Genomic DNA, 288,358 nt, shown 5'->3' with positions numbered 1-288,358 from the left:
CCTAGGCGACTTTGGGATAGGGTTGCCAGGTGTCCTAGTTTTTCGCTATTACGTTCACTGTCCCGAAAAAATTCTTCCGGGACGCCTATTTGTCCCGGTTTTTCTTTGCGCAATCTAAGATCAAATATGAAACAGAATAAATCATTTCCAAATACAGTCGGGCCCGCTTTCTTAAACGGATAAAATCCTCTGGAAGATTTTCGCGGTTTCTTGCTCCTTTCCCACAATCCTTTGCGATTTTTCCCTATTGCCAAGTGAAACAAAACAATTTTTTTTTTCATTTCTCATGCAAATGGAGCTAAAATGACGGGCAGTGATGTTTCGTGTTAGTTGGTTGTGTTTTTTAATACTCTTGTTTGAGTGAGATTTTCTGATTCTTTTGTGCATATTTTATAATATTATAACAACTAATTTCGTGTATAAAAATAGACAGTACAGATATTTGTGCGATTTGTGAACAATACTTAGGCAATGGAGCAGACGTAGTTAAAGTTTTTCAAAATGAAGCAGTTGGTATAATTTGATTCAGGACCCTGGGCCAGACACTGTGGTGTTGGATCCGGGGGTGCACAATCATCCACAGCATTTTGTAACACTATTCTGAACCCACCCCTTCCCCCAGAATTCATTAAGAAATCCTTTATAGTCACTTACGTCACCTTAAGAAGTCTCACCTAAAATTCCTATGCTATTATCCGTGACTGGTCTTATATGCGAGTAAATACGGTAAATGAGGGCCCAGTTTAATGCAGTGCTACTCACTATTTGTTTTCTGAAAAGTGTAAAAATACCTTCTCCTTCTAAACATAAACCTAAATCAAAACATGTGAAAGTAAGAACCGCACAGTGATTATTAGTGCATATATTTGCACATTGAAAAATGTGACAGCATGGAAAGCACAGAAATGTACATTTTTGATGGAGGATCTCTCTTACATCCCATAATGTGGTGTAACAACGACACACATATAAAAGCATTGCAATTCCTTAAGGTTATTTAATTCTTAAAATATGTGGGAAAACCTATAATTGTTTTTGAGAGTCACAAATAAGCCCCCGACAATCAAGGATTTGACTGACAGACGGCACTATACAAAGACCAAAGACCGGTAGAGATATTTATTTCATCCCGTGCATCTAGTTTGCCAGAAAAAAGGTACAGTCCCTGGCCAAAAAAATACAAACAAAAAACAAGCAAGCGATGATTTCCCTCATAGGTGATTGCTGAAGAATATAGATGTAGATAGATAGATAGATAGATAGAACCACTCACAACCCCGGACTGATGCAAAGCACCTTACTTCCGTTACCTCAAAAGAGGCAGAGTTGTGTCGGAAAAGTAAGCAAAGATTTATATACTATATAATATCAAACTATTTATATACTATATATAACAAAGATGTATATACTATTCACACAGAACGCCGACGTAAATGTGGACATTGTTCGTGCTGCAGTCCCATCAAGCAGTTCCATCTTTACTTCAGAAAATGGAAGATAGATGGAAGCATGAACACGAAACAAGCGTGATTCGACAACATAAATATGTTAGGGCCATGCATACACTCAGAGCACACATTCCGGCATGTGCCGATTCGTTAGAAATTCCATAGAGGAATGTCCGAAATGCATTTACGGTTAAGTAAGTCCCATCTTCAGAACATGTGCATATCACTGTAATAGGAGAAGGCACCAATTTGCTGATTCGGCTTCTTTACCGCGCAAAGGATAATGCGGTCAAGAAGTACTATCGCAGTAACATAAGACAACTTTCAATCCAGTCTATGATATCCTCAATATGCAATGTCTGTTAGGTCGCGAAAGATGCAAATTGCTTCTGTTTCTTCATGCTTTCACTGGCTACGATACCACATCGAGAATTTTTTTTCGATTGGGAAATCGATTGGGTATTTGTCAAACTAATGAAGGAGGCAGAGCACCGTGCTGCTGCAAAAGCATTTTGTTGCGATTCGTGCCTACATTCTGATTTCTATCCATGTCGCTGGGAGAAAAGCAATGCTTCTGTTTTGTGACTGCCAGTCACGTCAGGCAATGTTAGTAAGGGAGGGAGGGGTAGCCATATCAAAATCATTACACCTGAACGTCTGCCCCCGACGGATTCTTCCACAAAATGTCATAACCAATGAACTTACAAATAAATAAACGGAAAGCTACTAAAGAAAGAATTAGGAAAGAAGAATGAGATTGATACGTAAAAAAATAACTTGGGCTCCACAATACTCTGCGACTTTTATCACCAGCTCTAGATAATCTACTCTTGCCAGAGTGGCGTGGTGGCAAGATGCTGTCACGGTCCCGAGTTCGAACCCGAGGGAGGATACAGATAAGACATGTTCCCTAACGAACTTGAGGTGACCACCGACAGACAAGCACCTTCATTTCCAACTCATCTCATTAATGGCAGTAAATAGCAATGTAGCGATATGGCCAGATTTCGTGTTTGTGAAGTAGATTATCTACTCAATATGATTCGATGTTCCTGCAAGACAAACTGCGCCACTTTACAGTGTGGTGCAAGCGTAATGGACTGCCCTGGTCAACAGCTTGTGGGCTGTGCCAACACCTTCTAAAGCCTTCGTGCGAAGCTTTGACGTCACTGAAGTTGTCCATTTTACCTGTAGCCATTGGATAAAGCAGGCCGACATATGCGAAATCTACCTTTTTTTTTGCAGTATATCCATTGACTACAGGTGAAATGGGCGGCTTCAGTGACGTCATCAGCTTCGCGCGGAGGCTTTCTGCTATAGACGGTGTTGACTGTGCCAAATCAATCAATGTAAAAAAAAACAGCCTCACTCGAATCTGATAAATGTGATGAAAATGATTAATTAAAGTTGTTCTACTTCATTGAAACATTTCTGTAATTATCTTTCTTTCGTTCAACCATCTTTACCGACCCCCTTTGGTAAATTTTTTCTCTATTTTCTCATATTGCTGTATTTGTATGATAATAATAATAAACTATTTAAATTCAAAAAAATTTAAGAAGTAATTTTTGAAAGAAATAGTGGACTCCTGTGTATTGGTTGAAGATACCTCCATTTTAAGTTGTGAAGTATAAAGCGATGTATGTCCATTCAAACTGTATATCAAGTTGCCTTTTATAAATATACTAGCTACAATACCCGACGTTGCCCGAGTTTTCTTCAATGAGGCTTTTTGGATCACGTGACATCTCCCTATTTCTTTGAGGGACATGCAAACCGTGTCTAAGTTAACCAATATGGCGACTTCCTGCGCGACTCATGAAAGAAACAAATCCAGATTTAAAGAAACGTAGAAATGAATAGTCCCCCCCCCTTTTTTTTTTTATGGGTGTAAGGTATTTCGATTCCCTCCCCCTGAACTTCACGTTATCTATTTCTGCCTGTTTGAGCTTCCAAAAATGCTTAATTAAAGCTGTGGAATTTTTTCGATGCACTTTACGGGGCCCATAACTAATTTTAAAAACATCCTAAACTATATGAATTTATGCAAATAAATATCAAAAGACAATACGGGGACATTAATTTTCATGCTTGAGAAGATGTAAATAAAAAGTTGAAATCAATGTTATTACATGGATATCCAACTCAAAAGTAGATCCGGCAAATTATTCATATTTTTAATTTTCTGGGCTTCGTATCTCCAAGTGAATTCAATATTTCAAAAATCGAGAATTCAATTTAATTTTTAAAATTATTGATGTGGCAGGAAACCCCCCCCCCGCTAAATTTCCGTATTTATGCAGTTAAATCGGCAATTTTAATACTGATTTCTATGAGGATCACTCTTTCCTGACCCTCAAAGCGATGCTGATGATGATTATGGCGTCTATTCAAAAAGCCTCATTACTGAGAGTATTGAAAATGTGGCAAACCATTATAAAGGCATAAACTATTATACATAACTGACAGCATTAAAGAAGTGACAAACCATTGTAAAGACATAAACACGTCTGAAACTCATCGCTAGGGAACCACGGTAACCAAAGTAAACGTTCGGAAAGTGATTTTTGAGGCCCAAAAACCATTGTTGCCGGACAGTTTTTTGCCCATTTGGGGCATTTGCCCTGGTCTGACGAAATTTTAAAGTAGCCTATCGTTCAAGTCGGGTCACATTTGGTATATATGCAAAATTTGGCGACGATCGATCTAAAATTGTAGATTTGTATAGAGAACATACACACACAATGCTAAGAGACCGGAGGAATTACTTCGTTAAAACGAATTCCAGGTTACCTAGAACTGTGCCTATGTAAAATTAGAAAGCGTTCATTAAAACGATATAAGACTGTATATAGAGAAAACTTCTACACATTGTTTTTATATACGTTGCTCAGTAATGACAACTACTGATTAATGAACAATCATAGAAACGACCGCAACAACTATTCTTTCGTTAGATTAAACATTATTATACAAAATAAACAACTGTAAATAAATATTAACCGCTATGTACATAACATTTTTATTGGATAAAACATTAGAAAATTGTAAAAATGTGTTACCGTATATATCTATAAAAAACTTTGGCTCAGAGGGATCGAAATGTCTAAAATATTTACAGTACGTGCATTTAATTACTTTATCTTATTATTGTTTTCCGTAAAGCTAATAGAGGGCGCTAGCATTTAAAGAAAAGTAAAAAAATCTGCACCGACGCCATGGCTACATGAAAAATATCTTAGAAAAATGATTACTAAAAAAAAGAACAGATTTTTCTGTTTGTGCAACAAATTGTATAAAAGTTTTAGATGCAATAAGAAAAATTCTCCCTTCATGGTGTGAGACCTTCAATCCCGTATATACGGGACGCCCAGCATCCTTAGCCCCATGCTGATGTTTTATTGATTTTGGCACCATTGTGTAGAGGTTACCTCTAAAAATATTGTGTTGTGCAGCGTGGTAATATTTTCTTAATATATTATAAAGTTTGAAATCTCCTAATGTAATAATTATAATATAATCACTTATTATAATAATTACTTACACTTATCTTGTAAAGAGGAAGTACACGAAACAAATTTATTTCGGGCGGGCGGTGGGGGGCACCGACATGCACACTTGCTTTTTGCGACAAAGTGCATTCTTGTTTGTGGTACCCCATTAAGGCCTAAGGCCCTGTCTGTTTGCTCAAGTTTTCTCAACACCTTCGTTGTCAAGGTATGGATCAAAAGCGCGATGTCGTGTGCGTTTTTACAGTTAAAATTTTTCTTAAAAAATTTTGGTATCTAACTACAGCCCTAACTGCCACTTCTTACCTACTGCCACCCGGGGTGCTCCCCCGCACTCCTTCCACGCTAGCTTAAGCCGCCCCTGATCTCCAGAGTAACATTATCGATTTCGTCCGTTATTCTCTGGTACGAAAGTCTTACAGATCATAGATCACAGGTCTTCAACCTTTTTCTAGTCGCGAGCACTGCCTGTACCAGTCGTCAAAAGAAGAGCACCCCTTAAGGCAAGTTTGACATACGAATGCATGAAATGAGGATGATTTCAATCCTTGAATGCAATCTTTACGAGGCGTTCTCATTGGAACGTTGATCAAGTGTTCGAGAACACGAGCGTCGAGCACTGTGGGTACACTTCAGGGAGCACCGGCGTGCTCGCTAGCAAGCAACGCGTCGAAGATGCCTGTCATATAGATCAGCCTACTCTAAACGCATTCTTTAACTTGTTCGGAAGAATAAATCCATCACACCATCCTAAAGTGCCATCTTTAGCTTCGTTGTCGACGGACTCGCATCGCGAGGTCCCGGGTTCAAACGCCACCGTCGACGTAATGATGGCAGTACTGTCTTAAGAGCATCATGGGCCCCCGGGCCAAGTGGTTTTTCTGAGGCCCTACCTTGTAAATTCTAAAAAAATTCAACCTGATTTCAGTTTTGTGAGGCCCCTCTTCTCTTGAGGCCCCCGGGCCGTGCCCGGGTGGGTCCATGTGTTAAGACGGCGCTGAATGGTGGTCGGCTGAAGTTAGTTTTCTGTGGTTCCCGACTTCGAGGTGCGAATGCAAGTCGATCTTCCCATTAAAAAGTCTCGCCGCAGAGAAAGAAAGAGCAACAGGCCTACAACGGTAAAATCTTCAAACATTGTACTTCACTCACAGTTCGGAAAATATGTGGTAGATGGCAGCAGTGTAACAAGCATTACACAGAAACAAACTTCGCGGAAGGTTCACTATACATATACATGCACATTCCAACATGTACCAATTGGTTAGAAGTTCCGCAGAAGAATATGGACGAGGTGCATGTCTGATTTAGTAGTAGTCAAATATTTCAGACACAAAATGCTTTCTTTACAGTCAAACTTTTTCGCAGGCAGACCTATAACAATAAAATTTCAAATCTTTTTTTACCATCGGAACTTGAAAATAGGAAGACAGATGGTGGCATCAGCAAGAACGTGAAACAAGCACAACTGTCGCAATATAAATTTGTGTACAGGGTGTACGTACGGTTAAGTAGTATAAGTAGTACAGTAGAACCTCTCGATAATTGATATCCATGGGACCAAAAAATTTTGTCCGCTGTTGGGGGGAGGTTCCGTTGTAGTCACAAACTTTTCAAATATATCATCACTACAAAACATTACTCATTTTTACGCGCTATTTGGAATTAGGAACATTTAAACTGAGCACCCTGTATAAAGGCGTGTAAAAATTTAAAAGCAAATAGATAAATATCTATATATAAAATTAATTTTCTGTGTGTGTGTGTATGTTCTCTACACAAATTTACAATTTTAGATCAATCGTCGCTAAATTTTGCATAAATACCGAACGGGCCCAGACTAGAACGATAGGTTACTTTAAATGTTCGTCAGAGCAGGTCAATTGCCCGAAATGGGCAAAAAAAAACTGTTTCTGGGCCTCAACAATCACTTTCGGAATGTTTACTTTGGTTACAATGGTTCCCTAGCAATGCGTTTCAGACGTGTATATGCCTTTACAATGGTTTGTCATTTCTTCGATGCAGCCAGTGATGACGGAAAATCATCATCAGCATCAGTTTGAGGGTCAGGCAAAGGATGATCCCCATAGAAATCAGTGCTGAAATTGCCGATTTTACTGTAGAAATGCGGAAAATAGCGGGATTTTCCGCCACATCAATAATTTTAAACATTGTGTAGAATTCTCGATTTTTGAAATATTGAGTTCACTTAGAGATATACGAAGCCCAGAAAATTAAATATGAAGTAATTAGCCGGACCTGCTTTGTGGTTGAATATCCATACAATAACATTTTATTTCGACTTTTTATTTGTATCTTCTCCAGCATGAAAATTAATGTCTTTTAATGTTCAATTGCATAATTTCATCTAGTTTAGGATGTTTTAAAATTAATTGTGGGCCCGTAAAGTGCATGGAAGAAATTCCACTGCTTCAATTTAGCATTTTTAGAAGCAGAAGCAGGCAGATGGATAACTTGAAGTTAAAGGGGGGGGGGGGTGATCGAAATACCTAGCACCCGTGAAAAAGGAAAAAAAATTTCTATGTTTCTGGAAATCTATGGATTTGCCTCTCTCATGAGTCACGCAGGAAGTCATCATAATGGCTAACTTTTAGACACGGTTTGTGTGTCCCTCAAGAAAAAGGGAGATATCACGTGATCCAAAAAGCCTCATTGAAGAAAACCCGGGCACCGCCTGGTATTACAGCTAGAGCTAGTCTATATATATGAAATTGATTTCTGTGTGTGTGTGTGTCCTCAATACACGCCTACAATTTTAGATCCCTCGTCGCCAAATTTTGCATATATACCAAATGGGACCGGACTTAACCGGACTATAAGCTACTTTAAAAGTTCGTTATAGCTGGGCAAATGCCCAAAATGGGTGGAAAAACTATCGGGCAACAATGGTTTTTGGGCCTCAACAATCACTTTCGGAACGTTCACTTTGGCTACCGTGGTTCTCTAGCAATACGTTTCAGACATGTATATGCCTTTACAATATTTTGTCATGCCTTTAATGATGTCAGTACTATGTGTGATATGCCTTTATAATGGTTTATCAATTTTTCAATCCTCCCAGCAATTGAAGAAAACCCGGGCAGCACCGGGTATTACAGCTAGTTAAAAATACGCTAACAGCACCCTTATACATCCGTATTTTCTGAAAAAAAAATTTCAATACATTTTTGTATGGGTAAACGATACAGGGTTCACAATTTGTGTTTCTTGATAGTTTATTTCCCATCCGGAAATATTTAATCGATCTCATAAGCCAATAATCGATTCACGGTCTCAAGCATCGGATCTTCGCCGTTAATTAATCGAATTCACGCATCGATTAAAAACCAATTACATTCCGGAGGTGCTAATGTCTTTTCTGAATTCTCCTCATCGCATGAAAGAGTGTCTTTGTCACTCTCTCAAAAGGCGGTACGGCATGTAACACTCTCTCTTGACCTTAATTAGTATTTTATGCATATTTCTCACCGATTCACAAAAGGAGGAATGCGTTCTTTTTTCTACTCTCCCAAGTGAAAGTTATGGGGGAAAAAAATTAGTAAGTAAGTAAATAAGTAGCAGGTTATGTCTTTGGGGCTATTCACGTGTTACACCCTCCATTTTACGATAACTCGTGGTTTTATAGAAGAAAAAAAAGCCCGTTCTAATAATAAATAAATAAACACTTGAAGGGCCCCTGAAGGTATTGTCAGATAATTGAAGGTATTACCATTTTTTTTTTTCTCATGTGTATATTGTCGATGCGACCTGTCAGAGGCGGGGCCCGACCTCTTCTATTTGGAGCCTAAGGCCTAAAAAAAATCCATAGGCCTTTTTTTTTACGTTGTGAGTAAAGTACGCCACTGGTTATTCATTGTGTTTAGGCGTTGGTCAGTGTTGTTGTTGGAGAGCCACGGGCAGTATTGTAATCGGCCTTGTTTTATGGGTTTTAGATCTTTTTTTTTTTTTGCCTTGATACAGTTGTTTTTGTTTTTTTTTTCTTCTGGGTTTCTCATATATATATGGACGGGCGTCCATTTGTAGATCATCAGTTTTAATCGAAGTATTCGATCGTTTTGTGAGTCTCTCTCTCTCCGAGTTTTTTATTCTCCGAGATCAACCATGATTGCCAAGGTATGTCTGTATCTAAAATCTTCGTGGGATGTTGTGCGGATAATAATCTCTCTTATTTGCCGGATGGATTTACATTCTGTTGTGCGGTCGTAAACTTTTGAATGTTTTTAAGAAAAATCTGTGGATATGTTAGCTGAATCGGCGGTAAAAACATTTTTTAATGTGACGCCCAAACTTGGTTATAGTTTCGCCCGGATTTAAGTATTTTTTTAGTAGCATATTTTTGGATATCAATCGGGTAAATTCCTAGGTTTTGGGCCAGTGAATGCCTGGGTTTTGGGGCTAGTAAATGCCTAGATATTGGGTCAATGAATACCGAGATTTTCCACCAGTAAATGCCTGGATATTAACCCTGTAAATCAGTAAATGTCCAGATTTTGGGCCAGTAAATCAATAAATGCCTGAATATTGGGCTAATAAAATCCTAGTCATCGAAGCAGTTAATGCCTAGGTATCAAACCAGGAAATGCTTGGATATTGGGACAATAAATGCTTGTATTTCGAGCCAGTAAATGCCTAAACATTGGACCAGTGAATCAGTAAATGCCTAAACATTGGACCAGTGAATCAGTAAATGCCTAAACATTGGACCAGTGAATCAGTAAATGCTTAGATCTTGGGCCAGTAAATCAGTAAATGCCAGTATTTTGGGACAGCAAATGCCTAGATTTTAAGCTTTTAAATGATTAGATATTGGTCCAGTAAATGTCTGAACATTTCCAGTAAATTGCTCGATGAAAGCCTTAAATTTAGTAGAAACACTGTTAGATTTACGCCTGTAAATGCGTGGAAAAATTTTTAAATTAATTTTCTCCTTATATAATATAGCCTAAGATTTAGATTGAAATCTGTAGCCTATATTATGTGATTGGAATTTAAAAAGATCCCCTTTCCTCTAAAATTTTTTTTTATCAGCCGCCCCCGACTCCTTGTTAAACCACCCCTAATAATCCAAATTGTTTCTAGAGCTTCCAGTAAACTTTTAAGAGTTGTCCATATTGGAAGATACCGCTATCCTAGATAAGCGGTTTCAATCTTTTTGAGATCTCGTGACTCATATTTTACAATTATAATCTATTACTATTATTATTTACTTATTATTCATTACCACTGCATGTGTAAGGCATTGCAAGGCTATTACTTCAAATGACCCAAAAAAACATAATAATAGTAATTATTATAAATTAATCACGTAATTACCGCTATTAATTTTTTTTTTCTTATTGGCAATCGTCATTTCAATTTTTTTATGGCATATTCCTTTAAATGAAGCGCACCAAAGAGCCAGTGCACACCCATGGCCCCAAATGGGTTGGGCTGATAGGGCTTCAGCCCTGAGGCCTGAGAAAAATTCTCGTCTTCCATTTTTTTTTTTTCACACAATAAATTCACTGTAGTGGGACCGCGGAAAGTTTTATCACATGAATCCATCTACGGGCCCTGCTGCAATATGGGGGTGGGAGGAGCATGCGTACATCGGTTGAAAATGCCCTAGATCATAGTTCCGCAAACTGTTTTGTCCCATCGCCCCCAACGCAATCTAACCCATAGGATCCTATGCTATACCCCTAGCTTCTACCGCCCCCCTCCGGAACTTTCCATCGCCCACGTTTAGAATCACTGCCCTAGATTAACATTTTTTTTAAATCTATAGTCCGTACTATACCTCAAATTTAAAATAGAGATACCCTAGATTATTATTATTATTAGAATTGCTATCTTGTATCCTTTATTATGAAGTCTATTAGGAGTGCGGTGGCGGGGGGGGGGGGGGCTGGCAAACTTCCGGCCTGCGGCTTGGAATATTGTTGAACGTATTGAAAGTTATTATATATTTTTGAAGTTTTAAAAGTGAAATTGCTATAAATTCAATTTCGTAATGGTTAAAAATTCTGACTCGTATAGAGGCTTGTGCGGATCAATTCTTTGATTCATCATTGGTCATTGTAATGACCATTACAGTGACGGAATCATTGAATTCAATGATATCGATTTCTGTAAGCCTTTTCAACAGCTCTGGACGTGAGCGGTCATCAATCTGTTAGCCTTTAGAAGTAATATAAGTCCGGCATCACTCATTTTCTCTAATTTGGACAACCATTAAAGTACTTTAATAGATTTAAAAAATTTCAGAATAAATTTTAATTTAAAAATTAGTAGTCCATCAAATTCATCATTATACTGTTTTCAAACCAGTTTTTATTTAGTTATTTATGGAAATCCCTTATGGCTATATTCAGTCGACGCTCGATATAACGACCCCCCCCTTCGCCCCTTCGAATACTGACGTTATATTGGGGGGGTCGTTATATCGAGAGTGAAATGTATGTTGTAGTCGTTCCACATGAAAACATTTGGGGCTTACCCTACCGGTCGTTGTAATGGAACAGTCGCTATAACGTAGGGTCGTTATAACGAACTTCGACTGTATTAATATCAGAGTTTGATATGATCGGCATCTATTGATCAGTGATGTAAGTTAACGATAACGAACATATGCGAGACATTTTCCCAAATTGTTTGTTTAAAATTATTGTTCCTGGCTCAAATTGTTTTAATAATTATCAGCCAAATATTTCTTTTATTCACAGAAACGGGGTATTTTAGATGCGATGATAAAATTATGAGATTCATAAATGAAAATTCATCAATTTAAAATCGAAAAACTTATAGTTTAAAACTAAAAGCATCAATTTATTTTTTAATAATTAATATTAGTCTTATACAATTGTAGTTTTATGTGGTGCACGTACAAGATTTCAATCTCAAGAATAAAATTCGGAAGTAATTTGTTACAATTTCTCAAAGAGTTGACAAATTTATTAATGATGATTGTTAATTTACAGGTTGCCGTTTTCGCCGCTCTCGTAGCCGTCTCTCTGGCTCAATACAGAGCACCAGCTTATGGACACGGTCCATCATACGCCGCCCATGAGGACTATCCCGTAAGTTTTTTGTTCATCACATATATTATTGTTATCATTATTACCAAAAATAATTTACTATTATCTCAACATCATTAATTTTTTTTTAATCGTTAGCAAAATCAAAAATCTTTGTCAACACTATTTATATATTTCTTATGTCCAATTTCTAGGCCTTCGAGGCTCGACTTGGACACAGAGAAGGGTAGGGGGGTTCAGATCATTGGCATATGCAAAGAGGGGGATGGTGGTTGGGGTTCTAACCCACCCCACCCCATTCCCCCTCCCCCTCAAGCCGGGAGTATAGTGTTATTTTGCAAGAAAAAGCATAAACCCCATTGAGAAGAAATAAAATGGAAACCCTCCTTGAGAAAGTTCTGCGTACGCCTATGGTTCAGACATTAGGGCGAAGGGGCAGACTAATAATGTGTCTAGAATTTTCCGAATGGAGTCATCGCCTTCCATCTTTAAGTGGCAAAATGGGTTTGAGGTTCAAAGGTACGTCTGAGCCTTAGATAAAAACTGCATAGGAAACAGTTAGTGATTGTAGTAACGTCGGAGTAGCGCATGGTAAGATGCTCGTCTTAAACTATGGAAGTTACCGTCAAGGTCCACCGGTTTGAATCCGGGCATGAACGTCCGAATAAAGTTGTTTACTTATCGAGCCTGGGGTGCCCACCGATAGATGGCGCCTTCGTTTCCCACCCAACTCCACCGTTTGGGCATTGCCGCGTGGCGATATGTATGTGTGGTTAGGTAGTTAGGGGCTGCAGCGATAACACTGACGTCACACCTTGCACAAATATGATGGATGAGCCAGCCTAGGCTTCCAAGGAGCTCTAGACTAGGATCGAAGGTATTTAGTCAATCCGAAAATATACCTTGGAGCTTCTGAAACTGGTGGAAAATAACAGAAATCGATCATATCGTGTAAATAGAATTGATTAACATGATTTCTGACGATCTTTTCACCCAGTAACATGTCCGAAATACCGTAATTTCTTGGTAAATACGCCGTTGGGACGTAAGAGAAGAACCCATAAAAGCGACCAAAAAGAAGGTTTTAGAATAAATGCTATGCCATTCTGGGCGTCACAAGTAATTTTATACAGAGGTAGTTTTTTCTTGAAGTTTCTACCCTGAGCTTCTTGGCCAAAGCCGCAATTTGGAGGAGCGAGTCTCGCGTCTCAGGGTCAAGGGAATCGAACCCACGTCCTTTCACTTTCCGGGTGAACGCACTAGAGTACAGAGGTAAAGAATATATCAATCTTTCCTTGAGCTTTGCCCCGAGTTAGATCCGATCGTCCATGTACGGTCCCGTTCATTGCACACGAGCTCCAACGAAAGATTGAGGTATTCGTTGACTCTGTAGTCTAGTGCATTCACACGCAAAGTGAAAGGACGTGGGTTCGATTCCCTGCAGGGGCGGTCGAATTTTCTCTCTTTCCTAAATATATCTTCGCATCAGCCAGCTGTTAAAAAACCTTCGTAAGGATAGCAGAGAGTGACATCATCCTCGGATGCTAATACTATGCCGAAACATATTCTTTCTATACTCGTACCATTGCATATGCTTTTTGTGGCTAGTTGTTCACTAATGTTTCCGTACTGCATCATGTCCTCCTGTTGTATGATAACACCCACTTGTACTATTGAATACATTCGTATTTTGCCGCAACACGCTCTTGTAAAAAGGTATAGGTGCCATGGAGGGGGATTTGTGTCTTGGATGTTGTACACAGATCTCGCTTTTTTCTCTACATCATTTAGAACCACGGCCGGTCCTACAAATTCTGTCGCCTGAGGCGAATAATATTTTGCCACCCTTAAGATACGACTATCTGAAAGATGTTTCCTTTCTTCATCTCTATTACGTTGATACAGTGGTTCAAAAAAATGTTGGTCAAGGCGCCTTTAGAGGTATTTTAACGTTTATGTGTCTTAAGATGTCGCGAGAGAATTTCCCAAATGAAAATCGTCCTGATAAGAGTGAATATATCAAATCAATTTTTTTTTTTAATGTGATCACCACGTATTCCCAAGAGATCTTTACGATCTGTCCAGGGAATTTGTTAGTGTGTTAGTAGACATCCATGCCCGAACTGGGATTTAATAACTCTTCTTTGAAGGGGGGGAGGGGGTGGATCTATAGTGGGCTCACCTGTTTACATTTTTTCCTACGGGTTTTTCAACCAGCTGTTAAAAACCTTTGTATACAAACTATAGCTACTAATGTTGTAAAATGTCAATCGAATTGTTCCCCGCGGAATCGGATATCTCGTGTACTGGAATCGTTGATATCCGATTTAGCAGGTCCGGCCATATTTGCTGTTTTGTTGGTCTTTCGTAGCAAAAAAGAAAGGCTTATTTACTCTTCTAATGGTTATATTCACCAATCAACCAAACAACTGCAACAATAATCGATAGGGGAGCCCCTCACTCGCTTTGCTTAGGGCAACCTGGAATCAAAGTCGGTCCCAGGTAGAAAAATATTCGCATACCTAAAATCCTCTTCCACAGTATTAGTGTCATAAATCCACATTACCCATCCATCTTCCTCAATCTTAAGCTAAGGAAAAAAAGTGAAAGATAAGAGTCAAGAAATGGTTGAAATAGGTACAGAAGTGGCCAAAAAAAGAAGACATAACATGGCCCGGAGCGAGGTTGAAGATATGCACGTGCTTCTTCCTTTTTCCCTTGCAGTTGAGCGGCACTTACGGCCATAATTTCTCAACGCTTACGACATATTGGATCGAATCATAATTAACAAGGGGCCGATTTCCGGGTCTTTCGTAGTCATCGCTCTTCAACTGAGAGAAAAGAAAACGTGGCTATTTCGAAAACCGGTAGAAATAAAAATAAATCATTAGTGTGATGGTAAAATGATTCATGGTATCATATCTCGAGGGGGTCTCGAGAGTAGAAATGTAGGTCGATGTAATAGTCGTTTCGGAGGTTTTTTTTATGTATCCCTTGTGTAAATATATTTCAATTTTGAAGTCGATCTTTTACGACCTTTACGTCTGGTATCGAAAGTTGTTCAACAACTAGAGCAAGTGGTCATTCCATATTCAAAATGAGAATTTCAAAAAAACAAAATGGGCTATGGTTATTACTTACGTGAGGTTATCGATGTAGCATCGGTTTATTAACCTCTTGTGTATCAGAGATAGGCCAAAAAGTCATCTTAAGAGATTCAATCTTACTCAATAAAACTACGACTTGGGTGCATAACCTAAATAAGGGTTGTTTAATGGACCTCTTCTCATCAACTTGAAGACCGTCTAATCACCTCATTATGAGCACTTGAACTAATCGGTTAAGAATTGAGACTCAAGGGTCAAATGCGAATCTTCGTGTGGTGTAGTCTATGTATTACTAAGTTTAGCATGTGGTGAATGGACACAGGTGGGATTCCTCCACCCCGCACTGGCCAGAATGGAGAATTATGGCCCATAAGGCACCGTTGATTTCTGGAATATGAGCTACTTGGCTTATAAGTTGGGTAAGGGCTTATTTACTTACCAACCGAAACGGCAACCCAGTCCATATTTCAAAGAATTTCTAACCGATAGGTCACCGCCGGGGTAAAAAAGAGTATGACAGAAGCGGAAAGAATTCAAGATGATGACTCTTCCTGCCCCTGTCATATTCTTTTTTTGGGTAAGGGCTAGGAAAACGCCCCTGTTTATCAACTAGGAGAAGCTCCTCCCGTCACCTTTTTATAAGGATTAAAAGAGAATAAACTGCAAGTGGTATTTGAGGTTCAATCCGTGAACTTATCGAAGTAATAACCTGTTGTTTATCCAAGATAGGCCTGTCAGACCAAGTCTGAAGTCCACCAAAAAGCCATCTTAGATTCAATCTTACTCAATAAAACCACGACAGATGAGATTCTTTCGCCCCCGCATTGGCCGGCATGGAGAATTATGGCCCATAAGACACCGTTGATTCAATTTTGTTGAATATGACTTGGCTCTATAACTTATATAAGGGATAGGAAAACGTCCCTGCTCTTATTAACTGGAAGGGGCTCCTCCAGTGAAGACTTGAAGTAATCAACTACAAGTGGGAATTTGAAGTTTAATCTAAACCACCTTGTCGTACAGCCATGTCTGGCACGTGGTGAACGGACACGAATGGGATTCCTCCAACCCGCACCGGCAAGCATCGATGATTATACCCATCAGCCATTTTTGATTCGATTTTACTCAATACGACTTGGCTGTACAACCTAATTATAGGTTGTAAAAGAGTCCCTATGATAACTGAGAAAACAACTTCCATTTTAAGGACTGAGAAACTGAACGGGAATTTTTGCGGTTCTATGTCGAGGTGGAATTGAAATCATGAAAAAACGGTGCTTCATTTGAAGTGCTGGTTTTTTCCTGATGTCGATACCATCAAGAAAAGGCCCCTAGATGGCATTTGAATTTGAAAATATTGATTATACTATTCAGTGTGTTAGTGAGTTCAATATAATATTATTGATTTTATTTTCCCCCTTTTTCGTCCGGAACAGCACCAACCCATCCCATACGACTTCGGATACGACACCAACGACGATTACGGAACCACCACCTTCCGCAAGGAAAGCGGTGACGGACACGGACGCGTCCAGGGATCATACGGATACAAGGACCTCAACGGAGTAGAAAGGATCGTCGAATACGTCGCTGACGAGCACGGTTACCGCGCCGAGATCAAGACCAACGAGCCCGGAACCGACAACCAGAGTCCCGCTGATGTTCACCTCTCCGCCAACCCGATCGTCGTCGACTACAAGCCCGACGCATACGCCAGGCCACACCACGGATACTCCGCACCAAAGCCCCGATATGCTCCAGCTCCAGCTTACGGACATTATTAGATAGGACATCTTCATTCTTTATTCAAGGTAAATATTTCATCATATACAGGGTATACAGCGCGTATCTGGCAAATTCAAATCAAAACGAAAAGGCAGTCTCCATTGGTTATTTGGGCATAAAGTAAAGGTACAGTGAGAAAAATCGGTTATTTATGAATGTATTATGGATCCATCCTGTTTTTGTCAGGCGTCGATCCCGTCAACCCTCAGCTATTCCAACGTGATCGATCAGTGACTTGACAAAATAACCGTAGCGCCTACTTTCCTGCCATCGAATGACAGGGCCTTGTTGGAATAAACTGGGGTGACAAATATTCTGCAGCATTTCTGTTTCGTGATCGGAACTCCCAGTTGCTGAATGTCCACAATCATCGTCAGAAAATTAACAACCAATAATCCCACACACATGGTCGTCTCAAGAGAATCATTAGTCTTTGAGAGAATTATCTGCGGGGGGGGGGGGAGGGGCGCATACCCGGCTTGAATTACTAGCCTACCATTTTATATACTTACTCTTAAAAAGCATAGAGCCAAATATTATAGCCACTGAGTCCTCCTACGCACCTGAGATCCCAGGGCGTTGCGACGGCACGCCCACTCACTAGCAAATATCACCACGAAAGTCAACCTCTTGCCTCATCTGAGGCTTCTCGTGGGATAACCGAAGATTTTTCAGAACGATTCGGTCAACGAACGGCCCAATTTTAATTGCCCAACTTCTGGTTCTCAACACGTATAGGTATAACCCGCAATGTGATAAGTCTGTGAGGTTAAATTAGTAGTTACACTAACTACGGGTGCTCGAAAACTCACCACTAAAATAGGGTGATGGTACACGTGAAGAGATAAATTTTTCCTACGGAACTTAAGATCGCAAATAATTTTTTTAATTGCATGTTCATGTTACCATGCAATTTGAGCCGTTGGCGTCAAAACAGGTACAGCCAGTGACTGGAAGGAAGGAATTTCCCTGTCGCTCTTCATGATGTGAGCTAGGTTGCCATATTTGGCGACTTCTAAACCGGGAAAATGAGCCTTTTTTCATCGAATAAGTGGATTGCGACCCTGGGTTACACTACAAAAATCGTTTGCCTTTTCCGTCCAAAACAGCACAAACCAATCCTATACGACTTCGGATACGACACCAACGACTCACCAAAATGGTGAAGTCGTAATACCTTACACCAGGGGTTTTCCAGCTTTTTCTTCCGTGACCTGAAATCAACATGCGACCCATTGGACTGTTTTCGAAATTTATAAAACCAGTGACGCAATAAATGCATTAATAGCAGGACTGTAAGTGGATTCGTACGACCCTTCTCGCAATCCCTGCGATTCAAGCTCAAGGGGCCTTGAATGTTAGTGGCTTTGAACGACCAATCTCTCGTGGGAGCCCCTCCAACCCAAGTTTGGGTCGCGACCCATAGGTTAAGAACTCCTATGCAAATGCAAGGCCACAATAGATAAAATGCCCAGCGAGGTGGTTGAAGAAGATGCCCAAAGCAAATATGGATGTTATATATTTCTAAAATATATGATTACCCAGCAACCCAATTAAAAATGATAAAACTAAAAACAATATAAACATGACAAAATATTGTACAATGTCCATAAAAAATATTTATGGTTGTCTTATTGTAAATATGGATAGCTTCTCGATTTACCCACCCCCCCTCCTGACTTACTCTATCACCCCCTCAGTGAAGTGATGGAATTCTGGGATATCCCTGTATGTCTTATTCCGTTGAGCTGCGGGATGTATGGGTGACGTGGATGTTTCGTGTGTGGGATGTTGAAGCTGTGGGTTTCCAGATGCATCCACCCTTCAGAAATGTTCGAAATTAAGTGATGAGAACCTTGATGCATTTGGTTCTTCAGGTTTAGTTGAAATTGGTAGATACCTGGGAGCTGAGCTCCCATCCCTATAATTTCTGAAGAAAAAAAAAACATTGCAATACACCCTCCCTCTCCTGCGTACGCGCTTGAGTCCCGTATATACGGGACGACCAGCAACACTTCCACCTTCCCCCAATTTTTTTTTTCTTTCATGTCGGCGCCTCTTAATAGATACAATTGTGAAATTCAGGTAACTCGTGATTGAAATAATTACCTATTTGGTGATTATGCTTCCAACTGATTTCCACATTGTTTTCTTCTTCCATACAGATCTTCGACCAATGATGTCTCTCCCTTCCAAGAAGTCGATCTGACGTCATGAATCGAACAATTGGGTGCCATGCAAGAGGAAAAATGCTTCTTCTTCTCCACGCTTACTGGTTCTTTGTCCCCCACTAAAGACCGTGTATCTCTTTTTATCTGTATAATTTCTTACGCCGCTCAACTCCTTCGCTAAGATTCTGTACAATTCCTAGGCCTATTCCGAAGGCTCATACAACTCAGGTTTATTTTTCCCACGCCTTTGTCTCTGTATAATGATCTTTATTTTATTTGTACGTCCCCCCTCCGACGTTGTATTTATTTTATCTCTTGGAAGTGTGAAACGTGTGTCGTCGTCTAGGATGATGTGTGTGGTGAGGACTGGATAAAATAAAGGTTAATTTTATGTAATGTTGTGAAAGAGTTCCCTCTTTTCTCGTCAATGTCCGTATAACACGCCTATCCTCAGGTGCATGCTTCTGAATATTTTACTCATACCACGCGTTCGATATTACGTAATTAATAGCAAGAGAAATGGCACTATAATTATCTCTTCTTTTTTTTTTATGGGTATGACACATTTAATGAACAGGGAAGTTCTGTCTCCAAGAGCCGTAAGGACTCTCTCCATTACACGTGAGGTCTCACTCGATTACCATCATTATAGGAGAGGAAGTATTATTATTATAACCATCATTCGTTTTCCATTATGTGTATAATGTAATATATATGTAACTCCTATTTTCCCATATTTTGTCGTAAGAGAGGCAAAAAATAATTATTATAGGAGAAATAGGTAAAACCACTAGCCAATAGGCACATCGAAATCTGGAAAATGCTTAGTCAATATGTATATTGGAATTATTATAGTCGCAAACGGTTAGTAATTCAAAGTCCAAAGTGTCACTGAAAAAAAAGTTCGAATTATCCGATATAAATCTATCCTGGATCCGTCAAATGACAACGAATTGTGTAACTTAATCATCAACATTCACATAGGGTAATAATTATTGTCATCACGCAACATTCGCATGGGATAATCATCATTATTATCCTATGTGAATGTTGATGATTAAGTTGCACAATTTGTTGTCATTTTACAGATAGTATAAATAACTAACTATAATAAGCGGCGGCTAATTTCGCAAATGCACCGCTATTCCGCGATTACACGATTTCAGCCAATCACGTCTCTTCTTGGTTTACGATAATCCCCCACTATCTTAATATCGTACGATCTGTTGTGTTTTCGGTCACAAGGTGGCTTCGTTATGTACTTATAATTACTGGAATGTATACCAATAATGTTATAAAAAACGTAGTTGTCTTTTAGTGTCTTCTTTTCCTAAGTTCCGATTTTTAAATATTTTATAGCTGTTTACGACAAATTCACGTGTTTAATATATATATTTTATACAATCATTTTTCTGTTTATTTTTAGTCGATTTACTATCGAAAAATGCATTGATAAATTGGAGAAATTTTTTACTAAAATTTACAAGGATTTTCTATCACATTTTCATAAATTTGAAGTCGTTATCCTCCTTTAACTGTTTGAATATTCAAGTTTGCCTTCGATGCATAAATTTGTTGGTTTAAAAAATAAAATCGTTTTTATAACATTGAAAATGGCACGATTGCACATTTGAAATGCCTAGCGGAACATCAGTGGAAATGTTTACTTTTTCACCACTGTTCCGTGATCAGATACGGAAATGAAGATATCGTAGAGTTACGCAAATTATCGTAGAGACTGAAGCAACGTGATTGGCTATGTGGAAAAAATTACGAAAGAAATCGCGGAATAGCGGTGCATTTGCGAAATATGCTACCCGGTGCTGGCCGGGTTTTCTTCAATGAGGCTTTTTGGATCACGTGATATCTCCCTCTTTCTTTGACGGACATACAAACCGTGTCTAAGTTAACCAATATGGCGACGTCAAGCGCGACTCATGATAGAAATAAATCTTGATTAAAAGAAACATAGAAATTAATTTTTTTTTTCTTTTTTAAGAGGCGCTAAGTATTTCGATCCCCCCACCCCCCTTGAACTTCAAGTTATCCACATCTGCCTATTTCAGCTTCCAAAAATGCTTAATTAAAGCTGTGGAATTTTTTCGATGTACTTTATGGGCTCATAATTAATTTTAAAACAACCTAAACTATATGAATTTATGCAGTTGAATATTAAAAGACACAATACGGAGATATTAATTTTCATACTTGAGAAGATACAAATAAAAAGTAGAAATCAATGTTATTGCATGAATATCCAACTCAAAAGTAGGTCCGGCTAATTACTTCATATTTAATCTCCTGGGCTTCGTATATCTCTAAGCGAACTCAATATTTCAAAAATCGAACAAAATCGAACAAAATCGAATACAATTTTTAAAATTATTGATGTGGCGGAAAACCCCACCAAATTTCAGCATTTCTACAGTTAATACTGATTTCTATGGGATCATCCTTCGCTTGACTCTCGAAGTGATGCTGATGATGATTTTGACCACTATTGAAAAAGTGGTAATCCATTATAAAGGCATAAACTATTATACATATATACGTACAACATCGAAGAAATGACAAACCATTGTAAAGACATATACACGTCTGAAACGCATTGCTAGGGAACCATTGTAACCAAAGTAAACATTCCGAAAGTGATTGTTGAGGCCCAGAAACCATTGTTGACCGACCGTTTTGTTTTTTTTTCCATTTGGGGCATTCGCCCTGCTCTGACGAAATTTTAAAGTAGCCTATCGTTCAAGTCGGGTCCCATTTGGTATATATGCAAAATTTGGTGTTCTTGCTGCACAGAAAAAAAAGTTTCCCCATATTCTATAAGGTAAAGCGTGATATTTTCATATTCTATAAGGTAATCGTTTTTCGTTCCACACAGATATCGAAATTCTGTGAGCAGAGAAACAACAGGTCTGTGTAAATGAGAGCATAAATAGAGTGCACGCACGCGTACTCTGTGGAAAATAAATTGGATCCTTGGCACCACCGGAACAAAACCTTTTATTCAGGATATTTTAAGCACAGGTTTAGTACTTTTTTATATTTCGTGTATAGATGACAGCAGGAGCTCCAATGTGTAACAATATCAATTATAATTTCGTCCTCAATATTCGAGAGAAAGCATTGAAGATTAAGCGTACCAGGATTTCTTAAACTTGGACGTGAGGATGCATGCTCACGAATCTTTGGCTATGTTCCTTTTTTATGTTTACAAGAGATGGCGCCACTACACCAACAATGAACAAAATTGTTTTCTAACCAAAAGGGAACCCACAACTGCCGTGTTTTTGAACGAAGGATATTTACTAACTTTCAGTCACTGAGTGGTGTTTCACTCATGAGCAAGGTAGCCCAGACCGATAAGATACTCGCCTAAAATACCAAAGGATTCACACCACAGTGCGTGAAATAAGGAAGGCAGGGTCGTGTCTCCATTGATGTAGATGGTAGCATGCTTTCCCGCTATTCAAGAGAGCCTGGGTTCGAGTCCCGGCGGAGACAAGTTGACTTTTGTTTCCGAGTTCACCTCAGCATAATATCCAGAAAAAAAAAGTTTTCCTTGATATCTTGGGCTGAGAAAAAGCCATCTATCTTTCTCTCTATACCAAACGATTGTTTAGAGGTGTCACGAGTTCGATACCCGGCTCGTCTTTGTGAAAAACTTTTCTGACAGCGGAGGGGGGGGGGGGTTATGATAGAAACGGCGAAGTGACTGCAGAAATAGATTACTACCAAAGCCTCCTATAAGTACTAGTGGTATCTAGGAGGCTTTGTTAATAGCCACCGAGGGGTTAGCGGTTTACGGAAAATTCACAGCTAGGAAAATTCACCGACAACAGTTCAATGAGAGTCAGAAAGCGAGGGAGTGAGCGATTGAATTATTGAGTCAGTGAGCGAGGGATTCAGCGAGCCACTGAGTGGATGAGTGACCCAGTGAATAAGTGACCCTAAGGATATGGCGGAAAGTTTTAATAATGACTTTATTAAAAGAAATTTATAATATTAATATTACGGAAGAAATTACAAATTGCTGTTGCACAAGACAATATATTCAGTAATTCCATTAACTCTATATTTTACCCAGAATCTTCTAACGAAACGTTAAAAGTATTAATAACAGAGAATTAAAAGATAATAAAGTAAGTGGATACGCGATGAATTTACTTCCTAAAATGCGTAAAATCATCTCCTGTTATCACTTTGATATTATGAAAAACATTGTTGATCATCAGTAAGTAATGGATTATTTTTTTATGATAAACTAGCTGTTACCAGCGACTTCATTGGTGTGGATTCTGCCATCTCAGATTTACTCAGCAATGATTCCCCCCCTGTACCACTTGAACACCTCATGATCCCCACGGGTGATGATGAACTTCCAGAAATCTCCTGTTAAGTACGTGTCCACATCTATATACTGTATATAAAATAACATGCCCTGACTGATTCATCATCGCCGAGCCAAAACCGCTGATATCAAATTTTGTGAATAGTTTTGTTTCACGACGTGAACTGACTAAGAAAGGTTTTTTCATATTCGACTCCTAAGGGGGGTTCAATAATGGAGGGGGTCATATGTTGGAATCACGCCGAGCCGAAACCGCTGAAGCTATAAATATGCCGTTAGGTCGATATTGTAATATATACAATATAACATAGAACAATCAGATTTTTTAATCATTTGTTACACTACTAGGTTAAAACTAACTAATTCACTCTCACTCCCTCACTCACTTACGCACTAGGTCACTCGCTCAATTACTTAATCACTCGCTCAATCACTTAATCCTCACTCACTCACATACTCAGTAGGTCACTCACTCACATACTCAGTAGGTTACTCACTCACATACTCAGTAGGTCACTCACTCACATACTCAGTAGGTTACTCACTCACATACTCAGTAGGTCACTCACTCACATACTCAGTGGGTCACTCACTCACTCCTCTCTCACTGACTCAGTAACTCAATCGCTCACTCCCACGCTAACTGACTCGCATCGAACTGTTGTCGGTGAATTGTCAGTCGGTGAATTTTCCTAGCTGTGAATTTTCTGGCGGTGAATTTTCCGAGTGGTGAATTTTCCAGTGGTGAATTGCATGGTGGTTAATTTTCCGGCGGTGAATTTTCCGGACACGGGGGTTAGTGCACTAACCTCTCCGTGTGTATAAAAAGGGCTGCCGTTCAGAATCGTCAATAAATTGTAGGTCCCTGTCTAATTTGCCCTCGTCTGCAGAAAATGGCCGTGGTGTGGCAAAAATGATCAAAGTTTCGCCCATTTTGTTTGATTCTGATTTGAAGAAAAAATATATTGCCTGATTTTTTAATAAACTACCCGAGGGACGTCTTAACGCATGGGCCCGCAGGGCCTTCTCTACTGCATAAGGGCACTCCACGATAATGGGGTCCAGTGCTATAAAAAATAGCAGGTGCTACTTGGACAAATCACTCATTTTTCCACACAGAAATTCGGGCAATTGACAAAACTCACATAATTTTTGGGACCTCCGATTAGGGCTTTGCCCGTGTCCCCCTCTGAAGCGGATTTATAGCATTGTCGCCTGTGGGAAAAACAAATTCTACCGGCCATCATCCAATCTAGTCTAGTTTTCTTGATTGCTCTTTCCTACAAATTAGCTGCCCTGGACTATAGCCCGTTTAGTTCTCCCCCCACCGTAAACATGCCTCTGTGTCTAAGTCACCCTTTCGGTCGTTCACATGCTTTGACACTCCGTAGTCATTCAAGTGGTCCGGAATTCTTTTAAACGACACTCTCTCGTTAACATTCAAAACGAGGAATAGCTTTGCGAGTATCAGTGACAAGGAAATTTTCTTTGAAAGCTCTCCGGAATAACGGATTTTTAAGGGTTCCGTGGCGTTTCATCACGAGGAGATCCAGCAAAGCTGTCACGGAACCCCAGTTGGAGACCCGTTGGTGCTCTACCTACACCATCTGCCTATAATTATAAAACAGACTATAGATTTAATATTAAAAACCATATACATAAACAGGGTGTCTGTCCTGTAAGTGCTAGCACGGCCTTTATCTCATGAAGCGTTCATCGAAAAGGTGTGGTTCCAATTTAAAAAATGCCCAACAGGCGTTCAAAGATCACCCTGTACCAGTTTTGAGAGTGAAAATACAGTATGTAGCAAGATAAAAAAATCTACATTTTTATATGGTCCCTGTGCTCTAACTTCCAATTATAAAGTTGTTGACATGTCTCTGCTGAAAGAGGTAATTCAGTGCGGTATAGGGTCCCGAAAGAAATTATTCCGTTTTATAGGTACCTCCTTGAAGAAGTTATATTCAGCTTTTATATAGCCCTTTGAAGAAGTCATCCGGCTTTTACAGATCCCTCGAAGAAGTTATTCAGCTTTTATAGTGCCCTAAAAGAGACAATTCTCCCAGTTTCATAGGTACATTCTTGGCGATGTAAATCAGCCCCTCGAAGAAGTTAGTTATTCAGCACACGATTATGTGGTTCTCGAAGAAGCTATTCAGCTTTTATAGTGCTCTAAAAAAAATAATTCCCCGTTTCATAGATGCATCTTAGACGATTATACAGCCCTCAACGAAGTTATTCAGCTTTCATACAGCTCTTGAAAAAGTTGTTCAGTTTTTATACGGCCCTTGAAGTTTCAATTGTTTTTGAAGTTTATTTTGTTTATTGTGAGGGATGAGTAAGGGGAAAATGTGGTTCAGGTTGATATCAAGTTTCTTTAAAGATGTCCGATAAATTTATATGAGTGTATCTAAATAAGTGATTTTTTCCCAAAGTGGGCAATATCGCCCCACTCTCCCCCCCCCTCCGGTGGGCGGTGGAATGGTCCAAGGGGGCGATAGAAGAGCCGATTATAACATAGGATCGTATGGGTATACTTGAAGTGCCCTGAAAGAAACAATTTCCCTTTTTATAGGTACATCCTTGACGATGTCAATCAGCTGTTACACGGCCCTTGAAGAAGTTATTAAGCTCTTATACGGCCCTCGAAGAAGCTATATATATTGAGTTTCTATAGTACCCTGAAAGAAATAATTCCGTTTCATAGTATTTCCTTGACAAAGTTAATCAACTATTAAACAGCACTTGCAGAAGTTATTCAGCTTTTATACGGCCCTTGAAGAAGTTATTCAGCTTATATTCGGCCCTCGAGAAAGTTATTCAGCTTTTACATGGTTCTCGAAGAAGCTATTCAGCTTTCGTAGTGCCCAAACAGAAATAATTCCGCTTCATAGTACCTCCTTGACGAAGTTAATCAGCTATTATACAGCTACTGCATAAGTTATTCAGCTTTCATACGGACCTCGAAGAAGTTATTCAGCTTGTATACGGCCCTTGAAGAACTAAAATTCCAATTTTACATGATCAGCAAAATATTCCTAAATATAATATGGCCAAAAAGAAGATAGATTTGATCACTCATGTATCAAAGCAAAAATGTCTAAGGCCGGGATTACACTATAAAAGTTCTATTGTAAAACTTGAAAAATCGTAACCAATAAGATACATGAGAGCCGAATGTAACCAATAAGCTTTTTTTTCCAAGTTTTGTAAAAGAGCTTTTATCAAACTTTCATAGTGTAATCCTAAAAAAAGAAAAGCTTTATTTTTAAACGGAGACTTTCAAGCGGAAATTTCGTCCTTTCCCGTTAAAAAATATTTCTGACCTCTCGCGACAATTATTATCGTTATTAATTGATAATTCGATAATTATCGTAAATTTTTCCCTCGTAACCCCTTCATGCGTCACGTTGACACGCTCTCGTACGTGCTCGTGCACGCGGACGAGCGTGTAATTCCGAAAAGCGAAGAAAACCTCGTCCAACAAGGAAAAAGAAAAATTACTATTTTTGGTGGGATATAGAATCGACCCGATCAAATCGATCGATAAGAGAACGAATAACACGCGCAGCTCTTTCTTAGAAACTATATATAGACACACATGTGTTTCATTTCGTGCGTGATTCTGTTCCATTACTTACCCATAATTGCACGTAACCTTCCCTGAAAATGGCATTATTATTAGCGCCAATTGAACAATTTATTTAGGCAGCTTTTTGTTTTTAAAAAAGGACTTTCATTTCATGTTATTTAAAGCCTAAAACACTGTTAGGTTGCGATAAAGGATCCGTCGGGGACTAACGTTGACAGTCTGTACGGCGTTGCAACATATCACATGGTTATGGTATAATAACCAGGTTTCGTTGGTAAATTTGATAAATAATGAAACCATTATCACTTTCACCGGCGATTACGCATAATAACCAGGTTTCGTTGGTAAATTTGATAAATACTGAAGACATTATCACTTTTATCAGTGATCATGCATAATAACCAACTGTCGTTGGTAAATTTCATGAATGAAATTTATCATGTCTTATCAGTGATTATGCATAATGCCCTAGTGCAATTGGTGAATTTCATAAATATAAAAAAAAAATCCCAAATGAGTCTTGTGTGTGTATGTGATGATTATAGTCGGGCCCCCGATATAATGGTAACATATTTTGCTATCGTATCCCGATATAATGATATAATGCACGTATGAGTTATCATGTACAGAATATCATATAGTACGATTTATCATGTTCACCAACGACAAGACGCTTGGGTTGTGGAGCATGCAGGGACTGTATAAAAAGTATTTTTTTAAACAACTATACCTCTTGAAACATGAATGACGTATATGAGTACTACACGTTATTTGGAAATTTTTTCTAATTTTTCTAAGCACACCTCTACGATAAACTGTTCGGCAGTAAAATGTGATACCGCCTGTTTGCTATGCACCCTCTTATATCCCTATTATTGAGAATCTGGATCCCGGGGAAGAATATATTTGCTCTAACGAACTTGCGGCGACCACCGATAGATGGCGCCTTCATTTCCAACTAAACTCGTTAACGGCAGTAAATTGCGTATAGCGATTTGATGGAATTTATGTGAGCGGTGAAGTAGTGGTTATTGTACATAATATCCGAATTTATATCACATTTACCGTACTATAATCATTCCATGGAATATAATCAATTTACATGAATGTTACTACCCGTAAAAAAACTTGATTTTGTAGTTAAAACTTTGTAGTTTTTTCAGTAAGTACACCATTTTTGTATTTACTGAATTAACTTTGCATTTTCCTGACTAGATCAGGGCATATACTTCAATGTATTGCCCACGAACACCACGGCGCATACAGGGAAAAAGCCTAATATACCGGATGGTGTATGCAAAGAACTCCAAATGCAACAGAGTTTCCATCTCCTTTGGTTCTCAAACTTATGTCGTCGTCCCCCCGGCTTCCTTGCTCAATTCATAGTTCATCCGCGGATCCCTAGAATATTTATTGGTTATTTTCCCATATAAAAGAACCACTTCAAAACAGAAATAGACACAAAAATCACTAACTCCAGCTCGACGATGCCCCTGTGAGCCACAGTGCACACTTTGAGAAGCAGTGACATAGGATATATGGAATGGATTCCGAAGTATTTGTATGTGTGTGTGAGGGATTCAGTTGCCAATACCCCCAACGGGTATTGGAGAAAAGGCCATAAGTAATTATGTATCGTGGGTCATCCAACAGTTCCAGATGCCCACTATGTCCCAGTAATACCAAAGCTAGGGAACGGGGGAGGGGGCGCAAGATCATCCAGTAAGCTCATACGAACACGTCAACACTTCCAATCGACGCCTCCGAACATAGAGGTTGAGCAGTTAATTATTAACTATGGTCCTTGTGCGGAGGTTTCAGGGGATCCGTAATCTTGGATGAGAAAACTAAGTGATTGCCTTTAACATTGCTTTACAGCAGGGGTCTTCAACCTTTTTCCAGTCGCGAGCACTGCCTGTACCATAGACTAAAGATATATATGTACTATTATAACTCTATGGCCTGTACCCATCATCAAAATATGGAAGGTAAAGAGGAACTAAACGTGGGAAGGTGTTTTTAAGGCAGACGGAGAGACATCCACGGTACCAAGGATAAGAAAAACACCAAAGAAATGGAAAAAAATACCTGTAAACAATGTTTGACTTGGTAAATGAAAACTATATAGAAATGAACAACGATAGAGTGCGTGTGTTGAATTCGCCTAATTCTATAAAAGGGTTCCCAAATACCGATGAAACAGTTTGTAATACGACACTGAAATACAGTCAAACCTCGTTAGTGCGTCACCCGGTTAACGCGTCATTCCGCTTAACGGGTCACTTTTTGGAAGTCCCAATTGTCCTCAGGGAGGAATTGGCACAGCTCCGTTTAACGAGTCACTCCGCTTACTAAGTAATATTTTTGGTCTCCCAAGAGTGACTCATTAACGAGGTTTGACTGTATATTGTTTGTAATGTGAGAAGTATATGAGGAAAAACTTTGATAATTTCATGGTATTTTTAAAATATACTAATGAAGATTTCGATGTGATGTCTCACTGAAATCTGGATTAAGTAAGGAATGTGAAGTGAATACAATCCCAGATTATTATAGTTTTTATAATTGTCGTGAATACAACAAATCAGGAGAGTTTAACGTACATATTAGAGAAGGTATAAAAGCTAATTCAATTTCAGACAGCAGATATTTTAACACTAAAAATTTGCGATTTCAATATTATTTTTTCATTATTTTATAGATCTCGTAATTATACCATTGAACAATTTAATAATGAACTTAGAATATATTTGAACAAATTTAAAAACTCTGATATGGTAATTATGGGCAACATGAATGTGAACCTATTCAATGATAATGGCATACATATTAATGAATATTTGAATTTATTCTGTTTAAATGGTTTTTCTTTGAAAAACATTTGAAAAATTTGTTACAAGAATCGGATTTACTGATTCAACTGATGTTGACCATGTTTTTTACCGTTCGCTGTTCGCTAAAAAATAATTTTCAGTGTAAAATGGACGTATATGGTGTGGGAATATTACTGATCATCATCTACTAATTACACATTTGTGACATGACACGATACTCTGACTCATTAGGGGAGAGCGGGGTTATACCCATAGACATAATATATGTGCTCAGATGGCAAAATGCAACTTGTCACTTTTTCAAGATTTCACGAGGAAAAATTTTTAAACGATATTCTGCAAAATTGTGATACTGTCTCTTTTTGACTCATTGCTTATTGACATTACAAATGAAACTTGCTCATTGGAAACACTCAAGGATTAATGAGTGGTCGTGTAGAGGGGGATAGTGAGAGGGGTTTTATCCATTGGCGATTCTATGGTTAGGGAACTGGGGAACAGAGTGTGTGTGTACGGATTTTCAGGGATGATGTAGATGTAAAGAATGTAGATGTTGTTTACTTTGATTTCCAGAAGGCATTCGATTGGGTACAACATGGTAAACTCTTGAGGCGTTTACATGGGATAGAATATCGTGAATATCGTGGTAAAGTGATAGGTCGCAACGAGTTATGGTGAATGTGGAATTCTCTAATTGGGCATGCGTCACAAGTGGAGTCCATCAAGGAAGTGTCCTTGATCCATACTTTTTTCACTTTTTATCGATAAACTCGATCAGGGAATCGATGGGATTACTATCAAATTCGCAGAAAACGTGAAGCTGATGGGGGTAGTCGGGAATCAAAGCGATAGGGAGTTGCTCCAGACACACTTGAACAGGATTAGAACATGGGCAAATGAATGAAGCATGAAATTTATCGTTGATTAAGTGCATGGTCACTCATTTTGGTTCAAACATCTCCCGTTTTTCGTACGAATTGAATGGTGTCACTATCCCGGATGCAACCATGGTGACTGATTTGGGAATTCTCATTGATGAACGGCTCAGGTCTTCTGAATATTGTTCAAACATTGTTCATTGTTGGTGGTTAAAAATTGAATAGAATGCTTGGGTTTATTTTCCAAAAGGCATCTTCGCGTTTTCCTAAAGTCCTTCTTCCGCTTTTCCGAGGCCTAGTTCGTCCTGGACTGGAGTATGCTGTAAGGTTTTGAAGACCATACCTACAGAGGGACATCGACTTGGTTGAGACGGGGGGGAGGGAAACGAGATACCGGTGACCCCCTACCCCCGCCCGCCTCGCCTCTGAGCCCTAGGCCAGAATTTTCACGAGATCCTGTTTTGTGATTTTATGTGAGAAAAACCGAGGAAAAAAGATGTGAATTGTTCCGGGCTCCCTAATTTGGGCCCTGCGGGCCATGGCCATATCATCATGAAAAGAAAAATTGGATAAGCTACGACTACGAATTAGCCATAAGAGGTGAAAATTTAATTTTCATAGACTATCTATATCCGGAATGTACAAATCTGACAAATTGGCAAAATCTCGCCAACTTTGGGCCAAACATATTTCTCCTTCGAAGACCTAAAATTATCAATTTCAAAAATGTTAATCTCATTCTATTCATTTTAAATTAATATACAATGACAATAAACATTCTTATTTATCGAAATAATGTATTTTGACGCATAACAAAGCAAAGAAAGCTTTATCGGAAACGAAATTGTGCGCCAATCCTCTATCAGTGGGATGCTTCGATTCAATAAATAAATGTTAATACAAAAAAGGGGGGAAAATGAATCGAACTCTTCTGTGAAAGGTAATCTTACCGCATTTAATAAGTGTTTCATTGCAACCAAAAGCACAGCAGGATCTCGGCATATCGAGCGATTTCTTAAACACTCACGGTGTCTACCCAAGGATTGGACATTGAAATAACAAGGAATTTCTTCTCACCACTCGTGAAAGTACCCACTCGTCACGGGCAAAAAACAGAAAAGCAACCCTGCATGCGCAATATATAGTTATACTACAGTCGAATCCCGTTATAACGAACTCCAAGAGACCGAAGAAATCACTTCGCTACAACGAAATTTCGTTATAAAGGAATTCCAGGTATTCGCACTGTCGCTATGTAAATATATCTGGGGATTAGAAAAGTGTTCGCTTAAACGAGATTTTCTCTATAACGGTATTCGTTTAAACGGGGTTCGACTGTATATCTATGTTGCCATGTCTCTCTTGAGGCCAACAAAAAAAATCCCACGTTTCTTAGTGCAATATTCGCAGCGATATTTCTGCGATCGCGGAAAAGTTGAGAAAGAACAGCATAAATGAGGGGAAGAAACGTTTCTGTTAGTTTATGCTATTCTTTCCCAACTTTCCACCGATATTTAAATTCAAATATCTCAGCTGAATTTATTTTGTTGGCCTTAGAAAAGACAGCGCAAGCACTTTCTAATTGAGTTTTTGAGGGCAGGGTGAGCGTATGAAAAGTTAATTTTTTATTTTAATATTTATACAACTCCTTGCAATATGAATGGCTTATCTAAAGTTATTTCGATACTTTTCCTAATTGGATGTATGCCTCTAGGATCATCGGTTCGCCAGTAATTTACGACAAGGGGACTTGGGTATTCATCATGGAAACGTAATTAAGAAGTAGGGTTCCTAAAGCTTCTATGCATGTATATTGTTGCATTACTCATTGTTGAAAGCATTCTTTTGTGAAAATTTTTAACGTCCATTGTTTCGAATGCCGACAATAACACATAAGATTATAAATAGAGAGATTCTGAAAATTACGTCAGCCACAGGAAGCGATTGTAATCACTGCTAGGCACTTGCGTGAGTTTGCCTTGAATGCCAGTCGCAGTTCCTCAAACGATGGCACATATCTAAAATAAAAAGTTAGAATATGTAAAAGTTTGAGCAAGTAGTCTATATTCAAAGTGTTTCCTTGGACTCTGTGATAGAGCTAACTCCACATTCGAGATGACTTTTGAGGTGCGGTTATGAGACTACTTATTGCTTTCGGGCAATAGGTAGGCTCGGAGTGGTGAACAAAGCGGTTTACAAGAGTCATCTTTAAATCGATTGTTTCAGCTCCGCCGCCAGGTGAATCTCAATGAATGGAAGTCTGAGTAACTCTATTACGGAATCCGGGAATTTCCTAGAATATTTAGACTAGGCTGTCCTTGACACAATAGGCCCGTAAGGAAATTATCAGGAGAGAAATATTTTTTCCTCTCTATGTTAATTTTTCTACGAATACAATTAGTGCATTTATTAAATAAATATACCAAATAATAAACTATATTATTTATATACAGGGTGGAAACTATCTACCACCCAATAATTACACACGTGATTCCTTGCGAAAAGTTAATACAGAGGAAAGTGTTTTCCGTTTTTATTTTTTTTAGGATCAAATTACAAAAAATTACAAATATTTAATGAGTTATAACGTTTTGAATTTTTGTGACGTCATTTTTCTAACGGTCACTTACGCTCCAAACACCCAACGAAAGTAAATTTCTTCCCCAGCGAGGGGTTGTAGCTTTTTGAAAATGAAGTTGATTGGCGCTTTTTCTCTCCATCCAGTGTGATGTTACTACGTGTTAGATTCGCCCGCTATATTGGCAAATTTATCACCGGATTCGTAAAGTGTTAGCCAAATGAGACCCATTTGGGAAAAATTATTTAACCAAACCAACACTTTTTTTGGCAAAATGTGATCATTTGCTATCTTTCACTATTAATCCCTTCGCTTACAAGGAAATGGCGAGAAATTTGTATGATCTCTATTTGACGAATGGGCGATAAATATGGTAACCTTGCCCTAACGTAACCGCATGTTGGAGAAAGGGAAAGAAATTGAAGGGGAAAAAATTAAAAAAAAAACCAATATAATACGTATATAAGTACAAATAAGTACAGATATATATATTCTCTTTTCACTCTCGCCCAACCTGTTTTGTTTTACTCTTATATGTATAAAGTAGGATACATCATATGTGGGGGGAAAAAAGAATTGTAAAGAAATAAAAGGAAGGTAAAAAAGAACAACTTCGGGTCACAACAAAATCTCACAATTATCAAGAGAGCCGAAAGGAAACAGAGTATATTCCACATTTTTTGGACGCAATACTACGTCCTTGATCGAAAAGAGGTTAAGTGAAATCTTTTGAGGGAAGATGCATACAGTGTTTATACTGAGCGATCGTTTTTCTAATGTCTTCCGAATAATACCACATGTTTGTCAGTAAACAGGACAGTATTTTTTCGTGTTATTTTAAAATTTCATCGAAATTGTTACGCGTAAAAGACTCCGATGAAGAATATAAAAATAGTGTGTTGTGACTTTTATGGCGACTGGTAAAAACAGTAAAATGATAACAACGATCCAATCAGAAACTTTTAATCATACTAATTTATGAACATATGGATAGAAAAGTATAACTTAGGTGCAACTACATGCAGTACCACTTTTTCTCTTTTGTTTGTTTTTGATTTATTAATAATGGCATAGGAGGGAGGGGGGTAAAAAAAGTCAGACTGAAGTGGGAGGGGGCGGCAAAATTTGTATAGCCCACAGACAGCAAAAACATAAATGCGCATACCTTGTCCGTTGACACTTCGTACATCTTCTTGCGTAATTCTCGATATCAGTGTCCATGCCTGGCCACCATACAAACGATCTTTCATGAACTTTCATACGTTCAACGCCTGGATGCGTGACATGCAATTCACTGAAAACTACTCGAGATCGGCCTGGCACTGGTATAATTACTCTATTTCCCCATAATAAACAATTCTTATGCACTGATAGTTCATTTCTCTTTATGAAATAAGTTTGGAACTGCGAATTTTCCATCTCAACAGGCCAACCTTTTAACACCCAATTTAACACTCTGGAAAGTATTGGATCTCTGATAGTCATATACCACATATATCCACAGCATAAAGTGGTGGATTTTCTAATTCTTCTATGAATAGCACTTCTCTGATGGAGATGTAACCATGGATTCGGGTCGGGAGTTTTTGCATTCGGTAATCTACTCAGGACATCTGCATTACCAATTTTCATTCCCGGCTAATGAATTAACAAAAAATCATACGCGTTTAGAAGCAAACTCCACCTTAACATTCGCGGAAATAGAATCTCTTTTTGTGGGCTTATTTTTATTGAAAATTCCCAAGAGAAGTTGGTGGTCAGTAACTATAGTGAACGAATGACCATATAGAAAGTGATGAAACTTTTTACTCCAAATACCATACCCAAAACTTCCTTATCGATTTGTGCATAGTTCCGTTCTGTAGTAGTTAAAGTTCTCGAGGAGTAATCTATTGGTGTTTCTGAACCATCAGGTAGTACATGCCTCAAAACCTCACCAACTACAAAAGGTGAAGCATCGCATACCAATACAATGGGAAGCTTTTCATCGAAAGGTACTAACACTCAATCTGTGAACTGAACAAGTCCTTAAGAAAATTGAAAGCATCATCATCAATCTTTGACCATTTGAAAGGTGAATTTTGATCCAGTAATCTATGCAACACTTCCGCAACTGTAGCCTTATCCTTAAGAAAACTGTTATAGAAATTTATCATTCCTAAAAATGCCTGTAACTGTTGTTTGTTTTTTGGAATGGGAGTCAAGCGCATTGCTTCAATTTTCAAATTGGAAGGGTGAATACCAGCAGCATTGATACGGTACCCTGAAAATTCAACCTCAGTGACTCCAAAAAGACATTTTTCTCTTTTAGCACGTAATCCAACATTTTTAAGTTTGTCTAGCCAGGCATTCTAATCTTGATGCTAATTGCTCCAGTGAATTACCATTCATCAAAACGTCATCAAAATATGGAACTACTCCTTCCAAATTTGAAAACAAATTTTCGATCATATTTTGAAAAATTCCAGGAGCAACATTCACATCATATTGCAATCTGTTAACCTTGAAAGCACCCTCGTGAGTTACAATTGTCTGGGCCTCCGCGGATGTTTCGTCTACGTGAAGCTGTAAAAGTAAACCTGAACTAAATCTATTTTAGCGTAATATCTTCCACCCTTCAGGTTTGATAGTAACTGATTACAGCTGGAATTGGATAGGGGTGAGCATTCATGACCATATTTTTTCAAAGTTATACCTTATAGTCCCCACATAGTCTAACATCACCTGAAGCTTTAATAACGAAAACAACAGGAGTTGATCACTTTGGGTTAGAAATAGGTTCAATAAATCCTTCATCCTGAAGTTTTTCAAAGCAATCTCGATTTTTGGTTTCATTGCAAGCGGAACATTCCTAGCCTTGAGTCGAATGTGAGGAAACTGAGGATCAAGAGGTAGAGAAACAACAGGTCCCGCAAATGTACCTAATCCAGCATGATAAACCTCGCTATTTTTTTGAATGAAAAAAACCACAGGCTTTGTTTCAATCTTTTTAACTCCATTCAATGAAATACCCAAAGATTCAAGCCATGAGAAACCCAAAATATTTGTGCATTTGCATTTTTAAATTAGTAGTTATAATCTGACTTTTTTGTTCCCAAACTGTACTTCTGCAATGCCTTCTACCTAGAAGTGAAATTAAATTTCCTTGAAAATCCGGCATCTTCACAAAAGTGTTTATAATCTTAGGTTTGCAGCAACCAAACAGTTTCAAAAGTGTTTCTTCATAAATTATAGAATAATACGACTATTTATTCCAATATTATTTTTAATTTTTTATGCAGTAAACATACGAAGAATCGTTGAATAAAATAAGGTGTTGTAAAGTGTTGAAAATTTTGGCTCCCCAATTCGCATCCAAAGGCCACTCGGACGCAGCAAATACAAAGGCGAACTCTTCGGACGACCAGACGTAAACATCACCCCTCCGCGACTCATTCGTGTCAATTCTGACCACGAGGTCCTGATGACAGCTCTCCATTGAAGAGCCGAAACGCGTCTACCATTCGACCAATTGAATTTTATTTGTCTTGAAAACGTGGCAATTTTTGCGTAAATTAAAATCAGGCAAAGTTTCCAATTTTTGTGATAATATTATGCAATGATGACGAGTTAGACGACGTCAATCTAACGACTTTCATGTAACTTGGTGGCACTTCAGGAGAGGGGGGGAGGGTCTAACTCGAACGACATCTCTCTTGTGTGTGGTAAATTCGATAAGAGCAAATTCAGGTATCGTTTGTGTTCTGAGTGGATACACTCGGAGTGCGGTGGTGGTGCAGAGACTGCAGAAAATTTTATTTGGCATTTTTGTAGGCAGTGGTGGGTTCTAAGCCAGTTTCAACTCCGCTTTCGATGTTATTTTTGCTATTTAAGAACATGGATACAAATGTTACTAAATTTTTACAACATGAAAAATATTCACATCGATTAAAAATAACTACTAGCTTTACAAGAGTCATTGAAAGACTGGTTATTTTGTGGATGGAAGAAAATTCCTCACTGTCCCCATGGGGACCTGAACCCCGGTCTCTGGTTGCCGGACGAGTGCTTTACTAATGTGATGAATTTTCTTCTTTGTAATTATCATCTCCACAAAATTATCAGTCTTTCAATGAATCTTGTATTAACAAGTGGAGAGGGCATTGCTATATACCACCTTAGTTGTATATTTTCACATAAACAATTGATTCTAGAGTTGATTACGTCGTTAGAGTAATTAAATTAGTTAATTTCATAAAAAACTACGCAACGGAAGCTACCTTCCTTACTTAGCTGGCCCCGTTCGGTATTGCCCCGACCCATGGGGCAATTCCGAAGAGCGTAAGCTCTTACAAAAAAAAATTTCTACGAAAACTTTAACTATAACGTCAAATGTTTTTGGTTTTTTTAGTTAGGTAATGAAACGGGGTATCTACCTATAGTAAATTTTTTCATGAACTATTACAAATAATTGAGTAATTAGACATTTCCCTTTAGTGTTCGGCATTACCCCGCTCTCCCCTAATTTTTGAAACACCAAGATGTCACTCAGCCTTGAGAAACAAAACTAAAATGTCTGCTTCCCCCGGGCCCTACTATCATTTGCACACACCTTTCTTAATTTACTCCATTTTTTGTTCTTATCTCTCTAGAGATAATAGCCTTGCCACATGGACTCAAACTTTACAACGCGTCCCCGATAGGTACCTCCTTCAGGTCTTCTTCAGATGCGTTTTGCAACTTTGACAAGCCGTTTCATAAGCATTAAGATGGCAACGGACGTCCTATCGATTCGTTGACCCACATACAGTATTATTTCGAAAACTTTCAGCCCCAGCAGCAGCAGCACGTGTCCATCCTGTGCCACGTGATGCCTCATAAACATAATGAAGCTATTTCAGAAAAATACTCTTTTGTCAATTCAAATAACTGGAACTTACGGAAATGTGAAGACAATATCAGTACATATGTAATACATATTACGAATAATCCTTGGAAAGGAAACTAAAAGGATTTAATTAGATTAACGGGGGTGCTTTCTTCTAAAGTTTCCAAATTAAATGGCTTCCAAGGCACCATCTCCCGTAGCGAACGACTCGAATCTCTGGGGCCACCCGATGAGAGAACTTGGGAATGGGTTTCGGCGGATGGGTATATAAAACCGAGTCCCTTCGGTCGATTGATCATCACAAGTTCGATCATCGATTTCCTCTGGTGTTTAAGTTGGTTTTACTCTCGTTGGGAATATGTTACTGCTTTATAAGGTGAGTCGTTGTGAGTTGTTACATCGGGAATTTAGATAAAGAGTTACCTAATTTCGTGTATGCATTACGTGTTCAATAATTCTCATGGTCGTCTTCTGATTTAAGATTAACCGACTACCTTTCGTAGCACTTCCATATAAAATGGTAGTCAACTTTAATAGCATAATTTTGATAGAGAGTGTCCCAAAATGGTTGAAACAATAACAAATTGTGCACAAACTAATGTCGTTTTTCGTGAAAAAGTAGTTTTTACGTCAAATTTCAAGAAAAATTCATTTAATGTTCGAAACACGATTGCAAAAAAAAAAAATTCTACGATAGTAGTATAGAAATGGGCGCTCTCGTGTTCTATTTTTACTAAAACGTGGGCGCTCTCTTGATACATTTCTTTATAATAAATGTTTGTTATTGTGAACTAAAATTTAAATTATTGTATGGCATGTTCATAAGTTACACCCAAATCTGTTAATGCACATGTGAATTTTTTGAAAGTTCATTTCATATATCATGTATGTAAAATGACTGTGTAATCTCTACTATGATGAGACAAATACATGTGATAGACGTTAGATTTCGATACAAAACCTTAAAAATATATGGAAAAATATCGTATTAAAGTTTTGTAATGATACAATCAATAGATTTTTTTAGAAATAATGTTTCAAACTCAGGTAAAACGTCAAAATAAAGCATTCTTTGTAAAACGCGTTTAAAGTTTTTATTCACAAATTACAGTAAAGTCCATTTTTAACGGACAACTCCCAGATGCTGTTACTCCTCTTTTACGGCCAAATAATAATACCCCAGTGCATAATAAAAGTATGCTTTTCAAACCCCTGATTAACGGACACCCTCTCTTTTACGGACAAATGTTTTAGTCTCATTGGTGTTCGCAAAAGAGGTTTTACTGTACTTGTATGTAAAAACGCTACAGTAGGCTGTTTTGGAATTACAAGAACTAGGGATTTCATGAAAAATAGAAAAAAAACTCATTTTTTCTTCGAAAATCACGTTCTAAACCTAGTCGGATACCTAAACCCTTTAACTGGCTGCAGAAATCACTAAATACTCTATAAAATGTCTTCTTTTTTTTCCTATGAAATAGCCTTTCTTCTGATTTTAAGCAAGTGCAAAGTAAGGGAAGGATAGGAAAACGTGTGCCATTGAAAAATCAGTTCTACAAAATATCTGCGCTTGTCATTGCTAAAATAAAAGGCATTTAGGAAGGCGAGATATCTCATCAGAGTCAGTGAGAGAGTTAATACACTGGTGTAAGAAATTAAGAGAATTTGCAGACTTGGTCGATTATCTCTAGAACTACTGTACCGATTTTAATGAAATTTGATATGTACATACATTGATACAATACAAAACAAATAACTATTCAATAATTGTAATACACACGCATGATCGTGCGTAACACTCGTTGGAGTCAGAAGGTATGTAACAGCGGTTGCAAAATAAACAAAAAAAATGGGTTAATAGGGGGTATGGTCCCCTCTTACAGATATACAGGTCTCGCAGCGCAATTTCATACTTGAAATAAGGCAGTTTATCATTTCCTGTGGCAATTGGTCCCACTCGTTCAGCAAAGCTGTTTTCATTCCCTGGATGGTTCCCGGAGGGGAGGTGCGAGTTGCAATTGCCCTCCCCAGAGCGTCCCAGACATGCTCTATAGGGTTAAGGTCTGGAGATCTGGCTGGCCAATCCATCCGGCGAATATCCTCACTCTCTAGAAAATCGTCGAGCAGAAGAGCTCTATGTGGCCTCACGTTATCGTCCATTAAAATGAACTCAGGACCAACTGCGCCCCTGAAAAGGCGAACATAGGGCTCCAAGACCTCATCCCTATACCTCACACCAGTCACAGTGCCTCTTTCAAAGACACGGAGAGGAGTGTGGCCATCCAACATGATGCCTGCCCAGACCATTACACCTCCTCCACCATAATGGTCGATTTCGCGGACATTGGAGAGTAGGTAGCGGGTCTCTCGTTCTCTCCATATGAACGTACGGCGAAAATCGGTGCTTAGGCTGAACCGGGACTCATCAGTGAAGAGAACGGTCGCCCATTGATCCATACTCCAATCTCTACGCTCTCTGCACCGTGATAAACGGATTCTCCTGTCCGTAGAAGTGAGCGGGACGCAAACAGCAGGTCTTCTTGCAAACAACCCTCTCTCATGAAGTCTTTTGGAAACAGTCACCCTCTTGATACACGGGTTCCTGTGGCTGCATACAAGTCACGAGAGAGCTGAGAAGCTGTAGCACTCCTGTTACGCCTCGCTATAATCGACAAATGTCGATCTTCTCTGGCCGTCGTGGCTCTTGAACGACCTTGCCCAGGCTTTCTCTCGATGGATCCGGTATCCTGAAACTGTTTCCATAAGTTACACGCGACGCTGGGCGTTAAATTGAACTCTCTACAAATCTGAACTTGACATTGGCCTGCTTGTAGCCTCCCCACAATTCGCCACCTCATTCCATCATCTAAACGTTGGTGTTTACTCATTTTTACTGTAACAATTTGAAATTAACCGATTGCTGCAAAATAACACCAAGAAATTCGCCGAGGTGTGCTAGCGAACGAAATGCGTCTTAACTTACGCGCGCTTATAAAGCCTCTTTCTCTACTGGTTCCGCCTACACACACGTGTACGCTTACGTATTCGACGTACAGGATTTGCATTTTTGTCTAGAAGCACTGGTTTTACATTCAGTTGTTCTTTTCATGAAATTCGATAAAATATGCAAATTCTCTTAATTTATTTCACCAGTGTAATAGTATTGAGAATTTTTCTCCAGATCAGAAGTGAACCATAATGTAAATTGTCTTTGAGGCTTCTTTTATGAAGATCGATTGTCAGCTAAGACGTTCCGCTTGATCGACTGACTGTTAATCTAGCGGTTAAAAAATTTTAGTAGTGTCAGTAGAGTCGATGAATTCGATAAATTTTCCCATCAGAATTTGAAAACTCTAACGATGGCTATACATTAGATCCTGGTGCCACAAATGTGTGGGTTGATTTCTCCTCACTGTAGAATTTTTTGTTTTTAACCTCAAGCACACTTGAGCCCTGATTTAAATGGGTGTATAGGTTTTTAGTTAGAAATATTGTGAATATGAACTTTGAGGGCTTTCATTAGAGGGCAGCACTTGAAGTTCAACTTTCAGCGGTGGGAGGGGGGGATCAGATATCTTCCAAGAGAAAGTGCCTCCGTGAAAAATGTGATTTATTACACGAAATTTAGCGAAAAAAATTCTAGAAAAATTGTAAGCGCAGATGAATGTATTTAGAAAAGATGTACCCTCCACTTGTTGACACAATACATACAGAAAAACAGGCTATTTACGTAAAGATACTGATTTTCTAGGAAATTTTTTTTTTTCCAAGAATCAGTATCTCTACGTAAATATTCAGTTTTTTCGCCTGTCTTAAAACTGACATACCTTGCATAATCTTGGATGGAAAAAAAATTTAACAAATTGAATTATCTCCTCCCAAACAAAAGAAATTGAAAAAGTAAATATTTGCTCACATTTATGTTTTTCAAATGCATTTTTTTTTAGTTCAAAAATGCAAAAACATTTTGTCGGGTCTGAAAGAATTAATTCAGGTTCCACAGCGCGCAAGAAAGTTCTTCCCTAGTCTTTTTCTTATCAACCGTTAGTTACAGAAACGTAATTTAAATTAGAAGTAACCAAATAAACGTGTACGTGTTCGATATTTCATTCCTTTACTAGGGGTCGTATATGAACCATGGGAAAAAATTTAACGGTCTCTCACCTCCCTTTCCTCTATTTTCCAATTAATATAATTGTTTCCCGGGTCTCTTTCGAGTCCAGCAAAGAAATTCCATGTTTTTAAGTGCAATATTCGCTGAAATATTTGAGTTCAAAATCACTCAAAATGAGGAGGGGGAAACAAAATGTTTAATTAAGGGATGAATTGAGGAAAAAATTCGAAAATTTTCTTTTGCATTCGCAGCCTGTTGAAACTTTTCTGATATCTGGGATGTCTCGATTAACTCAGCTCACTAGAGCCCCGTTTACATGTGTAAGATTGGCGGTCGCTTTGGTGTGTGATTATTACCTGCATGGCAACTTTTTTTCCTCATGGGAGAGAAAAGGAGGGACGAAGATCCGTCACACAAAAAAAAGAGTCCCATCTTTGTTGAGGGAATAATGGTCGGTGACTCTGACCTCCTCTCCCATAATCCTTTGTGCCGCGAAAACTACTGTAAGCTCATTCGTCAGCCATCTTGAACCAACCACTTCCGTTCAAACCCCGTAACCAGTGACGATTTCCGGAAAGAAGAGGGGGGAATACCGGTATAAACTAAACGCCATGTAAACGGGTTGTAGCGGAAATCCCTGTTACGGGTAACTTCCCGGGATATTTTATTACACATTTAAACGGGGCTTGAGAGGATGTGTTAGTACGTACATCCTCAGTGCCATCTTAAGGCATGGGCCCACCAGGGCACGGCCCGGGGGCCTCAAGAGAAATGGGGGCCCTCACAAAAATGGAATCTGGTTGAGATTTTCGAAAGTTTGCCTGGTAGGGCTTCAGAAAAAATCATTTGACCCGGGGGCCCATGATGCTCTTAAGCCGGCGGCCCTGACATCCATATCAAGTGAAAACTGCAGACAAATCCTTATATTCATTAGACGAGGATGAAAAACAATGGGGAAAAAATGTTCGTTAACAGAAAATTTTGTATGATTAAGTATCATTGTGTCTAAAAAATTAAGAAGACAGTGTTGTAGTTCCTATCCATAACATGAGTTATTTGAATTATTTAAAGGCTTTTTTCACATAACTTCAACATTTTTAGTATTATAAAGTTTTAAAAAATAAATAAACTTATTGAAAGCATTCAATTGCCAAAACAAAAAATACGGTAAAATTTGTTTGTTTGTCATATTACCTGCATCCAGACCACAGCTTAAACATGAATGATGATGAGTCAGCAAGTGGGGGTTAGGATAAGATTTCTCAGAAGAGATATAAATTGGTGCATGTATCTCCAGTACCTGTACCTCGTGGAGAGCAGGCAGACCTCCAACACGATATCTTACATAACATGAAAATTCAGGCATTTGCCATTTCCATTTGAAAATGTAGAAGAAAGATGGTACAGTCACCATCCGTCAAACTAGCATTAACCTCCTCATCTACAAGTAGTAGAATATCTCGCCTCCTTAAAAACCCTCTTATATTAATTAGATTATTTACAAATACCAACACACAGGCCACCACAGGCAAAATGCCCAACGAGTTGGCTTAAAAAAAGAAGCCCATAAAAAATTATGGTTGTCTCATCTAAGCATGGATAGCTTTTTGATTTATCCCAATATGTTTATCGTATTTCTTTTTAAACGTAACAATCGTGTTAGAATTCACTATCCCCGGAGGCAAGCTATTCCATCTATTTACCACCCTATTCGAAAAAAAAAATTTCCTGTGACTTCACTTCCTAGAATTATCCGTTACCATTCGATATTGTGTCACATTCTCGAAGCAGTTGATTGGCAATGCATTAATAACTCACAACTTCCTCTAGTTTGTTCATTTTGATATCAATGCATGTGTGTTATGCTTTCAAGCTAGCATCAGACACGTATCTTCGCTCATTTGCACAGTACTTGGAGAGAGACTTATTTGCGGAATAATCATATGACAGGAAATAATCTAAACCCCAATTTCTGGGAAATCCCTTATAACCCAGCTACTTTCAGCAAGTAACTCAAATTAGTGCTCTCTGTATCACCGACATCTTCCTGAATTTTCACGACATTAAGTTGGAATTTTCTTTTTAATTGCTTTATATATTTGGCAACAAAATTCAGAAGAAATTGGCATTTTTTGCGCATGCGTACTTAGAAATCATTTTTTTAAATTACTAAAAATTTCGCCGAATATCGAATTGTTTCATTTCAGATTTCATTATTATGTGTCTGATATATATAAGTTATCAAATCTTCAATAAGTTTTGTAAAAGTATTGTGTGATTGAAAATTTCGCGTGTGTTTTAAGCAAAAAATATGTGCAAATTGAGAAAATTAGAATTTTTAATTAGAAACATACAGGGTGGGCAAAAAGTCCGTAGAAACTTTAAAAATTCATAAAAACCAGAAAAATAACCGAAATAGGAAACGGTTTGCAGGAATAGCATCGCTAGGTCACGGAAATTATTTTCAAGACAGGGTTAAAAAAAACAAAGAACATCCTTTGGTGCTGGTATTACCGACTTCGGTGGAAATATGCAAATGAGACGATTATAATAACTTGCGCTGCTAATCCACAATCAGTTCACCGTTGTAAACCGTGTATGTGGACCTGCTGCACCCTGCCGTTGCTGGATTTGTGACTCGCCTGCAATGAGTTATCTTCTGTGGTGGTGGTCATGTGGAACACATACTACTGTAATAAACGATTTGGAGGCATTCCGTTCGTTATTTGCTATCTTTTGTTTGTACGTCAGTGCCACCTATCGGCTGTTTTTTAGTTATTTTTTTCGGTCTTAAAAAAAAATTTCCGTGATCTTAGCGATACTAATTCTGCATACTGTTAGTTATATCGGTTATTTTTCTGATTTTTATGAATTTTTAAAGTTTCCACTGACTTTTTGTCCTACTACTACTGTAGTAGTCCTGTACTACTTTTTCGCATATTTTCCGACAATTTCCTGTTTTAAAAGAGGAAATCGATCATCATTTTGCACTTGCGCCTTATATATTATGTGCTTTTAAAAGCCATTATTTTCTTGCATGAACAATTGATGAAAAACGAACACGTCAAAACGATTACCTTATTGCAATGGAATTATTTTGAAAAATATGTGCCTGCTTTAGGTAATCTTACAGATTTTTAAAACGTAGTTCCAGGACATAAAATACGATTATTTACGAAAATACCGTGACCTAGCGATGCTAACCCTGCAAAACGTCTTTTATTTCGGTTATTTTTCCGGTTTTTATGAAGTTTTAAAGTTTCTACACGGACTTTTTGCCCCCCCCCCCCCCTGTATATACAGTATATCTTAAATCTAAGTGCTATTTTTCCGAAAATACATGCAAGTATTGCACAAAACAAGTAAAATATTCTATGAAAGTTATAAATCACTCGCAGCTTTTTATGTTACAGGATTAATCAAAAAAAATGTTCGTTGTGTGTATGTATTGTCTTACAAAGTGAATATACACTTGATGATTTGATCATGATCTTCATAGCTAAAATGATCTGTATTTTACGGTACATCCCGTACTTTTACGTATTTTCGGATATTTCAACATTTCAAAATGTCCCGTTTTTCCCTCGTTTTTCAACTGAGCTTAATAGAATGCTTCCCCCCCCCCCCATTTTACTGAAATCAGGGATATGAAGATTGTTTTCCATAAATTATGAAGTACTTATATTACAATAATCATGACTATGAACATAGATACTCATCTCTCATATTTACAGATCAAAAGTTTTTTCCGTGAAATGCATTTTAATGAGCGATTTTCAAGCCATTTTTTCTTGCCAACATTTACCTTTTTTTTTTTCATTTTAAATTGGCAACTTTTTTTGGTGAATATTGGCGGTTTCTTTTTCCTCATACCTCCGATCACTATTTTTCAGATTTTTCTCGAGGAGAAATGCTCAATTTACCCCCATGGCTTTCTTATTCTCGAAGGGATACGGGGGATCTTTACCAATATATACTATTCTAGTAAGCCTATTCTAAAAAAAGCTGTCTCTATGTCTTTTAGGCTGGTATTACACTACAAATTTTTACAAAAGTTATTTGATAAAACTTGGAAAATGTAACCAATAAGCTTATTAGTTACATTCGAGCAAATGCAAACGGTAAGCTTATTGGTTGAATTTTTCACGTTTTATAAAACTTTTATAGTGTAATCCCGACCTAAATCAGTTTATCATAAGTATATTTTCCTGTTACGGAATATGATCCATCGTGTGATATACGCATACATTCGCAGGTAGCCATATTGGTCGGATTGTTATTTTCAACATGTACTGCTGGGAAGAGGAGCACCTATCATCAGTACAGCGCACCAATTCAAGCGGCAAGGGTAAGAGTACAATTTCACAAACACTTCCAGAGATTCAGGCTGTGTAATATCATTCAGCCCAGTCGTGTCCTGAATGCTGTCGGATATTTCGAACCCGTTAAATGGATAAACGCATGACATTTATGTTCGACATGGATAACGACATAAAGTCGTAAATGCTACCAAGCGTATCGCTTATCATAAATGCATCTGGCAGGTTTCGTCAAGCTGCGCTTACAATATCTTCCTTGAAAATCCATTCCAGCTTTTACGGCAATTTTACCAATTAACCCTAGGGTTTTTAACTTTTTATATTCCCATGGACCTTTTCCGACATCAAGATGAAGGCCACGAACCACTTGTACCTATAAGATGAAGGACACTAACTCTTTGTAAAAATAATATGAAAGCCATGGGCTCTGTTTAAATAAGATGAAGGCCATGAACGCTTTGTGATAATAAGATGAGGGTTATTTATCCTTTGTGACAACAAGATAAGGGCCATGGACCCCCTTTGTGACAATAAGATAAAGGACGCAGAACCTTTATGACGATAACATGATGGCCACAGACTCTTTGTGACACCTAGATGAAGGCCATGGACCTTTTGAGACAATGAGATGAGAGTCACAGACCGTTTTTGACGATAATATCAAAACCATGGACCTGAGGCGTCACAGCCTAAGCCACTCCCCCCAGAGTGACCGTCAGAGCGTAGGTGGTGTAATTTGTATGTCCATGCTCGTAGAGCAAAGATAAGTCAGTCGTTACGCAGTTCGTTTGTTTCCATGTCTTGTCCAATATGACGTGTTGCGAATAAAGTCCGTCCCTTTATTATGAAATCAAGGGGTATTTTTATTTCTTTGCCTTGGATAAAAAAAACCGATCAGCGTGCCTTCGCGCTAGACCCTTTGCGACAGTAATATGAAAGCCACGAACCTTTGCGACAGAAAGATGAGGGACACGCCCTGTGTGAAAATAAGATGGATGTCACGGGGCCTCCCCCCCCCCCGCCGCCTAGCCCTTTGTCAATCAAATTCAGACCTCGGACCTTTTATGACAATGAGATGGAAGACCATGGACCCCCTCCCCTGTAACAATGAGATGAACGCCGTGAACCTTTTGTGACAATAAGATGAGAGCCAAGGACTTTTGTGATAATAAGATGAGAGTCAAGGACTTAAATAAGATGAGAGTCAAGGACTTAAATAAGATGAGAGCCAAGGACTTTTGTGTCAATAAGATAAAGACCATGGGACCCCTCCCCCATGACAATAAACTGAAAACCATGGAACCTTTGTGACAATAAGATGAGAGTCAAGGACTTTTGTGACAATAAGATGAGAGCCAAGGACTTTTGTGTCAATAAGATAAAGACCATGGGACCCCTCCCCCATGACAATAAACTGAAAACCATGGAACCTTTGTGACAATAAGATGAAGGCCACAGATCCTTTATGAGAAGATGAAGGCCATGGACCCTTTGTACGAAGTTAATGAAGCCACGGACCATCTGTGCCAATTAAATGAAGGAAAGCCAGACCCATCAACAGGGCCATATAACCCACAACAACATATAACAATATAAAAACAAGTAGTTTTAACTGTTTTCTCATCGAATTTCACGGACCCCTACAGACTATGAACCCCCTGGACTAACAGATAAATTTGGTCTCCAAATGCTCTAATATTAATCGTTGATATAATGACAATTTAAACATAAGTTTTAGTTATTTATTTTATGCATTATATATACTGGTTAATATTTCTAGAGTCAACCGTACAGTTTTTCTTACGGCATCGATGACTACAAGGGAAACGCCCAGTTCCACAAGGAACATAAAGACTCCTATGGACGCGTCACGGGCAGTTACGGATACAAGGACGGTCAAGGAATCGAACGCATCGTGCAGTACGTTGCTGATGATGGGGGTTATCGGGCAGAGATCAAGACCAACGAACCAGGTACTCACGACGACAATCCGGCGAACGTTATGATGTATGTGAACGAGGAATCTGCACCGGTCCGACAGGTGGAAATGACCTCTAAATATTCGTCCCGGATGACCGCCCCTGTCCAGAAAATCCAGCAAGTCCGAGAAATGTCTTCCGCCTACGGAGATTCAGATTCCGGTAACCTGGAATCCGATAACCTCGAATCACCAGAAGAAGACGTTGAATTCCAAACCGATGAAATAGCTCAGATGCAAGGGGGTTACGCTGCTCGGTTGGAGGCGACTAGGAAAGGGCACGTAGCGCCTAATCTGGAACGCCAACGATCCGGATACGGTAAAGCTAGCCAACGATCCTCGATGCAACCAGTGATGATGATCCGTCAACAACGCCTCGAAGCCACGCAACCGCAGAACATGCACACATACGGGCGGTCTCAGCGTCTGCAGCAAGTTAGAGAAGAACCTGAAGCGGTATCGTTCGTGTCCAGGCAGATCGAGACCCTGCGAAGGCAGCCTGAACCTATGCCCGAAGCCCTACAACAGCAGAAGGAAGGGTACGGATCCTCGAAGTTCGTCGCGCAAATCCAGGAAGATACTCCGGCTCCCAAGTCGGAACCAATGCGAGATGAATACAAGACGTCCAGTCGGCAAAGGACGAGCCCCCAGCAACAAAAGATGGCGCATTACAGTGAGTCGTCCATGAGCTCTAAAATGTCGTCCAAGAGTCACACGAGTCCCTTGCTGGCGAAGATTTCCCAGGGTCCATGGACCGAAGTTGGTGCGTCTTCTCAGCGCCAGAAATCGAGTCGATCTTCAAGTATGGCAGACCCAAAACCGGTCCAACAAGTCCGAGTCTTGCCAACAGTGACAGAGACTGACGAACAACGTTTCTTTCAACGCAACTTCGGTGATAGGACACTATCATCTGCGAGGCTGAGATCATCGAACCAGCATTCGGCTTACTGAAGCTACAATATTATCTATACTCAATACTACCTCAAGAAATATTGAAAATAAATATACGTGTTCGTGATGTATCGCAAATTCGTTGAATGTAATAAAAAGAAAGCATTCACGAGATTCGGTGTCTGTCATTCCGTCTGATATACAAGTTTCTAGAAACGCATTTAGATATTTTTATGTCACCCACAGTTTTTCAACAATAATATGCATCACTGGCGTACTTATGACCCACCACCCAGCCAAAATTTTTGTGTTTTTTGCAGTGAAAATTGAATATTTCCATCTTTGAGGTGCAAATGTGAGCCGATTTCCCCGTTAAAAAGTCTGGTCGCAGAGAGAGCAACAGGCCTATAACAGTACATATTTATAAACATCACACGTCACTCAACATTTGAAATATAGATGACTCCACTAAAACATCACACACGACACTATATACGCACTCAGACTGTTAAGTACACGTACTCACACTTCCGGCACAACTCAGTCGGTAGTAATTTGCCCATGGCGATAGGCAAGAATTGTGCTTGGTTTGAGTGGAAGAGAGTAATGTTAAGTTGTAGTCGAAAACAAACCCCTGCGCCTACCCCTTTTGAGAAAGTCCTGCGTTCCCTACTGATATGCAAATTATGAACATGGAATAATATTATATCAAAAACGTCATGGCCGTTTTCAATTTACCGCTTGAATTCATAAAGTTAATCTAAAGCAGTAGTTATTATTCAGGAGTCCACAGATTCTCTTTGGGGCCCTTGGAAGATTTTCGGATTGTCCGTGAGCCTGGATGGGAAAAAAATTACCTTTTGTCTTTACATCATTACGTGCCGAATGTCATTCAGTAAAAGGGTCTGAGGTCTTCATTTTATTGGCAAAGGGGTCCTTGGTCCCCGTCTCATTGGCAAAGGAGGTCCCTGGCTTTCACCTCACTGACACAAAGGGTCCGTAGGGAACATGAAAAGTTAAGAACCACTGATCTAGGATCACATTTAATGCTGGAGGGCATCGTTTCGCAACTGGTGTTCTGTGAAACCCTTGAGTTCCTAGGACCTCCGTTAGTGGTTTCGCATCGTAATAAATATCAGTGACAGCTCACTGATATTATTTTAAATAAAATGGAGAAAAAATTTCAATTAACTTTTATCACAAAATTTTAAATTTCGCGTTGCGTTGCTCGTGTAAAGCGAGCACTACCCCTAATATCGGCGATGACTATTTTAGATGCTTGTGTTTTTAGGGAACAACGGATATTTTGTACGCCGTTTGGAAGTGCCCTCACAAAAACAAAATGAAGTGATCATTTTTGTCGCATCGGGGACATTTTCTACACACGAGGGCTAATTAGACCGGGACCTACAATTCATTGTAGATTCCGAACAGCAGTTTTTTTTTATATACTCACCTAGAGGTTGGTGCGCTAACCCCTCGAAGTGGGGCTCCCGGCGGTAGCAATCTTTTTCTGTGGTCATGTCGCTGTTTATGTTGTACCTCTGTGCCAGGAAAGTTTCTGACAAGGACGAATCGGGTATCGAACTCACGACATCTCTAAACATGCTTTGGTACTTTAGGTGAGGATCTTATCGACCTGGGGTACCGCGCGCGAAATTGAAGTAAGTCTCCTATGTCATTTTAAAAGAGGTACGCATGATTTCTACCCATTATCTAGGGATGGGGAAGCTTCCTATGCGTTCTTGGAACATGAAAGGTTGGGAATTGAAGTAACACAAGAAGTTGAGAAACAAGGGATGGTTATAATCCAGATATCTCATCATCATCCATGGTCATTCCCAGTGAGAAAATTAATATGCCACACCTCTCCATAACCATTAAAAAAAATAACCGAAAATCAGGTCGAGGCCACTCAAGACAATTAAAATCCAATTACGACATAATCGTTAGTGGAAACAAGGAGGGGTTCTAACGTGTCATCCATCTCATCTTTCATATCATATCTATTATATCAATATCATGACAACCAATTGAATATATTGACAGATTTCGAAACTGCCAGAGAGGGAATCGACACACGTCTATTCCAGTCTTCTCCGGTAGTAACCGGTTAAGGTATATTTCCTTTCAGACGTCCTTGAAGAATTGGAAAATGAAAGTGAGCCACTCTCACTCTCTCTCTCAACGTCATCATCTTTGGGAAGGAAAAGAAAAAGAAAAAAAAGTCAATGGGGTCAGAGCTTTCAATCTCTCTGTGAAATCCATCCATCGGCTAATTTTACGACTTTTCTTCTTCCCTATCCACTCCTACATTATTATAGGACGGTTCCGGTTTTGACATTTCACGTGAATTGTTATGGAAAACTGTATCACACACATGCTATCTTTTTTTCTTTCTTTCAAAAATAAATATATTATTTCGTTGAAATCATGTTTTGTGATGCAAGAAAATGGGGAGGAGAGGTAAAAACAAAACCAACAAAAATTGAGGTCCATCAAAACGTGAATTGAGGAGAAGAACAAGATTTTCGGTGGAGAGAGAAGATGGATTCTCTCTCATCGTTGTTGCATGACCTGAAGCTTACCCAGACATGAGAAAGAAATAATAAGAAAAAAAAACAACTAGATTTCTTTTTTTTCTTCATTTTTTATGTATTATTCTACTTTCTCTCTCTCTCTCCGCCCCTTTTTTTTTTTGTCTTATTTTATTTTCTTGTAGCCATTCAGGTATTTTAAAAATCGGTTCTATAAATAAGGACACCAGATTCCACAACCGGGGTGTTCTTCATAACCTATATACCTCTCCAGACAAGACTACAAGTATATAACCACTTCGGTAGAGCACGGAACGGACAGACGCTGTTCGAGAGTACTCCAGAGAGTGAATAACCACACTGTTGACCCACCCGTGTGCTGTGTCGGAGTTGCATCGTTGCCCGGAAAAAAAAAAAATTTCCTGCGTTCTCATCCACGAACGAAAACATGATCGGAAAGGTAAGAAAAATTTTGAAATTTATTTCGTATTTCGGAATGGTATTAATTTATCATTTTGATGATAGAGATTATTTTATTCGTGTGGAAACCGTTAATTGTACGGGAAAGACTGAGAGATGAGAGAGTGGTTCGAAAGGCCAAGTGAAAATTTCTCGGGAAAGCTATGAAATATCAAAACGGAACCATATTAATGTCTAGGCATGACTGTCACCTGAACGTTATAGGAGGCAGTGTTGACTGGTCCTCTTGGTAGTCGGTCGAGATTTTTATGAAGGAACTTTCAAACGGTGTTAAAAAAAACGCTTGTGGTATCTTGAAATACACCGAATAGCAAGGATAATCATCGCCGATATCAGCTGCCTACTTGACAGAGACCATCACCTGAACGTTGTTAGGAAGCCTGGACGTTGTTTGCCAGTGCTGCATTTGGGCGGTGTAGACTTTATATGAGGAGACTTCCAAACGGTGAACAAAACCCCCGTGGTATCTTAAATGCATCAAATAGTAAGAATAGCCATAGCCGATATATCAGCAGTTACCTCTTTTTGACAGTAACATTTTTTTTCTCTATTTTTAAAAAATTTGTTTCTGATCATGGTCAGGAAAAAGAAAATTTTCACATAGAAAATCGGAATTAAATTTCTGGGAAATTTTATTATTTTTTAAGTCATAAAAGATCAAATTTAATTATAAACAAATTTTAAAAATTACTATGTCTCTCATTAGACCTTTTAGTTCCAAAAAATATTCCTTCCGTACGGAAATTTTAATGTAAAGCATCTGAAAAAAAAAAAATTTTTTAAAGCGTTTCGCAAATGGTCAGTCAAAAATGATTTTTAAACACCTTGTGAAGGATCTTTCCTACTATTATAAGAGTTGGAATGATTAACTTACGAAAGTATATGGCATCATAGAATTTAATTAAAAGAGGTCTTATTTCTATAAACATAGTATTATCATTAACACGAACAGTATTTTCTTGTTCTTCCTAACAGAGATTTTGGCCAAAACACCCTTTTTTCTCATTGACCTTAATTCTACGGAGAAACAAACGATGTATCCAGCTGAAGATGATTATATTCACATCAGTATTAACCAAAACCTTATTGTAACAAAGGAAAATCTTTTAAAATGAGAGTTTTATGCTTCAAAGGCATATTATAATCAACGAGGGAATTTGCGAGCATTTATTTTGGTGAGAAAAATGGATGGAAAATTATTATAAAAAGTTCAAAAATAATGTCGGATTATTTTCGGTCACTAAAAATTTATCTAAATTGCAATTCAAGGATAAGTGGTATTTAAAAAACATATTTGATTATTATTTTATATTTTTATGTTATTCACCGTAATTTCCTGCAAGACGCGTCTGTTATATAGCTTTAAAATTTTATTTTTTGCTCTTGTGTGCGGCTAATTTAAAGCCATGGCCTATCCAATAACGTCTTTTAATGACGTTCAGAAATTGTAATGACTTAATTGTAATGACTCGACGCATATATATATTGTATGCAATATGCTTTCCAAAATAATATTTTACACATCTCTAATACTCGATTTTTTATAATTTTTTAAACATTGAACGAAAAAATTTGACGTTATTAGCAACCTTGCATCTTATCCTTATATGACAAAATAGAATAATATCAATATAATTTGATAGAAATAGATTCAAAATGAAATTAATAAATTTCTGTTTATAAAATAATGCAAATAATTGATATTTTATTTACTTAATAATATACAATTAAGCTCGAAATTTAACAATACAAATAAAAGAATTAAATTTCACAAACTAACTGAGGTAGATACATTTTCTCAGGGCGTACCGAGTCTTTAAGACTCCCATAAGCTTCCCTGTTCGATGCTGCTCCGTACGAGCTGGATGAAGAAGTCAAGAAACTGTTTGTATGTGACAGTTGAGTGTGTGATTAAGAGGTGTGTCAATAAAAGAGAATAATTTTTTTTTTTACAGCCTATTTGCTGTAATGTCTAATTAATTGAGATCGTTTTAGAAAATATGAATTCGATAAGTTGTGGCTTACTTATCACAGAAATTTGGAATTTGTAGAGCTATGTCCGAAGGAGATGAAGTATCAAAATTCAAGAACGCATTTCATATGCAATTACAGAATCTAACCGTCAATTATCTCAGCAAACAACTGACAAAATAGTGTGGAATTCTGCACCCAATGGTTACAACAGAGTATATATTATATGTTCATTCTAATGAATTGCGTGATTAAAAACAATATATATGATTACATGTTGATACAAGATTAAATGCGATAAATATGGGTAAGCGTTCAGTATATTTGCAACACTATGCCTCCAATCAATGAAGAGAGAATTAGAACTATTTATACTCAAAATTCAAGAACGCATTCCATACACAATTACAGAATCTAACCGTCAATTATCTGAGCAAATCATTAACAAATAAGTGTGGAATCCTCCATCTAATGATCACAACAGAGTATATATTATATGTTCATTCTAATGAATTGCGTGATTAAAAACAATATATGTGACTACAAGATTAAATGCGATAAATATGGGTAGAGCCTTCAGTCAATGAAGAAAGATTTAGAATTATTTACTCCCGCAGGATAAGGCGAGATTTTTGTTATATCATTGTGCAATTATTTTGTTAATTCAATCTTAGAAAAGTTTTTGTGTAATAAAATAATAAAATAATTTGTTTTTCAAATAAATTAAATGTTTATGAATTTATCTCACACACAATGTGTTTTTTTATTCTTTAGCTATTTTAAATTGGTTGAAAATGAAGGATTTATTTTCAATGCGATTTATGAAAAAAAAAAGATTTTCGCGAAGGGTGGTGGTGTTGTTGTTGTTGTTGTGTTTGTGTTTTTTTGTTTTTTTTTTTTTTGTACAGAAAAATATTTAAAATTTTAGTCGATAGATGGCGCTGTACAAAAATCACAGAATGCTTAATGTGAACCTTTCTTCAATCTTTTCTGTGTCCGAAACGTTCGTAAAGCTTCAGCCGGTGATTCGCGGCTGAAGTAAAACCGCTTTAACAATAGTACCCCGTACCAAAAAAAAATCCTCTTCATGAGAATAACCTTTTCGCAAACCGCATTCAAATATACCACACCTCCCCTTTAACTTTTACCAATTTTCCCTCTATTTAACCCTTTTGAGGCCCCCCCCCCCGTATTTTGCTCCACTTTATGAACTAAACAATTTCCTTCATTGTGAACCAATTTTTATTCAGTTACATTGATGTCATCCGGTTTTATCACGTGCGCAATATGTTAATAATGCTTTTTTTTCCCCCCTTAATGTTTGAAAATTTGTAAATGAAAATAACTGCTGAACATATGCGCATGTCTTTTTTGGCATAGCATAGCGCATGCAGTCAAACACATGTGTATCAAACTTTAAGTAAATAAATGAATAAATTACATCTTTATATATAATGAGGGAGAGAGAGAGACATTTCTGGAAATTATGGTATTAGTAATTTTAATGAAAAATAATAGTTAAATCGTTGATAACCACGCTTTTAAATGATAAATATTGAATTATCATTAACTTAAAAAAATGTTTTATCTTTATTAGTGGTTGTTTATTTAGCTAGAGACCCACCAATCTCATTAACTTTTAAAAATCTTTGATTGGTTCGAAATTAAGGATTTCTTGGATATGAATTCAATCATACGTATGACCTCATTAAGAACATTGTAGAGTTTAAATAAGATCATGTGCATCCGTAGATGAGGCCTAATGATAGAAACGAGGCCACATTCAACGGAATTAATCGACTTTTCAAAAAATCAAAATCAATAATCCTCTTAAAGAAGGGAAAAAAAGCATTCAAACTCATCAGATTTTAATTAAATTCAAGTTATAAATGTTTCCCACGATCCTTTCAATAATGAATTTAGAATTTCCATATGCGTCTTAGATACACCGACATGCTTTTGATTTAAGTACGTGTGTGACCCGTATTTTCACGTATTTCTTAACCGTCCCGATTTTTCTTATGCATAAAATTGATCCATTTTTCAACGAAACTAACTGAAATTTTTATTCTTCACTGAGATCAAGAACGAAGATTACCTTCATGATAGAGGGTGTCCCATAAATTATAAAGACTTCAAAAATTCATAAAGAGCGAAGGATTTGGTATATTTGAATGCGGTTTGATATAAGAAAAAAAAGGCATTTAGTTCAAATTTTACTTGATAGAGGACGCTACACGAAAGCAAAACACTGGAAATGTGCAAATCAGAGTCCCATAAAATACAGGGTGCGTGATTGACAGCTCATTTCTGAATTTTCCCGTTACTGGCGCTTACTTAAGGTTTTTCATCGTGATGTTGCCATTTGTGGATAAATCTCTATTGTGGAAAATGTTTTACGTCAGCCACGAATCACCGGCTGGAGCTTTACGAATGTTTCGGACACAGAAGAGATTGAAGAACGGTTCGGTTCCAATCACTCCTGCTTTCTAGCAACGCTCTCTGTCGACTGAAATTCGGACTAATTTGTTTTCGCCTGCAACGGAAAATCCCTCTTTATGTGCATAACTTTTTCGCAAACCACATCTAAATATATCTTCTTTTTTATAATTTTTATGAATTCTTAAACTATTTACGCAACCCTGAATAAAAACTACATCGTACAGCCAGGAATATAAGTGTTCATCCCACATATATATGTCATGCTAATGACCATATTTCCCCGAGAAAAATACGTGATATTGCGACTTCAAATACGGGTAGAAATACAATAAGAAACATCGTTAATTGTCGCCAAAAACGAACCCAAAAGTGAACAAAATGGCTAACTATCGCTAAAATCATTAAAAGGTCGCCAATGGCGAGAAATGAAGCGCTACTGCAAATTGCAGTGGATTATAATGAATTGTACGTAATAAAACATTTACAAAAACATGACAAATATATTAAATGAATATTCTTATTTACTGTCGAATAATTATCATAATATAGTTTAGGAATGAGGGAAGATAATTGTAATTGATTGATTTCGTTAACGAATATAAAATTCAAGTTGAGTTCATTGAACACGCGGGACATCTTTTACAAAAAATTAGGATTTCCGAAATTATGTGAAAATACGAGAATTTTCCGGTCCGTAATATACATCCCAGAATATTACGGGACGTATGGTCATATTCCCTGTACCTTTCTGGATGAAATATGGCCAATCAACTTGAACACTTCTAATTTTTTTTTCATTTTCTCGTTTAGGTTGTATTTTTGACCGTGATTGCTGCAGTTTATGCGCAACAGTACGGATATCCTCCAGCGCAACCTGGTTACGCCAAGCCAGAAGAAATTCAGGTATGTTGAAGTAGTAGTTCTCACCCAGGGCACACAACCTGGGGAAATATGGCTCTTGCAGTCCTGGGATAATCTGGGAGGGGGGCCCCACGAAGGAAAATTTTGTGAAAGGGGAGCCTTAACAGGGCTTACGTAGCTGGGGTGGGGGGGGGGACAGAAAGGAGTGAAATATTGTGGGGAGAGTGAGACTGCTTTCAGAATCCAGTAGAACCAATGCCGAATGCACGAGCCCACTAGCGCACGGCCCGGGGGCCTTAAGTATCAACATGATCAGCATAGCGACCCATCGGTCTGTGTTTAATTTGAAAATTTTTATGAAATATTTCTGATTAATGAAATGTTTGTTTTGCGAAATTGGTAAAACTAGTTCATTGTATTTTAAAAAGTGGGCCAACCAAGGCCCGAGCCTAGGGCCACGAATCAAACAGAGCGTTCCAAGCTATCGAAAACCTCCATCAATTCTGAAATTATTCCTCTCGTGAATTCTGAATTTTTATTCATTCTACAATTATTTTTCTCGTTAATTTTAGAATCACTTTGAAAATTTCATATTAGTTTTTCATTAATTTCAGAATAATTTTCAAATTTCGTAGTAATTTTTCATTAATTTGAAAATTTTTTCATTAATTTCAGAATAATTTTCAAATTTTATATAGTAATTTTTCATTAATTCCATAGTAATTTTTCATTAATTCCATAGTAATTTTTCATTAATTCCATAGTAATTTTTCATTAATTCCATAGTAATTTTTCATTAATTCCATAGTAATTTTTCATCAATTTCATAGTAATTTTTTCATTAATTTCGGAATTTTTTCATTAATTTCAGAATAATTTTCAAATTTTATGTAGTAATTTTTCATTAGTTCCATAGTAATTTTTTCATTAATTTCATAGTAATTTTTTCATTAATTTCATAGTAATTTTTTCCAAATTTCAGAATTTTTTCATTAATTTCAGAATAATTTTCAAATTTCATTGTGATTTTTCGTTAATTTTAGAAGAATTTTTTTATCAATGCTAGAATAGTGTTCTTCACTTTCGACAATTTGAAATTCTCAAGAGGTCCCCAAAAAATGTCTAGGTCCCACCCCAGGACGCTGAAACTAAAAGCGTCAAGACGCCCGCTGAAATCAGTAGCGTACCAAAGGGATATATAACCGAATTAAAAGTGGATTCGTACGACCCAGCTCAGGAACCCCTTGCGAACCAAGTTTGGGTCGCGAACCATTTGTGTATTAGAGATTATTTATCTTTTATTTTTCTTCCTTAGTAAAATTCGTAATTCTTCGTTCTTTCGATTCGTTGCCACAGTATCCTCCCCAACCGTACAACTTTGGTTACGACAGCAATGATGACTACGGTACCACGCAGTTCCGCAAGGAAACCGGAGATGCCAACGGACGCGTCCAGGGTTCGTACGGGTACAAGGATGCCCAGGGCGTCGAGCGTATCGTCGAGTACGTCGCAGACGAGAATGGATACAGGGCCTCCGTGAAGACGAACGAACCTGGAACTGACAGCAAGAGCCCGGCCGACATCGAACTGTACGCCAATCCGATCCACGTCAACTACATCCCACCGCCAAAATACAACGCACCTCCTCAAGCGGGAGCAGCGCCAGTACCTCAGTATTAAAGGACGAGAATGCGAATTCGGAGGGAATACTCTGATTGGTCACTTCTTTTCCCATCAGCATAGGTATGTACTGAATCGCTTACCCTTTCAAAAATACAGTCGAACGCCATTATAGCGAACTCCAAGAGAGACAGAAGAAATCACTTCTTTATAACGAAATTTCGTTATAAAGGAATTTTAGGTCTTTGCATTGTGCCTACGTAAACTTATCTGGGTGGGGGGTTAAAAGAGTGTTCGTTAAAACGAGATTTTCGCTATAACGGTATTCTTAAAAACGGGATTCGACTGTATCACATTCAGGTAGGGTTATCAGATTCGGAAACTCCAAAATGACGGTGCATTGATCCAGGTCTGAACCCCGTTGACGCACAGCGGTGGTCTGCTGAAGTTAGTTTACTGCTGTTTTCAACTTCAAAGCATGAATGTGCGCGAGACGGTCTCCCATTCAAAAAAGTCGCTCCGCAGAAAGCAGGCAGACCTACAGCACGATACTGACATAACATGAAAAATCCAAGCACTCGCCATCTTTACTTCAAAATATTAAGACAGATGGCAGCACCAGTAAAAAACACGAGACGATTACTTTTCTGACAGCATAAATACGTTAGGGTAACGCACGAACTCAGAACACACATTTCGGTATGCATCAATTCGTTAGAAATTCCGTGAGGAATGCGTACGAAATGCATGTAAGGTTGAATTTCAGTAATGCCACCTAGGTAGACTCGTTTATTTTTGTTCACAACAGGTGGCACCAGTGTATTTAAAAGACACCAATAATTTTCCAATAAAAATTTAAATACTATTGCTGGCTTTTTCACCAAAACTGTGTTACCGAATTCAAAAACTCAGAAATGAGAACACATGCGCGCAGTCTTGGTAACGTCACTTATACGTATTTTCACAACAGATGGCGCCTCTAAACAGGGAGCAGAATTGTTTTCCTAACCAAAACAAAGACGCATTGTATACTTTTTTTGGGCAACGGAAATAGAGGGGCACAAAGGGGGGATCTGCCCCAGACGTCGTTAAGTGGGAAAACAAAAAAAAACCGCTATTATAAACGTTTCGAAGTTTACAGTGGAAAGGATGCTGATCGAATTGTTTTCATTTTCCAATAAAAGTCCCCCGGGGCAGTTCAGCCTCTGCACATTGACAAAGGAGGAGAAATTTTCCGAAACGTAGCAGGATACTTGAAATAACATAAAAAAAAGGAGGATGTCTGACAATCCTAGACATTTCCAATTGGTGATGTAGTCTGGAATGTTTTCTAGTTATGGTCTGTGTGGGTGCTTTTTATTGGGTACAGCTCTGAGTCCCCCCCCCCCCGAAGAGTGTAAATATGTGGAGGGAGTAACAAATGAACACACACAATGACATCAGAAGTTAGGACTTGCCTGCATTATAAGGATTAAAATAAATCCTGTACATTTGTCAGTGCTGTCATCTGTAGGACAAAGATAGCTGCAATATCACTTTTGGTGTTGCCATCTGTTGGACTAAAACTAAGTCATTATCAATGCAGTCTTGTGGACGTCATCCTTTTTGATGACATTTCACCCTTTTGTCCTCTTCTTTTCAGGCTCCCAGAATTATTTTTTATCTTTCCTGGGATATATATATATATATATATCTTCATTATATGTTTTAGCTTTATGCAGGAAAGGCCGTAAAATTGCGTGTGCGTGTCCGGGATTCTTCTCCTAAATATATACGAAAGATGGCAGCAGTGCATAAATAATTTTCCACCAATCGATAACAACACTTTATTTGCTCTTTTTGCCACTAGATGACAGCACTATATTAACATGCTTACAACACACACACATACATACATACATATAGGGTAACCATATTCGAAAACTGAAAGAACGCTTGTGCATGAACGCTTGGTAATACAATTTTGCCCAATTTCCCCAGCAGATGGCGTCACTATTCTGACAAATAAACCGACCACAACAGTAATTTTTCGCAACTGTATATAAAACCTAACCGCTAACGAAAAGCAAAAAGAATTCTGAAGGACTTTATTTCAGTTAGTCCCCTACATGGTTAGGTCTGTGTACGACAAACATAGTAATCAAAACGCAATAATAAGCACAGGGTGTCCAAAAACTGACGGATCCATAAAAAAAGGAATAATAAAGAACGAAAGTCAATAGAAACACCCGTTCGCTGTACTGGTGCTTGGGAAAACAGTAAACTGTCAGTCAGACAGAATTTTAAAATCAGTTGCATAGTTTGGAAGTAGATGGCACTGCAGCTCTGCAAGAAGGCAATTCACAGAAATTATCTGACCTCTCCGCCGGGATTTTGAAAATACATTTCATTTTCATGGACTGCAGGGCTATCTGTTCACAAACTTTGAAACTAATCGCTTAAAATTGAAACTAATCACCTGAATTCTATTCCCGCCATCCCGGATAAGACGTTTGCACGGTGAATTTCGATCTGTTTACCCATGTTAAAAATATCGCTTTTTTTTTCTATAGTTTACAGTGTCATCTATTGCGGAATTCTAAAACTAAGGTTCCAAATTATGTCTGACAAAATTTTCTGTGTTCTTATGATAGGTGGAGATAGACTTGGAAGTCTGGGGGGGGGGGCCATGAACACTGTTGCTTTAGGGGGGGGGGAGATGATGCTGTTAATTCATATATACGTATTCAGTCGACTCCATCTTATACGCTGGGGGGGGGGGGAATAGTACCCATGCCTCCCCTCCCCCCGTATCTCCGCCCATGCTTCCTATCGTCTTTCTATTTCTTTCATCATTAATCATTTTTCAGATGTGTCAATTTTAGGACACCTTACAAACGTCTATAGATATTGACAAGTTGGCCTTATTTTTCATGTTTTTTTTATTCAGGTTTGCTCTCGTCAGATTATTAATTAGCTATTTGTTAACAAAAATAGAGCACAGTACAATCAGTAAATTCTCGCTGTATCGAAATATTGCAACTCTTATAATCATAATGATTTCACAAGTGGCAAATTTGATTTGTAAATGGCATGTAAGCAAAAATCCATGTCTCAAATTTTGTTTTTCAGATGTGTTTTGGGGCTACTTGGAAATAACGATAGATTATCATCCTACCCGATCGATTTTCCAGTAGAAGCCTAGCCTTTTTCGCCTTCCTACTGAGCCTTAACTGTATTTTTCATGCCAATCATCTACAAGTTATACGCTGCGATACCTTTCGGAAAAATATGGTGATTCTCATCATTTGTGTTTTTTTTTTTTCGTATATTTGTACCCTTTTTTTTGTGAAATAAATTATTATTTTTTCTTTATGCGTGTCTTTCTTTATTGCCAATGGCAGTGTTACTGCGATCCCTGCTATGCGTTAAAATTCCAAGAAATTTAGTTTCACATAGTCTGTCCCAAGTTGTTTGCGCAAAGGATATATCCGCACACGTTGACTTTAGAAAAACACTTTTTCAATTACAGAATGTTTTTAAATGGACGCGTTGTCACTCGAAATATCTTAAATTTCTCAAGTGGCATGGACAGGGCGTCCATAATTAAAAGACCCTATTTTCAAGTAGCCTAGGCGAAACCAGTCATCAGAAAAGTGTGAAATTTTGTGTAGGACTTCATGAAGTGGGGGTGATGGAAATGTATTTCGGGGGGAAAATTAGTTGCACATGTCGCCACCAGAGGACGTTTCATTAAATACTTGTAGTAAACATGTAAATTTATATGACATCACGCAGCAGCTGTTATAAAACCTAGAACCCTTCATATATTCCCCCCCCCCTCCCTTCGTATATGAAGGCGTCTTAATAAATGCTAGAAACATTCGCGGAGATCTAGTTTCTCAATGTGTTTGCTGCTCACGATGACGATAAGTTTTCTTGGTCAAATTGTTTTACCAAAACAGCAATTCCGCAGTAACTGGTCTACGGAAATATATCGGACTTGGGAGAGGATTCGAAAAGGTCCAATGAATGTTAAAAATCTTCGGAGTATGATAACGAAATATGAAACCACAGGATCGTTGGCTGTTTGTCCTGGAAGAAGAACCCCCGTTTTTATAGACGTTGTACAGGAGGCTTCGTTTCAAGTGGAAGAGGACAGAACTTCGAAATCTCGTGGCAGTGTCCGGCGTGTAGCAAAGGCGTTGGGTAGGCCGCGTTCAACTGTCCATAAGATCATGCAGAATATCCTCCGATATTATCCGTACAAACTTTCACTTGTGCAGCGGTTGCTGCCACATGATTATGACGCTCGACTCCGGTTCTCACGCAGCTCGCGTTGAGGTCCATTCGGAATGGCCTTGGAATATCCTCTGGACAGACGAAGCGCATTTTCACTTGCATGTTCACTTGCACTTTTAGTTTCATGCCGCATTTTAGTCATTTTCATGCTGTACATCGGTTAATAACGAATAATCATTTTATTTCAAGAAGTATAAGAAATAGTTTTGTTTTTATTCACTAGGTGACAGCAAAAACTTTAACTTGACGCGATTTCTCGTATTTATAATAGCAAAGTATAAATATGATGACAGAATGTCAGAAATATGCTTTTTTTTCAATCATTTTTGCAAATTATTTCTCCCGTTGATGCCGGTTCGTGAAAATGTTCACTTCATTTCGGCGGTCAGCAATCAGAAAAAGGTTGAAGAACATTGAACTAAACCATTCAGAACCAAGGCTTTAGTTCCAACAGGTAGTTTTATCTATTGCCTTACAATTCGACACCATAATGCCCTCTGCAAAAAACTTCAATATGTTCCAGTTTTTCAGTCGCATGATCTAGCTACCCTATCCTAGATTCCTGCCGGCACAAGTTCGTACCGGTAGCCCGGCACCGTAAATCGGTTACGAATCTATAAGAGAGGTTAGTTGTAACTTGGTGACTTCTTTTCTAGTGCCAAAAGCGTGGAAAATTGTAATTATCAGTTCGACTGATTTTAGATTTCTGATTGGTGACCACATTCCTTTTGAGAATGTTGGTAATTATTTCAAAATTTCGATTATTAAAAAAATAAATTGATATTTTTGAAATACAGGGTGTGCAGAAAGTCCGTAGAAACTTTAAAAATGAATAAAAACCGGAAAAATAACCGAAATAAAAAACGGTTTGCCAGGTCACGGGAATTATTTTCAAGACAGGGGGGAAAAAAACAAAGAACAGCCGATAGATGGTGCTGGTATTTCCCACTTCGGTGGAAATATGCAAATGAGACGATTATAATAACTTGCGCTGCTAATCCACAATCAGTTCACCGTTATAAACCGTGTATGAGAACCTGATGCACTCTGCCGTTGCTGGATTTGTGACTCGCCTACAATGTGTTATTCCCCGTGGTGGTGGTCATGTGGAACACATACTGCTGTAATAAGCGATTTGGAGTCATTTTGTTCGTTATTTGCGTATCTTTTCTTTGTCTTATGTACGTCAGCGCCACCTATTGGCTATTTTTAGTTATTTTTTCCCCGTCTTAAAAAAAATTTCCGTGACCTCGCCATACTAATTCTGCATGCCGTTTTTTATTTCGGTAATTTTTCTAGTTTATATGAATTTTTAAATTTTCCACGGACTTTTCGTCCACCCTGTACTTGATAACTTTTATGCAAAAATTAATATGTTTCTAATATTTTTCAATTTAATAAATTTAATGACAATATTTTTTAGGAACGTAAAATGTTGTATAATTCGGGTATTTGGTGTTACAATTTACATGCCCGATTTTTTGGATATTCATCCTGCCCCGCCAGAAACGTAATAAGGTGCGCTGAAGTAGGCGATTCGGACTCTTTTTTTCTGAGAGGGACTATCAAAGCCGTGGTGTAGGAAGCACCCGTTGTTGAGCTCTGTAAGAAAATTATGGAACGATCAGACTATCTATCCATTCACGCACGTTTTGTGAAGTGAGTTTACAGTCTTGAAATATTTTGATCAAAGTAAGGGCATTTAAAAAAAAACAGAAAAATTTTGGCAAATAAGAATGGTTAATTCAAAAGAGCACAATATTATGCTAAAGACAGCAGCAAATACCTATTCTAATTAAAAAATGACTCTACAAATGAGATCCAAAGAAATGAAGCCTACTACCATACAGATATTTTGGCCATCTGAAGCCGCAGCAACATCTATATACATTATCTTTGCACTTATATTAATTACTGGAAGCGTTTTTCGAAAAATATTTTTTTCAAAGACGGGACACGGGATGGAGGGGGGGGGGGGCGACGATCATGTTAACAGACAATTATCTCTAGTTATGTCATGCAAAACCCGAAGCATGCATAACTTTGGCAATATGAATATATTGGGGTCACGTATATACATACACAACATGGTTTCTAATATTCGTTGGCATGTAATCAATATTTGTTATAAGTTCCCTAGTACAGATAAGAAGCTGTAGTAGATTTCAAATACATAATTTAAAAAAATGTTGGTACTAAACTTTTCAAAGACAGCTATTAATTTAAATTTATTTATTATTACGCTTGAGACCGGAGCCCTTATAGCGGGAATACATCAAGATATGGTCACACATAATTCATGTACTGCAAAGTATAGAATTATGAAAAATTTAACAACAACAAAACAAAAAAAAGAGAAAAAAAATCTACACCACAAATTAATTAAATTAATTAATTATTAATTCAAATTTAAAAACCAGCCGTGATTTTACTCGAAAAAATAAAGTTGAGTCGCTTTTAGCGAAAAAATGTAAAATGTTTGATTTCAAGTTTTTTTGTCTTTTCTTATTTCAGAATAAATGCGAAAGTTTCGATATAAAAACTTTCTTTCGAAATTTCGATTTTTTTTTTAGTGAAATTTACGCATCTCAGTGCATTGTCCATAGGTGCAATGACGATTCTCGCTACGAGGTGTATTTCAGGAATAAAGGTTGTTCCGCACGCCCACAGCTTTGACGGTCCCTCAGTGGAAAACGAATTGTTTACTGCTAAATATCCGTTTGGTCTTGCTTGCCGCCCCCCAGTGAGGATTTGTTCAAAAAATAATCATTGGAATTTGTTTTTAAAATACGAGCAAATTTAGAATGAAAACATATGCAACAGGAGATTCACTTTATGGTAACGTGTGTGATGAGAAGTTTATTGTAATAATGCTATTTTTTTCGTCATTTGGTTTCGCCCGAAAACATCGAATACTTCCATTCTTTACAAAGGCGGTCACGAATAAATACTAATTATGATGTGAATTTAGGATACATAGTATAATGAAAAGTGAAAAGAAATGGTAATTATTAATGTTGGATTCCACTTGCTTCATTCATGATACTGATGCACTCGAGACTCCTGTAAAGTATTAAAATCATAATTAGTGATTATTTAACTGTAAAACGAATACAAATACAAATACAAATACAAATACAACGCCACAACAGGCAAAATGCCCAACGAGGTGGCTGATAAAAAGATGCCCATAAAAATATGGTTGTCATATGTTTCAAAAATACAGCAACCCAATTAAAAATGCAATTAACACAAATTACAAACAATATATACACATGATAAAATATTATACGATGCCCATAAAGATTACTTATGGTTGTCTTATTCTAAGAATGGATAGCTTCTCGATTTACCCCAACATGTTTATCGTATTTCTTTTTAAACGTGTCAATTGTGTTACAATTTACTACCTCCGGGGGTAAGCTATTCCATTTATTAACAACCCTATTGGAGAAAAATTCCCTGCGACACCATAACCTTGCATTGTCCCTCACCAATCGATACTGGTGTCCCCTTGTAAAAGCAGTCGATTGGCGGTGTACTAAAAGTTCATGGTCCATCCTATCCATCCCATTGAAAATTTTGAACACTTCGATCATATCTCCTCGACACCTGCGTTCATCCAATGTAAACATATTCAAAAAATGAAGTCTTTCTTCATAACTCAAGCCCTGTGTGCCAATAAGGACACGCGTAGCTCTTCTCTGCACCCCTTCAACCAAGTCTATGTCCCTCTGTAGGTATGGTCTCCAAAACCTTACAGCATACTCCAGTCCAGGACGAACTAAGCCTCGAAAAAGAGGAAGAATGACTTTAGGAGAACGCGAAGAGACCTTTTTGAAAATGAGACCAAGCATTCTATTCGATTTTTTGACAACCGCTGAACAATGTTCAGAAAACTTAAGTCGCTCGTCAATGAGAATTCCCAAATCGGTGACTCTAGTTGCATCCGGGATAGTGACACCATTCAACTCGTAAGAGAACCGTGGGTTGTTCGAACCAAAATGAGCGACCATGCACTTATCTACGCTAAACGTCATGCTCCATTCATTTGCCCATGCTGCAATCTTGTTTAAGTTGGTCTGGAATACTTTGCACTTTAAATGTAAGTGCAAAGAATCACTTACATTTGAAATGAAAAGTTACCGTTTTAAAATGCGAATATTCGAATTCAAATGTGCTTAATATTATACCATTATTTAATTATTCGCACCATTAATTCACGCTTATAATAATTTAAGTTTTAAGAATTGATAGCGAATTAGGATTCCAATGTCTTGCAGTGTCTTTGGATTCCAATGAGAAAAAATTTTCAAAATTGTAAGATGATTTATTTTATTTTATTTATACGTATACCTTGTGATTTTAAAAAAGGTGTTTATGAGAGGTGGACGGTGATGCGCTCACGAACACAGAAGTACGAAGAGTGACATCCTGCACGGAATTTCGCAGCACGTTTTGGCAACGTCTTGTAGAGGAACGGAACGTGGATCTGGAAATAGATATAATATAAATAACTGTTCATATGATAAACTATTCATTGTATCGATATAATTTATTATATCAATGCCGTATGTCTTCAGTGAAATGCTAAAAATTTGGATGAAACATTTTCCCACAAAATTCTGTGATGTGATAGCGTGAAGCGCCGTGTATCGACAAAAATTTTATGTGATTTTAACTCCACTAAAATAACCCCCCCCCCACCCCGTTTTGAAAAAACCAGCATACTTTGTATGTTTCGACTTTCACACGAAGATGCCCAGGACAATCCTGAAATTAGTGACCCTATCACTAGGGTCAAAGACGTTAAGTGAGTCAATGAACATGCGTTGCTTGCATTAAACAAAGAACAAAATTATTCTTTTAAAAGAACAAAATTATTCTTTTTAAATCCATAATAAGACCTACTCTACTCTATGCTTCGCCAGCTTGGGCGCATGCTTGTAAAACGAATATCAAAAAACTACAGACTATGCAGAACAAAATACTCAGAAGATTTGTTGGAGCCCCTTGGTTTGTTCGTGGAATAAACATCAGACAAGACTTGGACATACCTCACATATTCACATACATTAAGAAATTAAACAATGATCAATTCGAGCGAATGTTTAGTTCCCAATTCGAACATCTGAGGGAAATTGTTGACTATGATGCTGACTGCTTAAGGAAATATAGGAGGCCCAAACAAATTGGGCGCCTTACATGGGAGAATTTGTAAAGATGCTTTCTTCTACAAATCTCATTGTATACATACTATTTTAATACATAAATTCTCTCATTCAATTGTATATACTCACATTACTTGCATACTATGTATCTATCCACTTTTGACATTTATTCGCATCTATTCGATTTGTATCTTCTCATTATTGAATTTTGTATGTACACATATATTTCCCAATTGAACTTGCATATTGAACTTGGCCTGCATATGATGTACATTTGAAAAAGGTGTAAAAAAAAAAAAGAGCGAGAAGACTCTTTTTGAACTTTGGATTGTTTTGCTTACATAAAATTTGTCAATAGTAAATCCCCATTAATTTCTGATGCATTGAGTTGAAACAGAACTTTATTACCTGTATTGCATTTTTGATGTTACAGCTGAGGTTTTTGCGTCACGACTCCCATGTGATGTTTTTTCCCCCATTCCACTTCGAATATATGTTGCTAGCTGCAGATTGTGTGACCTGCTTCTGTGAACTGTGGTGACATTTGCCTGCTTATAGCCAGATCATGACTTTCCACCAATTTGACCAGTTCTTTTTACATACATCATTCATGCAAACACATATCTATCTACAAACATGTACACATTTTCTTCTTCTTCACAGGCCTTCTTGGCCAGTTTTTATGCCGGCAGTTGGCCCTCACGGGCTGGGAATCGGCTTAAAGTTCAATTCTGGTCTGGTCTGCCTCACTTGCCCATGTAGAAACCCCGCCCTGACTTTACATATATACGTTACGGTCTACCTCCAAAGTCTAGCGTTCGCAAGCGGTAGTCGGTTACTTAGAGGATGGGATAGTTTCTGAAGACTGGACAATGTGCGAAAAGACTGATCACTTCACGAAGACATTAGACTTCGGACTCTGTATGAATCCATAATACATAAAAATACTAGTGTTAATGATGGATTTCCCAAATAAAAAAATAAAAAAAAATGATGGATTTCATTCTACAAAAATGCATTGCATCAACTAATGAAGAACAAAAAATGGAACTTTCTTACGCATAAACACAATACCTGGTTTTCCATAAATTAATATATTGTGAATCATCGATAAGAAACAAATATATCACCGCACTCACATCGTTCTTCTCCAGGAGAAGCGCTTCTCTTGAATATGGCGCACGCTCTCGCAAAAACTCGCAACAAATCGTGTCCTGTGCAAACGTGTACAGCTTCATCCAAACCACGTTGAGGCGGTTGTTGGCTGATGACTGGCTTATCGCTGATAACTAGTAGGATAACGAGCACGCACAATAAATGCCTCAACTGAAATTCAAACAAAAACTAGAATTAAAGATAGCGAGCAACTTCGATAAGCTTCATCAAAAATGATAAAATATGAGCCATTATTGTTGTTCGTATTATTTTATTAATATACTAGCTATAATACCCGGCGCTGCCCGGGTTTTCTTTAATGAGGCTTTTTGGATCACGTGATATCTCCCTCTTTTTTTGAGGGACATACAAACCGTGTCTAAGTTAACCAATATGATGCCTTCTTGCGCTACTCATGAAGGAAACAAATATAGATTTAAAGAAACGTAGAAATGAATATACAGTGTGTTACAAAAATAATCATACGATTTAAAAAAATCATAACTATTCAGCTTTTAACCTGTTTTAATCGAATAATGTATAGGTAGAAAGTGGGAAATCTCGAGTTTCACGCAGTTGCCGACAGGTAGCGCTAACGCTCTTCCTCCGGCCACCACATCAGTGTTTGTCAAGATTGGGTTTTCCCCCAGGAACCGATTTAGATGATTTCATTTTCCAGCAGGACGGGCACTACCGCACTGGAGCTTGGACGTTCGAGAATTTTTGAACAATCGCATTTCTAAACGATGGATCGGCCGCACGGGACCAGACGATTCAGTTAAACATCACTGGCTTCCAAGATCGCCGGACCTCGCAATGTGCGATTTCTTATTGTGGGGGGTTTATAAAAGACTACATTTACGTGCCTCCCCTTCCAGCTGCATCAGCGGAACTGACGATACGCATAACAGCAGCAGTGGATGCAAACATGCTCGCAAAAGTTTGGGACGAATTTGACTGCCGTATTGACATAAGTCGTGCATTCCAAGGTGGACATATTGAGCACCTTCAATTTAGTTTTTAAAAAAACTTTATGATTAGCCATGTAATATAAAATTAATCTTAAGTGTCTATGTGCTCAATATTTTTCGTAATATACACATTTCAAATCTGGTGATTCTTTTTGAATCACCCTGCATTTTTTTTTACTTTTTCAAGGGGCGCTGGGTATTTCAATTTCCCCCTTCTGAACTTCAAGTTATCCATCTGCCTATTTCAGTTTCAAAAAACGCTTAATTAACGCTGTGCAATTTCTTCGATGCACTTTATGGGCATAAAGAAAAAGTTGAAATCAATTTTATTGCATGGATATCCAACTCAAAAGTAGGTCTGGCTTAATTGCTTCATATTTAATTTTCTGGGCTTCTAAGCGAACTCAATATATTTCAAAAATCGGGAATTCAATACAGTTTTTAAAATTATTGATGAGGCGAAAAAACCCAATTTACCGATTTTCGGGAAACCTGTTTGTCTTGGTTTTTCCTTACCGTATCTACGATCAAACGAATGAATTATTTTAAATATACATATACTAGCTATAATACCTGGTGCTGCCCGTGTTTTAGGATTCAGAGCGCTTGAGTTCTCCCTCCCTGTAATTTATGAGTATATAATGTAACGCACCCACCCTTTCTTCATTGCGTACGCTCTTCAATTCCTCTTTGAGACAGAGTGAGAGCCATGTTCGGTTTGGTGGTGAGCTCTTCAGTCCCGTATATACGGGACGTCTGACAATTATAACCCAGTCCTGATGTTTTACTCGTTTTAGCGTTACGTTACCTTGTAGAAGTAGCCTGACAACATTTTCGTAACATATTGACGTTGGCAATTTTACGCTATAAAATGTCTATCAAATGAGGTTTTGAAAATGTCCCGGTATCGCAAGCTGTTTATCTGTCCACCCTACTTTGGACCGATTATGCGTCTCCAAATAATTTGTCATGAAGGCATCTGTTAATTTTGGAACAAATAGGCAAAAGTAAAGTAGCGGGTGCTGCTTTTGTCACAATGCTGGAAAAAAAAGACCTTGCAAGCTTGTCTGGTGTGAAATCACCGCATGTAGTATGTAACTTGCAGCTTTTCAGGATTTTTTTTTTTTGGTAGGAAACAGTTGATATCCACGGACCCTTCTCTCAGCAAATAGCAGGCAGGCCTACAACATACTATTACACTTGTCATAATAACTCACAAAGGCTTAATAAATCATGAATAAGCAGCAAAGTACCAAGTGGTGATCACGCATGACTTAAGTACACTAATTTTTTCAATGTCTTGATATACGCGTTATTCATAATCAAGAATGTTTCTTCATTACTGAATGAATTTCTACGACCTGATTGTTGAAATCTTCTATCTTGCTTAGATTTCAAGATACTACAAAAGGTTCATAAATTTTACACCAGGAGGCGTCCTAACCTGTCTTATCAATTAGCGCGTACTCGTATTGCTATACCACTATGCTACTTCTATGATTCTATCTCCCATATTTAAGGAGTTATTCAAGATTATGTAAAATTTCCAATGTTCTTTACTTCTGAAGATATTTATCCCTTTATCCTATTTTGCTCCTGGGCATCCCAAAATGATTCTTAGAGGAAGAAAATGATTGTAAGAGGCTGCGCATGTCACTGTATATGAGACCTTCAATGGTCATAAATTATGAATGGATGTAGATAGAGCGATCGAAAAAGCGTCTAGCTTAACGGCTACCATCAGATACGGTTACGAACACCATTTTCATCATTCGTTCCATTGGACTAAAACCCCTGTAAGAACACCAAAAGTTGCAGTTTTGGTTCGAATTATGCTCACTAGATGCAGCACAAGTTCTAATATTTGATCCACTTTTCTGCTACTTTTCAATGAAATTTTGGTTTGAAGTTTTGTTAATGTTTTGCAATTCTGTTGTCAGTTTTCTGGTTGTGCTCGTATACTTTACATGATTTTGCGGTGTTTTGAATTGGCCAGCTCTATTATAATCGTCGCTCTTTATCACTTAGACGAATAGATTCCGAAGAGAAAAAATTGTTGTTATCGAATACAGTTAAAAACGTAGGGATTTCTTGCTCTTGCACTGTCTGGAGGACACAGATATGATCCATTTTAAAGCAAAGGGAGCATTAGCAAGAAGAATGGCTGAAAAAACGAAAATCAAGCTAGGAAAAATAAATTTCCGAAGACAGAAGAACTTGCCAAGGACGCTGTTTTGTACGATTTTTTTTTTTACGGTCAAAAAATAATTTCCTGTTGTATAATGAAAGTATGCATTTCAAACCCCTGATTAACGGTCACCCCTCTCTTACAGACGAATTTTTCTGTCCCACCGGTGTCCACAAAAGAGAGGTTTTATTGTATTTTGTAGTTCCAACTGGTCACGCCTTTTTTACGGTCGAATTTTTTTCGTCCCGCGATAGTCCGCAAAAGAGAGGTTTCACTGTATTTAAATATATGGTCGCTTATCTGAAATGTTATCTATAGGAATATAATTGAAGGCATCTAATAGGTTTCATGAAATAAATCAAGTTAAATTAGAAATTTTGAATAAAAATGTTAATCGAACTTTAATCGGATTGATCAAGTCGAATAATTCGACTAAAATTTTCAGCTGCGATTAACAATTGACCGATTAATCGGGCCAATCCTCGTTAAAATTGACAAATTTCTATGTGTAATTTCAATTCTTAAATGCTCCATAGAATTTTAATACTTTTGGACACACGCACACTCTGAACTCTTCCCGTACAAGAGCAAGATATCTCAGTCTGGAGTAGATGGTAGAAATACTTAGAGCACCCTCTCTGTTCCACCGCTTTATTGGTAACTACATCAACGGGAATTGTTTCCTCCCCCCCTTCCTTTACCTAAACATTATATTTCCTCCCTCGCTACAGTTTGACAAGTAAAAAATATATTGTATTAATATAAATAGGAGAAGGGTGGCTGGGGAGACAATGAAAAACCTGCTCTTCTTATCTTTTTCCTCTCGGTTTCCTAAATGTCAAATAAAGACACCGGTTTTAGTGATTTATTGCTGGTTGGTTCTTCAACTATATAGCATTCAAATTTGTTGCAAAAAGCCTGCAAAGGTTGGTGGGTATCTGAAAGATGGTGAGCTATGCCCGGGTAGGCTGAAACTAGAAGAATTCTAGTTTCTAATACATACAAACCGCAGTGGTTCTGCATGTAAATGGATTGGCATATTTACGGACGGGTCCGGAAAATTCACTGCCAGCAATTCACTGTCGGAAAATTCACCAACAACAAGTCACGGAAAGAAAAATTCACCAACAACAAGTCACGGAAAGAAAAATTCACCGAATATATAATTCTCGGACAACAGTTCGAATTGAGTGAATGAATGATTATCATTTTTTTTTTCATGCTATAAATTCACTATAGAAGGGCCCATGAAAAGTTGGATTTTGGGAGGGCTCGCTAAAAGTTTCAGCCCTGGGGGGGCCCTGCTTAAAGATTGGGGGGAGGGTATAGATGTACCCATGATTTTCTTCTAGTCCTCTTTTTCGCGGAAATGATAGTGTAGGATGATAATTATTTATAATGAGAATAAAATATTATCCACTTCATCGCTACTAGAATCACTAAAAATACAGTGAGAGATATGGAGGTGAAATAAGTACAGCGTTATTTTTACTAATTTTCCCGGGCATTGAGATTTCCTTTTAGTAGACGCATGTGAGGGAGAACGGGCAACTCGATTCGTTCAAGTCAACTCAACTCTCCAGTTGAGGCAACTCGAGTATCCCCGTGTGAGGAGGCCCTAAATTGACCATAATGTTCCTTTATATAAAAAAAATAACAATACGGTATCAATGAATCCATTTTTAATAATAAAACCATGTGAGGCGGAAACCTTTTGCAGAACGATTATGATCCTGTCATAAATCTCGTACCGAAAAAAAAAGTATTCTGTTAAGCTCATTACCTTTTGATGCTTATAATAAAACCTGCATAAGAAGAAGAAGACAATTTTTTATGCCCTCATATTTACGAGACAAGTGATAATTCCGTTCATGTCTGCGGCCTTCGACACCACCTCATCCAAGCCTGGTTATTATTATCGTTTTTGCACTTCAGTCACTGAACATAGTAATTTGTCTCAAACGTAATTACGTATTGCGTAAACGAAGGTTAAGCTGTCGATTTCAATTAATCAATCATATTCTGGGGTGATTAATTGAGTAGCCGGATATTAACTTTATTTACGAGGTGTCAATGATCTCCGATGTAGATTTATCTTATCCTAAATCATCTCTGAGAAATAAAATCACCGAATATAATCAAAATAGCTGTTTCACACATTAAATTTTGCCCGTTTACTCAATACACGTATGTCCAAAAATTAAAGGATAATCTCTGATATGATAATTAAGAATTATCCTTTCTATAACTAAGCAATACAGGTATGGTCCTAAATATACGCATTACTACTACTAACCGTTCATGCGCCTCATGAAACACGGGTGCACATCCTCCGACCCGTAGGAAAAATGGAGCCCACCAAGGGGAGCGAGAGATGTTCCGGTAGAAAACTATCAATACACACAACACAGTAAATACCTAGGCTGACCATGTTTCCTTCATAAAAATACGGAAAATCGAGACCCATACTAGATATCTCCAATTATCACCGAAAAAAAATGCCAAATGAAAGTAAAGTCAATTACAGCCGAACAAATTGTCAAAAAGCAAGTAAAAGTGTCAAGTGAATTCAGAAAAATATTCGAACGCAAATAAAGTCACCAATCACGGCCAAAAAAAATTGAAGGCGAGTAAAGTTATCAATTACAGTCAAAAATATTGTCAAAGGTAAGTAAAGGTAAGTAAAGATAAATATTGTCAAAGGTAAGTTTCCAACTATCGTCAAAATTGCGGAAAATAGAGGGCTACTGCAAGTCACAATGAGTAAAACTGCAATTCACAAAAAAAACATATTTTTGACAAATATGTAAAGTGACTATACGGTATTTATATCACTACACTTAATAAATTATAATTGAGTCATAATTATCATCCACCAATATAACCACTCTACCACCGCATTCAAATACTGTGATACTTTTGATATTTATAAATTTTCAAAGTACAGTATTTACGAATTTGTGGGACACACTGTACATCATAATCTGCAGACCAAGTTTATTTTTATAGTTAAAATGCATTCATTTTCCGTAATGAAAGATCTGCGCTTACATCAACGTCGTGCTCCGAAAATTCATGAAAAAATCCATTAAATGCATGAAAACATGCATCAAAATTGAATGAAAATGCATCAAAATTAAATGAAATATGCATCACAATTGAATGAAATATGCATCAAAATTGAATGAAAATGCATCAAAATTGAATGAAAATGCATCAAAATTGAATGAAAATGCATCAAAATTGAATGAAATATGCATCAAAATCTATTTCCATGAACAATCTATTTCCACGTGAACAAATGGGTGTGGGAAAAATAAAACTGCGATATTTTTTAGTGGTTTCTCAGCTAATTCACATAAAATAATAACAGTAATATTATTGTTATTATTATTATTATTTTCAATTTCTTTGGATCAGAAATTCAAGAAAGCAATTTTTTTTTTTTTTGTTAATTTACTATCACTGATGACGAAAATAACATACAAGGAAATTAATTTTAAAAATAATAATAATTCCCACTCTATTATTTCGAGATGTTTGTCTGCCATCTCACTTATATTATTTTCTTCCCTTTTAAGCTATTCGAAATTCTGTAAAATTACAAAAACACGTCTCAATTTGCAACATTTATTATTATTATTATTATTTTTTTTTTTTTTTTGGTCTTTTTAGGTTTACAGCCGCACGCGGAGACAGATATCAGATAACATTGAAATCTTTCCGATTCAAAATAGATTTTCAAAAACTTTGTAATTTAATAATCCAACAATATCGGTGGCCTGAACCCCGTCAATAACAATGATAATGAACAAAACTTATTTTTGCAAAACTTTGTTTGAGGAAAGTGGAATTATATTTCTGGAATAATAGAAATTCGAACTTGTTATTCGTGAAATATAATACAGAAGTACTCAATGGAGTCGTAATGAGCCTTTTTTGCGCAAGGTCGAAAAGCAGTTTTGCGGCGTTATGTTACGAGAAATGTGATTAATGCGTTATTATACATAATAACCGGTTTTTATGCATAATCCCCCGAGCATTTTCGTAAGTTTGATAAATTTTCCTAAATTAATCACTTTTACAAGTGATTATGCATAGTACCCAAGCGCCGTTAAGGGGTTAGTGCACGCAAATTTTCCAAAAACCAGATTTTCCAATTTTTCAATTTTTAAATGCTATGAAATTTTCTGCGTCCAACTGTGTTCAAGTTTTTGTTCTGCCCGTACTAAAAATGTTTTAAAAATATTTAAATATGAACTGCTGGCAGGCATTATACACATGCTGAAGTTTTTTTTGTTAGGTAAGGAACATTTTTTCGAACACCACTGATTCAAATGGATTGAAACTTTGTGTGTCTCTCTCAACACTATGGTGTTACATACTTTAACACGAGCTTTTAGGGTTTTAATCGTTGGCTATTTTTTTTCTTGAATTTTAACTTTAACAGCATGCAACTTTCTCAAAAATCACCAAAATTTTCCCATATTTTGTGCCATAAAAATGTTTTGAATGATTTTAATGAAAAATCCTCGTGCTAAAGTATAAATGTAACGCCATAGTATTGAGAGACACTCAAAGTTTCGAGACATTTGAATGTGTGGGTTTTAGAAAAAATGTTCCTTATCTAACAAAAAACTTAGTTTTGAGAAAAAAAAAAAGCATGGGCGTGGTAGCCCGGTCGATAAGATGCTCGCCTAAAGTACCAAAGGATGTTTAGAGGTATCGCGAGTTCGATACCCGGTTCATCCTTGTCAGAAAACTTTCCTGACACAGGGGTACAACAAAAAACGGCGACTTGACCGCAGCAAAAAATTGCTACCGCAGGGAGTCCCCCATCGAGGGGTTAGCGCACCAACCTCTCGATGAGTATAAAAAACGAACCTGCCGTTCGGAATCGGCAATAAATTGTAGGTCCCGGTCTAATTAGCCCTCGTGTGCAGAAAAATGACCGTGGTGCGACAAAAATGATCAAAAATGATCAAAAAAAAGCATTTTAATGAAAAAAAAATTAGCATGTGTAATGTCTGCCATAAGTTTATATAGAAATATTTACAAAATATTTTTAGTACAGGTGGAGCAAAAACTTGGGCACAGTGAGACACAGAAAATTTCAAAGCATTTAAAAATTGGAAAATGTGTTTTTTGGAAAATTTGCGTGCACCAACCCCCTTAATAAGCAATAAAAAATTATCACTTTTACCAGTGATTATGCATAAAACCCAAGTGTCCCGTCGTTGATGAATATGGTAAATCGTACTACACATCATATACTATACATGTTAATTCATAATCTTTTGTATCATTATATCGGGATACGATTATAAAATTTGTTATCATTATATCGGGATACGATTATAAAATTTGTTATCATTATATCGGGATACGATTATAAAATTTGTTATCATTATATCGGGATACGATTATAAAATTTGTTATCATTATATCGGGGTCCGTCTATATTCATCACATATACTAGATTCATTTGGAATTTTTTTCATATTTATCAGATTCACAAATTACACTAGAGCATTATGCATAATCACAAATAAAGGTGATAAATTTCAAATAATTATCAAATTTACCAACGATGTTTCTGTATTATGCATATTCGGCGCTGAAAGTGATAAATTTCTCAAACTTACCAAGACGATTATGGCAAGCATGCATATTAACCGATTTATCACATTTACCGTAACATATACAGTGGCTTGATTACTTGGGCCCCTTGGCCATGTTTTACTCGCGAACCGTTGATGCTAGAGTCATACTTCCAATAAGAAAATATCCAAATAACGTTTAGACCTCGGATACATCATTCATATTGCAAGGGGTCGTATAGTTATTTTCCCTGTATCTCTTGAGCCCAAAAAAAACATTGTTTCCAAGTGCAATTATTCGCTGAGATAATTGAACTGAAAAAATCGCTTAAAAAGGGGGTAAGAACAGCATATAAACTACGGAAAAGCTCATTATACAGGATGTCCTGCATAATATTGCGGACTTTATCTCATCAACCAGCCGTCGTAAAGGTTAGGCTTCAATTTAAAAAATGCTCAAAAGGCGTTCGGAAATTTCCCCGAAGCAGTTTTGAGAGTGAAAATGCAGTGAGTCACAAAATAAGAAATCGAAATTTTTATACGGTCCCTTTGTCCTTCCAATTAGAAAGTTGTTGCTCTGTATCTCCCGAGGCCAAAGGAAAAATATGCATGTTTCCACGTGCAATATTCGCTAAGATATTTGAATTCAAAAATCTGAGAAACGTTATGGAAGGAAAGCAAAAGCTAACGGACCTGTGTCTCATTGATGCTGTTGTTTTCCGACTATTCTCCGGATTTTGAATTCGAATATCTCAGCGAATATTGCATTTAGAAACTTGGAATTTTTTTTTGTTTGTCTCAGGAAAAAACAGGGTGAGCAACTTTCTAATTAGAAGTTAGAGGACAAAAAGACCGTCAATTTTTTTTTTTTTTTTTTAATTTTTGTTCCACACTGTATATTTTCACTCCCAAAATTGTACACTGTAATTTTTGAAGGCTTTTTAAGCATTTTTTAAACTGGAACCATACATCTGCGGCAAATGGTTGATGAGGTAACGGCCCCATTAGTACTTACCGGACAACCTGTATGCAAGCACATAATAAGAGGAAAATATTAATATTACTATTATTTGCTACCCACACAAAATATATTCTTCCAATCATTAACCAAATAATTTGTAATCAGCTAGCTATAATGCACGGTGTCGCCCGGGTTTTCTTCAATGACGCTTTTTGTATCACGTGATATCTCCCGCTTTATTTGAGGAACATACAAACCGTGTCTAAGTTAACCAATATGGCGACTTCCTGCGCGAATCATGAAATAAACAAATCTAGATTTAAAGAAATCTAGAAATGAATATTTTCTCCTTTTTTAAAGGGAGCTAGATATTGCGATTTCCCCCCCCCCCCCGAACTTCAAGTTATCCATCTGCCTGTTTCAGCTTCAAAAAATGCTTACTTAAAGCTGTGCAATTTCTTCGATGTACTTTACGGGCTCATAATTAATTTTAAAACATCCCAAACTGTATGAATTGATGCATGTGAATATCAAAAGACAATACGGAGACATCAATTTTCATGGTTGAGAAGATATAAATAAAAAGTTGAAGTCAATGTGTTATTGCATAAATATCCAACTCAAAAGTAGGTCCGGCTATAATTACTGCATATTTAATCTCCTGGGCTTCGTATATCTCTAAGCGAACTCAATATTTCAAAAATCTAGAATTCAATAAAATTTTTAAAATTATTGATGTGGCGGAAAACCCCAACAAATTTCAGCATTTCTACAGTTAAAATCGGCAATTTTAACGCTGATTTCTATGAGGATCCTCCTTTGCCTGACCCTCAAAGTGATGCTGATGATGATTCTGCCTCATTACTCGGAGGATTGAAAATGTGGCAAACCATTATAAAGACATAAACTATTATACATACACACACACACACCGGCAGCGTTAAAGAAACCATTGTAAAGGCATATATACACGTCTGAAACGCATTGTTAGGGAACCCCCGGTAACCAAAGAAAACGTTCCGAAAGTGATTGTTGAGGTCCAAAACCATTGTTTCCCGACAGTTTTTGTATTTTTTTGTGCATTTTCGGCATTTGCCCTGCTCTGATGAACTTTTAAGGTATCCTATCGTTCAAGTCGGGTCCCATTTGGTATATATGCAAAATTTGGCGACGATCGATCTAAAATTGTAGATTTGTATAAAGAACATACAACTCAATAAATTTATCGTTCAAAAAACAATATATGCATTTTGATACTCACGATATTGAAGGCCACAAACACGCGGAGGCTTCCCTGGGATTTCATTATCAATTTCTGCGGCCTTACCGTTGAGCAAGTGCGGGCTCCAATGAAACGACAATCAAGATGCGGGGCTTGTTAAATATTCAGCGGGCATGGAAGAAGAAGGCTGGGGCCCAAATGCATTGATATATATATATATATATATTTATATAAATAGCTATCGAGCCCGCAGGAGGTGGACGGATCAGGCCTTTTCGATAGAAATTAATATCTGTCGTTCGTCTTTTTTTTTTCTGTTTTGGATAGACCCTTGCGGTTTCTGTGTCTTGTTCATGTTTACCGTAGACATGCCACACCGGAATGCTTAACAATACCGAAACAGACAATACAAAACTATTCAACACGTTGAAGATTCATAAGGCGTCATTCAAACATTACGTCAGCATCTTTGGAGGAGGGGGGGGGGGTTCAGGTTTTCTGACTTTTGATGACAAGCCGGGGGGGGGGGGGTTCAAACGATGCTTACGTCATTAGCCCCCTTTATAAAAATATGAAATTTTCTTAATGGCGTCTTACTCGGTACGACAAAAAGGGAGGAAGCTTTCCCTAGTTTGTGAGCACCTGAACTAACAATACCGGGGAACGACCAACGTATGTTGGCCCAAAATTGCAAAAAAAGAACCACGGCTATACGCGTTTCGGAACTGTGTGCAGTTCCTTCACCAGTAGCAAAGAAAGAGAATACTTCTTACAGCGGGAGTTATAGTTTTCCTTTCTTTGCTACTGATGAAGGAACTTCATATAGTTCCGATACGCGTATAGTCGTGGTTCTTTTTTTGCAATTTTGGGTCAACATACGTTGGTCGTTCCCTGGTATTATCTAACCCAAAAGGTAATTCATTTCTGCGTGAACTAACATTCTCCTTATTGGTAAGTCCTCCACAGAGCCACTTCAGTGATCTCTAAATGTTCCGCGGATCCTTCAAGTGAATGAGTCTGGAAATGAGTCCGAGTCACTCTGAAGCTTTATAAATTTGTCGCTGGCCGCTGAAGTGCTCTGGAACTGTGCCGCTCGTCACTCAAGTGATCCGGAATTATGCCGCTGATCACTCAAGTAAACTGAGAATGTGCCGCGAGTAACTTAAGTGATGTAGAGCTGCACTGGGGAGACAGCTTAAATGCTCCAAAATTGTGCCACATGCCACTCAAGAGATCTCAAAATGTGCCACGGACAGCTCAAGTGTTCTGGAACTGCGTGGCGGGTTACTTAAGTGATCTGTGGATGTGCCGCTTAGTTCATTTTCATAAAATTAGGTTTGAGGCGTAGCAGGCCACATCAGATAACCCCGAGAGCCACATTTGGTCCGCGGGCCATGGGTTTAGCATATGATATGGCTTCGAGGGTGAGTCGCAAGGAATTTCTTAAGAAGAAATTCTGAGTTCTTAGCCTCCAAATAGGCTTGAAATTAGCAGAAATTGATTATAACAGCATATAAAGGTATTTTCTTCCCAAAAATTTGAATTTTCTAAAAAGTATTTTTTGCATCACAAAAAAATAAATTATCATCGGGGGAGAGGGGACACGAGGCCCTCAAATGCCCCCCCCCCCACGCTAGTACATTTCTGATCCCAATATGCGTTAAGAGGAGCTCACACGAAATTTTGCTGACAAGGGGGAGTGAAAAATGGCTAAAAATCTGAAAAAAAAATTGAACAGGAAAGTTTTCCCATGTGCATTTTTCTTTTATTTACACTTGTTTGTATACATAGCAATACACGTTTTTTAAGAGATTCGCATACGGTAGGAAGCGTCCGTCATTATAGTTAACATTCATGTAATTATTTCGTATTTATTTTATCGAAGGATGTATAATTTGGTAATCCGATGGCGTGTCGTCTAGAAGCGATATTCTCCGAGCTGGTGGTCGTCTTCGTCTTGTAGTTGCGATAAGACTATGAAAACGGGTCGGTTCCTCGAGAAAGAGCCCAGGTTCGGTCTTCCTCTGTCTCCGAGATTCAGCGATGGAGCTGGAACGGATGGAGCCTCCTGAAACAAAAATGTCATTGAATGAGCTTGTATACATTCCATCATCATCATTTGTGGAAGTTTTATAATGTGTGATCATCCGCATCATCTGGCCAAGAGATGTACTTTGAGGGCAGGTCTATAATAAGGGTCCTCAACATTTTCGAGAGTGCGGGCCACTTGAGTTATCTGAAAATGTGTTTCGAGACACTCAGGTGACCTGGAAGTTTGACGTGGGTCCCTTGAGTGATCTGGGAATGTGCCTTTGGCCGCTTGGATAATCTATAAATGTGCCGCGGGCAATTAAAGTGATCTCGAAATGCGTTTCAAGTCTAAAATGAGCTATAAATGCGCTTCGAGTCACTTAAATGATCTAGAAATGTGCTTCGAGTCACTTAAATGATCTATAAATGTGCCAAGAGCCACTAAAGTGATCTATAAAAATGCATCGGGCCGCTTTATTGAACTGTAAAAGTGTCACCTATGCGAACAGTCTCCTCGTTGGGCATTTTGCCTCTTGGGGCGTTGTTTTTTGTAATAGTATGTGTAAGCGTGCTGCGAGCCACTCGAGTAATTTGCAAATGTACTACGAGCTAACTGAGTGAACTGGAGTTGCGTCGTAGGTCCCTCAGGTCATTTGGAAATGTGCTTGGAATCGCTTAAGTGATTTTGATATACGTCGTTGGTCGATGAATCAACAGTTTTAATTAGGCGATATTAACTTCGTATTAACCGACATTTCACTGTATCCGATTATTTTATAAGTGGGCACAACTTTTCCAAACAATCAATTATTTTGGAAATTATTCAGAAATTGATTTTTCGGATTGAAAAAAAAGATAGTATCTGAAAAAAAATTTAACCATAATTTATACGTGTAAAACTAGAAAATAATATTCAAAGATAGATGGCGCTAAAAACCGAAACTAATTTATTCAAGCGCGCACAAAATCGAAACTTAAACTGACTCGAAACAAAATTTGTCGTGACCAAAATAAAAATGTAAAATTAAATTAACCGATAATAAACTGGCATCAAATTTCCTTGTAATTGAGTCCAATTGTAGTAAATTTTATTTAAAAAATAATTTAAACACAATTTTTTTTCAAAAAGCAGATAATCGTATTTTTGTAATACTCGTTAATTCAAAAATTAATGCTTTAAGTCGACAGCAGATGACACTAGTAAAAACCTTTTTTTTAGCAGTCGAATCAATACATTTTCGTGAAAGCTCTTTCAATTTCTTAACACCAAATTCACATAATTTTTACATATGATTACTGGTTACTTAAATGACATGTTTGAGAGGTTTCAAACCCTTCACCTCCCCCCCCCCGTTCCAGCACCTGCAATTAAGAAAATCAGACTGGGGGTGGGGGGGGGGCATTCGGCGTGTCTGTAGGAACACGTTTAAAACTCAAACCCTTCCATCTGTAGGGAAATCGACGGAGTCCCTTAATACTAAGAGTTGGAAATATCGAACCAAAGTTCTTTTACAAATACAAATACAAATACAACGCCACAACAGGCAAATTGCCCAACGAGGTGGCTGACTTAAGAACATCATGGATCCCCGAGCCATTTTTTGGAGGCCCTGCCTACTACTGCTGCTACACCACACATGCACCCCGCCCCCCACGGACCCCCTACGAATCGGTACATGCGGGAAGTGCGTGTACGTGTAGTGAAACCTGACGTGAAGTTTTTTTTTGTTTCTCTGTAATGCTTGTTATGTGTAGTGCTGCCATCTGCCCCCAGTTTTTCTAACTATGAGCGAAGTGTTATGATTGAATGATTTATCGTTGTAGGACTGTTGCTCTCTGTGGCGAGACTTTTAACGGGGAGATCGGCTCGCATTTGCGCCTTGAAGTTGGGAACCACAATAAACCAACTTCAGCCGACCACCACTGTGGGGTTCGAACCCGGATCCTCGCATCGCGAGTCCGTCACTATAACCAGTAACCTTCGTTGGATGTTCTCAATGCAGAATATGGCCTTTAAATTCATGAATAAGCATATAGCAATACCGAAATAGGAATTTACGGCAGGAAAAATACAAAAAAGGCATTTTTACAAAAAAAAAAAATATATATATATATATAAGCAAAAAAAAAAAGGCATTTATGGCATTTTGCCTGAACTTGCTGACTCTACTTATCACATTGTGTTTTCAGTTTTAAAGAAACATACAATTTTGATCGTTTGATCACATGTCGCACCACGGAAAGGGCATTTTCTGCACACCAGGGCTAATTAGACCGGGACCTACAATTTATTGCCGAATCCGAACGGCCTCCCCTTTTTTTTTTTTTACTCATCCAGAGGTTGGTGCGCTAACCCTTTCATGGGAATTCCCTGCGGTAGCAATCTTTTTCCATATCGCCGTTTCTGTTGTGCCCCTGTGTCAGGAAATACAATTTAGAAACTAGGTGATTCCCTCTGAGTCACCCTGTAAAAGTATTAACTTGATACATTGATTATTGTACAAACAGAAATTGATAGAATTATACTGTATATTTTACCTGGTAATACATATACATATGCTTAGCTGAGTAACGGCATTTTTTAGTTTTGATATATTTTTAAAATAAAAATGAATTTCTTATTTGGGCGTTTTTATTTTGGAGAATCTCTCACGACCCTCCTTTAGTTCATTGGCCCACACTTTGGGAACCACTGGTAAACATAAAATGCTTACTCGCTTTGACTTCAGGGTAATAAATCAATATATGCTGCTCTATTTTTTCCCCTTTTCTTTTTCCCGTACGTACAACTCGGTTGCAATCATAGCAATGCCGCTTTCGCTATACAAAATCCAAGAGATTTAACTCAGGTCTCTTTGATGTAACGGGCGTCCGTGGGTCCTACCGAGTTGGGCATTCATCTAGTGCGCACGTTGCTCGGCTTACAGTAAAATATTTCGTGACTTTCGTACGCATTGAGGATAAATTCCAGAACTATTCAAAGACAACGCATGGTACGCGGCTGTAGACGCACCTCAACTATGGCTAGTCACGTTGTTTTTATCGTTGCGAAGCATTACTCTGGCACAGCTTATTACTGACATTGCCAAGTGTCACTGAAGTAGGAATACTTGCCTTGTAACGAGTGGGGAACACCTCTGGCACTCAATAATAACTTCAACACGTGAAGGTATGGATTCAACTATCCTGTGAAACGAGGAGGCGATTGACCTCGCCAATTATTGGGTGGAACTGTTTATAATTCAGATAGGTCTCTGATGTTGGATGCTCCTTCCACTACAGTGCCAGGTACTCAATGGCACGGGTACTTGGTGCCCGAGTGGCGTGGTGGTAAGATGCTCGTCTACCACCGTGAAGGTTGCTGTCAAGATTCCAGCTTCAAACCCGAGGGTGGATATAGGTAAGATATTTTCCCTACCCGATGGATATCGCCTCCATTTCCAACCCATCTTATTAATGGCAGTAAATTACAATACAAGCGATATGGCCAGAGTTAGTGTTTGGTGAAATAGTAGGTACTCAATGGGTTTCAATATTCCAGGCATCCGTGTGGTCAATTCATTTTAGAGAAGGCACGTCTCTACGGAACGTGCAGTGCCATCTTACGACGACCACTGTTACCACACATTCATCGGAATAGAGTGGTTGGTCGGAAAGACCGGTTTACAACACCCTACCTTATACTGGCTATACAGAACTACTTTTGAATTCAAAATAACTTGGCGAATATTGCACTTAGAAACATGGAATTATTTTCTGTTGGCCTCAGGGGATACGGGGCTACAATTTTCTAATTGGAAGTTTGGGGACAAGAGCACCATATATAAATTCAGACTTTTTTTTTCATTTTGTGACGCACTGTATTTTCACTCTTAAAACTGGTACAGTGTAATTTTTTGAACGCCTTTTCAGCATTTTTTAAATTGAAATCCTACCTCTACGACGGACAGACGGTTGATGAGATAAATGCCGCATTAGCAGTTACAGGACACCCTGTGTATTTACGACATCACCACATTCGCAGAATCGAGTGATTAGCGCTGCAAGTTTATCGTACTATACTTGCTGCCTATCCATAATTTCGTGACACTTCATCTTATTATAGACAACAGGATATCAGTAAAAATACCGTGTATAATAATTTATGTATAATTAACTAATTATAATTTAAAAAATCCGTAAAAAATGTGTTAATAATTAATTAATTGATTCTCAAAGACCTGTCGAGAGTAAAAATATCTCACTTGTTGCTGTTTCTGTCCGTTATCATCGGATGGCTTGGGAATGTCATTGCTCTCCTGATTCCTGGACGACATGATTTCCTCCAGGGTGATGGGTCCGACTGGGCTGGCACAGTAGGAGCCCAACGTCGTTAAAGAGCATGGCTTGCGGCAGCACTCGTCCACTACACCATTGTTGAACGAGGGCCGGTCCCAAGAGGATTCTTCGCTGTCTTCTACGCGACGACTAGACAGTGGGCGGAGGATCTCGATCAAACCTGGCTTCATTTGATTTGGACCTGAAAGAAGAGGGAACAAAAAACAATGTATGGTTAGTTCAGATTATGTGTGACCCTGATAGAGCAATTACACATAGGTACCATGAAGTTTCCGGATATCAAACCTTTGCAACATGATTGTCGAAATTCGGATTTTTCAGAGACTACTGTCACAAAGCTTTTTTTTTCTAATCACGATAATATGATCGTGACAGAAAATTTTGTAGAACTCTCTTTGTAGAAACAGTGCATAGGGAAGCCTATGCAGAATTTTTGAAACTCGGATAAAATCTCTCGGACATTCTGAGTTTTTGGACAAAGCTCAGGGAAGCGCATGCATATTTTGGAAACTCAGGGAAATGTATAAATTTCGGAAGCTCGGGGACACAGTGCATACAGATATTTTCAATTCAAGGACAGTGCGTTTTTGAAAGCTCCAGGAAATTATCATGTAGATTTCGAAAGGTCGGGGAGAAACACATAAATTTTGGAAACTCGGGCAAGTTTCATGTAGATTATGAAAGCCGAGCGACAGCGCATGTGGATTTTTTAAACTCAAAGACAACACATACGATTTTTTAAACTCAGGAACAGTGCGTGGTGATTTTTAAAAACTCAAGGAAATCTCATATAGATTTTAAAAGCTCGGGAAAGTGCATTAAGTAATTTAGGAAACTCGGGTAAAGTTCATGTATATTTTAAGAGCTCAAGGAACAGCTCATACAGATTTTTAAACTGAAAGACAATGCATACAGATTCTTAAAAATTAAACGAAATCTCCAGTAGATTTTTGGAGCTCAGAGAAGCACTACAGGAAAACAAAAAAAAAAGTTTGCGACAATTTGGTTCATATGATAATGATTTCCATTAGTTACTTAAATAAACATGCTCCAAAATTAGTTGACGACCCAACTTATAACAAGGCTCTCGTATCCTGGAACAGACCCCATATGCCGGATCAACCAGGCCAGGATTTATTACGGGCCTCTTTTAGTAGATATAAACAACGTTAAAAAGTGAAATTCATCGAAGAAGCCAGGGCCTTCTTACTAGGAAGGATAGAAAGCTAGGGATAGAAAGCTGAAATAGCCGCAAATAGATGTAACTTGGGCCACCTCTAGTACGTTATGATTAGATATCATTGACTTTTCCCGGTGATGTCAGCACGTTATGATTCGTAGAAGCGAGTCAATAAAGTTCCTTGATTCTGTCTCATTCACTCATGCAAGAAATCGAACTTACAAGTCCTACGTAACATGCCTGTTAGGACCTGGGGGATTCAACCGAACATTCCAGTAAATCCTAACCCGGTAAAAGTAGGTTCACTTATAACTGAACCCAGGTACAATGACAGAGTCTGGAACCTAATAGAAGTCTCCCATGTAATCATGATGTCAAACAATGTGCATAGATTTTTTTTCTCTTACCTGCTCGCCTCACTTTGGGTGCGTGGAAACCGCCTTGCCTCTCGCAGATGAAATTGAGCAGATCGGCCAGCCGCTTGCCACAAAGACGGACTTTCCTGACTTCGGCATCACCCCTGGTCAACAGGTCATCGGCGAGGATGACGAGGAACAGCAGAGACCACTGCAGAGAGGCCATCGTTTGTTGCTGTTGTCGAGCGATCACAACCGATTGGATCTCGTATCTCGATCCGACGATGGCGAACGGAACACAGACGAGGACGATACTGAGATGAGATGCTGGCCGAACCTCTTCTTATACTTCAAGGGAACCACTTCTTTTTCTGTAATTCCCATCAATACATACACTGGGTATGGAAAAAAAAGAAGAAAGAAAGCCTAAATTGTAATCAAAAAAATCCACTGCCCATCTATGATTGTGGTACGTGCCCAATGGTTTGCGACGTATATGGATCATAATGGTTCATCGCCTTCGCAGTTATAACTTCCAATTAATGAGCAGTGAACTGTGTTAATAAGAAATTTCTCCTCTTTCAACAAAATGACGTCATTAGTTTAGAACTGGATTCCGTGAAGAACATATTCGTACAGACATCGAGTCAGACATGATACGTATAGGGTCTATATATGTTATACAAACGTCATCGAGCCATTTCGAAGAAAACGTGAAATGCCACGCGTTATATGAATGTTTTTTCATGGTTTATGGATTTCTCAAAAACAAAAAAAAATGCGAGACAGTTTAAACACTCGTGCTTTTTTTAACCCAGTTAAGAAATTCCTTAACTATTATAGGATTTATTTATTTTTTCAATATACAGGGTGTCCTGTAATTGCGGACTTTATCTCATCAACCGTCCGTCGCAGAGGTATAGTTTCAATTTAAAAAATGCTCAAAAGGCGTTTAGAAATCTTCCTGAACTGGATTTGAGAGTGAAAATTCTGTGTGTAACAAAATAAAAAAAATCTAAATTTTTTATATGGTTCCCCCCTTTCTTCTAATTTCCAATTAGAAAGTTGTTGCCCAGTCTCTCCTGAGGCCAACAGAAAAAAAAATTACGTGTTGCTAAGTGCAATATTCGCTAAGATATTTGAATTCAAAAATCTGAGAAAAGTTGGGAATTAACAGCAAAAACTAACGGACACACACAACGCTCCTTTCCCTCATTTACGCTGTACTTTCCCGACTTTTAACCGATTTTTGAATTCGAATATCTCAACTAATATTGCCTATTATTCCAAGTTTAGTATAGTTATTAAACTTGGATTTTTTTGCCTCAGGTGAGACAAGGCAGCATTTTTCTAGTTGAAAATTAGAAGACGGTGGGTACCATATGAAAATTAAAGTTTAGGTTGTTTTTTTTTATTTTGTTACACGCAGTATTTTCACTCTCAAAACTAACACAGTTAATTTTTTAACATTTTTCAAATTGAAACTATACCTTTACGATGAATGGTTGATGAGATAAAGGCCACACTAATACTTATAGGACATCCTGTACATATAATTTTACCACACATTAACTCCAGTCTCATATACATCTCCATACGGCAATTTCCAACCAGTAGAGTTTTGTTGGAAATGAAAGTGCCATCTATCGGTGGTCACCCCAGGCTCGGTAGGTAAACTTGTTTCTGATGTTCTTCCCTGGATTTGTTCCCGTGAACCATGACGGAAACCTTCATGGTGGACGAAGAGCATCTTACTACTGCACCACTCGGGCGCCCCGCATACTTACTAGAAATCGTCGGCGTTCACGCAAAAGTCACTAAGTCCACCAAAACTTTTTTGACGGACTTTTACTCTGCAGTTGATCAGAATTTCCAGTTAATTATTCCATGATATGAATAGTTATGAACCACGAGCCAGTTACCAATCTGAACGTCAGTAAATCCACTGTAGGAGTTAGAAATCTTTTAAAATAATTTTTTTTACTATTTTTCATAACGACTCAAAAGTTTAAATTAACAAAATCTCAAAAATGGATTTGCTCTTGAACGCCAACGAAATTGTTCAAACGATGTGCCACGACACTTGATATTAGTCAGGTGGTGACGCCAGACATTTTTCGGACAACTAATAGCAACTATGACTGTTTCTCGCAATCGTTGTGCGCCACTTTTAGGGCACCACCAAATGATTCGAGACGAAATAGGTTTTCCTACAGGAATCTGCGATTCCAATCTTATTCCCAAGTGTGCCGCGAGAGTTTGAAATCTCTGGTCTAGCAGCAGCGAACCAATCTGGGATCAAAAACGATCTTATGTGTCAACGTTCGAAGTTGACGCAGAGATCATTAATATAATAATAAATACAATTATCACCCACCACAGATTCCTGAAACACACCTGACAAAAAGCAAACAATTTTTTTTGAAATTATAAAGATTGTAAATCACAGATCCCATATGTTCAATAGCTCAGTTAAAAATGTAACCTAAAAATGCTACTACTGTGCATTAATGAGATTCAATCACACAATTTAACATAAACACGTACTCCTATAGTACTAACTTTATTTTTAAAGGGAGAGCCTACTGCTCGTCTCCTTTCCTGGTTAACGACTTATTTCGTAATACAGTCACAGAAAAACGCTCGCTACAATTGGCGTACAAAATAGCCGCCAACTCACATAATTTGATGTATCGGCCTAACATGCCGCCCGGCATTGAAATATTAATTTCAATAAATACGACAATATAAAACTTGAATACATAAACAAAATTCACATATAACAAAAATTCGATGCAGTACAGATATCATATTTGCGAAACAAAAATTAATTATATAAAATACAAATGCACTATATACATACACAAATGTACTATATTATACAATTATAATTTCAAGGCGGAAACCCAATGATTTTTTTTTTTTTCTATCGAGACCCTTCTAACGGCAACAACGCGATTTTACATATTGATCTTTTGAAGATCCCATTCATTGTTTTTACACTTGCAATTCCCACTTTATTATCCCTACCCTGGAAAAACCCCACGACTCTTCCCAAAATCCATTTACAACTTGGGAGGTTTTCTTCTTTCATGACAACCATATCTCCAACATTGATGTTGGGCTTGGAACCTTTCCATTTATTTCGTTGTTGTAAAGTGCTCAAATAATTGTTTTGCCAATGCTTCCAGATTGTTTGCACCAATTTAGATGTACGTTGCCATAAGTTCAATCTGTTTTCCTTAACATCAGTCAGTGATGGCTCTACAATGGCAGTGACTGGGCGACCAATGAGGAAATGACCAGGCGTAAGAATATCTAAATCATCTATATCACTAGATAGTGGTGTTAACGGACGTGAATTTAAAATTCCCTCTACTTGATTGACAATAGTTAACAGTTCTTCGTATGTTAGTTTCGAATTCCCAACTACACGTTTCAAATGGTGCTTAAAGGATTTTACCCCGGCCTCCCACAAACCACCAAAGTTGGGTGCTCTGGGAGGTATAAACTGCCACTGAATACCCTCTGCTGATAAATAGTTGACGAGATTGTTATTACTCTGCACAATATCGGCATACCAATTTTTCAGAGTTTTATTAGCACTTACGAAGTTTTTTGCATTATCGCTGAACATTTTTTGAGGTTTTCCTCTCCTGGCAACAAATCTTTTCAAGCAAGCGATAAATGCTTCGGATGTCAAATCAGACACTATTTCCAAATGAGTGACCTTCGTGACCATGCATACAAAAATGCAAATATACACCTTGTGGTAGATCCCCTTTCTCTGGCCCTTATATTTTATCAGAAACGGTCCACAAAAGTCGACACCAGAGCAGTTAAAGGGATAGTTCACAGTGACTCTTTCTTTAGGTAAATCCCCCATGAGTTGTTCTACTGTTACAGGTTTTACCTTGAAACAAGTGATACAGTCATGTACAACCTTACGACACATATCTCTGCCACGTAATGGCCAGAATTCTCTCCTCAAAGAATACAATAAATTTTGCGGACCAATGTGTAAATATTTTTTATGATGATGCTCAATGATCATTCTAGTGAGCTTATGTTTTGATGGTAATATGATCGGATGTTTTTGGCTATCACTTATTTGACTGTGCCTTAAACGACCACCTACTCGCAAAATATCCTTTTCGTCTAAGTATGGAAGTAAGTTTTTTATCTTGTCTGTTGCCAATTTCCCTTTTCTAAGATTGGATATGTCACCTTTAAACTCTATTTCTTGTGCGCAACGAACTAGATATTGCATACTACCTTGAAGTTCCTGATGTGACAAAGGACCCTTTCGCTTATTAAGTGGATTTCTCGAATTATGGATGAACCTGAAAACAAAACTAAGAATGCGAATTAATTTAGCATAATCATTTGTAATGCGAAATAAAGAATCCATGAAAACTTCGTTCAGATTTAGAGTCAAAGTCACATCAGCATATTTCTTGAACTCTCGGAGATAATCTGCATCGGATGTAATAGGATAATCTCCATCTGTGGAGTCGATAGTTCTCTCATGAAGAAACCCTGGTCCATTCCACCATAAAGTCTGATCGAATGACTTTTCATCGACTCTTGGTAGAAAAGAAATCTTACCTCCAGAGTTTCTAGTCGCTCATCTATGTGCAGTAGCTCTTCGTCGAACACGCTAATGTCTATAGTCTCTGGTTGAGCGTATAATATTTTCCTCAATGCTTCAACATTTTTTTTGATGTCGGCAACATTGTTCAATTTCACATCAAGTAATTGTTTTGAATCCACTGATGGCTCAAAGTCCTTAGCAAAATTTTCTAGTTGAGTAACTTTAGATTTTACAGTTCCTTTTTGACGATTATATTTAGCATTCATTTTCAATTACCCTATGGCTCACGACGGACCAACTGTTCAATAGCTCAGTTAAAAATGTAACCTAAAAATGCTACTACTGTGCATTAATGAGATTCAATCACACAATTTAACATAAACACGTACTCCTATAGTACTAACTTTATTTTTAAAGGGAGAGCCTACTGCTCGTCTCCTTTCCTGGTTAACGACTTATTTCGTAATACAGTCACAGAAAAACGCTCGCTACAATTGGCGTACAAAATAGCCGCCAACTCACATAATTTGATGTATCGGCCTAACACCATACATCAGCCGAAAAAGCAAGCATTTTTTCGAAAGTGTTACAATGTACTGATTCATAAAAATAGTAATAATGAAGTTCCCCCGTCCCCACCTTCGATCACTCAAGACAGTATGGAAAAGTAAACGATTTCTGATAAGTACTGCAAAAATGACACCCATCACAAATCCTGGAGACACATTGGACGGAAAAACAAAGAGGGCAAAAGGTTTGGAAAAATGCTGTAAGATGAAGTCGTTGATACAGTAATGAATAGTGGTAGGGCACACGCTGATCCCTGAGACACCCCAAACAAACAGCAAAAATGACACTTTTTGGAAAGTTCTATAAGATTTAAAATATTCATAATATATGTACCTGATATGAAGCATGTTACCCGCGGCTTCACTCGCGTGGGTTTGGTTAAAGCTTCGGCGATTTCAGCTCAGCAATTATTATCCCATATAACCTTTAAGCCCTCTCATGACCACTTTAGGGGCCGAATTTCGAAACACCCCCCCCCCCCCTCCCGGTGAGTCTTTACGTCATGAAATAAAACTACTGACCAGAGTTCATAAATATAGATAGCTCCAGCGGTTTCGGCTCGGCGTGATTTTTCTGTATAACCTTTGAACCCCCTTATTAACCCTTTAGGGATCGAATTTTGAAGAACCCCTTCTTAGTGAGTCTTTGTGTCATGAAATAAAACTACTGACCAAATTTCATAAATATTTTTTCCAGAGTGGATTTCGGCTCGCCATGATTTCTTTGTACAACCTTTGAACCCCCTTTTGATCCCCTTATCAGTCGAATTTCAAAAACCCCTTCTTAGCGAGGCAAGACATAAAACAAAACTACTGACCAAATTTGATATTTATAGCTTCAGTGGTTTCGACTCAGTGATGATGAATCAGTCAGTCAGGACGAGCTATTATATATCTATAGATATAATACCTCGTTTAAAACATACTTATAGTTTCCCAACCTTTTTCGTCCCATCGCTCTTCCTTCTTCAGAATTTTTGTTTCTCCGAGTGCCTCCCAGCGCAATCTAACCCATAGAATCCTATGCTATACCCGTAGTGTCTACTCCCCCACCCCGGAACATTCCATCGCCCCCAGTGGGCGTTAATGCCCCCGTTGAGAATCACTGGTTTAAAATAATATTAAGGTATCCGACAACCTTTCTTGTCACTTTTCTTTAAAATGGTTCTGGAGTGAACTTTAAATACATTTTTTGATAGAAAGTGTCTCGAAATGGTGAAAACAGTGACAAATTTCGGTCTATCTATTATATTTTCTATGAAAAAGTCGTTTTTATGTCAAATTTTAGGCAAAATTCATGTGATATTCGCAACACGATTGCAAAAAATTTTATTAATGAAATGCTTTGTGATTTTCACAGTGCATTTAGCTAGTAATGTTGCAGGTTATGACCCAAAATTTAAAGGATTGCATGATATGTTCATAAGTTACACCAAAATATGTTTAAGTACCTGTGAATTTTTTGAAATTTCATCCTACATTTTGTCCATAAAACACTGTAATTCAAAATATATATGTGATAGACCTTAGATTTTCCCCAGTAGAACAACGATATAGTACAATATTTGGACCATATCGTTATATATCGAAATGTCAGAGGAATATCAGATGTCATAACTATGATATAGAACGATCTCGTCTTATATGGTGCAAATTATTTATGATGTTAATTGATCAAGTATTTAATTTTTCAGCCGAATATGTATTTGATTCCATGTGAATAATCTCCACTTTGAAGGACAACAACTTGGGACAATAAATTATTTTAATATAGTTTGATGTATGAACGCAGGTGTCGGGAAGATATGATCGAAGTGTTCAAAATTTTCAATGGGATGGATAGGATGGACCATGAACTTTTAGTACACCGCCAATCGACTGCTTTTACAAGGGGACACCAGTATCGATTGTGAGGGACAACGCAAGGTTATGGTGTCGCAGGGAATTTTTCTCTAATAGGGTTGTTAATAAATGGAATAGCTTACCCCCGGAGGTAGTAAATTGTAACACAATTGACACGTTTAAAAAGAAATACGATAAACATGTTTGGGTAAATCGAGAAGCTATACCGTAACTTTAATTGCCACTTTATAATTGCACATATTTTTTAATTTAAAAAAAAATGCTCTTGTTTTTGTTGTGTGTTTTTCTTAAAATTATTTATTTTTTTCCTTTGATGTTTTCCTTTTTACCATACTTTGAGAATTTTAACTCTTTTGCGATGCATACTTTTTATTCTGTATTTTTTGTTTTATTAGCATATAAATTAATTATTTTAAATAAATAATATACTACCCAATACATTAATTTGTTTCTTGTGTTTTTTGTATTATATATAATTTCCTTAATTATAATATAATTTTTCAATTATCTGCCTCAAAATGATAAATATGTCTCACAATTTCTATTTTGTAATTTTTGTGCATACATGAAAATGAATAAATTTGATTGAAAATACAAGTAAAAAAAAGATTACTTGTAAACTAATGTTATAATAGCAGCCAATAACCAGTGCTGTAGTGGTGGGTTGGTAAGATACGGAGTTAGAGATGGGAAGGGTACATCGGTTCAAACCAACCCACCTCCAAATATTTACACTTTTTTTTATTTCTCGGAAAGGGCGTCATCTATCGTCCAAAATTTGAAGTATTTGAATATATCACATTCACGATATAAATCTATTTATCTCCGACTATGCCTTTTTTAGCCAGAACGATATCGTGGCCCGATATAGATCTATATTGGAAACTGAAATTTTACGATATAGATCTATATCTTTGTGCTACTTGGGTTGGTTCATAACCTCAACAATATATAGAAAAATATCATATTAAAATTTCTTAAGGATGCAATGCATAAATTTTTACAAATCATGTCACAAATTCAAGTAAAATGTCAAAAATAGCATTCTTCGTAAGACACGTTTAAAGTCTTTATTCGCGTATTACTTATATGTAAAAACGTAACACTAAAGTGAACGTAACTTTGATTCTAAGCATCCTATACACAAAACAAGGCGCGTTTTGGAATCACAACAAATAGGGCTTTTATAAAAAATAAAAAAATGAACATCCATATTTTCTTCCAAAATGACGTTTTCAACGTAGTCGGATACCAATGATGTCAGCGGCACACCCGACAACAAAAAATGAAGCAATGCTTGGAAAGTTCTTCAAGACATTCATTAAAAAATAGTTCATAACAATATAATGCAGCGCAGATCCCACATCAGAAACATCAAAAAGCAAACAAATTTTAGAAAGTGTTGCAATGTCTTCCGCAATCTAGGCACAACGCCAGAAACATTTTCATTACTGAAGATTATAGATGCGTGTGGTGTGTGGAAAAATTATATTTATCCCCCCCCCCCCACATTAGTCGGCATGCCTTAAAAAGCGGGAGACGCCATGTTTTTTTAATGTTGGAGTGTTATCCACTCCAGGAATGCCAGCAAAAGCGAGGTTCCTCGAGGGTCTCGTTATACACTCAGAAGATCGATATATTAATCTGTATTAAATACTGATAAAAAAAAAAAGGCACATCGGAATAAAATAATAGTTTCCACTGTAGAGCAAACAAGTTTTGCCCAAGGAATTCAATAACGGTAATTGAAAATTCAGCATTAACTCATAGTTCTAACGTAATCATCATCAGGCTAATGAAAAATACAGATATTGTGTACAGATTTGTGTAGTTATCAATGTGGTCAGGGGCGTAGCCAGAAATTTCGTTCGGGGCGGGACCACTTTCATTTCGGGGGGGATCAAAGTGATAAAACAATAGATTAGGCCATTCTTTTCCCTTTTTTTGGCCCGCCCCTCCCCTCGCTACGCCCTTGAATGTGGTTATATTATTTGTGTGGCATGTTCATAAATTGAAGAAATATGCTGTCGCTTTTCGTATTACAATATTATGTTTTGCAGTGAGATTCTTTGTATAATATTTTGCTTCAAATCTTAAACACATGATCAAAGAATCCAAAAATACTTAACTACTAGTTTTTCTATTCAGTTAATTTAATTTGCAAGAACGAATGTACTTATATCTGGTATTTGCAATAAACCAAGACGTATAGTAGCAAAAGCAAACACGAAATTCGAACTAAAGTAAAACCCCCTTAACAGACACCCTCAGATGCGGTCACCCCTCTTCTCTTTCACGGCCAAATTATAATTTTCCCCCACATTAATTTCATTTCAAGCCCCCCTGATTAACAGTCACCTCTCTTTTACGGACGAATTTTTTTTTGTCCCACTGGTGTTCGGAAAAGAAAATGTTTTACTGTATCTCCAACGTAGTTCGTGCAACACATGGGATTCTAAAATGCAAAGAAAAGACGAGATTCAAATAAGCCGATTTTCAATCGATTTTTTCAAGTAGAGATATTTAAGAATTTTCCGGAATATGCGACTCGGATCACCCGGCATGCTGGGCTCCCTCAAGTGTGATTCTCGCCGTGACGATTAATGCGGGGAAATACGGTATTAGATCTAAGCATAGATTTCGGAGACACACAGAACACCACAAAAAGCAAAAAAAAAATTAAAATCGCAGTGGAAGAAATAAATTGCTAAAACCAAAATGAATCGACATTATTTTGTAATATAAAGCATTGTCAATAAAAATAAAAATCAAAGGGCAATAAAACTTGGACCTGAATTAGATTTACATGAACGGTTTTCATTATTACTAGAGCTCTCAACGCAGTTTCAGTATTCAATATCGTTCACAAAAGCAGAAACGGATTTACGATTTTAACGCCTGTGAGTGACACCAATTTCGCCACCCTTCTCCCATTCAATTATACAGTAGAACCTCGTTTATCCGAACATCAATTTTCTGAACAACTCGGTCAATTGAACACTTTTTCAACCTAACTCGTTTTCAGTTTTCTATAGTCAATGATGCTCAACACAGTTGGTATTTTCTTGGAACTTGAATTATCTTTTCTCCCAACTCGATAGCTTCACTCTCTTGTACAATAATTCACTTCCAAATAATCATGCACACGGTACCTGTGAGCTATAGATATGTAAGTAGGAGGCAGATCCGGGTACAGTGTATGTAGTTATAAACGATTAACAAGCAAACAAACGCGTGAATAGGAGCAGATTTAGCTGCCATCTTTTTTTTTTTTTGCGTCTGTGACGAATTCATCTTAAATTCAATTTATTGCTTTGCCTCATCGAATTAGTTTCGAAATCGATTTTCCGAACTTTTCACTTTTCCGAGCACCCTTCAGTCCCGATGCGTTCGGATAATCGAGGTTCTACTGTAATTTACTTGACCATCTATTCCCGAAATTTTTGCCGCCCCCCTTGGCTACAACCCGCTCTACCACCATATAAATACCACTGTACCAGAAACTTTAAATCTCGTGCATTTTTCGTTAATAAATATATCGAAAAATATAACTGAAATGAAATGAAGTTTATAAAGCATAAATTTACCATGAATTGCCGAGAAAATTGCAGCGGCTGTCTATGCAAATATGGATAAATGCTGTGTGATAGATCTGATGGAAATCGGCATCCAAACAATTACACGACACCGGTAAGAACGAGTTAAATATTGCTACCTGAATTCTCATTGACGTCAATGTCGAATTGAATGACTTCTTAAATCTATGACATTTTCTCCAAAATGTCGTGTCTTCCAGTTGTTTATATATTTTTTTCAATTAAACGAAAATCCGGGGAAAAAAGTCGTATCGCATTTCCCCCCAATGCAACAAATGCATTGTACGTGTATTAGTATTGTTCCCAGAATCAGAGAAATTGACCAACCAGGGTGAAGAAAAACAAAAAGGTTAACGAATCGGAATTCGTGTAGTAGGTGTAGCTCTGAAACTTATAGGAGAAAATAGCCTTTGCTCCTTTTTTTTCCTGTTTCCAACTCTCCGCCCTTGGAACTGGAAGGTAGTGAAAATATGTATGTGAAATTGTGTTTATAAGATGCGGAGATTCGCAATGGCTACAAAATTTCTGAGCACTTTTGAGTATAACAAGCGAAAGTTTCTCCCACGTGCTGATGTACAGGATGCCCCACAAAGAAGTCTCTGATTTTAAAATGAAATAACGGTGATCGATAGGTGAATAAAACAAGTGATACATTTATTTCAACAGCTGTAAAAATCCAGCACAGAAGTTTCAAATTAGTCACAAATGTTGGTGGCTCTGTATGTTGTAGTCACAGGCTGACTGACTGACTGAGCTAGATACATTTTCTCAGGGCGTACCGAGTCTTTGAGACTCCCATAAGCTTCCCTGTTCGATGCTGCTCCGTACGAGCTGGATGAAGAAGTCAAGAAAATGTTTGTATGTGATAGTTGAGTGTCTGAGTGTACGTATATAAGAGGCGTGTCAAAATAAAATTTACAGCCCACGCTGTACTCAGAGAGTCAGTATATGTCAAATTCATTGAGATCATTTTAGAAAAAATGAATTCGATAAGTTGTGGCTTACTTATCACAGAAATTTGGAATTTGTAGAGCTATGTCCGAAGGAGGTGAAGTATCAAAATTCAAGAACGCATTTCATATGCAATTACAGAATCTAACCGTCAATTATCTCAGCAAACAACTGACAAAAAAGTGTGGAATTCTGCACCCAATGGTTACAACAGAGTATATATTATATGTTTATTCTAATGAATTGCGTGATTAAAAACAATATATATGATTACATGTTGATACAAGATTAAATGCGATAAATATGGGTAAGCGTTCAGTATATTTGCAACACTATGCCTCCAATCAATGAAGAGAGAATTAGAACTATTTATACTTTTTACAAAACTAAACCAATTCATTGGCCCATATCAGTCCAGTATGTTCTTAGGTCGAAGAAACCTCAACATCTCTCCCGCAGGATAAGGAGAGGTGTCTCTTATGTGCTGATACTCTGATGTTTCAGACCTATCGAAATATCCTCTACACAGTTTCTAAGTAGTCATGTATGGTTTCAATGTTCAAATCCTTCATTATGTCAAAATTTCTGATATACATTCTGCCCCGGTATATCACAGAAGTATTTTATTTTGCTGCACTTGTAATTGTTTGATGACAGAGGGTTTCGCTGTGGAAGAGCATGGTGCTGCATAGCACATAATTTGTCTAATGACTGACTTATACATAATGGTTTTGTTTTTGAGGCTAAGTGCAGAGCGTGTGTAACAGACTCTGTTTAGAAGTCCTGCAGCCTTAGCGGCTCGAACTTTCGCGTCATGAATGTAAGCTTTGAAACCGAGCTTTTTATCCAAAATAACACCAAAATATTTTGTCTGAGACTTGGGTTGTAATATGGTCTGCCCCAGTGTGATAGTGGTGTTCGGAGGAAGTTGCCTTCTTGCAAACCGTATAAAGTTGCATTTGCTCTCGTTTAAGACCACTGCATTTAGCTGACACCAGATCTCGACCCTTCGGACCATTTCTTGCAAGTTCCTCAGAGCTTGCTGAGGGTCCCCGGATGCCATAATTACTGACCCTTGACAAATAGATGCCTTAAGTGGACATCGAGTAGAGAGGGCGTTTTTAATAAGGACCTGAAATGTCCTATCCCTGAGGTAGCTGTGAACCATACGTATTAAGTGGGAGGGACACCTTCTAAGTATCTTAATGGCAATCAGTGTTGACTGCTTAACCTTATCGACTGCCGTTTCTGAATCAAAACATGTGTTACGATCTATCGACGATAGATGGCGCGATTTTTCGATGGCTCTCACAAATATCTAAATCCGTTGATACCGGTTTCGCTATTGCACAAAGGAATGCGATTACCGAAGAACTGGTGGAGGGTTGGACAGAAGCTTCCAGAAGGTTACGACCATCCAGACAGTGGCGCCACAAACCTGGTACTATGAAATAGAAATTTGTGGAATGTTCTTTTTCTCGAAGTTTCTACCAGGGCTATAAATAGGATTGCAGATTCCAGATTGTAGAGAGAGAGAGATTAGAGAGACTGGATGAAAAGTCAGTCGTAATTTAACTTTGCGAGAGAGTTGTTAGCTCTCTGATTAACTTGTAAATACATGTAAATTGCAGTTCTGTAAATAAATCTGTGTTTGCCCGTCGAACCACTTCTTGTTGTGCAATCTCGAAGTCTGGTGGAAAATTGTCAGGAACAATTTGATGTCAGAAGTGGGATAATTCAAGACTTGCATGAAGACGAGGAGAATGGACATGGATAAAATACGAGAACAGCTGAAATCAGGCATCGAAGAAAAGATCCAGGCCATGAGCGCATCCGTGAAAGAAGATGCCATCACCTCCATCAGAGAGCTGAAAGATCTCCTGAAAAGTGCCAGGGATGACCGTGAAAACCAGAAAGACAAGTCGTTGAGAAGCTGGAGACGCCACGAAAAAGGCCACCTGCGGAGCGCATGCTCAGTCGCAGCTACCGGTACGGAGGACGGGCCATGCCGAGTGTACCATCTGCACGGAGGAGGCGGAGTTCACGTAAGAGGCGAAATTGGTGGATTGCCGTGTAGGATGGTCATCGACACCGGAGCCAACGTGAGCATCGTCAGAATGGACCTGGCTCAGAAATTCCAGCAACGACTTCTCTACGTACCACCATCGCTGAGGTTGCAGACCGTCACAGGACAGAAAATAACTGTGCGAGGGAAATTCAAAGTCTCACTGAGGTTCGCCACGGTCACCTACCAACACACCGTCTTCGTGGCAGACATAAGAGATCCGTGCATCATCGGAGTGGACTTCTTGAGGAAACACAGATTTGCCTTGGACATGAGGAATGACCAGTTGCACACGCCGAAGGAACGTATCGCTCTACTCGGGTGTAGCCGTAACAAAGTACTTCCAAGAAAAGTGATGGACATTCCAGAGGCGGAAAAAAAGTACATCGCCGATGTGGACACGATCAATGGCAGGACCGGAACTGTTCTCTCACGAGAGTCAGATGGCATGAAGAGGACGATCCAGCCTCTTAAAGAAAAAGCGCATGGAAATGCCGACGCCCTGACGAGAGGATAGGGTCCACAGAACCGTCGTCGTTGCCTCAACGCAGAAGAGAAATATGGGCCGGCGAACCCCGTGGTGAGACGGATAATATCTCAGGTTTCAAGTGACGAGATCACCAGGAAGGCCCGGCTAGAAGATTCCGACATACGACCGATCATGGACTTGAAGGAATACACCGGGCGTAAACCAACATGGCAAGACGTCGCTTCTTCCAGTCCGACGACCACAAAATACTGGGCGCTGTGGGATTCTCTGGAGATGAGAGATGGCATATTGTACCGCAAATGTAAGTCGGAGGACGGGAAACATTCAGATGGCAACTCATCCTACCAAGGGCCCGTGTGAATGAGATTTTGAAAGAGTTGCATGGAAGCCCTACCGGTGGGCATTTCGGCATAATCAAGACTCTCCGTCCGTGAACGATTCTACTTGGACAAGTCCAGGACCAATGTGAAAGAGTGGTGCAAGAATTGCGACGCCTGCGCCGCTCGCAAAGGACTTCCAAGGCGCACCCCAGACCGCCTTCACCGCCACAACGTCGAAGCGCCGTTGAAAAGAATCGCCCCGAACATCCTGCGACCGTTACAGAGGACCGCCCACGAGAGCACCGGATACTCGCCATCGCTCGATTGGACAGAACCTTCGCCAGCCAGCTGATATGTTTCGGCTTCCGAGAGATGCTGCTTTTCTACAGGAAGAATACGTCCAGGGACTCCAGGAGCGTCTCGAGAACATGCATCGAATCGCCAGGCACCGGATCAACGTCAGCTCCACAAAGCTGAAGAACGGCTACGATGCGAGGGCCACGTCTCGTGACTTCAAGGAAGGGGACCTCGTCTGGCTCTGGAATCCGAAGCGCTGGAAAGGACTGTGCCCGAAACTGCAGACGTCATGGGGAAGGATCCTACAGAGTCGTGAAAAGACTGAACGCCGTCGTAGCTCGGATCCAGAAAACGCCATCCTCGAAGTGCAAGGTGGTCCAGTTCAACAGACTGGCCTCTCAGCGCAGTGACGACCCGCCGATTTAAGGACTGAATTGTCGGAAAGAACAATTCTATGAAAGGGGGCAATGTTGCGATCTATAGACGATAGATGGTGCGATTTTTCGATGGCTCTCAGAAATATCAAAATTCGTTGATACCGGTTTCGGTATTGCGCAAAGGAATGCAATTGGCGAAGAACTGGTGGAGGGTTGGACAGAAGCTTCCAGAAGGTTACGCCCATCCAGACAGTGGTGCCACAAATCTGGTACTATGAAATAGAAATTTGTGGAATGTTCTTTTTCTCGAAAAAGAATAGCTATAGAATGGATGGCAGATTCCAGATTGCAGAGAGAGAGAGAGATTAGAGAGACTGGATGAAAAGTCAGTCGTGATTTAACTTTGGGAGAAAGTTGTTAGCTCTCTAATTAACTTGTAAATTGCAGTTCTGTAAATAAATCTGTGTTTGTCCGTCGAACCAGTTCTTGTTTTGCAATCTCAAAGTCTTGTGGAAAATTGCCTGGAACATATGCTACACAATCCATGTGGATGAAAGCATCTTGTATGTATTCCACAAAACGGACCAGTTGTGTTACAGAAGCATGGCCACTACGAAAGGCATGTTGTTCATCTCGGATAAAGCCGTTACCGTCTAGATACACAGATAATCTCGCTCTCAAGACGTTCAAAAGTCTTGGACAATCCCGGAAGCAAGCTGATTGGGCGAAAATCATTCGCAAATAGACTTTATCTCCCTAGTTTTTGGAATGACTTTAATAATGGCATGTTTTTCCAGCTAGACGGGAAATGACAAATTTTTAACATACCATTAAAGATGTTTAAGATATCACCATATGGGGTGATAATATTAGATGGAAGTATCTTCAAAGCTGTGTTTGTAATCATATCCAGGGGCCTTTTTATATCTTTAAGTCTTTTAACATAGGCTAAAAAAAAGTCACTACTACACCACACATGCACCTCGTTCACATTCCTATGCGGAACTTCTAACGAATTGGTACATGTTGTGATTCTAACGTGAAGTTTGCTACTGTGCAATGCCTGTTGTGTGTAGTGTGCTGCCATCTGCCATCAATTTTTCTAACTATGAGTGGAATGCAATGATTGAATAATTGTATCGTTGTAGGCCTGCTGCTTTCTGTAGCGAGACTTTTTAAAGAGGAGATCAGCTCGCATTCGCGCCACGAAGCTAAAAAGTCTGAGAAACACTGGACTATACCAGAGTCAATATTTAGTTTGTTTTCCCTTCCACTCAAATCTAATTTCATTGACTCAAATTTGAAGTTCTGCGCTTATAATCAGCTTAGTCCCTACCCTAGTATATACATCTGTCTCTAAGTCACACATGCAAGCTATTTTTGGTCACACACACCTTGCACACACTCTAGGTTACTCTTTTGGTTGCTCACTAACCTGTTCCTTCCCATGCTCAAACACTCCCTAGGAAACTATTTTGGTCACTCACTGGTCTAGTTCCTTGCTCTCTAGATCTGACCTTTGGTCATGCACATGATTGCGAGACTCTCCAAGCGTCACTCGCTTGGCCATTCACATGCTCACACATTGTTTTGGTTGCTCAAGGACCCCGAACGAACTGTCCTTGATCTCTAGGTCACTCCCATGCTCAGAACCCTTTAGGTTATTCTTTTGGTCACTGACCTGGTCTCACATTTTATAGCTCACTGAACTGGTAGTTTGATCTGTCACTCTCACGCTCAGACACTCTCTGGGTCACAATTTCGGTCGTCACTGATTTCATCCCATGTTTTGCAGGTCACTCTTTTCAGCCCTCATGTGCTTGCACTCTTCTGTTCACTCACATGCTTGCAACCCCTGTAGGTCACTCACTGACGTAGTCCCTTACTCTCTAGGCAGAGATAGAACCCGTTTTATATACGGAGGAGTATATGAACGCGTCTCAGGCAGACACATTATATTGATGCTTGCGAGCTATAAAACTTTTAACCGTCGTTCTCTCATTCTAATAAATTTCTTGATCAGTTATTCTGCAAATTTGCCACCCCTTCGAACCTGTTTCCTCGGGCTATAGCCCGCTAGCCCCCCCCCCCCCGTAAATACGCATCTGGGCTAGACAGTGATTTCAAACTTTAGTCTTCCACACTTCCGCAGCCCTCCCCCCCCCCAGTGTACGTGTATCCGCGGCACCCCAGAATAGTCTAACAAAGAACTGCTTCATGTTATTGAATAGGCATACATTAGTAAGGACAACTTACCACGACGCATATTTTGAAAACCACTGAACCATCAACGGAAAAATTTAGGGACCTACATCCAGCAGTAGATTGAAACTGGTTGATGCAACATAGGGTGCCCGCCCTATATATACATCACGGTTGCAACATCACGAAAAAATCTGATGGTAACTCAGATTTTATTTCGGAATCGGAAGCAGCAGGGTGAAAAACAGCAAAAGGGCATTGGAGAACTCTTTGGCTTAATAAGTCCAAAAGGGTCTGCAGAGCACCTCCAAAGAAATGTAGAGCTCAGAAATCACCAACAAAGCTTAGCTCGTAGAAGCCCCACTTAAGGGTGAGCGACAGGTGTGCGGCCGCATCGGGCCACCATCACTATCATTGATAAAAGCCAAAAAATTTTGATATTATATGGGGTTTTTTTTGTAACAACGTAAAAAAAAAGTATCAACGAGGCTGACAACTAGCAACAATGAAATGTTTATGAAAAAGGTAAATGATAGTTCGCTATTCGTTCCCCCTAACTAGGGGCATATAAACGATTTTGGTATCCCAGGCGACCCAACACATTTTTGGGGGACTCTTGAACCAGATTTTATACACTTCAGGGCTGGACATTCATAAAACACACATGCGCGCACTATTACAAAGTGTACATGGGGAGAGAGCATTGATGGAAAAAATGTAAATAAAAGAAATAATTGAGAATTAATGAGAGAAATAATCCAGAATAAAGACATTACGGCAAAGAGGCGGGGTTCATTGCAAAAATAATACCAGCGCTTAATAATTTTGGTGCCCCTCAGCACAAATTTTATATATTCTATGGGAGAAGAGAATCGAAAATTCATAACATTAAAATCATGAGAATTCAGAACAAAAGGAATAATAATTTCAGAATAAATGAAAATAATTTTATAATAAATGAAAATAATTTTATAATAAATGAAAATAATTTTATAATAAATGAAAATAATTTTATAATAAATGAAAATAATTTTATAATAAATGAAAATAATTTTATAATAAATGAAAATAATTTTATAATAAATGAAAATAATTTTATAATAAATGAAAATAATTTTATAATAAATGAAAGAAATAATTTGAATAATTCAGAATTCCAGAAAATTATAAAAATTTGTAATTCCAAAAAAAGATGAAAATTATAAAATTTATTTTAAAAAAATTCCAGAATTGGTGGAAAAATTCAGAATTTATGAAAGACAAATTATAATCTTGTGTCCCCTCCCAAAACGTTGTGGTGTCCTTTAGATCACACCCCCCCCCCTAAGGGTGGCGCTGCTATGAAGGGGGGCCCCCCTGGCTAAATTTTGGTTGTGAAGTTTGTTGTCGTGAAAAACTTCATGACCCTTACTGACGTTGACCAAAAGTATCCTAACAGTCTTGGTATTTCACGTCGAAGAAAATTCAATGATGGTTATTTTACTTTTTATACAACTAAAGCATACACTGCACATAATAAAGGAAAGTACCGTATGCAAGATCACTCATTATAATTTAAGATATTTTTGCTAATGTGGAATAGGAAAAGACGATCCACAGTATCTATTTTTATTATTTACACGACAACCGAAAACAAAATATTCTACACCATTTCAGATGAATTCTCTTCTCTGTCAGAATTTTCTCTTTCAGATTCTACGTCTGCATCTTCTTTATCAGAACCTTCTGCATTATTTTTTTCTTCTTCATATTTCCCTTCAGAGTCCATCATTCTATCGGATTCTTCCACATCATTTTTTACTTCTTCAGATTCCATCTCATCAAGTTTCTTCCGAGACAGCAATGTTATATCAATGTTACTCAAGTACCTAGCTTCTCCATTCCATTCTCTAGAATAGAAACGAAAACTATAAACACACACAAAAAAAAATCACCAATCAAACATACTTTCAATTGAATGAACTCCACAAAAATTTCACATTTTAACTAATCAAAGATCACCTCAAATGATAAACCAAAAAAATCTGTTTGGTGAATTAAAAAAACAATTCTAATAGTCAACGAAACCTAGTAATAACTTGAAATAGAATACCATCGAAACCCAATATCTCTATCAAATGAAAATTGAAAATAAAATGAAAATAAAATGAAAATAAAAGTTCAAGAATTTACCATCTTCACTTAAAAATATGAAAGAAAGATGGCAGCAGAACATGAAACAAGCACAATTCGGACAACATAAATACATTGGGGGGGGGGCATCTCATATGTTAGGGCAAGTGAAGTGTCAGGGAGAAAACATCAGGGCAAAATGTTAAAATTCCACAGAGGAATGTATATGAGGTGCATGTACGTTAAAGTAGTAGTAGTAGTAGTATTTTATCCTCTTGGAGATTTCAAACCCCCATTCTCATATCCTAAAAAAGTGTGTGTGCATGTGAAAAATTTCCTCTAATTTAAACCAAATTTTTTTAGGAGCCAATCATGGTTTTTGTGCTCAAGGCACAGTCCTAAATAATGTTTCCTGATTTTTCCATGCCGTGATTACGTCTTTCAACATGAGTAGTTACATAATGAATTCAGCAAATTTTTAGTCATCCTAGAACTCTAATTTAGCAATCACATATACAGTGGATCCTGCTTACAATGCTCCTACTAAGCACGCCTTCCAGCCTAGTACGACTTATTTCCGTGTCTCCACTCTTACGAGTAAACATCAAAATTTTCTTTTTAAACCTTTTTCTCATAAAGGTTTTTGAAACCCGTTATAAGTGGGATCTACTGTAGAATATTTCCACAGGTGCCAAAATCAATTTTCTAGTCGCCATGGAGACCTGGCATGTGATATATTTCTCAAGCCCTTTCTTTCTTTCTTTCAAACTGAGCACAACTCAGGTCTATCACCATCTATGGGTGATTTACTACCCAGTGAGTTGTGCGGGGAGTGTAACTGTGTGTGTACCGAACAGTCTGAGTGTGTATGTAGTGTTGCGTTTGATTTTTCAGTGCCGCCATCTATATTTCAGAAGTGAAGCGATTGATGTGTTATGATTGAATTACAATTGTACTGTTAGTAGGTCTGTTGCTCTCTGTGGCAAGACTTTTTAAAGAAGAGATCGGTTAGCATTTACGCCTTGAAGTTGAGAACCACAGAAAACCAACTTCAAGTCAACCACTGCTGTGACAACTTTTTTAAACCCTGCCCTAATACAATGTAATTTCCCATAACTATCATGAAACATTTTTTTTACGAAACTCTTGCCATCTCGAATCCTCAAATTGTAGACTCATCATGTCATCCCAACTTCGACGTGCAAATGTGAGACGATCTCCCCGTTAAAAAGTCTTGCCACAGAGAGCCACACACAGGCCTACAATGGTGAAATATTCTATCATTGCACTTCACCCATAGTTGGAAAAATTGATGGCAGTTGGCAGCACCACACATAATGAGCACACACACACATTGCACAGAAACAAACTTTACATCAGGCTCAGAACACGGATGCACACATTCCAGCATGTACAGATGTATGTTAGAAATTCAGCAGAGGAATATGGATGAGGTACATGTGTGGCTCAGTAGCAGTCAGGGTTGGTAAAAAAAACGGTTTTTTTTGGTTTAAACAGTTTTTTTTTGTTTTAAATAGTATTAGCATTAAAAACAATGAAATTTCAGAAAAATCCTTCAAACTTCTAATAATTAACTAAAATAAAATGTTTATTAATGTAATTAACGCTATTCCCATGCTAATTAATCAATAAATATTTATTACATTTTAACAAAAACCAACTTTTGCAATTTAATTATTTTTTGCTCAACTCAATGGATTACTGAGTGTTTGAAAATTCTTTTAATGTTATTATTAATCATATAATATATAAAGGTTTTTCTCCAGTTACTTTCAGTGTATTTAATTAGGAAGCTATTTTGCAAAAAGTAATAAAAATTAGGTGAATATAATGTATTTAATGAAGCATAAATAATGCAGATTAATTAGCAATGATTTACGATATACAGGGTGATTATAACTAAGGTTCTAATTTCAAAACACTGTAAAAAAAGAATGATTGTCAGAATGACTTGAAAATTGACATGAATATTCCTGAAAAAATTAAATTTTATTTGATAAAGGGGAAAAAATACTTAAAAACGTAAAATTAATGACATCATCCAACATGTGGGAAATTTGCTCACAGAATGGAAACAATAGCCAGTCATGGCAGAATGATACCTTAATTATAGCATTTCACGATTTCATAATTCATGGAAACATCATAAAAAACAAAGTAATTGAACAAATAACTACAACTTACTTAAGAAATGTTAAATATGTTGTTCACCGTGTTTTGGCTATGAGGTGAAAGCACAAAAATTCTTGTTCAACAACAGATCAGAGTATGCCATGATCATGATGTGGATGTGCTTGCAATTCATCTTTATTAAACCAAACGCGCCCCCACGTTAATATTCCTGAGGAACTTCTAACATATAGGGGATGCACTGAAGCTTGCAATTCACAAAAGTTTGCTATTTGACCACTGTTCATAACATTTTGAGGTACCCTCCACAGCCAGAATTTGCAAGGATTAAGGTGCATCCTATCAAAATGGGTCTTCAGCAGCTGCTTTGCTGGTATTGCAATGCGCATATTGATAGAAGTTCTATCCACACACTGATTCTGTGGAAGTGCCGAAATGATGTGGTTGCACAAAATAGATTATACTGCTGGCCAAGTACAGCATCATCTACTTGCCCCACATTTTGCACTTTTTTCTTTTGCGAAAGAAACTTCCATTGCTTCAGGAGTATCCATGCAAATTTTCAAGTAATTCTGATCAGTACTTATTGTATAGTTTTGGAATCAAAACTTTAATTATAATCACCCTGTATATAGCTGATTATTTTTCATAAATCTGTTACTACTATACAGTAGAACCTTGATTAACTCGGTTTAACAGTGTGCGTGTGAAAGTATAAAAAAACAACTATTGAATATTAAGACTACTACTTCACCGCACACCAACTCAGGTCATATATCGCCATATAGCAATTTCCAACCAGTGGAGTTGGGTGGGAAATGAAGGCTCCATCCATCGGTGGTCGCCCTAGGTTCGGTAGGCAAAGAACTAGCTTCTGATGTTCTCTGCCCGGATTCGAACCCATGGACCTTGATGGTAACCTTCATAGTGGAAGACAAGCATCTTTACCACTGCGCCACTCTGGCGGAATATTAAGACTGGAAGATCTACAGTAGGAGATATGTTACTTCTTATGGGAAAGAAAATGAAAATGTATGTGAGGTAATGTAACTACTAGTACACTAGTCTTTAAGGACAGCTGGTGTCTTTATTGTATTATAGGACCACCTGCCCCTAGCATGATGGCGTCACTACTGTAGCTACTTCTTTGTGAAGGGAAAAAGAAACCCTGTGACCACTACATACACTAAGTGGTTTTTTTTTATTATATTGCTCTCATTTTTTTTTAAATTTTCGTTGTGTATTTTCGATAGACTTAAATTTATTTTTCTCGTTTGCATTTCATTTTCATTGTTTTTTCGCCAGGTTTGTGTTTTCTTGCTTCTTTGATATAAATTTGTAGGTTTTTGGACGTTAGTGTTAGCAAACAGTGTATACTTTTTCCCGGGTACTCTCAATAACTTTGTTTTTCCTTCCATTTGGGCCTATTGTTGTAGTGTTAGTGATTTGAGATAGTTAGCTAATTCTAATAAGTATAAATTGTACTTTGTAGCTTAATACTTTTTTTAGAGGGTGTTGTATTCTTTATATACATATTTATTTTATTCTTCGTGATTTAGTGCTGAGCATTCTATTTTATGTAATTTTTTTGTATAATCTCTTACGTATATTTTGCATAGTAATGTATTTTACATTATTTTAATTTCCAGTTAACATTTCTCATTTTCCTATTTTTAAGTATTATTATTATCTAGCTTTAGCAATAGTGTTAGTATGTCTCGACCTCGACTAGTGTTGTGTAGAGCTTGCGACGGGAGGTTTCCCTGGTCTAGGGGTATAGTAGCTGATAGTTTCAATTGTAAAGGGTGCTTGGATAGGAAAAGGCTGGAACTCGAGGTCGAAGCTTTACAGGAAAAGGTTAGGGTGCTAGAGGGCCCGGTTATAATGGAGCCTCTGGTCGTCGAGCCACTTGTTGATAAAGAAGCAATCTCCACTAACAACGACAGTTTAGAGGGCGAATGGGTGGTCATGGATGAGGTAGAGCGGGATAGCAATAGGGGTTTAATCATCGGTGATTCTATGGTTAGAGAACTTGGGAACCGAGTGTGTAGGGATTTTCGGGGTTTCGAGCACTGTTGTCTTCCTGGGGGGAAGATTGGCAACGTTCGAGACATTTTTCATCACCGAAAGTTGCCCTTGCGGGTGATTCTGTAGGTGGGAACAAATCAGGTAGGAGCGAATATTAGTGAGTCTGTCAGAGTACCGGGATTTACTATTATCCGCTAGGGAGGGGGGGTTCAGATGTGGCAGTGATTTCAGTGCTGCCAAGGGGTAGTAGGGGATATAGGAGTAAGATCCACCAATTCAATATAGGCCTGAAGGACATTTGCTCCTCTCTTGGAGTCACGTTCTTGGAGCTTCCCGCATTTACCGATAGGTGGCTTCGTTCGGATGGGATCCATCTAAATAAGGGGGGGGGGGGTTTACGATAGTCTTAGGTCCGGTTTTTTACTTCCAGACCACGTAGTTGGGAATACAGGTTAGTTAATGATAATAACAACAGTACTGACGGGGAATTACCCACCTCTGACTTGGATGGCTTCTCGATTCTCAAAAGGCAGTTTGGGAAGTGGATAGACAAGAATAATGAATTGTCGAATAATCAGCATGGGTTCAGGAAGGGGAAGTCATGTGTAACTAACCTCCTTTGCTTCTATGATCACGTGACTAAGGCTTTGGGTCCGAGCAAAAATGTAGACGTTGTTTACCTTGATTTCCAGAAGGCATTCGATCGGGTCCAATATGGCAAACTCTTGAAGCGTTTACACGAGATTGGAATTGGGGGCAACTTGCTGAATTGGATAGAATCATGGTTAAGAGATAGGTCGCAACAAGTTATGGTGAACGGGGAATTCTCCGGTTGGACAGACGTCACAAGTGGAGTTCCTCAGGGAAGTGTCCTTGGCCCCATACTTTTTTCACTTTTTATCAACAAACTCTATCAGGGTATCGATGGGACTACTAGCAAATTCGCAGATGATGTGAAGCTAATGGGGGTAATCGGGAATGAAAGCGATAGGGAGTTGCTCCAGACCAACTTAAACAGGATTGCAGCATGGGCAAATGAATGGAGCATGACGTTTAGCGTAGATAAGTGCATGGTCGCTCATTTTGGTTTGAACAACCCACAGTTCTCTTATGAGTTGAATGGTGTCACTATCCCGGATGCAACTAGGGTCAGCAATTTGGGAATTCTCATTGATGAGCGGCTTAGGTTTTCTGAACATTGTTCAGCGGTGGTCAAAAAGCGAATAGAATGCTTGGTCTCATTTTCAAAAAGGTCTCTTCGCGTTCCCCTAAAGTCATTCTTCCGCTTTTTCGAGGTTTAGTTCGTCCTGGACTGGAGTATGCTGTAAGGTTTTGGAGACCATACCTACAGAGGGACATAGACTTGGTTGAAGGGGTGCAGAGAAGAGCTACGCGTGCCCTTATTGGCGCACAGGGCTTGAGTTATGAAGAGAGACTTCATTTTTTGAATATGTTTACATTGGATGAACGCAGGCGTCGAGGAGATATGATCGAAGTGCTTAAAATTTTCAATGGGATTCATAGGATGGACCATGAACTTTTAGTACACCGCCAATCGACTGCTTTTACAAGGGGACACCAGTATCGATTGGTGAGGGACAATGCAAGGTTATGGTGTCGCAGGGAATTTTTCTCGAATAGGGTTGTTAATAAATGGAATAGCTTACCCCCCGGAGGTAGTAAATTGTAACACAATTGACACGTTTAAAAAGAAGTACGATAAACATGTTTGGGTAAATCGAGAAGCTATCCATTCTTAGAATAAGACAACCATAAGTATTCTTTATGGGTGTTGTATAATATTTTATCATGTGTATATATTGTTTATAATTTGTGTTAATAGCATTTTTAATTGGGTTGCTGTATTTTTGAAATATATGACAACCATATTTTTATGGGCATCTTTTTATCAGCCACCTCGTTGGGCATTTTTTCTGTTGTGGCGTTGTATTTGTATTTGTATTACTACATTTAGATGTATGATGCAATCCTTATTCATGAATTTGTTAAAGATAGAGCATCAGAATGTAGCCAAAGGTTAGAAAATGTTGTAAGAATGAGAAATTTTGGCTTTTATATATAACTTTAAATAACTAAGATACTTCATATGAAAAATATATATATATATTCTGGCCACTTTTATGAGACTTTTTGAAAAAAACTACTTATAAAATCTTATGTCATTTAAAGATATACCATCAGAATGTACCCCAAGGATGTAAAATGTGGTAAAAATGAAACATTTCAGCTGATAATGAACCAATATGATATTTTTCAAGGGAAAAAATGATATTTAGGTAACTTTTATTTGATTTTTTGAAAAAAAATTTTATAAAATTTTATAAAACCACTTGGTTAAAACCAAGGTTTAAACCAAACAACCCTGGTAGCAGTAGAGACATCATATCAGGAAAATGAACAGATGAACAATTTGTTAAGGTGTATGAAAAACTTCTTTGTTTTTCAGGTTGAAATTAAAAAAAACTTTCACCAAAGATATTTTTTATTTCGAAATATAAGGAATATACCATATAACTCGTGTATAAGCCGACCCCCCTTTAGGACTAACAAAGCAGCAATAAATTGAAAATCCAAGTATAAGCCAAAAAATCTGTGCATTTTAGGGAAAAAAAATTCTTATATTTCCATGCAAACTAAATAGCTTGCAGAAATTTACAATAGAAAATGATTAAAACTTTTTAATACATTTCATCTGAGTCTCCAAGCTCATCATAATCTATAAGATCATCATAGGGGATGCAGCATCTTTGTTTTTATCCTCATCTGGGCTGTCATCGCCATTGTCACTTTCAAACAGGATATCATCTTCAGTTCCGTCCATCGCAATGCTGATGCAACACTTTTTGAAGGATCGGGTGATAATTTCGGAGGAAACAGAATTCCACGCCTCATGTACCCATTGGCACACTAGGCCAATGTCAGGTATCTTCAAAGCACCACTTTTTGTAGTTTTTTTTATCATCGGAATTCATCCATTCGATCCACAAATTCCTCAAATAGTCTTTGAGAGGCTTGTTGATGCTCACATCTAAAGGCTGTACAATCGATGTTAGCCCACCTTGTATCAAAGCCAATGTTTTCAATTTCTTTGCCTCGGCTTTGACATTATCGGTTCTGTGGGGTTTGACCATATCCCATACCAATAATACCGGTTTCTCGAATACTGCTACAAAAATGACTACTGATTTCGGGTGTGGATATTTTCTCATCAAAAACTGACCCAAGTATAAGCTGATCCCTCCCCCCCCCCCTATTTCAGGAACAAATTTTTACACAAAAAAGCACAACTTATACACAAGTATATATGGTAAATGCTTTTTATTCATCGTAGAAACCATTAAACTCCTCATCACTCTCATCTTGTACCTCACAATCAGCTACATAAACTTTTGTTCATTACACTGCTCAACAACAATGAAAAAATTTCCTGTTCCCAAGGAAACTTAAACCCTTTAGGGCATATTGGGGGCTGTTGATTTCAAAACTGGTGTTGGTATTGCCGAGTTGGCTCTAGTTTTTGAAATAATGCATAGTCTCAACATTTCAATATATATAGCCTGCAGCCACTAATGTTTGCATCAAATTTTTAATTTTGATTTATTAGTTATATTTTCCTATTTATTCAATATATTATTACATTTACATCATGATCAGACATCAGTGGTCTTTATTTATTGATGTTAAGTTTATTATTGATTAACATTTTGCACACTTTAAATGTGATTTGTATGATGCTTATGTATTACTATTAAAAATTAAATTTCACTTTATCTCAAAAACTAGAGCCAATCTGACAAAGCAATCTAGATTCTGAATCAGCACCCTAAAATCATTACTACTATTAAATCACACATGTCCCTCATCTGCATTTCTCTGCGTAACTTCTAACGAATTGGTGCACGTTGGAATATGCTTGTGTGTGTGTTGTCATGTGAACCTAACATAGTTTGTTTTTGTGAAATGCTTGCTATGTGTAGTGCTGCCATCTGCTATCAATTTTTGTAACAAGTTGAGTCAACGATTGGGAGTTTGTCAACGATTGTTGAGTCAAGTTGGGACAACGATTGAATAATTGTATCCTTGTAGGCCTATTGCTCTGAGGCGAGACTTTTTAATGGATATCAGCTCACATTCGCGGCTTGAGGTTGGGAAAACCACAGAAAATCAACTTCAGCCGACCACCACTGTGACGAAGGTGGGGTTTGAACCCAGGTCCTCGAGATGCGAGTCCATCACTGTAACCACTTAACCACCACAGCAGACCCTAAAATCACTGAAAAATCTTTGAGAACAAAATCAGTGTTGAGCAGTGTATCATCATCAGAGTCACTCATTTAAATTGCATAGTCCTCCGTACCATCCATTGCATGGATGGAAACCTCCCAACAACAGCCCCTAATGGAATCGATCTACAGTGCTATTTTAGCATCCGAAAATTTAGGCTCGCAGAGCTGAGGTAGAACACAACAGAAATGAATTAGCAAGAAAAACTGATATGGACCAAGACAATGTACTAGCAACCCCAAACCGTTCTTTGTTTCCACCCCATGATCAACTAGACCAGCAATTCTCAACCTTTTCTGACTCACAGAGCCCTTTTTCAACTTATAATTTCTATGGCAGAGCCCTGTTTGGTTCAAGGAGTCCTTTTTAGTACATAATATACATGGCAGAAAACTTTATGCCTCTTTTTTTTATTTATTTCGCAAATTGACTGATTTATTTTACTTTCCTTGAGCAGCTGCGGAGCCCCAATGGCTCCACAGAGCACCGCTGAACTAGACCATACATGCTCAACTCATGACACACGGGCCAAAGACATGGCCCTCTGGGTCACCTAATGTGTAATGCGGCGATCTCAAGCCTAATTTTGTAAGAATTAACTAAGTAACACATTCTCAGATCACTTCAATGATCTGCAGCACATTCACAGATAAATTAAGTGATACAAGGGGCTGATCCAGATCACTTCAGTGATCCGTGGTACATTCCCACTTCAATTAAGTGGTCGACAGCACATTTTCAGGTCCTTTAGGTGATCTTTAAATGCAACTATAGAGCACTTGGTGGCCCTTTTTTGCCCTCCACTGCCTCTAATATACCCATATAGCATTTGCACCCAGAAAAAAGAAAGCATACATAATTGTTAATCACTGTAGAGTTCAAGGATCTTTCAAAGTTACAAGACAGTTTCAACTGTTACAGTTTGAATAGTGACAACAGAGTTCATTTTGCCAGAACATGCTTCTCGGTTAGCATCCATAAAAATACAAGGCCACAACAGACAAAATGCCCAACGAGGTGGCTGAGAAAAAGATGCCCATAACAAGTGTGGATGTCATAGGCCTATATTACTAAAATACAGAAATGCAATAAAAAAAAAAAAATCTAGTTTATTTATCTATAGCTTATAAATTGTGGTTGCAAACTGATGATTCTTGGCATGTTGTAGAGTAGATCAAGAAAAATAAGCCAAAAACCTTTCACAATCCTAGAATATTACCAGGTATTTTGTTATTGCTATTCATCGCTATGTCTCACAAAATCCATAACAATATCTTGAAAAATCCTTAGGTCCTTCTGAGCCATGGTCAAGGAAGGCTGCTTAAATTTTAAACTGTACGAACAGCCTGTGCTAAATTCATCAAATGTCACTTAGAAAAGAAATCTTTAAATAAATATTCGCATGAGAAAGAGCATATTACCTGAAGAATTCAAAAGAATCTTCCTTCAGAAGGTTCGGAACTTCTACAAAAAAAAAAAAAGATAATCATAAATAAAACTAATTAGCATCACCAGAAAAATACATATAATTATTTTATGCAAAAAGAGAACTTTTTGCTAAATTTGCTTTTTTGATATTTACTTTTTTGACATTTCACACTTATGTTGCTGTTATATGTCAAAAGGCCATCATTTTGTTTTGCCTGACAAAAGATATCCGTGGCTGAAGTTTCAAAATTTCTGCATGAAAGCCTACAGTCTTGGAAAATTTTCTAAAAACTAGTTTTTGTGACTAATGCCCTTTTTGCATGGAGCGATTAAAAAAAAACTAAGTAAAAAATAGGCAATCTAAAGCACAAAAATTGTTCGATTCTAACCAATTCTTCATTGTTTCAGTACTTTCTATTAATTAGAATCACTCGGGATCAGTTAATGTATGGTTCGAAAAGTGTAGGCGTGTATATACATACATATATATATATTCTATTCTCTCACATACATTGTTATCTCTCGCAAAGTACTTGCCAAAAATTTTAACTACTAACTAAAAATTATTATTTTGAAATTCTTGTTTTTTAATTTTTTTGTTAATATTTTGTGTCTAATATTTCCCAATATTTCTATTCTTCAATATTTTTTCTCCTAAATGTTTCACAATTTTAGTTGTATTTTTTGTGATAATAAAACTTTTAGAAAAAACTAACTGGATTTCATAATTTCTTCATAATAACTTTTTTTACTTAACAAATATTTTTTCCCCTTAAATATTTTTTATTATTCATGAACTTTGTGAAAATAGTATATTTTTGTCAAAGTTTAAAGATATACAGTCAAACCTCGTTAGAACGTCACCCGGTTAACACGTCACTCCGCTTACCGGATCACTTTTTGGAAGTCCCAATTGTCCTCAGGCAGGAATTGGCAAGCTATGGCTTACTCCGTTTAACAAGTCACTCCGCTTACTAAGTCATATTTTTGCTCTCCCAAGAGTGACTCATTAACGAGGTTTGACTGTATATATTTATTTTTAATTTTTTTTCTACAACTGATCCAACTTAAGAAACTATGGGTCCAAATTAGGAAACTAGTTTCCTAAGCTGGACCAATTTCACTTTTGGTTTTCATGATACTGTTTAAATATGAAATGAGATATAGTTTTAATAACAATATTTTTAAACATAAATATAGTACCTAACATCCTACTCAGTTTGGTGGTTTTTAATGAATAGTATGACAGTAATTTAGCAAAATGTGTGAAGTGGTCCAATTTAGGCTACTTTCTCCTATTACATACAAAAATTTGTCTAACTAATATAAAAATTTGTCTATTTTATGCACAAATTTTACTTTTTTTTACTATTTTATTTTTCATATTAGTTCTTTCCTAGTATATTCTTGTTTGATATAAATATACATTCACAACAATTTCAAATAATGCATACTCTGAATCAAATACTCTGTCAATTGTTTTCATTTTAGTTAAAAATGGGTAAGAAATTCTAGGGGAAATTTTTAGGGTGGGTTGTCTCCACGCTCAGAGTCACAAGAAAAGTCATGAAACTTAATATTTCTATTGGGTACAATCCAGAATGAATTCATTAATTAAAATTCGTACCAATTCCAAATGTCTCATAGTCATCCTTTTCTTTATCAGCAGCAAACCCCAGAAATTGCTTCTTCATATGCTCGTTGTTTTTCCTGAATTTCATATTTTTGATCTCTACTTCTGCTGAGAGCTTTTCATCATTTCTTTCAAGGTACCTACAATGAAAATCATGAGTCAATAACATTTGATCACAACATAACCACAAGCTTACTACAACACAGTACATCAATATTAAATATGATAACCAATTCATTGTAAAACTTTTTCACAGAAAAATGACAAATTATCATATTGAATACACACACATGTGTAGGCATGCAAGCATGCGTAAACCTCAAACATCTCTACCTTTTTAATCAATAAATCTATTATCTAACCTTGAGATCAGGTCTTTCAAATCAGATGGAGAATATCTTTTCTTTTCGTGATCCAAATTATTGAGAAACCACCTCAGCATCTTCACTGAAAGATTGAGTTAATGTTAAAATTAGACAAGAACACATCATCACATACATTGAAGGACTACTTTACTGCACACCAACTCCTGTCAAATTACAATATGGCGATGTCCAACCAGTGTAGTTGGGTGGGAAATGAAGGTGCCATCTATCAGTGGTCACCCCCCCAGGCTCAGCAGATAAAGAACTTGCTTTCAATGTTCTTCTCCTGGATTCAAACCTGTGTACCTGATGGTAACCTTCATGGCAGAAGACGAGCATCTTACAACTGCACCACTCAGGAGACCATCCCCTGTCTGCACCACTCTGGCACATTAAAGGACTGAACACATCCTGCTTCACATCTCAGAGAGATATTGAAGCCTTGCAGACAACACACTTCGTTATTCCCTCCAGATATTTACAAATAACCAAACAAATAACAGTGTTAACTTCACCTGTGAATGAAGATACATAAATTTTGCAAAAAAAATTAATTTCAAAATCTGAAATTTTGCACTTATTTGCAAAAGAAATTCAATTTTTTATATTATTTATTTATTCATCAATAAGTCAAAATTTCTTCTTTTTTTTTTGCAAGAAACGAATGAAACCAAAACGTTATTATTTTTTAAAGTATAATTACAGGGATAGCTATTACATTAATTAATTAAAAGCTAGAATAGGTCCACAACTACGGAGAAGCAGGCGGGTCTGGTGCCCCGGCTGCTGGGTCAAAGAGGGTGCTAAATTCACCTTTTAACCGTTTTTCAATGTTACACAGGGGTGCCAGAATACATGCTTGCTAGATGATCAAACATCTAGTTACAGCCCTGTTTTTGCATGTACCACTTTGTTAGATATTTTACAGAGGAATGTGTACGAGGTGCGAGTATGTACAGCTAAGTATAGTAGTAATAGTCAAATAACACGCAAATTTCCACAAATCCCACACTCATGTCAGAAAAGGCAACACATCATGTTTAATTTATATTGTTACTTAAATGAATTACTAGTTTCATGTCTGTCTTAAGGAACATACACAAAGTGTGGCTATTAATTTCCAGGACTGTTCAAATAATTCCAAAAGTATTAATGTAAAGTACATACACGTTTAATACGTTTCGAAGTAACTTCCGCCTGCCGTGATACACTTTTGTGATCGGCAGTACAACTGTTGGAAACAATTTTTAAAGTCATCTTCTGGAATCCATTTAGTTTGGATGTCAAGTTTGCCTTGATATCGTAAATATCCTGATATCTTGTTCCCTTTAGTGATGTTTTCAGTTTAGACCACTAGAAATAGTCCCCGGGTGCCAAGTCCAGAGAATATGGAGGGTGGTTGAACTGAAAATTTCCCGCTTGGCCAAAAAATGCTGCACAGGCAGCGCAATGTGCAGAAGTGTGTTGTCGTGCAGATGCACCACCTATCCTTTTTTCTGAGACTTTACTCTCAGAATTCTTTTGCGAAGTCTGACCAGAACTTCTGCATAGAATATTCTTGTGACGGTCGTACCAGGTGAAAAAAATTCAGGATGGATTAGGCCTTTGCTATCAAAGAAAGTGATTAACATGACCATACCTTTAGATTGTTGAAATCAGAATTTTTATTTTTTCAGAAAACAGGGACTCCGCCATTCTGAGCTCTGTCACTTGGGTTCAGGTTCATATTGATAGCACCATGACTCATCACCAATGACAATCAAATCTAGGAAAGCAGGATCATTTTATGCATTTCACTAGCACTTTGTCCAATTTTAAAGCAAAACTTAATGTTTATTCTCTGCTCCATTATTTGCACTGGAATAACACTGCTTTCACACCTAACATATTCTTGCGTGCTTGCACACAATAAACTGGAATGAGAATGCCGTGCTGAGCAGAAATTGTGCACAGATATATCACCATTTAAATGCAACCAATCACTAACCAGCAAACTTTCAATTCTAATAATTATGGTTATAGAATATAGTGAGAACTAAATCCAAAATAGGAGTACCCCCTCTAGTGGCTTCTGATACATGCTGATACAAAAATTTTTCGAGCACCAACTTAAGAAAGTCTCTTTCATACTGATCTCTACATGAAAGGTTCTCCCAATGAATACCTGGGTAATTGAACATTTCAACGACTGAAAAAAAATCTAACTATAAAAGAGTTTTAAGTTTACGTTTTGCTTTCTGCTTTATGGACAGCTCCTCATGACGCCTGGAAAGAAGAAAAGGAGAAAAAAAAAATAAAAAGGTACACATACTTATAATTTATTTGCATGTGAAACAAATACAACTTGATCATTTCGAAACCAGAATTCTAAACTTAAACAGATGAGAGAGAAAAATATATATATATAATTTATTAAATAAAAGCTGCATGAATAACATTACTGTTTGGCGGAGAAAAAATATCTGGGGGTGTCTGGCTCATATACGAATACAGGATGAAGGCCAGGGGGTCAGTCCAAACTTTGGTTACGTGCTCCTGTTCTTAAGAAAATGATCAATGATTTTTTGAAAAAGTAATTTTGTGGAAAATGAAACTAGTTATTTTTGTACAAAAGAAATAAAATTTGATATCTATCTTCGATTCTGTTGATTAGCATTTTGTGAAAGGCCAGTTTTCCAGATTTAGAATTGTGAGAAGGGTCTGGGAAAACTGACCCAATTTTTAGCCTTACGGACCCCTGAAGGCAGGGCTTCATAAATCAGAAAAATAATTGAGGCACCAGTCAATTTTTTTAGGAGCCAAGCATATTTTGTTTCTGAGGGAAATGGTGAAAACTTTTTTTTTTGGCTAGTCGAATAATAAGAAAACCACCTTTTTGGTGTTGGTAGACACGTGAAATAATTAAAAAAAAAAACTATGTCATTCTCAAACTCTGGTTTGGTGATCAAACATTTAAATTTTAAACACCAATGCCAATTTTTCAGTTGCTGTGGCAACCTGGCATCTGGGATTTGACAGGCCCTGGCCAGAACAAAAATGTTCCCTCTTGCACTTTGATATTTCAGTAACTGAATAGCACTGATCAACACTAGCAACAAGTTTCATATATTTTGACAGCTCATTTCCGACTAGGAGAATCTCAGATGATCTGAACATTTTTTTCTTTTGTCATTCGAAAGTTTTTTCTGGCTCTTCATTTTATTACTTTTGCTGCACCAAACGGTTGTTTTCTACTCACAAGGGCTAATTAGGCAGAGAGCTACAGTGTACTGCAATTCCAAATAGCAACGTTCAAATTTTTTTTCATATGTCTCGCCAAGAGGTTGGAATGCACTAATTTTCTTCATTTTCCTTCCTTTTTCGTTTGTTGCCACTTAGTATTGTGCCTTAATCTATAGGCTATATATAAAATTGATTTTCTGCGTGCGTATAAATTCTATATACAAATCTACAATTTTAGATCGATTGTCACCAGATTTTGCATATATACTAAATGGGACCTGACTTGAACGATGACTACTTTAAAAGTTCGTCAGAGCAAGGCAAATGCCTGAAATGGGCAAAAAACTGTTGGATAACAATGGCTTTTACGCCTTAACAAACCGCTTTCAGAACGTTTACTTTGATTCCCTAGCAATGCGTTTCAGACATGTATATGCCTTTACAATGGTTTGTCACTTCTTTAACTTTAGTTTATCCCTTTATAATGGTTTGCCACATTTTCAATACTCTCAGTAATGAGGTTTTTTCAACAGACGTCAGAATCATCATTAGCATCACTTTGAGGGTCAGGCAAAGGATGATCACCATAGAAATCAGTGTTAAGATTGCTGATTCTACTTACATTACTCCAGTCCCTTGAATATCATTATACAGGTGTTTCACTGTAATTTGAAACAAAGATTAAAACTCAACGGAATATGACCCATTTTGCAACGGTTTTATTATTTGAAGGATTATATTAAAGGGGTTCTTAACAACTCTTGACAGTGTTAAAAAATTCAAGATGTGTCAGCAATATCACATATGAATTGAATTTATCAGTAAAATGAAATAAGTATTATTACCTTTCACGCCTCATGAAGTGATGTTCTTTCCTGCTCAGCTGAGATGCTTTCCTGCTGTTAGGATGAATAGGCTTCTCCTTTTGTCTCTTTACTTTAGGCTGATGAAAGATAAGTGCTTAATCAATAACAGCTTCAACTTTTTTCATTTCAGCAAATTTAATTATCATTTACTAAAACATATGTAATTATCATTATTATGGAACAGCTATAGCAGCATTGGGCATAGTGACCCTCTTTTGAGTTGGCAGATATAGTGCTATAAATTCCAAACGTTTTGAGATGCTCTCAGTCTGGAATATAGTAAATACACAAAGCATCAATACTAATTCATCATACAATTCTTGTATGAGAAAAAGTCAAAAAATTCCAAAATATGTACAAAACATGAAAAAATATACATTTAAAAAATCACCATGCAAAAAAATAGCATGTGTTTTTAAAATGCATCTTTTCTATTTCTTAGTGCACATATGTATAGTCCTCCGACCACGAGATGAATTTTCGCTGCGTCATGTCACGTCACGTCACGTCGGATGACTTTATTCAATTTTTTTTTGGTAAAACGATTGTACATCAAGAAAACTCCATCAGTGACTGAGCTTTCAGGATTGGCATGTCCTTCTAGGATAAAATAGAATCGTTTGACATGACGTGCCGTAGCCAAATCTCATCTCGTGGTAGGAGGACTATATTTCATTTACAAAAAAAATATCCCCTCATACATATATACCCTCGTGGCTATATACCGCATATGCAAATAACTTCTACATATTTTTTATTCAAGATTTTTTAATTTTCAGTTTGTTGTAGTTGCTCAATAACGAAAATACCAGTATATGACAAAATAATTTTTACAATATTTCTAAAAAAAATTTAACACTTTGACATATCTCCACAAAAACCCCTTACAATAAAGCGGCTAATATCCGTAAGATACTTTATAAATATATGCCTTAATTCACTTAACTTCATCTGCGGGGGGGAAAAACCGATGTTATGAAAACAACGAATATTTATTTGAAAAATTATGAAAAAATTGTGAGCGCTTAAATAAACCTTAAAAAATATGCATTTATACGCATTGATGCTAAAAAAAAAAAAGGTCAAAATATGTTTCTTGGTCCGCACAGTATCGTTATATCGAGGCTTCACTGTTTTAATAAATATTCCAAAAATTTATCAAAAATAAATAAATTATAAATTGCGGTCAGTCATTAAATTTAAAAAAAAATCGGTTGATAAAGACGAGCTGTTTTTACCATTTTGATTACCGCGTGGTAGCCGCAAGTACAAATGTAAACAACGAGAAGACGCAATGCGACGGCTTTGACCAAAATCATATTCCTGGACTGAATGAAAAAATATTTTCAAATAAATAATTTGAAAGAATAAATTTGTAAGTTCTAAATATTTGGATGAAATATAAATGATAAATATTTTCAGATTAATATGTATTTTATTTTTCTATTTCTGTTTCATCAGCTACGTGATGTTTTGCGAGGAAGTGAAAACTACCAGGTCAAGAACGTCCATATCTTTTTTCCAAACAACGATTTTCACGCTTTTTTCTCATGGCTTCCAGGCCGGATAGACTCCGCATAATACAACTTAGAGACGCTTTTTCGGGCGCCGAGAACGAAGTGAAATCGGATAAATGGTTTCTATTGGAAAGTATTTCGAAAGAACTATTGAATGATGGCGATCTTGATACTCTAAAATGCGGCGCCGTCGAAGATTACGTCGACGTCCTAACAATACTGTTGGATTCACTGCGTCCAACGCTGTTTGAAACGAAGCATCAAGAGAAAATGTTTGATGGCTTGTTTCTTAAATGCAGTAAACAAAATGCTTTCGTGGTCTTGATGCGGTCTTTGGAAACAAGCAGGTAAACTCGCTTTGAAGTTCAAACACTTGTTCACAGCAGAGATGCGGCTTCGGAACCGATGCAGTATAATCCAGATCGCTTGGCGTCTTTTTTTTTTTTCGGCGCTAAACACGTCCGACGGCCCGAAGAAAAATCGCCTAAGCCGTGACTGACTACGGACGCCGAAAAAAAAAAACCAGCTAAGAAACATAGCACAAGCAGAAACCAACAATAATAGTACAAATAAATATTCTCAGTATGAAAAAATAAAACCTGGACTCTCTTCGAAATAATAAATCGATCCGGGCATAAATTTCTCCAGGTATCCAGACTTTTTAAAATAATAGTAAACTATGAAATAATGATGTTTCTTTACAACACTGAAAACGGAAGGGCAGAAGTTACAAAAAGTAATACAAATAAATATATCGGGAAAATACAACCTGACAGAAACATAATCCTAGAGAGACGACGACGGAAAACAAAATGACGCTATTTCAAATACTATTACACAAAAGGTGACAGCATTTGAATAACCCGCATTACTAGGGCCACCTGGAATGGAAAATCTAAAAAAAAATTACATTAACCTGACGCCATTATGTGTGCCTTGGCAACTTATGGCATCCTTGGTGATCTGGATTATACTGCATGTGTACCACTGCTCCACTCTAATTTAACTCTAATTTACTTGGGTCCCGCGACCCAGGTTGGTGGCAAAATTTGGGTCCTTTTCAGAACATCTGCTGTATGGTCCACCACTTGGTGACTTGTGGTGACTTTTTTGTGCCAAACATGTCTGGTGGCCCGATGAAATGTCGCCAAGGCCATCAGACACTACAGATGCCAGAATAAAAATCACCTTGTACAAAACATAATAAGAAACCACCAAGCATAATAATTGTAAAAATATCACTCTCTAGACTAAACATCAGTATAGAAAAAATAAGACCTGGACTCTTTAATAAACGGATCTGTGCATAAGGAATTCCGGGCATGAAATATTTCTCTGGGTTCTTTTTAAATAATAAACCGATAAGACGGATAAAAACCGATAAGAAGGCTTGACAATGGATAAATAAGTAATAAATATTACGAAATAATGAAATGGAATGAATAACAAAATGATATGATACAACCTGACCAGTAGATAATAATCCAAGAGTGACAGGAGAAGGGGGGGAATAATAATCCAAGAGACGCTGGAAGTGCAACAACGGCTGTTTTGAATTTTTGAAAAACGCTGTGAACAAAAGAAAACACCTGTTTGGCGAAGCTAGTGCCACCTGGTATCACCCAGTGGAAACTGGAAAGATGTTGAAAAATACGGCAACCCAGAGCCCCATTATGACGGTCTTGGAAACTTATTGCGGGGAAAAAGTCTTTACGGGTACCCCCCCCCCCCCCCCCCCCCGTGAATCAAACAAATTTTAGTTACCCTTATTGCGCGTCAAATTGGTGCTAAGACCTCAGGTTGTAACCTGATGCATAGTGTAGAGAAATAAAAAAGGATTATTTTACCCTCTCCATTTTTTTTTTCAACCTCTTTTCTCCACTGCACAGTAATAATCCAAGTTACATGCTGGAATAATCCAAAGGGCAACCACGCACTTACTTTTTATGACAGTACACGTATGATAAACTTTTTAAGAAATTGGGAAAATGTAAGAGGTGAAATTTACCGTAAAAATCAATTCCGCAGGGTTTTTGAAGTAGTTGCAAAGCCTCAGTCGCACAGAAGCAATTTAACACGATGAAGAAATTGTTGCTGAAACGCCACTACGAGCAGTGTATGCAGCGAAAGTGAGCATGAAAGTGAATTCAGGCAAAGTTCGACAGTGTAGAAAACACTTCATCAAATCTCTAATACACTCAGTGTCCTCTTAACACATAGGCCCACCTGGGAACCTCAAGAGAAGAAGGGCCTCACAAAAAACCAGAACCAGTTTAAATTTGCGACAATTGGCCAGGTAGGGCCTTAGAAAAATTACTTGGCCCATGATATTTTTAAGGCGGACTTGATACACCTGCATGTGAATATTCAAGTAAGGCATAAAAGAGGGAACCTAGTAAAACTGCTGCGGCTACAACAATAGGCATGATTTCAGTTTTATTTCATCGTGATAGCTCATGACCCCTCACCTTTGAATATAAATATAATAAAATGAATTAGAAATGCTGCGGCTTACCACAATGCAAATGCACTGGAATATTTGTAAATCTATAAATGAGATAACTGGGCCAAGAGCCGTTATTATTTTGATATTGATGCACCTGAACCACAGCACTAAACCAAAAAAAAAAAATTTTTTTTTATAATGTGTCATTATTAATATTTTGCCAAGCTCTAATAGACAAACAAGACAGTAGAATCCAGTCGGAGCAGGCAAACACAGAGAAAATAAACAAATATTATAGGTGCCACATTTGGCGACTCTCTGTAGGGTATCTAAACTTCTCTCATTCCACCCTTTATACCTATAACCGAAGTTTTGAACAGTTTCAAAAAAAGAAAGTGGCGCAAAATTTTTTAAAATTGTTGGTGTGGTTTTATTCTGTTCGTTTCTCTTGTATTTTATTAATTTGCCTTTTTGTTTTCTTCCGTATGCAGTCCCAGTTACAAGCAGAAGAAAATATTGGATTTACTGGAGAAGTTCTTGAATCTAGGATTACTAGTTTCCGTTCTTTCGAGTCAGTGCGTCAGTAGTGATGTCCAAACATTGAAGCTGATGGCCTCTTCTGGAGTTTGGAATGAGCTTCTGACATTCCTCGTGTCACTGCCTGATAGAGTTGCAAACAAGATGCAAAGAGAAATGAAGTAATATCTTATAACTGATAATAAATATAATGTAAGCAAGACACATAATTTACATATTTCTTGGAATAAGTGCTGGAACAGCTTTGGTATAAGGGACACACCAAATTGGACACTTTTTCGACGATAAGTTGCCAACGTTGGTGCTCTGGTTTGTCGTTGTTCCAGAACGTTCCTCCAATGCCAGGTGGCGCTAGTTTTGTTTGTAGCACGTCTTTTCAAACTTTTTGTCTTTTGGCTCCGAGCATTAGGATTACATTTTCATCTGCCTGTAAGACTATCGTTTCTATGCTGGTGATTTTTTTTTTTTCCAGCATCCGGGCCTTGGCGACTTTTGGTCAGGTTGTCTGACATGTTTGACGCTGAAAAAAAATTGCAGAAAACCGTCAAAAAATACCAAAGCTGTTCTGGAGTTAGGTTTGCTTTGATGTTGCAACACAGTTTTTGTAGTTTCAATTTTTTGTATTCTGTGCAAATATCGTTGGACTTCACATCTGCACTCAATAGTATCACAGATTGAAATATGGTAGCAGCAGTTCTCAGCCTGTTCTTTATGGGTCGCAAAACCTTTTTTAATAAATAATTTCTGTTACAGAGCCCCTGGGAAGTGCACATGGATCCCCAGTGACTCCATGTAGCACCAGTTAAGAACCATTGCCATATTTCATAACCAATAAATGAGAAAAGCAAAATTTTATTACAGAAAAAAAAAATTGTCTTCTTGAAGAACTGAACTGTTTTTTCTACTCTGTCTCTATAACAGACTAGAAAAAACAGTTCAGTTTACATGTATAAGAAACATTACTGAAACTGGAACTTCTGCTGCCATCTATCAAATAAGAAACACAACTGTTATAATTTTTCTATTGAAATTTTTGTGACCGGTTCTTAATTAATAATAATAATGCGCCCTATTAAAAAACAAGATGGTATGATGTAACTAAATCATTTAAGAGAAATAATATTTATCAAGTTGTTATTTTTGCCGTGAAATTTTAACAGTTGTTGTTTGGATTTAATAAAATAGTATTGATACAAGTATAGTATTAGTAAAAATATGCAAGTCCAAGTCCTCCTTGTTGATTACACTTATTAAAAGCCAAGGAAGACTTGGACTTTGCATATTTTTACTGTTATTTTACAATGTCTAAACAGCAACTGTTAAATTTTTGAGCAAACTTTATGATTCAACTGTTATTATTACTTATAAATTATTTATTAATATCATACTATATTGATTTTTTTATTGTGGCTTATCAGTCAAGAACCAGTTACAAATTTTAATCCAAAAGTTATAATACTTTTGTTTTATAATTGTTAGGTGGTAGCATATATTCCAGTTCAATGATGTTTCCAATACTGTACTGAATGAATGAATGCCAGAACTTTGTCGCTGAACTTATCCCATTGCCAATCAGCAACAGGATAAGATAGGTGAAAAAAAACAGGCAAACTCTAGATCTTTTCACCTTTTGTATTAAAAATGTATTTATTTTATTTCAGGAAGATATTTTGTTCATCATGCTATATACCTCTTCTCACCTCAAGTGTATGGAAAGTTCTTTCTCAGATACATGAGAAGATACGAGAAGGACAAGACTGTAGCATAGAGTTTTTGAGCAGGCTGCTTGGGCGACTCTGTGCTTCTGGTCATTCGGGTGAGTGATGCTATCTTTCTTTGAAATAAAAATTACAATTTTTCATTTGTGTTCATGGGACTTTTCAAGGTCTATTTTTGTCAAACATCGTTTGTGAAATTCTGGTCTAGAAACATCACCCTTGGTATGTGTCAATTATTGAACTAGGCAATAATGTTCTGAGAAAAACTTTCAGAAATGATCTATTTTGACCAGACAGCAACCATGGGTTTGAAGGAGGAGACTTAGTAGCCTATTCAGAAGAGTGCTGAATTCATCTTTTGCCTTTTTCATTGAACATTATGGGAAGTAAGGCAATGGAAGTTTTTCAGGATGTAAAAGTAAGATTTTACTCCTGAAGATGCTCAACAGTAGAACAAGCAAAATGTACAAAAATTCTAACTTACATCAGCCTTACATCCTAAAAAACTCTGATTGTCTTACAAATGATGGCCACAAAAACCTTACAATCAAGTTAGTGTGCGGAGTGTCTAATAAGTTTTTATACATTCATTCTTTTGGTTGCAACTCTGCATATCCAATGGTTTTAGAACATGTAGTATTTTCTTTGACCCAGTGAATGATGGTTCACTGACATCATCAGGAAAATGGTGGTGGTTATGTATTCCAGTCAAGAAAATAGGTACCCCCATGAATTGACAGTGCAGCGTAACCATGTGAGTTTGTGATTAATTAAATAAGGGAGCCATTTTCAAAGGCAAGAAATTTTTTATTCACCTTATTCACTGGTCATGGAACCATACAGATTACTCACATTGTTATGACCCAAATTCAAACCCCCATTGACGGCATAGTGGTTTCTGGTTGAAGTTGGTTTTCTGTGATTCTCAATTTTGAGGAGTGAATGTGAGCCAATCTCCCAGTTAAAATGTCTCACCTCAGATAGCAACAGACTTACAATGGTATAAATATTTAATCATTATACTTTATTCATAGTTTAAAAAATAGATGGCAACACTAACAATTCACGCACAACACTAGATACTTGTTCAGACAGCTAGGTACACATGCACACGTCCTGCACAACTCATTTGGTAGTAAATTGTCCATGACAATAGACAGAAGTTGCACTTGGTTCAAAAGTCTCCCAGTTTTTTTTTTTTTTTTTTTTGACAGTGAAACACTTAAAGTATTACCACGGCAGATAACGGATAAGTTTTTGTTTTTTTTTCTGTCTAAATTGCAGATTTCTTCAAAATGTAATAAATCAGTTGCCACGTGACAAAGGATTGTTTATGCTGAAGGCAATTAAGTAAAATGACCACCAAATATTGTATTAGACAATGTCACCCATTGGGGTTGGGACACATATAATGTTTCATGCAAGGGCAGCAATGTCTGATTTTATTGTCAAAAATTGAGATTTTATTATGACATAGGAACTTGTCATTTCATTAATGTAGATTGGGGCAGGCTTGATTCTGACAACATAAATATGTTAGGGCTCACACATACACTCAAAACACACATTCATTCATGTACCAGTTTATTAAAAATTTACTTGTGAACTTGGAGTTAGTCGGTCTGAGACCTTAAGGAAAAAAAGGAAGGGGAAACATTAAGTAATTTGGGGACCAATGGTGCTACAGACAAGTGTTCATCCTTTTCATTATTGCATAAATGAATGACATTGCTTTTGAAAATGACTTGATGATTGAATAACTAATTTTTGTGGTTTTAAAATTTTTTATTCGTTTTCGTAAAGTTTTTGATCAATCTGATCTCTCTTCATGGTTTCATGAATAAAATGTCGTCTTCTTTTTTTATGCTTCCAGAGAAGATGGTCAAGTGCCTTTACTGTAACTTTGTCAGAGTTTGTGAAGCCGACTTCATATGGAGGAGAATATCTCAGAAGCTTATTGTGAAAATGCCCCAGACATCTGTGGAGTTTTTCCTTGCTGAACTTTTACAAGTAGTTGAATGGTAATAAAAATATTGTTCTTGAGAAAGTGTTTTCAGATAAATAGTCTGTTAGAAAATTATATTAAAAGTTATTGTTTTCCTTTGTGTTTTCTCTAAATACAGTTTTGTACACTTTTTTTAAGTTTTTACTAATCTATACAGTAAAAGTCTGTTATAATGAGTACTGCTTATAAAACGAGAATCATGCTATAATAACTGATTTGCAAGAGATTGTCAAAGTGCTGATGTTAAAGATACAAAAAATATTCAGTAAGAGCGAGTTGAAAATCGGAAAGTTTTCGCTATAACATCAAAAAATTCTTGGTAGAATTAAACTAAGGGTGACACTTGTTGTCACTCATAAACTTGTAAACATTGAGATACTTCTGATGTAGAATGAACACAGAAAAGTCACATTTTTCTATTCCTTATTGAATTATGAGGCATTTTTATTATATACATGCGGCAAATGTGACAATTTTATTAGACTTTCGTCTCTCCCAGTGACTAAGTCATCACTGTCAGGATTTATTTGAAAAGAACTTACAATTTAAAGTTGTTTCTGAACTGTTGAAAAAATTGTGATTAAAAAGTTTCATAATTAGCGAGAAATTGTTGAGCATGTGTCCATGCAAACCATGCAATTCTACAATGATATAATAGTTGAGAATTTTGATTGTTCAGGCAGTTGGCTAAATGGTTTTGAGAATATATATATACTGTGAGACCAAAAACCAATTTTGCAATCTGGGTCTCATTCGCAAAAATTTGAACAAACTGGTGAACAAAAATTTTCTTGAATTTATTGCCTAACAGCGCAAAAATAATTGTAATTTGCTAATAACAAAAAGTCTGTTACAACAATGTTTCTCATGATTTTGAAATGATGTTATAACAGACTTTTACTGTATATATATATTATCAAATTAGATTATGTACGTGTTCTCATCAAAATTTACGCTTTTCTTTCTTTTTTTTTTTTTTGTGTTTTAAATTCCTCTTTATTCATATTGATTCGTTGAAGTTTCAACATTATCGTACTGTTATATTTCTTAGGTACGGTTGTATGGAATGGTTACTAGGAGATGCTGTGGTCAGGGACACGAAAGTTCAATATTTGTTGACTGTTAAATTTCTTCTCATCCGCCAATTTAAAAATGTGAGTTCTGGTTTGCTTTTGAATGAAGAATATTATACAGGGTTGTTTGGTTTAGTGGTTTAAATCATGTGGTTTTTTTAAAAAAAAAAACCAGTTTGGTTTTTCGAAAATCAAATAAAAGTGGCCTAAATATAATTTTGTTCTTTGAAATATATATATATATGATATTGCTTCATTATTAGCCAAAATTTTTCATTCTTACCACATTTTGTAACTTTTGGCTACATTCTGATGCTCTATCTTTGGCAAATTCATGAATAAGGATTTCATTACACATCTAAATGTAGTGGTGCATTATCTCACAGGGTTTTTTTTTTTGTTTTTGTTTTTTTCCTTCACAAAGAAGCAGCAAAGGTAGTGACACCATCATGCTATTGGCAGGTGGTCCTATATTCCAATAAAGATACCAGCTGTCCCTAAAGGACAAAGACCAGTGTACTAGTAGCTGCATTACCTCACAGACATTTTCTTTCCCATAAGAAGTAGCACATCTCATACTGCATATCACCCAGTCTTGATATTCAATAATTTTTTTTTATACTTTCACCATTAAGCCCAGTTAATCAAGGTTCTACTGCATAGTAGTAACAGATTTACAAAAAATAATCAGCTATATACGGGGTGATTATAATTTGAAGTTTTGATTCCAAAACTATACGATATATGTACAACTACTGGTCAGAATGACTTGAAAATTTGCATGGATATTCCTGAAACAATGAAAATTTCTTTGGCAAAAAAAAGAAAAAAAGTGCAAAATATGCAAGTAGATGATGCTACACTTGCCCAGCAGGATAATACCATTTTGTGTAACCACATAATTTCGGCACTTCAACAACATCAGTGTGTGGATAGTACAAGTTTTATCAATATGTACATTGCAATACCAGCAAAGCAGCTGCTGAAGAACCATTTTGACAATAACAACATGACGACACCTGGCCGTCAGTTCACCTGACCTTAATCCTTGCAACTTCTGGCTGTGGGGGAGGGGGTACCTCAAAATATTATGAACAGTGGTCAAATTGCAAACTCTGGTGAATTGCAAGCACATCCACATCATGACCATGGCATACTCTGATCTGTTGTTGAACTAGCATTTTTGTGCTTTCACCTCACAGCCAGAACACAGTGGACAACATATTCAACATATTAACATTTCTTAAGTAAGTTGTAGTTTTATTTCTTCAATTACTTTATTTTTGTAATGTTTCCATGAATTATGTGTGAAATCGTGCAATGCTGATTAAGTTATCATTTTGCCCTGACTGGCTATCATTTCCATTCTGCAAGCAAATTTCCCTCGTATTGGATGAGTAGTGTCATTAATTTTACATTTTTAAATATTTTTTCCCCTTTGCCATTTAAAATTCCATTGCTTCAGGAATATTCATGTAAATTTTGAAATTCTGACTATGGTTCTTTTTTTTAAGTGTTTTGAAATCAGAACTTTAGTTATAACCACCCTGTATATCATAAATCATCTCTAATTAATCTGCATTATTTATGCTTCATTAAACACATTATTTTCACCTAATTTTTATAGCAGTTTTTGCAAAATAACTTCATAATTGGCTCAATTATGAAGTTCAATTATGAAGTTATGAAGAAATTATGAAGCATACTGAAAGTAACTGGAGAAAAAACATTTATATTATATGGTTAATAATGACATTAAGAATTTTCAAACACAAAGTAATTCATAGAGTTAAGCAAAAAAATAACTATAGTGGATTTTTATTGAAATGTAGGAAATATTTGTAGACTAATTAATATGGGAATAGTGTTAATTACATTAATAAACATTTTATTTTAATTAATTATTAAAAGTTTGAATAATTTTTCAGAAATTTTATTGTTTTTAATGTTAATGCTATTTAAACCCAAAAAACCTGGTTTAAACCAAAAAACCGTTTTTTTTACCAACCCTGGAAATATATAATATTTTCTTCTGTATTATTTCACTCATGGTTCAGTTTTTAATGATTTAGTGAATATAGGATAATTCTTAGACATTTGCGACAATTTTTTCTCCCATGTCTTAAAATGAACATCTAATAAAAGGTTAAATTTGAGCTTCATTTTGTGTGTAATCACTGTCAAGCATTTTTTTAAATATCATTAATATTCATATTTTACATTCATGTACTGATATCTGTAGTAGGAAAGGGAGTATATTTTTTTTCATGAATATCAATTTTGTTTACTCTGACTCTGTATTGCATTTATGACAGAATGCACCCATGGTCAATTGCTATTTGTAGATCGATACGGGTGTCCCTCACTTTAAGCGTTTAATTGGTTCCATGAAATAATCATGTAAAGCGAGTTGTGTGAATTTAACATGGATAAGATAGGGATAGGTGTTTTCTTCAGAAGGATAAAAAAGTGAATCCAACTCTAGTAGCTAAATAAAAGTTTTTAAATGAATTAATTATTCAAACTTATAAATAAATCTCATCACAATTTTGTGTATATCAGTGGTTCTCAACCTTTGTAATCCCATGGACCGGTAAATCTCTTTTGTGTAAGTGAAAAAGCCTGGTCATACACACAACTAATGAGAAATTAATGGAAAAAATTAAACTGTAAATCACTCATGGCCCAGTGTGACCAGTGTCAGGGGCCCGGTGGTTGAGAAACACTGGTCTATATGAGTATAAATTTAGTTAATATATTTAAATAATACTTTTTACTTCTTTGTTTGCTACCTCTGATCAATTCTTGTATGAGTGTGAGTGTTTTCTATTCTGAAGAGCCTGGTATGACAGGCTGATTGCTTTTTAATGAAAGCAGTCGAAATTCAGCTGACAAACAGCATTCTTCGTCTCTTTATAGAAACTTAAGAAACAAAGCTAGAAAACTCTGAATATCCTGCGCAAATATGACAATTCTAGATTCATTAGGATCGTTTTCTTTGAATGAAATTCTGATAGCATTGTCTATATGTTAACAAAAGATGCTCATTAGTGAGATCTAATCAGATGGATTGTGGCATTTCTCCCATATTTGTCTTATCTAAATTAGCAAATCTAACAGATTTTGCATTTTAATCATGTTATACTTGTAATTTGCAAGCCCTTTCTGGAATTAAAATAAAACTACAGACTGAATTTTGTGGGTCAAAGTTTCTAAAGTTAACTTTTCAAAAGCACATAAAACAAGGGATAACTGTTGTGGTATTTATAATTTTAAGACCCAATATTTTAAGCCCCTAGTATTCATATTATTGTGCTTGCATGTTTTTTTTTTTTTTTTTTTTTTTTTTTTGTGAGGAGATTTCTTTACACAACCATGAAATCAATGCATGTGACTCAGTTTTATATAAACCAATTTTTTTTGTTAATTAAAATGTTGTTCTTTCTTATTTTACTGAAATAATCAGAACAACTTTTTGATGTACTTTTTACTTTTTTAAGTAAACTACTAAGTATTTTACTTACTTAATATTATACTTAGCCTCTTTTTTAATATGTTGAGTATTTATTCTACTTCACAGAATTCAGTTTTGCAGAATATAATTGGCTATTTGGCTAGTTCAGAGAGTAGAAAAGCTGTATATGAAAAAGTATGTATTTCTATAAATATCTACAGTTGACGTTGTTGATTCAATTGTCTATTGATTGAATTATTATTTATGTCTAGTGAATTTGGATGCAATTTATTTTATTGAGTGTGGACTATAATTCTTGATATGGTATTTCACTATGTGTGTTTTTAACCTTTTTTTTCATTGTATGCGTCTCAACAACAATGGTGAGATATCTCGTTCCCTTGACCCTTTTACCAGCATAACAGGAATTACTAAACTCCTGTAATGCCACATCTTTTTTTTAATTAAGTAGGCTTTCTTCTGACTTTCAGCAGATACGAAGTGAAGGGGATGAGATAATGTATTCCATTGAAGAATCAGATTTACAAAATATCTGGGCTCCTCATTGATAAAATGCAAGGTTTTCTTTGATCAGATTTTTTGTGTCCTGGGGGATAAAATTTTCTTTTCAGATTTTGATAAAAGGAAAGTGACTGCTTTTTACTCCCCTTGGAGGTAGTATATGAATATGCATATGAAAGCCAAAGTATTTCTCTTCCCCTGTTGCGTTTTTTATTATTCTCAAACAACAAAAAGCAGCGACTTGACCGCAGCAAAAAATTGCTACCCATCGGGGGGTTAGCGCACCAACCTCTCGATGAGTATAAAAAACAATCCTGTCGTTTGGAATTGGCAATAAATTGTAGGTCCCTGTCTAATTAGCCCTCGTGTGCAGAAAATGACCGTGGTGAGACAAAAATGATCAATGATCTATTCTCAAAGGGAGAGGGAAGCACTATCATCTGCCCAAAATAAGAAAAAATATTCTTGAAAAAAAAGGTGTGGCATTTTGCAAAGGGTTTAGTGATTTCCACTGTGGCAGTTAAAATGTGGATCAGTGAAGTTTTAAAAATGACTTAAAGGGTTAAGTTTATTGTTGAAGAGGTAATATGTAGAGAAAAAGTAGTTGCCCACGTACACTTCTTGAAATTTCTGCATTATTACCTAGTTTTAATCAAATTCCATTTAAGAAATCCTCTTAAACTACTTGTTTATCATTTTAAATTAGGCTCTGAATACTCTGTTAGATGCATGGGCAGATGAAAGCGCATTGCGTCATCAAAGTCATACTCAACAGCTTTACCTTGCTTCTGCCTTGATGGTTTGTGGTGCTCACCTCAAAACTTCAAAAATTGGAATAAGTAACAGAGGTGGGGATGAGCTATTTTGTTATTAATATTTTGTGATTTCTTTCAATTTGATAACTTAATAAAAAAGTTAATAGTAATTAAAATTGGAATGTATCAGTATCTTATAAATCTTTTGTCTTGGAACTCATTAGTTTTTGTTTTTCAAATTCATTTCGATGTGCTACCAATTTTTATTATTTTGTCATAAAAAATTCATTTTTTGATTTTTTTTTTAATTTCAAGCTCTGATACAAAAAGTTTTAGATTGTGTCCAGATCAGAATCGGAAATCCCGAACTGCTGATAAGAAGTATTGGAATGGTTGTTGGTGAAAGCATGACATCAATACTGGACCCAGCTGCCCCAAAATTAGAATTCGATGTAAGTTTTCCAGTATAGATTGTATAATTATAACTCGATAGTGCTCTCTCGTTATGTCACTTATGTGTTGCATTACGAGATGAAAAATAAGATGTTAAAAATAAACTTTAATCAAAAACCTCCCTTCCTTTACTAAACCTTTAATTGCTTTTGAAAAAAATGTTTATGTCCCCATGCTATTTCAGCCATGTGCTCATGAAAAAATATGGATGCTCAGACAACTCATTTATGTTTCAATAGTTGCTATAACCATTGAAAATTATATTATTTATGTGCCAGCTTGAGTGAGAGGTTATAGGTTTAAAAAGCTCTCCACAAAATTCTATTTCTGATACCATTCTCATTTCACCTGAAATTTCTTGCAGTTAATTGAAGTCATTTTCCATTCACCTTACTGAACAAATATCTGTTTTCAAGACACTACAGCTCTTTCAAAATTGACTCATTACTTTACTCGCCTCACCTTCAACGAATAAGATAAGAAAGAATAAGACCTCTGACCGAACGAGACATGACATCTATGTATTGTCGAACAGGGAAGACTTGGGGTATTCCAATTTTTAAAAAAATGTTTTTTTTTTCTGTATTTGTTGATTTACAACTACCCACTGAAGATAGCCATCACGGTTTCAAACAAAAGGTCTAGTTTTTGGCTGAATTATGTACCCCAGCCATCTTAACACATTGCTCAGAGAGCCCAAATGCATGGAAGATTTTGTAATAGCGAGATTTGGTAATATGATTTTTGATAGTAAGTATGGAAATGTGTAATCAGGTATGAGCAGCTTTGTAGGTGTCCCAGAATGTTACTTTGCCTGGTAGTGCTTTTAAGATGACCTTGACTACGCCTCAATTACCCAGAAATAATGTAATGGTTATTTATATTTTATAAGTCATCAATCAACACTCACATCATGTTTCCATTGATCCCTTTACCTCTAAAGCATGTTTTCGCAAAGGGTAAGCTGTTGTGGCTGATAATATTGGCATCCATTATTCAAACTGAAACTCATTTGCGATTTGTGTTATCAGGCAAATTAGATTTATTTTTCTAACCCTTTAATTGGTGAGCATTGAAATATCCAGAGAAGAAAGTTTTTGATTGAAAAAAATTAAGTAAATGGGTATCTTGAATGCTACTACATGACAAAAAAAAAATGTATTGTCAATATTTAAAAAAAAAAAAGGGATGTTGCACTCTATCAATCAAATCATTTATATGATTTAAGTAGATTTGAGTTGTTTAAAAATGTAATTTATTGTGTTTGCCTACTTACTTTTCTATCATCGTTGAAGAATGCACAGCAATATGTCTCCTCCATACATGGTATTTCCCTTCAAAATTTAAGGGTTGAAAATCGTTCTTCCTTAGCATGTCAAGGAATAGGAGATATGTATCTTGAAGCTATTTTACTGGTTATTATAGAAAATTCGTGAACAGCTTACATGTAAAAATCAAATGTTTAGAAATTGCTTGGAAGCATGAATACCAAAATGAGCTCAAAATATAAAATGCCTTTATTTGACAAATAAGAAAATGTTGCTTGAGAGCAACACGGCCAAATAAAAATGGTCAGTGCTGTGTGTTGAATTTTTTAATGAATTTTACTGTAAGGGGGTTAATGTATCTTTAGCAGAAATGTTTAGATGTGTAATAAATTTTTAAAATAATCTGAAATTTTGTTGTCTTCTCATGTTGATTATTTTCTATAGGAGGACATGCACACTCCTAAATCATTAAAGTTGAAGGACCTGTTGATTATTCCGTGTAAACCAGAATCTTTGGGAAGGTAAGCCAAGTCACTATGATTATTTGAGCAATTATGAATAAACTTCTAGTTTGTATAATTTACTGATATTACGCTTGAAGTTACTGAAATGAATCAGCTGTGATTGTAATTTTCTGGATTTCCAGTTACTGGGGAAAATCAGGTAAAAGGAAAATAGTCAGGTAAAATTTAAAATATTTAGGCAAAAGTCAAGGAAATATGCAAATATTTGATGTCAAATCAGGGAATATTTTATGGAGAAATAAAACTGAAACTTGAAAAACATTTGGGAGGTTAAGATTTTCAATTACATTTTTTCCTTCAGGAGTATTGATCAGGAAAAGTCAGGTTAATTTTTGAGTTTTGGTTGGGGAAATGATCAAGAAGACTTTGCTGGGAACCCTGGATTTTGTATGACAAGTTTTTGGACCATTCATGATACATATCTGATTCATTAAAATAGAGTTTAATCTGCCTTTTCTATGGAAAAAGCATTTTATGTTATTAAACTTCTAGTTATTTTTTTAATGTGAATATCTCATAAATCAGCATAGTTTTTGAGTGTCACAAATTAGTCAAGCTTTGAATCCAAATAACTTCTATACAACACATCAAATTTTCCAGTGATAAGTGTTTAATCTCAGTAGGACTGATAACACATCAGATAACACAATAGTGTCACATGAATAAAGTAAAAAAAACTGTTACACAGTTGTGTAACGGACACACATCGAAAATCAGTAGAGCTTGGAACTTCTGCCTATTATCATTTAATGTGATGCTTCATTGGATTTGTCTTAGCAAGTTCTGAAAGAATGTAGTAAAATAAATGGCAATAAGTAGCATTTCAAAAAATTATGGTCTGAAAATTTTTAAATGTATTTTTCTCAAAATAATATAAGATGCCACTAATGGTGTTTTTGAAACATCGAAAATCATTTGAGTGAATAGTGACTTTCAGGAGATTCCAGAAAAATTCAATCTCTAATGTGTTACTTATTGCTAATGCTTTAGATCTGCTAATTAATGTATTCACATTAAAAACTTGCAGTCATATCTCAGGACAGTCCCTACCTTAATTTTTCATTTACTCACAAACAAAAATTAATGATATAACATTCCTCAAATGAGCTTGGACCTTAACACTAGAAAGACGGGTCGGGGACTATACCTAGAAACCTAGAAAGACGCAGGAGTCTGTGTGGGCCCCCCCCCCATTATCTTTTCCAGCAATTTTTGAGCATTTTCAAAACATGGTATAATATTTTTTTTAAATAAAAAAATCAGTTACAACCATGATATTTTAAGATAATACAGTTACAACACAAAAAATTAAGGGTGAAGCCATTGATAGATTAATATTACTGTTTAGTTTCTAAAGCATTCTATATAAACGACCTCTCTCACTCTTGATGTGTGTCAGTGTGGAGGAAACTCAGAACTGGGGGATTTGTATTTTCTCTATGTCTGATAGGATTTCAGTGTTACAGTGCTTCTACGTTTTGAATAGGATCAAAGAGTTTGACCTTGCTTCATTTTTATTTTATTTCACAGTTGGAAGCACCTGACGATGATCTTTCCAGAGGATTTTAACCAAGCTTGTTGATTTTGATATGGAAAAAAAATTGCATAAGTGAATTTAATTAATCATTTCAGTGACGTAAAATCAGTATCTGTAAGCAGTGATACAAATTGTTTTTTCGGGTTCGAAGACCGTCGTCCGTTTGAGTTTGTTCTCAACGTTTCCCTAACACTAGTGGTTGGCATCATCAGGAGAATTGATAAATTGGATCAAAGTCAAGTTTTCCGGAGTCTCAGGTTGTATTTATGCACATAAGTGGCTTGAACTACACTATTGTTTTGCGATTGGTCAGTTGATTCTATGGCTGGCAGCGTATTGTAAACAGTTGTTATGCTGGTAGAACCTGATTGGCCGAGAGATGTGGAGTTATCTGATTGGCTGTTGTCATCATTCTGTTGCTGGACCTTGAAGGGGAAGGTTCTTGTTCTTCTGAGAGCTGGTGTCCAGGATCTGCTCAATTTCAAAGTTTCTTCTCTTCTACTATAGCTGTTTTTGTGCTTGTATATTTCAATAGCCTCTCTGTAGATTCGTAGGAAGAAGTGGTCAACATTAGCTATTACCTGTGTTTTGCTGAACTGTACACTGTAGTTGTCGTAAAGCGCATGCTCTGCCACCGCCGACTTTTCTGTTTGGCCCATTCTGCAGCATCGTTCGTGCTCTTTTATTCTCGTGGCCACAGATCTTTTTGTGGTTCCAATATATACCTGACCACAGTTCTCTATTTCCATAGTGAACTATTTCTCTATTTCCAAAGAAGGACAGATCCCGTTCTTGGACGTTCTGGTCAGCCGTCAAGGTCAACGTTTAGGCCACAGCATTTATCGTAAGCCTACTCACACCAACAGATATGTGCATAAGCTCTCCAATCATCATCCTCACCAAAAACGAGGCGTACTGAAAACCTTGATCGAGAGGGCAAGAAGACTATGTGAAGGGAAAGATCTAGGTAAAGAGATTGAGCACTTAAAATCAGTTTTCCGCTCTAATGGGTACACGAAAGACGACATCAAGAAAGCCTTACGCTCCATCAAGGAATCACCAACGGAAAATGAGCAGTCACAATCAATTGGAAAAGCTGTGCTGCCTTTTATCCCTGGAGTGACGGCAAGAATCAGCAAGGTCATGAAAAAACATCGTATAAAGACCATTTTCAAACCAACCAGAAAAATATGTGAAATGCTGTGATCAGCAAAAGACCACCGTGACCCTCTATCAACACCGGGGATCTACCGAATACCGTGCACCTGTGGTCAGGTATATATTGGAACCACAAAAAGATCTGTGGCCACGAGAATAAAAGAGCACGAACGATGCTGCAGAATGGGCCAAACAGAAAAGTCGGCGGTGGCAGAGCATGCGCTTTACGACAACCACAGTGTACAGTTCAGCAAAACACAGGTAATAGCTAATGTTGTAAACAGCTATAGTAGAAGAGAAGAAACTTTGAAATTGAGCAGATCCTGGACACCAGCTCTCAGAAGAACAAGAACCTTCCCCTTCAAGGTCCAGCAACAGAATGATGACAACAGCCAATCAGATAACTCCACATCTCTCGGCCAATCAGGTTCTACCAGCATAACAACTGTTTACAATACGCTGCCAGCCATAGAATCAACTGACCAATCGCAAAACAATAGTGTAGTTCAAGCCACTTATGTGCATAAATACAACCTGAGACTCCGGAAAACTTGACTTTGATCCAGTTTATCAATTCTCCTGATGATGCCAACCACTAGTGTTGGGGAAACGTTGAGAACAAACTCAAACGGACGACGGTCTTCGAACCCGAAAAAACAATTTGTATCAAATGATGGCCGCGAAAACCTTATAGACTATTTGTAAGCAGTGAGTTTCTCATGAAATATTTTTGAATCCGTTACGTCCTATTGATAAGGAAGTGTCCCATGATATTTTATTCACTTCCATCTGCAGCAGTTTCTTCCCAACCGATAGACGGAATGTTATTGAGATTTCGGATATTTATGGTAATCATATAACGTTCGGGTGTAGTTCCAGGTTTTTTTTTAGGCTTCTGTGTGGTTTGCATTTATTCTTTCGAGCAGCATTTTATTTTGCATCAGCTGGAGCACCTTTGTAATATAATTTCATTTTGTGATTCACGCATTCATCATCAATACTGTTGCTTGTTCTTCACAAATGTTTTTCCTGTGGTAGTTTTTATTCTCCTTTGAATTCTTACCATCACCACCACAGCTTCTCAACTTTTCTCACCCAATCTTTGTCAACATCTGAAAAATTTATCTTCTGTGAATCTGCGTCTTTTTTGCCATTTCTACAGCAATCCATAAATATGTGGGTATTTATCTACTGTTCAGAACAAACAAGTTATCGTTCAAAATGACAAAAGTACTTGACAATAAAAGCTGAGACACTTGCTGAGCGATATCTGTTGATAAGAATGGAAGTAAATAAAGGCTCGTGAATGTGGGTTAACCTGTATTAGATGCACGATGAGTCCCTCATAATAATTTGAGAGGTTTTGAATTTTATAAAATCGGTTGTGATAACGTTGGTAGCATTTTTAGGTGAATGTGTTCTAAAATATATGAGAGGGTCAGTGTGCCCCCCCCCCCCCGTCTTCTCTTTCTAAGTATATCACTTTGTACTTCTGTTAAGAAAAGCATTGGTTTGCAATAAGAACATGATAATTCAGGAAAAGTTAAGTAATTTTTAAGACTGATCTATTCTTACTTGGGATATGAGAGCAGAAAGAACATACAGGTCGCACAGACCCCATCCATCTTTCTAGTGTTAAATAAAGCTGCTTTGGTGGTCAAGCGGTCATTGTGATGAACTTGCATCGTGAAGACCTGAGATCAAACACCACCATTGCCACAATGGTGGTTGGCTGACATTAGTTTTCTGTTGTTCCCGGCTTCGAGACACAAATGCGAGCCAATCTCTCCATTAAAAAGTCTCGCCACAGAGAGCGACAGGCCTACAACAATAAAGTTATTTAATCATTACAATTCAGTCATAGTGAGAAAAGTTGATGGTTGATAGCGGCACTGTTCATAGCAAGCATTACACAGAAACAAACATGTTCACAATACTTACGCACACATTCCAACATGTATAGATTTGTTAGAAATTCCGCAAAGAAATATAGACGAGGTGCATGCGTGGTTTAGTAGCATTGAATAGGTCGATTTTTATGACCTCATCCACAAACAAGAAGGAATAGTTTTATTACGTGTCCAGATAATTGTGAATTTACATATAATGTGAATGTGTATATGAAAAGACTTCTCTAGTGTGAATTAGAATACCTTTTAGTTCTTCGTAATCTGAAGAAAATTTATGCAAGGTTCCTTGTAAAATGTTTTTGTTTTGGTTTTTGATTTTTTCATGGAAAAAAGATATATGGAATTTATGTAGCCATTTTTTCTGAACATCTTAATTTGTAATTTTTCTTTACTGTAGGAATGGCGATGTTTACGATATGTCATTTCTGGATCTTAAAGAAAACAAAATGGCTAAAAATTCACCTGCAGTTGATACAAGAATTTTGAATGATGCAGATAATGAAGTGAATGACAGGTCTGCATTAATTTTAGCCAATATACTTGTGTTTTTGTTCACCCCACCCCATTGAGAAAATAACTTGCATGAATAACATTGACTTTTTCATTATAGTGACGAAGATGATTTAAAACCGTTTGATATGTCTTCTGATGATTATCAAGATTCAACAAAACGGCCATTGTACCTTAGAGATTGTTTGCAAGGACTCATAGAAGCAGAAAAGCCGGACTGGACTGAAATATGTTTGCGATCTGCCGAGTCACTAATTCGAGCCAATGTTGATGAAGTTCAAGAAGTAAAAGACCACTTAAAAAAATATTTTTGACTATTTTCGCTAATTAACTGAAAATTTTAAAACCTACAGTTCCTCAGCTAATGGATAGATGGCAGCACTTCTGGAACACAAAATATGAATAACTCTGACATCATGAATGCATTAGGGCCAAACACATACAACACTTACTGACAGCGTATAAACAAACCTTACATTTTTTGATACATTATAAGGAATTTAGCGCATCCTGATTGGTCACAGTGAGTGATGAACCATTGCATCTCTCATAGTGAAATATTTTTTGAAATTTACATTTTTGGCAAAGTTGAGTAGTGTTTTTTCCTCTATCGTTTTATTTTCTAACGTGGCTGTGGTTGTTGTTGTTTTTTCAATTCTTGTTTTAAATTTGTTTTATTTTACTAATTTCAAAAAGGCCTTTTTAAAGGCCAAATTAATTTTTTTTTTCAATGGAGTTGCCATTATCTTCTGTGAATAAAATCGTGGAAGAGAAGGATAAGCCTTTTGTAATTCAAGGTATCATGAAAAGTATTTGCCTATTGAGTTATTTGGAAAAATTCAGTTTCGCCAAAAGCTCCTCCCCTGTGAAATTTTGCAATTTTTCTTGCTCAATAGTATCCAATCATTGCATGCCAATGCCTCTTGTGTTACTAAGAATGTAAGGATTATAATTAGACGCCCTTTCATGCACCGAATTGGTTAGAAATTCCATAAAAGACTATATACGCAGTTTAGTAGTAGCAGCAGTTCTTCAGTCAGACAAGCTGATTAAATATAACTAGGTTTTTGCAACAAATAGTTTTTATTGTGAGCTTTCATAGATGGTGATATTTCTGTTCATGGATTATTTTCGCTCATTTTCAACTTTAAGGCTTAAAAAATAATCTCTTTTTTTTTTCAAGTCTTTGTACAAAGAGCAGGCAGACCTACGGGTTCTTACAAAGCACAAAAATCCTATCCTGCTATATTAATTTACAATTGGGAGATAGATCACAGTGTAATGTCCACAGTTGCTGTGCAGTCACATGGGCATCGTGCTGGGCTTTCATCATGAGGATCTAGATTCACAGTTCGAATCTTGGTAGCACAGTGGTGGTTTTGGGTGAAGTTGGTTTTCTGCAGTTTTTCAACTTTGGCACATGTAGGAGCTAGTCCCCCATTTGAGAAAGTCTCTCCGCTGAAAGCAGGCAGACCTACAACATTATTCTCACATAAAAACTCAAGCACATTTACCACCTTCACTTCAAAATATGGAAGACATGACATCATGAGTATAAGAAGAAAACATTCATAACTCTGACAAGATAAATGTGTTAGGAGCACACATGCAATCAAAACACACATTCTTACATGTATCGTTTCATTAGAAAGTCTACAGAGGAATGGGTATGAGATGCATGTATGGTTATGGTTAACTAGTTGCAGTATAGCATTCATATCTCAAACATCATGACAACCAGTAGCTGATTCAAGATGATGTGGGGAGGGGCTAATTGTGTAGCTTAGTAGGATCATTCTGCATTTTACCCCCAGGTACAGACAAAATTTCCCCCATATCATCTAGCATTTGGTAGGGAATGATTATTTGCTTCTAAATTTGTGCCTTTTCACTATGAATACTACCACTGTTGCCCGCTCACAACAAAGCAGTATGACATCCAGCAGCTAGCGCCATCTTCTTCCTCGCTCTCAAATCAGTCTAGTCGATCAGCTTGCAGCACCATCTCAGTAAAACATTATAAGGTGCATGTGCAGTTTAATATTAATGATAGCTTCATGAATTATCACTTTCGTTTAATTTGAATAATACTAGCAATTCTCTACATTAAGGATTCATTAAAAACTAATTTAAGCATATTAGTTACATAATTGCATTTGCACTTGATTTTTTAAAAAATTTATTTGATATTCATGAATTTTTTCAGATTTCTGTGAATTTTTGTAAAGCTCTGTTGCATATGGAGGATAATTTTGGAATGGAAGACTTCATACCATGCAGACATCGAGCAATGATAGCACTAACCGCATCTTCTCCCGTCCAGGTTTGAATATTACTTTTCCTTTGATTGAAATAAGTACAGGGGACTCTCGACTACCCGGTCTCTGTGCTCTCAGGCCTAGTCAAAAGTTAATACATTCTTGGTGATTCCAAGCTTTAAAAAAACTGGTTTTGGGGTGTGGCTGCGCAAAATCAACCATTAAAATCTCCTGCACTGTGCTAGCCACACCTCGAAACTGGACCATTTTTTGTGTGGATTAGGGAATAAATTGGGGGCATTGCATCACGGAAAAGACACGGCAATATAATAACGGCTGTCTCATAACATACCAGAGTTGGTACCAACTGACCTCCACATTCTGACAGAACCGGTTAATTGCCATTCGCTACTCTGGTATTACAAGATCGCGCTTTCATAAAAGAGTATTAGAGCAGTGACGTCACGCACCTGATCTGAGACCACGCCCATTTATACACTCATGTCCGTAAATTAAGGATAATTCAGAATCACACGGGAATCGAAATCTAAAGTAAAAATTTCACCTGCAGAATTATCACACACATCTGCAAGAATGATATGCAAATTTCAGGAAGCCACCAGATGATGCCGATAATACGTCACAATGACGAGAGTGTAAGAGAGGGGTATATAAGGAATGGTGGCAAAGACATGAAATTGTTCACAAGAGTTCTGTAAGGCGCTCAGTGCCATAAGCAAATAGTTATGACACAGAGGACTCATGTGGATGATTTTTTACATGGTGGAATGTGGGCGTACTCAGATGGAAGTATCCGACGAACTTGGAATTGCCCAAAGTGTCATTTCTAGGCTTTGGCAATGATTCCAAGATAACGGAAATGTCAGTAGACGTTACAGTACAGGTCACCCGCGAGTTACAACACCGAATGAAGACCGGTATTTGGCAGTAACTGCCAAAAGAAGCAGACGGAGCACAGCATCCGACCTGTCTCGTCAGCTATCTGCAGCCACGGGTACCACAGTTTCAAGGCAAACCGTGTACAGACATTTGGGAGATATTGGTCTATATGCTCGCAGGCCTGTGAGATGTGTTCTGCTCACGGCAACTCACTGTCGGCAGCGTTTAGCCTGGAGTAGAGAACATGCAATGTGGACATCGTCACAGTGGGCTTGTGTGATGTTTTCCGACGAGTCCAGGTTTAGCTTGCAGTCTGATTCACGTCAGACTTTCATATGGAGAACTGTATGGAGACTGTATTTCATCGCATGGGAGACATACAATGTATTAACCATCATACCAACCATGTAATAGTAAGTTTTTGTAAAGGAGATATTTTTTACAATTGCTTCAGGGAGCAAAAATCGTAGTTTTTATGAATGGTATCATACATACACCATCGTTTTTGTTCTTTATCTTTTGTTTAATAAATGGGCTTTATGAATAAGTAACGTTTGTTTTGTTTCTGAACCTTTATTTGCCGGAGCTGGCATTATCCTTAATTTATGGACATGAGTGTAGAAGTCCAGCCTATCTAGCTTTTCTGTTACCCGGCCCGCCCTTCCGCCACATTAGGCCAGATAGTCCAGAGTCTACTTCATATCAAAATTTGTATCCAAAATGATATGCAGTGAATGAGATGGAAATATGTATTGTTAAATTGATTGAGTTATTGAATGATAATGTTCATTGTAAATTTGTTGAATTGGAATATGGGAACTAGAGGCAATATCTTGTGTTATTGTGGCAAAACATATATTTTTTTATGGTAAGTTCATCATATGTTTTGTGCCGCCACCTTTCATTGTTTTTCTTGGATTCTATCACATTCTTTTTTTTCAGTGATGTTTTTCCCGCATTTTATATGTTATCCATAGTTATCAGTTCCATTAAAAAAAAAAAAATTTTTTCTATGTCAGAATTGTCTATTTTAGGTTATTTGATCATTTTCCTTCTGTTTTTGCAGAAACACACATTAATGAACGTTTTAGAATGGGGATCTCTAGCAATGGACATCACTTTTTCAATTTATTCCCTATTTCAGTTTATTCCCAGAACCCCTCGAATAAAGAGCGATCACATAACCTTAGTTTTGTTTATGTCAGCTTTTCTCAGTTTTTGTAAACCTAGGGACCATTGAAATGTGTCTGTAACAGTTTGATGGCAGCCTGTGCAACAGTGAGTCTTAAGTTAAGGCATAAATTTAGGCATTTACAATTTTTACTTTAAAATATAGATGGTGGCACCAGTTAACATGATAAACACATAGTTCTGACAATATAGGTCAGAACTATGTGTCCTAAATAAGTTATTTGTGTATATATATATACACACACATTACAACAGCGGTTCTCAACAGCTGCTTCGCAGAGCCCTTGGGGCTCCGTGTGCACTTCCCAGGAGCTCTGCGGCCACTCGAGGATAATAAAATAAATCAATAAATTTGATAAACAAACAAAACAAAAGTGGCCTTAAGGGTACCGCCATATAAATAATATGTTAAAAAGGGCTCTGCCATGGCAATTATACACTGAAAAGGGCTCCGCGAGTCAGAAAAGGTTGAGAACCGCTGCATTACCACATCACATTCCTGCATATACCAATTTGTTGAAAATTTCCAAAACAAATGTTTATTAGGTGAATGTGGTAGTAGTAGTTCTTAAGCTTTTGCCACCCACAGCTCCAGTGCATTCAGTCAAAGTTTATTCATTGTTCTCCAGAATAGTCTATTAAAGAACCACTTCAAAGGGAGCACACATCAATGTAGATAGCTCGCCTCTGACAGGCTGGCAAAGCCCCTAGTAGCTGTGGCACACACTTTGCGAACTACTAACTTTACCATGGGTATTATATTACGAATAAAAAAAGATATGAATATTGTTAATATTTGTGATGTATGTGGATAATTTTTGTATTAATTAAATTAAATTTTCAAGTCTGCCTGAAGACCCGACCTCTAGTTTGCAGTCATAAGTAGAGGCATAATTTTGAGTGGCATAATTCCTCTCATTAAACTCTTGTATTCATTATGTATGGGTTATGACAAATATCTGATATCAGGAATGTTTGTCATGTTCCCACGTGACTGACCCAAATGCAACAAAATTTCTTCTAATAAAATAAACTCTAAATATTTCACCATTCAGAGCTTTTAGAATACATAATTTTTAGCTTGAATTTTGCATTTTTTTTTAATTGCATTTCTCACCTACATTCTACTATAAATTTGCCCCTCCCCTAAAACCCCAGTTTTACATTTTTCTGCTTTTAATAATTTTTTTATGGTTTAATAGGAACACATAGGCGTTTTTGAATTTGTTATTTATATCATTGATATTTTTCTTTTATTGATATAAATAGCTATGGCATCATTAAAAATTACACAGCTCTATAAGGCAAGGTTGGACAAATTGCAAAAAATCTAGTTATCAAAAAAATTTTTACCCGAAGAAACGGGTCCAAAATAATGTTTCTTTTGACTTTTTCAGGAGGCATAGTGGCCTTCTTTCATGTTGGCAGATATACTGCGATAAATTCCAAACATTTTGGGCTGCTCTCAGTCTGCAATTTAGTAACTACACAAAAAATGTTTAGTCAACAATATCAATTAGTTGCCATGGTGGCTTGGCACTTAGGATTTGTCCAGCCTTGCCATAAGGTATCTTGAATTCCTCAAAAGATTTGAATACAAAGCTTTCAAAACCCATTCGTGCATTTTTTTAAAAATTAGGAGTCATTCAAGTGTTATGTCAGCATCGATGGGGGGGAGGTTTAATGTTTGCTGACTTTTGATGACAGGAAAGGGGGGGGGGGATTCAATAATGCTTACTTCAGTAACCACCCTTTATAAAAATATGAGATATTCTTAATACCATCTTACCCACCATCTTACTGGGTGTACCAAAAACGAGAACCTTTCGCTAGTTTGTGCGCACCTGAACCACCATTCTTCCTATTGATAAGTCCTCTATAGAACCACTTTAGTGATCTCTAAATGTCCTGCTGATCCTTCACGTGAGCTGGAAATGTGTTCTAGAAATGTGTAGTGGGCCAACTTAAATGCTCTGGAACTGTGCCACTTGTCACTCAAATGATCTGTAAGTATGCCGTTTATCACTTAAATAATCTGGTAATGTCCTCCCTAACTTGAGTGATGTTGAACTGCACTGCAGGCTTCTTAAGTGCTCCAAAACTCTGCTGCATAAGGGATCTCTAAATGTGCCACAGACCGCTTAAGTGTTCTGGAACTGTGTCTTGGGTCACTTAAGTGATCTGTAAATGCATTTCGAGTCACTTAACTGATCTGTGAGCGTGCCGCGGGCCTACTTGAGTGATCTGAAAATGTGTCACAGGCCTCTTAAATAATCTGGAATTGTGCCACGGGTCACTTAAGCTATCTGTAAATGTGACACTTGTTGACACAATTTTCACAAAATTAGGTTTGAGGTGGCGGACCATGTCAGATAACCCAGTGGATCACAACTTTAGCATTTGTGGCTTAGAGGGTGGGTCGCAATGAATTTCTTAAAGAGAAATTTTATGTTATTAGCCTTCAAATAGCATTGAAGGTAACAGAAATTGTTGAACAGCATGTATAACGATAATTTTTCCAAAATTTCGATTTGTTTTTAAATATTTTTTTTAATCATTGGGGGGCATAGCAGGGCTCGTGGCACCCCCTCCCCCGGGTACCGTATCCGATCCCAATATGTGTTAGGTGATGGGGGAAGTGCTGACAAAAATTTTCTGACAGTGGGGAGGTCAAAAGTGGTTAAAAATCTGCTGACATAATACTTGAACGGGCCCCTTATGTCAAATTTATTTTATATCTGCATGAGTGTTATATAAACATCAAGTTCAAAAATAATATTGAACGCCTGGCAGTCAAGTGGTAGGGAACTAGCTTCTCACTGTGCAGGTCTGGGTTTGAATCCCGGTTTGGCATGGATGTCTACTAACCTAACACCAACAGATTCCCTGGACTGATCATGCTGATCCCTTGGGAATATATGAAGATTGTGTTGTTGCTGTTAAATATATTTAAAAAAAAATTCATTGCTTTCCTAATTTTTCTTTTTATATTGCAGGTCGCTTCGTATCTCACTACTCAGTTTTATGAGAGAGATTACAACATTCGCCAACGATTAGATATTTTAGAGGTATTTATTCTTGGAACAGTGAATATTTTTGAAAGACATTTTTAATGTAAAAGCTGATTATAAAAATTATTCTCCAAAACTATAATCTTTTAGATGTTAATTTTAGTGTCCTGTGCAATAGGTTTGTTTTAGCACAAGTTAGAGTACGTGAGGTATGTGTACAGGGCTGTAGTAAATGAGATGAATTGATTATATTATTCTTAATAATCGGTTATTATACATACTAATCAATTGTCTTGGTAAGCTTGATAAATTGATCATCTTTACCAAAGATTATGCATAATACCCATGCGTTATTTGTAAATTTTATTTGAATACTGAGAATATGATCACTTTTATTAGAGATTTTGCACAATAATCCAGTGTCACTTTTAATTTGATAAATACTTGGTGAATACTTGGTAATTTTTGATAAATACTTGGTAAATTTGATAAGTATGAAAAAAATTCCAAATGTGTCTAGTATGTTTGATGAATATAGTCGGACCCCGATATAATGACAACAAATTTTACAGTTGTACCCCAATAGAATGATATAATACATGTGTGAATTATCATGTATAGTATATCATATAGTATGATTTATCATGTTTACCAAAAACATGACGCTTGGTTATTATGCATAATCACTGGTAAATATAATTTTTATTACTTATTAAAATTACCAATGATGCTCAAGTACTATGCATAATCACTGGTAAAATTGATAAATTTATGAAAATTTACCAAACATAGCAAAATAGTCAGTGATTATTCATAATAACCATATTTATCACACTTACCCCAAACAGGTTGCAACTATGGAAGGGCAAGGGGTGTGGTGCCTCTGGATCAAAAAGGGTGCAGAGTTTTCCATTCAAAATTACAGGGACGCCGAAATGGGCATTTGCCCCTGGAGACAGAGTTAATTTTCATTTCTAGTTGTGGCCTTGTATATAAAAGGTATGATGCAAGGTAAAGCATGTGTTTTAGTATACAGATTTTTTTTTTTATGTTTGAAAGGTCATTGCAGCTGCCAGTCAAGAACTATCATCCTTGAAATGCAAAATTATCGAACCCAGTTCAACAACAGCAAATCTTTCATCAGTGAAATTCACTGAACAAAGTTGGCGTGAGGTTATTGAAAAGCGATTAGAAGCCAAAACCAGACGTATAAATGTGGTACGTATATATATATGACACTTTTGAATATGCAGTGGATCCCATTTATTACATTCCCGCTTAGAATGTTTTGCTGCTTAGTTTGACTTATGTTCATGGTCCCACTACTCTTACTAATATTCATTGAGATTTTCCCATTAAAAACATTTTTCTGCTTACAATGTTTTTTCGTGATGGCTCTTGAAAAACGTTATGAGCTGGATCCATTATGAACATTCTTTTCCTTTTTTTATATTAAATTCGAAGAATTTTGTTGTGAGACTTTACATTTTTTTTTAACATCCCCCTCCACACCTATTTTATGATATTGTGTGCTTTTTGGATGTAGCTAAGATGTCAAGCAGCGATTTTTGATCATTTTCGTCTCACATGAGATTTCTACACATGAGGGATAATTTGACCGGGATCTACAGTTTATTGCCAGTCCCAAATGGCAGTGTTCGACATTTCTTTCCCCCCCCCCCCCATACATCATGCTAAGAGGTTGGAGGACTTCTTGTGGTAGTGATCATCTTCTGTGATCATGTTATTGGCGGTTTTTTTTTCACTTTCTTGTCAGGAAAGATTCTGAGAGGTCGAGTCAAGTATCGACCTCACTTCTCCTCTGAATATTTTTTGATATAATAGATGAGTATCTTATATTGACCTATGCTACTGCACCAAAGAGAGAGTGGGGTGTTTGTTTTTGTTAAAGTGGAATATATTTGTTGAACTCTCTTTGTTGGAAATTTTTAATCATGTAATTGGTTCTCTATTATATTTTGATAGAAGTTATTTTTCATAAAACTGAGTTTAGTGTGTCATTGTTCACCAACTGATTTTCTTATTTTACTCTACAGGCTCCAAGACGACCAGTTGCTGATCCAGAACCTAATATTTTTGGTTCGGTTGCAGGACATTTCTTTTATCCTTTGATGGAGAAATTTGACCGGTAATTTCAGTTTTATTTTCCCTTGTTTTTCACCTTATTTTATAATGAAATCATTCTGGAAATAGCTTAATGTTAAGCTATGTGTAACATTATCTGTTCAACTCATTATAACCTCGGTTGTTTTGGTAATTTATTTTGAACTAATTTACTTTTCATACCAAATGAAGAAATAACTTCAATTTTTTTCTAATGCAGGCAGAACAAAAGCCTTAATCTTCTTGGTGATGATTCATATGTGCTTGGTCGTTTGTTATATACATTAGGAGTTGTCATGTATTGCGCCACCAATACTATGGTAACATTAATATGTATTTATGTTCAAAAGAAATTTTACATTGTATTGATTTTAAGGTTTGAAAATTACAGAATGATATTGTTTTAGGTTATATACATCAATTTTCTTTCTTGTATTTTGCAGCAAGCCAGAAGAATGGGCGGTACTCTTTTGAAATTCATCACTGCTGTAAGAAATCACAGTGAAGTGTAAGTTTTGATGTATAATCATTGTATTTTCCTTGTATAATTAAGAGTAGAAAAAAAATTCCAAAACTAAAATACTAATCAAACCTTGATGAACAGTTATTCTTTCTTTTAATAATGCTAACCAACTGATAATGTTACTTACCAAGCACAAAAGTATGTTCAATTACAGTGAAACCTGTACGAATTGGAACGTCAAGAGGCTGAAATAATGTTCCGTTTCATAAAGGTGCAGATCAAAGCACTAGTCATTGAACGGACTATATTTTGATTCCATTTTAAACAGGTTTCACTGTATATTTATTTTGTATATTTTTTGTCGTCGTGCTTTTAAGCCTGTTTTACCAAATTTCATTCAGTTCATGGAGCCATAGGATAATTTTAAATTTTACATATAAAATAAAGTCTATACATTGGTTTTTATTTCTGTCTTAGCCATTGGCAAGACCGCGAATCATTTCTTGTATTTATTGCTGTTTCCTAAACTCTTTCCCCTATTTATGTATTATTTCCCGGTCCTCAAATTATTTCTATAATATATGCACTTTCCCTTAGTCTGCAAATTATATTTCTCCTCTTTACTTATTTTCTGCCGCTCTGCAAATTCTTTTTCTTCTGTTTTTACATTTTTTGCCGGTCCACAAATTACTTCTCTTATTTATTTTTCGCCAGCCCACAAATTAACTCCTACTTATATTTTTTGGCAGTCTGCAAATTATTTCTTTTGTTTATTTACTTTTTGCCACTCTGCAAATTAGTTTTTTTTTTTTTTTTTGCCAGTCCTCAAATAATTTCTCTTCTTCCTTTATACATTTTTTCATCAGTCCACAAATTATTTCTACAGTTTACTTATTTTTTCTGCTCTGCAAATTGTTCCTTTTATTTATTTTTTGCCAGTCCTCAAATTATTTCTTTTGTTTTTACATTTTTTGCTGATCCACAAATTATTTCCCTTATTTATTTTTTGCCACTCTGCAAATTATTTCTTGTTTTCACATTTTTTTGCAGATCCGGAAATTTAAAATTATCACTCCTATTTATTTTTCTTGGTCCTCAAATTATTTTTCCCGATTTTCGCTGGTCTCTGTGAGATGGAAGACAGGTGGCAGCACCAGTGTAACGCAAAACAACCATAACTCTGCTAATATAAATACTTTGGGGCCACACATATGCACACAACACATGCCTGTGTGTAACCAATTCATTAGGAATTCGCCCAAATGAATTTTTGCGAGATGCTCATGTATTGGTCAATTCATAGATCTATACTCAATTTACCGTTTTCCCCTTCATTAGCCAGCATGAAATAGAAATAAAAATCGGGGGGGGGGGACACCAGCTTTTTGAATGCTAAAATCTGGTCCATTTTAATGCTGGTGTTCCTCGATGTTTGCTGGATAATGCAGGAAATACCCAGCTTCACATCTTCAAGAGAAGCGTTTTGCGGGAAATACAGTGCATTCACTTGAAGTTTCATTATACTGCTGTTTGGCTACACTACAATGTGGGAGTGAATTGCATTCTCTGATACTTTCAGTATAGCAGTGTTTTTGACTGTGATGTAATGATCTCACATTCTTTTATTGAGATTAAACCACAAAATTATACTACATTTTTTTTCTTTTCAGATTTGTTCGGCAAGCAGCAATATTTGCAACATCAACTGTGTATGTGGCTGTACCAGCATTCCATCTGATGTCTGAAATTCAGGAAGATGTTATAGATAGCCAACGTTGGCTGAATGGTTAGCAATGTTTTCTTGATGATGCTGTTCAATTTTCATCTCAGCTTTGAAAGATTTTTTTTACAAGAAATCTGTTTATGCATTATGAAATTCACAGGCACATACATGAATGTGTTTTATCTATGGTATGGTAAATGTGACAAATCCTTTTATTATGCATAATAACTAGGGAGGGCTAAGATTTCTCTAACTTACAAGGAAAGGGTTGCAAGATGTCATCCTAAAAAATTATGGAAAAAATAGATTCAGAAATGTGTAAAAGCAAAAATTAGTGGCGGAATGTCATTATCAAAGCCACAAAAAAAAAAAATTATAACAGTTGGCTACTTGTCGCCTCTCGCTCTTCTTTGCAATATCTATAAAAAACTTATTTCCACCTTTCTTTTCATCTTCTATATTCTAGAAACTAGTTTCATTTCTCTTTTTTCTTTATTTTTCTGTGCAGTACCTGATCATGTATTGTTTGAATGATGCCAATCTAGGGTTCTAGGGCTCAAAACATATTAATGCAATGGAACTTTGGTTAACAAGCTTAATTTGTATGCTCGTTATTCGAATCAAACTTCCCCATAGGTAATACTAGAAACTCTGATAATTCGTCCGACAATTATTCATTCACATAAAAATTACTAATAAAAACAGCATTCAATCAATAATTAAACACAATAATAATACAGTAAGACCTATGTTCAATGGAATCGCAAGAGACCGAAATTTTTTTCAGTTGAACACAGGTTACCGCTTAATACAGGTTCAATTGACACAATAAGGAAAACTATGTAACGATCTCAAAATTAATTGAAAGAAAGTAAATAAAGTGATTATTAATTTTTAATTAACAATTAATTATTAAATATTTAATTTATACAAAAAATTGACACGTTTTTAATACAAATAAAATTTTAATTGGTTGACGGGTCGGCGCATTTCGGCTCTACAATGTAGAGCCATCATCAGGAGCTCATGGTCAGAATTCACACAAATGAATTGTGGAGGGGGTGATGTTTATGTATGGTGGCCCGGAGAGTTCGCCTTTGTATTTGCTGCATCCTGAGTGGTCTTTGGATGTGAATTGGGGCGCTATCTGTTGCAAAATGGTTGAAAATTCTGTCTCGACTGAGGTTAATAGAGCCTATCCAAGCTGACAAAAACAAAATAGGTGGTGTGTTCCTTCCATCATTAACGAGAAGATCCTGGCAAGTTCTGATGAAGTATCCCTCGAGAAAATTCAGTTTGGAATTATGTTTTGCTTTTTTAAAAAACAGACGCTTTCCTCAAAATCAAAATTATGTAATTATGTGAAAGTTGTCAACAGTGTTGGGCAATAGCCGAACTATTTGTCTGCCCCTTCTCAACATGCTTTCAGTGTTCAAGAACTCGAATATTCAGATTTCTCCTATATAGTTTGGCTAATATACCCTTTTTTTGTGATAATATTTAATATTTATCACATGATATAATACATTATTTATTAAAAATACCTATACTGCATTTACTTCGAAACATTACACTATATACATTAAATACATCAACTATTCGCATTACCAAATATATCAAAAACAGTACTGGAAATAATTTATTATTTTTTCAAGTTGTTGTCAATAACAGAGTTTTCTGTATGTAGTTCACGCCCTTTGCTGCCTGACTTTCAGCAAACAGTCTCGTCAGAAACCATACAAAAAATGCTGGAGTTATTGCGCTACAAAAAACAAAATTTCTCTGAAGGTTTTGACAGCATCTGTATAAAACGTCATCCTGCACTGTTTTTTCTTCTGAAAATGACGTCATTCATCTCATCTTCATTCTCTTCTTTTTTGATTTTCTCTACAATTTTTAATGGGAGTATCTATATTTGTCGTGTCAGGTTCAGTTTTTACATTGTTGTCTATGTTTATGTAATCCTCAGCACACGCAGCGATCATGGAAAGCAGCTTGTATGTAATTTTGTCAAGTCCTGCACATATCATTTGGAAATTCAACCTTTGCACTGATTTCTTCCATAGGAAAGCCTGCTTTTATGAAAGATTTTGTAACAATTTCTCTCAGAAAGCAACTGCATTTTTACATATGGCTTATTAAAATCACAGCATCAAGTACGGAAACAGTTTTGCTAATGTAGAGGCGGATGATGCAGAACTCACATTGGCAAGCAGAGATTTCATTAAAAAAATTCAGTAGAGCACTTATATAGCATTTTATATGATTCCCTGAGCCTGTTGATTTGGGAAACATTTGTAGTGTTTGTATGAAATTTTCTGTGAAAAGCATACAATTTTCGTTTCAGTTTCCGCGTTAGACAGGTTCCGTTCAATCCAGGTTTTTTAGCATTGAAATCATGGGATCAAGTTTTTTTTTCTTGAAAAGATAGGTTTCCGTTGAATACAGGTTCCATTAAAGACAGGTTTTGCTGTAATGTATAATATAAATAATGCCATAAATAAATAAACAATACGATAATGATTACGAACATAATTGCCTATTAACTTACTCTGAACAACAAGAGCAAGGAAGACATCGTTTAGGACAATTTTCAGACTCCTTGTTATTTGCAAACTTTTTTTTTTGCATGACTTTCAAAAATAGCCTTATCCAATGACACCTGCTTTCGCCTACTTTTAGGATTTCTAGGAAATGGGAAATTGCAGTGTTCGTTGGACAGATTCATTGCTTGCACACTGCTACAGCTTTATTTGAGTGGTTCTCTACATAGTTTTGCCCAGATTCTCAGTCTACACATCTCCCTAATCTCATTTTATATATGGGACTCTACTTTTCTTTTCTTCAGGCAAGATCAACTCCTGTGTGCAAAAAAGATCCATCATTTTATCTACCGTCAACTCCTAGACATCTCTCACCACTAGTTTTTGAATGCCATCCTCATGCACCCCCCCCCCCCAGTCCATGATCTTCCCCAAGCACACAATCTCTTTGACAAGTAGTAGCTCCTGTTCATGAGCTAGCCCTTCAAAGTCACGTTCAATAATGCAAATCAGCCTACAGCTTCTTCCAAGCAGAATTTGAAAAATAAGTTTAAAAAAACAAGTTCACGTGCACATGGCTACATCTAGTTTCGTATCGTAAGTATTCACACTCTCACGTGTTAATTTTTTGAGTGAGACACGCTTACCGGAGACTTAGGGGAGTATATTATATATATATATGCTCCAATTCCATAACGTGTGTTGGCGAAAGCAAAAAACATCATCTCAGTTGTGATGACATAAAAATAAATGGACAAAGTGCAAAATTTTTGCTTGTAATGCGATCATCGCTTGTTTACTGAGTCAAAATTTGTTCAAAATGTTTGCTCGTTATGCAAATTTCTTGTTAACTGAAGTTCCACTGTATTTATAATTTTTTTGTGTGAGCCGTATAATAATTCCACTAGATTTTTTTATATTTTTGTGCACATTTATATGAGTGGAATCAGTTGAATAAATTATCAGTGAATATTGCATAAGCTTTCCAATAAGAAATCGATATGACTAGGAACCCCACCCATTCCCTTCCCATTTTCATTGACAGTTCTGAAATATGAAAATCAAGTTAACTCACAAATGTGAAAATTTGCCTTAGAATAACTAAAAATCATGAAAATGCTCAGTCGTGTAAAAATAGCTAAATATGCAATATCGTAAAAAATAAGTTTTCAAAGGAAAGGATCCCAAGGTGACTTCTTCAAAAAGTTTTGAAAAAATTACCAAAGATTTAGATAAGAGGGGGGAGGAGAACAGTTTGGTGTTCAGGACATCTGAACTTTCTTCTTATTGACATTACTGATTTGTCAAGTTGGAGATAAAAGGTTCAGGAGTAGACATTTTATAAGCTAGTCTTACACTTATGGTTGCTCTGTCCTTTTCTCCTTTAGAGCAACTACTAATTTTTTTAATAGTATTAATTGCATTAATATGTATATTAATATATATAGGGCGCAGTAGCCCAGGTCGATAAGATGCTCACCTAAAGTACCAAAGGATATTTAGAGGTGTCGTGAGTTCAATACCCAGTTCGTCCTTGTCAGAAAAATTTCCTGACACAGGGGTAGAACAACAACAAAAAAACTGCGACATGACCGGAGGGGGGTCCCCACCACCGGAGAGGGGTTAGTGCACCAACCCCTCGATGAGCATAAAAAACAAGCCTGCCTTTCAAAATCGGCAATAAACTGTAGGATCCAGTCTAATTAGCCCTCGTGTGCAAAAAAATGACCGTGGTGCGACAACAATTATCAAATGATTAATATATATATTTCTCGTCCGCAAATTTTGGTTTCGGCATAATTTCAGTTTTTTGGGGCATATTGTTATTTTTCAAGGTATAAATGCATTTTTTATGAAGCATGTTTAAGGTAATGGAAATCGTAGTCATTGTAACCACTGACTAATTTGGTAAGTTTGGTCAATTTTGCAAATTTACCATGGTTATGTACAACCTCTGACAATAAAGTTCGGTGAATTAAGTTAGAACGGCCGATCTAGCAACACTGGCGAAGCAAAATGCTGCACATGCGTAGCAGCAGGTGTTGACCATCTGCCGCCACCGTTGTTCAGTTGAGCGTCGTTTGTGTTCCGTGAAAGACTTGTTTTACAAAGTGTTTGTTTAGTGTGTTGGTTCTTAACTGAGAGCAGGAAAATGAATGAACAAAAGATCAATTTAAAGTAGCTGAGGGAATGATGATGAATGCTGCAAGGTATATTGAAATTTTGACCCGTTTCATGAAACGTCTACGCAGGGTACGACCTCAGTACGCACAACAAGGTTCATGGTTTCTTGTTCACGACAATGCCCACCCTCACACAGCCAATATCGTCAAACAATTCCTGGCAAAAAAGGGGTGGTGCAAATTGAACATCCACCATACTCGCCAGATCTCAATCCTCCAGACTTCTTCCTATTCCCACGACTCAAACTTGCTTTGAAAGGAAAGAGATTTGACGATATTCCTGACATCCAACGAAACGTGACGAGGCTTTTGAACTCCATCCCAAAAGACGACTTCTTGCAAAGTTTCCAGGACATGTATAGGAGATCTCAGCGGTGCATAGTAATGGGAGGTGACTATTTCGAAGGACAGTAAGGTAACTTTCGTTAACATTTCATCTACGGTAATGTTACAGGACTATTCACCGAACTTTATTGTCAGAGGTTGTATAATCCCCAGCCCATATTGGTAAGTATGATAAATCAATGAATTACTAAAACTTACGTGAAATTTCACTCAAACTAGGATGATGGATTCAATTGCTAATGTTGATTATGTATAATAATGTTGACAAATATTAAGAAACCTAATATCTCACAAGACTGATAATAATTTAGGCATTTTTCCCCTCGTAGCATTTATTTTCATTTAAAAATTTAATTTTTATTGAAAAATATGTGTAGTGCACCCGTCACGTACGGTAGATATTGAGAAGCGGTTGAATTTAAGTGATATTTCCGCATGATTTCTTTCATATTTATTGTACTTACTAACTTCATTTGGGAATTGTGCATTATCATGGTAAAACCGATAAATTTGGGAAAATTTATCGAATTACAGAGACAATTAGTGATTATGCATAAGTACAGGGATTATGGATAGCCATGATTTATCACACATTTACTGTAACATACTCTCTCAATTAATCTGATTCTAATCTGAATATTTATCCAAGATTCTTATATTCTTCATTATAGAAGTTGTTGAAAAAGACTTCGATGTTGAATGTCAAATACGTGCTGCCCAAACTTTACAGTTTCTCATGAAGTCTTTAGAAGAAGTAAGTTTTTCCAAAAAAAAAAATTATATATATATATATATATATATATACACAAATACAACACCACAACAGGCAAAATGCCCAACGAGGTGGCTGAGAAAAAGATGCCCATAAAAATATGGATGTCATATATTTCAAAAATATAGCAACCCATATATATACAGGGTGATTATAATAAACTATCCTGACATATGGGCCCCTAACTATCATACCATTCACAGAAACTGAATGAAATTTTGGTAAAAGGTATTTTGAGGTATGCGCTCAAGAATGATATGGAAAACAACAGTGTCACTCTAACAGTTACGGTTACAGTGAGAAAATTTCGAAAATATCAAATGGCAACACCAAGTTTTTTGTATTGGAATGCGATCTCCATTGTGAAAAACCCTAAATAGCGTTCGAACAGCAACTGTAGCATGAAAATCACCGGCGGTAGATAGGCTAAAAGTGAGGACAACCAATAAGGACAGAGAAGCAGCATAAAATAAAGCATTTTATTGTGTTTCACAAATTTTCCACATGACCTTGTGGAGGACTAATCAGGCTGGGATCTCAGCCGAAGAAATGGTGTGACGAATGAAACGAACATTAATGCTCTGGTGCACGGCAAAGTCCTTTTTCCTTGCCTAGCTCCGGGTATTTTCGTGCTACAGGTGCCACTCCAACGCTATTTAGTGTTTTTCAGTATGGAGATCGCATTCCAATACAAAAAACTTGGTGTTACCATTTGATATTTTCTCACTGTAACCGTAACTGTTAGAGTGACACTGTTGTTTTCCATATCATTCTTGAGCACATACCTCAAAATACCTTATGCCAAAATTTCATTCAGTTTCTGTGAATGGTATGATAGTTAGGGGCCCATATGTCGGGATAGTTTTTATATATATGGAAAATGAGATATTAAAAATTCAGTTTCTTTAATTTTTTTTCTCTTGTATAAATGAATTTTTCTTGAAATTTATTTCATGCTATTTTCCAGGAGTTGCCAACTTTAGCAGCTTCCATGGATGAATACCAATGAAGTGTAAAAATTTGTTGTTTTTTTGTAAAAATTGTAAGTAAAAATATTTTTTTTATTCGAATGGCTTTTTTTTTGTTATAAAGAAATATCCTAATATTAATTTGTGTAATGGAGGCAATCGAATATGTGCTATGCCACACAAACACATATTTCTGAGACTGATATCTCAGTGAACGTCAGGGTGTGTTTCTCACATAGGCAAACAGACCAATTCAGATGCCAAAATTAGCATCTTTTTCAATATTTAAATTTTTTACAAAAATATTACCAAATATTTTAAATTTTTGATCGTCTTGGGGAAGGGCATAGGTTTCCCATACCCTGCCTCTAAAACCTATTTGCATGTGCAATATAGCAGTAGCATTCGGGAGTGATGGTACCCGCTTGGCGACTTTTTTCCCCTTCGTTGGGAAAGAAATGGGAAGAAGTAATCCTGTTTTTGGGATTCTTGAGACGTGTAGCATCCTTCCCTATAATCTTTTGTGCTGCAAATTGAATTGGCGGACCCACGTGACCTCTCAAGACATCTGTAAAGTAGGCGTTAAAGTGTGGGTTAATGTAAATAGGTTTTGGATAAAATCATTGAAGCCAATTATAAATGCATTTTTGTCATTTCTCATGTAAACAGGGTTTAATAATGCTGTATATAAAGGACTAAGGCCCCAACTTATGAAGAACAGGCCCTGAAAATAGGTCCAAATGATCTGTGCTTGATGTTTAAAATCGATATTTGTAAAAAATATGTCTGATTACATTAAAACACTATAAGTATCGCATTATTATGTATATGTATTACTACAGTTTACTTTACTACTTAACTGTACCTTTTAAACATTCCTCATGAATTGGCACATGCCGGAATGAGTGTTCTGAGTGACCTTAACAATGGTGAGTGCTCCAAGCATCTACTGAAATTTGTAGATTGGGTCTGAGCACCTGATTCAAAAATTTCCTACACGAAACTCAAAACGAGCACACATACAGGTTAGAAACACTGTTCTATTCGTGCTTTCATCTGTCATTCATATTATAAAGTTGTCTTGCCCTCTATCAAATCAAGCCATTATGTCTGCACAGAGTTTTTTGCCACCTTGTTTTTGATTCTGAATTGGCAACCTTTCGTTTGGTATGATTTTGCTACTGCTTGACTAGGGATTCTTGTGCAGTTGAGCATGCTATACCACTATGCTACAAAGGCAACAAACCTTGTTTCTTAGATTTTCTATATGCTAAATGGGACTGTACATTGACATCAGTTCTAACTCAACCAACAGCTCGCGATTGCTGACTCTTTCTCTCATAAATATTATCCATTAATACAAAGGTTTTTTTAACATCTAGCATGCGGGTTTGATTCCCCACAAACACCATTGAATTTTCTTCAAATTCATCTTCATATCAGCCAGGTGTTAAAAAAACCTACGTATGTATAAACATGTTTCTTCTGTGCACAGAATGACATTGTCATATCCACCTATGGTGTATTCTGTAATTTTGTATGAGCAAAACAAGCATGTTCATCACATGAAGCCCCCACACATGTACAGTTTAGTGCAGTGGGTTCCCAACTGGGGGTGCAAGATGGGAAAAAAATTTCAACATGTTGATTGATTGTTCAGAAAAATTGAATTTTAAATTCTTGAAAAAATATGAATCGTGCCAACATTTTGACACCTCATCTTCTGACTTCTATTCACAGAAATGTCATGAATTTTGCATTGTTAAAAGTTTCTTCTTCGATTTTAGCGAATTTATTATTTGTTTCCCATTTTGGTTCAGAAAAAATTATTAGCACGTGCTTGGATTTGATACCGTCTACTGTCATGAACATGCATGACTAAGGAAAAAGGTAAAAAAATTCAGTCAAGGAAACATTGATTTATAGTTTTCATGGCTGGAATCAATAAGTGAACTATTGTATGTGAATCTTTTTTTCCCAAATGTTAAAAAATAGTAAGTTTTTTTAAATTAATTTTCAAAACAGTGAATAATGATTATGAAGTACAATAAATAGCCATAGCTGAAAACAATAAATAAAAGAATTCATAAAAATTTATTGTATAATTAATGTAATCAAATTGCAGAAAAAACCTGAATTTTCTAACTGATAAAAAAACGTAATATCCAAGGGGTGCGGGAAGGAAAAAAAGGTTGGGAACCACTGGTTTAGAGGGAACTTTGCACAGAGATTAAAACTTGTCAAATTTGGTTTCTACTTAGTATGTTCAATTTTTAAAATTCTGAATAGTAATTTTGCTTTGCTTAAATATGTGGGACTTGACTTTATAAATCACAAAAAAAATTAATCCATCAGTCAAATTTCTTAGGAATGAAGTACTGTATATTTGTTTTCAAAGAAAAAATAATTTTCTGGGACTTCATTTCATGTTGGTATACATGCTGATGTAAATAGAGAAAAAAATCATGTCCTCCACACAGGATTTCAAATTTAATAATTATGCCTAGAAAATTTTTGATGGCGATATTGGTAATTTTAGTCATCATGCCAACTTTGCACCAGAGCCTTTTTCTCTCTGGTTTCATTCAGTTGCTAAAATATGACATCTTTTGGTAATATATATTTTTTTAATAAAAAATTAAAATAACTTTTTATTGTCTTGGGGGTCCTGTATCCCTATAGAAATCCTGTATCCCTTGCTGCCTCAAAGAATGCTATGTATATATAAAGGGCCGCCAAAAAGTCATGCTTGTTTAGGGCCTGAACTTAACGGTCCCTGCCGGACATCATCCCATTTGACATAATAAATCTGACTCATCAAAATTTAAATGAATAAACAAAGCAGAATTATAAATAATGGAACTTTTTATTATGAGCTTTTCACAGTGAATGTTCGAGATGATCCTACATATGAAGTGATTTTTTGTAACAAACTTTTACTATGTCCAAAGTGTCGTATCCTATATTTTCCTGGTCTAACATCATGTGGAATGTCCCAAGTAACTGTTGCTTCACTGTGGCCGAGTAATCTGTTTGTTCTCCTCCATAAATACCTGGAAGAAGAAGGGGAAAAACACATGGGATAAAAATGCTAAGTGTGATGCTTTTTTTTGCTGTGAGAATTTCACAATAAGTATTCTTAAAAAAACTGATGAAAATTGTTTTCGTAGAACCTATCAGCTTGAATTCCTAAAAAAGATTTAATCATTTCAAATTTATTTAAGAATTGAAAGAACTCACTTTGTCTCCCAGTTAGCATCAGTAGCGACTACTGTCCAGTTTCCAGTTCCTGGATTAAGCCTTTCAACTGTGAGGAACGTTTCACCATGCTTTAAAAACAAAACAAACATTTAAAAAAATCATTTTTGAAGATAAGAAATGTCTTTTCTTATAAATTTGCTCATATCAATTATTGCTCATAAAAAGTAATATACCCAGGCGCTGATAATTGACACATTCACCAATGCTGTCTAGAATGACTTTATGAATTAAAAATTTTTTTGTTGTTGCTCTGTTAAGACTAAACTTCTCTACATTTTCTAGATCAGGGGTTCCCCTTCCCCCTATGGTATGCATATCTCAAGGAGGTACACAATATAGGCTCTTTTGGAGGTACAAGAAATATTTTCAGTAATGGTCCAAAAACGAGTAAACTAATAAAAGTTTAGCCACCTGGCTGATAGCTATATAGCCAGCTGGCTGGCTGATATAGCTAGCACACCAAACGGGTTTGAACATTTGCTAATTCTCCCCACTTAGCCATTCAGAATCAGCATAGCAAATACTTGACCAAAAAAATATAAAAATTGTCTAAGTACTGCTTGATACAGAGTAGATCAGTATTAAAAAAGATATTAAATTATAAGCACGTGCAGTATTTATATTTTACCTGCAGATCATTCCTTGGATGTCCACTCACAAAATTCACGCTCACAACAGAACCCTGTGAATAGGGGAGGGATTAGAAACTTGCATACCATAATAACTTTTCTTTCTAAATAGTTATACTTTATATACAAACAAATCTATAATTATAAAATGCACAAAAGCCACATACATCACAAATATATCTGAAATACAGCCACCCCCGAAAAAAATAGTTATGGAAAAATATACTTTCCATAAAAAATTTATGTGGTTGTCTTATCTAAATATGGATAGCTTCTCAATTCATCCTAATATCATATTTCTTTTTAGAAGTGTTAATTGTGGTAGAATTCATGATCTCTGATTGTAACAGGCCCGTCATTTAGGGGGGGGGGGGCTTTTGAAAATACACTAAAAAAATGATTGATATATATATATACACACACACATTGAGTATGACAGTGTACTAATAACTCATGGTATATCTCGTTAAAAACTTCAATCATATTCCCCCTGCCACCTGCGTCTTTCTAATGTAAAGATATTCAGAAAACCAAAACTCTCTTCTCAAGCCCTGTGTACTAACAAGAGTGCTAGTGGCCCTTCTCTGCACCACCTCAACCAGTTCTATTTCTCTGTAGGTTATGGTTTCCAAATCCTTAATGTATCCTGGCCTAGAGTATACCATAAGCCCAGGAAAAGCAGGAGAATGCAAAGAGAACTTTTTACAATTGCGAAACCAAGCATTCTGTTTTCTTTTTTGACCACCATAAAACAGTGTTTAGAAAATCCAAGCTGCTTATCAATAAGAATTCCCAAATCTGTTATCCTAGTTGTGAGAGTATACTATAATTATAAAAATAGTATTTGTACAGCACTGTCCTAATTCTACTCTATCGTCTCAATACAATTATCATTTTTAGGAAATACCAAAAACCTTGTCTTCTAATCACAATTTAGTGCAATTGTTTTCTAATTCTAGTCGTAATTTACAGAGGTTACTGTATGTGCAAATATATTTTAAATTCATACTAAAATACTCGCTTCGACATAAATAAGCATTTGATGTTTGAGTTACAACTCAAGACATGGCACCGGATCACTTACTGGAGTATACTCTTCTTGCGCATCTGACATCACATCGCCAAACTTCTTGCCATAGTAAGGCGTATCAAAAACGACTCCAGGTAGTAAACTGATCTGCTTATCCAAAAGATCTGGGGGTTTAGGCCCATCCGACAGTTTTTCTCCTGTGCAAATTGATCCGGCAAGCTTACTGAACTGCTGCACATAGGCTTGAAGAGTGTGCGGTCCATATATAGTCGAAGCTCCTTCATATCGTTGAACTTGGTATTCTTCATAAGTTGCGACATACGATGAATATGTGTTGCTGAGACCAGCTATCACCACCTCGTTGCTCTGTGAATCGCAGCTTGAGTCTAGGATCTTGAATAAAACAAAAACATTCATGAAATTTGCATGGAACTAAGACATGCTTCGCTTCACAGTTCACAACATATTGTAAATAAGCAAGAGTGGTTATTCACCAAAGTTGATGTAATACAATAAAACTGTGCTCATAACAGTAGGAAAAAAAACTACATTGAGAAAAGATGCAATTGTGTACCTACGGAAGGAATAGAAAATTAGCGACTAGGGAAAGAGTTCACATGCAGGTCCGTTGCATTTCAAATATCTAACAATACACTATTTCATGAAAATATATGAATAAACAATCCACTTACAAACTATATGAATATGCAAATGGGTAGGGGAGGCGTCATGCACTTTATAGAGGAATATGTAGAGTGGGAATAAAATGGTCACATGATACACAGTTACAGGAGAGAATACGTGTACACAAAGCATCTCAAAATTACACAAAGTAAGAAAAGTGAGAAACAGGTTTGTTAACAATATGAATACATCAAGAATATTTTGAAGGAGTTTTGGAGAAAAATACATGTTTGAATGTGATAGGACCAAAGTATCGAAAAATACACGTACAGTTTAAAACAAGGGCTGGAGGAAAGAAATGTATGCTTGCAAAATTGGCTATGCGTGAAATCACACCTGACACTACAGAATAGTGTGTAAAATTACGACATACTGAATAAAAAAAAATTGCGGAATGGATGCAAATTTAGTGATTAGGAAAAGAGTACACATACTAGTCCGTTGCATTCAGAGTATCATACAATACACAATTTTTACATGAAAAAACAATCCAGTTACAAACTATATGTAATATGCAAACAGCTAGAGGAAGTGTTACGCATGTACCAGAGAACGTTCCGAAATCTGAAACTTAAAAAGCCATTTGGAATTCACCAAACACCAAAAACTTTTGCTTTCATGTTTTAACAAGTTTCCTGGAATGATTTTGTAATAATGTTTGATACTACATATAATTGTTAGCTCTTATACAAATACAATGCCACAACAGGCAAAATGCCCAACGAGGTGGCTGAAAAAAAAAATGCCCATAACAAATATGGATGTCATATATTTCAAAAATACAGCAACCCAATTAAAAACACAATCACAAAAATTATAAACAATATATACACATGATAATTATCAGTGATTATTAAAAAATTAATTGGCCAATTCTTTTTCAGCCTATAAATTCATGAACAATAAATTCATTTAAAAAAATATTAATAATCTATGTTAATCTATCTAATCAATAAATCTATGAAAAAATTTTCTTACTTTTTTGACAGCGTTCCTTGTTCTTCTTCCAGACATAGTTCTGTGTTTAGATGAAAATATTAATATTAAAAATATACATATTTTTTTTCACTTTTAAAATTAATAAATTCATCAAATTAAACTCATTAACTCTTCAGAGTGGGGAGAGGGCACTTTTCAATGGTTTCTTTTGAGTTTAGAGCACTGTTTCTTTCTGACTGGCAAGAGCATTAAAGCACTAAATCAGATAGTCTAATTGAGCCTGAAGGATGTGTGTAGGATCAATATTCGGAGATTGCACAGGAATTTTAAGTTGCTAACCTTTAACCCTATCACTCCCACAAGGACTTATATGTCCCATAAAGGTTTTAAAATTTGCAGTGAAATGGTTAAACACCATTTTAGATTAATAGAAGTCGATTGAGATGGCATATATAAAGGTGTTTTATTTTAAAGTTTTTTCATATATAGATATACTTAAAAATAATTTAAATTCATAATCATGTCATCTGGAGAGGGTGAAGGGGCCTTCTCTTGTGCACCTCTGTTGAGATTGTTAAGACTTTGCAATCACACAATCGGCAGGTGGTGATTTTCTGTAGTTTTCAAATTAACATGGGCATTCTTCTGGAATGCTTTGATCTCTCTCTCTCTCTCTCTCTCTTTCTGAGATGTGACGTGGGATGTGTCCCGTTCTTGAATGCACAATTTTATTTTCCAGCTTTAAGGTGAGAATGCGAGCCGATTTCCAATTTACAAATGTACCACAGAGAGCAATCAGATGTACGCTATTTGAATAATTCACACACAACATAACAAAGTAATCTGTTGAGTTGTTTGCTTTTGCAGTAGGAAAGCGGATGGCAGCACTTCTTAAACACATAAGAAGCATTCTTCAAAAATGAAATTCCTGCTTGGTACAGAGCACATACACAGCGCATTCAGGCATGTACCGATTCGTTAGAAGTTTGTCCGAGGAGTATTATCCCTTTGATGTGTGCAGCAGAAATCAAACCCCCCCCCCCTTTAAACTGCCATATATTTTTTAATGCCGTAGTCCTTTTTCCAATTTTCAGCAGGTGCTAAGTAGAGGATGAGAAAATGTGTTCAATTAAGAAATCAGATTTTTACAAGATGTCTGGGCTTGTCAGTGATAAAATAAAAAAGATTTTCTTGACTGGATGTATTCGGTCTTGCCCGTCAAAGGGTTGAGGTGCATGTGTGGGTGTAGTAGTAGGCTAGAGCTCTATCTGTCTTCCCTATGGTGGGGGGACTTTCATGCACAGGGCTCCATAGGGCTTTGTCCAGGGCTGCTCACGCAGAAAGATGCCCCCCCCCCACCATATTTAAATTATTGCTTAACAGAATAATTAATCGACCGAAATGGAAAACGTATCTGGCACAGAGGCTCATCATTGAACATGATATCACTGATGGCAAGGTTTCATTATTACTCACCTACTGTTGCAATAACATATCTTTAGCTTGGTATTTTTTTTCCTTTAAAGGCCTATAGGGTCTGTAATACAAGACTTTGTATTCAATTCCATATGTGCCCTTTATGATGGGAAAGGATTCACCCCTTGCTCCTTAATTTTTAAAGTATCAAGAGGGTTAGTAAGACATGTTAGTTTATAGCTTGTTTAATCTACATACGTACTTACGTGAATTCAGCTGGAACTGCTACTATCGAGAGTTGTCCAACTTTCAAAATTTGTGTAGGGACAATGTTTGGTTGCCATACATATGGGAAAGTCATCTGTAGAGGAAGAAACGAAAGTATGTGTGTATATATATATATATATATTACTGAATTATATCATGCATTGCATATCATATACACTCTCTCCAATCTCTCCAATATTATATGAATTATGTTATCTGAATTTTATATTCATGGTAGTCACATTTTTCACGAAGAAACGTATTTAGAACAATGCACTAGCATAAAAATCTCATATGTATTAAACTTGACTTGGAATGTATACCATGCCCACCCCCCCCCCCCCCCGGGCATATGTAGGATTTTTAAGTGGGAGGTTTGAGTTTCCTGCAAAAAATATTATCTCTGTCACTCTCAATATTGAAAAGAGAAGGTAGGCTTTTACAGCCATAGTTTATAATAAATTTCATAACCTTTCAGGCTGTTATGCTATGTTCCACGCCTCTTTGAAGCAGGTGTTTTGTCCACTACTGCAGTGCACATATTAAGTGTTCGGCCAATCCCCCACCCATGCAGAAGTCGCCACATCCTACCAACATTAACACGTCACTTGCTCAACATTACAATGACGAGAAAAGTTGATCCTTCCATATCTCCAGTGAAAGTGTCAGTGGCCAACTGTCATCCAAGGAAATAGGAGGTCGTTTGGTCTCCTCGCTCACCAAAAACAGTGCTGGAGATGCACACTGCAGTAGTGGACAAAACATCTGCTTCGAAGAAGCTTGGAACATGACATAACAGCCCAAAAGGTATGAAATTTATCATTACTCTCAATATTATTCCACCCCTTCCTTGATGCTTAAGCCAATTATGCCCCTCACAATGTTAAGGCAGACTGGCTCTGACCTAGAAACTAGGGTCAACGTTATTATTGCTTAATTTTTGTGGTGTATATTTACTAAAAACTCAATTTTGTAAGCAGAAAGATGTCCTGTTTCTTAGATAATAGGACTTCATACCTCTTCGCCACACGCCAACTCCCACCATACCACTATACTGCAATTTACTGCGGTTAACGAGTTGGGTTGGAAATTAAGGTACCATCTATTGGTGGTCCTCGAGCTTGTTAGGGAAAATATCTTATCTACATTCTTTCCCCAGATCGTACCTCAGACTTGATGGCAATCTCCACGGTGATAGACGAGCATTTTTCCACCACGCAACTCAGGCCGGCCAAGATCTCCATACCTGGGTTTTTGTTGATCTTAACCTTTACTAGTCTTTTTTTTTTTTTAATGCATCCATCCTGAATATTGAGTCAAAAACCAGCAGCTGATATGTGGTTCGGTTGTGTGGACATTGTGAGGGACTTCCATCATGAGGATCCCGGGTTCAAACCCCACTGACGGCGTATTGATGTTCGGCTGAAGTTGGTTTTCTGTCATTTTTAAACTTTACGGCACGAATGTGAACTAGTGATCCATTGAAAAAAGTCTCTCCACAGAGCAATCAGGCATACGAGCAATACAACATTTAAAATTAACGAACTATATACCATGCACAATAACTTGCCGAGTTCTTCGCATCCTAAAGACAGGCGGCTGCATTTTTCAAACTCATTACAGGCATTCCGCAGAAACAAACTTGATGTTAGGTTCACAACACATACATGACATATTCAAACATGTATCAATGGTAAGATGTCTTTACAAATTCCCGTCAAGAATGTTTATGAGGTTCATGAATGGTTGAGCAGTGGTAGTAGTTGATTTCGTACAACATCTGGCATTGATTTTATACATGTTGGCAGCACCATCAGAACAAGTATCATACATAATTATGGTAACAAATATATTAGCGCCCCACACATACTCAGAACATGTTTTTTGGCATGGAGCAATTCAATATAAATTCTGGAGACGAATGTGTATGAGTTGCACACACAGTTAAGCAGTATAGTTGGCAAATACCAGCCCAGCGAGTTTGATGTCATATGAATTAGTTTTGATATCGCATTGTCTCTATCTAGTATTAAGTTCAATATGGGCTCTATTACAAAATCTCTATATCTATGTGAAAAAATATTGAATATATAAATTGTTTAGATAATATTGTTCAGATAAATTTGTCATGCCATTTTATTCTAAACTGGGGAAGAAAGTCATGTCTAGATACGGGGGGGGGGGGGCAATGGGGGTGATCGCCCCACCCAAGAGTCAAAAAATAGGAGGGGGGGGGGAATTGATCTGTCCTTCAAAATACAGGTTGATTCAATGAACCCAATAGCGTCTGCCTCCACTGCATTCACAGCTGATGATGTCACTTTGCTCAATTCGAAGATGAATATGTCTGCCTCTGCTCCATTTAGTGCTGCAGATACCTGCCTCCACCTTATTCCCAGCTGAAGATTTCTGAATTCAGGCCCAGCTCCATTCGCAGCTGATAGTATGTGCTCGATTTCATTAACAGCTGGAGGTGTCTGCTTCCGCTTCATTGAAGTTTGAAAAGGTGTGCCTCTTCTCCATTTACTGCTGAAGTTGTCTGCCTCGGCTTTTGCATGGTCTGGGGGGGGGGGGACAACCGCCCCTCCCGAGAGTAAAAAATGAGGGGGAAATTTACCTGTCCCGCAAAATATGGGACAATTCAATAAACAATAAATTGCCTCTCCCAACACATTGCCCTAGATCCGCAATGGCATCATTGTATGATTATATGAAGGATTTCTCACCTCACCAGTACTTAACAGAATAGGCTTTGGATATTGGCATTTGATGCTTTCGGATGATGGAGCTGCTATTAAATCACGGACCAGATTCCAGAACATGCTGGATGATTTCGTTCCTGCAGAGAAAGAGATCACACAATTATTAAAATTATTTACTGATCGTTTTACAAAAGGAATTAGGAGATTCAATTTATAGAGTATTTTTTCGCTAAAAACACAGTTCTTAGAGCAGTCACAAGGTACCAACCAACCTTGTCTGAAGTCGAATCCCCCAGGCCCATCTGTGGTACCAGCAGCGAAACTGTACCCCATAGCTGGCTTGCATGTCGTTGCCTGAAAAGAGAAGAAAAATAAGGAAAACCCGTGATGCACATCATATTGCTTTGGAAATAAAATTTAGTATCCATAATATGGAAGAAAACAACTTACATTTGTGGTACTGTTGATTGGAATTTGAACATTAGCCATATCGATATACTGGTGCCGGAAGGAAATGGGTCCTGTGATGGGTGTATTTGCAATTTCAAAGAGCTCCTGGAGAAACATTTTGATTCATTTGTTATTAGTGTAACAATTAAAGTGCAATTCGTATATTTACATGAAACACCGGGGAAAAAAATATTCGTTTTTTCAGTCACTGATTAAAAAATTTTGGATTTTTATTTTTTGGAAATTCTTGCAGCATATTTATGATAATTGAGACTCACAATTAGGGGATGAAGTAGAATGATTCCTAGGTGAATAGCCAGTGTGAATCCAGGATAAGAAATGTTTTGTCCTTATCTACTCACAGCCAGCTCAACAGCATAAGGAGTCCCCAGGCCATGCACTGCTTTCAGCAATCACCCTGCAAGTCTCATACTTTATACCAGCATTTCTGAACCTGTGGTCCGCGGGCAGACTTGATAAATTTATTCACCCATTGTAATTTATATTTGTAACATCCGTATTTGGGTTCAAATAAAATTACACCTCCATACTTGGGCCGTGCACATAGTGAAGCGACCACGAGGTACGATAGTGCATAATAGAGACTAGTGACGAAAACAATTATATTATTTTGTTCTATATCGTACATACCCATCGCAGTGAGACAAAGAAGAGAAAGGGGCCACCCAACGAGGTGCGGGAGTTGAACAAAAATGCTTGTTTTCACTTCGATCTGCTGATTGGTCCGTTTCTCTTTTTTCTTTCCCTCTTCTGCAGAAGGATCATCATCCCACCCTTACATTTCAGAACCCCTCCGGTCATCTTCTCTACCCTTATCTTCTTTTACTATGTGCGGACATCTCTTCCTCCACCCCTAGGCATTTTTTTCTTCCTAGTCGCAATTCTTGGAACTCGTACCTCTTCGTTCCCTTTTAACGCAACTTTAGGTTCACCATACATCGAGAAGAATGCAGGAAATTGCGGTCCTAAATACGGTATATCACTAAATTTTGCCAAAAATTTCAATTTACTGCTTAAATGCAATTTGCTACAATTTCTGCTGAAATTGCTGAAGGGTGTGGAAGTAAAGGGTTGCTACAAATCGTAGCAAACAAAAATGTATTTCACAAAAAAGAAATATTCAAATGATCCGATTACCATATTTCATTTCACGCTGGTTTACACTAATTGACATGCGATTTTATCAGATGGTCCAAGACGCCCGCCCCCCATGGCCTGTTTCTTGTTGGGGGTAAACGGGGAACGTGCCCAGGGCAACCAAAATTGGCTGCGTCGTTGTATTTTAGGAACAGCTCACATGCGTATGCCTGTGCCTCAAAGAGTACTTATGAGGGATCCCAAAAATTCATATTTCCCCAGGACCTGGACGAGGGCAGGGTCTGTTTTTTGTTTCGTGACCAGCTGAGCTCATGCGTTAAGATGGCCCTGCATCTGTGGTGAGATAATTAGAAAATTGTACAGATTTTCGAAGATCGTATTAGAATTTTGATTCTGAATGCCCTCCCCCACCCTTCACATATACGGTAGACGTCGCGTCGTCGGTATTCCTGAACAGCATAATCCGAGGTGAATGGGTCCGATTAGACTACCTGGCATTGATGAAAACTCAAATTATCCGAAAAACAAAGAACTAAGGGGGGGGGGCTATAAGTGGCGTTGACTTAAAGACTGTCGTTTTGCCAAATGCGTTGATTCAGACATGCATTTAACTAACAGGAAGACAGACATTCTAATTGAACAGTATTTTCTCATTTGATGCAATTGTTCTATTTTCCTTGGACTTACGTATTCGTACTTGATACTTGTCAATTCAACCGTTTGATTCATTATAGCAGTATTCCTCAACCGCCGGGACGCGGCCCTGTACCGAGCTCTGACATCATTCAAACCGGGCCGTAAGTGATTCATCGTTTCATTTTTCGCTAGCCGTGTATATATGACCGGGCTTTCCACCTACAAAAACGAAATTGTCTGGGCCGCAAAAGATTAAGAACCACAGCATTATAAGCGGCCCAGACCCACGGTCTCTTTGTAAGCGAAGCTCGCAGAGGTTTCAGCCCTGGAGCCCGACATGAATGTTATTTCCCCCGCTGAACTATAAATTCGACATAGATGGGTGCCTGTGAAAAATGGACGTACAGTATGTGCCTACAGAAAACCCCAGCCTAATAAGACTTCTTCAGTCGCAGTGAAGACACCCCCCCCCCCTTCAAACTGAAATTACTCGCATTCGTAGGTGAAATGAATCGTTCTCATCGAAAAAAAGAGGTGTTGAGAAATATTTTCGAAAAATTAAAGCACCTCCTGTCATCCAGAATCTCGAATTTTCGAGACTCTACTGTAAATATATATAGGATAGTTAGTAAGGAAAGAAAGACCCTATGCCACATTTTTCTGGCGAACCGTTCATCCTAGAGGCATACTATCAATTAGAAAAAGTATGTGAATAACGTGTAGATTCTCAGATACGTCATTCAAGTTCAAGGAGTTGTATAATTATGAAAATAAAAATGTTAGCGTTATATAAGGACACTGCTCAAACACCCAATTACAAAGCTGTTCCCCGTCTCACCCTGATGCCAACAAAAAAAAAATGCCACGTTAGTGCAATATTCATTGAGATATTCGAAAAACGGAGAAAAGGTGGGAAAAATATTAAATGCGAATGACGTATCTGAGTACTACACGTTATTTGTGCAATTTTTCTGATTGGAAGTACGCCTCTAGAATCGCCGGTTCGCCAGTAAAATGGCATGCGCGCCCTGTTACCTACGCACACTGTATACATTATATATATATATTTATATATATAATAAACGTGCAGAGTTGTCATTGTTTCTCAAACATTGTATTTTTTTCTCTCAAAACCATGTATATTTACGAGAATATAAGGCAGTACTATTTCACTGGCGTGTGAACAATGACACATTTGCATAATCATTGTTTTTCCCTTTTCTTTTCCACTCATTTCCTAGACGCTCGTGCGTATCCCCCCCCCCCTAACATACACTTTCACAGCTAAAAATACCCAAAATGTTTAAAATACCCAAATATATTTTCTTTTATAATAAAAATTAATGGAGCTTGAAAAGTTTCCTAAACTTTTGCGATAAAAAGAATTATAATTTATAATAAAATGAATCCATTTTCAGAAGAGTTTTCTCGATTGGGGCCGATCGAAGGAATAAAACGACATCAGTATGATCGGGGGGTGCCCAACCTCCGGCTGCGGCCCGCGAATGGGTTCTGTCCGGCAGCGAAAAGTGTTCTGGTAGAAAAGTATCAATACACACGAAGAGATAAATGCCTAGGCTGAACAAATTTCCTTCATAGAAGTGCGAGAAATCGTGATCCATACGTGATATCACCAATTATAGCGAAAAAACTGTCAAAGGCAAGTAAAAATGCCAATTGCAGCCAAGCAAATTTTCAACGACGAATGAAGCTGTAAATAATCCCCCCCCCCAAAAAAATAAAGTAAAATTGCTAACTACAACCAAAGGATAAAAATTGAGAAAGACCAATATATTCGTCTATTACAGCCCTTCGAGACACGATTGAAAAGTTCAACCGAGCGCTGAAAGCTCAACTGGGGACCCGCAACACAAAGTTCTTGATTTCAAAAGTTCAACAAAATCTATTTGAAAATAAGGGCAAAAACTGGACAGTTTATAAAAGTTGGGACGGCCAAAACTACGGGAATGTCCCATAAAATACAGGTCATATGGCCACCCTCTATATACAAGTTTCTGGCCTGTGTTGTGCACCCCCCTGATGTACTGTAGATGGATTCACCAGTTCCAAATAAGCTCTTTGAACTCGTTGTCTTCACTCGCTCTGAGAAGTCAAAATTATAATTAATTTTAACTATATTCTTCATCGAGTGGAACAACCACCAGATTAAGGTCGAACAGAAAGTTAACTAACCCTTTCTAAGAGGAGGAGAAGGACGCATCAAAACCACCTTGGTCGAAACTAATGGGCTCAAATGGGTTACGTACGTGCTTATTGGGCCGGAACCGCTTTTACTACTACTACACTACTCTTTGCGATTCAACAATGCAGAAGAAGTAGCTCTTTACAACAACTCTTGTTTTCATTTCAAGCTCGAGCGATTTTTTGCTCCACAGACTCTACGGCCAAGTTAACATCAATTACCGTCACGTGTCGTGGTCAATATCTACCTTCAAGACGCTCTTTCGGCAGGTTGTGTCTGAAAGTTGCGTGGGTGAGGTTGCGATCGGATTTCATTTTTGCATCTTTCGTGCAGCTGGATATTCAACATCAACTTAGGTCCGGGGTTCTTGACCTATGGGTCGTGACCCAAACTTGGGTCGCAACGTCTTCCGAGAACGGTCGTACAGATCTATTTACAGCCAGGGATTCTTGAGCTATGAGTAACGACCCAAACTTCGGTCGTATGGGCTTCCGATTTGGGACGGCCAAATCCACTTACAGTCAGGGATTCTTGATCTATGGGTCACTACACAAGTTTGATTCTGAAAGGCTTCCGAGAGAGGTCGTACAAATGCACTCATAGCCAGGGATTCTTGAGCTATGGGTCACGACCCAAATTTGATTCGCGGGGTCTTTTGAGATCGTCGGCACGAATCAATTTACAGCCTGGGGTTCTCGAGCTATAGGTCACTACACAAGTTTGATTCCCAAAAACATTCCGAGATAGGTCGTAAAAATACACTTACAGCCGGGGCTCTTGTGATATAGCACACACTTTAAGTACGTGAATTGGTAGGCAAAGGTATTTCTAGCCAGATATGGGGAGGGCCTCAGGAAAATCATTTGCTCGGGAACCCATGATGCTCAATACGGCCCTAGTAGTGGCGTATATTTGTGTGCCCAGCACAGGGCCATGGCCACAAATTTCTTTCTGAGAGAGACGATTAGTATTCTGGGAGGGAAACTGATTTATATATACAGAATGGTCAAATCTGTTGTTCTGTCATTTTGAGGGGAGAGCACCCCCCCCCCCCCACGTCATCACTTCCTTGCTACGGCCGTGGCCCAGGATCAAAATAGTAGTACCGTTCATGACCATCATCAGAAGAATCCACCATTTTTTATTCTTCGCAACCTCCGTTTATGCCCTCGTCATAAAAGCAACAGCCCTTTTTTCGATTCGCACCCTCTTCTTCAAATAAAACGCTGATCTATGCAGTGTGGCAGAAATCACTATTTAGTGATACGCAGGACTGGAAAAATTCCAGGCGACAAAAAAATTGGTAATGGCGCCTAAAATATTCTTTGTATAGGTACAAAATTCAGGCTGAAAGCAGCGCAAAATGTTTGGAATTTATAGCAGCATATTTGCCAACATGGAAGAGGGTCGTCACTATGCCCTGGAAAAGTCAAAAGACGCCTTATTTTAAAACTTTTTTTTCGGGTAAAAATTTTTGCTAGTTTTTTTGCGATTTTTCCAGCCCCGTCTAGGAAAAAGTCGGCTTTGGAAGTCGAACCTCTTCTTTTGCCCAGCATCGAACTTATTATGATGATTCGCCACCTCCGTTTATGCCCAACATTAGAAGAGCAACACCCGTCCATGATCCACACACGGGTGGGGCTGGCAGGGCTCCAACCAGCCCGGGACAATTACTATCATTGTTTTTTCAAGCTATAAATTCACTAAGAGCCCAAGAGAAGAGTCTGGTTTGGGACCAGCTAAAGATTCCAGCCTAGGGGCCGTGCTCAAGGTTGTGGGGGGGGGGGGGCATGCACCCACCCTTTTCAATTCGTGACCACCTCAGTTTATCCCCAGCATCAGAAGAGTACCCACTCTTTTTCGATTCGCAGTGTCCTTTTTTGCCACGCATCAGAAAAGCAGTTACCCTTTTTTGATTCGCGACTCCGAAACATCTTGGAGAAAGGAACTATTAGCAGCCTCCAGAAGCACGAATCGCTCATTTTTTCCCGATTTGGGAGAGGCACCGTTCATTCCCAACCGCCAGAAGAAAAGCTCATACGTGAAAACGTAAATCCAAAAACATTGAGTTCTTTGTTTGCTGGCCTTTCGCCCTGATCCATCGGCCACGAGCCATCCTAAAAATTGGCACATGTAAAATTTGTGAAGAAAATTTCGAGACAAGAGAACTTTGCAAGTACCTCAAGTGCGTTCTTGTGTGTGCAAAATTTATGAACATCAATTTTAATAATACCAAATAGTTTTTTGGCAACCGAGTGATCACAACCCTACACACGAAGGCTACATTTCGGCGTAACTGATGTCAGTGTTGAACTATATTCCTAGCGGTCGATTGAGGAAGTTACTTCATTGTGTTTAAAAGAGCACGATTCCTCTTTGTAAGCATACTTAGGCCATTATAATGCAATTTCGTGATTTGGGTAGGTTTTCATTGGTGTTAGTTCCGATCAATTTTTTTTTCTTTTCGTAAAATTTTCCCTGTGAAAATACTTCAAATTTTAGGTTTTTCTTTTAATAGTTATTTCTCTGCTTTTCTTTAAAAGGAAAAAGTCTCTCTTCTTTCCAAACTACCCCTCAAAATTTTGGAGAGGAATGAAATTACTCTTCAAAATTATTTTTCGGATAACACTGAGTACTGTATTATATAACATGTAAGAAACATCATTGAACTAGAACATCTGCTGCCACCTGTCATATAAAAACACAACTGTTATAATTCTTCGATTCAAATTGGTGACGGGTTTTCGATTGATGCGCCGCACAAAAGAATCGAATAGAGATGCGATTTTAAAGCTGAGAATGCAGGTGGGACGCTTACGGTCATGGCCGTATTCAAGAATGCGCCACTGTATTTGAATGGCAAGGGGCTGCTGCTGTTGGTTGGATAAAATTTTTTCACTAAAGGACCTAAATTCTTAACTTCATTATTGTATCATTTAATGAAATAGTCTTGTTCAAAAAGCTTCGCTTTAAGTGTCGTACATCTCTGTAACACTTTTAAATATTCATGTGAATCGTATTTTGTACTTACCACAGCTTTTGCGTACTGCCGGCTTCCGATTATCTTCGTGCTTTCGAACATATCTCTTCCGGGTCCATGGGCTATGCACTTCTCATTCTATGGAATAGTCATGAAAAAATAACTAATAAGCAATTTGGGAAGCATGTACACTAACATAAATAATCACTTAACCCTTTAGTCGGCAAAATGACGAGATATCTCGTCTCCATAAAAGTTTCTTATTTTAGTATTGACAAAGATATTTTGTGAAATTGATTTCTCCATGGGAAACTTTTTTTCCATACCCTTCAGTTTTGTTACACCTGCTGAAAATCGGAAGAAAGCCTACTTCATTAAAATATATTTGCCATTTTAAAAGGGTTTTTTTGTAATTTCCAGTTTCCGCTTAAAGGGTTAAAACATGACGGAAAGTTAATTTTTATTTGAACTAAGAATGACGTTCACCAGAAAAATAAGCTTTTTTTTCACTCGACAGTGAAAATAAGGATCGTGAATGAAGAAAAAGTAATGATTTCATGACGAAATAGTGCTTTGACGGTCCGTTTATCGTGCCTCGATGGAAAAAATCTTACTATTCATGATTCTAATGCAGCCGAGATTGCATGGAAAAATTTTGAATGTCGGCACCTGTGATGTCTCGAGTTACATACTTAACGTGACGCAGAAGCCGTATTTGAGCAAGAAGCTACTAGTCCCAGTGAATCAAATCATGTAAATACCACAACACGTTTCCATGAAACTCTAGTGCGGGGATCTTCAACGCGTGGCCCTCGCAGCTTTTTTGCTGTGGCCCGCCAACCTCTTTGAAAAAAAAATGAAAACTTTATATTGAAAGTGGGGGAATTAAATTAAGATCCGTCCAAGTTCGCTATTCATTGAGAGCTGTAGTGCGGTATTTATATGTTACTGCCAAAGCCCGAAATTGGCTAATTCGTGACGGGGCCGGCCACTTCGCGAATTGGCCGATTTCATTAAGTATTGACCCGGCCAATTTCCGACATTGACCGGCTAGTTCGAGGAGTGGCCTTTGATCTCTGGCCAAAGTCCGATAACATAAGACATGGTTCGGGATCATAGTCAAGTTAGCGTATTTTTTAGTTATGGGAACCCACCATCAAACCGAAGTAACGATGCGATAATCATTTTTTTTCTCCAAAATTTGGTAGAAAAAACTATGCCTAATTATCTTTAGTTTTTTCTCAAATTTCACTTTTTTTTCTCTCGTCACATGAAGCTAATCCAATATTGCTGCTGTACATAATAGACAAGTATCACACGTTGGAGATTCAAAAAATCAGATTTGGCTCCTACCGAGCCGTCTTACATCAGCACATCGAACTTTGGAAAAGAATCTCCGGCCACTTCGCGAAATCGCCGGCCAAAATCCGAATCATTTCTACAATTTGGCCAAAACGCTTTACCAATTCTCGAAGTGGTCAGGCCCGTCTGGAATTGGCTGCACTTCGGGATTTGGCTGTAAAATATATAATTATAATATACTTTATATCAGCGTTTCCCGAAATGGGTAATATCGCCCCCGGTGGGCGATGGAATGGTCAGGGGGGGGGGGGGCAATGAAAGCTACTGGTTTAATATAGAATTCAGTGGGTTCGCTTGAGTAGGGGGGAGAGATCAAAAAAAAAGTTCTGAAGGGGGCGATGGACCACAATGTGTGTAAAACTATGCTTTATTTATATTAAAAGTGCCGTCCTAACGGATTCGGAGGGCTCGGGCCCAAACACGTTTGAGTATCCTCTAATTTCATATACTATTTCGGGAGGGAAATTCAGCACCCAAAAGTATAACTAACAGAAAATTACTGGCAGTCACCTTGATTAAAGGAATGATTTTGGAATTACAGTATTTTCGAATAAATTTCAGATGTAAAAGAAATATTTTTAGAACTATTGCATAAGTATTTCACATATATTAATTGCGGAAAGAAATAATTTCAGAATCATTGAACGAAATTATTTTATAATTTAAGAAAAAATCTTGAAGCTATTCAAAGAAATAATTTCTGACTTGCTGTTAGAAATGGATTCAGACTTAATGGGAGAAATCATTTCATAATTACTTTCAGAATTCCACAATTATTTACAGAATTAATTTCATAATTACTATAGAATTAATTTCGGAGTTTTTGCGAGAGAGAAAATTTCATCATAAAATTTCACATTTCACAATCGTGAATTTTCATAAAATTTCATAAGTAATTTTATAATTGCGTAACAGAAGAAAGAAAAATCCAGAATTGGTAAGAGAAATAATTTCAGTATTAAAAATTGATATTTGATAGACGAAATGCTTCCACGATAAATTAGAATAAATTCTGAATAAATTTTCAGAGTACATTTTTCACTAATTTCAGGTCCTTTTGCTCATCCGTTAACACGCCACTGTACATAACATTAAATTCTTATGAATCCGTGTATAAAATACCATCTTGCAATTAAATCTTTGTTCTGTGTCATATAAAAAACTTGGGTAACTTAAAAGAATGTCGAGAGATTTCAACGATAGTAATACTTTAATATCCCTTTTTAATACGCTTTATAAGATCTGAACTGGAATATGCTTCAATTATCTGGAATCCATTTCACGCTTGCCATATTATGAATCTTGAAATTATTCAAAACAATTTTCTAAGGCAGCGGTTCTCAACCTTTTTTCACTCGCGGAGCCCTATCCAGTATATAATTTCTATGGCGGAGCTGTGTGTGACTCAAAGCGCCCTTTTTTATACATAATTTTTATGGCAGAACCTTGTAGGTCTCTTTTATTTATTTATCAAATTTACTGATTTATATTATTTTCCTCGAGTCGTCGCGGAGCCCCTGGGAGGTGCACACGGAGTCCTTGGGGCTCCGCGGAACACCGGTTGAGAACCCCTGTTCCAAGGTATTTATATTTCAAAAAACATGGTCCTTATAACAATATTCTATCTGCGTCATCATCTACGAAACAGCTTCAATGTTATTAGTTTACAAAAACGCAGAGAGTACTTGCTCTTTATTTTTTATCAAGGAACTGTTGACTAACCAAATTGATTGCATACTTAACGAAATATGTTTTAATATTAAGTGCCTTGAACAAAAGATCTAATTACAAGATCTAATTGCTTATTTGCCGTCAAATCATTCTTTACTAATATTGGTAATTACTGTGCTGTAAACAGATTTTCCGAATTTTATAATGGGCTTCCTCAACATCTGGATATTTTTCATTCGTCTGTTACCGACTTTAGAAGATTTTTGCTGTGAGTGCGGTTTATATATATCTTTGTGTAGAATTTTTGCATTTTGCGTAATTTTTGTTACTTTTGTCTTTTTTGTACTTTATCATGTTGTCGTTTTTTCTATTCTGTGCTAATTTTTATTTTTACCGCAAGCTGTAATTGGGTTTAAACCTGTAGCTTTGTATTTTAAATAAATAAATAAATACCGCAGTATGACTTGATGGCCGGAGTGCTCCGTGGAAGTTTTTGATTTGGCCCGCAATGTCTGAAAGGTTTAAGACCCCCTGCTCTAGTGAATGAGTCTCGAAGCCGAAATTATCACATGGTTTCTACTCAGTGTAGCGTTACTCAACCCGTGGCCCACGGAACCAGATGTGGACCGTGAAAGTTGCCGACTAGCAGATTCGTAAATTAAATTCTAATTAATGGAAAAATAATTAGGCTCAAATAAAAGAACGCCGAGACCAACTGGTATGGTCCGTCGAAATGTTTCAGATATTTCAAAGGTCCTTGGATTTAAAAAGGATAAGGATTGCTGCTCTACAGTAAATTTTGACAAGCTATAAGGAAGGTGTGGGGGGGGGGGAGCATAATGTCACGTCAAGATGGCCCTGAGTGATGGCAAGTATTTCTCACTATCGTCATTTTGCATAATATGCTACTTTTACCAAAAGAAGATCTGCGAATTTACAAGACCTGCTGCGGATTGGAATACCAAGTCCGTTTACTTTGTTTGCCAAAGATCATTTACCTCAAAGAGACGGATTTGTGATTTTGCCGTCCTTCTTCCATTCTAGTCTAATTTTATTGACCACTCAAACCTCAAATTAGCCTCTCTGGGCAATAGCCACCTCCGTCTACAATTCACTCTTTTGGTCACTCACATGCTTGCACACTTTTATGGTCACTCTTTCGATCGTTCTACTGATCTGGTACATTGCATGGTTCATTCACATGTTGCACACTTGTCTGTCACTCACATGTTTGCAAACGGTCTTGGTCGCTTGCGTACGCTCTAGGCCACTCTCTGCTTATGCACTCCCTAGGTCATTCTTTTGGTCACTCACTGACCTGGTCCTTCTCTCTGTAGGTCATTCACATGATTGCACACTCTTTTGATCACTAACATGATTGGACAATCTTTTGGTCACTTATTAGTCAATCATTCCACAAATTTACCTACCTGAGCTACCTATAGCCCCACTGTAAATATGCCTCTGGATATGCATTGTATCACGTAAAAATTGGGTACGGTAGTGCCTTTTATTACGTGGGACTGAGAAGTTAACTACCACACTAACGTATAACCGTGATTTCGATGTATCAGTAGATGTAACGAACCAAATGGAAGCAAATTCGGCAAACATCTATGGATTTCTTTCGTGTAAACTAGCCGCTTGTACGCGATTTCAATTTTTTCTTATTATTTATTCCGCACTCAAACGGCAGATCCATGAATGAAGAGGATTTGTTTCGAAGTAATACATCTAAGCACAATTAGTAAATTTGTGTCCGTCGGCTCGAGTCGAAACGTTTTTTTGTGTGTGTAGGAGTACAATGAAAAACGCGGTGATAAATTTGAGAGTGACTTGAACTGCGTGTGTATACTCGGTAGGCTCAGCAATAAAACTGAGCAGCCATCATTTATTTATTTTTAGCTTCTGCAAGTTGCCTGAGGTATGTTTTGTGCGTATCTTTCCCTCTCCCCCCCCCCCTTTTCCAAGGCTTAGAACTATATTTCACAATGGATACGATATTTTACCGTGCTTTAAATGTAATAAGCGTCATCGTAGCATGAAACAGACCGGCATTTCTCTTTTTTCCCAGAGCTTATTATCACATAATTGTGTAGATATATAGATTGCGAAGAACTGCCTCTCTACGTGGAGATGAAGCGTCCACACCAGAATGCAACTGAATTGACGATATCTACCTACAGTTCTAACCTGGCCAGCATGATCCATGGTATAAAGCATATATGTTCAACCCATGGCTCGCGGAGTGATCTGACGTGTCCCGCGACCTCAAACAGATGTAAAAATAAACGCGGTGCAACTCGACACCACTTAAATGACTCTTGGCATATTCACAGCTGACTTAATCCTTTCCTTAACCGTTGATTTCTCAGTGGAACACTTTGTTTATACCTGTTGAAAATTAGAAGAAAGCCTACTTCATTAAAAAAAAAGATATGGCGTTTTAAAAGGGGGATTTACTGATTTGTGCCGTGTCGCTCAAAGGGTTAAGTGGCCCACGGCGCATTTTTAGATCATTCAACCGGCCCGTGAGATATTTTTCAGTTGGATATTTTTCAGAGCATTTTTTAAATAGGAAATGTACCTCTATGACGAACGGTTGATGAGATATAGGCCAAATTAGGACTTAGAGGGGCACACTGTATATATATTGTACTGTACACTTATCCTCAGTATTTTCTAGAAAGCACATTTTTACTGATAAATTTTTATTTTACCTGTTTATTGGTAGTGGACAAAAGTAACTAAAAAAAAAACCTTCCCCCCCCCCCTCATGGCGAATAAGTTCGCAAAGAATCGACGCTTACAGTCTGAGAATGACTGAGAATAACTTTCCTATACAGAGAGTTTTTTGCTGAGCATGGAAAAATTCCCTATATTATATACAGTAACATTTTATTTTGTCATTTCAAGCAGATATCGAGGTATCTAAATTCTGTGCAAAGAAAAACACAACAGGTCTGTACTGGTGAAATAAAAGAGAATGCGCCCATCTAAAACACGAGTGCCACCAGGGCACGTCATGGAGCACCCATGGACTCCACTTCCTGCAATAGGGATCCTAGGCTGGGATCTTTAGCGGGCTCCCAGATCAGGGCTGGATCAACCCATACGAAGGCCCTAAGCACTCGAGTGTTTTCGGTGCCCCGCCCCTTTTACGTACTTTTAACCTTAACGAGGCCTCATGACAATTAGATCTGTTTACAATTTTCAAGAATTCCCAATGATGCCACGACTTGGGAGCCTCAATTGCAGGATAACCATATCAGATTGCCTGGTTAAAATTTTGGAGAGAGTATGCATGTGAATTGTTAGGGCAGGTATTTATAGCTAAAAGGTAAAGGGCCTCAGAAAACTGTTTTTCTCGGGGAAGGGGGGGGGGGGAACGTGATGCTGTTGAAGACGGCTCTGGGCTTTATGGAAATTCAGTGAAATCTTAACACAAAAACTGAAAATTCACACAGTTCTTGTTGGCAATTGACTTAGTTTCTCTGTTTTTGTGTCACACTCAGGGCCGCAACTAGAAACGAAAATCTAGTCTGTTACTTGCGGGGATCTGTATTCAATTTAGCGCCACCTCCCCGTAATTTTTAACGAAAAAAGATTAAACTCAGCGCCCTTCCTGGTTTATCGCCAGGGACACCAGATTCCCTCCCACACCCGTCCTTCCTTAGTTGCATCCCTGGTCAACCTTTTGATGAAGATCTTCAACTGTTCAATGAAGTACTCATCATTTTAGGATTTTTACCGGATGGTTGATGCTGCGAAAAAATTCACATTAAAAGAAATGTACTATATTTGATCACTTTTTGTGGCGCCCCTATTCTACTGCTGCCCTAAGCAGGTGCTTATTTTGCTTAATGGTTAATCTGGCCCTGCTCCAGATCAGAATGTTCACGGGCGCATCTATTATGAATTTGTAGTGTGAAAAGAAATGAATGAGAATTATCCCGGTCCTTCGGACTGGAACACTGTTAGCCCCATCCCTCTTTGTGAGGGCCAAACGGGAACCTCAGTTGCATACGGGCTTTCACGATAAGATCTGGCACAATGATTTATGATATATCCACCTTGAAATGGTTGATAGCACATATCGCAGCAAATCCGTAAGAAAAATATGGTACTCGATTTTGGTGAAGTGATGTTAGAGCACTCTTTTAGCTTGCACTACTATGCACTTTTAGACCACTAGTTCACTCACGATTTTAGAGCACTCTCTAGAAACACCCTCTACCACCTTTGCTATTGCGATTCCACCGCACATTCTATGACGAAAAATGCTAGTTTAGGCGTCTTTAAGAGACGATACAAGTTTGTCCCATGAATTTAGAATCACCCTGTATGTATACACATGGAAAGGTGCCTACTTACCGAACCGTCGCAGGTGCTGGAATTTACGTCGCAAGGCAGTCCGGTGTCGATGCAACGAGCTCCTTCTGTATTCGGTGAAACGTCGCCTTCATTGGACTGAGCAAACGCTGCTACGAACGAAGACTGCAATACAAATAAATACAATACAGATTTCGAAACAAATTTTTACTACAAAAACATATGGACAATGGGGATTTCATTAAAAAAAAAATTTAAGAAGGCGTAACCCGAGGTGGGGACCGGATCTCAATGAAGCTACCGACGTACGTACAGGGTGCTCCATGAATTTGCAAATTCATAAAAATTGAAAAAAATTTTTTTCGTTGTTTGCGAAAAAGTTATTACGGAGTTTTTCTTTTTTTGGTGCAGAAAAAAATTAGTTCGAATTTTTGTCGATAGACGGCGCTCAACCAGAGAAAATCAATGGAAATAAATATGCAAATCAGAGTCCTATAAAATGCAGGATGTACGATTAACAGCACATTTCTATTTTTTTTTTTTTTTTTTTTTCCTATTACTCTAGGAAACATATTTTCTATGATTCAAAAATTGCAGTTACGACCGTGACATCTGTGCTGCCAAGCTGAGAAAATCGGTCCTAAATGTAGTGCCGTCTTAATACATGGGATCACCCAAGCACGGCCCTGGGGCCTCGAGTACAGGGGGGGGGGGCCTTCATGAAAATTAGATCTGGTTAAAATTTGCGAAATTAATCACTCAAGTGGGGGAAGGAGCATCAGAAAAATTAATTTATCGGGACGCCAGGATGCTCTTACGACGGCCTTGCCTATACGTCAGAATAAGAATTCAATAAATCCGATATACGCTTTGATTTTATTCCATGCTAACCCCATATCGGTTATCTTTTTTCTTTCGCCAACTGCTCTGTTCGAAAGCTGAAGTTTTGCTATGATTTATGTATACGGATAGGGGCACACACAATATTTCCAACTCGTCGCGACGCCCTTGACGAAAGTTAGCGACGCCCCTAAGAGCCGCGATGCACACTTTGAGAAACATTGGACGCTGTCATAACAAAAGACTGACACAGCGTTCCTTACAACAAGCTCAAGCTGCTCTTGTCGAACCGCAACTCATTTTATATACACCGGTTGTTCACCGGTCGCTCTTAGCTCTCCTGCAAATACGCTTTTGGTCCACCCTCTGTGTATATCTTTTATGCAATGTTTTTTAAAATTGCGAAATCTTGAATCAGACGGGAGTGTTTAAATTCACTGGTGTAGAGGTTGATGACAAAAATTAAGAAAAACAAAGATTGTCTACCTGCCCGGGGAGCGATCCCTTATCCATCAGGTTCTCGAACAGCAGAGACGCGTAGCCCTTGTTGTCACCGCTTATATATACGTTGCTGTTGTTCATGCTCGTGCAGTGGACAGCGAACCAGCTGCAAAACAAAAAGAAAAGTCTTATCATTTAACCCTTACAGCGGCAATGGCGAGATGTCTCGTCTTATTTGATCCGCTTTATTTTGGCAATCCCGAAATATCTCGGGTTATTAAAAACACTCCCGTTTCGGTATTGACTCGCCCAGATACGGTTGCAAAGTTTTCTTCTACTGATAACATGTACCCCCTTCCGGTCCTGTCAATAAACTGCCAGTGGGCGGAGTCAGCTTTTGTTCAAAGTCTGACAACAGAAGAGGAGAAAAAGGATCTTTTCCTTTCCCTTCGAGGCAATTATACGATTAAGCGTACGGCTTTATGCCGTAACAGAAAACGATAGGTTTTTTTTCTCTTCTTGTTTTCTTTTTATTATCATTTAGTTTTGGGCAGGGAGGGGGGCATTTATTAGCTTACGCATAATCGAAAAAATATATATATTCTTCTTGAAAATAGGTGACAATTCCTAGAAGGTATAGTGATTTCCACTGCGGCAGTTACAAAGCGGATCAAGAAAGACCGGTTAAAGGGTTAATAGTGATTCGATAATCGCCAGAAAACGACTATATCAACAAAAGGTATCAGAGAGCCAGGTCAGATAAATATATCTACCCAATCCACAAGAGAACGTTCCATTCGATTCTATGTCCTCTGCAGAATCTTTCCCGATGAAGAGGTGTTATTTCCACGTGTAGAAGGGAGATGCCGCCAAGATGACAGAAAGAAAAAAAAGCAACAGCATCAGACGGCTTACTAGGTAAAAAACCTCGTCATCATTGAGCAATTTCTCTCTTCGAGGCATTTCTCCACTCATTCATTCCATTTCAAAAGTCGTTCTGGTGTAACTGGGTCCCAGAGGCGGATTTAACGGCGGGCTTCGCGCCCAGGGCCCCGAAAACACCAAACCTCTTTTTTCTAATTTAAGAGGCTCAATATTTTCTTTTGCGTCCGGGGCCCCGATCGACTTCAATCCACCACTTAGGCCCCATACGTTTAAAATGGCGCGACCTCGTGTCTCAGGTCTATTCCCCCATACACGAACAAAATACACACATAAGTTTATCTATTACTTAAACAAAATGATCAGGAGATAGACTTACTTAACCATACCGATAGGCTTGTAGTTGAGGTCAGTCATTTTCAGCAAGGTCATTTTCGTGTCCACGTTCCTGCTGTACCTAAGTTGGAAAGAGACATGTAAGCATGAAAATGAGAAACGACAGGTACCATTAAATGGGGTGACTTGCGAAGTCACTTAGGTACATGCTCTAATGTTTTTATTTTAGATGACGCCATAGCTACTAGGAACGAAATAGAGGGGGAAGATTCCAGATCTTGCCACAAGAGGGAACCTCAATGATAAAAACTTTTAATCAAATCTCTCATAATTATCCTATCTTTTTTTTCCCCGCCTCCTTTTATCATAACTTTCGTAAATTGCCCTTCACAAAATCTCAAAAAACACGAAATTGGCCAATTCGCGAACTGGAAGATTTCGAACGTTGGCTCATTTGATCATTTTCGCCGCACCACGGTCATTTTTTGACCGGGACCTACAATTTATTGCCGATTCTGAACGGCAGGCTTGTTTTTTTATACTCATCGAGAGGTTGGTGCGCTAACCACTCGACGGGGGACTCCATGCGGTAGCAGTTTTTTGCTGCGGTCAAATCGCCGTTTTTTTTGTACCCCTGTGTCAGGAAAGTTTTCAGACAAGGACGAACCGGGTATCGAACTCGCGACACCTCTAAACATCCTTTGGTACTTTAGGCGAGCATCTTATCGACCGGGCTACCGCGCCCCTTCGGACGTTGGCCGAAAGAAAAACACCCATACATACAGGAAGGACACTCTGTATACTGCGTAAGTGCTAATGCGGCCTTTATCTTCAACGACCGTCCGTCGTAGAGGTATGATTCCAATTTAAATGATGCTCAAAAAGCGTTAAAAAATTACCCTGTACCAGGTTTGAGAGCGAAAATACAGTATATTACAAAACAAAAAAATCTAAATTTTATTCAGTCCCCCTGTCCTCTAACTTCCAGTTAAGAAGTTGTTGCCCTGTCTCTCCTGAGGCCAAAAAGAAAAAAAAAAATTCCAAGTGCAATATTCGCTGAGATATTTGAATTCAAAAAATGGAGAAAGGTTAGGAAAGGACGCATAAATGAGGGAAAGGAGCGTCGTGTCCGTCATTAGCTTTTTCTGTTCTTTCATGATTTTTCTGATTTTTTAATCCAAATACTACTCTGTATTTCAGCGAATATTGCACTGAGAAACATTTGAATTTTTTTACTTGCCCCAGAAGATACAGGGCAACAACTGTCTAATTGGAAGTTAGAGGACAAGGGGGATGTATAAGAATTTAGATTTTTGATTTTGTTACACACTGTATTTTCACTCTCAAAACTGGTAGAGGGTAATTTTTGAACGCCTGGTGAGCATTTTTTAAAGTGGAATCATACCTCTAAGACGGCCGGTTGATGAGATTAGCACTTACAAGACACCCTGTATATGCAAGGTGTCTCAGAACTCTACTACCGAAATGGAGGGGGGGGGTGTGTGAAGAGTGCTAGTACTCGTTCAAGATAAACAATTTTCCCAATGGAACCAACAACTGGAATCACCCGTAACTTTCATTGCCATCATTTCACTGTATTCTAGCATGAAAATTAAGCCGCTGACTCCCAGAAATGGGGGGGGGGGGGGGGGAATCCCAAAGTAGCCCTCATAGTGGGAAGAAAAACCACATATAATACCGTTAGACTGAAGAAACTGACAATATTTTCCCGTCAGTCACTGGACGAGAAGGAAGATATATTGTATATATCTCTGTCGCTGCGCCTGATTATGAGCAAGGTTTCCATACTTCGGCGACTTCTGAAATGGGGTAAATCCCTCGAATAAGTGTGTCGCGACCCTGGGTAAAATTGGATAAACTGTTTGTCTTGATGTGTACTATCTATATCACTCCTCTCATGCTAACGATAGAGTTCTGGGACACCCTGCATAAGCGTATTAATTGGGGAGGGCGGGGTCCTAACCTCTAATTTGAAATATCTCTAAGCCAGCTACTTACTGGGCCCTTTCTTCAGGTGGGTTGTTCATGTAGGACGTAGGGCTCCTGTTGATGCTGGCGTCGTACAGGTTGCCGCTGCTCATGAACATATAGCCAGGCTGCATACTCCTGTGGGCCTTATCGACACTCTGCAAACGAAAAATCATAAATTATGAGTAAGCCCCGTTTACATGGGAAATGGAAAAAGCGGTTTTAAAACGCGGATTCAAGGTTTTTTCCCTTAAAACCCGTTTACACGGACTGGCACTTTACCCCCGCTTTTCAGATGTCGTCAGAGGTCACGTGGGTCGCCGGTTCCATTCGCCGCGCAAAGGATTTATAGGATAGGAGGTTACACTCCACAACACAGAAGGACATTCCTGAAAGTTGTCAAGCGATTGCTAGAACTCCGAGAACATGTAAACGAGGCTATATTGACGGTCATGAGAGTTCGATAACTGTTCGCCGTAAAGCACTTACTACTCGGTTCGATTTGAGGAGAGTGCGTTTGTTCATCGATGTGTAACAGAAGCCTTTCACGTTTAATTAAGGCAGAATCGCGCTAAAGAACTTTTAAGAAAATGGCCAAATCAATTCTCGAACCTATATACCTTGCAGTCGGTTTCGGTCGCTCACCGGGTTTCGGACCTGGGTCCGTCAAACCGAAGGTTAGATGGGTTAATCACATGGTAACAAGGCTACTGACCTTCATGACACCGTCCAAAACGGCTTCGTAGCTCTGCTTGACGAATCCCTGTGAAGTGACGATGTACAGAGCGTACTGAAGGAATCCTCCCGGTCCGGCGTGAGTGTGTGTACTGCTCAGGCAGACGTTCTTCTCCGTGTACATGTCGCCGTACTTCTCTCTTAGAGCCTTGAGAACCTTCAAAATCGGAAATGAAAAAATAAGATAACAGTTTATACACCGAAAAATTTCCTCTCTGAATATTTTCATGATTTTGACCGTATTGAAAATGGGATCCGAAAATTTTGCCCCGGCACGTTTCGTCCCCGGTACATTTCGCTTGCCCTGACTATATTCAGTGGCTAAGTGAGTGATAGGATGAGAACGGACTTGATATGGACGTATGAATGACTATAAAAGTGAGTGAGTGACCGTTTGACGTATATCTTTATATCGTGTATAATCGGTAAAATATTCCATTTACCGTTACACGAACTTTTTTTAGCTTGAAATTCGGGTTTTTAACCAATCGGAGACGACGAGTGTACTATAATCGCACCCTATGGGGCGAAATGTTAGAGCTGAAATGTTAGGGACGAAATGTCCCACTTACTCGATCACACATATATAGTCACTCACTTAGTCACTAACACGGTCACGCACTCGGTAACTCATTTGATCACTCATACCGTTACTAACCCACTCACCCCTCACTCGGTCATTCATATTATCACACACTCATTTACTGAATTCGTCACTCACACGGTCAGTTTCAGGTGAAATGGCCGGGGCGAAATTCCCGCAAACCATTGGAAGGATAGGTTATATCAGTTACGGTAAATGTGATAAATCCGGTTATTACGCATAATCGCCGGTTATTATGCATTACTACCGACTGCTTTCGTAAGTTTAATTAATTTTGAGAAATTTATCACATTTGTCGGTGATTATATATAGTCCTCAGCTCGTATTGGTAAATAAAATCGTCAATGAATTACTCAAATTTACCTCCTCCTCCTCACCAGATCATGCCCGCCGCTCTGTTTCAACGAAGAAATTTTAACAGGTGGTCGAAGACGGCCTGGGCTATGCTGGAAGTTGTGCGTGTATGTGTTGTTAACGTAACGCGAAGCCTGTTTCTGCGTAATACTTATTATGTGTGGTGCTGCAATCTGTCGTCAATTTTTCTAACTACCGTTGAAGTTTAATGATTGAATAATTGTATCGTTGTAAGCCTGTTGTGTACTCTGTGGCGAGACCTTTCAACTGAGAGATCGGCTCGCATTCGTACCTCGAAGTTGGGACAACCACCGCCACAGTGATGGAATTCGAACCCGGATCCTCGAGATGCGAGTCCATTATTCCGACCACTCGACCGCCAAATTATATGAGTTGATGGAATGCGTTCTCCGATTTCGGCCCCGTGTCTGAAAGGTTCAAAACCCCTGCTTTAAGTTTTTTGTGCCTATTCCAAAGGTCTAACCTGCGTACGCCACTGATTGGGATTGTCCTTCGAGAACTTCCATAGCGAGTTTGACGCTCTGTAGTGAACTTGGCTATAAATGCACAAGCGTCATTTTTCACAAGATAAATTGAGCAATGAACACCCTATATTTTTACCTTGTGTTTCAAGTTTTGAGCATTAGTCAAAGGAGTGGTATAGGTTGCTGTTGCTAGTTGGGTGCGCATTACAGAGAATGGAGCTCTCGTCTTCTTTATGATGGTTTCCCTAAATTCCAGAGATGTTAATAGGTCAATGTTAAGATGGTCGCTAAAAAACAACCATTTGAGTAATTTGGGGCAATTCCTTCCTATGTAGCTATCGATGAGATTTTAGGGAAGCATTGCGGATGTGTCTGTTCTTGAATGTAGCGCAAGGTGCGCCGACACCACGAGTGGTCAAGTTTTTCAGGGGAACAGTAAATAAATACATACAAAAATTCACAAAGTAAAGATGTCATCAAGAATATTTACTATTTTCACAAAGGGTGATTGATGACGTAATCACCATGAAAACCCCCCTTGTCATCAAAAGTCAGAAAATCCGGAAACCCCCCCCCCCTCGATGCTGACGTAATACTTGAATGCGCCCCCCCCCCCTTGACTCCAGGTCGAAAATCAATGGGGGTGAGGCTCCAAACGCGTTTCATTCATATCAGAGAAGGAGCAAGATTGATTTAATCTTGTCTGGCTCTCCACAAAAATTTCGGACCGGAAACTTCAGAAACGAGGCTCGTTCAGCCCTGAATCCTCATTTCCCCCATCATTACACCTGTCGTGAAATGCTAAAATCTTTCATTGTTACAGGAAGAGCATACAAGCTTTCAGAACTTCTAACAAGTTACGGAACTAATTGACGAAAAAGGTTCCACTCTAATCAATTTATTTAATAATGAAATAGAGTGTTTCATTACGATGAGAGCTTTCGCTTCATCCTCCTCTTTCCTCATCATGGAAACGATTCTGTCCAGTCCAAGCATGAGAATGGAGATATTCAAAAAGGAAAGAAAACTCATCGATGGTGATGACAAGAGAATAATCAGGGATAAGTGCTCATCACTTTTCAAAGTCGTCAAAAGAGATAAGCTCCAATTCTTCTTTTCCTACTTTCCCGCCGCGACCCGAATTCCGAACTTTCGACAAGCCATGTCAAGACTTCCGATATCATTAGAGCAATTTTACTTATACAATCGATGATAATTTCAAAAAAAGAAATTACGGAGAAAAGTCTTAAGTATTATTACACCCGTATTAGGTATATATTTTAGGGATCTATTTTCACTTAATATATATACATATAATATAACGCTAGTAGCTATGCTGCAATTTATTTATCCCCATAAATAAATTGCTATATAACACTATTTTAACGTTCCTTCCTCGCTGTGTAACAATCTTAAATTATTTCATGCGTAGTGATTCAAAAAGGGAAGAAATTACCGTAACTTTGAGCGATTTCAAGGATAATTGAGGAATTTACAGGATGAATATTTCGAGTGTGTTTTTGAAAAAAAAAATTTTCTCCACTGAATCTAAAATTGCATATGTGTCTCGAACTATAATCCGCAATCACACAATCCGAAAATTCATAGGAATTATAGGGTGCCTAGCCACCAGCACGCACCTCATTTTATTTATTTATTTATTGATAAGCTCACATAAAACAGGCATATGCCCAACTGAAGTCGAGTGGGAAAAAAAAAAGAGCTTAAACAAAACGTTGTATAAACAAAACAATAACAAAGCATAAACAAAACAATACAGAAAGGCAAAGAATAATACAAATAATAATAATGAAGTTCCACACATAAATATAATACAAAAATATGTACATGAATGCGAAGAAGGAAAAAATAATAATGTCAAAAAGCACACGAGAACTTCCACGCATGAGGAAGCGAAAAAGAAGAGAATTTTCCAACACGTTAGCTCTGTATGGTGCGAACACAGAAGAGAATGCGGTTACGAAGATTGATGTTATTACAGTGAAAACTGATTTGCGCCAAAATGTACATCCAAGTGAAAGTGCAGAATTTTCACAGTAAAATTCAATGAATAACTGGAAGTCCACCAGAATGCAAAGTTAAAAGCAGATCCGAGTACTTCTGTGGGAATTCGAATATGGAAAATTTGAAATTTCTTGAAATAAACGAAGCGCAAAAGCCTATTTTGTGTGCGTTAAATCAGCACTTCCTAGAGATAGATCTATCTCCAGGAGGTGCTGGTTCAATCCTAATGTTATTGAATGAGTAATACGGATCCCAAATTATGGAAAAAATGTTCTAGAACTGATCTGACATGAATTAAAAAGAAGCAAAAAGGTTTCTGTATTTTGAAAAAAATTTGCTGTTGCGGATTATGAAACCGACATTCTTTGATGCTTTTGAAACAATGTTATTAATATGCTGGTTGAAATTGAGAATCTTATCAAAAGTGACACCAAAGTCCTTCATGTCCTCTACTCTTTCGAGCGTTTGACCATCAATATTGTAATTATACAGGATGGGACTATGCTTCTTACTGAAAGACAAACATTTGCACTTGGCAATATTTAGATTTATATTATTAGTATCACACCAATGGCTAAGTTGTTCGGCCGAATATTGTAGAGTCTCAGAGTATTCTGTATTATTTATGACTTTGAAGATTTTGACATCAGCAGCACATGAAACGATCAGAAGTAACGTTAATTTCCAAATTACTGATGAATAAAATAAAAAGCAACGGGCCCCTGAGGAACATCAGTAAGACTAGGATAACGGGAAGATTTAGCGTCAGTAAAACTTACTTGTTGGTATCAACCTATGAGATAGGATTTGATTTTAATCAGTTAGCGAAGTGACCTGAAAATCCTCAAGCCCTAATTTTTAGAAGGATAGTATGGTTAACGCTATCAAACGCTTTGGAAAAACCAGTGTAGATTACGACCAGCTGTTGGTTTCTGTCAACAGCTTGAGCAATAGCCTGAGATATTAGGCACGAAACCTAACTGATGTGCAGATAACCGGGATCGAACATGGCTATGAATTCTCTTATAAAAAACAGGTTCAAATACTTTGGAAAGGGCACTCGTTTTGATAATAGGTCGATAATTCAATACATCAGCATTATCGCATTTTTAAAAAATAGACATGACGGTGCAAGCTTTCCAGAGTGATGGAATAAGGGCCGAATTAATTGAAAGATTGGAGATAGTAGTGAGTGGAGTTGCCAAATAGGGGTCACAGCCTTTCACCCAAAAAGGTGGTATATTATCAGGACCGTGGCCTTTATGACCCTTGAATTTTTTTTTAATGGTAAAGAGTACATCATTCTGAGTAATAGGGCTGAAAAAACAGTTGTCTGCAAAATCATAATCATTGACATAATCAACACGCATACAATTAGAGTTACGAAAAACAGAACCAAAAAAAATCTTTGAAGAACTCAGCAATTTCAAAAGTATCAGAGGAAAATTCGCCAAGGTAAAACATCTCATTTGGAAAAGGGTTTCGAGATCAAGTTTTTACAAAAAACCAAATTTTTTAGGGTTCGGGATAATGATGTCGCTTTCTAGAGAATTAATATAATTGCGATATTGAAAAAGTATTATTCTCAGGCTTTATATAATATCTCAGGATTTTAATCTCTGCTTTTATAGTTCTCAGATCCTTATAAGCAAACCGATGGTCACTACGTAAAGAATTGCGAAGTTTGTTGTTTTTCAGTTTGGTTTATTGTGGAAATCAATAAGCTAATCAATGTGGAAAACGGCTTCTTTTAGGCTTAAGTTTGGGAATTGAATGTATCAAATATCACATCTAAAACTTATTTAACGCTTCATCGACATTGGAAATTATTGAGTAAAAACTCCAATCAACAAACTGAAACATATTGATCAATGCATCATAGTCAGCTTTCTTCAAATTATACATATTTATAATTTTACCCTAGAACCGTTGATCCTAGAGCAGGGGTTGGTCGTTTAATCTATGGGTCGCGACCCAAACTTGTGTCGCCGGGGGCTTTCCAGATGGGTCGTAAAAATCCTCTAACAGCCAGAGATTCTTAAAGTATGGATCACGACTTAAACCTGATTCGTAGGTGGTTTCCGCAATGGGTCGTAGGAATCTACTTACAGACATGGATTTTTAGCCATGGGTAATACAAATCTACTTACAACAGGAGATTCTCGAGCTCCACTGATCGCGACTCAAACGTAGGGGTTTCTAAAACAGGTCATAAAAATCAACTTGCAGACAGGGAATTTTGAGCTATGGGGAACTACCCAAACTCGATTCGCAGTGGCATCCTAGATGGGTCGTACAAATCCACTTATAATCCTGTTATAAAATGCATTACTGCGTCACTGGTTTCATTAATTTCGAAAAACAGTCCCATGGGTCGTGAAGCTGACCTTGTAGTTGATTTTGGGTCGCGACTGAAAAAGTTTAAGAATCATTGTCCCAGAGAAGCGTACACTCCCAATTAGAAAAGTAGTATGCAAATAACGAGGTTACACATAAAGAACAGGAGTGTTCAATCTTTCTTGTCTCGCGAGCACCGTTTATGCTCAACACCGGGAAAAGAGCACCCTGGAGTAAGTTACAGCCACCCTCCCCCAACAATTTGGAAATATATTTTTCTCTTCAAACTTTTGAATTAAAAATGATATTTTTCACGAAAACATTTAATCTTTCTCCATTAGTTAATTTCCTTTAGATACTACTGTAACTAGTTCGATAGGCTTTCGAGCGAATTTAGTATATTTAGGTTTGGATTTTGTTTTTCTTTCAATGTTTGAGACGAAAATATTTAGTCATCGTCATTCAGAGCAGGCCTTCGTTTTTCAGACTAGGGAAAGCATCTCTAGTGCTGAATAAATATGGTCATTAAGTATGATAAAATATCCAGTGTACGGCATTTTATACCACAGAAAAGGGGATAAGAACCACAGAAAAAGGGGCAGTGATCATAGCCCTTCGTTTCGAGGCTTGAACAGTAGGTGCAGTAAAATGTGTTACTTTGGGTTTTTTTCCCCCAGGCATTGTATTATGCGAAATTTATTTTTTACTAGAACAACACGCTACAGGGAAGGATACTGTACTTACAAATTTTTCTCATTTTCCTCAATGGAGTGGTGGATTTTGAAATTGCACTTCGAGCAAGAGAACGATTTGTTTTGCTTTCGTTTCGAGTTATTCTATAACTGATTTAGTCATCAAAATCTCCTACATAAAACCTTAGCTAGACATCATCCACAGGTCAAAAACACTTCCGACTTTAGTGGGCACCAACTCGGGCACAAGCACCGAGCACTGTTGATGTAACCGCGAGCAACAAGTTGAAAACGTCTGGTATCGAACTCAGATGAGTCATTTATATTGCAAGGGATTGTTTTTTTTATTAAAATGCAAAAACTGACTTTTTATATGGACACCCCCGTCTTCAAAAACCCAATTAGAAAAATTTTTCCCCCGTCTCTCGAGGCCAAAAAAAAAAAAATTACACATTTTTAAATTCGGTATTCACCGAGATATATTTGAATTCAAAAAACGGAGAAAAGTTGGGGGTAAAACGCGTTTTTTGTTAGTTTTGCTGTTTTTCCAAACTTTTCTCCATTTTCCACATTGAAATACTTCTGCGAGTATAGCACTTAAAAAAAACGTGGATTTTTTTTTTTTGGGGGGTCAGGCGAGACACAGGGCAACAGTTTTCTAATTGAGTTTTTGGGCACAGAGTGACCTTACACATTTTTCTTTTTTTAAAAAATAACTATACAACCTCTTGCAACATGAATTAAATATCTGAGTTCTAAACATTTAGATACTTTTTTATAACTGGAAGTATGCCTCTGGGATCAACGGTCTGCCAGTAAACTGCGGTGCGTGCTGGTAGCTATGCACCCTGTATGTGGTGCTACCAGAATGACCCTCAAACGAAGCATCGAAAGTCGAGTTCGTGGTCCGCTATTTGCCAAAAAAAAAAAATAAGTGAAGTTACACAACACATAACCCCTGCGTATATTTTTTTATGCTAGAAGATTTACGCAATGAATAACTATCCCACAGAAACGAACTACTATGTATGTGCTTTATTTGCTTATGTTCGCTCCGTGGCAATTATTGTCATTTATTGGAAACTCACACGTAAACGCGCCTGCAAATATTTGCCTGTGAGAAATCATGGAAATCGATCATGAATACCAGAAAAAATGAACACAGCGATAATTCTACGGAATATCGATGATCATCAATTTCCCAATAAATCTCCCCAAAGACAGTTCAAACGAAATGCAATTCTTTATCAACGGAGCAGATACAACGCAGTTAACACATCTGTAGCATTTGTACGCAACACATCGCATCTGTTCGATTACGAAATCAGCATCGATAAACATATATATATATATTTTTTTTTATTTCCTCCTTATCTTCTGTCGAAATTTTATTATCTTAAGTACTTTATTACTCAGTCAGAAATAAGACAGCTGTCATCATCACCACCACCACCACCCTTTCACACACGAATGTGTATGCCAAAATTTCTAAATATATTTCCAAACGCTGAGACTTCCGACGTTGTGGCAAGATCAGACGTTAGAATGCCACGAAATATTTTGTGAATGAAATTCCATTCAACGTTTAAATTTAAATAGCTAGGGACGGCGTACGCGAGGGTGCAAGGGGCGCGATGCACCCGGGCGGCAGGTTGTAAGCGGTGGCAGCGTAGACTTCAGTTAGGCTCCAAAATTTCGCAGTAAAAATTCACATGAAATCATGCTTTCGAGCCATACTTCGACAACGGAGATGTTTAAAAAAACTTGATAAAACAGACACAGGGCCATGGATCGCGATACCAGAAAACAGAATGCAATCTACCGGGGGCGGCTCGAAACAGAATTTCTACCAGCGCGGCACTTATTTTGTTGAACTTCCTATCCCCTCCCCCATGGGCCCGCCGATCCTGGGTGGCTCCTAGACTGGAATCTTTCGCGGGCCCCCCCCCCCCATAGTGCGAAAAAAAAAATAGTCCCGGACTGAAAGTTAGTCAGAACTCCCCTCCTTGTGGGGCTCATGCCCGTCCCTCACAACTTATCCCATCAATAATTTTTTGTTCGCCCTTTCATTTCGGATTTGGCGCCCCTCCAGAGCGGACAGAAATCATTTTCTTTGATTTTTTTTTTTTAAGTCAATGAAACTTTTCCACCCATTCAACTTCGATTTAGCACCCCCTCTTGAGCAATGCCCCGTGCGGCCGCATAACCCAAGAGCCTCTACTGCACTTTATCACAAGAGTCCAGTGTACAGTTTGGTTTTTTCACATGGTATTTTTTTCCAGATCAGTCAAATGAAGGCAAAGGAAGAATTTGGATTCTCACTTGTCCGGTTCCTGGAGAACCTGAAACAACTTTGAAATGAATTTCTTCTTAGTAAAAAATCAACCTCGTGTTACACATCATTTTTAAAGAATAATTGGTTTTTTTCACTCTAAACAATGGAGTGTGGCTTTCTTCTGAGAAAAAAAAAAAACAGTTATCTCGAAGTCCCCCCAAACTGGAACCTTGTCAGTCTCCCGCCAGGGTCGCTTTTAGGAGCGGAATACGAAGCTGCTCGGACCGCCCTTAGCTAGAGCTCCCCGAAACCCCAGAGTGACTCTTCCACCATCTTTAATCTAAATGTGACGCCAGTAAAAATCGCTCTAACCAATCACTGTTCGTTATCGTAGTCTTCATTTCCAACGATTACACGCCACTTAGAGGGTGAAACCAGTTTTTTTTCTTCAAAGATGGCCGACGACTCCCCTCTTCTTCATAGGCGCCTAAACTAGGGTTGCGATTCCAACTAATGTATCACGAAACTTCTAGGGATGCAACCATGGCACTGACATCGTGCAACGAATTTCGAAAGCTATGACCTTTTATGGGTGTCCCCCCCCCCACCGCCCTTCAGCTAATTTATAATAAAAATTGAAATATTCAACATTCGTTCTGGAAAAATGCTTCTGCGCGTAGTTTTTTTTTAATTGACCGTTGTGGTGGTCGAGTGGTCATAGTGACGGACTCGCATCGCGAGGACCCGAATCCGAACCCCACCGTCGCCACAGTGGTGGTCGGCGGAAGTTGGTTTTCGGCGGTTCCCAACTGCGCGAATGCGAGAGAACTGATCTCCCCGTTAAAAAGTCTCACCACAGAGAGCAATAGGCATACAATGGTACAAATATTCAATCATTACACTTCACTTCTGAAACATATATGGCAGCACTAAAAATTCACACACAACACTGTAAACGCACTCTGACTGTTAGGTACACATGCGCACACTTCCGGCAAAACTCAATCGGTAGTAAATTGTCCATGGCGATAGACCGGAATTGCGTTGCTCGGTTTGAAAGAAATAGTGTTTTTTTTTAAGTTTTATTTTTTTATTTTGCCACAAAGGAAAAAATTTCACTTTATTGTATGTGACAACATGTTAAAGTTGTTATTCCGCGCAGATATAAAATAGGTTAGCCTGGGGCCGTGCGCCATGCCCTTGTCCTGAATATTTGGGGTGGGGGGGGGGCACGAGTGAAAATAAAATAGAAGGGAAACTACAGAGAGTTGTGTCAAGAAATTCATAATATAGAGCTTTTTTTAAGGGAAATAAAGTGTGAAAATTTGTAGAAACTTTTTCCAGAATCCATTTGCTAGGGCCATCTGAATGCATGGGGCTTTTTTGTCCATGAAGCATGGGCGGATCTAGAACTCGCTGTTGGGAGGAGTGATTTTATAAATCGGTAAAATTATAAAATTAGTTGCTGTAAATAGGTTGACCATACGTCCCACATTAAGACCGGTATTTTCCAAGACTTCCGGTTTTTTCACCATACAGAATTTTTTCAAAAAATGTCCCAGTTTTCCTCGTTCTTTAGTCGGTGTTCTTGGATTTATTCGATCAAAAACGTTGATGCAGGTAATTTTGAATGGATTGACTGAATGCAATATTATCATATGGAAGTTGTAAAAGTTTCATGAATTATCACATTTCGCTTGGGGGAAGAATGGGGGGGGGGTGATCACCTTGATCAGCCCCCTCCCCCATGGATCCGCGCCTGCCATGAAGAAGCCTACATCATGAGATAGAGGACAGGTTATGCACGTTACACACACATGCCCCGAGGGGCTCGGGGATCAGCCACCTCGTTGGGCAATTTGCCTGTTGTGGCGTTGTATTTGTATTTGTATTTGTATTTGTATGGGAGAGCATTGTTTCTCAACCGTTTTAATATAACGGACTCATGTAGGGCGTCCGAATGCTAATTTCGACGCCCCCCCCCACCCATAAAATCCAAAATTTGTTATATATATAGTTTGGATAGCATAAGAACTTGAATAAACCATAATTTCACAGCTATTCACATTCATTTATTACATTCTTGTAATGGTAGTAAATGAAAATGATTCTACGAAGTACTCCCGGGACCCTGAGGGTCCACGGACCGCACCCAAAACACTGGGTTGGAGGACACGATAGGTGTAATCGAAGTGACTTCCTTTCTTTCAAACAGAGCGCAACTCAGGTTCTCTCGCAATGGGTAATTTACTACCCAGTGAGTTGTACCAGAAGTGTAAATGCGTGTACCTAAGTCTGGGTGCGTATCTAGTGTTGTTTCTGATTTTGCATTGCTGCCATCTACATTCTAGAAGTGAAGTGAGTCAAATTTAATGATTGAATGTTTGTACCGTTTATAGGTCTGGTGCTCTCTGTGGCGAGACTTTTTAACGCGGAGATCAGCTCGTATTCATTTCTCGAAGTTGGGAACCACAGAAAATCACCACCACTGTAGCGACGGTGAGGTTCGAACCCGGGACCTCGCAATCCGAATCCGTCACTATGACCACTCGAGCACCATCGAAGTGACTAAAAATCGATTCTACTATATGAACCAAGATTAAGTAAGCTTTTGTTTCCAACTAAGTACGGGCTCCAGAACTAACATCGTCCCCCCCCCCACAAAAAAGGGGAAGTCCGCAGACTTCTCCTGCAGGGGGGGGGGTCTGCTGGCGACCAAACCTTTTCTAAAAAAAACAGTTAAACACTGATCCAGGAAGACTTGTAACATAACATGGCACGTAAGTGTTATACTCACCCTCAAATAAATGACTTGCGACGCCATGCAGGTATCCAAAGATATGAAGAGTATCCTGGACCTGCCGTCGTCGATGATGAAGGACCTCGCGTACTGACGGATGTGGATACCCGAAGTCGACTGACTCATCTTCGCGTAGCCCATCTAATTGGAATAAAAAAAATTACGTGACTTATATAATAACGGGAAAAAAATCAAAGTCATGTACAAAAATTGTATATACAATGTTCACAAAATGTTTTGTAATTATTATTTTTTGTTCATAATTGTTGTCAAAAAAAAAATTAGGGATGATAGTACTCATCAAGAGGAACAATACTTACAATGATGATAATTATGGTCATAATTCACTCAGTGTGTCGGAAAAGCGTAAAGTAAATTGTCATCCGCATTGAAGTTTCAACAGTGAAAAAGGAAGACGTAACGAAACCATAAGTTGCACAATCAGCAAATAAGGGGCGGATCGGAGAACAATATTCTCAGTGGAAGTTAGGGGCCGTTCAAGTATTACGTAAACAAATTTTTTGCCATTTTTGACCCCCCCCCCAAACCTTGTCAGCCAAATTTCGTCATCAACTCTGCCCCTCTGAATCCAATTCATATTTCCATAAAGGGTGGTTGGTGACGTAAGCATTATCCAAACCCCCCCCCCTCTCATCAAAAGTCAGCAAATCGGAACCCACCCCCCATCGATGATGACGTAATACTTGAACGGCCCCTTACCTCATAAAATAGATAACGAAATTTCTTAATTTAAAAAAAAATTAAATTGTTGGATGCAAGCCAATGAATGAGCAAATACTAATGACAATAATCGAAAAGATAAATTTGTACATAATTCAGTAAAATGTAAAGGTAGCAAAGCGGGCTTACTTGGTTCTGTTAGAGCAGTGACGTAAGGGTGCGATTATAGTGCGCGCGTTTCCGATTGGTCAAAAACTCGAATTTCAAGATAAAAAAAAAAAAGTTGAAATTCGGGTTTTTAACCAATTGGAGACGACGCGGGTTTCGAGAATCGGAAACACGCATGCACTACATTACGCGCGCATTACGTCAACCGATACCGACTCCGGTACGCGTCACGAGACAGACCTTATTCAGCCGTGGTCCGATCCACCGTCCGGATATTTGACATCCAGCACATCTCGGGCAGCAGTGCCATAGTGTGCTGAGGCTCCATCATGTAAAAATTACGAACCCCCCCCCCCCCCCGTGCGGTGAGTGGTACAGGCTGCAACACAATCCGGGAAGCACTTCCACCAGGGAGACACTTCATTGACACTGAGAAGATTGCGACCATGGGTTCCATCATAAATATTGCTCGTCTTGATGGGTGCTGTCACCAACCCCCCAATTTTTTCTAAACAATTTACCAACACACTTTGTATTATAAAAATAACGTCTAAAAGGAGTTAGATAATAATATTCTTATTACCCCAATCACGATGGCACACGTATGTCCGCGATGGACACGCGCACACATTTCCGTATTGAGGAGGCTCAAACGCTTTTACAGTGGCGGCCTCACGTTCCATTCAAGAAATTATTCCTCCAAAAAAAAAGAACAGAAAAAAAAGTGATCGAAATAACTTCCTTACACCTCGCCACTGTCTTTAAATAAAAGGGAAAGTCTCGTAATAATAATAATGATAACAACAACAAATAACACATGGCAGAGCAGGAAAATCGCAGGCCACTGTCCGAATCGGATATTTCCTCTTCCTCCTCATCTTGGCCTGAATTCTCGAATATACAAGTGAGAGAGAGAGAAATTTTTTTCACTTTCCCTCGTTTTGACCCACTTACCAGTTATAGTCTCAGTCACTGTTGCAAAATGGATTATATACACTATAAATGACGGTGAGTAAAGAGCAATTCCCCCTCATCTACGTGATCACATTAAACGATATGGATGTGCTTCATGGACCTTGTTGTCCTTTGGATATAGCACGGGTTTCCCATCATAGACGGCATTACTAATTTTTATCCACCCTGGGTGGGGGGGGTCTCTTACCTTTTAACACGGTAAAATATAAAAATCATATAGGGACAGGACATTTCAGTACCTTGGGATTATAAAGTGCATGCAATATGTGTATTTTGCGTTTGTGTAATTTATGTTTGAATTTGTATCTTGTGATTTGTTGTTCGTTTAAATTTAAAAAAAAATAAATTCTTGCGTAGATATAATTAAAAATATTATTTATCCATTGATTTATTTCAAATTTTTATCACGTATATTTGATTGTGTATGCTATCGTATGCCAGTACAAAATTTTATATGTCTACACCCAATTTTTTTACAAATTTTCAAAAAAAAAAAAAGCATTAAAAACAGCTTGCGCACAAGATAAAAATAACGAAGTCCTTCGCATTCTAAAAATATACGTACAAAATATCTTTGCGGAAAAAATGATTGGTTTCTATTTTATTACTTGTAATATACAGTGTGTACATTCTCATTTTCTCTGCAAGTGCTGTTTTTGATTTTCGAATAATTAATCGAATTTTCATTTTAATTACTATATTTTTCTTTTCTTTATTACTTTTTATATTTTTGAATTTAATGTTTCCTCACTGTTTTCATATACGGGGTGATTATAAAAAAACTATCCCGACATATGGGCCCCTAACTATCATACCATTCACAGAAACTGAATGAAATTTTGGCATAAGGTATTTTGAGGTATGCGCTCAAGAATGATATGGAAAACAAGTGTTACTCTAACAGTTACGGTTACAGTGAGAAAATATCAAATGGCAACACCAAGTTTTTTGTATTGGAATGCGATCTCCATACTGAAAAACACTAAATAGCGTTGGAATGGCACCTGTACACGAAAATCCCCGGAGCTAGGCAAGTAAAAAGGACTTTGCCGTGCACCAAAGCATTAATGTTTGTTTCATTCGTCACACCATTTCTTCGGCTGAGATCCCACAAGGCCTGATTAGTCCTCCACAAGGTCATGTGGAAAATTTGTGAAACACAATAAAATGCTTTATTTTATGCTGCTTCTCTGTCCTTATTGGTTGTCCTCACTTTTAGCCTATCTACCGCCGGTGATTTTCATGCTACAGTTGCTGTTCAAACGCTATTTAGGGTTTTTCACAATGGAGATCGCATTCCAATACAAAAAACTTGGTGTTGCCATTTGATATTTTCGAAATTTTCTCACTGTAACCGTAACTGTTAGAGTGACACTGTTGTTTTCCATATCATTCTTGAGCGCATACATCAAAATACCTTATGCCAAAATTTCATTCAGTTTCTGTGAATGGTATGATAGTTAGGGGCCCATATGTCGGGATAGTTTTTTTTATAATCAATCTGTATGTATTTATGTGTGGTCGTATATTTTTCTATTCATGCATGTATTGTATAATTTTTTTTTAACATTTGCATTGATACCATATGGCATCCAATGGTGCTATATTGAGCTTTCGAATTGCATTCGTATGTTAAAATTCGTTATTGTAAATGCCGATCTGATTTTTCTTTTTTTTTTGTATTTCGCTGTATTGCAATTTTTAGAGTTTCTTGAATCGTATGTTTGTTGTTACTTACGTTTGTAAGCCTCGTGGCATATTCTGTGGAACACGAGGAATTGCTTCTGTAGGACCCAATTAGTAACACTTGTTACAAAAAATGTTTTTTTAAATTATAAAAAAAATTTAAATTTTTTAAAATTTAATTTTGAATAATATGGAGAGTCGATAAAATCTCAATCTTTTTCACCATCTTATGAACTGAACAGTTTCCTTCATTTTGAATCATTTTTCATTCAATTGCATTCATTTCATGCAATTTTAACACGCGGGCAAAATGTTTTTAATGCATAGCATCTTTTTTGAAAATTTGCAAAAATTTAAGTATCAGGCATATGTAAAATTTCGTATGGCATGGAATAGCACATACAATAAAATATGAGGTAAAAATTCGAAGTAAATCAATGGATATATTTTTTTTAATGATATTTCTACGTAAGGAAGTTTTTACCTTGTTAAAAGGTACGGGACCCCCCCCCCCCCCTGAGAGGTGTATATGACTCTAGAACCGGTGATCGTCACTGCAGTCAACTAACTAATCGTCCTTGAGAAAATCTTGATGAACCGAAGACAAAATGTTTCCAGAGTTATTGAAAACTCCATAATTAAAATTTTTTTTCATAATTATTAAAAGAAATATCCGAAGAAATTTAAATTTGAAATAGAAAAGAAATTTAACTGAAAAGAATTTTTAATTTATTCGTCGAGTGAAAATAAATTTCTGTCAATAAGAGAAAGAGGTGTTAGAGCTAAAATAAATACGCTATTGATAAAAATTAATATTTAATGTAAAAAATTCTAAGAATTAATGAAAATTCGTATTCAATGGAACAATTCCAAAATCAATAAAAATATATAATCTCAATAAATAAAATTCTCCAAAAATGTATCTCCCCCCCCTTTCCCGTTTGACTAGAGACAATGGGGACACATCGGTCCCACCCATATTGAGACGCAAGTGTGCGAATCTGCATATCACAGTATCACTTATTGGCCCTTGGGCCTCGTAGAAATTCTTTTAGGGGCTCGCAATGTCTTTTTGGTACTATGGGCGATTGTCTTATCAACCTGGGCCAACGTGCCATACCAACAGAAAACAATCCACGATGTATCGCCAATTGGCAATATCGCCTCTGCGGTCATGTGGGCAACATGCTAGACTCATCATGAGGATCCAGGTTCGAACCCCGTTGGCGGCACAGCGGCGGTCGGCTGGAATCGGTTTTCAATCCATCCAATGGCCCGTGAAGTTCATAAGCGGCTTTCTAACTTTGAGGCGCTAATGCGAGCCGGTCTTCCATTTGAAGAAGTTTTTCCGCAGAGAGCGAGCACGATACTTTACATGAAAATTCAAGCATTTTCCATCTTTGTTTCAAAATATGTAACCCAGATGGCAGCATCGGCAAGAACACGAAACAAACACAATATTACAACCGTTAGGGCCATACATACACTACATGTACCAATTCCGTTGAGGAATGCGCACGAAGTGCATGTAAGGTTAAGTAGTAATTGTCAATATCAGCCTTTGTCTCAGTAACACTGGTCCTGTTTAGTAGCTGGACTGCCTCGGAAGACTTTTATTCGAAAATAAAAACAATTTGATAACTAAATGGTCGTGCCGTCGTTATCATTTTAAATTTCAATGTGATTCATGCAAAATCATCCGAGAAGCTCGTTCAGCATCGGAATGCTAACCTGGGCTACAGCAATCCCCCAACATAAATCAGAAACGTGGCATACGGTATTAAAGCTTCAGATTGAAAAATTAAGACAAATATTTAGAGTTCGCGTCTGAGCCAAAAATATAAAATGCACGTTGAACATTTATGGTGTTTCCCCCCTCCCCCCACCGCCTTGAATGAGGTGGAGGGGGGCTCAATTCTGGCTCAATCTATAATTACTATTATAATTCTAACGAAACAACCATTATTTAAATGATTTACAACTAACCATCCTCAACATTTATAGATAGCATGCTTACACAGCTACTGAATTTACTGTAGAATTAAAAAATGTATTAAGAAGTAATAAATCCCCAAACTTAGTGTTAATAGGTGACATTACTATTGATTTTTTTGAATACAGAAACGAATATCCATACTCACTATATTGATCTACTTGCTTTTCTAATGGACTAAAACCATTAATTACTGACATAACCCGTCCACTTTCTCAGTCTTGTCTGGATTGTATTTTCATCCGCTGTTCAATTAATATTTAAGAATACAAATCGGCTGTATTTCGGACTAAAATAACTGATCATTTTCTTCTTCTCTGTGATTCGATGTTTAAAAACCAAGATCGTCAGTTACTATTACCAACCAGTTAATTTGCCTAGAACCATTAAAGTGGGCCCATGCGTTAAGAGAGCACTGTTACCATTCACTGACTAACATTATTAACAGTGACTTAATTAAAATCAGGAATTGGTTTTCTGATAATTGCCTCGAATTAAATATTTCTAAAACCAAATTCATTAATTTTTCTTCGCAATCAAATTTTCAACCAAGCTTTAATCTTATCTTTCACAAATTTGACTGTCTCCGTACCCCCTTGTGACTGTGTTCAACTTGAGCAGATTAATACCATTAAATGCTTAGGAGTTTTAATTGATTCGAACCTAAAATGGAAATCACATATGCAGCATATTCGTTCCAAACTTCGATACCTTACATACAGATTCTACTACCTCAAATCATATATCAACTCGTTTCTTTTGGTATTACACTGAAGAGCCAAAAAAAACTGGTCCACCTGCCTAATATCATGTAGGGCCCCGCGCGAGCACGCAGAAGTGCCGCAACACGACGTGGCATGGACTCGACTAATGTCTGAAGTAGTGCTGGAGATAATTGACACCATGAATCCTGCAAGGCTGTCCATAAATCCGTAGGAGTAAGAGGGGGTGGAGATCTCTTCTGAACAGCACGTTGCAAGGCATCCGAGATATGTTCAATAATGTTCATGTCTGGGGATTTTGGTGGCCAGCGGAATTGTCTTAAGTCAGAAGAGTGTTCCTGGAGCCACTTTGTAGCAATTCTGGACGTGTGGGGTGTCGCATTGTCCTGCTGAAATTGTCCAAGTCCGTCGGAATGCACAATGGACATGAATGGGTGCAGGTGATCAGACAGGATGCTTACGTACCTGTCAGAGTCGTATCTAGACGTATCAGGGGTCCCATATCACGCCAACTGCACACGCCCCATACCATCACAGAGCCTCCACCAGCTTGAACAGTCCCCTGTTGACGTGTAGGGTCCATGGATTCACGAGGTTGTCTCCATACCCGTACATCAGCTCGAAGCAATTGGAACCGAGACTCGTCAGACCAGGCAACGTGTTTCCAGTCCTCAACAGTCCAATGTCGGTGTTGTCGGGCCCAGGCGAGGCGTAAAGCTTTGTGTCTTGCAGTCATCAAGGGTACACGAGTGGGCCTTCGGCTCCGAAAGCCCATATCGATGATGTTGAATGGTTCGCACGCTGACACTTGTTGATGGCCCAGCATTGAAATCTGCAGCAATTTGCGGAAGGGTTGCACGTCTGTCACGTTTAATGATTCTCGTCAGTCCCGTTCTTGCATGATCTTTTTCCGGCCGCAGCGATGTCGCAGATTTAATTTTTTACCGGATTCTCGATATTCACGGTGCATTCATGAAATGGTCGTACGTGAAAATCCAAATTTCATCGCTACCTCGGAGATGCTATGTCCCATCTCTCGTGCGCCGACTATAACACCACGTTCAAACTCACTTAAATCTCGATAACCTGCCATTGCAGCAGCAGTAACCGATCTAACAACTATACCAGACACTTGTTGTTTTATATAGGCGATGCCGACCGCAGTGCCGTACTCTGATTGGTTCCATATCTCTTTATTTGCATACGCATGCCTGTACCAGTTTTTTTGGCTCTTCAGTTTATATTACGCTTTTTGTCATTCTCATCTCCTTTACGGACTATCAATTACGTAACACTTGAATGACCTCTAACAAGAAAGTTTGCTTCCTTGTCAGCTCTCTCCTAAATCCGGGATTTTTAAGATTTCCGTGGCGTTTGATCATGCGGAACCCCAAAAAAAGAGGTCACGGAACCCCAGGGTTCCACGGGGACCAGTTAGAGACGCGTGACCTAGAGAGCAAGGCACACAGTCAGTGAGAACTCGAAAGAATGACCTGGAAAGAGCGCAAGAATACGAGTATACTCAATGCACGCCAGAACTCTGCTTCTGGACTTATCCCGTTGCCGAGATATCTCTTCCAGCCCTGCTTCGTGGAGGCAGTCTGGAACAGACGTGCATCTATCAATCTGAACACGTATATAAATTGTGTCTGATTTTTCAGTGCTGCCATCAATATTTTAGAAGTGAAGTGTAATAATTGTACCGTTGTAGGTCGGTTGCTATGTGGCGAGACTTTTTAACGGTAAGATCGGCTCGCATTCGCACCTTAAAGTTGAGAACTGAATGTGAGTAACTGAACGAGTGAACTAAAAAGCAAGAGACGAAGTTAGTAAGCGACCAAACGAGTTCACTGGAAAATTCTCAAGCATGTGAGTGATCAAAAGAATGACCCAGAGAGCGAGGGACCAGATCAGTGAGTGACCTAGAGAGTATGCAAGCATGTCAATGTCCAAAATAGATTTTAGAGACATATTTACTGAAGCGAAGGCTAAGCAGGCTATAGGCCAGGGCGACAAATTTGAGGAGTGTGTGTGTGTGAGAGAGAGTGAGAGGGAGGGAGAGAGACTTTCAAGTAAATATGTTGGGAGAAAATATGACTACTTTTAGAATCCAGCAGAGCTGTTCAGGGAACCGGGACCATCTTAACCAGGGCTTGGGGCCCTCATGTCCATAAGGAACCTACATGATAAGAGCTGGTACTTTGATTGTCCAGTGTAAATACATATGTAAGATGTTACGGTTACTTCCAGATAAGTATAGGGCTAAAAATATCACTTTTCTCGAGGACCCACGATGGTGAGACGGGCATACATAGAACCCCCACAAGAAGAAAGCTTACTGAATATATTGACTCAACTCACTGGGCGATTTCTTGTGTAGATTCGTTTTACCGTCCCGTAGTTTGCACAGACCTATTTTTCCCCCATATAATTTGGCTCTTGGGCAAGGATGATCACGCCCCCCTCCCCTTTTGGGTCCGTGCCTGGCCCAGAGTAAGAAGATAAATACATCTTATTTATAAAAATTTTGTTCATTATAAATTTAGCTTCGACATAAATTTGATTCAATAAGAAGGGGCCTCGCTCCGGCATGAGGCTAGGAGGGCCCTGGGTAAGATGGGGGTACGAAAAGAAAATATGGTCCAAAGTGGGGTAATGAGCCAAGAAAGGTTGAGAAACACCGGTATACACAACTACTACGGGAAACCTTATTACAGTATCCGCCTCTGGCTACAGCGATAATACTGACGTCACACTTTTGCTCAAAGATGGCGGATGAGTCAGCCTGGGGTTTCGAAGATCGCTAATAAGCCCCTCGAAAGCGTGCGATCGATGAAATCGGATGACGGCGCATTTGCCAATGATCATCACGCAGTTTGAGAGAAAGATGCCTTATAATTGATTTCATCGATCGGAATTTTTTGTGGGTTTGTCATCGCCTTCGAACACCTGTTTATTTTTATGCAAGGGTTGCTGGAAAAAAAAGGGAAATAAAAGAGATAAAATTTATCTCTTTCTTTTATCTTTATGTTGCACGCAAGCCGCAGGTGGCATGAAATTATCAAGAGATAAATATGAGTGAGAACCAGGAAAAAAAAAAAACGAGATAAATAAAGTAGTTTCTTTTCGGAAAGATAACATTGTATCGTAGAGGAGTCTTAACCTTTGGCGTTCCCGGGATCCCTTATGGCGGTGGGGAGGAACCTTATATCCCTTACCAGTGACGCAATAGCTGTCTGAAGCCGGGTTTTCCTAGGAGAAGAATTTCAGCGCCGAATGCAGCGTGAAAACCCTGATTAGTTAAAAACCTGAAATTCAGTTTTTTTTTTTGACCAATCACCGTTTACACAGTAAAAAATCTGCTACTAGGAAAATCCGGCTTAAGTGGATTTGTACGGCTAATTTAGAGCGGCCGCTCTGTGCTCCATAACACAAGAATCCCTTACTGTTAGTGGAGTTGTAAGACCCATCTAGGAGGTCCCTGGGAATCAGGGATTCAAGTTTGGGTCGTGACCGTAACTCAAGAGCCGCCGGCTGTAAGTGGATTTTTACGACGCATATCGAAAGCCCCTGCGACCTATGGGTTAAGCACCCCCTGCCTTATTGCACTGAGATGGCTATAGACCGACCACTTTACGAAATAATATATTCGAAGGAAAACGTTATTGAAAATAATAATTCTTTCCTCTCAAGGCAAATACAATATGCCGTACACCAGTGATTCTCAACCGGTGGCACTAGGATATTCGAAGGGCCCACAGATGCAAATAAAATGAAAGGAAGGTGTCTTTTTTTTATTGGTCAGAGGTGAGACGCGCACAGTGGCTTTGAAAAAAAAAACACAGATCTGAAGCAGTGAAGCCAAATATGCCAAGAAAAGGTACAGCTACTTTTTATCCAGTAGAACCAACCTGGCCAACTGCAACCATTTATAGCTGAAGGCATCCGCACGAAGCTCGTGACGTCACTGAAGGTCATCTCGTCTATAGCCATTGGAAATAGCTAGTACAAAAAAGGGTAAAGATGGCGCATGCCGTTGGCCTGTTACATCCAATGGCTATAAGTGAGATGACCACCTTCAGTGACGTCACGAGCACAGAGAGCAACAGGCCTACACAAACAATACAATTATTCAATCATTACACTTCACCCATAGTTAGAAAAGATTGGTGGCAGATGGCAGCACTACACATACATACACATTCCAACATGTACCAATTCGTTAGAAGTTCCGCAGAGGAACGTGTGGTGCGTGTCTGGTTCAGTAGCAGTGACGTCACGAGTTTCACGCTAGAGCGGGGGGGGGGAGCATAAATTTCACCCTTTAACTTCTCTCTTTGGATATTACAAGGGAGGGGGGCGCGCACAAAATGCATGCTTGCTCAGCGCGATGAGAGTCCGTCACTATGACCACTCGACCACCACAGCCGCAAAAGTGATTTGTCGCCGGGTGAATCGAACCCGGGTTCCCTAGCATACCGGGCAAGTGCGCTAACCAGATAAAGATCCACTTAAAGATAAAAAGCTAACCACTTAAAGATCCATTCAGAACCCATCCAACGGCCCGTGAAGACCGTAAGCTACTTAATCACAACTGCAAAAACAGACGCCCTGTCAGGAGTTGTGCTTTTTCCGTGTTCTTACTGGTTCTGCCGTCTGCCTTCTATATTTTGGAGTGAAGACGGTAAGTGCTTGAACTTCCATGTTACGTAAGTATCGCCTGCTCTGTGCGTGGAGATTTTTTCAAACGGGAGAACGGCTCCCATTCACTTCTCGAAGTTGGTAAACCGCAGAAAAAAAATGTTCTTCACTATGCACACAATTGGTGATTCACTCTCCCCGCCCCCTCAGTACGAGGAACTCATATCCGATTATGCGTCGTGTTCATATTGCGAACATTGCGTTCGAAGACTAAGCATGAAAAGGGGTTCCGCAACACCCCTTCCTATAGGTCTGAACTGTCGCTCGTGCAGCTTTAATTCATTCTTTCGTCCTTCAAAAAATGGCTGTGAATAGACAAGAGGACGAGTGTTTTTTATGCAATAAAATCATATCACGCATAAAAGCACGCACTTCGCCCACAAAAATGAATAAAAACCAAACGCACCACCGTTTTCTCGGAAAATATTTAAAAAAAATTCCGCTGTGTAGTTGTAACTAAGTAGTCACAGCAGTCGTGTGTGTAGTTGTAAAAGCTATTAAACTCTTTATGGCTGTTTTCGAACACCCTTCTCAAAGAATTCAGGAGGATCATCGATTGGAGAGACCAAAAAGGGCACACTTAACTCCAAGCTGGGTAATCATGCATGCTCAGTGTTTTTGTACAAACAAGCACAATTTCTCTTTCGACACCACACGGTACAAATACGCTTGAACGAGAGCCGGTTTGTACAAGGAATAACGTTGAGCTCGGGTGATGATGTGGTGCTCGCTTTGGGTGTCCTTGGATACCGAAAATAAACGCCAACAAAAAAATACCAAACAGAGGACACTATTGCTGCTAAACCGTTCTTTCTCTCAAACGGAGCACAACTCGGGTCTATCGCCATGGGCAATTCACTGCCTAGTGAGTTGTGTCGGAAGTGCAAGTGAGTGTGCCTAACAGTCTTGAGAGCGTATCTGGTGTTTTGTCTGATTTCGCAATGCTGCCATCTAGGTTTCGAAAGTGAAGTGAGTGGAGTGTAATGACTGAACATTTGTACCATTTGTAGGCTTGTTGCTCTCTGTGGCGAGACTTTTTTAACGGGGAAATCGGCTCGCATTCGCGCCTAAAAGTTGGGAACCACAGAAAACCAACTTCAGCTGACCACAACCGTGGCGCCAGTGGGGTGGGAGTCCGTCACTATGACCACTCGACTACCATAGTGGCTGCTACTGCTAAACTTTTGTTTCTTTCAGTCCGAGCACACCTCAGGCCTGTTGTCATAGGCAAGCGGCTTAGGTTTTTTGAACATTGTTCAGGTGGTTAAGAAAGCTAACAGAATGCTCGGTTTCATTTTCAAAAAGGTCCTCTTCGCGTTCTACTAAAGTAATTCTTTTGCTTTCCCGAAGCTTAGTTCGTCCTGGACTGCAGTATGCTGTAAGGTTTTGGAGGCCATATCTACCGAGGGACATAGACTTGGGTGAGGAGTTGCAGAGAAGAGCTAACTACGCGTGCTCTTGTCGGTGCACAAGACTTGAGCTATGAAGAAGGAATTGATTTATTGAATATGTTTACATTGGTGAACAATGGTGTCGGGGGGGGGGGGATATGAAGTAGAGATGAAAATGCTTGAGTTTTCATGTTACATCAGTATCGTGTTGTAGGTTTGCCTATTCTCTACGGAGACTTTCCAAGTGGGAGACCAGCTCTCATTCGCACCTCGAAACTAGAACCAATACTGTGCCATCCGTGTTGAGAATCCAGGTTCGAACCAATTGAAGTCCAGCATGATGCCCACACGACCGCACAGAATCGGCTGAACAGGACTGCGCAATAGACAGTCTCTAAACTCGGCAACAGCTCGCAACGGAATTAGACCCCAGGTGGCGAAATAGAACGAAACGATGAACCTCTCCGCTAATTATACGAAGTACACTTAAATGGATACTAAGAGGTATTTAGAAAGAATTGCTTGATCCTTGTTTGGAGCAGCATAACCTTGATGGTCCTTGCACCAATAAAAAACGAACTCCAATCCAATCCGAAGGTGCAACCTCGAATGTTTGATAGCACATATCACAGCAAATCCGTTGGGAAAGTATGCTATTTGTTTTCGGTGAGAGCACTCTTACAAAAACACCATCTACCGCGTTTGCTATTGCAATTCGACCGTACATTCTATGATCACAAATGCTTGTTTTTTAGCTGTCTTATATCACCTCTTAAAGTTCGCATGAATTTTTAATCACCCTGTATTCACTCTCGGATACCAATCACAATTCTTATAAATAGTAAAACTTATAAATGAAAAGGTGGCGTATATTAAATTAGATTAATTATACTCTATTATGTATGAAACCGATTTTTCATCTCGCAAATGTTTTATGTGAAGAGGTGGCCAACCCGCGACACGCGTGCCACAAATTGCACGCTTCAGTGTACAGGAGTGACACGCGAATGCTTTCTGTTGTATCTGGCAACAAGATGTAAAAGCAGTGGTCAAGACCGTCCAGTTTGTGTGTTTACGTCCTGTATCGATTCCGGTGACAGTGCCGGTTGCTGCGTTATGTCTTTGTCTATTTAAATTCCATACATTTGTTAATTCAGATAATTCTCGTCATGTATGTGTTTTCATTAATAAATAGTATATAATAACATCATGTCTTCAATCAGTCTTACCTCGGATAAAATAATTGCCGACGATATAAAGAAACTTCAATTCCGGTAAAAGCCGCTTTCTCTTTGTTATCGAACAAAGATGGATCCTGAACAATTCGACAAAATTTTGTGCGCGTTTCAAACTCAACAACGTGAATTATTCGAAGCATTTTTTATCGACCCAGACGATGAAAAACGTATCATCCAACAAAGAATTGTGTCCTCGAATACTTCTGAACTCTGTATAGGTGTCTCTAATTATAATACTTTAGCAGCATTGGTTTCGCCACGTCTACCGAAGGAGCTCACATGTGACGAACTGATCAAAACATTCAAAGTCCATCTGTGTCCAGAGAAGAACATAGTTGTAGCACAACATCAATTTTTGTCTACCTATCAGACGGAAAATCAAACAATTGCGGATTATGTAGCAACTCGGTGACGGAATATTATCAACTGCGAGTTCTTGTCACCTCGCCAATGCAAAACGTCTATAGCGGATATATTCCTACGTGCGCAGTTTGTCCGTGGAATTCGGGACAACTCGATACGTGAGCAACTTTTACTGTCCAAAATTCTTGAATTCGATGACATCTCGAAGAGAGCACTAGTTATTGAAGCAACAAAAACTGACTATCGCGAACTTTCAAGAAAATCAACAAGTGCAACTTTTGATGAAGTCAACAAAGTTGTGAAATCCAGAGCAGCAAAACATGACACCAGTAACTCGCGAAACACAGCTGTGTCTTATCCAAGAAGCAAGAACTGCCAGCGTTCCAAGTCTAGTTTCAGAATAGACTTTGTAAAATTGGGTATACAAAATCTTTGTATTCGTTGTGGTCGTGATAATCACATTGCAAATGACTGCCAAATGAATCCAAAATCTCTCAAGTGTGCCCAAAAGAAAACGGGACACCTCAGAAAAGTATGAATTAAGATACTGCTAGATGAACAGAGCGAAAATCCATCAGAATTCAAAACAACCAATCATGTGTCCAATGCCGAAACTTTTCATAGTTGTGGTGTGCAACAAATTATCGACATATTTCAACACCACGAACGACCGAAGGATATCGTCAAATATTTCATTATGATCAACATTGAAGGTCGAGAGGTAAGATTCGAAGTGGACTCTGGTGCAGGATTTACATTTATTCCACGCGATGAATTCCATAAGCTGAACATTCGAACACAACTTCAAAACTCAGCTGTTGCTTTCCGATCATACACTGGTAATGTGTTCCTGCCAAATGGAAAAGTTGATGTGAATATGGAATACCAAGGAAAAACCTCCCGCGAAGAACTCTACGTTGTTCCAGAGGAGTATGATGCATTATTAGGACGTGTTTGGATAAGGCATCTGAAAATAAGCCTAGAAGATATCGACTCTCAAAAACCAGCTGATTTAGGAACATTACAAGTTCAACACACCAACTGCACGGATAACATTACTTCAAGATATCCAAAAACTTTTGAAGAAAAAGTTGGTTGCATCCCAGGTTTCGAAGTCTCATTGCAGCTACGTCAAAATTGCAAACCAGTTTTTCACGAGGAACTCGAAGTTCCTTATGCCTTGCGTGGAAAAGTCAGGACACGTTTGAATCCCAAGGAATTATATCGAAGTTGCAACAAGTGGATCACCGTTGGTAGTCATTCCTAAATCTGATGAAAATGTACGTGTAAACAACAAGATTGGCGTCTTATCAGTGCCAACTATCCAATTCATCAAATTGATGAGATCCTGAACAGTCTCCGAAACTCAAAATATTTCTGCCGGCTAGACTTGTTCAAAGCTTATCTTCATTTTCCAGTAGATGAAGAGAGCAGTCAAATTCAAACTTTGTCTACTCATCGTGGAACCTACCACATGAATAGACTATCTTTTGGCAAACACCACCTAATGAATTCAACCGAATAATCGACCAAGTCCTTCAAGGGATACCCAAGACTCGTATTTCGACGATATCATTGTGCATGGTACCACACGAGAAGAATGTGCTGGGAACCTTATAAACTGTGTCTCCAGAGATTACAGGAATATGATCTTCACCTGAATAAGTGTTCATTTTTTCAAAAACTTATCGAATACCTAGGACATTGTGGAATTCTACAAAATTTCCAAACGTCCTGAGAAAATTAGGGCAATTATGGAAATTCCACGTCCATCAAATGTGGAAGCATTACGCCGATTTCTCAGCATGGTCACATATTCAAGATTTCTACCAAATATTTCCTGTCACCTACCCCCTACGACGACAACTTCGAAAAGATTCAAAGTTACGACGGTCAGCAACATGCGAAGCAGCCTTTATCAAGCTGAAAATGGAAATGTCAAGTGATCCGAACTCTAACTCCATATAATCTAAACTTACCAGTTGTCCTGACGTGTGATGCTAGTCCTGTTGGTATCGCCGGAATCTTGGCACACATTATTGATGGTCAAGAAAGACCTATTGCATATGCCTCAAGATCTTTGACGAATTTTCTTTCAGCGTTTGATTACGAAATTACGTTCAAGAAAAGAATTGAAAACACGGATGCTGATTGCCTTTCCAGGGCTCCAGTTGTGCAGAAAGAGAAATATTGACATAAGTGTGTATGGCGTCAATTAATGAAATATCGACAGAATTATTGAATGCCGATTTGATCAAAAAAGCAACTGACTCCAATGAAAATTGATCGAAAATCAAACAGGAAATTCAACAAGATTCTGAACTTTCTTATGAGTATACCCTAGAAGGAATCCTATTCAAAGGACAGAGAGTAGTAATTCCGAAGATACTGCAGAAATCTGTTTTAAATTAACTGCATCGAACACACATTGGCATTACATAAATGAAATAATTTTCCCGAAGATACATTTATTGGAAAGGAATCGACAAAGAGATATTGAACATTTATCCAGATCATGCGAACAGTGTGTACAGATCAAGACAAATCCTTCGAAGGTGCAAGTCCATCCCTGGACGAACCAAAGGAAAATTGGGACCGCGTCCACATCGATCATGCTGGGCCTTTCCAGAATAATTTTTTCTTCATCTTTATCGCAAAATCCAAATGGGCAGAGATCAAAATATGTCGAAATGCGCCTTCTACATTCTTAACCCTTGAACTCTTATCTGACATTTTCGCTATGCACGGATATCCACGCACAATTGTTTCAGACAACGCAACAATTTTTGTCAGTGACCAGTTCAAATCTTATTGTGCTAAAAACGGAATCTTTCAGACGCTTGGAGTTTTTAGCACCTGGACATCCCGCTACTAATGGCGTGGCCGAGCGAAATGTACAGACATTGAAAAATCGATTGAAAACAATATCCAATGCGCCGAATTCAATACACTCGAAAGTGAGAGAAATAGTTTTTGATATCGAGCCACTCCATTGTCAAATGGTAAAACTCCGGCTGGAATGCATCTGCAACGCAATATTCGTATTCAACTCGATGCTTTTCGACCCAGGAAACACATTAAGAACATTGAACACACAATCAAGTCTAGACAATTAAGCGTGGGAGACAGAATACAAGCCCGACGTTATATCGACAATCGAACTGAATGAAAACTTGATACTCTCATTCAAAAATTTGGAAAGCTTCACTATCAAGTGTAGTTGGATGATGGTTAAAACAGCCAGGATGTACCAGTCACAGACCAACCTGATACCCAGCTTCGAAAGTCAACACGGGAACGCAGATCTCCGTCATAACTGCAAGAGTATGTCACAGATAAACTGTTCAATTAAGCGTGGGAGAACTGTTGTATCTGGCAACAAGATGTAAAAGCAATAGTCAAGACTCTCCAGTTTGTGTGTTTACGCCCCGTATCGATTCCGGTCACAGTGCCGGTTGCTGCGTTGTCTTTGTCTATAAATTATTTATTAATCCAGTTTGTTATCCTTATGTTTTCATTAATAAATAGTATATAATAACATCACATGTCTTCAATCTGTCTCACCTCGCATAAAATACTTTAAAAAATTAAAGAAATATCCTATTTCATTTTTCAATCTTTCTTTCCAACCGAGCACAACTCAGGTCTATCGCTATGTGCAATTTACTACCTAGTGAGCAGTTGCGAAAGTGTAAGTGTGCGCACCTAAGTCTCAGTACGTATCTAGTCTCTGTGGCATGACTTTTTATATTTTCGAATCAAAGAAATTCTTTCCAAATTTAAACAACCCTTTTCTTATAAACGATGGTTTTGTAGGCTGGCAAACCTATATATAATTTGGCGGGTACTCTTAAAATATTAATTAAATGACTTTCTATTCAAAGCGTTTCTGTTCGATTTTTCACTGGACGTCCCATGCGTGCGGGATTCAGGATCGCTCGCGTGGAGGACATGCATTGCATAATGCAGGCATCTTCAACCAGTTGCTCACGAGCACCACGGTGCTCCCTGAAGTACTCAGAGTGCTCGATACTCGTGTTCGATTTCACGTTCACGAGTGTTGGATCAACGTCAGGATTGAAAAGAGCTTGTCAAATTATATTCAGGGATTAAAATCATTCTAGTTTCATACATTCGTACGTCAAACTTGCCGTAAGGATATTCTTCTTCTGATTATGGGTGCAGTGCTCGCAACTTAAAAAAGGTTGAAAACCTGTGGCAGTATAATACAATTACATTGTAAATCAATGTGGGGGAGGGTTGGAGAGCTTTCTTATTAGTTTATCTCCTCAATAAACTTTAGAGCTTTCTTAAAGTTTATTGAGGAGAGAGAGAAGAAGCCAAAGCACCCCGAGTCTTCAAATTCCAGGGTCTATACCCAGTGCCGTCTTAACGCATGGGCCTACCCGGGCACGGCCCGGGGGCCTCGAGAGAAGAGGGGCATCACAAAAATGAGATTTGGTTGAAATTTTCTGTAATTTACCTGGGAGGTCCTCAGAAAAACCACTTGGCCCGGGGGCCCATGGTGTTCTTAAGACGGCCCTGTCTATACCCAACATGGTATAGGTAAAATGCAATTACGTACCATTCACAATCTACATTGCGATAATCAAATTTATGACAAGAAAATAAAAGCAATTTAGAACTCAAAAGAGCGAGAAACTGAACATTTTTACGACATTTTACGGAGGGAATGGCTGAAGTCGCGGTAAAAATGGAATGTGAACGGTCTGCGAGTTGAAATTCGTAGAGTGGTTACGCGCATTGAAAATTTATCTTGATTGTGTCATGGCTTTGAAAAAAGGTTGGCCACCCCCGTTGTGTCATTGGATAAATTTTGCACCTCGTTATCGACCCTCAATAATCTAATGTGAAACTAAAAGCTTTTAGTATATAAACAGAATCGTTGATACGAAGAAAACATAAAGGGGCTGAAAGTTGCTGGCCGTCCCGTGTATACGGGACTTAAGAGCGTACGCAGTGGGGAGGGTAGGCGCATTGCTTTGTTTTGACAGAAATTATTGGTGTGGGGGGGGGGGTTCACAGCCCTCTTACAAAATTTATTGGAGGGGATCAAATTACTTCAGCCCTTAGGTTCCAGTGCCTATGGCATATAAAGTTTTCTATATATATAAAATACGTTTCCATAATTAAGAAGAAAAGCACTCACCATGTTGACTTCGGCAGCGGGTCCAGTAATGTCATCTCTACCGACGCCGATCTTGTATATACTGCCGGTGTTAGCGTGACAGGTCTGGGCGAAACACAGGAACACGGACGCCGCATGGAGCAACAGTGTCAGAGCCATGGCTCCGAGTCTTTCTTTGGATTTTTCCGACGGGTGTCCAATTGTCTTTATATTCTCCGATAATGGATGGAGTCACGATCACACACAAATATAAACGGGGATCGAACCGCTTCTCTTCTCGTTCCCTTGGAGAGAGAGATTATTGATATCTTTCCACCACGAGAGAGAGTCTCGGAATGATTTCTCTCTTCTGCTCTCCCGTTATATCTCTCTTCTTCTTCTTCCTCCACTTGATGCGTCGTCTGCTGCCGTTCAATAAAATCGAGGGAGGGAATAGGGGGGAAAAAAGACACTGGCGACACTACTGACCTCTATCGGCCGTCCCTGCAAAGAGAAAAAATAAACAAATAAACAGCGCATCTATTCTAACGGTATTGTATTATGTTGTAATAATGATGGAAGCCGGTGCACGTGCACGGAATGGATGTAAAAGAAACGAAATGTCGGAATGAGACCGTGGGGGTTATCGGACGGTGGAGGCGGCCATATTGGGTTAGAGCACACCAACAAAAGAAATTATTATAATTACGAGGACAATGTCAAATAGAATGATTCGACCTTGAGGAACTGACGTAAGGATGCTACTGACCTTCCACGGATCGAAACGGAGTAAACGCTCTATTATCTTGAATTACGCATGTGTGTGTTTTCTTTTATGGTGCTCGGTGAGCTCTAACGAGTTTAGGGTACTCTCTATTTAGGTCCCTATTATTTTCAGGGTCCGATTTTATGTATATGTTACTGCCATTAGCCCAAAGTTAGCCACTTCGCGAAGTGGCCAGCCCAGTTTACCCAGCTAATGCCCGAGAAATTAGCATCTATTATTATATCTATCATCCCCATGATTCGAAGTCATCGCCGCGTTGGCCTATCTTTTTGTGATAAGTATGACCATTTATATTTAGCTATAGCTAGCCATAATTATTATGATTAGCTATGGCAACCTTATAACGAGAGAGATCACGGGAATCTGAATATCGATATGTTAGTGATAGTACCGGCGAAAGCCCGAATTTCGGACTTTGGCAGTAACATATACAGTAGACTAGTGGTTCTCAACCGGGGGTCATATGGCCCTTTTGTGGTACTGGGATATTTCGAGGTGTGCCACGGGAGAAAATGAAGCGGAAATGGGACAGGTGATTTGGAGGGCCACAGAAAGCTGAAGAGAAAAAAATTTAGGAGCGAAAAAAAAATAAAGCTTTTCAGTCAAGGGTGCTCAACCTTTTGAAGTGTAGGTACGGGCCGCTTCGTTGATTTAAAAATGTGCCGCGGGACAATCAAGTGATCTGGAAATGTTTCGCAGGTGGCTTAAGTGAGGTAAGAATGTGCCACAGGTCACTTAAATCAGTGTTTCTTAACCTTTTTCAGCTCAGGGCCCCCTATGGACCACATTTTTTTCTCGTGGCCCCCCTGTCGTATCCAGGGCCCCCCCCCCCCACCCTCATCCAAGATTGAGAAACTTTCTATTTTTTTATTATGAATGAAATTTTAATAAATCAGATCAATCTCTGGAATACTTGCTAGGCACGGACTCAAATGGTGGATTATCATCTCTCCCAGGAGTCAAATTATATGTTAAAAAACGGTCTGTGTAAAATACGGTGCGATCCAATGAACATGCACGATAAATCGGGATCCGGAACTTTCGCCCCCGGAAATTTCGCCCCGGTACATTTTGCCCCTGGTGCGTTTGGCCCCCGATAAATTCACACCTGACTGACATTTCACCTGCCCTGAACGTATGAGTGTTTGACTGTATGAGTGACCGTATGAGTGATTGACTGTATGAGTGACCGTATGAGTGATTGACTGTATGAGTGACCGTATGAGTGATTGACTGTATGAGTGATCGAGTGACCGTGTGAATGATCGAGTGACCGTATGAGTGGCCAAGTGAGTGTGAAATGAACTGTAGGAGTGCGTTAGTGACCGTACAAATGACTGAGCGAGTGGCAGAATGACTCACCACGTGAGTGACCGTATCAACTAGTGTGAAATTGACTTTATGAGTGAATGACCGTATGAGTGACCACGTGACTGACCGAATGGCCGTATGAGTGACCAAGTGATTAACTGTATGAGTGATCAAGTGAGTGATAGTGGGATTGACAAAGGGAGGAATTGAGCGATGGAACGTTTGAGTGAATAAGTGACTGACCGAATGAGTGACCAAGTGAGTGGCTAATTAAATACTGGTGTAAGTTTCATAGTGAATGATTGAGCGTATGAATGACCGAGTGGCTGACGGAATGAAAGACAGAGTGAATGCTTGAATAAATTTGCGAGTGACTGAGTGATTGAGCATATGAGTGATCAAGGGAGAGACTGAGTGATTAACCGTATGAGTGACCGAGTGACTGACCGCATGAGTGACCAAGTGAGTGACTGTATATGTGACCAGGTGAGTGACGGTACGAGTGATCAAGGGACTGACCGTGTGAGTGACCAAGGGAGTTACTGAGTGATGGAACGCATAAGTGAATGTGTGACCAAGTGAGTGACTGCATGAGTGACCGAAAGATTGATAAAGTGAATGACTGCATGAGTGACCGAAAGATTGATAAAGTGAATGACTGCATGAGTGACCGAAAGATTGATAAAGTGAATGACCGTATGATTGACCCAGTGAGCGACTGAGTGGTTGACAGAGTGAGCGATTGACTGATTGACAGAGTGAGCGATTGACTGATTGACAGAGTGAGCGATTGGCAAAGTGCGAGGGTGGAGTGTCTGCAAAGATGATCCTCCTCATCCCCTCCCTTTTTATAGGTGGTTACGTAGCACTGAGTGACCAAGTGACTCACACTTTAATGGATTCTAAGAATTTGGAATTTTCAGTTTAAGCATAAAATATTTTTCCCAAATTTACGACTCGCACTATCATTCATATATTCACTCATACGGTCACGCGTACGGTCAAGGTAGGCAAAATGACAGGGGGTCAATTTCCGATTCACTTGATTACTCACTGAGTAACTCATATGATCACTCACTGGATCACTCATATGGTCAGGGCAGGTGAAATGTCCGGGGATAAATTTTCAATTCACTCGATCACTCATGTATTCATTCACTTGGTCACTCATGCGATCAGGGGAAGGAAAATACAAATACAACGCCACAACAGGCAAAATGCCCAACGAGGTGGCTGATAAAAAGATGCCCATAAAAATATGGATGTCATATGTTTCAAAAATACAGCAACCCAATTAAAAATGCGATTAACACAAATTACAAACAATATATACACATGATAAAATATCATACAATGCCCATAAAGAATACTTATGGTTGTCTTATTCTAAGAATGGATAGCTTCTCGATTTACCCCAACATGTTTATCGTATTTCTTTTTAAACGTGTCAATTGTGTTACAATTTACTACCTCCGGGGGTAAGCTATTCCATTTATTAACAACCCTATTGGAGAAAAATTCCCTGCGACACCATAACCTTGCATTGTCCCTCACCAATCGATACTGGTGTCCCCTTGTAAAAGCAGTCGATTGGCGGTGTACTAAAAGTTCATGGTCCATCCTATCCATCCCATTGAAAATTTTGAACACTTCGATCATATCTCCTCGACACCTGCGTTCATCCAATGTAAACATATTCAAAAAATGAAGTCTTTCTTCATAACTCAAGCCCTGTGTGCCAATAAGGACACGCGTAGCTCTTCTCTGCACCCCTTCAACCAAGTCTATGTCCCTCTGTAGGTATGGTCTCCAAAACCTTACAGCATACTCCAGTCCAGGACGAACTAAGCCTCGAAAAAGAGGAAGAATGACTTTAGGAGAACGCGAAGAGACCTTTTTGAAAATGAGACCAAGCATTCTATTCGATTTTTTGACAACCGCTGAACAATGTTCAGAAAACTTAAGTCGCTCGTCAATGAGAATTCCCAAATCGGTGACTCTAGTTGCATCCGGGATAGTGACACCATTCAACTCGTAAGAGAACCGTGGGTTGTTCGAACCAAAATGAGCGACCATGCACTTATCTACGCTAAACGTCATGCTCCATTCATTTGCCCATGCTGCAATCTTGTTTAAGTTGGTCTGGAGCAACTCCCTATCGCTTTCATTCCCGATTACCCCCATTAGCTTCACATCATCTGCGAATTTGCTAGTAATTCCATCGATACCCTGATCGAGTTTATCGATAAAAAGTGAAAAAAGTATGGGGCCAAGGACACTTCCCTGAGGAACTCCACTTGTGACGTCTGTCCAACCAGAGAATTCCCCGTTCACCATAACTCGTTGCGACCTATCTCTTAACCACGATTCTATCCAATTCAGCAAGTTGCCCCCTATTCCAATCTCGTGTAAACGCTTCAAGAGTTTGCCATGTTGTCACGAGTAAATGTCCAACTCACTTGATCACTCATGTGGTCACTCACTTGGTCACTTGTACCATCATTCATACAGTCACGCGTACGACAAGGGCTGGCGAAATATCAGAGATAAATTTCCGATTTACTTGATTACTTACTGAGTCACTCATATGGTCACTCACTGAGTCCTCAGGGCAGGCGAAAGGTCAGGGCGAAATTTCCGGGGTGAGATGTCAGGGGCGAAATTTCCGGGGGCCAAATGTACTGGGGACGAAACGTGCCAGGGGCGAGATGTCGGAGGCGAAATATCGGGGGCAAAGGTTCCGTGAACCCGATAAATCAACCCTCCCAACGCATCAACCATTGCTCTGGCAGCCCTCCATACTTAGCTGGAAGTAACAGCTTACATATGAAAATCATAGTACCAGATCCCATATAGTGCAGTCCCTCCATTATAGACATGAAGACCCGGGTCATGCCCCCATAGACCCAAGGGTTAAGATGACCCTGGTTCTATGAACGGATCTGATGAATTCTGAAAGTAGTAATATTTTTTTCAACCATGTTTCACTTTTAAAGCTTTTTTCTCTTCACAGCTCTCTATGACTCCCTTCAGCACCTGTTGTGGATCACCTTTCTGCTGATTTTCTCCCGTGGCCCCCCTAGAATATCACAGGACCGCAAGGGGGCCATATGGCCCCAGGTTGAGAACCACTGACTTAAATGATCCGTAAATCTGTCACAGGTCACTTAAGTGGCCTGAGAATGTGCCGTGGGTCACTTAAGGGTGCTGCTTCGTTCATTTTTACAAAATTAAGATTGAGGTCACGGGCCACATCAGATGACTCCAAGGGCCATATTTGTCCCGCAGACCATAGGTTGAGCATGTATGTTTCAGTGAGATATGGCGGTAGAAAAGTAACTACTCACAAGAAACCAGCAAAACTACCTATACAAAATAGGGTCATCTTAAGTCCCCAGGCCTAAGCCCCTATATTTGCAACATGGGCCCCCTAGGATGGGGGTCTTTCGTAGGCCTCCTGGCTAGATTTCTCACATATTAAATTTATAATGTGAAGAAACAACCAATGATGAGAATCATATCGCTCCCCCAGGCTTCAGCTCTGTCAGTCCCGCTCTTGTGACCGGGGGCCATGCCCTGCAGGGTGGGGGGGGGGGCATAAGTGACCTTACCTCATGAGGTTGTGTACGTAGTACAATGAATTTTAAAGTGGTGAATATATAGGCTGCGTTACTTCCAGCTAAGTATGGGACTACCAGCACTTCACTTTGCCTTAGGCCCATGATGCTGAGACTGCGGTGAATTCAACTCGGACTACAGGGGAGCTCAACAAATTCTATCCCAGTGGTCCTGAAGACCAATCTTATTTGCAAAATTTTTGTTCAGCATAAAGCTACTGGAAAAATCATTTCGATACTTAGAAAGGATTTCGCTTCTGGATGAGGGTCGAACACCCTGTCAAACAGGACAGCCACGAGAAAAAATATCCATCGCCCCCCCCCCCCGTATTCGCGGGGGCTACGTTCCGGAGGTGACCGCGAATAACCGAAACCACAGGTTTTTTTTGGTATATTTCGTTTACTGAACATCATGAGAAAGAGCGAGGTGACGCAGAGGTAGAAGGGAACGTAAAAGAGGGTGCAGCGATTATTGGCGATGTTTTCTGCAAAAATATTGTGATTTTTCTGTTTGTCGTGTCTTCTTCATATCATCAAGTATGTTGCAATATGATGACAAGGCTTCCTCTGCCAATTTTTCTATATGTGAAGAGCATATCATAGAAGGGATCTACGTCATGAAAACAATCTATTGATGATTTGAACGTGCGAAGCCCTTCCGCTGTGTTACACATGGTGAACTTGTCTTCTACTTCTTTATCTTGATCTTTTTCATCTGGTACCGCTTCAGTTTCAGGAACGGTCAACTGCATTAATTCCTCCTCGGTCAATACCTCTGAATTGCTATTAATTAGCTGTTCGACTTCTTCTACATCCATATCATTGAACCCTTCTCCACCCACCTGTTTCGCTATCGTGACAATGTCTTTCATAGTCTCTTCAGTTGGCTCTGGTTGTGTCCTTTAGCGCAGATTGTGGCCAAAGGGTGACACTAAATCGAAGTGACTATTTCTCTCTTGGGAGCTGCGACGGCAGTAATGTCATTAGCGAGCCATCTTAAACATGCACAAATCAAATTTTGTAAACAAAACACATGAATGACGATTTCTGAGCGTTGCAAAAAAAAAATTCCATTGAAGGGAAAAAAAACCGCGAATACGGGGGGGGGGGGGCGACTGTAATCCAAAGGGGGCCACGGGCAAAAAAAAATTTTAAGAAAAGCTGCAGTAGAATACTCTCTCGATAATCCGGCCTGTCCAGTTATTCGGCGTTTTTTCTTCAAGCATAGGAGAGGAAAGCGTGTCTATTCGCTGAAGTTTATACAGTGCACGCCACTTAATGTGATCACATCGGGATTCGGTGTTTCTGATAACAATAACCGATTGACAACTGTATCCGAAAGAAATCCGAAAGTAAATACGATCACCATACCTGCAGTCGAATCGAACGGGGACAAGCAAAACTTGCTGCAAAAGATGTTCGATCGTGCCGTTTTCTTTTCTCGTTCTGTTCTCAAACAGGATATTTTTGCTTTGAGCTAAAATATCTTGCGTCTATTATTATTATCATTTTAGCATTGATAAACATTAGGAATTAATGAAAAGAAATTTCAGAATTAATCTGAGATGAGATGAAAAATGTGGATTGATGAAATATAAAATCTCGGAACTAATGAAAATTTCTGAATTAAAAAAAATCAAATCAATTGAGAATTGATGAGAATTAGAAATTAATAAAGAAATAATTACGAAATTAATGAAAAGTCTGAATCGATCGAAGAAAATTTCAGAATCTTTCAGAAGAAAGAAAAATAATTTCGGAATTGATGAGAAGTCTGAAGTAATGAAAGGAGTAATTTGAAATTGATGAGAATTCTGAATTTTCTGATGTTCCTGTGAATTTTCTGATAATTCTGAATTTTTCAATGTTTCTGGGAATTTTCGGAAAATTATGAAAGAAGTAATTTGAGAATCAATGAAAGAAGTAATTTGAAAATCAATGAAAGAAGTAATTTGAGGATCAATGAAAGAAGTAATTTGAGAATCAGTGAAAGAAGTAATTTGAGGATCAGTGAAAGAAGTAATTTGAGGATCAATGAAAGAAGTAATTTGAGGATCAATGAAAGAAGTAATTTGAGAATCAGTGAAAGAAGTAATTTGAGAATCAATGAAAGAAGTAATTTCAGAATCAATGAAAGAAGTAATTTCAGAATTAATCGAAATTCAGGATCAACGAAAGATTGTTTCAAATTTATGAAAATTCAGGATCAACAAAAGAAATTGTTTCAAAATTCATGAAAATTCAGACTCAACGAAAGAAGCAATTTCAGTAATTTCTGAATTAAATGAAAGAAATATAGTTTCGGGACCCCCCTTTTTTGACTTGTGCCCAAACCCTGTTTGTTCCAGCCGTTAAGAGACGCCACTGGCTCTATTGTGCAATGGAGACATCATTTTGGGTGGTGGTTCCAATTTACACCGCGAGTATTTCCGTCCTTAACGACGGGCGTTGGTCAGCGCGATGGCAATGAATTATAAATCGCGAGTCCGTTAATTAATGAGTTCAATGAATGCCTTGAACTAGTGAATAGACGATTCATGAGCGATGATGGATCGTAAAAAGTTGCGACGAACTTGGAAAAAAAAAGAAAAATGCAGTACAACCACCTTCCGGGCTGTAGAACCGTGGGTCCAGATGGACTTGTCCAAAACGTTTCGTCGACATGTACATCTTCAGTGGTGGCGTTTAGTCCACATCTACGATAGATATCTTCAGTGGCAACGAATTGATCGATCTCCTCGAAACTTTTTCAACAAGTTCGTCTTTGCCACGGCTCTACAGCAATGGTGCTCTACCTTTCGGAGAGTGCGGGACCGTTACTCTATCCTATACATAGTATTTTAACATGGGGTTACCCTCATTGGCCAAGATCACTATTACATAACTGAAAGACGAAGTTAAAGAGGCAAGGAGGTTCAAAATGCTTTTGTAGGCTGTAAATGTGATAAAAATCGGTTATTATGCATAGTCACTAATCGTCTCCGTAAGTTTGATAAATTTATCACTTTTACCGGCAATTATGCATGATACCCAAGAATCGTTGGTAAATTTGATTAAATACTAAAATAAAATTCATTTTTACTGGTGATTATAAATAATATACACATGGGTCGTTAATATACATATCCAAGCGTACCTGATTAATTCGATAAGTACAGTATTTGGAATTTATCGCTTGAAATTTATATAGCAGGGGTTTTCCAACGTTGTTTTTCACTGATTCCTTGATAGTTATAAGGCTGTTCCGCGGATCCCTTGGTGATGATGAGGCTGTTCTGCGTTACTCAAACAAATATTTGAATATTTACCCAAAAAACAGAAGAAACTTCTCTACTGCAGTCTCAAAAACCATCATAGCCCTAGGGCAAAATGAAAGAGGGCTTAGGCACTACTTCTAATAAAACATATTTACTGTCATACATCATTGTGCCAGATCTTATCGTGGAAGCCTTTATGCAATGAGGTCCCCACAACGGGGGGGGGGGGCTGTCAGGGCTGCGGCCGAAGGTGATTTTCTCTCTCATTTTTTTTTTGTTTTCCCAAACTATAAATTCGTAATCGATTTGCTCGTTAACAGTTTGATCTGGGGGCCAGGTAAAGATCCCAGCCTAGGGTTCCTGCTGCAGGATATGGAGGCCATGGGTTCCTGTGCTGTGCTCGGGTGAGACTCATGGTTTCGGGTGTCCCGTAAAGTACAAGTAAATTCTGAAATCCAAGGACCGTCACTTCTAGTGGATAAAAAAGTCCAAAAAACTCTATTAGTTTTTTGGACTTTTGAGGAGGTTTGACTATAACCATACCATCACCACTATAACCATCACCATACACAAGAGAAGCTCCCGTACAAGAACTCTAGAATGACATTTCTTCAGCTGATCTAATCATAGTGCTAATCATTGAATCAATGTCCGAATTGTCGGTGAACATCTTCTGAGTACGAAATCAAGCATACACTCAATGTTTTAAGTGAGCACGCATTAATCAAAAACCGGTCATCAATTTCAATCAAAGAATCACACACAATAGTTGTATTTTTTACTTGATAGGCCACAGCAGTTGTTCGAGTTCAGTAATGTTTCTTACATATAATGTATATACAGGGTGATGACTTGATTCCCCCTTCCCGCACGTTACTGACAAACCATTCGTTCTAGAGGTATACTTCCCAATCATAAAAAGCATCTAAACAATGTGTAGATGTGTCATTCATGTTGCAAATTGTTGTATAGTTATTAAAATGAAAAAAATTAACTTTTATACGGGCACCCTGTCCTCAAAAACCCAGTTAAAAAGTTGTAGGTTGCCCTGTCTCTCTTGAGGTGAACACAAAAGAAAGATTCCACGTTTCTAAGTGCATTATTCGCAAAGATATTTTAATCCAAAAATTGGAGGAAAGTCGGAAAAAGCAGCATAAACTAATAGACAACGCTTTTTCTTTCCCTGATTTATGCTCGTCTATAGACTAGACCAGTTGTTGTTCCTTGTGCGCTCCCCAGGGGCTCCGCGGCCGCTCGAGGAAAATAAAACAAAACAGTAATTTGAAAAAATTATAATTACTTTAGAATAATAAAAATAAATCAGTAATTTTTTGTTGAATAAGTAAAAAATAGGTCTAAGGGGGCTCCGCCATAGAAATTATATGCCAAAAAGGCGAAAAATGTTGAGAACAGCTGGACTAGACCATCTGCTGATTTTTTCTAAAAGACAATAATCAAAAATTCAAAATAAAGAACAATTTTGCGAGTGTTAGTGTTAAACAAGGAAGTTTTCTTTGAAAGCTCTCTCCGGGTTCCCGGATTTATAAGAGTTCCGTGGCGTTTGATAATACGGAACCTCAAGAAAGCTGCCATAGAGCCCCATGGTTTATAGGCCATTTCTGGGACTCCGTAATTAGCCTGCAGCGCCACATCTCAGAAACATTGGTAACTATTCTTTAACCTTCTGTACCCGATTTTTACGGCTCCCAACGTAAATGATACCACTTGTTTCATTCTTTTATCGATCACCGTTTCTGAGTTATTTCATTTTTTTTTAATCAGGGAGTGGACACCCTGTATCTAGGAATCGAATCCACTACGTGATCAATAACCTCGTGTTTGGAGATGAGCGAGTGACATCATGGTTTTATCAGATCTCAAAAATGAGCCACGGATCGCGATATAAATTACAGTTACCTAAACCTGAGAGACAAACATTCCGACTGATTAATCATCTTCATTCTGGAACCATGATATAAGCAGGGAATTATCTCGATTCCGGTGATAACAGAAATTATATTTACGGGGAACGCGATGAAAACAGCACGTGAGGTAAGAGCGAGGCTATGTTTTATCACTGCGCTGATTGAACATGAAATTGTTTCGAAGGTGACTGCACGATTACGTTGAATGACCCTTTAACGCGACATGGTAATTCCCAGGGCCGGGCTAAAACACTTTGCTGCCCCGTATAGGCCCCCGTTCTAAGTGAATCTAGGCTTTAGTCGATATATTCTCAACCCATGGCCCTCAGAGTAATCTAATGTGTGGCCCGCGACCTCAAACGTAACTTTGTTAAAATGCACTAAGCGGCGCATGAACAGATCTCTTACGTGACCCGCGGTACAGTTCCACATCACTTGAGCTGCCCGTGACACATTTACAGGCAACTTTAGGGACCCACCTTTCAGGTCCACTCAAGCTGCCTGAACATTTTCATATCACCTATGCGGTCCCCGATAAATTTACAAGAAACTTAAGTGCCGGTGGCACAATTTCAGGTCCGGCAAGTGGCCTCCTGCAGATTTTCAGATCATTCAAGTCACCCGCGACACAGTTCCAGAGCATTTAAGCGGTCTTTGGCACATTTACAGATGACTTATGCGACCCACGAAATAATTCTTGATTACCCGTGCGGAACGTGGTACATTTACAGATCACGTAGGGGATACATTTGGGGAGACTGCAGAATAACGAAGGAGCAGAAGAAAATATGATCTGAAGGGGGGGGGGGGGGGCACGGAAAGGTAAGAAATATTATTGTGGACGATGATCATGACCTCCTCATTTTTGAGGGGGACGTAGGCCCCGGACATTTTGAGGCCCCCATCGAATTTCATAGTGTAAAAAATTCAGAACATATGAGGTTGAGCCCCGGGCCAGAGCCAACACAACACTAAAGATATTTCTAGTGTGGTATTGCCAGAGCCCTGCCTGTAGGCTTTGATAAGGATATTCGAGAATTACATTTACCTGTACTAACGGCTCGTCCTTTTTGGTATCGAAATAGTCATCGGAAATTTAATAATTTTGTTTGGGACCTACATACACAAATGCATCAATTAATAGAATTTCAAAACGGCGATCACACAAAATTTAGTCGCATTCCTGACCGGTGAGAGGACGAAACGGCCGAGACCGCTGTTTTCAAAAATTTCATAGATCAATTTTTTTCTTAGTTATTTCATTATTACGTCATCATCCATTATTTTCGAGGCACGACCTGTGACTGAAACGTCACGGTCATTTTTTGTGCTCTGATGAGTTAAGGACGGTTTACGGAAAAATTCACCGACAACGGTTTGCCATGAAGCTACCGAGTCCGTGAGCGAGTGAACTACCGAGTTCGTGAGAGAGTGAGTGAGTGGGCAAATGGGAAAGTGAGCGAGAGAGTGAGCGAGCGAGTGGGAGTGAATTTTCCGTCTATGAATTGCTAGTCGGTGAATTTTCCTAGCGGTGAATTTCATGGGGGTGAATTTTCCTGGCGGTGAATTGCCGGTCAGTGATCTATTTTCCTAGCGGTGTATTGCATGGCGGTGAATTTTCCAGACAAGGTTAAGGACGAGGAAGTGGTAAAAAACTTGAACTTCATCGTCCTTAATGACAGTAATGTCCTTGTGAATTTGTTTTTCAGCCCTCAGAAACAAATTCCAAAAACTCTTGGACAATAAGACCAGTGCCGCCTTAAGGCATGTGCCCACTCGGGCACGGCCCGGGGGCCTCAAGAGAAAAGTGGCCTCACAAAAATGAGATATGGTTGAAATTTTCGAAAATTTGTCTAGTAGGGCCTCACAAAAATCACTTGGCCCGGGGGCCCCATGCTACTCTTAAGACGGCTCTGAATAAGACATCCCATGTTTCTCAACTGGGATTCGAACCAACAAATAGGACCATATCTCATCCTTAGAGATTACTCGGACCAAAACTAGGATCGGTACGTAAGACAATTTTAATTTCTTCTTAGTTCTTAGCTAAGGAATAAAACTGAGTCAAAAGTGACATTGACGAGATATCTCGTCTTCTTAAAAGCCTCTTATTATTTTCGCACTGACAAGGCTAAATCTTTTGTAAAGTTGATTTTCCTGAATGGAACGCTTCTTCCCCCGCTCCCCGAGGGGACATCGATGCTGATCTCGATGTATTTTCTCTTTTGAAATCGCTCTCTTTGTCGACTCCCCAGTATGTGTTCGGCCTTAGTTTACACCTGTTGAAAATCGGAAGAAAGCCTACATCGTTATAAAAGATTTTTGAAGGAGGCTTAGTGATTTCCATTGTGTCGATTAAAGGGTTAAAGACGTGGGTACGATCATGGGTGGATATACAGGAGGGGGGGGGGGGCAATGGGGGTGACGGCCACTGATTTCAACTTAAAATTTATATACAGTATTGGACTAAATTTTGTGAAAGGGGCCTCATCATAAATCTCAGCTTAAAAGTTAAGAGGATGGGGGATCATGATCTATCTTTTAAATTAGCGGTCAGTGAATAAGTTTTACAAGAAACATTGTGAGTTCCCTGTCTGGGCAAATCACTATGCGGTACCTACACCGATATACGCAGGCCCGTAATTAGGCTGGGGCAATAGGGGCCGCGCTAACCAAATGCCCCCCCCCACAAAAATTGCATAATAATAACCCTAAGAGGGTCCCCCAAAAAAATGCTGCCCCGGGCCACCGAAAAGGCACGCTGCAGTCGTAAATGAACAGATTAAGGGCTGTTTGTACGAGCATCTCGACGAATTCTCAGGAATTTCTGAAGCCTCCCTTAAATAATTTGGGACCTCCGTTTCTCTTGGTTAAATCATAGATTATTGATATATTCAGGGCCATTGATATATTCAAGATTGGGGCTAACTGGTCTAGGACGATTCTCATCCCTTTTTGTTTTTTCACGCTATGAATTTACTTTAGAGAGGAGCTTGAAAAATCTGGCCTGGTAGCCTGTCAAAAATCCCAATCTAGGGGAAGAGGCCTGCTCCAGGATTTAGGGGAGGGGTGCCATGAGTGCAGTAAGTGGTGCCTTCAAGCTTAAAATTTATGTAAACGTTACGTACAATCACCCTGTTGGGAAATCTACAGGCTGCAAATGCGGTGGCCTTATTACTCAATAACAATAGCTGAGTTGAATTTATTGGGAACAATTGCGTTATAACACGTATCCACGGCCTCCTTCAAGTACCGAATATCCTCCAGATGCCATAGCCAAGTTTGTGTGTGTGTGTCAATGGCAAGGATATATCGCCCTTGACTGATATAATATCGCTATAGAGAACACACCCGCATTCCCCGAGGAACATCTTTGGCAATTTTTAGTTGTTTATAGTGACGATATCTTTAAAGTATGTTAGTGAATGTGTGTACAGGCCTGTGCGTGTATGCCCTGGGCTATTTTCTTTTAACTGGTAGTATTACTTATAGTAAATTTTCTAGTGTAATTTTCTTAATAAAAGAATTCATCCTGGGCGCATCTGTGTTTAATTTGACTCGTCTGAAGAAAGTTTCATCTCGGAGCCCCCTCCATATTAAATTTATGTAGTGAAGAGAAGAAATGGGACCCTTCCCGGGGCCTCTCTACATTAAATTTGGAATTTAAAAAAAATTATATGTTTTTATACCGCGGCTTTCTGTAGAAAATTTACAGGGAAAAATAAATCCATCCTGGGGGCCCTTCTATATCAAGTTTATCGTGGAAAAAATTGATTTATCTTGGGCTCGCCTTAAATTTGTCGCATTAAAAAAATAGATCCACCCATGGCCTCCACATTCTGGGGCAGGGCCCCATAGGCTGGGACCTCTGGCGGCCCCCCCCCCAAGACCAGACTTTTAACGGGCCCTTTTATAGTGAATTTATATCGTGAAAAAGCAAAAAAATGATCAAAATCGTCCCCGGCCCCAGGGCTGGAGCACTGTCAGCACCGTCCTTGTGGGGGTAATGGATCCATCCCAGGGTCCTCTAAATTAAATTCATCATACAAAAGATAAATTCATCCCTGGCTTTTTTCTATGATAAATTCATATCTTGTAAATAAAATATATATCCTGGGCCCTTCTATAGTAACTTTTTTGCAAGATTCATCTCCGATTCACGGATGGGGGAGGGAGGAATTGCTGATTGAATTATGAATCCAAATGGGAAGGGGGTCCCAAAAGATGAATTTTATGATTCTTGATTTTGAACCCCCATAAATTTAGGGGTAGTTTTACGTTCTGCAGAACAAGGGTGCTCAAGGATGGTGTCTTTAGGTGATAGCAGGCCACTTCATCGGTTTGAAAACGTGTCATGGGCCACTGGAGTGATCTGTAAATGTGCCGCAGGTCACTTAAGTGATCTGGGAATCTGCCGCAGGCCACTTAATTGCTTTGGAACTGTTTCACGGGTCACTAAAATGATCTGTAAATATGCTGCTGGTCACCTGAGAGATGTGGAGCTGTGCCGTGGGTATCTTGAGTAGTGCCGTCATAACACAAGGGTCCATCCTGGCCCACCGAGGGGTTTTCAAGAGAAGAAGGGAGCCTCATAGAAATGAGATATTTTGAAATTTTCGAAAAAATGGCAGGTAGGGCCTCAGAACAATCACTTGGCCCCGGGGGTCAGTGATGCTTTTGAGACGGCCCTGATCTTGAGTGATGTGTAACTGCACCACGGGCCGCTCAAGTGCTCTGTAAATATGCCACGGATCCTTCAAGTCTGAGCCGTCTTAAGAGCATAATGGACCCCCCCGGGTCAAATGATTTTCCTGATGCTCTACCAAACAAATTCTGAAAAATTTCAACCAGATTCCAATTTTGAGGCCCCGAGGCCGTGCCCAGGTGGGACCCGCACTTCAAGACTGCGCCGCGTCAAGTGATCTATAAATATACGCTCTGCTTAATTGATTTTTACAAAATTTAGGTTTGAGATTACGACCTTCATCAGATGACTCCGAGAGCCATGTTGTAGAAGAAACGCTTAAACATTAGGCAAGGGGGGCCCCGCTCCAGAATGCTTCATATACTAATACAGGAATCTTGAACTCGTTGCTACTCGAGCACTACGGTGCTCCTTGAAGCACCTAGAGTGTTCGATTTCGTGCTCGCGAGCACTTGATCAGCGTTCCAATTAGACACCTACTACAAATTACATTCAAGGACTGAAGTCATCCTGATTGCATGCATTTTTATGAAAAACTTACCGTAAGGGTGCTCTTTTTTATGATGGATACAGGCAGTGCTCGCGACTAGAAAAGGGTTGAACACCTCTGTACTAATACTTTAAATGCTGGCCATAGTGACACAAAGGGCTCACCCATGGGCGGAGATACGGGGGGGGGGCGTGGGGGGCATTGCCCCCCAGCGTCACAGGTGGAGTCGACTGATCTAATGTATATATGACCTGACATCATCATCATCATCATCGTGCGCGCCCCCCCCCCAGCAATAATGACCTTGCCCCCCCAGACTTCCAAGTCAATCTTCGCCTATGGGCTCACCCGAACCACCAAGAAGAGAAAAGTAGACGCGGACCAGGACTTGGCCTAGCCACGGTAAGCAAAATAAAGCTACAAAGCCATAGACTTGCGAATTTTGGAAATATTATAAATTTTTGCAATTTGTAACTTTTGTCACTTTTTTAAATTTGTCGTGAATGCAATACATTTATATATGCATAATGAAGCACCCGATGCATAATCCGGGGCAACGGCTAAAATTGACAATTGTCGATAGAGCCAGGGCGGTGCACGGTATGAAATGAAAATATAATTAGGCATTCATGTATAAAGCAGTAAAATTTAATAATATAGATGATAAAGCAGTGCCCTAGTAAGAGACCCGCGTACACACTTTTTAAGTTACAGCCGTGATGCTGATGATGCACTGGTTATGGAAGCTCATCATGATCACGTGGCCTAGATGATTTCCCTTTCAAGTGTTAATTTGCTTCTTCCTGTTTTCCTACGACGAAATGCCCGAAAAATCTGCCCTAATCATTCTAATGATGCCCCGACACAAACAACAGACAACCCCGTGAGTCAATATCACGGCGATCACATGCAAATGGACTTTTCAAGGTCATGTTGCGGTCTTAACACGATCTCTGCTCTCTCAATTAAGTCGCTGATGATAGACGTGCACCGCAAACGTCGGACATTTTTGGACTTTGGCTGCTGTGAATAAACGGGGATCATCAAATGTGCAGCAGGTTCATATGATCGTCCCGTATTTTACGGGCTCTTGGCAGTGCCGTCTTAACGCATGGGCCCACCCGGGCACCTCACAAAAATGAGATTTGGTTGAAATTTTCTAGAATTTACTTGGTAGGGCCTAAAAAAATCGCTTGGTCCGGGGATCCATGATGCTCTTAAGACGGCCCTGGCTGTTAGGAGGGGTGATCGCTCTAACCCTCCTGGGTCAACGCCCCAGTGTGGGTATGCTATGTGTCCAAATAGTGTTTCGAAAATTTGAAAACAAAAATAATTCAGCATTCAGCGTCCTTGGGAAAGCCGTGGAATAAGCCATTCACTAGCTGTACAGGGTGAACCAAAGTGAAAAAAAATCATGAAAATGAAACGAATTTCCCTTTCGGATATGTGGTTTGCACTATTCATGCCATAACCCAAGGTTTATTGAGCAATAAAAAAAATTAGTGCAGAATTTCGCCGATTGGTGGACCTTAAGGAAAGATTTTGAAAACCTTCTCGTATAGTATTTTACTTTTTTAAAAAAATCCGACTGCAGCATCAAATCAGTTGCAAAAATTTGCAATTGATTTTGAAATTCTGCCTGACCGAGAATTTACTGTGTTCCCGAGTAAGCAAAATTCAGCAAATGGGGCGTTTCTATCTCGGGGGTTTTTTAAATCCATTTTCCGAATGGGCCCGTTACTTTCGTGACGCCCTGTAAACAGGATCGTCTTAAGAGCATCACGGGCCAAGTGATTTTTCTGTGAGGCCCTACCTGCCAAATTCTTGAAAAATTCAACTACCTCTCATTTTTCTGAGGCCTCTCTTCTCTTGAGGCCCCCGGGCCGGCTGTCTATAAATACAGTAAGTAGCGTATTTGCTCACAAAATACAAATATAAACTGACAGATGGACATAGCGCCTGTTTAGCGGAAATATCAAATTATACCAGAAATGGAAAAAATAATAATGCTCATCACTTGAAACCAGGGGCGTCGGAACTGTTTCGAACCTGTGGGTGCCCGTCTTGAGATTCATATAGGAAATTTCGATTTTTGAATCAATTCTGTGGGTGCTCGAACCCGCTCTACAAACTTCCGTGGGTGCTCGAGCACCCACAGCACCCCCGGCTCCGACGCCACTGCTTGAAACAAAAATGAATTCTAAAGAAACAAACGACAAGTTAATTGCGGAGGAGAATTTAGCAAAAAGGAAGAAAAACTATGTACAGGTGCCTAGGAAAATTCTCGACCTAAAACAGGAGTACTTAACCTATGGGCCACTGGGGCTTCCGAAATAGCTCGTTCAAATCCATTTATAGCCAGGGATTCTTGAGCTATAGGTCACCACCCAAACTTGATTGGTTTCTGAGATTGGTCGTACGAATTCATTTACAGCTAGATGGGCCACGACCCAACCTTGACTCACACAGGTTTCAAAAATGTGTCCTACAAATCCACTTACGATAGCGATTCTTGAGCTTATGGGTCATGACCCGAATTTAAGCGGCAAGGGCTTCTGAGATGGGTCGTACAAATCCATTTAAAGCCAAGGGTTTTTGAACTATGGGTCACCACCCAAACTTGATTCGCATAGGTTTTAGAAACGAGCTATGAGCACGACTCGAACTTGATTGGCAGGGGCATCCGAGTTGGGTCATACAAATCCATTTACAGCGGGGGATTCTTGAGCCATGGGTCACGACCCAAACTTGATACGCATAAATTCTAGAAATGGGAGAGTCGCCCCTTTTAGAAATGGGTCGTACAAACCCAGTTTCAGCCAGGGTTTCTTCAGCTATTGGTCACGGTACGAAATTTTAGTTTTACTGTCTGTGGGCTACACGAATTTTGCTCTCTGCCCTTCTTCCATTCTAGTCCAAATTTTTCTTGACTACTTTCCCCACCTCCTTCTGCAAATACACTAGTGACTCTACGCGTTACTCCCATACTCACACTTTCTCTAAGTCACTCTTTTAATCATTTACATGATAGCACACTATCTTGATCAGTCACATGCTTGTACGTTATTTAGTCACTCTCCTACTAGCACATGCTCTAGGTCAGCATTTCTTAACCTTTTTTTGCCCGTGGCCAATTTGAAGCATATTTTTTTTCTCGTGGCTCCCCTGTCTTACCCAGAGTCTTCGATCCTCATCTAGAAGCAAGATCCTTTATACCTACTGAATTGATTTTTTTCAGTGAATTTATACTGAATGAAAATTTTGTAAATAAGATTGGCCTCCAGACCACTGGCCTAGAATTTATTGAGCTCCCCGCTAATCCGAGTTCTATTCAGGACCGTCTAAGCATCATGCCCCCCGCCCCCTAGGCAAAGTGATGCTATGGTAGTCCCATACTTAACCAGAAATAAACAGTCTACATATTTCCATTATTTTCAAAATTTATTATACTATACAAAATATCATGAGGGGGGGGGGGGTCACTTTTGGACATGAGACCCCAGGGCATGACCTCTCACAAGGACTGACAGAGCTGCAGCCCCGGACCTGATATGGTTTTAATCATTTTTTGTTTTTTCACTCTATAATTTTAATATGGGGGGGGGGAGGGTTCTGTGAAAAATCTAGCCGGGGCCTGCGAAAAATCCCATCGTAAATAACGTGCTGTAAAATGTAGGTAGTGAGGCACGGGTGGGTCCATGCCCTAAGCCGGCCCTGGTTTTATGGGTGGTTTTGTTGGATTCTGTAAGTGTATAGCCATTCTAATATAAAAGCTTTAATTTCTTGACACCTTAATTTTTCTTCTTAGCTCTCTGCAGCCCTTCAAACCACCTGTCATGGCCCCCTTGAAGTATCCCAGTACCGCTAGGTGGCCATGTGTCCTCGGTTGAGAACCACTGCTCTAGGTCACTCTTTCGGTCGCTCACTGACATGATTCCTTGCTTTATAGATCACTCTTTTGAACACTGCATATTCTTTGTCATTTTTTTGGCCATTCACATGCTTGCAAGCGCTCTAGATCTTTCTTTTGGTCACTCACTAACCTGATCCCTCGCTCTGTGACTCTCTAGGTCACTCTTTCGGTCATTCACGTGCTTTCACACGCTCTAGGTCACTCTTTTGCTCACTCACTGACCTAGTCCCTTACTGTCTCGGCAGAGGCGGATTTATTCTAAATTTTTTGGCCCCTCATTAAATCAAATTTGTCATTGCCCTGGGCTATAGCCCACTAAGCCGCCCCCCCCCCCTGTAAATGCGCCGCTGAGTGTGAGTCTAGAGATGTGAGGTGGGAATATTCTAGGAGAACGATAAAATTCTGAGAATATTCTCCTGGATGTAAAAATTGGAGAATAATCGAGAATATTCATTTTTCTTTCAAATTTAAATTTTTTTACTAATTTTGTTTATATTGTGAAATATTAATCAGTTTTCATTGCCTGAAACATTTACAACAAAACAATTTTTTTTTTTTTTGGTATTATCACCCCCAATGACAACTTTAGTTCGCGAATATTCTCAGAATATTCTCCAGGTCATGAGAGGTTTTAAAAGTTTGGTTATAAAGATTTTAGAAACCTTTCGATTAAAACCTCAAAAAATTTTATTTTAAAATTTTAAGAAATAAGTTCACAACAAAAGAAATTAAACCAAAGTTGATTGATAAAGGAAGCTATTCTTATATAATCACCTTCATTCTAAGAAGATACAGAACTGTTGTTTTCTTCAATGCACATACATTTAAATTCTGTATCACTCACATTTCTTTAAAAGTTGTGCAATTCAGCCATGTTGGTTTAATTTTCTTGATTTCAAACTTTAATATTGTGGTCTGCAAACTTCAATATACCCATCTTCTTGACGGGAAGAGAGATGGGGAACAGAGAATATTCTCTCAAAGGACTACTATTATGAATTACTAGAGAATATTCTTATCGAAAATAATAATTATTCTCAAGTTATTTATCAAGATTACTTATTTATAATAGGTCTACATGTGTGTTATTACACATATTCTTGATAATACTCTCTGAAAAGATTTCGGTAACTGAAGAATATTCTCAAGTTATTTATAACAGTAGTCCTGCCAGAGAATATTCTTGAATATTCTCCTTGATGAGATTATTCTCGAGAATTTTACATCTCTATGTGAGTCTACTGTATATACATATATAAGCAGTTGAGAAAATTTTCAACGGTTGAGAATCATCTTGAATTGAAGAATATCAAATCATTCCACAGTTTCTCTCACAGCTTTTATGTTATACTCCGTTCAAATTGCATATTTTAAAATACAAATGTATCGTCCAATACATTTCTGTAGAGAGTAGGAAATTATTTTGTAATAATATTAAGTATTTATTCTTTGTATAAAATAGTAACATTACATGCACAATCAACATATGTATTTTCAATGGAAAGTTTGATATTGAAAAAGCAACATATTTGATTCCCCACATCAAAAACTGTCACGAATCAAAAACCTGGTAACCATGATTGAAACTCGATGCAAAAAGGGGGGGGGGTGATAGACCACACCAATGCAAAATTTTAGATAAGCTGATCGAGAGAACTCCATTTTCACTAGCATGTAACTTGAAAGCATACTAATTTTTTACATTAAAAAAACTTTTATGATGCAAATTTTTTTTTTTTACAAAAATCGTGACTAACTAGGTACAGAAAAAACTTCGCCAGCAGAGGTGTGACCACCTGTTTTTTTGCTCTGACTTCTAGTGGCCCTTTTGACAAAGATTGACATCACTATAACATGCGCAAAATCTAATAAACTAAGCTCTTGTTTTGGCCACAAAGGACAGGAACTTTATTCTGAAATGAACACCAATATGCTACACAGACCTATGTATCACAGCTCTGGAAAAGATTCAAATACATGCACTCAGACCCATATAAGTGGATACAGGAGGGTAAAAAAATCACTTGAGCAGTAGCATATGCAGGATTTTCTCAAGGTGTGGGGGGGGGGTTGTTTTTTTACTGCAAAAATACACCATGATCTCTGCTCCTTTGCATATGCCAATGCATGTAATTGTCACAAAAAATGCAGTGAGCTCTGCGGCCCTTATCTAATTGACATGAGAGTATGGAGGGGAAGATTCAGAGAACACAAAATGTCAAGATTTATCTGCATCATACAAGATTCCTCGAAAGACTGGTTGTATTTGGAGATGATTTTAGGGAAAAAATTTATCTCTGCCTACAAGGAGACTCGAATACTATTCTCTTGTTTGCCGGACGAGTGCTCTACCTCTAAGCTATGGAAACAGAATATTTCTTTCTTGCAGTGTATAATGCAGTAAAACCTTGATTATAAATTTAAAGTTATATGACATTTATTAAAGTGTGAATCAAAATAACAATATTAATAAAATTTATAGATTGCGAAAGACAAAAAAAAGGGATTTTTTATTATTGATTACTTAAATTATTGTGCTAAAATGTACTGAACACTTTGATTTATATACCAGTAATTTTTAATTTAGACTAACAGAGCAACTGTTAGAATAGGTAGCTTTCCTTAATATTAGAAACTCTCTATTGCACATTAATTTTACATATACATCAAATTTAATTTTAGTGTTTTAATTCTTCATTAGTAGTTCATGATACAACTACAAAGTAATCGCGAACACTTTTGACTTGTGGAGGGGCCCTGGGCAGGGAAAAGTAAATGGAAGACCTCAACTTGGGAAAGAATGTCTAATTTTTTTCAACAAAGATATTTTGTTTAAATTTCAAGCCCTAAATTAGTAGAGCCCATGTTTTCTATGATTATTTATTATCCATGCCATTGCACTTTGACTTTAACTTGATTAATTTGATTCTTCGATTTACATAATTTCTGATTTCCTTGCACAATATGTAATCTCTGACATATCAATAAATTTTGGTTTTGCCGGAGATGCCCCTCCCCCCGGGGGGGGGGGGGCGAAGTGCTTACGTTGCTTTTTGCGACAGAGCTTGGGTGTCTCGCAGTTTGTCCAGTTTCTCCAATGGAGCCCAGGCAGAAATGAGATCTAGCTTGAAGAGTTCCCATTGTTGCAAAAACCTTAGTCGGCAAATGAACTTCCCCAGAGTAACTTTCGTTACTTAAACTGTTCTGTTTGGGTATATAGGATTTTATGGTGACTTTTAAGCACATGGCAATGCTGTTAACAAGCTTTTTTTTTAATGGAAGCCATAAAAATAGTCTGTTCCTCTTTCTCAAACTTTTTCATAGTGACGACTTAACCGAAATTAGCGACGAGTAAACAAGGGTTTAATAACATTGTAGTCTATGAGAGCTGAAGGGTCTGAAGAAAAATGACGACTTAACCGGAGTGACGACTTATCAGGGTGACGACTTAACGAGGTTTTACTGTATGGATATGTTGAATGGCTTTGTACATGGATGGTGGCAGCAATTAACTAATAGCTCGTAAATGACATAGGCCACCAGATGGAGACATATGGCGAGTGGTATGGTGGTAAGATGCTCGCCTACCACCGTGAAGATTTTCATGGTCCCAGGTTCAAACCCGAGGGAGAATATAGATAAGATATTTTCCTTAACGAGCTTGAGGCAACCACTGATAGACAGAGCCTTCATTTTCAACTCATCTTAATGGCAGTAAATTGCAATATAGCGATATGGCCAGAGTTGGTATTTGATGAAGTAGACGAAGACATATGTCCTCCCCACTTGTTAATGCAAGATTCCTTGAAAGACTGGTTATATTTGGAGATGAGGATTTTAGGGAAAAAAATTTGTCTTGTCCGACAAATGAGACAGAGTTTGAGGCCCCGTGGAGACAGATGAATTTTCTTCCTAAAATCATAATCTCCAAATATGGCCATTCTTTCGAGGAATCTCGTATCAACACTTGGAGAAGACATCTTTCTCTACATATTATCTGTATCACATTTGGATACAGACTCCTCAAATGATTGGGGGGGGGGGCGATGAATTGCAGAGGGAGAGTATAGTGAACAGGATGGGGGACGAATGTCCACATTTGCCCTCCCGCCTATACCAATATAACACAATCCTTTTACTGAGGTACCTCTGTACTCATCCATGATCTGTATCCACTTAGAAAGGTCTGACTGTACCTGAAATGTAGGAACTAATGTTTGTGTGAAGTTTTGTTAAAATTCATGGTATTAGCACATATTCCCAACAAAGCAGAAGCCTATTTTTCTTATGGACGGGGAAACTATCATATAGTTGCCATCATTTGAGTTGCTACAATTCTTTTTTACTTCACATAGATTAAATATTTCATACGCAAAATGCACCAAAGCATTTTCTTTTTACATTACGCATACACAAATTATAAATGAGAATCCTTGGATATGTAAATAATAAACACACTGTATACAAAAACCAAATATGACTTGAATATCTATGCATTTTTTTTTTCTGAATGTAAAAATTTAGGCCTATGGAAAATTTAGAATTGGGGGTGGGGGGGATTCATTTCCTATAAATTTCCCCTTCTCATTCAATAGGTGGACATATTCATGACCAATTAGAAGATGCAGCCTATATTTACACTTCTCCCTCACACTGCACTTTATTACTCTTGATGTATTGAAATGGCTGGTGTTATTGTTTGATACCCGTCTAGATTCCAGCACCACAACTGCTACTACTACTAAACTGCGCGTGCTCCTGAGTTTTCCTGTAAAGCATGTGGATCAATCGTGGGAAGAGTGTTAAGCCTAGCGGATGAAGAAATAATAAAAATACAGGCTCTATCGCGCAACTCCTGAAGATACACCTGCCACTCGAGCAGGTGGAATGTCAAGAGGAATTTTTTTTTAAATCACAAACGACCCCAATCAACTCAAATAACTTTTGTAACATTAAAAGTAGTTTACAACATAAATACAGTACAGTCCGACAATACTTCTAGCTTTGACTGAAAAAATACCTTTCATACATTGAATGATTTTATGACTTCTTGCACGCTTCATGCTCTTTGGTCAAATATTTTTTTGCAAGTTGGCACATTTTCTAGATTATTTGCAAAGATCACTATATATATATATATATACATATATATATATAATATATATATATATATATATATATATATATATATATATATATATATATATATATATATATATATATATATATATATATATATATATATATATATATATATATGTACTTCTTTCTTTTTTTTCTATTTAAATATAGACAGAAAAAACGCCACAACAAATTATATTCATACGAAACAGACAAAATAGTATGAACAGGACAGTATTACCCATTCACTTGTAAGTTTTTTTAAAGCGAAGTTCTCATCACAAGTAAAGCAGAACCTCAACAATAAATCAAATTATATGAGACTAGGTCAATAGACTATGCAAGAATCTATGCAGCAAGGCTTGTGAGATATCACCGTCACCTTACAAAACAGAAACAATAGAGCAATAAAATGCCTTCAATAAAGGCTCTGATCTGCCAACCCCTGCAGCATAAGCATCATGGTCCCACATGCCCTCCCTCACTCCGGAAATGTTGGGATGCTTAATATCAGCTTTGAGTATAAGTGAACCTACACTTGGTTACGTACTAGAATTAAGAATAAATCACACTTAACTTTTGCCACTGTTTATTAAAAAAAATCACCAACTTAAAAAATTCAAAGATCGTCAAAAAATTAAAAATGAAAGGGAGGAACATTTTTTTTAGGCTGTACTGAGGTGGATTCGAACCTGGAATCTTCAGATTGATAGACCTACACAGTACAGGCGGCACTACTGGCAGATGCTGATTCCAGTTGTAATTAAATATATAAATTTCAAATATCTGCTAGTCACCAGAAAAAGTGTTGACACGAATTGATAGTAGCAATGCTTTTCTGATAATGATGTGCATGCACATTTGACACATTCTCCCCTGATATTATTAGGTTGCAAAAAGATAGGAATGCATTATTGGCCTATAGTAATTAATGTCTTCAAAGTGCGAATGTGAGCCTGTCTCCCATTTTTTAAAAAGTCTCTCTGCAGAGAGCAGGCAGACCTTCAACACAGTACTTACATAACATGAAAGTTCAAGCACATTTACCATCTTTCCATTACCATATTTTACAATATGGAACACAGATGGCACCACAAGGAAGAACAGAAAACAAGCCTAACTCTAACAATATAAGACCATACATACACTCACACAACACGTTTCAACATGTACCAATTCATTAGAATTTTCGCAGAGGAATGTGTACAAGGTGCATGTATGGTAAAGTAGTAGTAGTAATTAACATCTCTCTCAAATTTGCTGTGCCTATGTTTTCTTATAAGCATGTTTAAAACATTAAACACATAAGACCTTGTCAATTATATGGCTGGATATAATTGACATCCATATTCTTTAAGGGCATTTTTTTTTTGTTATTTTCAGCCACCTCGTTGCACGGTGGAAGTCCCTGTGACGTCCACTGTCCAGAAATTATGACCCCTCCCTACTAACAAGTCCATGTTTCAGCCTATTGTGGAGGAGCCACATCATGGGAATCTATTCTGAACAGTAGCGGACATTAAGATTGAGCATCCTTCCTTGAACCCATCTTGTTACTGTTTTGTAAAGTAATACGCATGCTCTGTAAAAATAGGTGACACTGTAGTGAAGGGCTTTACAAATCTGATATACCAGGTCGCCATGGTGTCTATAAAATTAGTATCGGTGCCTAAAATTTTCTACGTAATTGCTAAATCAGAGAAGAATGTGTTTAAGAGAATGATACAATGTTTTTTATTATAATGATGTCTCTTCCGACATGAAAAGGGTTCATTAAGTCTCGGAAAAGTTTAAAAAAACATTATTTAGGACCATTTCATTGGGGGAAAACTATGCTAGGCCCTTGAAAAATTTGTCTGGTGCCTAGTTTTCCCCCCAATTCGTCAAGCCCTGATGTAGTGCCACACAAACTCAATTTTTATGAAGTCCTGCTGCTTCTGTTTTGATAACATTGTGAAATTCACCCGTCTTTGGTCTTGTTATTATTGCACATGTACTTAAAAGGAAAATTCCTTCTGCTCTAAGACAGGAAAGGCATGTAACTAGAATGTAATACAAATGACATACCCTGGCATTTCTATAACAGAGCCATCAATATTGAAAAAAAAAACCCACGTAAATTACATTTCTATCAAATTTAGACATTTACAGACAAAATTTTCCTAGCAACTTATTCCGTATACATATAGATGTAAGTTATGTTACAGCATCAGAACAAATATAACATATAACTATAAATAACTATCGCAATACCTGAGGTCAGCCACAATATTAGTTACATTCAACTTTTGCATTGAAATCAATGAGTTACATTCCTAATCATGATTTCAATATCATTTGCATAGGTGCCAATTCCAAGACTTGTAAAATCTGTAATTTATCACGTGATAAAATATTTTACCATATAACCCATTTTCGGGGACATGCCCATATGCTTTGCCATCCTAGTTTGTTTTTTTAAGCAAAAAGTCTTGTTTTCTCAGCCGTATTTTCAACAAATTGAAAATTCTTGAATTTTTTTATCCTTCACTGTGAAATCAAGTATTAAAATAATTTTTTCAACTTATAAACAAAAATTATGACTACAAAATATGAATATTGTATCAGACATAACTTGTCACATTCTACTTTTTTTTGTAGAATTCATGTTTATCCACATTGGTGATTTGCAGTAGCAGCGCTTCATTTTCTGCCACTGGTGATTTTTCAGCAGTTTCAGCAGTCATTCGCAACTTTGCTTACTTTTGACATCATATTTGGCAACAATTGCCCCCGATTTCCCATACTTAAAATCCTAAAAATTTCCCATATTTTTTCCTAGAGAAACGGTCATCCTGGAATTGCAAGGACTGAAACAGTATTATCTTTAGAGATTTCTCACGCAAGGGAAGCATAATTTGAGGATTTTTAGGGATTTTTTTCTATAGAGTTACAAAAAATCAGATTAGTCTGGTTTCCGACCAGAAGATTTTAATAGGGCTACGAAATTTGGAAGGCTTTGGGGTAAATTGGCACCTTTGCATTTGACATTAAACTTTTTTTAAAATCTTATTTGAAAGGGTTTACCAATGCCAGTGATTACTGCATCAACACATATCATGTCGACCACCAATAACGAAGAAAAAATAACATCTTTAATTATTGTCACAAAACATATTAAATAATGTCGCAATATCTTGAAGTAGATCACAGATTTTTTTTTCATAAAATAACGATAAAAAAAATTGGCACATTGAAAATATAGTATATACATTATTAGCTCAGCAGTCATCCAGATCGATTAAATAACGTTCACAGAATTTAAATCATAATAATATGGTAATATCTTGTAACAGAGTGGTTTTGATTAATTACTCGAAACATTTATCTTGTTTGGTTAAATCTTTTATGTCTCGCCATCATGTTAACATCAACTCTGAAAATAAAATCACAACAAATACTAATAAGTATATGTATTTAGGGGAAGAGGACACGTTTTGACTAGGAAATGAAGGGATTTGTCGTTGACTCTGGGTTAAATAGAATTTTTACAACTACACTATGAAAGCATTGAAATTATTCGGCCTGCTTTTATGAGCTAGTTCTAACCGCGCATGAGCGATAGTTAGGCAATACCAAAATTCATACACACACTGTTCAATGGATGTGCTGAATATATATATGATCCAGCAATCATTTAAAAAAAATGTTATAATATTACCAGATAGAGGTCTCTCTTTTGCAATCTGATGGTTGTCACATTTGTGTTTATTCCAGAAAGAAATCACTGTTGATTGTTTTCCAACATGGTTTGTGCAGCTGCTTAATATCGTGACATGCTCTAGAACTATTGATAGTACCCCTCACTGTAGTTCAGCGATTTGATGATCCCTTTTATATATGACGATGCACCTCCGTTGCATATCCGTTAATTTTGCATATCACCATTATACCAATAATAGAGTAATTGATCGTATGTACCCTGCCTTGACTTGTGATCTCCAAACCTAAAACCATGTCATTTTCCAGGAGATACTTTGAGGACGTGTTGTAAATTGTAGAACAATTGCCACAATAGGACAAATTCGAGATGCGTGATCAAAGTCATTCTGCCCACTGACCATACTGATGCTGGCTGTTTGATGAATAATGTCTTCTACTCACTAAAATCATCCATCTCTGTGATTTGACACAATGGTGGCAATCTATGCATGTTACGTCAATGTGGAGGTGGGAAAAAGAAGTTAAGGACAACTTTCTTATGAAAAATCCCCCCACAAAAAAAAGGATTTTTACAATCGCATTCAAAATTTGGAAGATATAAAAACTTTTCGGGAGTCCAGGAGATCTGGTAGAAATCTGGGAGACATGTCTGCTATGCAAAACTATTATTTTTAGAGGATGCCTCAAATATATGCTAAAAATCATGGAATAATTACATACAAAGCTAGGGCTTGACAAGTGCTAGGTCCCCCACAGTGATTAAAATATTGGAATTGGTGCCTAAATTTGACCGCAAGGGCAACACAAAATTCACAGAATTTTTGTCAGCATGTCTCCTAACAAGGAAAAGGGTCACTGAATACCAGAAAAAACAATTTTGAACCAAGTTCTAGGAAGGGAGGGCGGTTTGACTTCTAAGAGATTTTGGTAACAATTTTTTTTTTTGATATTTCAAGCCCAGTGCAAAACAAATAGGAAGAGATAGACTTGAAAGTCTGGAGGGGGGCATGATGATGACTATGTCAGTCTCCCCCCCCCCCCACCCCGGTATTCCTACCCACGGCAAAACAGCACGAGTAGTCGAAGTTCCGCATCAAGTTCATCGGCTTCAAACAAATTTATACTGTAGAAACATATTAAGCCATATCATGTGTGACTTACTGAAATGTCTAATATTGGAACTTAAAATAAACTTTGTTTTTTGATACTAATTTTGTTTTCTGTGCTATCTACACATAATGGTCATCTTCCATCGAGCAATTTTGTAAGTTTTGTCTCATATTGGATCATTGAGTGCATCCTTCAAGTAGCATGTGTACAAATTTTGGTATCAGCTAGCTATTGGTTCTAGCTACCGAATGCTTTGAATGTGGCATTTTTAGGCCGGATTACTATGTAATTTCTGGTTATATATGTTACTGTAAATGTGATAAATTCGTTATTATGCATAATAACTGGTTTCTATGTATAATTGCTAATCAGCAAGTTTGATAAATTAATCACTTTTTACTGATGATTATACAGAATACTCAAGTGTCATTGGAAAATTTTGTAAATACTTGAAATTTATCACCTTTTGCTATGATTATGCATATACCCTAGCGCCGAGATTCACAGCCTTTTCAGTCCGTGGACGATCTGCAGTATTTCTGCCACTAATGCGCCACAAACGTGAGTATAGATTGTAACCATATGATCCGTATTTTACAGGATATTACAAAAATTTTGGCCATTTCAACTTTTTGTAAAATGTCCCGTTTCTTTTCTTGTTAAGGCTTAGTTTAATTTTTGAAATCAAGAGCAAAGACTATATTTTCATGAATTATATTAATAATTATAGTATTATAAATATATTGATTGCGCACATTTGTCTAATATATAGGCTACGTTCTGGTGAATTTATATTTTGACGTCAAAATGTAAATTTTAGATACTCATCATTTTCCACGATTGGTAATTTTTTATGATAGTTAGTAATTTTACTCGCTTTTGACAATTTTTTTTGGATATAATTACCAACTTTACTTTTCTCCGACAATTTTTGGCTGTAAATTGGCAATTTTTCCTCCATTTGATGTTTCCTCTGTACCCAGCAACTTGGGTTGCTTTGTTGTTTTTTTCAACTGTGAATGACACCTTCACTTGGCTACTTTACGCAATATTCCATATTTTTTATGAATGAAATATGGTCAGCCTGTAGGTATTTATTGTGTTGTGTATAATGATACGTTTCCATCGGAACAACTTTCGCAGGCCGGAAGTTGTGAACCCTTGCCCTAGTGTAATTGGCGAATTTAATAAATATTATGAAAAAAAACTACAAAATGAGTCTCGGTATTATGTTTGGTAAATACAGTTGGAGCTTAATAAGATGAACTCCTATTTAATGAATTTCTCAAAATTCCTCCGAATGCCATCTCTGTGCAAATCTGTTAAATGAGAGCTGGTAAAAAAAAAAAAAATTAAATTCAAAATATGTTGAATCATAGAATTTGTTAAAATAGAGATTGTAATACCGAGAATAGATAGTTAAATATAGTAGGAGTCTGTTATAACGACAGTTCACAATCACAAGAAAAATTTTTATTACAAAAGACTTCTCGTTATAAGTGGATATTTATTATATTTTTTTTGTAACATTAACTCTTAGAAAATCTGCAAATCATGTTGTATCAAGACTGCCATTATACACCATACTAGTTATAACAGACTTTTACTGCATATTAGATGGTGGGGTACAATAAAAAAGTTTGTTGGATGTGAGAGTTCGTTAAATTTGGGTATTATCATAAAATTTGCTAAATAGGAATTCCTTATATTCAGGTCTGATTTCAAAATTTGCCAAACAGGAATAAATTATAGGAATTTAAGGATTTTAAGAAGAATTCGTTAAATTGGAGATGATTATTTCGGTTCAGACTCTGACTCACAAGTATGGTCATCTAAATAATAAATCTTATCACTGCAATATGGGAGCAATTTATCATATTTACCAATAAGAAATGACAATTATGATGTGATTTATCATGTTTACCAATGATGCTTGGGTATTATGCATAATCCCCAGTAAATGTGATAAATTAAAAAAAAATTTATCAAACTTACCAATATGGTCGTGATTGTGCATAATATAACCGAATTAATCATATTTACCATAAAACACACACACACACATATATATACATACAGTGAAACCTGTCTAAGACGGATACTGTACAAGACTGAAACCTGTCTTAAACGGAATCAAAATATAGTCTGTTCAATAATTAGGTTTTTCATTTGCACCTTTACAGAACGGAAATCTGTCTAAAATGGAATATTATTTCAGTCTATTGACATTCAGTTTTGTACAGGTTTTACTGCATGCATACATTTAGCAGCCCTCACTTATCAGGCATGCATTTTGTCTACATAGAGAATAAAAATTTATGACTCCCTGAGAAACAGTGTTTTTTCAAGAGGGAGCTTCAATTACGAGGGAGAAATATGGAAAACTATTTGCCTTTCAAAGTCTGCACTAACAAGTGTAGACAATCCATTAACCCCGATATTTAGAATAAAGCTCTCTGAATTGGTCATACATATTCTCGATTTCATATAGTTCCACCATTTGTTTCTCGTTCAAAGCAGTAGGGTCATTACTTTTGTTCCCCAAACCTTTGTAAAACCTACAAAACTCTAAAATTTCTTTTTCGGCATTCTCCAACGTTATGTATTTCGACCCGAATGACTGCCTGACTTCCATGGTCATTAAATCATACTTTTCAGTCAGTTTTTGTTTTTCTCTAGCGTGCTCTCTGAGCAGTTGTTCGATATGGACATCAACAGAATTATCGCCATTGACAAAAAATACATTAGAATATGGCATGTTTTGGTTTTGATAAATCTTGTTCCTGTCCATGAAAGAGCATTTTTCTTGAAACTGGTTACGCTCCAATGTGGAAAATTCTCTGCGATACTGAGACTTCATGTTTTCCTCTCTTTGTTTGAGTTGGTGGTTGATCATTTCTTTTTTGTCTGAGATGACTCTGTTGCAAGGTATCTTGGACACTCTGCTGTCTTGAAGAGGAGAAGAAATTTCATCGTGTCCTCTCTTCCTAGAAACAGGTGCGGGAGGTTGGTCTTTGGATACACGTTTCTTCCGATGTGAATGATATGTGAGGTCACGATTCGGATCCGGAATGACCCTCGATCGCCAACAGCGGCGCACTTCTTTGTATCTTTCTTCATCAGTTTCAAGTTTTTTCATAACTTCCCAGTCTGGATGCTCTATATCATTAGTTTCTTCGCTGCCGAAGGATGTTGATTGCTTGGCACTTGTACCTTCAGGAGTACTTGAAACTTCCAGAAGTTTATCTGATTCTAACTTGCAAGATGGATTTATGGCTGCTGAAGCACTATCGACCCAATGGCTATGTTTCTGGCATAAGAAGATAACTTCATGAGAACTGCTATCTTCAGCCGAATAAATATCTACTGGATCTTCTTTCTTGCAAGGCATATCACTTCTGCTATTTACCATCTCTGATGTACCAGTCACAGGATCTTCAGAGACGACAGCATTTTTCAGATCTCCGACATGAACGCTCTTCGATTCACCATCGCCTTTCCTCACTACATGATCATCTTTTTTCTCTAGAGAGGACTTCTCATCACACTCTGATTGATCAACGATTAATATATCGACAGATGATTCATTAGAGTTATCAGTCACATTATCAGGAGACACATAAACTTGATTCAAACCTGGATTTATGTCCATGCGTTCACTCATTGTACTTTCACCATTGTCCCTAAGTAGTCCCTCAACAGGGAATTCAGTTTCATTTTTGAAACCATCAAAGTTGTTCTGCGAGTGATTACTAAATGCCTCATCGACAACTGTGAAATCTGAACTTAAACTGCTCGAAGAATATTCCAAGATGATATCCTCAGCCTTGGAGTTGATGTTAGATACTTCCGCACAGTCAGTGACGTCTGCTGTTTGTCCAGACTCAATGAGGTAAAATTCATCAGGTGCACCATCAACCACAGTATCATCACCAGTTTTCACTCTAGATAGTTGGACTGATTCCGAGCATAAATCTTGCTGCTGATTTAGTCTCTCACTGCAAAAAAGACCCGAAAAACTAAAATTTGATTCATTGTTATTTGCGATATCCAAATTATTGCAGATGTCTTTGTTGGAATGATTCTTTCGTTCCTGCTCAAAACTCACGGGTAATATTAGTTTTGAAGGACACACACATTCTACAGAATTTATCACCTCATTAGTGCTTCCTAGATTCTTAGTAAGATTTCCATTTGAAATGCTACTGGTTAAGCCCCCAGAATTCTCAATATAATCATTTGAAACTTCATCATTTATATCCACGCTTTCCTCATCGAGAAGTGAGCTGGATGTGATTGGAAGAGGACTGTCCTCTGAACTCTCTAGATCAACATCGATGATTGATGAAGACCTTTCTTCACCATCACAGAAATAATCATCATCTATTACAATGTTTTCGTCAACTATTGTGGCAAATGAGGAATCAAGATAAGATTGCACAAGACTTCCATTAGACGCATTGAGATTAATATCAGGTTCCGAAAATCCGTCCTCAAGACTAGCTGCAGTTGTGGCTTCAAGCTCCATGGAATCGGATTCGGAAGAATCAGAATTAGATAAAATTTCATCACCATCAGAGACTATACCAGAGTCTGGCATACCATTGCTACCTATTTTTAGACTAGAAACACTTGCAACAGGAATCAAAGAAGTAGTATGATTGATCTCAGAACTAACATTCTCCTCTTGTGTCTCTATGATCAAGCTATCTTGTATTTCAGCAAAAGCTTCATTGCTTTCCTTTTTAATGGGAACTGGTGAATGGCGATCAGTAAACAGTTTAGTCCGAAATGACTCTGCCTCACCATCATCTTCAAATTTTCCAACAGAAGCACACAATGAAGACTCTACATCAACGAGGTGATTCTCTATACATCTTTTTTTGCACAAACCGGAATCTTTTCCGCTTTCTTCTTCTTCTTCTTCAAACCTCTTCGATTTCCTCTGGAGATCAGAATCACAATCAGAAACACCAGTGTCTATTTCTTTCTCATTTTCTCGCAGCTCATATATGACCGAATCAGACTCGGCCAAGAGACTTAGAATGGATTTTTCTAATTCTTCAAATGATTCTTCCACCAATATGTCATCATAATCATCGCCATGTATGTCATCCAGAATGTCAAAATACTGCACAGTTTCCATGTTACCTACAAAATAGATGCTTTGGTAAGAAATCATAGTATATGAAATGTAGAGAATGATTTGAAAGTCATAAAATATTTTGAAAAGTCACGTCTATATTCAAATTAAAAAAAAACATATGGCAATTAAACAAAGCTAGTTGAAAGTAAAGCGTATACACTAAAGTAACCCTTATTTTTCAACTTCTTAAATGTTTAGCTCTCCCCCTAACCACGGGTGGAGATGCGGGGGGCAACGTCAAAAGTGGAGTTAACCGATCTAATGTATATATGAATTGACATCATCATCGTGCTCTCCAGCAATAATGACCATGCCCCCCAAACTTCAAGTCTATCTCCGCCTATGCCCTTAACTCTTGTTTCAATCAAAAAAAAAATCAGCAACATTTTAGTTCAATTGGACAGACACATTGAGGCAAAAACAACAATTGTTTAAAAACGATTTTCTGAGACTGGGCAACCCCTTTACGTATTAGTCAACACATTGACATAGATTTTGAAAATTTTGTATTGTCCTTAGATTCCAATTACACATACAAAACTTCAGATGTCGATTCAAACTATTTAATCACTATGATGACGTGGAATTCGTAAATCCCACCTCTAGGTAACTTAACCCTTTCAGCAGCAATCCAGAGATATCTCGATTGCAGATCATATAACTTGATCTGCTTTATTTCAGCCACTTCAAAATATCTGAGCTTCTAAAAACGTGTTGAAGTTGTTTTTACAGTAAACATATTTTCCATCCTCCCTCCAATCAATCAACTGCCCGTGGGTGCAGTTCAGCTAGCTATTGTTCAAGGTTAGGTAAGAGGAGGAGCGAGAAGAAAAGACTGTTTCCCCCCCCCCCCACTTTTTTTCAGCACTATAAAGAAATATATACTCCATATAAATACAGTTAAACCTCGTTAATAAGTCACTCTTTGGAGACCAAAAATATGACCTCGTAAGCGTAGTGACTCCTTAAAACGAAGTAAGCCATGGCAGTGCTGATTCCTGTTTCTCTATTAACTAATACAAAAAGACAAAACGATTTTGTTTCCCCAAGAAAAGTATTTCTCTTTCTAGAAAGCCACACAAGTCATGGCAGGCGTTTTTATATCATAGTAAGGGGAACAAAAGTGATGAGTGGAGTAAATTTTCTTGTTTTGGGGGGGGGGGGGGGAAAGCAGTTACGAGCTCGTAATCGGTTTAAAAAAAATTGTTCTTGAAAATAGTTGGCAATTTGTGAAGGTTTGGAAATTTCAAATGTGGCAGTTATAATGTGGATCAGGAAAATTTTAAAAACCACTTAAAGCATTAAAATCAAAATAACAGTGGAGGGGATATTTTTCTGTATTAGGGGCTGTTCAAGTATTACGTAAGCAAATTTTTAGCCATTGTTGACCCCCCCCCCCTCTTGTCAGCAAAATTTCGTCATCAGCTCTGCCCCTCTGAATCCTAACGCATACTGGTGGGATCAGAGACGTACATAGGAAGGGGGGGAGGGATAGAGGGCTCGTGCACCCTCCAACGATCAAAAATTTATTTTTTCAATGCAAAAAAACATTTTTAAATTGAAATTTCAGAAGAAAATACCTTTATATGTTCTTATAAACAATTTCTGTTAATTTCTATGTTATTCAAAGGCTATGAACTCAAAATTTATCTTTAATAAGTTCATTGTGACCCACACCCTCTATATAAACCATATAATGATAAATTGCATAAAGGTCATTAGCGCGCGGACCAGATATGGCCCTGGGGGTTATCTGATGCGGCCTGCCCTCCTCAAAACCTAATTTTGTAAAAGTGAACTAAGCGGCACATTTACAGATGGGTTGTCTCCCATGGTACAATTCCAGATCATTTAAGTGGCCCGTGGCACATTTCCAGATTACTTAAATGTCCAGGGACACAGAGTGACATGTGACGTAGTTTTAGAGCACTTAAGTGGCCCCCAGTGCGGTTCTACATCACTCAAGTTACCCATGGCACATAATTATGGATCACTTGAGTGATATCGTGGCACATTTCCAGATCACTTGGATCCGTGAAACATTTAGAGATCACTAAAGTGGCTCTGTAGGGGAATTATCAATAGGGGGGATATCACTTCAAGTGCCCACAAACTATCGAAAGGTTTTTCTCATTTTTGGCGCACAGATTGAGATGCCATTAAGAATATTTCATATTTTCATAAAGGTGGTTGATGATGTAAGCATTATCCAACCCCCCCCCTCCTCCCTTCGTCATCAAAAGTCAGCAAATCGGAAACCCTCCCCCCCCCATCGATGATGACGTAATACTTGAACGCCCCCTTAACACTAACAGTGAAAAAGTGATGCAGTCTTCAATCAAACCTTCACATCCTGAACAAGACTCGAGACCAAATGCGAGCCAGTCTCCCATTAGAAAATGTTCTCCGCATAGAACAAGCAGGCCTTTGACAGGATGCATGCATAACATAAATATTCAGGCATTAGCCATCCTTACTTCACAATATGGAAGACAGATGGCAGCATCAGTAGAGCATGTGGCATGCATGTGACTCTGACAACATAAACATGTTAAAGTCACGCACATACCCTCAGCCAACACATTCTGTCAGACCAGACACAACCTGGGCTCTGTCAGATCTGGTCTGACCGAATGTGTTGACTGAGGGTATGTGTGTGACTTTAACATTTTTATGTCAGTCATATTACGCCAGTCAACACACTCTGGCATGTGTTAGAAGTGCTAGATAGGAATGTGTACCAGGTGCACATATGGTTAAGTAGTACAAATGGCAGCGCACATAATGGCACTTTCAGAAAATTTGTCGTCAAACATGCAGAGCTGGGTAGCCAACTTTTTCTAATATGATCACTGATTTTTAATCATTATTTGGAATTAGGGACACCCTGCAGGCAGCCAATCATGGGGCCGCTGTGGTGGTGGAGTGGTTATAGTGATGGACTCGCATCGAGAGGAAGCGGGTTCGAATCCCACCGTCGCCACAGTGGTGGTCAGCTGAAGTTGGTTTCCTGTGGCTCCGAACTTTGAGGTGCAAATGCGAGCCCATCTCCCCATTGAAAAATCTCACCACAAAGAGCAACAGGCCTAAAACGATAAAATTATTCAATCATACACTGCACTCATAGTTAGAAAAAAGTAGTGGCTGATGGCAGCACTACACATAACAAGCATTACACAGAAACAAACTTTACGTCAGGTTTCACTACACGTACACGCACATTCCAACATGTACCAATTAGTTAGAGGTTCCGCAGAGTAATATGGACAAGGTACATCTATGTTTTAGTAGTAGCCCATAATGGGAATTTTGACCACACAGATAGTTTTTCTGTTGAGGGCTCATCAAAACAATTCTCTTTGGATGCTTCAGCCGGGATGAGCACACTCTTGCATTACTACTTTCCACAAAGCAGACTACAAGTACTGGTGTCAGCAAGACAACTAGACGCCACTTGCCAATGGCAAAGTCAAACACGGAAGTGCTTTGATGGCCAGATAATTTCTAAGGACTTGATTGCGTCCTCCACACCTGTCAATGCTATAATTTAATCAGAAAGCATATATCAAAGAGAAGTCAGACAAATATAGATGAATTAAAATAATACAACTCATCACCAAAGAAAAGTGTGAGAAATCTTTTCTTTCCCGATCTTCTCTCAGTTGATAAAAATATGCTCCATTTACTGTAGTTCAGCACAATGTGAATTTTGAAGATCGCAAATGACTCCTCATTTTAAAGATTAGACATCCCGCCTGTGAAAAATAAGACAAAATAACCTTTAAACTTCAAGAAATTTTAACAAATCTGCATTATTTTACAAAACGGTTAAATTCAATGAGTATTTTTTAGATGTTTATATAAAAAAATGAAATCATTGAAAACACAATTTCTTTCGAAACAATTTATTAGCATCTTGGCTAACGAAGATAATTCATTCCAGAATAACATTTGTGTTAGCTGAAACATGATTTCCCATAGGTTTCTATGCTAAATTGTTTAACCCCATTACTTACACAGTATTGGTGAGAAATTCAGATGATTTCTATTTGATGAATGAGCGATAAATACGGTAGCTTTGTCCTAGCCTAACCACACATTAGAGAAAGAAGTTGAAGGGGAAACAAATGAAAAAAACAATATAATAGATAAGTACAGATAAGAGAAAGAGAGGATAGATATAAGATAGAGTAGGTATACGAAGTAGATCTCTCGATTCCCTAACATATGCATGTCTGTTAACAAACCAACATATTTTTCATCTTTTTTTTTTCTCTTCAAACCGAGCACAACTCAGGTCTATCACCATCTATGGGCGATTTACTACTTATTGAGTTGTGCCGAAAGTGTAACTGTATATGTACCTGACAGCCTGAGTGCGTATTTAGTGTTGTGTTTGATTTTTCAGTGCTGTCCTCTATATTTTTTGAGAAATGAAGTGAGTGTGTTATGATTGAATTACATTTGTACTGTTTTTATGTCTGTTGCTCTCTGTGGTGAGACTTTTTAAAGGAGAGATCGGCTCGCATTTGTGCCTTGAAGTTGGGAACCACAGAAAACAATCTTCAGCCGACCATATATTTTTCATCAACAGAGATTCAAGTTCTGGCTCTTTTTGGAAGCAGTTATCATAAAATATTATATGTTAAAAAATCAATGCAATGAAATCCCTTTTTACGGCCCCCCTAACCTTTCACAGCCTGGTGAGATTGCACCCTTCACACCTGCTTAACAGATTCCAAACATCTCCAAACATCCTCCCTATAGTTTTTTTTTTGTTTTTTTAATTCATGTTATGCGCATTACTATCCAGTAGATTCATGTCTCCCCTATGTGATGTGGTTAGCAGGACTGGACAAATTACAGAAAAAAAAAGTTGAGGTGCCAGAATAATATTTTAAGCGCCCAAAAAAAAAAAAATTCATCTGAAGAAGACAATCAAAAATAATATTTTTTTTACTTTTTCAGGGCATAATGCCCCTCTTTCATATGGCAGATATGCTCCAAAAATTTGTGCCGCTCTCAGCCTGCAAAAGTTAGTAATTACACAATGACAATTTTAGGTGCCAAGAGCAATTTCTTAGTTGCCATGGTGACCTGACGCCTGCGCCCCTACAGCCTTGGGGCAATTTCTTTTGCTTTTCCCTACTATAAATCCACTAGAGAAACCACCAAAAATCCTAGCCTCTGGGCCCTGCTGGAGATGTGGGAGCCACAGAAATATTATTAGGCTTTTGCTGCCATTGTTCACATAAGAAGTGGCCAACACATGCCAAAGTAGCACGCCATGGTATTAGGGGATGGCATTGTGAGGGCTTTCCTTTGAAGAATTTCCATCAATTTTTCTAGAACTCGCTAGAACAATATTTTTCTAAATAATAATCATGTGACAACTTTTTATTCAATGGTTCCTTTTTTTATATTGTTTTTCATCTTGAAAACACCCAAACAGAAACGCTTACATGAAAGAAACATTGGAGGAGGATGCTGGATGTCCCTTATCTATCAGTAGGGCAAGAATGTTTATGCACTAAAAATTCAACGTTTTTACTGATTTGTCAAAAACTTGAAATAAAGTGGTTTTTTTTAACTAATTGGCAACAATTTCGGATTTTTAGCGAATAAAATAAAACCTAGCCTTATCTATCAGATTCAAAGGGTCGCTGCATGGGGAGGGGGAAGTGACATCATGCATTCCATTGAAATTTATGAATTATTGAGGTGGGGCAATGATACCTGGGGGGGGGGGGGGGGGGGGTCAGTGCACATAGTCCATCTGTGTTATGATAATCAAATGAATTTATGATTTTGATTAAGATAATCAAATCCCCTATTAAAAACTAGAACATTTTTCTGGCTGAAAAAATGACGAATGAGTATTTTTGTGAAACAACCAAATTTTAATTCGAAGAAAGGGTAGTTAGTGTTTTGCAAAAACAGAATGTATGATATAAGCGAGAATGTGCAGGGCACGCATATTGAAAATGGTCTTGACAATGGTATGATTTGGGAGAAAGTTGATCGACCCAGGACCAAACCATGATTTCAGTCTTTTTGGACATCCCAAAGGAGTGGTACAACTCAAAATTTTGCTCGCACAGAGTGACAGGCATTTTCAGAGGACAGCGATCAAGTGATGAGGAGTCAAGGACCAAGACCATAATAATGCACGTTGGCCCATCTTTCTTGAAACACCCTGTAGAATCTTATATTGGATCTGTTAATTAGATAAAAACTTTGCCTAATGGAAAATATTTTGAAATGAGTTAGCCTACTTAATACTGTGACGGTGGTGTCTATCGAGCAACACTGATAGTGGCATAATATCTATGAGATCCACAACCAAAAATCAATCACATAATCACAAATACATATCATACTTGGGAAAAGGTGATAGAATAAATCAGATGCATTAATATAAACCTCCCCCAAACTATTAATATAAAACTGGTGGACAGTCCACCCCCTTATACTCATAGTGCAGTCGTAACAAAATGTGAGTGTGGTGGATCTCTCAGATCTAGCGCCACCATTGAAGTGTTAACAATAACATAACTTGGAATGAACTTATCAATGTAGGTACATCAGATTATGGTCATCGTAATTACTGGTAGAGATTTGCCAAGATGTGAAACGGTATCACAGGATGAATTCGTCTTCTCCCTGCACAAATGAAAAAAAAAAAAGGAAAATTAATATAAATAGATCTATTAACGCCAGAGCTACTGCATAAGAATGCAGCTACACATTAAAGTATTTATATGAAGTCAGAATTGTGTGCTGGTTTTGGGTTCTTGCTGGTGCTGCCATCATTATATATAATATTTTAAAGTAAAGATGATGAATGCTTGAATTTCCATGTTATCTAAGTATGCCCGTGCTCTGTAGAGACTTTTTTAAATGGTAGATTGGCTTGCATTCATGTCCTGAAGTAGGAAAATCATAGAAATCAACTTCAGCCGCCCACCACTATGCTGCCAACAGGGTCTGAACCTGGATCCTCCCGATAAGACTCCAGCACAAAACCACACACAGCTGCATATATATATATTTTTTAAATGAGAATGCTGCATTCTGAAGTCCTTGTCTACTTCTGCCCAAGGACATCACCTTACATAAGTCATCTTCCGACGTTCTGTGTGGTGTCAGTTTCTTTGCAGGTGCAATAAATATTTCTGAGATATGTGCAACCCTTCTGGTCAGTTTTGAGGATCACAAAGCTGTGAAATTTGGCAGAAATTTACAAGTTTAGAGCATGATAAGCACATTTGCTCAGACTACTACTACTAAACCCTACATGCACCTCATCCGCATTCCTTTGCGGAACTTCTAATGAATTGGTACATGTTGGGGTGTGAGCGTTTGTGTAACAAGCCTGATGTGAAGTTTGTTTCTGTGCAACAAAATGCTTGTTATGGGTAGTGCTGTCATCTGCTATCAGTTTATGAGTTAAGACCTAAGAGTTAAGTGTAATGACTGAATAATTGTATTGTTTCAGGCCTGTTGCTGTCTGTGGCGAGGCTTTTTAATGTGGAGATCAACCCACATTTGCTCCTCGAAGTTAGGAACCATAGAAAACCAACTTCAGCCAACCACCACTGTGGTGACGGTGGGGTTCGAACCATTTGCTCAGACTGCAAAGCCGAGTATATAAGTGCCTTATATGAGAAGCGTAAATTCTACGAAAACATGCATAATGTTTGCAATGAACAGTTGAAAACTCTAGTCACGAAAGTTTTATTTTCTTTGTTCATTTACATACTTATTATTCATGTTATTTTATAAAAACAAATGCAATTTTTATTTATATAATCTGTATTTATTAACTATGCTACATCAAAATTTTAGAAACTGGCTTTCACAACATTAGCATATCTAAGAAATACATACAACCTTTCACGTTGGTATAGACAGTGCGATGTAAATGCTCGAGCCCAAGGATGCACTTAAGACAGCCCTGGGTACAGAGACCAGGCCTGCTGGAAGGTTAAACAATATTTAGGTACTTGCATCTAGTCATTGGTGACTATTGCATCAAGGTTCTGGTTCCTTGGTGACCAAGACTTTTTTGTTTGCAAATATTTCTAATATCGCAAAAATTAAAGCTCACCATCAAAAAAATGACACAATATTCAACTCGTCTAAAACATATACAAACAATGTTACACCAATTAACTCTGACTTCTTTGTGTTGATCGTTTTTTTAAACCACTTTAGCAATATATTTTGGGCAAGAAACTTAGCTTTCTTTCACTGCAATGAGACTGACTTTTGTTAAGAACTGAAGCATTTCCTCCTCCGATCAGAGAATATTAATTCCATGAAAATCCTTCCACATTGTTCTGCGACACACGTCAAAGATATTCTGCTTTTGGAGAACTACGCATATGGAATCGTAGTCATGAAATTGTCACTTCTAGCTTCAACTTCTCTTCACATCAACCTTCTATTACACCATTTCAAATGAGCATGTTGTAGCTTCACGTCAAATGTTTGCACAATCATATCAACATTGTTTACCCTCAATCTTGTATATCATTCAAGAATAGAATATAACGGCTATTATATGAAGCTATTATATAGTGATATAGATCTAATAGCTTCATGCAAAATCTTTATACAATCTTTTCGACATTGTTTACACTCTTACAACCATTGTTTACATGGTCATTCTATTCACAGGCCTTCCACGAACATGTTTCAACATCTCGAGAGCATGTAAATAATAGAATGTTACGTCTCTAACATGATGATTTAGAACATTTTAGAGTGCACTTAGTATAAGATGAGTGAATTCATCAATTACAATGTATAAGAAAACAATTATTAATAATGAGGCAACACAAACATTAACATGCCCTCCTTTTTCTTACCTTAATGTTAGCGAAAAGTAATTAAAAGCGACATCACAGTCATAATTAATAACAATGAAGTTTGAATCAATAAACTAAGGCGCATAAAATAACATAAATTTACATCGAATCGAATAGTTTCACTTCTCAAACTTCAGATTCGGCGGGAAGGATGCAATAAAGAGTAACTTGTTCACTCAATGTTTATACAGCCTTTAAGTACTTTTAGCTTTTTACCCGATCATAGCTTTTATATTCTTCTGACCATTAGTACCGTTTTCAACCGGTTTGATATTTTCTGTTTCCTCAAAGTTGACAAATTTAGCCTCGTGGCATACTCTGTGGAACACGGGGAGTTGTTTCTGAAGGACCCAAATAAAAAAAAAAAAGTTGACAAATGAAGTCGTACAAGATAAAAAAAACCGAACTGGTTATAAGTAAAGATGTTATGGTGATATGTTTTGATTCACCACTCTTAATTTTAAAATGAAATTCACTTTTTGAAAGAAAACATCAATCATGTTGCGGTGAAAAGTTACTGAGTACTATTTAAATTGACAGTACCTCAAGAAAGAAAACTTTTGGCCTGGTGATCATATTAGTTGGGAGTACAATTTTCAGTTGTTACCATGTCTGCAACAACCCTTTGTGTGTCGGTGAGTAATTCTTGTGAATAAATATGTACTAGAGCATTTTAACCCAAACAATTAGGTCACAAACAACGAAAAGAATATGTCAACACACAGAGGTCTAATTTAATTTAGGTTATTTAATTCTAAGAAATTCCTTCTTTTTTTTTTTTAATTGTTTCCCAAGGTTAGACACAAAAAAAACCAATATTTTCAACCTCAAAAATGTTTCAACTAATAGCAAAATCAAAATATAAAAAAAAATTCAGTCCATATTCATATAACCAAAAACAAAACACCAAAAAAAAAAAAAAACAACGATGCTGAAATACCTCACTTTATTTATCGAAAAATTAAAAATTATTTGCAAAACAAAAAAAAACTAAATATCGCTGCTGTTTGGTTTGCCCAACCACTCAACAAAATTTGAAAGAGAAAATTTACTCACTATATCCCATATTAAGGTCACTTCGTTCTTGACAACCGGATTTCGATGAACAGTTCCCTTTAACTTGTACACTCAGTACGGACAGTTCATTTTCTCTTAAGTCATCCTTTGACGGGCGAATCTGCTTGGCCACTGGACACTTGAACGATGAATGTACTCTGTATCTGCTGAAGCGACGGTCCCTGCACATGTTTTACGACGTCGAGCATCACCTAAAGGTCTCCAGTTGTACTACCACTCGGGGCAGCATGGACGAAGTATCATCCTTGGACTGGACTGCAAGAGACTGCTGCTCGGCTTCATCTTTCTGGCATGAAGGTAAACCTTCCTTCCTGGATCAGTTGGGAGCAACTGATATGACGAAGATTCTTCATATTGGTTTTTTATAACTGTTTTTCTTGAACTTACATCTTCAAGTAAAATGTTACGACTTTTGGCAGTTCTAAATTAAAATGGGGTTTGAGTGACTTGGGACTTGAGTTTCGGGGGATCTTCAAGTTACGTGAGGGGGAGGGGATTTCTTCAACGGAGGGACCGCACTTTCTCATGCAACTGGTCCCGATGAACTGCACGCCTCCAAAGTTTCCTGGTGCTAATATGAAAATTGAGTGATGAGCGGGGCTTGGGAAAGCGCACCCTCTAATTCGTCGCGCAAACTGCGTCATCCAAAATTTTATCCAATTGTATCATGAGGCGCCAACACAAACATGAAACCAAAAGAAAAACATCTTCTCTCAATACGGGGTCGATTTAAGAAAATGAAAGGTTTTCAGCAAAGTTTATAATGACAACAATAATTTTCAATACAAGATTTCCGGATTAAATGCACAAATATTCATCAAAATCAAAAAACATTAACATCATTGTGTGGGAAAAAAAATTAGCTTTCCAACGATATGCGACATCATATATAAATATTCTTGTTTCGCGACATGCTGAAAAATTTAAATCTAGACAAAGGAAATTTTTAGAAAAACTCCAATTCAACACTTTCTTGATGACGGAGAATAATTTCAATCATATAACATTATCTTAAAGTTTCTCTCCCTCAAAACATTTTACAACACAAGTTTTTTTTTTCCAAAGCATCGGAAACAGTGGAGAGAAAAGGGGGGAAAAAAATTAAATTTTAAAATTGAAATACTCACACGGTCTCAAAATTAAATTTTGTTAATCAACTCTTGATTAACAAAATGTTTTTTTTCCCTTATTTAAAAAAAACATCGACTCAGAATCTGCAGAAGGCGAAAAATCGGCTTTTCAAATATAAAAAAAAATATACAACGGATTACGAACAGTGAGAGAGACAGAAAAAAAAAAGAAAAGGAATCTTAACCTTCTTGTGTGTCCACTCTATACAAACGATCTGTGGTTCAGATCTTGGACGTTTTAGAATATCGGACGGAATGATAACACAAGAAAAAAAAAAATATAGACAACCACAAGATTCATCTCAGCCTTCCACAATAAAATAAAGACAGAAGCGCTCAAATATTTTTCACACGACAAACACAATCATCTCTACATTTAGCAAATTTCACTTATTTGACATGACAATTCTAGGTTAATAATATGTCAGGCTTATTTGTCAAAGGGGGGGGGGGAAAGTGTCAAAGATGCAATTTTTTTTGTACAGAAAAATTCACCTTTGCCTACTTGGGGACTCGAACCCATGCACTTGTCACGTGCCGGACGAGTGCTGTACCACTAAGCTATGAAGACAGATAGTCTATTTCTTCCTTGGAACCTACACATGCTAAACAGCACAGTGCGATGAACAGTGACAAAAACCAACTAACTGATCGTAAATGGCATCGGGGCTACCAAATGGCGACGTGTATATTCCGAGGGAGGCCAGGGTTTGAGTCCCCGTGGGGACAAGATTGAATTTTTAACTCCAAAAACCAACATCTCTACATTATAGCCAGTTTTTAAGCATATCTTGTATTAGGGACCGTTCAAGTATTACGTCAACAGATTTTTAGAGTTCCCCCCCCCCCTCCGTCAGAAAAAGTCAGCAAAACTCGGATCCCTCCCTTGTCAACAAATTTTCGTCAGCACTTCCCCCCCCCCTACCTTTTAACGCATATTGGAATCAGATGCGTACGCTGGGGGTGCCTCGAGCCTCGCTTCCCCCCCCCCCGAAGATAAGAGAAATGTTTTATGCAAAAAATGTAAGAATATTTAAAAGGAAATTAAAATTTCGGAAGAAGCTTTATATTTTATTATAATCAATTTTTATTAATTCTAATGTTTAGTTTAGTTTAGAACCGAGCACGCCCAGGCTCTGTCGCTTTTGCGATAGAAGCTCATTGATCGTGAGATCGTGGGCGTACCGGAGAAAACTCAAACCGGCAAGCTGGCCGGGAAAGTGCACCCGGTTCGAACCAACATCCCGCCAACCCCACAAGACCAAACACCCAAACCCCAATCCCCGGGCACACCACCGCTCGACAAAGCCAGGACAGCACAGCGAGTGCGACCCCCCCCGTCCCGATACCTTTGACAATGCCCCGCCGGCGCCGTCCACAATACCCCAACACGCCCCGCGAAGGGAGACCCCCGATCACCCCCACCCCCAAGAACCTCCACTGCGGATACGAGAGAACAACCTGCCAAAGGACGAGAACATCGCCCCCACCAAGGAAAACATGGAACGCCTCGCGGCAAGGGCCCCAATCGGCGCGCCATTCCCGACCACGCACGAAGCTACTTGACCCATTGACACTCAATCCCGTTCCTGCCACGTCCTGCACCTTTAATTCAAATGTTATTTGATGGCACTTTAAAGCAAAATTTCTCTTTAAGAAATTCGTTGCGACCCACCTTTAAGCCACGAATGGTAAACTTACAGCCGACGGGCCAAGAGGGTTATCTGAATTGCCCGCCAACTCAAACCTAATTTTGTAAAAATGAACTAAGCTGCACATTTACACAAATCCAGAGCATTCAAGCTGCCCGTGGCACATTTTCAGATCACTGCAGGTAGGCCCGTGGGACGTTCACAGAAAAAGTTAGAGTTTGTCTGATTTTATACTGCCCGCTAACGGGGACTGAAGTACACTAAAGTCCTATTTCACGGGACCGGGGATCAGAAAAGAGTCCATTAACGGAGGTTTTACTGCATTTACATGCACAGTAATATGGATCGGAAATATTCCTCTCTCTCTGAGGAAAGTATGTATTTTTTAGCCTTATCTGGGAAAAGAAGACTGGCGGTGACAGCATGCTGAGCACCATCCACCATAGTTCACTTGAGGTTTGACAGGAAAGGAAATTATCATTCATGTTTTTCTCCAGGACCGTACGCGTAGCCTTCACGATGGTATATTAGCATTTTACCAATGCGCCACTTGGGACTCCTCACCATGGACTACTATTTTACCGCACAATCTTTAATTTCAGATCTCAATTTCTCCCCTTTTCTTCTCGTGGAAGTGGGATTACTCCAATCAAACCTTATAAAATTAGAGTAAAATCGTATGCGCCCCACACATGCGTAACCTACGGTTACTATAGATGCAAAGGCAGAGATCTATGGGAGTGAGCCCTTCTATAATAAATTTCTTTTGTAAAAAAAATAGAAAAAAAGACAATGTTCATATATATTCTCTTTCTTTCAGCCCTATATCAAATTATTAAGCAAAATTCCGTTCAAGTTTGGTAGTCTACGAGACTGATAGCTGCTTTTTTAAGACACTTGATAGTTCAAGCATGCCCTCCCCTTAATCCTGGAGCAGGGGCCCTAGGCTAGAACCCTACATTAGAGTACACCAACTCCGGTCATATATCGCCATACAGCGATTTCCAACCAATGGAGTTGAGTGGAAAATTAAGGCTCCATTTATCGGTGATCGCCCCAGAACCGGTAGGTGAAGAACTTGATTCGGATGTTCTTCGGCCGGATTCGAACCCGTGGATCTATCTTGAAAGTAGCCTTCATAGTGGAAGACGAGCGTTTTACCACTGCACCACACGGGGCGCAGGCTGGGATCTTTTACTGTTCCCCCGTCAGACTTTTCATGGGGCCCTATTATATAGTTAATTTATACAGCGTGAAAAAGCAAAACATTATGAGAATTATCCCAGGCCCTTGTCAGTCTCGCTCTTGTGAGAGCTATGAGTTCAGGATAAAATGAAAACAGGCTGTCTATGCAGAGATACTGGTTTGGAAAATTTTCAACCCTGCCCCTACCAGGACTCGAACTCGAGTTCCTAGGATGCCGGCCATATGAAATACGAAAAAATTAAGCCTAATTTTTTTATTTAGCTCGGTTTAAAAGTTTTAGGCAGGTCTCTTGCGGAATACAAGAATATGCGCCGAGATCTGCCCTCAGGGCTATTACAACGGCTTACGAAAGGCCTGGCAGGCCGAAGATAGGCAGGTATCTTCAGCACCTTCTAGAGATAGAAGGCCTCTGCAGTGTTTGCCATAAACGTCATTCAGACTACCTAGCAAGTTTGCCACATTTTGAAACACAGCATCCTATTTCGTTTCTTCTTATTTTGGCGTAGAATCTTCCTGATTGGCTCACAAATACCGCATAGTGATTGGATGTAGGGCATAGAAATCGCCAATTCTGAGCCGGTCATTTCTTTTCCTCACAACGATGATACTGGCACGAGTGGGGAATTTTTCCCCCTGTATATTCTGAGGGAAAATGGACTACTTACTGACGTGACAAGCAGACTGCAGAGAGGGGCCTTCTATCTCTATATTTTTTATTAGGAGGTGCTGGTCTCTTCGGAAGGAAAAAAATACAGTCGGCCCCCCGTATTCGCGGGGGTTACGTTCCGGGGGTGACCGTGAATACGGGAAATCTGCGAATAACCGAAGCCATAGTTTTAATAATAATAATAATAATAACGTGATCAGCACGTATTCCCAAGAGATCGTTACGATCTGTCCAGGGAATTTGTTAGTGTTAGTAGACATCCATACCCGACCCGGGATTCGAACCCAGACCTGCACAGTCAGAAGCTGAACTGCCAGGCGCCAATTCAGTGGTTTCTTCTTGTATATCTCGTTTATTGAACATCATGGGAAAGAGCAGGGTGACGCAGAGTATAGAACGAAATGTAAAAGAGGGTGCAGCGATTGTTGGTGATGTTTTCTGAAAGAACATTGCGATTTCTGTTCGTCGTGTCTTCTCCATATCATCAAGTATGTTGTAATATGATGACAAGGCTTCCACTACTAATTTTTCTAAATGTGAAGAGCGTACCATATGGGGATATATGTCATGAAAACAATCCATTGCTGATTTGAACATGCGAAGCCTTTCCGCTATGTTACTCATGGTGAACTTGTCTTCTACTTCTTTATCTTGATCTTTTTCATCTGGTACCGCTTCAGTTTCAGGAGCAGTCAACCTGCATTAATTCCTTCTCGGTCAATACCTCTGAATTGCTATTAATTTAGCTGTTCGACTTCCTCTATATAAATATCATTGAACCCTTCTCTACCAACCTGTTTCGCTAATGTGACAATGTCTTTTATAGTCTCTTCAGTTGGCTATGTAGAAGTGGTTGTATTCTTTAGTGCACATTGCGGCAGAAGGTTAATCCAACCCAAGAGGACCGTTTCTCTCTTGGGGGCTCTGGTGATGATAGTAATGTCATTAGCGAGCCTTTCTAAATATGCACAACTCAAATTTTTTAAACAAAACACACGAATGACGATTTCTGAGTGTTGAAAAAAAAATTCCAATAAAGGAAAAAAAAAACCCCGCGAATACGGGGGGGCGGACTGTATACATATCATATCACCACCATATAAAAAGTTATACTTTTGATCGTAAGATGTCAGCACATAATCCTATCCAGTCTGGAGGGAGCGGAAAAGCCAACGACGATGTTCCTCGCCTGAAATGTTTTCAAAAACGTAAATAAAAAAATTTTGTTGCAGACGCTGTAGATGCCTGTCAGTGAAGAAAATATCAACGTTATATTTTTGAGCGTTTTATTATATTGTTGAGATGAGATATGCTTGAAATATAACTTGTATTTGATTTGTTTATTATATTTGTTTTTACAAATATATTTGTATTTAGTGTGTTTTGATCATGGGAATTCATTTGTATTATACATTTAATATATTTTATGAATGTAATGCTGAGATGAAAATACCATTAAATGCATTGTATGTTTGTTACACATAAATATTTCGATTTTTGATTGTTATTTAAATGATTTTATTGCAATTTGCGATGCAAAAATCTTTAAAGAAATAATAAAATTTTTAATATACAGTGTTTGTAGGTGGGAAGCTACAGAGATGTTTGGATCATGTTCTAAGACATTTATTTGGTGAGTAATTATTCTATTGTTTGTTCATTCGATGATGGAATTTAAGAACAGCTATAGTATAATCCCTTTTTGGTGATTTTTTTTTTTACTATGGTGAGGAAACACGTCGGAGAGCGTGATGAGAAGTCACCAAGAGTGAAACGGTATCTTGCTTTCAGATGTTTTTCTTGCCAAAGAAAAGAAAAAAGCCACCAACTTGTCACCGCTAGAAAGGGACAATACTATATGGTTGTTAAAATGGAAAAAAATGACGATGAAAAACAAACAACAACAAAAACCTTGGGTTGCAACCTGAAGCGTAATGTTGGGAAATAAAAAATATTTTTTACTACTCACTCTGTTTCCCCTCCCCCCGTCATCCTTTCTTCATGGCACAGTAATAATCCATGTTATATGCGGATAAATAAAATCCACATGCAGTATAATCCACATGTGCCTTATATCCACGGAATTGAACAAACAGTACACTGGTACTACTCAATTAAAAAAAGTCATGAAAATGTAAAATCAAGTTTACCAGAAATAAATTCCACAGAATTTGAAATCATTGCAAAGCCTTTATCTAACAGAAGCGGTTTAAAACCGTGAGCAATGGGGAAGAAATTGGTGCTGAAGTAAGACTGAGAGCAGAATATACAGCAGCACCACCCTGCGAAATGACAGAAAGGGGTCAACAGTGCAGAAACAGTTCATCCAATCGTTAATATACCTGCATGTGAATATGCAAATGAGACATAAGAGAGAACATGGTAAAATTGATACAGCTGTAACCATAGATGTGGATTTTGCTATAATTTTGTCATAACCCCCCCACCCCCAAATATAAATAGTAAAAAATGAATAAAAGATGCCGCAGCTTATAGCAATACCAAAGTATTGGGATATTTGTGAATATGTAAATGATAGCCATGCGCAGCTTCGTAAGCCATTATTATTGTCATCTTGGTAAACCTGAACTGTGTGTTGTGGATTAAGCAGGAAAAAGTGTAAGCATTTTGCATGATGATGCTGTTATCTATATTGGGAGTGATCCGAAGCCTACAGAAATTCCTCTCGTGATAGTGTTATTAATATTATTTCACTAAGCAGGTTTAAAGTGTTCTAATAGATAAACAAGACAGTAAAATCTCGTTGAAAAATGTTATCTTTCTTTAACATCGCCATTCATTTTTGAAAAAAAAAAAACCAGAGCTTTATCATTTATCAGTCAGTGCTAAATCCAGTTTTATCAATAAATAGACTTCCCACTGTGTGCCTCCAATTGTCGAAGTCACAAAACAATTATCCATATTCTTCATTCACAATGCGTATGAGAGTATCTGAAATGCCGTATTGTGTGTTCAGCTTGTGAAAACGTGTTCATTCCATAGATGTAGAATTCATTTCGATGTATTTATTTATCTCTTTATTTGTTTGTTTTGTCCTTGAATTTAATTGTATTGTAATTATTCATTGATACTTTGTGTTCATCAGTGCAGATCCATAGGATGTCTTGATGAAATTTTTTTTCTCATTACTATGCAATATTTCACATGTTAAATAAACTTTAAAAAAAAATCCAGTTGGTGCAAAGAAAGTGAAAGTTAATACAAACAGATGCTTGATTATTTTTCTCTACTTGCACTTAGTGTTTGTTTATAGTTAGTATTAATATTATGTATAATATATTTCCTTTATTTACTTTCAGCTCCACTGATGATAATTGACTGATAGATGAAGCTCCTTAATTTCTTCTCAATTGTGTTTCTTGGTCGCATTTAGGGTTTTTTTTTTGTTGTCATTATTTTGTACAGTTTTGCTATATCTTTCCACAGTGCATATTTTGGATTATTACGAATGGTGTTTAGAGCAAAAAATTTTGTTGATAGATCACTTGCAAATTTTTCAGTAGATATTTTAGTTTTAAGGCAAATCTTAGGGGCATATAATTTCCTATTTTAGGATGTACTATACTTTATTTCATTATAATAGTCTTTTAAATAGAATAACTAATATTTTATAGCATGCGTTATATGAGCTATATAGCTAGCATTTGCTTCTTCACTGCCGTAACATGCTTAGATCAGGGATTCCCGAATTTTGTATGCATATGGCACCTTGGTGAAAGTAAATATGTCACAGCACTCCAGCTAGATCTCAAAGTATTGTGATGACACTCAAATTTGACATGCACACTATAGTCCCATTCATGGTTAAGTTTTCAGTGAAGAAAAGGCTATAAGGAAACCGTATCACTAGCTTCTATGGCAACGAAAGCTTCTTGAAGTGCTGTTCTTAAAAATAAAAAAAGATCCCCTCCCCAGGAAATAAATGAACCAGAAATTATATTGAAAAATAGATTTAAAAAAAAAATCTTATGTATTACAGATGCACTTACTCTTCATCAACTTTCAATTGATTATATTGCTGAACGCATCTAAAATTTTTAAACAATATTCTTTCTCATCTGAAACATGTTGCACTGCCATCCCAAATGGTAAATATCCACGTCCACTCTATTGGTTTTAAGGCCATTCAGTCAAAATTTAAAACTATTTGGACTTCATTACTGTAAATTTCTACATGGTAGAGATCTGAATTATGCTAGAAGATCTCATTGAAGATGGCTGCGGAAGAATGATGCCTACATGTATTTGATTTCAACCATTTCACTTCTAAGTATTCTGTAAACATCATACGGAGAAAAAAGTAGAACAGACCTAAACCCTTGATGAGCCTCTCACATACATCCTTGGAATCAATGTCTTTTCCGAGGATTGTGGGTGCATTTTTTATCAGAGGAAACATTTTCTATTGTCAGTGAGTGGATACAAAAATCCATCAAAGCCGGATTCTGAAAAAAATTTGCTGGGGATAGGCCCATTTCTCCAAAAATTAGAGTATGATAAAAAAATAACTTCGCATGAATAAAATGGGAAATTGTACGGTGGCTATTTTTACTTTTTAAAACTATCCAACAATGACAGAGTCAAACTTTGCTGGGTACCTGGTCATTCTGGTATCTCTGATAATTAATTGGCTGGCAATCTGGTAGTAGGAATTCTAGGATCATTCATTGGTCCTGAGTCACCTTTGGGCATTTCACAGCAATTGATTAGAGATACTGTTTGCAACTCATTCAGGAAAAAACAGTACCGAGATTGGCTGAACATTGACAGTCAGTGACAGGCAAAAGATTTGTGACGACCTTAGTTTTAGGCAGAAGGTGAAGTTAGGCAAAAATAGTGTTTGTATAGCTTTTGGTCTACTTATTGGACACTGTACTCTTAGAAAGCATCTTGATGTCATAGGAGTTAGTAGTGACTTAATCTGTAGAGGTTGTTTATATAAGGAAAAGAAACAGCTACTCACACTTTCTTCGTGAATGTAAAATGTACTCTACACATAGGTTTGAGCACTTGGGTCACATCATTTGATCGAACCCTGGGAGCTTCAAGACATTCCTATTACATCTTTGCTCAACATTGCTTCAGCTACAGGATACTTCAAATTTTTTTGGGGATAGTACAATAGACCTCTGGTCGCAGTGCTAGGTTCAATAGAACCACTCACTCATAAGTCCAAATCTACTTTTAAAAATTCCTATAGTACACGAAATAGGAAAGAAATACAGATTGACAACATTTTACTGTGATTTTGGCAATGAAACTTTCAAGTATATAGAGTCAAAGTGTGCTGTAATGTTTCATTGATGATGGTAACCAATATATATTTTCCTAATTTATTAGTTTTGAATTCAATCCGTTGGTTTTAAGCAACAAGTTTTTCAGTATTTTTTTGAAATAATAAATAACACTAAAAATTTCTGTGTATATACAACTTCTCAACAACCTCTGACATGAGCACGAGGAGATACTTCCCTACCTTTCTCTTTTCACTGCAAACTTAACTATGAACGGACTATAGTTCATAATCATTGGCCCATTTTTGGGCTCAATTTAATTTTATTCCTGAAATGTGGCACACCCTAGGGGGGTGTCAAAGCATACTGCTTGGGAATTGCTGGATATACACATAATACATGAAGTGCAAGCATTTCTGTGTGTATTCACATGCATTCATAAATTTTATACCAAAACGTATTTACTTGTAGTTTATTTGTGCGGTACTGATGTATACTTTTTCATATATTTTGTTAAGGTGATTTCAAGGTGAAATCCTGCATGAAAAATCGTAGATCCGTTGTCACTACCAATCTGCTTCAGAAAATGTCCAAGTGTTCGTATACGTTATACAGATCTCAAACATGTTCCTTCACATCCACGACTTTCCACAACCTCGGCAAAGAGAACGAGGCCCACAACCTGAGGAAAGAAAAAGGTGTATGCAGACCTCATAAGTGTTTAGCTTGTGGTAAGAGTTTCACTCAGAAAGCAAACCTGCAGAGGCACATCCGCATACACACAGGAGAACTCCCCTTTCAGTGTGTGTTCTGTGACAGACGTTTCAGGCAGCAGAGCAATTTAACTCAGCATGTAAAGAAACACCACTCGGAAATTGATTGCGTTTAGAGAAAATTTCTCTATTTTCAGACATTGAATACAGTGGTTTTTTTGCCAAGCTTAAGAATTATATAAAATCAGTTCCTGCACAAAGAACTTTGAGATTTCACACTGGCGGGTACAGTGTTCGCTTCTCTCTCTTTACTGACCTTAGTATTAAAGTAAAGAATTTCCATGGCACTGAATTCAAGCCTAAAGTTAAAAAAAAGATCATACCAAAGTAGAGAGGGTTTTTCAAAGCTTATGAGAATATATGTGTTATTTGTACATAACGGAAATTAATATTATATGCATTCGAGTCAAACATCCATTACACCTAGAATATATAATGGAATGATGTTCAATATTTTGATATTTTCTTTGGAATATATTTGAGTACTATGATTTTCTGTGTATAACAAGCATCCAATGAAATCGGAATCAAATAATTAAACTTTTATACATCAAAGGGCAAACAGGGTTCAATTAAGCCTCCTTCAGGCGTCATCCATCCATCAGGCACATTACATACTGGTTTTACATTGTAATTTTTATATTGCACCTGATGGTGGGTCAATCTATTATACCATTGGTTATCAAAGTGAGATAAGTAACTATTTCTTTAGGAGCTTTAACATAAAACTAATATACAGTGTCTCTCAAGCAGTGCAGAATTTGAATTATATCGTTTTATCCCTGTTTAATGTGCAGTGCCATAGTTGGTGACAGTGTGAAATATGTGTATTGCATTTATGACTACAAATTCAATGTCTATAACAGGTGAAAATATTCATTTGTTCAGCCCCGAGAAGGGAGAAAATTAAAAAAATGCCCATAGAAATACAGTGGACCTTCAATAATTTGAATATGTTATATTTGAATTTGTGGATGACTGAAATTTTAGGAATTATCTTGGGTCTCCTGTTCAATTTAATGTCAAAATTGCCCGTTTGATTCAAATTTTTTCCCTAATGTTTTGGATAACTCAAAGTTTGGTTCAGATATGTCATATGCAAGACGTCTCTTTTCTCAGAATATCCGGCAAATTCTTTTGAGTCATCCTTTTCTTTATAATGTAGTTTACTGATCTTTCCAGAATATAACATTTAGCCAATGTTTAAAAAAAAATTACAATCAGAAAAATCTGAACTTCCAAAAGTCTGATCCTAGAAGTCTAAACATACTGGTTTTTGCTTTTCTGCGAGCTGCTGGAGTTTTACTGGATCTTGGATGACTTCATTAGCTGCCAATGGCAAATGCATATGCTACTACTCGGAAAATACAAAAGGTGTGTGTGGTAATCACAACTTCTCTACAGACGGAATTGCTAAAACATGGAGTGCTGTAATCCCAGTCACTTGCTGGCGAAAATGTTTTGCACATTCGTTCCTTTCTAGCATCATTTTCCATTTAATTTTTTTTGTAACATCAGTGCAGCTTAACATTTTTCACCATGTCCCAACGAGATTCATATGCTTGTCCAACTGTATGAAAGAAAAATTGTGGTTGGCTTATGGATGTGGTTAAAATATAGCGAATAGTCACATTGAATCTTCTCATAAAAAGGATGCAAGCAGTTCTAGAAAAGTAACAGGTAGGTTTCTTATTCCAACACTTGCAGAAGTTAGACATGTTAGAAAAACAATTGGTTGTTGAAGCCTGTGGAAATCGCATAGATCATTCTCAATATCAACCTGAAAGATTTCACTCAATGTTTAACACTAGAAGGGCCGCGGATTATACATTATATCTATAAGGACCACTGGCAGTCATTTTGACTGCTGCTTCTTTTTAATGCAATATATTTACTCTCAGTAAATTTTTACAATAAAAAATAACAAGCATTATCCCACATTGTTAATTTGTTAATTTTGAAGAAATTTACCTTTTATTAAGCATACAGGGTGTCCATAAAATGACTTTCCAACTTTAAATATGATAATTTGAAGGGCAACTGTGGACAAGATATACATGAGAAAAAGATAGATAAACGTTGCATTTTCATCACATCATACATCACTTGATTTTGATGATGTATTTCATTTGTAGATCACTATTATTTCATATCATTATTATTATTTATTATTCTACCTTTTTATATGTAGATCACTGTTGTTTTTATCAACACTGTTTAGTTGTTTTGCTCATCCTATGGATAACATATACTATTATGCCACTGTAAATTTGAAAAAACAGGGCACTATAAAAATTTCATACTATAAATTAATTTATGAAGAATATACAATTATATATAATACATCTTTGTCTTTCTTTTTCATCAGTATTAATCTGATTTAGACTAGATTAGACTTCCGGAATCACTACGTTCGGGGTAGATATGGCAGAAAATCATGATCTCCTTTGTTAGAGTCTGCATCATAAGTCTCTTCAGCCTCAGATTTATTGTACAAAATAATCATTTAATCATTTTGACAAAATATCATTATTTTGTTCTGATAAATCCTTCTGAAAACCATTTTTACACACTATGAATGAACCTGTTTCCCATGAAGATTTCAAAGCAGATGATGGCATGAAGAATTATGAAATGTAAAATGAAAATAAAAACTGAGCTTGCCAGGTGAACGCTCTGATAAAAAAAGTTTCCTCAACTTTGATAGCAGAGGCTGAGGCTAAAAATAATATTTGTTAAATATCATGGCCTTTATTCAGTGCACAATATCAGATACATTCCTATTGTACTTATAATGTGCTTTGATGATCATTATACTCATTGCCTTGTGTATTGCGGCACCACAATCAACTGCAATGCATGTATTACACACTATCATTACTTTAGTGCTGTTTTTTGAATGAGGTAAAAACAGCTGGCAATTAAAATTCTCCCTCACTTCTGGGATGCTCGATGTTAGGCTATTTACACAGTACACAAAAAAGAAGGAAAAATTCTCGAATTATGTCAGTTTGTTATACACAGAAAAAAATGTCATTGCAGTGAATATTAGTAATTTAATGCTTTGTGTATTTCATATCACCTTCACTGTCTAGTCCTAAAAAAAGTGGAGAGCATGCTTTGATGCTATTAATCATTTCGAAAATTTTTAAAGACATTTAAAAGACGTTTAAAAAGACATTTTTAAATCTTTAAGACATTATTAACTTTGCTGCTTGATAGTTCTATTTTATCAACATAATTGGAACAATAGGTGCCAGAATCTGTGGCCCCAATAAACTTTGTGAGGAGCCGAGTCTCTCACAACCAATTTTTAGTGTGCCATTCATGAATACACAATCGAACCCTGATTTAATGCCCCCAATTTATTTTGCAGAATTTTGGTACTATTTATAGCAAGTTTGGTATTTCATTGAATCACAGTTTTTAATGCGTAGTTCCCAAACTTTTTGTTCCATCACCCCGTTCTTCAGAATTTTTTTTCGTCATCGCTTCCAGACTCAAGTGAACCCGTAGGATCCTATGTTATGTGGAAGATTAGGTAAACTTTGCGTGATAACACTCAGAAAAAATCAACGAAAAAGGCAAATAAAAGGAAATTATGAAAACTCCTTATGCATTTCAACATGCTATGGGTGTCGTCTTCAGAGAATAAACTATCATGCTGACCGAGGATCCTACTTGGATTGATCACCAAATCTTAACTCTCTGTTGCTCAGCGGAAAGAAAAAGTATATATCTGTCCACGTCAAATGTCGTGACTAAAATGATGCTGAGCACCTGCATGTAAGTCTTCTATAACGTCCTGATTGGCAGCTTGAATTATAAGACTTAGTTGCAGGTGCTCAGCATCATTTTGGTCACAATGTTTGACGTGGACAGACATATATATTTTTCTTCCTGCTGAGCAACAGAGAGTTTAGATTTGGTAATCGATCCAAGTGGGATTCTCGGGCAGCATGATAGTTTATTCTCTGAAGGCGACACCCATAGCATGTTGAAATGCATAATGAGTTTTCATAATTTCCTTTTATTTGCCTTTTTTGTTTGTGGTTTTTTCTGAATCTTATGTTATACTTGTAACTTCTATCGCCACCCTAGACCATTTGCATGGGGCGACATTGTCCACTTTGGGAAACACTGGTATAGTGTGTGTAATCCCTAAAAATGGTAGATTTGTTCACTGAAAATTTCTGGCGCTAAGCAGAGTTGGACATGATCAGATAGGGAGGGCGGTATAATGGGGTACGACTATACAATACAATGCATGCCTCTAAATGCCCTTAAATCACTTATATCTGTTAAAAGCAAAATCACTAATTATAGTTAATAAGTTTGATAAATTTCATGACATTTATTACTTTTACTGGTGATTATGCATAATTCCCAGATGAGAAATTGGTTAGTTTGATAAATATCCTCGAGGAAAAAATTATCACCTTCTCTTCGTTTAATGTTTATTTGTTTTACCCTTATGTGATATATACGTAAACCACACATATATTTTGCCATATGAAATTAAATTAAGTGAGAACAAGGGTTATATATATATATATATATATATATGTACAAGATGTAAACAGAAACTATTATTTTAATGTTGACTTTTTTCACATGCATATTTATTTTTAATGGATTATAGTTGTTTTGTGTCAAATTTATTTCACAGTATTATATATATAATGTTCAGATGCATTTATTATTATTTGGTTATAAAGATTTTTTATTTTTTTGTTGTAATTTTATTTATTTTAATGATGCAAGGAGATTATTGTTATATTACTTGCTGATATCATTTTTATTGTGTAGTCAAATATTTGTTTTTATTGAAATTTAAGTCATTTTTTTTAAATATGGCAATACTGTTGTTTTTATCATTACTCTATTATACATTTGTAAAATTATTTTGTGTTTGTGGCAAATTTGAGCATGATTTCTTATTAATTTGTCATTTTTTTAATGTTATATACATGTATTGGAGTCCAGTGATTGTGTACTATAATCCAGGGTTACTTTACACCTATAGGGGTGACTGCATCACTCCTGAAAAAAGGATTCAGTGTTATCTAGCAGCTATTCTCTAATGAATATTGCTGAAAGTTTCAATTCTGCCTGACAGGAGACGTTATCAGCTAACTCATATATTTGAGTTACTGATTAATTCATCAGTTTGGATATTGTTTGCTTAACATATTTGTGCTGCTATATTTCAACAAGAACTTTTAACCAAGCAAAATACAATATTTTCAGTCACAAAATCACAAATGCGTCAGTAACTCAAATACATGAATTGACCGTTAACGTCTCCTGTCGGGTAGAATCAAAACCGTTTGAAAATATTTATTGATATAGCCGCTAGGTAATGTTGAATCCCCTAACCCTCTTTGTTTCAGGAGTGGTGCAGAGGTTACTCCTTTAGGTGCAAAATAGCTTTTCATTACAGTATTTCTGTTTTTTCAAAAATTTCACAGTAACGCTATGCCTCTGTGGAAAGCCATTGAGTTACAGTTATAAAGGTTGGCATGTATGTATCATTATGAAGATTTGAAGAGATATGTAAATGATCATAATTTCATAACACAAATAATTGTTAACAAACAGTGGCATTAAGATTACAACATTTTAGTATGTGGTGGATACAGAAACTGCCAACTATACAGTCTGATATCCACTGTGGGGTTGAAAATTGCTTTTTCCCTCTGTGGAAGATTTTGTCACAAATTTTGCTACTAGTCAGCTAATTCGGGGGTATCCGGTAGGAGTTTGCAGTTACCTCCTTCCCAGCATGTGTCTTGTATTGCTCTATTGGCAAGTTTTCTGGTTCTTTTTAACTTTGACATTATAGGTAGTACAACTGGCTGTAAAAATGCCAATCGAGTATGTGGGAGCTGCTAAAACTAATCTTGCAGCAAAACTAGAGATCAGCTGTGATTGAGAGATGGCTCATCAGATCAGATGATGCATTGAGAGAGAAGCAGGACTATATATTTCACAATAACGTGCCTGACATCTGTGGCTGTCCATGAAGACTAAACTAGATTCAATTCAGACAACTGAGTAACCAGTCTCCCATTTGAAAAAAATCCTCTAGAGAACAGGTGGATTTTCTCAATGCTACTTATGTTACACGAAAACTTAGGCATCATCCCTTTTACCACTTTAAAATGTGGAAGACAGACAGCAGCAAATGTAGAACACAAAATTAGAATAACTCTGACAACATGAATTCGTTATAGCAGCTGTTTCCAAACTTTTTGACTTACTGAGGCTCTTTTCGAATATATTTCTAAGGTGGAGCCCCTTATATCTCTTTATTTGTTTACACATAGAAAGTCCATGAAAGTCCATTGCTGATTTATTTGATTTTCCTGGAATGGCAGCTGAGGTTGGGAACTACTCTGCATCAGGGCCGCACATACATTCACAACACACATTTTGGCATGTACCGATTCATTAAAAGTTCCCTAGAGAAATGTTTATGAGGTGCATGTATGGTCAAGTAGTAGTAGAGAACTGAGTATGTCAACCAGTGTCACCAGGTCAATTAATTTCTCAGTGTGCCCGTTTTTATGAAGATATGCACACTTTTTTCCTTTCTTTTTGGAAGTTTGAAGCTATTAAAATATATTTTTTGATTGAATTTTTTTTATAAAAACATTAAAACTGATGTTCTTTGCTGTATATTTTTATAGTCATAAAAATAATAATAAAAGCTAATTAGTAAAACTAACCATTTTTCTAAATAGAAGTGTTGAATTCTTAAGTAATTAAATGCAATGACAGCATGGGTTGCTGAAGTTCTAATAACTCCAGACCTTGAAATATAATTGTTCAACTCCATCTAGTACTGAAAATCTGCATGCTGTCATGTGGATATGCATCGTCATCTGACTAGTATGCGCATCCAGTCACATAGCCAGATGACTGGTAAAGAGGGTCAGTAGTAGGCTCCATGTTGACTTGAACTTTCTTATCGTTAACGAAGCAAAT

At 37.8% G+C, this 288,358-nt stretch overlaps 9 protein-coding genes across 10 annotated transcripts; 4 read left to right on the top strand and 5 right to left on the bottom strand.

Moving 5' to 3' along the window:
- The first annotated feature begins 8,811 nt into the window (after window positions 1–8,811).
- Window positions 8,812–19,450, top strand: LOC149089084 (cuticle protein 10.9-like). Of its 2 annotated transcripts, none has more exons than XM_089239570.1 (4): window positions 8,812–9,088; window positions 11,935–12,033; window positions 16,535–16,909; window positions 19,049–19,450. In XM_089239570.1, exons 1-3 carry the CDS (start codon window positions 9,077–9,079, stop codon window positions 16,880–16,882), a joined length of 459 nt encoding a protein of 152 aa, XP_089095696.1. In that variant the 5' UTR covers window positions 8,812–9,076; the 3' UTR covers window positions 16,883–16,909; window positions 19,049–19,450. The 2 variants fall into 2 exon arrangements, with proteins under 2 accessions (XP_089095696.1, XP_089095688.1); XM_089239562.1 differs by lacking the exon at window positions 8,812–9,088 and adding an exon at window positions 9,125–9,232.
- Window positions 19,451–38,454: 19,004 nt separating this feature from the next.
- On the top strand, window positions 38,455–49,635 carry LOC149089083 (uncharacterized). The gene is made up of 3 exons (XM_089237221.1): window positions 38,455–38,536; window positions 46,530–46,622; window positions 48,374–49,635. The coding sequence occupies exons 1-3, from the start codon at window positions 38,519–38,521 to the stop codon at window positions 49,520–49,522; spliced, it is 1,260 nt and encodes a 419-aa protein (XP_089093347.1). The 5' UTR covers window positions 38,455–38,518; the 3' UTR covers window positions 49,523–49,635.
- A 2,129-nt stretch (window positions 49,636–51,764) lies between these two features.
- Window positions 51,765–62,727, top strand: LOC149089082 (cuticle protein 10.9-like). The gene is made up of 4 exons (XM_089237220.1): window positions 51,765–52,459; window positions 57,703–57,795; window positions 59,110–59,496; window positions 62,485–62,727. The coding sequence occupies exons 1-3, from the start codon at window positions 52,448–52,450 to the stop codon at window positions 59,431–59,433; spliced, it is 429 nt and encodes a 142-aa protein (XP_089093346.1). The 5' UTR covers window positions 51,765–52,447; the 3' UTR covers window positions 59,434–59,496; window positions 62,485–62,727.
- A 3,744-nt stretch (window positions 62,728–66,471) lies between these two features.
- On the bottom strand, window positions 66,472–81,105 carry LOC149089081 (uncharacterized). The gene is made up of 4 exons (XM_089239555.1): window positions 80,962–81,105; window positions 69,965–70,151; window positions 68,011–68,146; window positions 66,472–66,717 (listed from the first exon to the last, which is right to left on the bottom strand). The coding sequence occupies exons 1-3, from the start codon at window positions 81,004–81,006 to the stop codon at window positions 68,058–68,060; spliced, it is 321 nt and encodes a 106-aa protein (XP_089095681.1). The 5' UTR covers window positions 81,007–81,105; the 3' UTR covers window positions 66,472–66,717; window positions 68,011–68,057.
- A 1,564-nt stretch (window positions 81,106–82,669) lies between these two features.
- Window positions 82,670–89,137, bottom strand: LOC149089080 (insulin-like). The gene is made up of 3 exons (XM_089239545.1): window positions 88,879–89,137; window positions 87,198–87,472; window positions 82,670–82,990 (listed from the first exon to the last, which is right to left on the bottom strand). Exons 1-3 carry the CDS (start codon window positions 89,051–89,053, stop codon window positions 82,841–82,843), a joined length of 600 nt encoding a protein of 199 aa, XP_089095671.1. The 5' UTR covers window positions 89,054–89,137; the 3' UTR covers window positions 82,670–82,840.
- Window positions 89,138–107,745: 18,608 nt separating this feature from the next.
- Window positions 107,746–125,570, bottom strand: LOC149089079 (translation machinery-associated protein 16). Its single transcript, XM_089237219.1, has 7 exons — window positions 125,500–125,570; window positions 124,241–124,338; window positions 122,401–122,438; window positions 120,171–120,255; window positions 119,803–119,948; window positions 118,169–118,211; window positions 107,746–108,040 (listed from the first exon to the last, which is right to left on the bottom strand). Exons 1-7 carry the CDS (start codon window positions 125,500–125,502, stop codon window positions 107,794–107,796), a joined length of 660 nt encoding a protein of 219 aa, XP_089093345.1. The 5' UTR covers window positions 125,503–125,570; the 3' UTR covers window positions 107,746–107,793.
- A 198-nt stretch (window positions 125,571–125,768) lies between these two features.
- On the top strand, window positions 125,769–164,231 carry LOC149089078 (telomere length regulation protein TEL2 homolog). The gene is made up of 20 exons (XM_089237217.1): window positions 125,769–126,125; window positions 128,716–128,922; window positions 130,423–130,577; window positions 132,353–132,500; window positions 133,536–133,638; window positions 137,138–137,206; window positions 138,240–138,381; window positions 138,604–138,740; window positions 140,454–140,530; window positions 145,536–145,652; window positions 145,749–145,932; window positions 147,855–147,971; window positions 152,994–153,065; window positions 154,068–154,226; window positions 155,066–155,157; window positions 155,353–155,452; window positions 155,576–155,640; window positions 157,266–157,381; window positions 163,061–163,143; window positions 164,129–164,231. Exons 1-20 carry the CDS (start codon window positions 125,812–125,814, stop codon window positions 164,168–164,170), a joined length of 2,499 nt encoding a protein of 832 aa, XP_089093343.1. The 5' UTR covers window positions 125,769–125,811; the 3' UTR covers window positions 164,171–164,231.
- A 2,745-nt stretch (window positions 164,232–166,976) lies between these two features.
- Window positions 166,977–237,733, bottom strand: CDase (neutral ceramidase). Its single transcript, XM_089237216.1, has 18 exons — window positions 237,597–237,733; window positions 225,694–226,155; window positions 206,603–206,746; window positions 195,014–195,190; window positions 194,329–194,456; window positions 192,353–192,430; window positions 191,137–191,257; window positions 189,853–189,975; window positions 182,497–182,583; window positions 175,508–175,612; window positions 175,330–175,411; window positions 175,082–175,194; window positions 172,355–172,449; window positions 170,712–170,751; window positions 169,104–169,442; window positions 168,019–168,072; window positions 167,370–167,458; window positions 166,977–167,182 (listed from the first exon to the last, which is right to left on the bottom strand). Exons 2-18 carry the CDS (start codon window positions 225,829–225,831, stop codon window positions 166,999–167,001), a joined length of 2,097 nt encoding a protein of 698 aa, XP_089093342.1. The 5' UTR covers window positions 225,832–226,155; window positions 237,597–237,733; the 3' UTR covers window positions 166,977–166,998.
- Window positions 237,734–257,128: 19,395 nt separating this feature from the next.
- LOC149089076 (uncharacterized) lies at window positions 257,129–269,738 on the bottom strand. Its single transcript, XM_089237215.1, has 4 exons — window positions 269,609–269,738; window positions 267,319–267,398; window positions 264,353–264,490; window positions 257,129–260,740 (listed from the first exon to the last, which is right to left on the bottom strand). The coding sequence occupies exon 4, from the start codon at window positions 260,733–260,735 to the stop codon at window positions 258,018–258,020; it is 2,718 nt and encodes a 905-aa protein (XP_089093341.1). The 5' UTR covers window positions 260,736–260,740; window positions 264,353–264,490; window positions 267,319–267,398; window positions 269,609–269,738; the 3' UTR covers window positions 257,129–258,017.
- Window positions 269,739–288,358: the final 18,620 nt, after the last annotated feature.

Source organism: Pholcus phalangioides, unplaced genomic scaffold, assembly GCF_987345545.1.
Source record: "Pholcus phalangioides strain wild (caught in Gottingen) unplaced genomic scaffold, Ppha-v1.0 ptg000002l_1, whole genome shotgun sequence".
Lineage (NCBI taxonomy): Eukaryota > Metazoa > Arthropoda > Arachnida > Araneae > Pholcidae > Pholcus > Pholcus phalangioides.
The sequence above is the reverse complement of the archived record's forward strand: the minus strand, read 5'-3'. Positions and strand labels throughout refer to the sequence as shown.

What these genes read in the sequence shown, in the direction of transcription:
- LOC149089079 (XM_089237219.1), bottom strand. An exon ending in CACTTCATGAGGCGTGAAAG is followed by an intron (nt 122,439 to 124,240) that starts GTAATAATACTT and finishes TCTTCTTTCCAG; the next exon opens with GCGTCATGAGGAGCTGTCCA. An exon ending in CATAAAGCAGAAAGCAAAAC is followed by an intron (nt 120,256 to 122,400) that starts GTAAACTTAAAA and finishes TCAATCTTTCAG; the next exon opens with TGAAGATGCTGAGGTGGTTT.
- LOC149089083 (XM_089237221.1), top strand. An exon ending in CACCAATTCAAGCGGCAAGG is followed by an intron (nt 46,623 to 48,373) that starts GTAAGAGTACAA and finishes TAATATTTCTAG; the next exon opens with AGTCAACCGTACAGTTTTTC.
- LOC149089080 (XM_089239545.1), bottom strand. Translation starts at nt 89,053, where the DNA reads ATGGCCTCTCTGCAGTGGTCTCTGCTGTTCCTCGTCATCCTCGCCGAT. An exon ending in ACCCAAAGTGAGGCGAGCAG is followed by an intron (nt 87,473 to 88,878) that starts GTAAGAGAAAAA and finishes CTCTTCTTTCAG; the next exon opens with GTCCAAATCAAATGAAGCCA. An exon ending in ACGGACAGAAACAGCAACAA is followed by an intron (nt 82,991 to 87,197) that starts GTGAGATATTTT and finishes TTTTTGTTTCAG; the next exon opens with GAGGCTCCATCCGTTCCAGC.
- LOC149089076 (XM_089237215.1), bottom strand. Translation starts at nt 260,735, where the DNA reads ATGGAAACTGTGCAGTATTTTGACATTCTGGATGACATACATGGCGAT.
- CDase (XM_089237216.1), bottom strand. Translation starts at nt 225,831, where the DNA reads ATGGCTCTGACACTGTTGCTCCATGCGGCGTCCGTGTTCCTGTGTTTC. An exon ending in CAATCAACAGTACCACAAAT is followed by an intron (nt 175,412 to 175,507) that starts GTAAGTTGTTTT and finishes TTCTCTTTTCAG; the next exon opens with GCAACGACATGCAAGCCAGC. An exon ending in GATGCTAACTGGGAGACAAA is followed by an intron (nt 167,183 to 167,369) that starts GTGAGTTCTTTC and finishes TTCTTCTTCCAG; the next exon opens with GTATTTATGGAGGAGAACAA.
- LOC149089081 (XM_089239555.1), bottom strand. Translation starts at nt 81,006, where the DNA reads ATGAAATCCCAGGGAAGCCTCCGCGTGTTTGTGGCCTTCAATATC. An exon ending in TGTTTGTGGCCTTCAATATC is followed by an intron (nt 70,152 to 80,961) that starts GTGAGTATCAAA and finishes TTTGAATTTCAG; the next exon opens with TTGAGGCATTTATTGTGCGT. An exon ending in TTCTCCTGGAGAAGAACGAT is followed by an intron (nt 68,147 to 69,964) that starts GTGAGTGCGGTG and finishes ATCTATTTCCAG; the next exon opens with ATCCACGTTCCGTTCCTCTA.
- LOC149089082 (XM_089237220.1), top strand. An exon ending in CCAAGCCAGAAGAAATTCAG is followed by an intron (nt 57,796 to 59,109) that starts GTATGTTGAAGT and finishes TCGTTGCCACAG; the next exon opens with TATCCTCCCCAACCGTACAA.
- LOC149089078 (XM_089237217.1), top strand. Translation starts at nt 125,812, where the DNA reads ATGGCTTCCAGGCCGGATAGACTCCGCATAATACAACTTAGAGACGCT. An exon ending in GATAATGAAGTGAATGACAG is followed by an intron (nt 145,653 to 145,748) that starts GTCTGCATTAAT and finishes TTTTCATTATAG; the next exon opens with TGACGAAGATGATTTAAAAC. An exon ending in CCGCATCTTCTCCCGTCCAG is followed by an intron (nt 147,972 to 152,993) that starts GTTTGAATATTA and finishes TTTATATTGCAG; the next exon opens with GTCGCTTCGTATCTCACTAC.
- LOC149089084 (XM_089239562.1), top strand. An exon ending in CCGCCCATGAGGACTATCCC is followed by an intron (nt 12,034 to 16,534) that starts GTAAGTTTTTTG and finishes CGTCCGGAACAG; the next exon opens with CACCAACCCATCCCATACGA.